At 39.6% G+C, this 288,358-nt stretch overlaps 2 protein-coding genes and 1 pseudogene across 10 annotated transcripts in view; 1 reads left to right on the forward strand and 2 right to left on the reverse strand.

The window, feature by feature from the left end:
• Nucleotides 1-19,627: 19,627 nt before the first annotated feature.
• On the forward strand, nt 19,628-186,099 carry ZMYM4 (zinc finger MYM-type containing 4). Of its 7 annotated transcripts, none has more exons than XM_055401953.2 (30): nt 19,628-20,007; nt 73,656-73,701; nt 110,599-111,123; nt 112,799-112,860; nt 113,212-113,382; nt 120,010-120,094; nt 120,334-120,589; nt 126,978-127,152; nt 127,260-127,472; nt 131,227-131,377; nt 131,874-131,989; nt 132,427-132,702; nt 132,876-133,026; nt 133,780-133,952; nt 134,676-134,826; nt 135,382-135,522; nt 135,855-135,892; nt 136,931-137,075; nt 140,883-141,001; nt 141,693-141,864; nt 151,886-151,939; nt 152,339-152,518; nt 152,917-153,011; nt 159,201-159,372; nt 159,557-159,652; nt 163,164-163,315; nt 171,503-171,614; nt 173,050-173,298; nt 183,136-183,265; nt 184,136-186,099. In XM_055401953.2, the coding sequence occupies exons 1-30, from the start codon at nt 19,969-19,971 to the stop codon at nt 184,341-184,343; spliced, it is 4,653 nt and encodes a 1,550-aa protein (XP_055257928.2). In that variant the 5' UTR covers nt 19,628-19,968; the 3' UTR covers nt 184,344-186,099. The 7 variants fall into 7 exon arrangements, with proteins under 7 accessions (XP_055257928.2, XP_088691257.1, XP_055257929.2 ...); XM_055401954.2 differs by lacking the exon at nt 19,628-20,007 and adding an exon at nt 20,081-20,192; XM_055401951.2 differs by lacking the exon at nt 19,628-20,007 and having other exon boundaries at nt 140,886-141,001.
• On the reverse strand, nt 54,595-55,129 carry LOC148777979 (large ribosomal subunit protein bL20m-like; annotated as a pseudogene).
• Nucleotides 186,100-207,693: 21,594 nt separating the features above from the next.
• KIAA0319L (KIAA0319 like) overlaps nt 207,694-288,358 on the reverse strand; it is a 102,453-nt gene continuing 21,788 nt past the window's right edge. For 2 of the 3 annotated variants that reach the window (XM_055401958.2, XM_055401957.2), the window contains exons 3-21: nt 267,229-267,740; nt 247,176-247,419; nt 244,673-244,774; nt 240,862-240,959; nt 237,576-237,663; nt 235,958-236,050; nt 234,082-234,214; nt 230,839-231,067; nt 229,023-229,146; nt 227,984-228,116; nt 226,087-226,235; nt 224,865-225,016; nt 224,386-224,524; nt 222,682-222,841; nt 217,480-217,622; nt 216,515-216,637; nt 215,708-215,798; nt 214,569-214,660; nt 207,694-208,995 (exon numbers count right to left, since the gene is read on the reverse strand). In XM_055401958.2, coding sequence (XP_055257933.2) covers nt 208,808-208,995; nt 214,569-214,660; nt 215,708-215,798; nt 216,515-216,637; nt 217,480-217,622; nt 222,682-222,841; nt 224,386-224,524; nt 224,865-225,016; nt 226,087-226,235; nt 227,984-228,116; nt 229,023-229,146; nt 230,839-231,067; nt 234,082-234,214; nt 235,958-236,050; nt 237,576-237,663; nt 240,862-240,959; nt 244,673-244,774; nt 247,176-247,419; nt 267,229-267,740 — 2,993 coding nt within the window. In that variant the 3' untranslated portion in view covers nt 207,694-208,807. The remainder of the gene's footprint in view (nt 208,996-214,568; nt 214,661-215,707; nt 215,799-216,514; nt 216,638-217,479; nt 217,623-222,681; nt 222,842-224,385; nt 224,525-224,864; nt 225,017-226,086; nt 226,236-227,983; nt 228,117-229,022; nt 229,147-230,838; nt 231,068-234,081; nt 234,215-235,957; nt 236,051-237,575; nt 237,664-240,861; nt 240,960-244,672; nt 244,775-247,175; nt 247,420-267,228; nt 267,741-288,358) is intronic. The other variant, XR_016037160.1, reaches the window with a different exon arrangement.

A 288,358-nucleotide genomic window follows, 5' to 3' on the forward strand; every position in this document is an offset into this window, starting at 1 on the left:
AGAAATGCAAATGATTTGTATAATTTTATATCCTGTTATAAAAATTTGCTAAATTCATTTAATAATTCTATATATCTGAAGTTACTGATATTTCTTTCAGCAATCTTGATTCCAGCTTGGGCTTCATCCAGCCCAGCATTTCGCATGACATATTCTGCATATAAGTTAAATAAGTAGGGTGACAATACACAGCCTTGATGTACTCCTTTCCCAATTTGGAACCAGTCCCTTGTTCCAAGTCCAGTTCTAACTGTTGTTTCTTAAACTGCATACAGATTTCTCAGGAAGCAGTTCAGTTGGTCTGGTACTCACATCTCCTTAAGAAATTTCCACAATTTGTTGTGGTCCAAACTGTCAAAGGTTTTAGCGTAGTCAATGAAACAGAAGTAGATGTTTTTCTGGAATTCTCTTGCTTTTTTGATGATCCAGCGGATGTTGGCAATTTGATGTCTGGTTCCTCTGTCTTTTCAAAATCCAGCTTGAGCATCTGGAAGTTCTCGGTTCATGTACTGTTGAAGCCTAACTTGGAGAATTTTGAGCATTCCTTGCTATTGTGTGAGATGAGTGCAATGGTGCAGTAGTTTGAACATTCTTTGATGTTGCCTTTCTTTGGGATTGGAATGAAAACTGACCTTTTTCCAGTACTGTGGCCACTGCTGAGTTTTCCTACATTGCTGGCGTATTGAGGAAAGGATCAGTGACCCCACAAGAGACTGAACCAGACTTGCCTGTGAGTGTCCAGGAGTCTCCAGTGGAGGCGCATGTTAACAGTGGCCTGCTGTGAGATTAGGGTCATGGAATAAAACAGTCCTGCAGCATACTGGTGTAAGTCCTTTTGATGGAGGTCACCATTAATGCCATTACCCCTACAACAGTTTGACCTCAGGCCAATCTACAGGGAGGGAACACAGCCCCACCCATCAGCAGAAAGTTGGATTAAAGATTTACTGAGCATGGATCTCATTTCCACTGTATAATCCTAAGGGATTTCATTTAGGTCATACCTGAATGGTCTAGTCGTTTTCCCTACTTTCTTCAACTTAAGTCTGAATTTGCAAGATGGTGTTCATGATCTGAGCCACAGACAGCTTCTGGTCTTGTTTTTGCCGACTGTATAGAGCTTCTCCATCTTTGGCTGCAAAGAATATAATCAATCTGATTTAGGTGTTGACCATCTGGTGATGTCCATGTGTAGAGTCTTCTCTTGTGTTGTTGGAAGAGGGTGTTTGCTATGACCAGTGCGTTCTCTTGGCAAAACTCTATTAGTCTTTGCCCTGCTTCATTCTGTACTCCAAGGCCAAATTTGCCTGTTACTCCAGGTGTTTCTTGCTTCCTACTTTTGCATTCCAGTCCCCTATAATGAAAAGGATATCTTTTTTGGGGTGTTAGTTCTAGAAGGTCTTGTAGGTCTTCATAGAACCGTTCAACTTCAGCTTCTTTGGCATTAGTGGTTGGGGAGTAGACTTGGATTACTGCGGTGTTGAATGGTTTGCCTTGGAGACAAAAAGAGATCATTCTGTCGTTTTTGAAATTGCACCCAAGTACTGCATTTCAGACTCTTTTGTTGATTATGATGGCTACTCCATTTCTGCTAAGGGATTCTTGCACATAGTAGTAGATACAATGGTCATCTGAGTTAAATTCACCCATTCCAGTCCATTTTAGTTTGCTGATTCCTAAAATGTCAATGTTCAGTCTTGCCACCTCCTGTTTGATCACTTCCAATTTGCCTTGATTCATGGACCTAACATTCCAGGTTCCTGTGCAATACTGCTGTTTACAGCATTGGACTTCACCTCCATCACCAGTCACATCCACAACTGGGTATTGTTTTTGCTTTGGCTCCATCTCTTCATTCTTTCTGGAGTTATTTCTCCATTGATCTCCAGTAGCATATGGGGCACCTACCAACCTGGGGAGTTCATCTTTCAATGTCCTATCTTTTTGCCTTTTCATACTGTGGTGCACCCTTACGATTATACAGTGGACGTGAGAAATAGATTCAAGGAATTAGATCTGATTGACAGCATGCTTGACTGCCTGAAGAACTATGGATGGAGGTTCATGACATTGTACAGGAGGCAGGGATCAAGACCATCCCCAAGAAAAAGAAATGTAAAAAGGCAAAATGGTTGTCTGAGGAGGCCTTACAAATAGCTATGAAAAGAAGAGAAACAAAAGGCAGAGAAGAAAAGGAAAGATATACCCAATGGAGAGTTTCAAAGAATAGCTAGGAAAGATAAGAAAACCTTCCTCAGTGATCAATGCAAAGAAATAGAGGAAAACAATAGAATGGGAAGGACTAGAGATCTCTTCAAGAAAATTATAGATACCAAGGGAACATTTCATGCAAAGATGGGTTCAATAAAGGACAGAAATGGTAGGGACCTAACAGAAGCAGAAGAGATTAAGAAGAGGTGGCAAGAATACACAGAAGAACTATACAAAAAAATCTTCACAACCCAGATAATCACGATGGTGTGATCACTCACCTAGAGCCAGACATCCTGGAGTGTGAAGTCAAGTGGGCCTTAGGAAGCATCACTAGGAACAAAGCTAGTAGAGGCGATGGAATTCCAACTGAGCTATTTCAAATCCTAAAAGATGATTCTGTGAAAGTGCTGCACTCAATGTGCCAGCAAATTCGGAAAACTCAGCAGTGGCCACAGGACTGGAAAAGTTCAGTTTTCATTCCAATCCCAAATAAAGGTAGTGCCAAAGAATGCTCAAACTGCTGCACAATGGCACTCATCTCACATGCTAGTAAGGTAATGCTCAAAATTCTCCAAGCCAGGCTTCAACAGTACGTGGACTGTGAACTTCCAAATGTTCAAGCTGGATTTAGAAAAGGCAGAGGAACCAGAGATCAAATTGCCAACATCTGTTGGATCATCAAAAAAGCAAGAGACTTCCAGAAAAACATCTACTTCTGCTTTATTGACTACGCCAAAGCCTTTGTCTGTATGTATCACAACACTGTGGAAAATTCTTCAAGAGATGTGAATACCAGACCACCTGACCTGCCTCCTGAGAAATCTGTGTGCAGGTTAAGAAGCAACAGTCAGAACTGGACATGGAACAACAGAGTGATTCCAAATAGGGAAACAAGTACGTCAAGGCTATGTATTGTCACCCTTCTTAGTTAACTTATATGAAGGGTTCATCATGAGAAATGCTGGACTGGAAGAAGCACAAGCTGGAATCAAGTTGCTAGGAGACATATCAATAATCTCAGTTATGCAGATGACATCACCCTTTTGGCAGAAATCAAGTAAAAACTAAAGAGCCTCTTGATGAAAGTGAAAGAGGAGAGTGAAAAAGTTGGCTTAAAACTCAACATTCAGAAAACTAAGATCATGGCATCTGTCCCATTACTTCATGGCAAATAGATAGGAAAATGGTGAAAAGAGTGGCTGACTTTATTTATTTGGGCTCCAAAACCACTGCAGATGGTGACTGCAGCCATAAAATCAAAAGACGCTTGCTCCTTGGAAGGAAAACTATGACCAAGCTAGACATCTTATTAAAAAGCAGAGACATTACTTTGCCAACAAAGGTCCATCTACTCAAGGCTATGGTTTTTCCAGTAGTCACGTATGGATGTGAGAGTTGGACTATAAAGAAAGCTGAGTGCTGAAGAATTGATGCTTTTGAATTGTGGTGCTGGAGAAGACTCTTGAGAGTCCCTTGGACTACAAGGAGATCAAACCAGTCCATCCTAAAGGAAATCAGTCTTGAATATTCATTGGAAGGACTGACACTGAAGCTGAAACTTCAATACTTTGACCACCTGATGCAAAGAACTGACTCATTTGAAAAGTTCCTGATGATGGAAAAGATTGAAGGTGGGAGGAGAAGGGGATGACAGAGGATGAGATGGTTGGATGGTATCACCAACTCAATGGACATGAGTTTGAGTATACTCTAGGAGTTGGTGATGGACAGGGAAGCCTGGCGTAGTGCAGTCCATGGAGTTGCAAAGAGTCTGACATGACTGAGTGACTGAACTGAACCAAACTGATCACATGGAGAAAAGCCTTGTCTAATTCAATGAAACTGTGAGCCATGACTTGTAAGCCACTGAAGATGCCTGGGTCATGGTGGAGAGTTCTGACAAAACGTGGTCAGCTGGAAAAGGGAATGACAAACCACTTCAGTATTCTTCAGAGACTCATGAACAGTTGACAAAGCAAAAATATATGACAATGAAAGGTGAACTCCCCAGGTCAGTAGGTGTCCAAGATGCTGCTCCAGAATAGTGGAGAAATGACTCCAGAAAGAATGAAGAGATGGAGCCAAAATGAAAACAACGCCCAATTGTGGCTGTGACTGGTGATGGAAGTAGTATCCGATGCTGTAAAGAACAATATTGCACAGGAACCTAGAATGTCATTTGCATGAATCAAGGTAAATGAGTGGTGGTCAAACAGGAGATGGCAAGAGTGAACATTGACATTTTAGGAATCAGTGAACTAAAATGGACCAGAATTGGTGTATTGAATTCAGATGACCATTATAACTACTACTGTGGGCAAAAATCCCTTAGAAGAAACGGAGTAGCCATCATAATCAGCAAGAGTCTGAAATGCAGTACTTGGGTGCAGTCTCAAAAGCGACAGAATGATCTCTTTTTGTTTCCAAGGCAAACCATTCAACACCACAGTAATCCAAGTCTACTCCCCAACCACTAATGCCAAAGAAGTTGAAGTTGAATGGTTCCATATGACTTACAAGACCTTTTAGAACTAACACCAAAAAATTATGCCCTTTTCATCATCAGTTCAGTTCAGTTCAGTTCAGTCGCTCAGTTGTGTCCGACTCTCCCATGAATCACAGCACGCCAGGCCTCCCTGTCCATCACCAACTCCCGGAGTTCACTCAAACTCATGTCCACAGAGTCGGTGATGCCATCCAGCCATCTCATTCTCCGTCGTCCCCTTCTCCTCCCGCCCCCAACCTTTCCCAGCATCAGAGTCTTTTCCAGTGCATCAACTCGTCGCATGAGGTGGCCAAAGTATTGCAGTTTCAGCTTTAGCATCAGTCCCTCCAATGAACACCCAGGATTGATCTCCTTTAGAATGGACTGGTTGGATCTCCTTGCAGTATAAGGGACTCTGGACTGGAATGCAAAAGTAGGAAGTCAAGAGATACCTAGAGTAATAGGCAAGTTTGGCCTTGGAGTACAAAATGACGCAGGGCAAAGGCTAACAGAGTTTTGCCAAGGGAACACACTGGTCATAGCAAACACCCTCTTCCAACAACACAAGAGAAGACTCTATACATGTACATCACCAAATGGTCCATACTGAAATCAGTTTGAATATATTTTTTTTCAGCCAAAGATGGAGAAGCTCTATACAGTCAGCAAAAACAAAACTGGGAGTTGACTGTGGCTCAGGTCATCAACTCCTTATTCCCGAAATCAGAATTGAATTGAAGAAAGTAGTGAAAACCACTAGGCCGTTTGGGTTGACCTAAATAAATTTCTTACAATTATAAAGTGTAAGTGACAAATAGATTGAAGGGATTTGATCTAATAGACAGAATGCCTGAAGAACCATGGGTGGAGGTTCATGACATTGTACATGAGGCAGGGGTCAAGACCATCCCAAGAAAAAGAAATGCAAAAAGGCAAAATCGTTGTCTGAGGAAGCCTTACAAATAGCTGTGAAAAGAAGAGAAGCAAAAGGCAAAGGAGATGTATACCCATTTGAATGCAGAGTTGCAAACAACAGCAAGGAGAGATAAGAAACCTTTCCTCAGTGATCGATGCAAGGAAACAGAGGAACACAATAGAATGGGAAGGACTAGAGATCTCTTCTACAAAATTAGAAACACCAAGGGAACATTTCATGCAAAGATGGGTTCGATAGAGGACAGAAGAAGGAGATATTAAGACGAGGTGTCAGGAATACACAGAAGAACTATACAAAAAAGATCTTCATGACCCAGGTAACCACAATGGTGTGATCACTCACCTAGAGCCAGGCATCCTGGAGTGTGAAGTCAAGTGGGCCTTAGGAAGCATCACTAGGAACAAAGCCTAGTGGAGTTGATGGAATTCTAGCTGAGCTATTTCAAATCCTAGAAAATGATGCTGTGAAAGTGCTGCACTCCATATGCCAGCAAATTTGGAAAACTCATCAGTGACCACAGGACTGGAAAAGGTCAGTTTTCATTCCAATCCCAAATAAAGGCAGTGCCAAAGAACGCTCAAGCTACCGCACAATTGCACTCATTTCACTTGCTAGCAAAGTAATGCTCAAAATTTTCCAAGTGAGGCTTCAACAGTGTATGAACTGAGAATTTCCAAATGTTCAAGCTGGCTTTAGAAAAGGCAGAAGAATCAGAGTTCGAATTGCAAACATCTTCTGGATCCTAGAAAAAGCAAGAGAATTCAGGAAAACACGTACTTCTGTTTCATTGATTATGCCAAAGACTTTGTGTGGATCACAACAAACTGTGGAAAATTCTTCAAGGGATGGGAATACCAGACCCCTTTACCTTCCTCCTGCGAAACCTGTATGCAGGTCAAGAAACACCAGTTAGAACCAGACATGGAAGAACGGACTGGTTCCAAATTGGCAAAGGAGTATGTCAAGGCTATCTGTCATCACCCTTCTTATTTAGCTTATATGCAGAGTACATCATGTGAAATGATAGGCTGGATTAATCACAAGTTGGAATCAAGTTGCTAGGAGAAATATCAATAACCTCAGATATGCAGATAACACCACCCTTATGGCAGAAAGCAAAGAGGAATTAAAGAGCCTCTTCATGAAGGTGAAAGCTGCTAAGTCACTTCAGTCGTGTCCGATTCTGTGTGACCCCATAGACGGAAGCCCACCAGGCTCCCCCATCCCTGGGATTCTCCAGGCAAGAACACTGGAGTGGGTTGCCATTTCCTTCTCCAATGTGTGAAAGTGAAAAGTGAAAGTGAAGTCGCTCAGTCGTGTCCGACCCCTAGCGACCCCACAGACTGCAGCCTACCAGGCTCTTCCATCCATGGGATTTTCTAGGCAAGAGTACTGGAGTGGCTTGACATTGCCTTCTCCGGAAGGTGAAAGAGGAGAGTCAAAAATGCTGGCTTAAAACTCAACATTCAGAAAACTAACATTGTGGCATCTGGTCCCATCACTTCATGACAAATAGATGCAGAAACAATGGAAATAGTGACAGACTATTTTCTTGGGCTCTAAAATCACTGCAGATGGTGACTGCAGCCATGAAATTAAAAGCTGCTTCCTCCTTGGAAGAAAAGCTATGACAAATATAGACAGCATATTTAAAAGCAGCGACATTATTTTGCAGATTAAGTTTCATATAGTCAAAGCTATGTTTTTGTCAGTAGTTACGTATGGATGTGAGATCTGGACCATTAAGAAGGCTAATTATCGAAGAACTGATGCTTTTGAACTGCGGTGTTAGAGGAGAGTCTTGAGAATTCCTTGGATTGCAAGGACATCAAACCAGTCAATCCTAAAGGAAATCCGTCCTGAGTATTCACTCAAGGAATGATGCTGAAGCTGAAGGTTCAATACTTTGGCCACCTGATTTGAAGAGCTGCATCATTAGGAAAGACCCTGATGCTAGGAAAGATTGAAGGCAGGAGAAGAAGGGGATGGAATAGGATGAAGTGGTTGGATGGAGTCACCAAGTCAATGGACATGAGTTTGAGCAAGTGTTGGGAGACAGGAAGCCTGTCGTGCTGCAGTCCATGGGGTGGAAAAGAGTCGGACAAGACTGAGGACCTGAGCAACAACAACAAGGAAGTACCCACTTTAGTTTTGGTCTCATATGCAGATATCCAAGATTAGAACAATTGAAACTGAAGAGGACAGACAATCAGCGCTTAGGAGGAAAAGAATGGTCTTTTCCCTGGGATTTCTTCTTTTGTCTCCCAGGAGTGGGAGCCTGCTGTGCCTCCAGGCTACTCCTGTTGTTCCTGCAGAGCGACAAAGGGAGTTAACTGTGTTGACTTGTCAGCTCTGTGCCTGTCTGTGTTTTCAGTGTTCTTTTCCTCCCAAAGTTTGCCTCAATGTCTTCTCTTATTGCTGTTCCTAATCCTTCACTTTACAATTAGGTAATATTTATTAGAAGCTTTTGGAGACATTACAAATGGTGGGCTTTCTAGGTGATTTTTCTTAGTTCAGTTCATTTGCTCATTTGTGTCCGACTCTTTGAGACCCCATGAACAGTAGCACGCCAGACCTGCCTGTAGTCACCAACTCCCGGAGGTTGCCCAAACTCATGTCCATCGAGTTGGTGATGCCGTCGAATCATCTCATCCTTTGTGGTCCTCTTCTCCTCCTGCCTTTGATCTTTCCCAGCATCAGGGTCTTTTTTCAGTGAGTCAGGTCTTTACATCAGGTGGCCAAAGTATTGGAGTTCCAGCTTCAGCATCAGTCCTTCCAATTTTTGTTAGCATATGTGGAAAGTTCAAAACTATTTGACTTAATTGACAGCACTGAAATATTTGTAAATTTTATGGTGTGTCCATGCAACAGAATGTTATCCAGTTATATAAAGGAATGAAGTACTGATACATGTTCTAACACGGATGAACCGCAAAAATAGTATGCTAAATGAAGGAAACTGTTCGCAAATGCCACATATTGTATGATTCCATTCATATGAAATTTCCAGAATATTGAACTCGGTAGAGACTGAAAGTAGGTTAGTAGTTGCTTATGGCCAGTTTGGTTGTGGAAGAGATTGGAGGGTCATAGTGAAAGTGTATTTTGGAGGTGATGCAAATGTTCTGAAAGTGATGGTGATGTGGTTGTACGTATCTGTGAATATAGTAAAAACTATTGAATTTTATGGTGGCTTCCCAGGTGGTGAAGTGGTAAAAAAAAGTCTACCTGCCAATGCAGGAGAGGCAAGAGATGCAGGTTCAATCCCTGGGTTGGGACGATCCCTGGAAATAGGAAACGGCAACCAGCTCCAGTATTCTTTCTGGGATAATCCGAAGGACAGAGGAGCCCGATGGGCTACAGCTGATGGGCTCGCAAAGAGTAGGATACGACTGAGGACTGAGCACACACACACACTGAATTGTATACTTTAAGTGGGTAAATTATATGGCTCGTAAATTGTATCTAGTAAAGTTGTTTCAAAAAATTGAATTCCAAATATACAAAATTGTTGAAAGTAGAGTCTTGAAAGTGACAACTTCACTTTCACTTTTCACCTTCACACATTGGAGAAGGAAATGGCAACCCACTCCAGTGTTCTTGCCTGGAGAATCCCAGGGACGGGGGAGCCTGGTGGGCTTCCGGCTATGGGGTCACACAGAGTCGGACACGACTGAAGTGACTTAGCAGCAGCAGCAGCAGCAGCAGCAGAGTCTTGAAGAGATACATGTGCATCCATGTGCATGGAGACATTATTCACAATAGTTGAAAAGTGAAAGCAATTCATGTGTGCATTAACAGATGAATGGATAAACAAAAGGCAGTATATACACACAATGGAATATCATTCAGCCTCTAAAAAGGAAGGGAATTTTGACATATGCTATAATATGAATGAACCTCAAAGATTATGTTCAGTGAAATTGGACAGAGAAAGATAAATACTTATGATTCTACCTATATGTGGTATCTAAAGTAGTCCAATTTATAGAAACAGAAAGTAGAGTGGTGGTTGCCAGAGAAGGAGAAGATAGCTATTTTTTAAGGGATAATAATAATAATTACTTATTTTTACATTTACATAGTTAACAATATTTTAAAAGTATATGATTAAGATTATTCCTCCATCTTCCCACATCTGGTCCCAAATAGGTAACTACAATTCATTTCCTGTGTATCTTTCCAGATTTTTAAATGCATATTTGGAGATCAGTCCTGGGTATTCATTGGAAGGACTGATGCTGAAGCTCCAATTCTTTGGCCACCTCATGCGAAGAGTTGACTCACTAGAAAAGACTCTGATGCTGGGAGGGATTGGGGGCAGGAGGAGAAGGGGATGACAGAGAATGAGATGGCTGGATGGCATCACCAACTCGATGGACATGAGTTTGAGTGAACTCTGGGAGTTGGTGATGGACAGGGAGGCCTGATGTGCTGTGATTCATGGGGCCACAAAGAATCGGACACAACTGAGCGACTGAACTGAACTGAACTGAACTGAGCAAATACATATTCCTTTCAGGGGGTGATTTTTAAATTTAACTCTTTGAAACTTTCCTTTTGAAAAATAATTTCCATATTATTGAGAGCAATGTTGTTATTATTATCATTACTGATGTAGTAGAACATAAGAATATTTTATGATTATTCAGCTGGCCTAAGACAATTATTGTGACTTGTCAAGCTCTGTCCTTTATCTTTTCTTCCTGAAATTTCAAAATATCTAACTCATCAGCATTAAATATACTCATCTTTAATATATCCTTATTAATCATGAATTTTACTCTTGTGCTAGAGTTACAGGAAAGAGGACCTTCCAGGACCCGAAACTGGGCTCTTGTCTAACACTCGGAAAAGAATTGTCCGAGGAGACACGTGCTGACAAAGGAAGAGAATTTATTGGGAAAGGGCACCCAGGTGGAGAGCAGTAGGGTAAAGGAACCCAGGAGAACTGCTCTGCCCCGTGGCTCGCGGTCTGGGGTTTTATGGTGATGGGATTAGTTTCTGGGTGGTCTTTGGCCAATCATTTTAATTCAGAGTCTTTCCTGGAGGTGCACGCATCGCTCAGCCAAGATGGATGCTAGCGAGGGGGATTCTGGGAAGTGGACGGTCACGCGGTGTCTCCTTTTCACCTTTCCCAAACTCTTCTGGTTGGTGGTGGCTTATTAGTTCCCTATTCCTTATCAAGATCTCCTATCGTAAAACAACTCATGCAAATGGTTACTATGGCGCCTGGCCAGAGTGGGCGGTTTCAATCACTATGCTTCCCCTAACACTAGGACCTGAAGAACAAGGTTTATAGAAGAAGCAGTACAATGATATTCACCTTCTTTCACGGAAATAAACCAATACCTATGACAACTCTATAGGGCTTCCCCAGTGGCTCAGTGGTAAAGCATCCTTCTGCAATGCAGGGGCCACAGATTCGATCCCTGGGTTGGGAAGATCCCCTGGAGGAGAGCATGGCATCCCATTCCAGTATTTTTGCCTGCAGAATCCCATGGACAGAGGAACTTGGTGGGCTACAGTCCACAGGGTCGCAAAGAATAAGACACAACCAAAGCGATTTGGCATGCACTCATGACAATGCTACAGAATGCATTTCCCAAGGATTAACTGTTGGATGGAGCACTGGTTTCTGGAGATGGCTTGGCCCCATGATACAGTATTTCTTCTTTTTCACCCACCTCATCATACACTTCCTGGCCTACACCTAATCTTTCAGCCTTGTCTCCAAAGTTTGTGTCATCTTGAAGGCAGAGGTCTTTCATACTGTGTTGTCCATATGATCTTTCCAATATATTTGGTGATGCTTTACTATTTGTAATATGCTTTAATGACTCCCATCTTTAAAAAAAGCAACCCTCTTGACCCACAATTCTCCTTATAGTAGAATAAGGTTACTTAAAGAGACTTAGGTTCTCACAGGTCATGTCAGTCCCCATAGTTTGCATTTAGTCTGTTTTTAGTTTCTTGAAGTATCAGTTTGGGTGGGGACAAAGTTAATGGGTTCAAGTTGAAACACACTTGCATTAACTGGAGTCTAAAAAGCTTCGGTAACTTCCTCTGTGCTCCCTACCATATCAGGCTCGTTTCTCTCGTATCACCCGTTTTAATTGTTTAATTACATGTCCATATCAATTCTTATCTTATTTATCTTGGTATCCTTAATTTCTGACACATGCTAGGCTTATAAATAAGTAAATTATGTTAAATCATCATGTAGTGGATATGAGGTTCTAGAGCTCAGAGTAAGGCTTGGATTGAAGATGTTAACAGAGGCAGCCAATGAGTTATGTGATGGATGAAATTTACCAGGGAAAGTTCCCATCTTCCAGGCCTGTAAAGCTAACTCTACTCCAGTCTCTGAGTTTCTCTCACATACCAAGAGAATATTCATACCTTAGTGGGTCACTTTTTAGTGAAGGGAAATGGGGAAAATATCTTCACATGAGGACAATGTAATGTGCACTCATTGTTTGGGTGTTCAGTTCAGTTCAGTCGCTCAGTCGTGTCCAACTCTTTGCGACCCTATGAACCGCAGCACGCAAGGCCTCCCTGTCCATCACCAACTCCCGGAGTCTACCCAAACCCATGTCCATTGAGTCGGTGATGCCATCCAACCATCTCATCCTCTGTTGTCCCCTTCTCCTTCTGCCCTCAATCTTTCCCAGCATCAGGGTCTTTTCAAATAAGTCAGCTCTTTACATCAGGTAGCCAAAGTATTGGAGTTTCAGCTTCAACATCAGTCCTTCCAATGAACACCCCGGATTGATTTGCTTCAGGATGGACTGGTTGGATGGACACTCCCTGAAAAAACTGAATTGAAAATATGGAGATTCTGTTAATAAAAGTTACAGTAAACTTGTCATAAGGAATCCAAACAAATTCAAATCAGTAACAACTTCCCACAATTTACTGCATGCTATTTTTTTGAAAAATGACAAACAAAATGTCCCTATTGCTTCAGTGTACGTCAAGATGTAAGTCAGGAAAGATTCAGCCCAACGCCCCATACTGTCTGTTAGAAAGTTAAGATGCTGGATTTAAAAACCCAGTGGCACTACAAAATCTTGGACTGTCTTCAAACCACCAAAGCAAGATTAAATTCTAATCTGAATAGTTTTATGTGAATTATATTCTCATATTCTAAATTTTTGAAAATTAATTCATGCAGAACATATGTATTAACTATCAGTTAAACTGAATACTCACCATTTCTCCTGTCATTTTTGGCAGATAGTTGCTAATTTTATTTGTATTTTTGTGTTAAGTTCTCTGAACCACTCTCCTCAGGCACACAGGTCCTTGAAGCTGAAAAGCTTCCATGATCCTTCTTACTATTATTTTTTATTTTCTTACAAAGGAACAGAAACTTATTTTATTATTTGCTTAACTTTAATTTTTTCTATTGTCCTCATTTCAGAATGAGAATATTTAAATTGTTTTTTTATTTAATTAAAAAAATAATATTTGAAGATCATTCTTTAAGAAAATTTTCTGCACAAAGTTCTGGTACATGAAAAGGAGATAAGCATTATTTTCTCCATATTAGGACAAGAAAAATAAGCGTTATCCTTTAACGAAAGAATCCATCTTCAGTTTTTAGCTTTGGTTCAAGAAAAAGCTGTGGACCAGATTTCTGGATCTTCATTACTCAAAGGGCAGTGTTAAATTAGAGGATTAATTCTTTTTTTCCATCCCTTCTCTCCACTCCCATTGATATAATGGCAAATACTCAAAACAGTGAGATTAAATTGCTACATCTCGGGAGAAGGCAATGGCAACCCACTCCAGTAATCTTGCCTGGAAAATCCCATGGGTGGAGGAGCCTGGTAGGCTGTAGTCCATGGGGTCGCGAAGAGTCGGATACGACTGAGCAACTTCACTTTCACTTTCATGCATTGGAGAAGGAAGTGGCAACCCACTCCAGTGTTCTTGCCTGGAGAATCCCAGAGACGGCGGAGCTTGGTGGGCTACCATCTATGGGGTTGCACAGAGTCCGACACGACTGAAGTGACTTAGCAGCAACAAATGAGAAAGATGTTGCAGTAAATAGCCTCATGGCACATCCTAACTATCAATGAATGATATTCCATGAGCACTGGCAGTTCTGGGAATAGAATAAAACGAGCTAAAGTGAATTCATTCTTGTCCTCCAGACGGGAGTGTCCCAATCTTTCTTAGTACCAGACACACTAGTGACCTTGCTGTGAAATGGTAAGAAAATCTATCATTCTTCTTTTTTCCTGAGCCAGTCTCTTAGCCAGTTGTCTGTCCATCCAAATCTACCTCCACCTACGTTATACACACTCATGTACCCCATGACACCTGATTAAGGCCAGCCTCAATATATGATGAGACACTATTCTTTTCATGATGTAATCTCCAAATAAATAAGCCTTTTGACTCAAAAAAAAATAAATAAAATAAATTGCTACATCTCAACAACAGTCACATAAATTTATAAAATCAAAACAATCTAGAACGGGGGTAATTCATAGAGCATTTAGCTTAGAGATGGCATATATAATGGGCAATGTAGCTCCCTCCACCCCTGTCTGATCTGTGGCAGATATCACTCATTAATTACTGAAACTAAATGTGTTTTCTAACATTCCAACAGATGTTTTCTGCACAACACCCCCAGTAGTCATTACCAGGTAATTGGTGCTGCCAGTGAGGCCCTACCTGAACTAATTTAACCACCTTACATTTGAACATTGAGGCTCTCGAAGGTAAGGTAACTGCCCTAAGGTCATTCAGTGACTGACATGTGTGCATGTGTGCTCAGTCGCTCATTCGTGTCCCACTCTGAGACCCCTCAGACTGTAGCCTGCCAGGCTTCTCCATCCATGCGATTTCCCAGGCAAGAATACTAGAGTGGGTTGCCATTTCCTCCTCCAGGAGATCTTTTCCACCCAGAGACTGAACCCATCTCTCCTGTGTCTCCTGCATTGCAGGTGGATTCTTTACCCACTGAGCCATCAGGGACGCCAGTGGCTGATAGAGAATCCTTCTTTATATAATACAAAAATATGCTCTCTTATGAGCCTTGAATCAATTGAGTATGCTTCAGGTCCCAGCAATGGCAAGTAAGAGTCTATATACAGTAGACCATTTCTATCTGGGAAGATAAGTTCCTATGACATCAAGAAACCCAAGGGAGAAGCCAGGCACAAACAATAGATTACCCTTCTTCTTATATTCTGGTGAAAGCAGGCGAAAGAAAGAGGGGAAATTAAGATCTTCTGCAAGTCTTCTAATTGTGGAATTCTTAAAACTGTCCTACCAGGTAGCAGGGAAGGAAGGAAGGTGTCCCTCTATAAGTGGCAGTCCACAAGAGGGGCACCTAATTCCCTTTCTACTTGTTCAGGTTCCCAAAACCAGGGTTTAGAAGTTCTTCATAAACTAAATAACTGAAGTAACCCTACTCCATTCACTTTTTATCCCAGCACCCTGTTACTTTCTTTTAAACATTCTCAGAATTTATCTAATATATCCTAGTGTCCAATTTTGTTTAGGACATATTTGAATCTAAAGGATGGAATTCCTTTAGGTAATAACCTCTTTGGGGAAGAAATGCCAAGTACTTCCGACAGCTTCTCTCCACTTCTGCACATGTCCCTAAGATAGTGTTGTCATGGTTGTGTTCAGTTCAGCTCAGTTGCTCAGTCATATCCGACTCTCCGCAACCCCATGAATCACAGCACGCCAGGCCTCCCTGTCCATCACCAATTCCCGGAGTTCACTCAAACTCACGTCCATCGAGTCGGTGATGCCATCCAGCCATCTCATTCTCTGTCGTCCTCGTCTCCTCCCACCCCCAATCCCTCCCAGCATCAGAGTCTTTTCCAGTGAGTCAACTCTTCGCATGAGGTGGCCAAAGTATTGTGTAGGAAGTGTTATATTGCTGAGGAAGGACTTGGGACCCAAATGGACCTTGGGTCCATTTGATATCCTGTACTGTTCTCTGACTTCTCTGGATGCCCACCAACCTGTTCATCACGAGCAGAGTAACTTGTAGCTTGGCCTTGCTAAGCTTGCCAGGAGCCTGGAAGCAAACCACAGTTCTTCCTAAGGTCTGGCTATTACTACTTTTTGTTCCCAGACCGAGCTGTAGAGTTACCTCCTCCTACACTTGCCAGCCAGTTCTCTTGGCTACCTTCCCTATTCCACTGCAGGGTGTGTGGGAACTTCTGGATACATTCCATATCACAGTGGCTAAAGGGCCACTCATCTGCATAGCTCCTTCAAAAACACCGTATCTAATAATTGTGTATATGGAATTTTACACAAATTGGGAAGATGTAGACATGTATCTCTCAATCATTCTCTCATCTTTCTCTTCCTTCTTCCCTCTACACTTTGAGCTAGGCTTAATATCTGAGTATGTCATGCCTTCCTGACTGAACTGTCCTTGCTGGAAGCAGTATCTTTTATGGATTGTGGGAGAATATGAGTTTCTTCAGTTCAGTTCAGTTTAGTTGCTCAGTTGTGTCTGACTCTTTGTGACTCGTGAATTGCAGCACGCCAGGCCTCCCTGTCCATCACCAACTCCTGGGGTTCACTTAAACTCATGTCCATCGAATCGGTGATGCCATCCAGCCATCTCATTCTCTGTTTGTCCCCTTCTCCTCCTGCCCCCAATCACTCCCAGCATCAGAGTCTTTTCCAGTGAGTCAACTCTTGGCATGAGGTGGCCAAAGTATTGAAGTTTCAGCTTTAGCATCAGTCCTTCCAAGGAACACCCAGGACTGGTCTCCTTTAGAATGGACTAGTTGGATCTCCTTGCAGTCTAAGGGACTCTCAAGAGTCTTCAACACCACACTTGAAAAGCAATTCTTTGGCGATCAGCTTTCTTCACAGTCCAACTCTCACATCCATACATGACCACTGAAAAAACCATAGCCTTGACTAGACGGACCTTGGTTGGCAAAGTAATGTCTCTGCTTTTTAATATGCAGTCTAGGCTGGTCATAACTTTCCTTCCAAGGAGGAAGTGTCTTTTAATTTCATGGCTGCAATCAGCATCTGCAGTGATTTTGGAGCCCAAAAAATAAAGTCTGACACTGTTTCCACTGTTTCTCCATCTATTTCCCATGAAATGATGGGACCAGATGCCATGATCTTAGTTTTCTGAATGTTGAGCTTTAAGCCAACTTTTTCACTCTCCTCTCTCACTTTCATCAAGAGGCTGTTTAGTTCCTCTTCACTTTCTGCCATAAGGGTGGTGTCATCTGCATATGTGAGGTTATTGATATTTCTCCCGGCAATCTTGATTCCAGCTTGTGATTCTTCCAGCCCAGTGTTCCTCATGATGTACTCTGCGTATAAGTTAAATAAGCAGGGTGACAATATACAGCCTTGACGTACTCCTTTTCCTATTTGGAACCAGTCTGTTAGGAAGTACAAAATTTCACAGGTTAAATGGAATTAAGGAAATTTAGCAAATTCTTTTTCTCTCCACTAAGCCTGTTCTACTCACTCCTGATTAGGGAAATAAGTCTCAGAGCTACACTTCAGACAATAGTCTATACTGGAACATAACTTAAAGAAGAAAATTAAAATGATATTCACAAAATATTACACCATTATATTCTACTTGTTCATTGAGAAGTCAGAAAATTGTATGTGAAATTTGCATGTGAAATAGCCCATTTTAAAGGTTGGCATGCAATAAATATTTTAAGTTAAAAAAATTTTAAAATCTATAAAATGATATGCTCTTTTGGTGTTTGGAACCAAAAGTATCCGAAGAGATTTAGAGGTATTAACTAATTCTCCCAGCAACCTATTTTACAGATGATAAACTGAGGCAAAGAACAGGTATCTTGACTAAACTATACATGGTGAAGCCAAATACGACTGTGGGAAAGATGCCTCTGCAAGACTGCCAATTTGCAACCCCCAGGTTATGACATATTTGGATAAGCTAGAAAGAAAAAGGCTTTTAATTCTGAGTTGGTTTCTCTGCTGAATGACCTTGGATTGTCACTTCTAAAATCCCCTCTACAAAATTCAGATAATATGAGTAATCTTGCAGGGCTCACTAAGTGTTGGTTTTCTCTTTTCTCCTTCTCCCACATGGATGATTGCTCTGAAAAGTGATGGTATGCTTGTATTATCATCTGGAATGTACAAATCCCACCTATTGTTCAGGACCCAACACATTCACAATACCTCTAGAAACAGTCTGAGATAAGAAACAGCTTTAGGCTGTCTGTTCCAGTTCTAATGTTGTTCCTAATTCTTTTTGTGATCTCAAGCAAGTCAAATCTTATTTCTGGGCCTCAGTGGCTCCATCTTTAAAAACGTGGAGGAAATAAATGGTTTTAAACTGTGTTCATAGAAACACATTTCTCTAACAGTGGGAGGGGGCATGAAAGGAGAACACTGAGGACAAGGGGGAAGCTTTGGAGTAGGCTTATAAGTTCCCATTTCGTCTTCAAATTTAACAACTCCAACTTCAAATTTAAGTCACCAGATTTTATTACAAGAAATGACTAGACCTTTCATGTACCCATATTCCCTGGAATTTTCTTTTCTTGGCTGCTCTTTTTAATTCCTTCTTGTTCTTAACGTGGGACTAAAGGGTCTGACATCTCTTTTTAAATTTTTTCGGTTTGAAACATACTTTTATTTATTTATTTATTTAGTCTTTTCCCCCTCTTTCTCATCTACAGGTGAAATGAAAGATGAACAAGAGTGAGCAAAGATCAGCATGGAAACCTAGCAATCTTACAGATACTTTTCAGCAAAGTGTGATGGATTAGAAAACTTCTTAGTTTAAAAACATCTATCAAGCAATATATAAAAGTTAAAGTGACACACAAAAGTTACATCCCATTATCCTGTAATTTTTGGAGGTGCTTATTTGCATCTGAATGTCTCTTGTCATGAGGAAAGACTCTTCCGGAAGCAAATTCTTTGTATTTCTTTCTCATATGATTACCCCTAGCTATAACTCCATTAGGGCAATTTCTCCCCACCTGGGGATGGGAAACTGGAATGGATGAAGAAGAATGGATCAAGTCCTCATTTTCTTCAGTGATCTTCAGCTTTGGTTTCAGGGCAAGTTAGACCCAAATCTACTTCCCCGTTTTCTGCTTAAAGATGCTCATTCTTTAAGTCAGATTCTCAAAGCTCCTTCAGTGGAAGTGAATGAAGACACAGTATTTGCAAACCGTCACACATCTTCAGAGGATAATTACAGTATTCTTGAAATATGATGAATTTTCACTTTTAATCTTCTAGATAAGAATGAATTTATTTCTTGCTTCGAAGACAGCTTGCTTCGTTGAAAAGCCTGGAGGATTGTGACTCAAGTCTTGTTCTAATTACACACCAGCCTCTACATGCTTTGGGGCAAATGACTTCCCTTGATTCGGCTGCAATTTTACCAATGGGAAAGAGTAGATGGTTCCTAAGATCCTTTTCGATTTAGACAAAGGACAAATTTGAGAAAATTGTCTTCAGTTGTTGCTTCAGTCTTCAAAAATCACCAAAGGCTTTGGCTTTGAGGTTAGGCTGTCAGAGCTGGCCCTTAATCGTCTATGCCCTGTGCTTCAGATCAGGCTGTCTAAAGGCAAGAAAGCTGGATCTTCTTGAGATGACTGGCTTGTTCTCTCGTTGCTTGGGATTCTTCACATTCAGAGGTCCACTGTGAACTTCAGCTCACCATCATTTTCCCCTTACAATGGTATCACTGCAGTCAGGTCCAAGATGGTGATCTGGACCCCTCACTGACATTTCACCCAATACTCCAGACAGCCCTTTCACTAATTTCTTGCATTCCTCCTTCATCATTGCGTCATGGCCCCTTTAAGGAAGCGGCCATGGTTGAGTAGTGGGACCAGCTGCTGGCAGCAAAGAGACTTACAGGATTTGGCCTACTCTGGGCTACTCAACGCGCACGCTCCGGACCGGGGGCTTGGTGGGAAAGGAGGGAGGGGCTTAGGGCGCGCCTGCGCATCAAGGGCGCGCGCAAGGGGCTGGTTTGGTGATCCCTTTAAGAAACCGCAGGCGGAGGAATTTCTCTGAGAGAAAATAATCCTACTCACGGGGCCCCTTGGAGGCCATTAACCCCCCGAGTCCCGGCCCCCCCCTTTCCCGGGCAGGCCCTACCGCCTACGCTCGCACCCGTGGGATCTCAAGATCTCCGACCCGGCGCGCGGCATCCGCCCCCTCCCCACTCTAAGCGCCAGGCCCGGCCAGGTTCGGGGACGCTGCCGCGAGGCAGCTATTCCTGCAGTGTGGGCGGGGGCCGGGGGCCCGAGAGGTTCCGCCGCCACCGCGCTGGGAGCCGCAGCGGTTCCGAGCGGGGCCCAACATGGCGGAGAGAGAGGTGGAGTCCGGCCCCCGAAAGAGGGTAGGTGAGGTGAGGCAGAACTCGGGCGGCGGGGGGCGGGGCGGGGGCCGCGTCCCGGGGCCCGGGAGAGCAGTGGGCCAAGCGTAGGCTCGTGGAGGGGTCGCCGCGGCCCGGCTGAGGCAAGGCTGCAGGCAGGACTGAGGCAGCCTTGAGTCTGGAGCGCGCTTAGAGTGGTCCTTCGGCAGGTGGGACAAAGATTTGCTGCTGGTGGGGAGGGGAGGGGGAGGGGCTGTTGTTTCTGTGTTTTTAATTTTTCCAGCACTGTTGGTGGGTTATCTGAGCCGGGAGAGGAAAGGTGTCAGATACTAAAGTGCATCTTTAGTGAACCAGAGTCTGGAAGTTTTAACAGGAGAGAGGTCAGGTGGGGGTGGTGGTGGCGGGAATGAGTCGTGGAGGGGTCTTCTGAGGAATAACCAAGAGGGTGTTTCAGTAAAACCATTGCAAATTCATTTTCCTGCCTTATTTCCCCTCCCCCCATAACCGTTATCAAGACCAAGGTGGAGGTGGTGCTCTTACCTAAGAAGAAATGGGTTCGTTGGCTTGTCCTGATTTAGGAGAAAGATGTTGGCAACTATAAATGTCATGTTCTAGTCTTGCCCCTTTAGCAACAATTAAGAATGTGGAAGAGTGTGACAAGTTTTGTCATAAAAGGATGTATCCAACCAACCTGCAGAGGTGAAGCCAATTCTACATAGGAGTTGTTGAGTGCCTTTTAAAGTTTGTCTTGAAACTTTTCTTATTTAATTCTGAGTGATTTTCTTTTTTTCAGATGGAGAACAATACTGTACTGTCAATTGAGCAGTATATTTTAGATTTTTCTTTTACCACCCGTCCTCCACCCCCCACCCCCCGCCTCCCTTCTGCCTTAGCGTGCGTGTTAAGCAGTAAGTTTCCTACCAGGAATCTTCCTTTTTGTAAATGGTATCAAAATGATCAACTCAGTGTTAAGCCAGCTGCCTAGAAAATTACTGCATAAATCCTAATCTTTCGATTTCTCATAAAATTAGCAGTCTCAGTGATACTATAGCTAACATTTCGAGTGTTTACCATGTGCCTGGCACTGTGCTTTATAGGAAGAATTAAACCTCAGCATTTACTGTGGGCTTCCCTGGTGTCTCAGCTGGTAAAGAATCTGCCTGCAGTGCGGGAGAGCTGGGTTAGATCCCTGAGTTGGGAAGTTGGGAAGATTGCCTGGAGAAGGGAAAGGCTTCCCACTCCAGTGTTCTGTCCTGGAGTTCTCTATGGACTCTATAGTCCACGGGATTGCAAAGAGTTGGACACGACTGAGTGACTTTCAGTCACTTTACTATGTTGACCCATTTTGCACAGGAGGAAATGTAGGCGTATAGGGTTAAGTAACTGATATTAGAGAGCTAGTTAGGAGATTTAGCTGGGATTTGAATCCATGTTTGTCCCAACTACAGTGCCCACATAGGAGTTTTTAAAGTCTATGTTTCTCTCCTTAAAAGCTTAAATGATAAATAACCAAGGAAGTGTCAAGTAGTGTTTTTTCCACAATTTATTAGGAAAATATTTTCAACTACTTGGCAAAGCTGAAAAAAAAATGCAGGATGTGTCCATAATGCCTAACATTTAGATTCTGTCATTGACATTTTACTATACTTGTGTTATCAAATATTTATCCACATCTATCACTTTATCAGTTCTTATTTGCATTTCACTGAAGTATACTGAGCAATTGAAGTTTATTGTTGATAGTTTTAGGTTTAGAAAACTTCAGATCTCTCATGCAATAGTTAGATCTTCCTCATAGGACAAATTAAATTGTATGATAGTATGCCCAAATAGTTCACTTAGGATTAATATTGGTTATGGAGTGCATGTGTTTTGAAAGTTTAAATTGTTCTTCATACTTTGAGCCGGTTTTAAACTGGATCCTCATGCTTGAGTGAAGGCATATGGCATGTAGTCCACCTGTTAAAATATAAAGAATAAATTAGTTGAGAATTCAAGATCATCTCTGAACCCAGTTGCTGCTAATGCTGTTGTTACTTTCACCATAGAAGACAGAATGTTTTCGAAAATATCTGTGCACTTTGGTAACAAATTCAACTAGATTTTAAATACTACTTTCTTTTCTAATACACTTAAAAGGTGCTGCGGTAATATCAGTGTAAACTTAATATTATTTTTAACAGCATGTAACATATAGATCACTTGTACAGGTTTTCCCTGTTATTTTATCAGTTTCATTGTGGAGGAAGGTTACAGCCAGTCCTTTTAGGCTCTATAATCTATTTTGGTTTTGGTATTTGGTTAGAATGTTTAGTAGAGTTGTTTTAAATGGTACACATGGTGCATGTGCTTTTTTTTTTCTCCATATTTTTGTCTCCCTGCACTAAACTCTACATGAGTTCCATATGTACATTCTGAGCAGTTAGTGGGAAGTATGTACAAAAGTATAGTATCTTTTTAAAGAAGCTGTGGTACATATATAAAATGGAATATTACTCAGTCATAAAAAGGAACACATTTGAGACAGTCCTAATGAGGGGGATGAATCTAGTAAGTCAGAGAAAAACAATATATAAGGAATCTAGAAAGATGTACTGATGAACCTGTTTGCAGAGCAGCAGTGGAGACACAGACATTGAGTAGACTTATGGACTTGACTGGGTGGGGGAGGAGAGGTGGGGAAGGGGGTATGGCCAGACTAACATGGAAACATATATTACCATATATAAAATAGATACCAAGGGGAATTTGCTGTAGACTCAGGGAACTCAAACTGGGGCTAGATAACAGCCTAGAGGGGTGGAATGGGGAGGGTGGTGGGAGGAATGTTCAAGCGGGAGGGGACATGGGTAAACCTTTGGCTGATTGATGTTGATGTTTGGTAGAAACAAATGTAATAATGTAAAGCAATTATCCTTCACTTAAAAATAAAAAAATGTACAATATCTTTAAAAATAATGTTTGCATTGAGGTAGTTAAACTACATAGGCCTAGATAATAAGTTTATTTAATCTGAAATTGCATTGATGATATAGTGTTGTTTTTATGATACTTACTGCCTTTGACTTTTATAATTACAAGTCAAAAAAATTGTTGAGTACCTGTGCCTGTTGGTGAACTGTGTTTTAGGCATTGTGCTATGGTATATGGTATGTATGATCATTTAGAATTTCGTATTCTGACTCACCTGCTAAATTGTGAACTCCATAAGGATAGGGCCATTGTATTCTTTTTTGAATCTCTAATACCTATGACCTCCACGTGATAGGGATTCAAAAAGTGACTTTTGATAGTTTACTTGTATTAGAGGCTCTATGGCTTGGGTACCAAGTTATCTGGTTTGTAGTTATGGGACCTTCTGTTAATCTTTCATATCGCCCTTTATATTCCAAATTCTCCTCTGTGAATCTAGATTTAAGTATCTTGCGATTGTTTTGGTTAGATGGGAGAGTGTGTTTTAAAACCATTGACTTAACAACCTTAAATTCTTCGTAGGTCTGCCTGATGTCTTATTTTTATGTTTATGGGCACTTAGTAATACCTAAGGTAAGACTGATTTAATTGTATTCAGACTATATCTGAACGCCAGTCTCTCAATTTGTAAACATGAGAGAAGCTGAATATGTGGGTGGGTGAGTACCACATCCATTTATCATCTCTGCTGTAGAAAGAACCAAGTTCATATGAAGGCCAGTATTATACACACACACTCACACACTCTTACTTTAAAGTCAGGATATTTTTTAGATATTATTTATGAGTTTGTTTAAGATTATAAAATTTAAATTTTCTGAACTAAGCTTTAAAATTCATAAGGTAGGCTTGTAAGTAGTGGGATTATTTTATGCATGGTTATTATAATAAACTTATGAAGCATGAGCTCTGACTAAATCTGGTGATCATATTTTTTTGTGAAATTCCTTTATCTTTTCAAAGGTCGCATACAAAATAATAATAACTTTTGTAAATGTATGAATTATTACCTGGTCTAGTAGATTGTATCCATTTTCATATTTAAACTTTTGTGTATATTAACTTTGAGATATATGTTTGGCATATGTTTAAAAGAAAGAGAAAGCATATGTATATAAGTAGTATGCTTCCATTTTTGTGAAAACAAACTGATCTTTCTCTCCTCCTTACATATGTGTCTATACTTGTATATGTATGAGCTTGGAGAAAGTTGTGGAGGACACATGTCAGCTGTTACCATAATCTTCAGCAGGTGGGGATGAGAAAGGAAAAGGGAGACTAAGGGAAAATTTTGCAAAATGGAAAATTTCTTGGGGTATAAAATTAAAGTGAAAATGTAAACTATGTTCTCATTGTAAATATGTTAAAATTGAACATGCATGTAGACAAGGAATAGAAAGTAACATGAACAAATGAAAACATTGATTTTACTATGTGATGGGCTTATGGAGAAGTTTTGTTTTGTATTTCTGTTATTTTAATATTTTATAATAAAAAAATTACAAAAGGTTAATCCCTCTTAATTCCTTAATGAACTTTTTATCTTTGGTTTTTCTACTAAATGTGTTGCTTAAGAACATGGTGGTACATATCATTAAAAATATTGCAGTTCACATGTGCATAGTGTAAGTTATCTACTTTAAGAATGCATTGACTGTATCAAGAGCATTTTGAAGAGACCATTCTAATGATGACAGTGATCCTGAATTGCTTTCACAGTGCACATCTTGTAACTAGCAGAGACTTCTATAAATAATAATATTTATAAACATTTATGTGCCAGTCACTCTAAAGGTTTTATATGTAGTGTATTTTTTAATCCTCATTAACTCCATAAATAGTAGTCAGCTATTACTGTCCTGTTTTTTACGTGAGGAAATTGCAGCATACAGAGAGCTCAGGGTCATGATATATTAGGCTAAAGTAAGATCAAGGGTCAGTTGAAAAATTGTACTGTTTGATAAGTAGTATAGGTTAGAATTCATTATATTAACATACAGTAATTAATAAACATTGTGCTTAGTTGCTCAGTCATGTCTGACTCTTTGTGACCCCATGGACTGGAGCCTGGCAGGCTCCTCCGTCCATGAAGTTTTCCAGGCAAGAATACTGAAGTGGGTTGCCATTTCCTCCTCTGGGGAATCTTCTCGACTCGGACTGAACTCGTGTCTCATGCATCACCTGCAGGTAGAATCTTTACCACTGTTGCCACCTGGGAAGCCTTTAGTAAACATATACATTAGTTATTAATATACGTGATACAAGGTAATATGTGAACATAATAGTATTGGTTCAGAATTCATTGTCTGGAATTTTTTGTTTTTAAAATAATATTGTAGTTAAGACTCCGCACTTCTGCAGGGAGCGTGGGTTTGATTCCTGTTTGGGAAACTGAGATCCTGCATGCCCTGTGGCGTGGCAAACAAAACATTGAAATATATTTAAATCAGATTGATATAAATTATTTCTCAAGAAGCATCACATTAACTTTCTGCCTGTGAAATACACCTTGCTGCTAAGTCACTTCAGTTGTGTCCGACTCTGTGCGACCCCATAGACGGCAGCCCACCAGGCTCCGCCATCCCTGGGAGTCTCCAGGCAAGAACACTGGAATGGGTTGCCATTTCCTTCTCCAATGTGTGAAAGTGAAAGTGAAGTCGCTCAGTCGTGTCCGACTCGTAGCGACCCCGTGGACTGCAGCCTATCAGGCTCCTCCATCCATGGGATTTTCTAGGCAATACACCTGTGATAACCTTAGAACATATCTTTGCATCTCACAGGCTTGTTTTTAAGAAATATACACTAAATATTTTAAAGCTATGATTCACTTAAAAGATAAAGCTTATGCTTCTTTTGAAAATGGAATGCTTTTATTATGTGATAAAGAAATATAAGTAGATAAATGTACAGTTGCAATTTCTCTGGATATTTAGAAGATATTTTTGAGTTCTGTGTTAGATCAATCACTTTTTTTTAAAGATCAACCACTTTTTAAAGAAGACTGACATTTCCTTTAAATATTCTGATTATTTTACTATGAGTTAACTGTATGTAATTATTTTAGCAAAAAAAAGAGAAAGGAATTTTAACATAGTATTAGATTGTACCATACAGAATTGCTAATATTTAACCATTTTAACTACGTAAGATGCCTTTTCATATGGCTCAATTCAGTAGTAAGAGCATGGACTTTACAAAGTCAGGTTATGTACAACCTCTGGTATTTAGCAGTAGTATTCCTATGCATAGTTTCTTATACTTAGGGAATACTAATAATGTTATTTTAACTTCATTCTTTCTGGTCTAACAGAAGCTTGAGCTAGCTGCCTTCCTGTCTTTGATGAAAGACAGTACATAAGCAAACCTTTTGTTGTCCAATATTTAGTCTACCCACTATTCCTTGAGGCCAAGGATCACATGTGTTCATTTTTCTTTATATTTCCCAACATGGCTTATAAATTTAAATATATAGTTACATGTATACTACACATTCATAGGCAAGATTAAAAAGCTTTACTGTATTTCATAATTCCGTATCAATGCAGAATATAAAAAATATATTGGGGCAGTGAATCCCCATGTTCTTAACACCCAGCTTTGACAAATAAACAGTTATCAACATTTTGCCATTTTTTGGTCTCATCTGATTTCTTCCTGCCTTCCTTCTCTTTCTCTCTTTTTTTTTTTTGATGAAATATCTTCAAAGAAATCTCAGTATCATATCATTTAATCTATAAATACTTCCTGTATGCATTTCTAACAGGTAAATGAGAACCACAATGCTAAACAAAATTGATTTCCTTAGTCCAGTTTAGAGTTCTCTGATTATTAATTAGTGTCTTTTTATAATTGTTCTGTTTAAATTACTGTGCAAATGAGATTTACCATTTCATCTGGCTTATATGTATCTTAAGTTTCTGTTAACTTTAACCATCCATCCTCCCCTTCCTTTACGCTATCCCCTCTAGCTCCTGCACTTTTTCCCATGCTCTTTATTTGTTAAATATATTACCTCTTTTGACCAGGAGAGTTTCCCACATTCTGGTTTTGGCTGATTGAATTCTCATGGTGTTTAACCCTTCATATTTCCCACAAAATAGTTATAGAGCAATTGTTCTCTATTTTGGCTGAAACATTAGGATTAGTTGGAGAGCTCTTATGGAGATTCTCAGATCAATTAAATCAGAATTCACAGGGTGATTCTCGGCATCAGTATTTTAAAAAATTTCCCAAGAGATTTCAGTCTGCAGCCAAGGTTGAGAACTTGAATTGGTAGACCTTTATGAGATTTAGGTTCAGTTTCTTTGCAAAGAAGAATTCATGAATTGATTGTATATTTCCAATCAGATAATTTTAAGAATGAAAGAGTATGCTCTTTAATAATTACAGTGGGACAGTAGCGATGAACTGGGACTGTCCTGGACTTATTAGGATGTGTGGTCACTCTATTAGGTGATGCTGCAAATTCTTACTGCATCATTCCAGGAGTCACACAAATAGTTGTCACACTTCTAGTGTTTTAGGTTTTGTCAGGAGGATCCAAAGGTACTTTCTTAACTTATCACCTAATAGATTTATTATTGATGATTATTGCCTTGATCCATTATTATTAGAATAGTGATTTTCTGTCATTTCTCCTATATTTATTTACTGGAATTCTTTTGTAAAGAGTTCCTTTATTAGTTATTTGTTTACTCTGTAATATCATTTGTATAGGAGAAGCAGAGTAAATGCTTATTTTTTTTCCTCTTTATTTGCCAATTTTCAGACAAATGAATTGTTACCTAAGCAAATCCCAAAGGCTTGTGAGGGGCTGTCACTGAACTTAAATTTTAATACAGTTGATATATTTAAACTTACTGTGGTTAGTATACTTTTGAATGTTTAAATTTGTCATATTTTTGATTGATGACTATCTATATTAGTTTCCGAATTTGCCATAACAAATTACTAAAAAATTTGTTTAAAACTACAAATTCTGTGAGAGAATTTGTTCTCTCACAGTTCTGGAGGCTAGATGTCTGAAATCAAGATGTTGGCAAGTGATGTTCTCTCTGAAGGCTCCAGGGAAGAATCCTTTCTTGCCTCTTCCAGCTTCTGGTAGATCGATTTGTGTTCCTTGGTTTGTGGCGGTATAACTCCAGTTTTTCCGTCCATTTTCACACTGCCACCTTCTCTCTGTCTTCAGTGTCTTCTAAGGATATTCTTCATTGAATTTAGAGCCCATCCTAATTCAGAATGATCTCATTTCAGGATCTTTATCTGTCTTCATTACATCTGCAAAACCGATTTTGCACACATTCTGAGGTTCTGGGTGGACATATATAGGGGCCACAATTCAACCCACTCTAGTTAGCTATGTGGGACTACTGTGGAATGGAAACATCATGTTCATTCCATATGCAAAATACATTCACCTTCATCAAGAGACTTCACTTTCTCTTCACTTTCTTCCATTAGAGTGGTATCATCTGCATGTCTGAGGTTGTTGACATTTGTCCCAGTAATCTAGATTCCACCTTGTGCTTCGTCCAGCCTGGCATTTTGTGTGATTTACTCTGTGTGTAAGTTAAATAAGGAGGCTGACAATACATAGCATTGACGTACTGCTTTCCCATTTTTGAACCAGTCCATTGTCTTATATCTGGTTCTGTTATTTCTTGACTTACATACAGGTTTCCTAGGAGACAGGTGAGGTGGTCTGGTAGTCCCGTCTCTTAAGAATTTTCCGCAGTTTGTTGTGATCCACGTAGTCAAATGATTTTTGTAGTCAATGAAGGAAAAGTAGGTGTTTTTCTGGAATTCCCTTTTTCTATGATCCAGTGGATATTGGCAATTTGATCTCTGGTTCCATTGCCTTTTATAAGTCCAGCTTTTACATTTGGAAGTTCTCGGTTCATGTACAGCTGAAGCCTAGCTTAAAGTATTTTGAGCATAACTTTGCTACCTTGTGAAATGAGCACAATTGTATGATAGTTTGAACATTCTTCTACATTGCCTTTCTTTGGATTTGGAATGAAAACTGACCTTTTCCAGGTCTGTGGCCATTACTGAGTTTGCCAGCTTTGCTGACATACTGAGTGCAGTATTTTAACACCATCATTTTTTAAGATTTGAAATAGCTCAGCTGGAATTCCATCACCTCCACTAGGTTTGTTTGTGGTAAAGATTCCTAAGGCCCCCTCAACTTCATACTCCAGGATGTCTGGCTCTAGGTGAGTGACCTCACCATCGTGGTTATCTGGGCCATTAAGACATTTTTGAATAGTTCTGTATATTCTTGCCACCTCTTCTTAATCTCTTCTGCTTCTGTTAGGTCTGTACCATTTCTGTCCTTCATTGTGCCCATCTTTGCATGAAATGTTCCCTTGCTGTCTCCAATTTTCTTGAAAAGATCTTTTGTCTTTCCCATTCTATAGCTACATTTCTTTGCATTGTTCACTTAAAGAAGTCTTTCTTACCTCTCCTTGCTATTCTCTGGGACTCTGCATTCAGTTGGGTTTATCTTTCCCTTTCTCCTTTGCCTTTCACATCTCTTCTTTTCTCTGCTATTTGTAAGGCCTCCTCAGACAATCATCTTGGCCTTGTTGCATTTCTTTTTCTTGGGGATGGTTTTGATCACTGCCCCCTGCACGATGTTATGAACCTCTGTCCATAGTTCTTCAGGCACTCTGTCTACCAGATCTAATCCCTTGAATCTATTTGTCACTTCCACTGTATAATCATAAGGGATTTGGTTTCATCCCTGGGTAGCTTACAAGGTAAAGGATCTGCCTGCAGTGCAGGATCTGGGTTTGATTCCTGGGTCGGGAACATCCCCTGGAGGAGGAAATGGCAACCCACTCCAGTATTCTTGCCTGGAGAATCCCATGGACAGAGGAGCCTGATGGACTATAGTCCATGGGGTCACAAAGAGTTTTACACGACTGAGTGACTAAACACTACCTGAATGGTCTAGTGGTTTTCCCTGCTTTCTTCAATTTAAGCCTGAATTTTGCAAGAAGGAACCCGTGATCTGAGGTCAGCTCTAGATTTTATTTTTACTGATTATATAGAGCACTCCATCTTTGCTTGCAAAGAATATAATTAATCTGATTTTGATATTGACCATCTGTTAATGTCCATGTGTAGAGTTGTCTCTTGTCTTCTTGGAAGAGGGTGTTTGCTTTGACAAGTGTGTTCTCTTGGCAAAACTGTTAGTCTTTGCCCTGCTTCATTTCGTACTCCAAGGCCAAACTTGCCTGTCACTCCAGGTATCTCTTGACTTTCTCCTTTTGCATTCCAGTCCCCTGTGATGAAAAGAACATCTTTTTTTTATATTCTAGAAGGTTTTGTAGATTTTCGTAAAACTTTTCAACCTCAGCTTCTTTGACATTAGTGATTGGAGCCTAGACTTGGATTACTGTGGTGTTGAATGGTTTGCCTTGGAAACGAGTAGAGATCATTCTGTTGTTTGTGAGATTGCATGCAAGTACTGCATTTGGGGCTCTCTCTTTGTGATGGCTACTCCATTTCTTCTAAGGGATTCTTGCCCACAGCAGTAGATATAATGGTCAGCTGAATTAAATTCGCCTATTCTGGTCCAGTTTAGTTGACTGATTCCTAAAATGTTGGTGTTCCCTTTTGCCATCTCCTACTTGACCACGTCCAACTTATCTTGATTCATGGACCTGACATTCCAGGTTCCTTTGCAATATTTTCTTTACAGCATTGGACTTTCACCACCAGGCACATCCACACCTGAGTGTCGTTTCCGCTTTGGCCCAACCTCTTCTTCTTTCTGGAGCTTTTCTCTGCTCTTTCCTAGTAGCATTTTGGACACTTAACACTGGGGATTTATATTCCAGTGTAATATCTTTTTGCCTTTTCATATTGTTCATGGGGTTCTCAAGGCAAGAATACTGGAGTGGTTTGCCATTGCCTTCTCCAGTGGACTGTCTATTGTTATAACTCTCCACTGTGATCCATCTGTCTTGAGTGACCCAAACCTGGGTCTCCTGCATTGCTGGCAATTATTGTATGCATCACCAGGGAACCCCTTCAAATTCCACATTTTAAGATATTTATTGCAGCAAAATGCCTCTGTGTTCCAAGGGAACTTGGTGGCTTTAAACAACAGAAATTTATTTCTGCACAGTTCTGGAGGCTAGAAGTCCAAAATCGAGGTGTCAGCAGGGCCATGCCTCGTCTGAAGACTCTGGGAAAGAATCCTTTGTCTCTTCTACCCTCTGGTGGCCCCACATGTTCTTTGGTTTATGTGGCAACATAATTCCAGTCTTTCCCTCCATCTTCACACAGCCTTCTCTTTGTTCTTTTCCGTCTAAGGATGATCGTCATTGGATTTAGGGCCCAACCCAAACGAAGGTGATTTCGTTTCAAGATCTTTATATCTGCAAAGAAGTTTATTTCAAAGAGGTCACATTCTGAGATTCTGGGTACACAGATCTTTTGGGGGCCACAGTTTAACCTACAGCAGGATCTTTTACTTCCTGAATCCTTTTTAAAGATTATTTTTTTATGTTTAAACAATTACTTTAAAAATTTCTTATGTCTTCAGTTCAGTCACTTAGTCGTGTATGACTCTTTGTGACCCCATGGACTGCAGCATGCCTGGCTTCCCTGTCCATCACCAACTCCCGGAGCTTGCTCAAACTCATGTCCGTTGAGTCGGTGATACCATCCAGCCATCTCATGCTCTGTTGTTCCCTTTTCCTCCTGCCTTTGATCTTTCCCAGCATCAGGGTCTTTTCCAGTGAGTCAGTTCTTCACATCAGGTGGGTCAAAGTATTGGAACTTCAGCTTCAGCATCATTCCTTCCAATAAATTTTCAGGACTGATTTTCTTTAGGATTGACTGGTTTGATCTCCTTGCTGTCCAAGGGACTCTGAAGAGTCTTCTCCAACACCACAGTTCAAGAGCATCAGTTCCTAGATACCCAGCTTTCTTTATGGTCCAACTCTCAAATCCATATATGACTACTGGAAAACCATAGTTTTGACTAGACGGACCTTTGTTGGCAAAGTAATGTCTCTGCTTTTTGATATGTTGTCTAGGTTTATCATAGCTTTTCTTCCAAGGAGCAAACGTTTTTAAATTTCATGGCTGTAGTCACCATCTGCAGTGATTTTGGAGCCCTCGAAAATAAAGTCTCTCACTGTTCCCATTGTTTCTGCATCTATTTGCCATGAAGTGATGGGACCGGATGCCATGATCTTAGTTTTCTGAATGTTGAGTTTTAAGCCAACTTTTTCACTCTCCTCTTTCACTTTCATCAAGAGGCTCCTCAGTTACTTTTCGCTTTCTGCCATGAGGGTGGTGTCATCTACATATCTGAGGTTATTGATATTTCTCATGGCAACCTTGATTCCAGTTTTTGTTTCATCCATCCCGGCATGTCTAATGATGTACTCTGCATATAAGTTAAACAAGCAGGGTGACAGTTTCCCAATTTGGAACCAGTCCATTGTTCCATGTCTGATTCTGTTGCTTCTTGAAATATATATGATGTCCAGTTTATCATTTTAATCGTTTAAAATGTATAAGTCAGTGGCATTTGATACATTAACAATGTTGTGCAACTGTCACCACTATTTCATCCCAAACAAACTCTGTATATTCATTAAGGTATTAGTCTCCATTGCCCTTTTCTCCAGCCTTTGGTGTGTTTGCTGCTTAATTTAGGTATTTCATATAAGTGAAATCTTAAGTATTTGACCTTTGGTGTCTGGCTTATTTTACATAGCATAATGTTGTAGGATATGTCAAAACTTCATTTTTTTAAATGGCTGAATGATAGTCCTTTATATGTATATAACACATTTTGTTTTATCTGTTCCTCTGTTGATAGTTGGCTGTTTTTACCTTTTGGCTGTTGTGAAAAATGCTAGTGTAAACATTGCCATACGAGTATTTGAGTTCCTTCCTGCATTTTTTGGTTGAAATGAATTTGCTGGGTCATATAGAAATTTTATGCCGGTCGTTTTGAGGAATCTTCAAACTTTGCGACAGAGGCTGCAGTAATTTCCATTCTCACTAGCAATTCATGAGTGTTCTGAACTCTACATCCTCACCAGTACTTGTTCTTTTCTTTTGGTAATAGCGATCCTGGTGGTTGTGAAGTATATCTCTTTGTGGTTTTCCCCCCCAGTTTTATTGAGATCTAATTGACATACCAGATTGTAGAAGTTTAAGGTATACAGTATAAGGATTTGACTCCCATAAATCATGAAATGATTATCATAGTAAGTTTAGTGAACATCCATCATCTCGTACAGATACAGACTTAGAAAAAAAGTTTTTTCTTGTAATGAGAACTCTTAGGACTTATTCTCTTAACAACTTCCATATGTAGTATACAGCAGTGTTAATTTTATTTATCATGTTGTATATTCATTGTGGTTTTCATGTTTTTTCCAAGTAAAATTTACAGTATTCAGTTGTACAGTAGGGTGATTAAATTACACACACACACACATATATATATACATTCTTTTTCAGATTCTTTTCCAATATAGGTTATTAAAAGATGTTGAATATAGTTCCTTGTGCCGTTCAGCAGGTACTTGTTGTTTATCCATTTTTATATATGGTACTGTGTATCTATTAATCCAAATTCCTAATTTATTCCTCATTGTGTGTTTGCTGTTGTTGTTTTTTTGGCTGCCCTGCATAGCTTGTGGGATTTTAGTTCCCCAGCTAGGGACTGGGATTGAACCTGGCCCTTAGCATTGAGAGCATAGAGTGTTGAACACTGGACCCCTAGGGAAATCCCTGATTTGATTACTGTGGTTTGTAAGAAGTTTGAAATTGGAAAGTATAAGTCCTCCAACTTTGTTTTTTTTTCTAGATTGTTTTGGCTTTACTTTGGGTCTTTTAAAATTCATAAGAACTTTAGGATTTTTGTTGATTTCTGCAGTAAGTGCCATTGGAATTTTGATAGATATTGGATTCAATCTGTGAATCTGCTGAGTAGTATGTTTCATCCCAGCACTATTAAATGTTGTAATCAGTGAACATGGGATACCTTCCAATTTACTTAGGTCTTCTTTAATTTCTTTCAGCAGTGTTTTGTGCAGGTCCCTCAGTGTGTAAGTTTTACACCTCCTTTGCTACAGTATCAGTCAGAGTAATAGACCACATTGATAGAATGAAGGGAAAAAGCATGATAATCTTTGTTGATGTAGGAGAAAAAAAGCATTTGCAAAGATTCAACACCCTTTTATAAAAACACTCAAGAAACTAGGAATAGAAGGAAACTTTCTCAATATGATAAAGTCTATATATGAAAAATCATACCTAACATCATATTTGATGATGAAAGACTGAAAAAATTTCCCCTCAGAATAAGACAGAGATGCCCTTTTTTGGCATTTCTGTTCAATGTGGTATATGAAATTTTAGCCAAAGCATTTAGGCAAGAAAGAAATAAAAGGTCCAAATTGAAAAGAAAGAAGTAAAACTATTTACAGGGGATATGACCTTGTATGTAGAAGCCTCTAAAAATCCTCCTCCTCCCCAAAATAAGCCCTCTGAGAAATTAAAGTTCAGGATACCAAAAAATACAAAGAAATTAGTTTTATTTCTATATACTAGCAATGAACAACCCTGAAAGGAAATCAAGAAAATGATTTCATTTATATTACAATCAAAAATAATAAAATACTTGTATTTATCCTTTTGACTTAATTCTAGTAGTCCTGGAGTCTTCCCTTTTTGGCCAAAAAGATGTTCCCTGGCTCGTTGGCTCATCTTGTATATTACCATTTCAGATTTGGAATTAACTCCAAGAACTTAAATTTTAAGTGGGAAATGGTAGTTATAGACCATAGACTGAACTCAGGCAAGTCTTTTGACTTTGGAGTTTTTTGAGATGGTATCAGCTGAATATTTCCCATTCACTCATTATTCACACCTATGCTTTCCTTCTGTTTCACCACTGAAATTCTCTTTAAAATCACCGAAATGACCTAATAATCACCAAGTCTAATGGATGCTTTTTCAGATCTTTCCTTTTTTGATCTTTGTTAAACATCTGACCCTATTACAGATTGATTGTTTCCTTGAAACTTCTCCCTTAGGATAAGGTGGCATTTTCATGGTTCTTCTCTTGAATTGCTTCTTTTCAGTCATCTCTGACTCTTCTTTTGCTTGCCCAGTAGGTCTTGTTCCCTCAGCTGATTTTTCTTGGGTAATTCCTTCTACAGTGATTTTAGCCATTACCCATTAAATACATTATGTGATTTCCTTCCTTCTTTGTTTCTCTGTTGTCTCTAAAATTCAAAATCAGTGTTTCCCAATGTGAGCTTTGACTCACATTTTGATGTCTCGTGAGTATTGCTAACTCAGTATACCTAAAATGGAATTCTCTATATCCTTGACAGGTACTTAACCTTCCAAATAGTGCCCTATTCTTTCTGAACCTGTTTTTCTTCCTGTGTTATCACCCAACTTAGAGACTTCTGAGTCATCTTGCTTCTTCCCTTTCCCTTATCAATCCAGTTTAAATTGATAAATCTTGTTGAGATTATCTGTAATGATTTTTAAAACTTCAGTGCTACTGCCAACACCCTAGTTCTAGTACTTAAAATGCTTTGTTTACTTTCTATGCCTTTACAATTCTGTTTTCCCTTTCTGTAATCTACCGTTTCCTCTTCCCCATTCATTTTATACACTGGAGACTGATTTATCTTCAGAAATGAAAATCTGTTCATCTATAAGGTAACATTGACTCCCTTACTATTCTAATTCCCTTAGATCCTCTTTGAGTTCTCTCCCTGTGGCAAGAGGCAGGTTGCTTCACAGCTCTTACTCTCATCCTGGAAATTTTCTTTTCCTTCATGGGAGAGTTTCTTTCTGGTTATCTTTGCTTCTATCATGTTACCTTGGTAGGGGTTCTCCTTGGGCTCTGCAGTCCAAATATGGAGACAAAATCTTTGCTTAATTTCACCCAATACAGCTGAGACAAGGCTATGATATTTTACACAGGACTATTAAAAGTTTGCTTGTAACTTTTAATAGAGGATGAGATGGCTGGATGGCATCACTGAGGCAATTAACATTTACTTGGGCTAGCTTCGGGAGATGGTGAAGGACAGGGAGGCCTGGTGTGCTATAGATCATGGGGTCTCACAGGGTTGGACACAACTGGGTGACTGAACAACAACAGTTAAAAGTTTAACATAGTAGGAGGGAATTCGAAAACAAATATAGCTGGCTTTCATGTAGGTTGATCTAGGAGAAATGGGCAACATTTACCTACTAAGCCTTCAGCTTATTGTCTAGTGAGTAGAGGATGTCTTCTGTTTGGAACCTGGAAGCAGTTTGGGATCTGAGGGAAAGAACTTATTCCTCTCTCCTTTCTTCTGAGGATCTAGCATCCTGACCTGTAATTTCTTGTTTTTTGTCTGACTAACATTGGGATCAATCCTGGATGTTCATTGGAGGGACTGATGCTAAAGCTGAAACTGCAATACTTTGGCCACCTCATGCGACGAGTTGACTCACTAGAAAAGAGTCTGATGCTGGGAAAGGTTGGGGGCGGGAGGAGAAGGGGACGACGGAGAATGAGATGGCTGGATGGCATCACCGACTCTGTGGACATGAGTTTGAGTGTACTCCGGGAGTTGGTGATGGACAGGGAGGCCTGGCGTGCTGTGGTTCATGGGGTCGCGGAGAGTCGGACATGACTGAGTGACTGAACTGAACTGAACTGAACTGAACATTGGGATTAGTTCACTTTAGGAGATCCAGTCTCCTTTCTGCAGAGATGTAGTGTTATGTTAGTCTTTGGCTACAATAGAGCAAACAGACCAACATTTGTTTAAGACAGATTGGCTTATTCAACATATATATAAGATGTGTCACACAGCCATGGAGTTTCAGAGTCGGACACGACTGAGCCACTGAACTGAACACATGGTTTTAGGTGCTGGAGAAATAATGAACAGGAAAGACAAGGTTCATGCTGGTAATGGGGGTGCAAGACAGAAAATAAGAAATAGATAAAAATAATTTCAGGTAGTGAAGAAAATAAGAGAGCATAAGATAATATGATAGTGAGTGATTGGGGTGGAAAGGAGCAATATTAGATATTTCTCTGAGAAGCCAGCTTGTGGTTTTTAAATAAAATCTCTTAAAAAGATTCCTTTAGTTCCTGTGTATAGGGTGATCTTCAGGGAGCACGATGTGAAAGAGGATGAATTAGGAGGCTCTTGGTGTAATTTTTGTGTAAAGGTAACCATTGTTTGAGGAAGGTAGAGATGGTGAGAATTGGTTGTGATACATTTTGGAGATGGAGTCAGTAGGACTTGTGGATTGATTGAATAGGGAAATAAGACTGCAGACCTCTGGGTTTTCACCTGGATGAGCTAGATATTTGGTGGCACCATAAACTGAGATGGGAAAATGGAAAAGAATACACATAGTAATGAGGATAAAGGAAGTGAAGTGAAAGTCGCTCAGTCGTGTGACTCTTTGCGACCCCTTTCATGCTCTTCTGTCCATGGAATTCTGCAGGCCAGAATACTGGAGTGGGTAGCCATTCCCTTCTTCAGGGATCTTCCCAACCCAGGGATCGAACACGGGTCTCCCACATTGCAGGTGGATTCTTTACTGTCTGAACCAGCAGGGAAGCCCTGGAGTTTCCACCAAGATAGGAAGAAACTGTTATTTCCTTACATTAGATTATTGGTCTAAATTGCTTGTGATTAGTATACAACAACTTCACTGTAAAGTATACTTCAGAGCTTCTCAACTTTGGTACTATTGAGGTTTTGAACCAGGTAATTTGTTTGGGGTAGAGCGAGTTGCCCTGTGTATTTTGGATGTTTAGCAGTATACCTGCTCTTTATCAACTGTGTGCCAGTAGCACTGACTCCCCATTTGTGAGAACTGAAAATGCCTCCAGGCATGGCCAGATGTCTCCTGAGTGGCATGATTGCCCCTCATTGAGTACCACGGCTCTAGATACAGCCTAAAGACCTATCCAAATGGTTCCAACTACTTCTCATTCTGTCCTCTTATATAAATTCTGTCAATACAGCTATGTTGATTGATATGCTACTTTTCTTGCTTTTGTGCATTTAAAAAATATTATGTTTTATTCAGCCATAATTGTTTCCTGATTTTTTTAACCTAAATTTTTATCCTGAGCACGGCTTCTGTTATTAAAAATATGCTTGAAAACATAATTTTAATGGCTTTAAAATTATAATATTTTGAAATTGTAATACTTTGTAGCTTAAAAAATTTTTTAATTGTAATAATCTGTGGTATAGATAGACCATAATGTGGGAATATCCTCCAATTCTTAGGTTGTTTAAAACCTTTTCCTATTAAAAGTGGGGCTAAACTGGCTGGATGAAGCACAAGCTGGAATCAAGATTGCCGGGTGAAATATCAGCAACCTCAGATATGCAGATGACACCACCCTCATGGCAGAAAGCAAAGAAGAACTAAAGAGCCTCTATGAAAGCAAAAGAGGAGAGTGAAAAAGTTGGCTTAAAATTCAACATTCAGAAAACTAAGATCATGGCCTCTGGTCCCATCACTTCATGGCAAATAGATGGGGAAACAATGGAAACAGTGAGAGACTACTCTTGGGGGCTCCAAAATCATTGCAGATGGTGACTGCAGCCATGAAATTAAAAGACACTTGCTCGTTGAAAGAAAAGCTATGACCAACCTAGACAGCATATTAAAAAGCAGAGACATTACTTTGTCAACAGAGGTCCATCTAGTCAAGGCTATGGTTTTTCTAGTAGTCGTGTATGGATGTGAGAGTTGGGCTATAAAGAAAGCTGACCGCTGAAGAATTGATGCTTTTGAACTGTGGTATTGGAGAAGACTCTTGAGAGTCCCTTGGACTATGAGGAGATCCAACCAGTTCATCCTAAAGGAAATCAATCCTGAATATTCATTGGAAGGACTGATGCTCAAGCTGAAACTCCAATACTTTGACCACCTGATGCAAAGAACCGACTCATTGGAAAAGATCCTGATGCTGAGAAAGATTGAATGCAGGTGGAGAAGGGGACGACAGAGGATGAGATGGTTGGATGGCATCACTGACGCGATGGACAGGAGTTTGAGCAATTCTGGGAGTTGGTGATGGACTGGGAGGCCTGGTATGCTGCAGTCCATGGGGACACAGAGAGTCAGACATGACTGAGTGACTGAACTGAAACTGGCTAAACTGGGTGGGGTATGTTGGGACCAGTGAGTGATAGCCAAGGGTTTGAGGTTTCCTTCTGGGAAAAGGAAAATATTCTAAAATTGATTGTGATCATGGTTATGTAACTCTGAGTATACTAACACTTATTGGGTTGTGTACTTTAGATGTGTGATGTGAATTATATGACATCTCATTGAAGTTGTTATAGAAAAAGGTTTAAAGCAAACAGCCTTATGTGTAATGTTTTACAAGTTTTTTTTTAACTATTTTATTTTTGGTCGTGATGGGTCTTTGTTGTTGGTCACAGGTTTTCTCTGGTTGCTTCAGGTGGGGTCTGCTCTTCATTGTGGTGCACCGCTTTCTCATTGAGTTGGCTTCTCTTGTTTCGGAGAACAGGCTCTCAGCGCACAGGCTTCTGTAGTTGGGGCACAGAGGCTTAGTTGCTCTGTGGCATGTGGAATCTTTCTAGACCAGGGATCGAACCTGTGTTCCCTGCATCTGCAGGCAGGCTGTTAACCACTGTACCACCAAGAAAGTCTGATTGTGTGTAATTTTTGTCTGTAACTCTAGAAGTGAAACTACTGATTCAAGGCATGTGAAAAATATATTTACGGTTTAGTGAGGTATTCTATATAGAGTAACATTTATCCCTTTTACTGTACAATACGTTCTGTAACTTACTGAACTACCAACAGAGTCAAGATCCAGAACAGTTCCATCAGCCCCCAAATTCCTCATGTCCGTTAGAGCTAGCCTTTCCTCTATCTCTACCCCGATCTGTTTTGTATTCTGTAATTCTGCATTTTCAGAAAATCATATAAATAACATCATATAATATGCAGCCTTATGAATTTTGCTTTTTTCACTTAGCATGATGCTTTGAAATTTATCCATATTGTTGCATGTGTCAGCAGTTCCTTTTTATTGGTGACTAACATTCCGTTTTGTGGATGTACCAAAATTTATCAACTTGCCAGTTGAAAAACAATTGTATTGTTTCTAGTTTTTGGTGATTATGAGTAAAGTCATAATAAATATTTGCCTAAAAGTGTTTTTTATTTGGCCTCCCTGGGTCTTTGTTGTGGTGTGCTGACTTCTCTAGTCGAGGTGTGCAGGCTTCTCTTCGTGTAGTGTGGGCTTCTTGTGTTGTGGAGCTCAGGCTCTAGAGTGTGTGGGGTTAATTGCACCATGGCATGTGAGATCTTAGTTCTTCAACCATATCCCCTGAATTGGAAGATGGATTCTTTACCACTGGACCACCAGGAAAGTCCCTGCCTATAGATTTTTTTTTCTAAGCACTATATTATTGCAGGGATATACCATAACACTTTGCTCTTTCAAAAAAATTTAAAGCAAAATATACAAATGGGGAAAAACCCTTCATTTTCAAGAAGGAATTAATGAGGGAAAAGCTTATTATATTATACTTGTTCATAATGAACAATGAATTTGAGGCAGTTTATAAAAACATGTATGGGGAGAAAAGATTAAAAGAAATAAATACCACAGAGGAAAATACAGATAATTCTAATGTGATTGATGAGAGAATACGATTAGGTATGTATGTGCCATTATTAAGTGGAGCAAACATTACTGAATCTGCTAAAAATACAGTATCTGCTAAAAACACTGATTCTAAAAGTAATTTCAGATGTCAGTCTTCAGTAGGAGACACTGAGTAAAGGAACAGTAACATTTCCTTTTCAACAGGAAACAATAGTCTGAACTTCTTGCTTATAGGTTTTTGTATACACATACATTTTCATTTCCTTTGGGCAAATAATTGGGTGTGGGATTGCTGGGTCATATAGTGTTTTCTTATGTTGCATTTTAAGAGTTATTTTTGTATTTTGGATAAAAATCTTTCACTTGATATGTGTTTTGCAAATATTTTTTCCTAGTCTATGGCTCAACTTCATATTCTTAAGTATTTTTCAAAGAGTAGAAATTGAGATTGAAGTGGGTGAATACACACACAGACACAAATTTAATTTTGTGGGAATAAGCACATAGATCATATCAAAGGACCCACGAGAAAACATCATTTTTTTTGTTTGTTTCAAAAAAAGCAACTTGTTATTGAGTTATAGTTGGTTTACAGTGGTGTGTTAGTTTCAGGTGTATGGCAGACTGACTCAGTTATACATGTATTTATTTTTTCATATTTCTTTTCCATTATTATAAGATATTGATTAATTATTAATTACAAGATATTGAACATAGTTTCATGTGTCATGCTATAAGTCTTTGTTGTTTATTTAATATAGAGAATGTGTCTGTGTTAATCCCACATTTCTAATTTATCACTCCTCCCTTTTCCTCTTTGGTAACCATAAACTTGTTTTCTGTATCTGTGAGTCATTTCTGTTTTGTAAATAAGTTCATCTGTATCATTTTTTCAGATTCCACATGTAAGTGATACATGTTGGTTTTCATTTTCTTACTTGTTTCACTTGGCATGATAATTTCTAGATCATTCATATTGCTGCAAATGACATTATTTCATTCTGTTTTGCGGCTGAGTAATATTCCTTTATATATTTTTATACACACAGGCGTGTGCGCACGAATCGCGTCTGGTTTCTTCATTCATCTGTCAGTGGACATTCAGGTCAATACCCTGTGTTTATGTCAAAGAGTGTTCTGCCTATGTCTTCCTCTAGAAGTTTATAGTATCCTGTCTTATATTTAAGTCTTGAATCCATTGTGGGTTTATTTTGTGTATGGTGTTAGGGAATGTTCTCATTTCACTCTTTTATGTGTAGCTGTCCAGTTTTCCGAGCATTACTTGTTGAAGAGGCTGTCTTTTCTCCACGGTACATTCTTGGCTCCTCTGTCATAGATTGGTCGGACATAAGCATATGAGTATATTTCCAGGTTTTCTGTCCTCTTCCATTGATCTAGTGTCTGGTTTGGTAATTTGAGTTTGATTACTGTAGCTTTGAAATATAGCCTGAAGTTAGGGAGTCTGATTCCTTCAACTTTATTTTTTGTTCTCAATATTGTTATGGCTATTCAGGATCTTTTGTGTTTCCATACAAAGTTTAAAATTATTTGTTCTAGTTCTGTGAAAAATGCCAAGGTAGTTTGATAGGGATTGCATTGAATCTGTAGATTGCCTTGGGTAGTATGGTTATTTTTAACAGTATTGATTTTTCCAATCCAAGAACACAGTATATTTTTCCGTTTGTGTTGACTTCAGTGTCTCTCATCAGTGTCTTACAGTTTTTGGAGTACAAGCTTTTTACCTCCTGAGGTAGTTTTGTTCCTAGGTATTTTATTGTTTTTGATGCAGTGGTAAGCAGGATTGTTTCTTTAATTTCTGTTTTTGATAATTTGTTGTTAGTGTGTAGAAATGCAAAAGACTTTTCTGTATGTTAATTTTGTATTTGGCAACTTTACCAAATTCACTGATGAGTTCTAGTATTTTTCTGGTGGCATCTCTAGGATTTTCTATCTATACTATCATGTTATCTGCAGACATTGACAGTTTTAGTTCTTCCTTCCCATTCAGATTCCTTTATTTTTCTTTTCTGAGTGATGTGGCTAGGACTTTCAAAACTGTCAAATAAAAGTGGTGAAACTGTCCTTCCTTGTCTTGTTTCTGGTCTTGGAAGGAATGCTTTGAACTTTCCATCGTTGAGTGTGATGGGTTTGTCATATGTGACCTTTATTATGTTGAGATATGTTCCCTCTGTGCCTGCTTTCTGGAGAGTTATTTTCAATGGATACTGAGTTCTATCAGAAGCCTTTTCTGCATCTATTGAGATGATCGTATGGTCTTTATTCTTTAGTTTGTTAATATGTTGTATAATATTGATCTTTGGATTTTGAAAAATCCTTGCTTTCCTGGGATAAATCGTACTTTATCATGATGTATGATCCTTTTAATGTATTGTTGGATTTGGTTTGCTAGTATTTTCTTGACAATTTTTGCATCTGTTTTTCATCAGTGATCAGTTCAGTTGTGTCTGACTCTTTGTGACCCCATGGACTGAAGGATGCCGGGTTTCCCCTCCCATCACCAACTCCCGGAGCTTACTCAAACTTGTGTCCATCGAGTCGGTGATGCTATCCAACCATCTCATCCTCTGTTGTCCCCTTCTCCTCCTGCCCTCAATCTTTCCCAGCATCAGGGTCTTTTCTAACAAGTCAGTTCTTCGCATCAGGTGGCCAAAGTATTGGAGTGTCAGTCAGCATCATTCCTTCCAATGAATATCAGGGCTGATTTTATTTTAGGATTGACTGGTTTGATCTCCTTGCAGTCCAAAGGACTCTGAAGAGTCTTCTCCAATACCACAGTTCAAAAGCATCAATTCTTTGGTGTAGAGTCCACTCTCACATCCATACATGACTACTGGAAAAGCTTTGACTATATGGACCTTTGTTGGCAAAGTAATGTCTCTGCTTTTTAATATGCTGTCTAGGTTGGTCATAGCTTTTCCTCCAAGGAGCAACTGTCTTTTAATTTCATGGCTGCAGTCACCATCTGCAGTGATTCTGGAGCCCAAAGAAATAAAGTCTGTCACTGTTGGCATTGTTTCCCTGTCTGTTTGCCATGAAGTGATGGGACTGGATGCTGTGAGCTTCGTTTTTTGAATGTTGAGTTTTAAGACAGCTTTTCCCCTTCTCCTCTTTGACTTTCATTAAGAGGCTCTTTAGTTCTTCTTTGCTTTCTGCCATGAGGGTGGTGTCATCTGCATATCTGAGGTTATTGATATTTCTCCCAGCAATCTTGATTCCGGCTTGTGCTTCATCCAGCCCAGCATTTCTCATGATGTACTCTGTATATAAATTAAATAAGCAGGGTGACAATATACAGCCTTGACGTACTCCTTTCCCAATTTGGCACCAGTCCATTGTTCCATGTCTGGGTTTAACTGTTGTTTCTTGACCTGCATGCAGATTTCTCAGGAGGCAGGTAAGGTGGTCTGGTATTCCCATCTCTTGAAGAACTTTCACAGTTCGTTGTGATCCACACAGTCAAAGGCTTTGGCATAGTCAATAAAACAGAAGTAGATGTTTTTCTGGAACTCTCTTGCTTTTTCTGTGATCCACTGGATGTTGGCAATTTGATTTCTGGTTCCTCTGCCTTTTCTAAATCCAGCTTGAAGATCTGGAAGTTCTCAGTTGAACCTAGCTTGGAGATTATCATCAGTGATATTGGCCTGTAATATATTTTTTGTGTGTGATATCTTTGCTTGCTGTTGGCATTAGGGTGATGGTGGCCTCATAGACTGCATTCAGAGGTGTTCCTTCCTCTGCGATAAAAAGCAGTAGAGAAGATAAATGAAATTAAAAGTGGTTGATAAATTGATAAACGGTTACCCAGACTCATGAAGAAAAAAAGGGAGAGAGCTCAAATCAGTAAAATCAGATGAAAAAGGAGAAGTTAAAACTGACTCCACAGAAATACAAAGGGTCTTAAGAGACCACAGTACGCCAATGAAGTGGCCAACCTAAAAACAGTGGACGAATTCTTAGAAAGGTGCAATCTCCCAAGACTGAGACAGGAAGAAACAGAAAATACGAACAAACCAGTTATCAGTACTGAAACTGAATTGACAATTTAAAACAAACAAGTCCAGGATCAGATGGCTTCACCAGTGAATTCTACTATACATTTAAAGAAGAGTTAACATCTGTTCTCAGAGTCTTTCAAAAAATTGCAGAGGAAGGAACATTTCTGAACTCATTTTATGAAGCCACGATCACCCTTATATTTAACCAGACACATTTAACACACAAAAAAACAAAGTTCCAGACTAATATCACTGATGAGTGTAGATACAAAATAGTCCTCAACAAAATACTAGCAAACTGAATCCAACAATATATTTAAGAGATCATACACACTGATCAAGGGGGATTTATCTCATGGATATAAGTATTTTTTAATATCCAGAAATCAGTCAATATAATATACCACATTAGCAAGTTGAAGAAACCATGGTGTATTTTTCAGAATCCCCTGAAGGAATTCACCCCTTCCCCCACTCTTTACACAAATATCCATCCAGTTTCTGTCTATCCCAGACCTTTTGAAGTAGAATATGGGGGAGAAAGTGGAAGATTGCAGAATAGGAACCATTGGCAGTAGAATTTGGCCTTGGTCCTTAGCAGAAACAACAGTTGTGTTTCCTTATGGATAAATGGAAATAAAGACACTCTGTTAGTAGGTTTCAGTAGGTTAGTGCACATGAAATACATTAGGTGGTGATTTCTGAAAACAAGGGGAAAGAGTAAGAGCCAAAGATCTTGTCATGGAAGGCTTTGAAATCATTGCCAGAAACTGGTAGTGAACATTACTCTTTTCTTCCTTTCCATTTCTGTGTGGTGCTTGAATTATTTAAGAAGCAAATGTTTGTTTCAGTTTTTCTCTGGTTCAGTCCATTTATTCTCCTGAAATTGACTATGATGTTTTCAGAAGTTCTTGAATTCCAATATAGCATAGTAAATTTTTTGCTTTTTTATATGCTCTTCATATGAGTTTTGATGAATTTATGTCAAAGTTGAAATGATCCACTAAAGATAGTTTAAAAAAATATCCATGTTTACTGACCTTCAGTTATTCTTCGTGCTTGATGTCTTAACATAGGTATTGGAGAAGTAAATACTTTTCTTACTGTAATTTTTATATATGAAAAATAATTTCACTTTAATTGAAAAAGTATTCAACCATGATAAAAACGAAAAAAGGGTCCTCTGCCTATTACCAAAAGAAGATGTGCTTTGTTTTGTTGCCATTTGTTGACTGAAAGGAGTAACGAAAGGCCCCCAAATAGTTATTTTTCAGTTCAGTTCATTTCAGTTGCTCAGTCATGTCTGGCTCTTTGTGACACCATGGACTGCAGCATGCCAGGCTTCGCTGTCCATCACCAACTCCCGGAGCTTATTCAAGCTCATGTCTGTTGAGTTGGTGATGCCCTCCAACCATCTCATCCACTGTCGTCCCCTTTTCCTCCTGCCTTCCATCTTTCCCCGCATCAGGGTCTTTCCAGTGAGTCACTTCTTCACATCAGGTGGCCAAAGTGTTAGAGTTTCAGCTTCAGCATCAGCCTTTCCAATGAATATTCAGGACTGGTTTCCTTCAGGATGGATGGTTGGCTCTCCTTGTAGTCCAAGGGACTCTCATGAGTCTTCTCCCAACACCACAGTTCAAAAGCATCAATTCTTTGGTGCTCCGTTTTCTTTATAATCCAACTATCACATCTGTACATGACTACTGGAAAAACCATAGCTTTGCCTAGACAGACCTTTGTTGGCAAAGTAATGTCTCTGCTTTTTAACATGCTGCCTAGGTTGGTCATTGCTTTTCTTCCAAGGAGCAAGGATCTTTTAACTTCATGGCTGCAGTCACTATCTGCTGTGATCTTAGAGCCAAAATAGTAAAATCTCAATGTTTCCATTGTTTCCCCATCTATTTGCCATGATGTGATGGGACTGGATGCCATGATCTTATATTTCTGAATGTTGAGTTTTAAGGCAACTTTTTCATTCTCCTCTTTCACTTTCATCAAGAGGCTTTTTAGTTCTTATTTGCTTTGTGCCATAAGGGTGGTGTCATCTACATATCTGAGGTTATTGATATTTCTCCCAGCAATCTTGATTCCAGCTTGGGCTTCTTCCAGCCCAGTGTTTGTCATGATGTACTCTGCATATAAGTTAAATAAGCACGGTGACAGTATACAGCCTTGTTGTACTCCTTTCCCAATTTGGAACCAGTCCATTGTTCCATATCTGGTTTTAACTGTTGCTTCTTGACCTGCATGCAGATTTCTCAGGAGGCAGTAAGGTGGTCTGGTATTCCCATCTCTTTAAGAATTTCCCACAGATTGTTGTGACCCACACAGTCAAAGGCTTTGGCGTAGTCAATGAAGCAGAAATAGATGTTTTTCTGGAACTCTCTTGCTTTTTTGATAATCCAAAGGATGTTGGCAATTTGATCTCTGGTTCCTCTGCCTTTCTAAATCCAGCTTAAACATGGAAGTTCATGGTCCACGTGCTGTTGAAGCCTGGCTTGGAGAATTTTGAGCATTACTTTGCTAGCGTGTAAAATGAGTGCAATTGTGTGGTAGTTTGCGCATTCTTTGGCATTGCCTTTCTTTGGGATGGGAATGAAAAGAAACCTTTTCCAGTCCTGTGGCCACTGTTGAGTTTTCCAAATTTGCTGGCATATTGAGTGCAGCACTTTGACAGTATCATCTTTTGGATTTGAAATTGCTCAACTGGAATTCCTTCACCTCCACTAGTTTTATTCATAGTGATGTTTCCTAAGGCCCACTTGACTTCCCATTCCAGGATGCCTGGTTCTAGGTGAGTAATCACACCATCTTGGTTATCTGGGTCATGAGGATCTTTTTTTGTATAGTTGTTCTGTGTATTCTTGCCACCTTGTCTTAATATCTTCTGCTTCTGTTAGGGCCATACCATTTCTGTCCTTTATTGTGCCCATCTTTGCATGAATGTTCTCTTGGTATCTCTAATTTTCTTGAAGAGATCTCTAGTCTTTCCCATTCTATTGTTTTCCTCTATTTCTTTGCATTGATCACTGAGGAAGGGTTTCTTATCTCTCCTTGCTGTTGTTTGGAACTCTGCGTTCAAATGAGTATATCTTTCCTTTTCTCCTTTGCCTTTTGTGTCTTGTCTTTTCTCAGCTATTTGTAAGGCCTCCTCAGACAATCGTTTTGTCTTTTTGCATTTTTTTCTCTTGGGGATGTTCTTTATCACTGCCTCCTGTACCAAGGGTTTGTTAAAAGAAAAAGTGGCTTGTTTGGTGTGAAGAATACAACTTTTAAGAGATTTCTACTTGATTACTACTTTGCTTAACCTCTGTTATGAAAATTTTCAAACATAAATGTGAGTAGATAGTTAAACTAATGCTCATGTATTCATCATTCATCTTTTTAAAGATGCATCAACTTTTTGCCTCATTTTTCATCTATTCCGCCAACATTTCTGTATATATATATGTAAAGTATCTCTTTATTTGGCTACACTGGGTCCTAGTTGCAGCACACAGGATCTTTGATCTTCATTGTGGGCGTGTGGAATCTTAATTACCCAACCAGGGATCAAACCTGGGCATCCTGCATTCAGAGCACAGAGTCTTAGCCACTGGACCACCAGGGAAGCCCCTCCCTGTCATGTTTTAAAGCCAATCCTAGACATACATCTTTTTACCTATTAATACATAAAATATGTATCTCTCAAAGATGAGTCTCTTTTTTTTTTACAAAATATAAGCCATAAATACCATTATCGCACTTAACAAAATCCGTAGTAATTTTTCAGTTTCACTTAATACCCTGTTCAACAGTTGAAACTGTTTCAGAAAGTTAGTAGCTAAAATAAGATTTGTGTGTTGCTAAAACAAAGTCTGTTGGTTGTTGTGTGTTTTCAGCCTCTTTTCATCAGTAAATCTTCCCCCATTAAAAAAAAGCCATTTATTTTTAGGAGATCCTGTTTGATTTGTCTACAGTATCTCCTACATTCTGTGTTTTACTGGTTATGTTCTGGTGTCATTAAGCACAGTCCTGCATCCCTTATGTTCCCTGTACGCTCTTATAAGTATGATTTATTCAGGCTTAATATTTTTTTTGCAAAGACTTCTTCGTAGGTGGTACTGTGTTCTTTCTGTGATACCAGTAATGGTAGCGCATCACTGTTCGTGATGTTCATTCTAGGTCAGGTGATTTCAGCCGAATCCATATATTAAAAAGTTCTCCTTCAGTTTTGACCTAATGGTTTTATCATTCATTGATTAGTTCTTGATTCACTATTTAATTCAGTTCAGTTCAGTTCAGTCGCTCAGTGGTGTCCGACTCTCCGCAACCCCATGAATCGCAGCACGCCAGGCCTCCCTATCCATCACCAACTCCCTGAGTTCACTCCAACTCATGTCCACAGAGTCAGTGCTACCATCCAGCCATCTCATTCTCAGTCGTCCCCTTCTCCTCCCGCCCCCAACCTTTCCCAGCATCAGAGTCTTCTCCAGTGAGTCAACTCGCCGCATGAGGTGGCCAAAGTATTGCAGTTTCAGCTTTAGCATCAGTCCTTCCAATGAACACCCAGGATCGATCTCCCTTAGAATGGACTGGTTGGATCTCCTTGCGGTACAAGGGACTCTCAAGAGTCTTCTCCAACACCACAGTTCAAAAGCATCAATTCTTCGGCAATCAGCTTTCTTCACAGTCCAACTCTCACATCCATACATGACAACGGGAAAAACCATAGCCTTGACTAGACGGACCTTTGTTGGCAAAGTAACCTCTCTGCTTTTTAATATATTATCAAGGTTGGTCATAACTTTCCTTCCAAGGAGTAAGCGTCTTTTAATTTCATGGCTGCAATCAGCATCTGCAGTGATTTTGGAGCCCAAAAAAATAAAGTCTGACACTGTTTCCACTGTTTTTCCATCTATTTCCCATGAAGTGATGGGACCAGATGCCATGATCTTTGTTTTCTGAATGTTGAGCTTCAAGCCAACCTTTTCACTCTTCCTCTTCACTTTCTGCCATAAGGGTAGTGTCATCTGCATATCTGAGGTTATTGATATTTCTCCCAGCAATCTTGATTCCAGCTTGTGCTTCTTCCAGCCCAGCGTTCCTCATGGTGTACTCTGCATATAAGTTAAATAAGCAGGGTGATAATATACAGCTTTGACGAACTCCTTTTCCTATTTGGAACCAGTCTGTTGTTCCATGTCCAGTTCTGACTGTTGCTTCCTGACCTGCATACAGGTTTCTCAAGAGGCAGGTCAGGTGGTCTGGGATTCCCATCTCTTTCAGAATTTTCCACAGTTTATTGTGATCCACACAGTCAAAGGCTTTGGCATAGTCAATGAAGCAGAAATAGATGTTTTTCTGGAACTCCCTTGCTTTCTCCATGATCCAGTAGATGTTGGCAATTTGATCTCTGGTGCCTCTGCCTTTTCTAAAACCTGCTGGAACATCTGGGAGTTCACGGTTCACATATTGCTGAAGCCTGGCTTGGAGAATTTTGAGCATGACTTTACTAGCGTGTGAGATGAGTGCAATTGTGCGGTAGTTTGAGCATTCTTTGGCATTGCCTTTCTTTGGGATTGGAATGAAGACTGACCTTTTCCAGTCCTGTGGCCACTGCTAAGTTTTCCAAATTTGCTGGCATATTGAGTGCAGCACTTTCACAGCATCATCTTTCAAGATTTGAAATAGCTCAACTGGAATTCCATCACCACCAGTAGCTTTGTTCGTAGTGATGCTTTCTAAGGCCCACTTGACCTCACATTCCAAGATGTCTGGCTCTAGGTCAGTGATCATGTTATCGTGACTATCTTGCTCGTGAAGATCTTTTTTGTACAGTTCTTCTGTGTATTCTTGCCACCTCTTCTTAATATCTTCTGCTTCTGTTAGGTCCATACCATTTCTGTCCTTTATCGAGCCCATCATTGCATGAAATGTTCCTTTGGAATTTCTAATTTTCTTGAAGAGATCTCTTGTTTTTCCTGTCCTGTTGTTTTCCTCTATTTCTTTGCATTGATCACTGAGGAAGGCTTTCTTATCTCTCCTTGCTATTCTTTGGAAGTCTGCATTCAGATGCTTATATCTTTCCTTTTCTCCTTTGCTTTTCGCTTCTCTTCTTTTCACAGCTATTTGTAAGTCCTCCTCAGACAGCCATTTTGGTTTTTTGCATTTCTTTTCCATGGGGATGGTCTTGGTCCCTGTCTCCTGTACAATGTCACGAACCTCCGTCCAGAGTTCATCAGGCACTCTGTCTATCAGATCTAGTCCCTTAAATCTATTTCTCCCTTCCACTGTATAATCATAAGGGATTTGATTTAGGTCATACCTGAATGGTCTAGTGGTTTTCCCTACTTTCTTCAATTTAAGTCTGGATTTGGCAATAAGGAGTTCATGATCTGAGCCACAGTCAGCTCCTGGTGTTGTTTTTGCTAACTGTATACAGCTTCTCCATCTTTGGCTGCAAAGAATATAATCAATCTGATTTCGGTGTTGACCATCTGGTGATGTCCACGTGTAGAGTCTTCTCTTGTGTTGTTGGAAGAGGGTGTTTGCTATGACCAGTGCGTTCTCTTGACAAAACTCTATTAGCCTTTGCCCTGCTTCATTCCGTGCTCCAAGGCCAAATTTGCCTGTTACTCCAGGTGTTTCTTGACTTCCTACTTTTGCATTCCAGTCCCCTTTAATGAAAAGGACATCTTTTTTGGGTGTTAGTTCTAAAAGGTCTTGTAGGTCTTCATAGAACTGTTCAACTTCGGCTTCTTCAGCGTTACTGGTTGGGGCATAGGCCTGGATTACTGTAATATTGAATGGTTTGCCTTGGAAACGAACAGAAATCATTCTGTCGTTTTTAAGATTGCATCCAAGTACTGCATTTTGGACTCTTTTGTTGACCATGATGGCTACTCCATTTCTTCTAAGGGATTCCTGCCCACAGTAGTAGATATAATGGTCATCTGAGTTAAATTCACCCATTCCAGTCCATTTTAGTTCACTGATTCCTAGAATGTCTACGTTCACTCTTGACATCTCCTGTTTGACCACTTCCAGTTTGCGTTGATTCATGGACCTAACATTCCATGTTCCTATGCAATATTGCTCTTTACAGCACCGGACCTTGCTTCTATCATTGGTCACATCCACAACTGGGTATTGGTTTTACTTTTGCTCCATCCCTTCATTCCTTCTAGAGTTATTTCTCCACTGAGCTCCAGTAGCATACTTGGCACCTACCGACCTGGGGAATTCCTCATTCAGTATCCTATCATTTTGCCCTTTGATATTGTTCATGGGGTTCTCAAGGCAAGTATACTGAAGTGGTTTGCCATTCCCTTCTCCAGTGGACCACGTTCGGCTGTGGTCCATGTGATCAGATCAACTAGTTTCCTGTGATTATGATTTCAGTGTGTCTGCCCTCTGATGCCCCCTCGCAATACCTACCGTCTTATTTGGATTTCTCTTACCTTGTTCGTGGAAAATCTCTTCACAGCTGCTCCAGCAAAGTGCAGCCGCTGTACCTTACCTTGGATGAGGGGTATCTCCTCAAGGCTGCCCCTCCTGACCTTGAACGTGGAGTAGATCCTCTCGGCCCTCTTGCGCCTGCGCAGCCCCACTATTTAATTAGTAGTTATAAAATGATAGTTTCCTAATTCTTTTATTTCTGCAGTATCTGTTAACTGTATTAGTTCCTTATAATACTTATGTAATAGGCAGTTAACGCTCTCATTTTCTTATTGCTTTGAAATATTGTTAATTCAGGAAAGACAATAAATGCTTAATTCTTTTTTTGTCATTAAAAAAAATAAGTTGATGCCCTCACAGGCTCTACAGATGACAAGCAAATTTTGTTTTTTGGGTGGGTGGGGGAATGAGGGAGCTATCCTGATAAGTCATCAAAAATGGATTTATGTATTGTTTATTTATTTACTTTTAACTCAAACACCGGGGAAACTTTATTGACACAATCCATATGAGATTTCTGAACCTGTGCCAATGAGGCAAGACAAGTCCTTTTCTCTCAGGCTTGTAACTGACATGTAAACTAACACAAATGCAAGTCAAACCTACACACTGTTGACAAATAACTTGTAGTCCCCATTTTAGTATTATCATCATAGCTGCTGCTACTGCTGCTAAGTCACTTCAGTCGTGTCCGACTCTGTGTGACTCCATAGACGGCAGCCCACCAGGCGCCCCTGTCCCTGGGATTATCCAGGCAAGAACACTGGAGTGGGTTGCCATTTCCTTCTCCAATGTGTGAAAGTGGAAAGTGAAAGTGAAGTTGCTCAGTCATGTCTGACTCATAGCGACCCCATGGACTGCAGCCTACCAGGCTCCTCTGTCCATGGGATTTTCTAGGCAAGAGTACTGGAGTGGCTTGCCATAGCTTTCTCCATGATACACTTTTATAACTACGTCAATGAATGGAAAGTACTGTGAAAGGATACTTATGAACTCTTGCTGGTTGAGTGTACCCAAGGAGGGGTGGGCTTGGGAGTGAAAACCTGAAGAGGGATGTTAACTTTTTATTCAGAATACTCGTGTATTATTAGATTCTCCTTTTACAGTGTGCATTTATTCATTATTTCTTGTGTGTGATTTCATTGATGCTCACTCTAGGCTTCTGGGGAAGGTGGGGTAGAAATTATCACCCTAGCTTTCTTTATATGAGGCTCAGAGTTGTGACGGAGAAGGCAATGGCAAGCCACTCCAGTACTCTTGCCTGGAGAATCCCACGGATGGAAGAGCCTGGTAGGCTGCAGTCCGTGGGGTCGCTAAGGGTTGGACACGACTGAGCGACTTCACTTTCACTTTTCACTTTCACACATTGGAGAAGGAAATGGCAACCCACTCCAGTGTTCTTGCCTGGAGAATCCCAGGGACGGGGGAGCCTGGTGGGCTTCCGTCTATGGGGTCACACAGAATCGGACACGACTGAAGTGACTTAGCAGCAGCAGCAGCAGAGTTGTGAACGACTTGCTTAGAGTCACACAGCTCGTGAGGAGTGGGCAGAGCCTTGAACCCGGGGCTGGGGACTTCCTAGTCCTGTACTCTTTTCCTGGTACCAGGCTCTCTGGAAGACAGTGATTGAAAATGACTTAGGGTTCAGATGTGACCTTGCCTGTCTAGCAGCAGCCTGTGCTGTTTAATCACCAAGGGTTCCCAGAGCTTGGGAGCCTGTTTTCTGAAACACTTTTTAGATAAACTGCTTCAATCCATGTGGCTTTTTAAAATTTGTACCCCCAAATTACCCCCAACCTGCCCCCAATTTAGGGGTATTTGCAGTGGGCTGGGGAAACAAATTTTAGCAGTCTCTATTTCCGGTCTAATAAAAATAACAGTGCCACCAGTACATGGCATGGGCATTCTTTTCTTTGCCCCTGTGGCTATCTGCCTTGTTCCGCTTCGCCTGCCAGCTTAACAGCAGCTGCTTGTGGAAGAAGCAGGCGTGAAAGGATCTCTACCCCTGCCACACTTCTTCAGATCCTTTCATCCCTCGGCATGAGTAACACTCGATTGCTAAGGGAATGATAACTCTTCATAAGATGGGCAGGAGGGCAGAGCCAGGTGAGGGTGATGGGTGGGAAAGGGCTCAGATTTGCCCAGAACATCCTCAAATGTATAGGGCTCAAGTAACCCAAAAACCCAGTCATGACTCATCACTGGTTCTCTCTCCCTACTGTGGCTTCTCTGGGCTACTTTCTTTGCAGCTCCAAGAACTGCTATGAAAGTAAGTCCTGCCCATGGCCTGGAACATAACAACACCATGTTAGACAATGACCTTCTCAGAGAGAGCCAGCCTAATGGCCTTACCTCGGGAATAGCATTGCCCATCACCAGCCAGGCCTTCTTTCCCATGGAGAGGAAGTAATTGCATAGTAAAACTGCATGTTCTTCGTCTCCTGCGAGGAGATTGAGAAACTGATCAGAAGTGCTCTCAAAGGGCCACTGGTATCAGCATCCCCCTCAGTGGTGCTGTGCCACCCTGGAAAAAATTCCTTCAGGCTCCTTCCCGTCCCCCAAGGCAGCAACAAATCCTTCTTCTCGCCTTCTTTTGGACAAAGCAGCCAAAGATTTAGAATTCTTTGGTTCATAGATGGCTAGATCTGCAAGCACTTTCCTGTGGAGCTCCACCTGGCACTTAATCAAATTGAGGATGAATGCTGGGTATTTCAGACCATGTTCCTGGGAGGAAGCTATAATTCGATTAATTCAGAGCGTCCGCAGGTTCCTTTTCTTCAGACTGCGGGCTCGCGTGCATCGCAGGAACACGCACGTCACAGCCCTGACGACGGTTCTTCCTTCCCTGGAAGTGCTAGTTAAGAAACAGAGAGAGGAGGCAGTCGTTGGTGCCCACGCACGCCGGCCCGCCTTGGGAAGTTGGGCAGGGAAGTAGGGAGTGCGGCACACTCACCCGCGCGTGCTTCAGCACCTCCTGAACCCTCCAGTAGCGGTCGGTGATGCGGTTCCGCAGCCAGAGCTGCGCACTGAGGAAAACCATGACCCCTGTGCTGCTGTTCACTGAGGCGTGTCGGATTTAGGTATTGTTTATTGTACTGTATTATACTTCATTGCAAATAGATGGGGAAACAATGGAAACTGTGACGGACTTCATTTCTTTGGGCTCCAGAATCACTGAAGATGGTGACAGTAGCCATGAAATTAATAGATACCTGCTCCTTGGGAGAAAAACTGTGACAAAGCATTATTAAAAAGCAGAGACATTACTTTGCCAACAAAGGTCCATATAGTCAAAGCTGTAAAGCTAGGGTTTTTCCAGTAGTCATGTATGTATGTGAGAGTTGGACTATAAAGAAAGTTGAGCGCCAAAGAATTGATGCTTTTGAACTGTGGTGTTGGAGAAGACTTGAGAGTCCCTTGGACAGCAAGGAGATCAAACCAGTCAATCCTGAAAGAAATCAGCCCTGAATATTCATTGGAAGGAATGATGCTGAGGCTGAAGCTCTAATACTTTGGCCACCTGATGCGAAGAACTGACTCATTAGAAAAGACACTGATGCTGGGAAAGATTGAAGGCAGGAGGAGAAGGGGATGACAGAGGTTGAGATGGTTGGATGGTATCACTGATTCCACAGATGTGAGTTTGGGCAAGCTCAGGGAGTTGATGGACAGGGAAGTCTGGCGTGCTGCAGTCCATGGTGTCGCAAAGAGTTGGACATGATTGGGCGACTGAAATGAACTGAGAAGAACTGACGTATGTCAGTTGTACCATCTTTGGTCAGTAAAATCCTCAGTTATCTCTTGAGTCATTCTGTCATGACTTCAGTAGTCTTTGATAATTTACTTGATTTTTGATGCAAGATGAAGCACCTTGATGGTGGGAATGATTGAAGGCCAAAGGAGAGGAGGACAGCAGAGAATGAGAGGATGAGATGATGAGATAGCATTACCGACTCAATGGGCATGAGCTTGAACTAAGTCTGGGAGATGGTGAAAACAGTGAAGCTTGGCATGCTACAGTCCATGGCAAGGAGTCAGACATGATTTTGTAGCTGAACAATGAAGCAGCTTCATGTGTGTATTCCGTGCTCTGGATCTGAAATCAACCATTTCTGCCAGGAGTCCTGATCCCTCTAAGTGGGAAATAGTATATTGAGAATATAACACTTGATAATCTTTTGGTTTGTTTTTTTTTTTTTTTGACTGTGCTTGCGAGATGTTAGTTCCCTGACCACAGGTTGAACCCATGCCCTTGGCAGTGAAAGTGTGGAGTCCTAACCGTTGGGCTCCCAGGGAATTCCCAGGACTTTATAAAGTTATATCAGTTTCTAAATTTAAGAGAGTTCTCTGGAGTTTCTACCCAGTGTGGGAATCTGTGTCGTGGGCATTTTGCACATGCATGGTTGGACTCCTTTGGAGACCATTTTAAAAGGTTAGGTGATAAAGATTCTCTTGTTCAATATGAGCTCTATTTCATGTTGCTCATAAGAAATCTAAAATAAAATGAAACTAAAAAATTTAAAAATAGAACAGTGTATATAAAGCATATGCAGCAAAATCAGAATTTTAATATTAAAACTATATAAAAAATGATTATCTGCCACAGATTTCTGACTTTACTTATAACAGATATAATTCACTTTGAGAATGTAATTGCCCTGAATTCTTATGTATCAAAATGCCTTGTAATGAAGTATACAAAACAAAAATTTAAATGGTTTAGAGGCACTATAGTTTAATTGAACCTGGTACAGAATGGGGAGACATTGCCTTCTTTTTACACTCTCATGGAATGTTTACAGATATTAATCATAATTTATACTTTGAAGAAGATTGCAAATTTTAAAACCTTGAAATTTAGAGATTAAATTCTTTGACCATAGTGCATTTAAACTGAGATGAGTAGAGTGTCAATTAAAACAACCGTTTGGAAATTTTAAAACTTTTAAAATTTTAAGCAACTCTTGGGTTAAATAAGTTATAACTAACTTCAGTTGTTTATAGAATATAGTAAAGCTAGTGGAGGTGATGGAATTCCACTTGAGTTATTTCAAGTCTTGAAAGATGATGCTGTGAAAGTGCTGCACTCAATATGCCAGCAGATTTGGAAAGCTCAGCAGTGGACACAGGACTGGAAGAGGTCAGTCTTCATTCCAATCCCAAAGAAAGGCAATGCCAAAGAATACTCAAACTACCGCACAATTGCACTCATCTCACACGCTAGTAAAGTCATGCTCAAAATTCTCCAAGCCAGGCTTCAGCAATATGTGAACCATGAACTCCCAGATGTTCAAGCAGGTTTTAGAAAAGGCAGAGGCACCAGAGATCAAATTGCCAACATCCGCTGGATCATGGAGAAAGCAAGGGAGTTCCAGAAAAGCATCTATTTCTGCTTCATTGACTATGCCAAAGCCTTTGACTGTGTGGATAACGATAAACTGTGAAACATTCTGAAAGAGATGGGAATCCCAGACCACCTGACCTGCCTCTTGAGAAACCTGTATGCAGGTCAGGAAGCAACAGTCAGAACTGTACATGGAACAACAGACTGGTTCCAAATAGGAAAAGGAGTACGTCAAGGCTGTATATTGTCACCTTGCTTATTTAACTTCTGTGCAGAGTACATCATGAGGAACGCTGGGCTGGAAGAAGCACAAGCTGGAATCAAGATTGCCGGGAGAAATATCAATAATCTCAGATATGCAGATGACACTACCCTTATGGCAGAAAGTGCAGAGGAACTCAAAAGCCTCTTGAGGAAAGTGAAAGAGGAGAGTGAAAAGGTTGGCTTGAAGCTCAACATTCAGAAAACAAAGATCATGGCATCTGGTCCCATCACTTCATGGGAAATAGATGGAAAAACAGTGGAAACAGTGTCAGACTTTATTTTTTTGGGCTCCAAAATCACTGCAGATGCTGATTGCAGCCATGAAATTAAAAGACGCTTACTCCTTGGAAGGAAAGTTATGACCAACCTTGATAGTATATTAAAAAGTAGAGACATTACTTTGCCAACAAAGGTCCGTCTAGTCAAGGCTATGGTTTTTCCTGTGGTCATGTATGGATGTGATAGTTGGACTGTGCAGAAAGCTGATTGCCGAAGAATTGATGCTTTTGAACTGTGGTGTTGGAGAAGACTCTTGAGAGTCCCTTGAACTGCAAGGAGATCCAACCAGTCCATTCTAAGGGAGATCAATCCTGGGTGTTCATTGGAAGGACTGATGCTGAAGCTGAAGCTGCAATACTTTGGCCACCTCATGCGACGAATTGACTCACTGGAAAAGACTCTGATGCTGGGAAAGGTTGAGGGCGAGAGGAGAAGGGGACGACCGAGAATGAGATGGCTGGATGGCATCACTGACTGTGGACATGAGTTTGAGTGAGCTCCGGGAGTTGGTGATGGACAGGGAGGCCTGGCGTGCTGTGATTCATGGGGTCGCGGAGAGTTGGACACAACTGAGCAACTGAACTGAACTGAACAAAAAGAATATAGCAATGAGAACATGCCATATCACAACTTGGGATATGAGCAGAGCTATACTGTAAAGAAAGTATTTAGGGCAATTCCTTCGCAATCCAGTGGTTAGGAGTTTGTGCTCTCACTGCTGAGGGCCCACGTTCAGTCCCTGATTGGGGAACTAGGATCCTATAAGCCACAAAATGGGGCCAAAAAAAAGAAAAAAAAAAAAATGGGAGTGGGCAGTCCTAACTACTGGACTGCCGGGGAAGTCCCTGTAACCACTGTGCTTTGATGACTCTTGGAAAAAATAGTAATGTATCATGTTCCTGGATGGGAAAACTCAATTTTATTAAAATGGGACACAATGTGCTATAGTGGAAGGGGCATTGCAGTTTTAAACAGGGGCATCTAAGCAAAAATCTGAAGGAAATGAGAAACCCATATAGATCTCTGAGAGGAAGAACATTATAGGTAGAGGGAAAACAAACAAGGGTGGTAGCACTGAGGCAGAAGAGTACTGTGCATATTTTATGAACATCAAACAGGTAGTTGGAAGTGAAAGAGCAAGGTGGTGAATAGTCAGAGAAGAGATCAGGGAGATAACTATCTCGATCATGTAGGGTCTTTTAAGGCCAGGTACTTCTTTGTTGTGGTGGCTGTTGTATACATGGTTGATCTTTTGCAGCATCCTTGACCTGTACCCACTAGATGTCAGTTGAACCTCCCTAGTTGTGATAACCAAAAATGTCTCCAGAAACTGCCAGATTTTCTAGATTTGGGAAGCAAAATTGCCCCTGATTGAAAACCACTCCTTTACTACGTGACTGTGGATCCATCTGGTTGGAGGCTTGGAGGAAGATTTATGGTTGTGTTAGGGACTTCCCAGGTGGCTCAGTGGTAAAGAATCCACCTGCCAAGCAGGACACGTGGATTTGATCCCTGGGTTGGGAATATCCCGTGGAGAAGGAAATGGCAACCCACTCGAGTATTCTTGCTGGAGAAATCCCATGGACAGAAGAGCCTGCTGGGCCTTTAGTCGATGGGGTTGCAAAGAGTTGGATATGACTTAGCCACTAAACCACCACCACCACCACTTGTGATAATGGTGCAGAGTCCTTCCTCAAGAGAACCAAATCTCCCCACAATTGAGAGGCAGTGGGGGACTTCCCTAGTGGTCCAGTGGTTAAGAATCTGTCTTGCAGTGCAAGGGATACCAGTTCAACCCCTGGTCTGGGAAGATCCCACCTACCTTGGAGCAATTAAGCCTGTGTGCCACAACTACTGGGCTTGTGCTTTAGAGTCTGTGTGCCACAACTTCTGAGCCCATGTGCTGCAACTACTGAAGCCCCGTGCCCTAGAGCCCGTACTCCACAGAGAGAGTGTGTGTTCAGTTGCGTCCAACTCTTTGAGACCCTGTGGACTGTAGCCCGCCAGGCTCCTCTGTCCATGGAATTTTTCCAGGCAAGAATACTGGAGGGGGTTGCCATTTCCTAATCCAGAGGATATTCCCAACCCAGGGATTGAACCTACATCTCTTGTGTCTCTACATTGGCAGGCAGATTCTTTAGCACTGTGCCATCTGGGAAGCCACAAAAAGAGAAGCTGCCAAATTGAGAAGGCACAATGAAGAGTAGCTCCCGCTGTTCACAACTAGAGAAAGCTTGGCTGTAGCAACAGAGTCCCACTATAGCCAAAAATCAATCAATCCATCTATAAATCTTAATTAAAAAAAGAGCCAATGAGTCTGTTAATTAACTTGGTCTGGAAACTGGATACATGTCCTTAATTTCCACTCTGATGACTTAAGTCAGTTTTTGGCCACCAGATTTTTGACATTTTTCTGGTAGATAGATTACACTGCCCATATATTTCATTCCTAGAATCATTGTGATCAGTTAGCCACTGCCAGGTTCCTGCAGACCAAAGCATTCTGATTACTGGCACATCACTGCTGCCTTTATCTTGGGGTTAAGTGCTGCCACTTGGCCTTTGCTGCGTGGGGCCCTGTTCTCCTCCGTGAAATCAGGGAGCGCATCTCAGTGGGCTGGCTTCCATATCTGACTTCCAGAAGAGAGCCGCCACACAGCTTCTCAAGGTGCTGTGCTCCTCTCCCTAGTGTAGTGTCCTCTGGGCCTTCTCAGAGGATGTAGTTGGGTAATAGGTGTGTATGTTGCAGAGGATAAATGCACTCTGATGTTCCTGTCTCCCTGAGCCTTTGGATTTCCTGTCCTACATAATGCCAGTGGAACTTTGATACCTCAGTCTCTTTAAACTTTATTACATCTTCATTGTTAGTGTAGTTTTGATTTGCATTTCCCTAATGATTATCAGCTATTGTTGACTATAAGTTTATTTTTATTTTTTTATTGTTGACTATAAGTTTAAACCAACAACTAAGCCAGTAGAGCCACCTCCAGCTGCATAGCTGGCACATTACATTCTGAATCTGTAGTCATCTCACTCATTTTAATGAATTATTTAACCTCCTTGGTCTAATACCCTTAGCATCTATTTTCACACACACTCCCAGGTTTTTGCCTTTATATGTTAGCAAAGTCTTGGCATTTTGGACTTGTAATTTCTTCCCTGTTGGGTCATAGTATGATCTGTCTTACTGCAACCGACTCGTGGGTCTAAGTGACAGTAGGATTGGTTGTGGTTGATCTTAAAGAGAATTCACATCTTGCAAGTCATTTGTGTCACATAAGGATGTCACAGATATTCAAGAAAAGAAAGGCTGTTCTTACATACAGGATGGTAAGTTATTTCTACTGGAGGTTTGAAATTGTCTTTTTCATTCTGGTTCAGTCACACATTCCCATTCCAGGTTTCAGGATCCATTCTTTTCCTAGTCATTGCCCTTACTTTCACATTAGAATTGGTTTGACTGTGAATTTATGTAATAATTATAGTTCAGCTGTTTGCACAGTTACATTTTGCATTTTATTTTTAGCAATACCAAGCTAGGAAAGTGAAAGTGAAAGTCACTCAGTTGTGTCTGACTTTTTGGGACCCCATGGACCATACAGTCCATTGAATTCTCCAGGCCAGAGTTCTGGGGTGGGTAGCCTTTCCCTTCTCCAGGGGATCTTCCCAACCCAGATATCGAACCCATGTCTCTCATATTTCAGGCAGATTCTTTACCAGCTGAGCCATCAGGGAAGCCCTTCAACCTATGGTTATAAGATTAAGACTTTTTTATTTTTAATGCCATCATGAAAGTGCTCTGTTTCTCAGACTGTGATTTGATTTGAGAGTTAATGGACCTGAACTTGTTATTCTGTAACTGCTGAAGAGCACTTGGAGAATCCATCTCATAAATCTGTTATATGAGTTGGATATAACTCATCATTACTGCCTTAACAGTTAAGTGCAACACTCTAATGGCACTATGTGCCAGGGATTACTAGCTTCCTATTTCCTCTTTGAGCCCTATGCTTAAACCCAGAGACACAATCAAGCCAATCTCCAAATCTCATTTTTGTGGGTCTTTCTACTGTGAACACTGCCATTACCTACCCTGTATTAGTCAGAGATCAGAAACCAAAAAGTAAGTTGAATAGGAAAAGTTTAGTGTAAAGAGTTATTAACCAGTAGCAGAGAATTAATTCTTAAGGGCAAAAGAGAATATTAAAGTTTAGACTAGAAGGTAAAAGGAGCAGCCACTAGCTGTAGGGCTGAGGCAAAGTAGCAGTGATGGAAAAATTTGGAAGATACCTGTCTCCCACCTTCAGGGCTGAGATTCAGATTTTGGAGAGGGTGTGTGCCACTAGATGCTGAAGAAGTTTTAGGTGCTGCAGATTTTTGCTGGCAGAGAGGAAACCTTCCTCGGGTGCTGACAAAAGTCACTAGAAAACCCCTTGCTGATCCTGATGAGAAGCCACCTGGAGTATTGGCATAGTTCTCTGGGAAACCTCCTGCTCATTGGAGTACTGCTGAAACTTGCTTGGTGTGCTGCCCTCTAGGGAGCTGACCACATTTGATAGGAAACTACCTGCGGGGGCGGGGTGTGTGTGTGTCTGAGTAGGAAACTACAAGTGGAGTTGTGTGTGTGTCACTGAGACTGGTGAGGAGTTGGCACCTGGGGAGAGGGCCATTGACTGTCTCATAGACCACTGGCCTCCACTGGAGCAAGCAGATTAGAGCACAGTGTAATGAGAAGAGGACCCCTTCTTTCCAGAGTATTCTTTTGGTGTCATCTGTTGTCAAAAGTTAACACTGCCAGATGACAAAGGAGAAGTGTTTATAGATGCCAAAAATAAGGCAGGGAAAATCAGATTTGAAGTTGAAAGACAGTATGTATATAGTTGGTAACTCAGATACTTAGATTTCTTGTGCTCTTCATTCCTTTGAAAGTGAAAGTGAAGTCACTCAGTCCTGTCCGACTCTTTGTGACTCCATGGACTGTAGTCTGCCAGGCGCCTCCACCCATGGGATTTTCCAGGCAAGAATACTGGAGTTGGTTGCCATTTCCTTCTCCAGGGGATCTTCCCAACCCAGGGATCGAACCCGGGTCTCTCGCATTGTAGGCAGACGCTTTACCATCTGAGCCACCACAGAAGCCCTCATTCCTTTGGGTTTACCTTGATTTCCATGTGGTGTAATTTTTCTTCTTTCTGAAAAGTGAAAGTCACTCAGTTGTGTCCAATTCTTTGTCCAAGGAATTCTCCAGGCCAGAATACTGGAGTGGGTAGCCTTTGCCTTCTCCAGGGGATCTTGCCAATCCAGAGATTGAACCTAGGTCTCCCGCATTGCAAGTGGATTCTCTAGCAGCTGAGCCACCAGGGAAACCCAGGAATACTGTAGTGGGTAGCCTATCCCTTTTCCAGCAGATCTTTTGGACCCAGGAATCGAACCAGGGTTTCCTGCATTGCCAGCGGATTCTTTACCAGGTGAATTACCAGGAAAGCCTTCTTTGTGTTGAACATGCCACCTTTAATATTCTTGTTGTGCTGGTCTAGTGGAGATGAATTCTTCAGCTTTTGTATATCTGAAAAGCTCTGTTTTGCCTTAAAAAATAGTGGCAAAATATACATAAAATGTACTATCTTACATATTTTTAAGTGTACAGGTCAGCATTGTTAAATACATTTAAAATGTTGTACAACCATCATCCATCTTCATAGCTCTTTTCATCTTGTAAAACTGAAACTATATCCATTAAACTGATTTTCTTCTCTCCTAACCCCAACCCTTGGCAACTATCATTCTACTTTCTGTCCCTATTTAGTTTACTTAGTATAATGTGTTAAGGTTTCATACATATTGTTACCATGTGTCAAAATTTCCTTTCTTTTAATGGGTAATACTCCATTATATGTAAACACAGTATTTTGCCTATTCATCTGTCTGTGGTTACTTGGGTTGCTCTCATGCTTTAGCCTTTGTAATGTTGTTATGTACGTGGGTATACAAGTATCTCTTCAAGACCTTGCTTTCAGTTCTTTTGAGTATATACTCAGAAGTGGGATTGCTGGATCACTTGGTAATTCTATTTTTATTTTTTGAGGCACCAGTATAGTGTTTTTCAGAGCAGTTGTACCGTTTTAAATTCCAAAATTTCAATTTATCACATCCTTGACAACACCTGTCTTCTGTTTTATTGATAAGAAAGAAAGTGAAAAAAAGTGAAGTCGCTCAGTCGTGTCCTACTCTTTGCCACCCCATGGACTGTAGCCTGCCAGGCTCCTCCATCCTTGGGATTTTCCAGGCAAGAATACTGGAGTGGTTTGTGATTTCCTTCCTAATGAGCTTGAGGTCATATCTCATTGTAGTTTTGATTTGCATTTTGGGGCACTGAGTATCTTTTCTCATGCTTATTGGCCATCTATATATTTTCTTGGGAGAAATGTCATTCAAGTCCTTTGCCCCTGTTTTTCTTTAATCAAATTTAGTTTTTGGTGACATCACATGGCATGTGGGATCTTAGTTCCCCAACCAGGAATTGAAACCACACCCCTTGCAGTCGAAGCATGAAACCCCTGGACTGCTAGGGAAGTCCCCTTTTTGAATTGGGGTGGTTTTCTTGTAGGTTTTAGGAATTTTCTATATATGCTCAATATCCTTTATCAAATAGGAGATTTGTAAATATAGTTGACCCTTGAACAACATGGGGGTTAGGGGCACCAGCCCTCCATGCAGTGGAACACCCACATGGAATTTATAGTTGGCCCTCTGTATCTGTGGTTTTTGCATATCTGTGTAGTACTGTAGTATGTACTGTTGAAAAAATGCAGGTATAAGTGGACCCACACAGATCTTATCTTTATACATCATGTGCCTAAAAACATAAAGAATTGAAAAAGTTTCATTAATGTCTTAAATTATGTAGAAAAAGTGATGAGTTATAAACCAAAGTTACAGTAATTCAAAATTTTATAATTGCCCATATATTTACCTTTATTAAGATCTTTATTTTTTCATATGGCTGTGAATTACAATATTATTTTTAAATTTTATTTATTTTTAATTGGAGGATAATTGGAGGAATATTGTGTTGGTTTCTGCCATATATCAACATGAATCAGCCATAGGTTATGTATGTCCCCTCCCTCTTGAACCTCCCTCCCAACCCTCTAAGTTATCACACAAAGCGTCAGATTTGAGCTCCCCGCTTCATACAGTAAATTTCCGCGGACTAATTTTGCATATGGTTATGTATCTGTGTCAGTGCAAGTCTCTTAAGTTGCCCCACCCTCTCCTTTCCTGCTGTTTCCACAAGTCTGTTCTCTATGTCTGCATCTCCATTGCTGCCCTGCAAGTAGGTTCATCAGCACTATCTTTCTAGACTCCATATGTGTTCATTAATATATAACAGTTTCTTTCTCTTTCTGACTTACTTCACTCTTTATAGGTTCATCCATCTTGTTAGAACTGAGTCAAATGTGTTCCTTTTTATGGCTGAGTAATATTCCATTGTGTACATGTACCACAACTTCTTTATCCATTCATCTGATGATGGACATCTAAGTTGCTTCCATGTCCTAGCTACTGTAAATAATGCTGCGATGGACATTGAGGTGCATGAGTTTTTTTCAGTTACGGTTTCCTCAAAGTATATGCCCAGTATGTGAATTACTTTCTATTGCCCTTCATTTCATTGTGCTGAACTTCCTTCAGTAGTATGAACTTTCTCAGGCTTTATTTATTTGGTAATGTCTTCATTTCTCCTTGAAGGAGAGTTTTACCGAATATAAGATTCTTGGTTATCTGCTTTTTCTTTTAACATTTTGAATATATCAGCCTGCTGGCTTACAGTCTTTCTAACAAGTTCATTTCAGTTCTCTCACTCAGTCGTGTCCAACTCTTTGTGACCCCATGGACTGCAGCACGCCAGACCTCCCTGTCCATCACCAACTCCCAGAGTTTACTCAAACTCATGTCCATTGAGTCAGTGATGCCATCCATCCCTGCTTATATACTTACTGAGGACACTTTGTGTGAGAGAAGTCAGTTGTGTCTTGCTGCTTTCAAGATTTTCTCTTTATCTTTGGCTGTTCAAAGTGTCTTTATGTGGATCTCTTTATTTTTACATGGTGTTTGTAGAGCTTCTTGGACATTTATGTTCATGTTTTTCATCAAATTTGGGGAAGTTTTCAATTATTATTTTCTCAAATATTCTGTCCACCCCATTTCGCTCTTTTCTCCTTCTGGGACTCCCACAATCCATATGTTGGTACACTGGTTTGTGTTCTGTAGGTACCTTACTGTGTTTATTTTTCTTCTGTCAGTTTTCTTTTTTTTCCTCAGACTTGATAATTTCCATTGTTCTGTCCTCAAGCTTGATGATTCTTTCTTTTGCTTGCCTAAATCTGCCTTTGAATCCATTTAGTCAATTCATTTAAGATATTGAACTTTTTGTCTCTAGAATTTCTTTTTTGGTTTCTTTATGTATTTTCTCTTTATTGATATTTCTGTTTTGTCTGTATAACATTTTATTGATTTTCTTCATATCTCTATATCAGTTTTTCTTGCTAAGTGTTGACCACTCATCATTCTGGTTTATGAACCATTGACTCAGGTCATTTAAAAAATTCTGAAATCAGACAGTTGATAGAAATGATAATCACAGATAGTTAATAACTATATGGAAAGATTCTTCAAAAATGAAAATGAAAACAACTGAATGTAAATAAAACAGCAAAATACAAACTTAAATGAGATAACATCTTTTTCCTACCAAATGGAGGATGATGAATAAAACTTTATGCCAAGTAGTGGAAGAGTTCTGTAATACTATATTTGGAAAGAATATCCGATCACAGAACTCTTTTTTTTCCTTAGGGCCTCTTGCAGGTTTTATATAACAGATATTGAGAGATGCAGAGTTACGGTATTCAGTTAATAAAAAAAAATACAGAGAGGAGATACAACACACTATGCTAGAGCCTGTAGGTATCCCAAGGTGAAAAAGATTTATCCAGTGATACTGACACATATATGTTAACTGTGCCACAAGTAACTGTCAGTGAAATAAATGTAGTGCTACAGAGGAGTCAGGACTTCTAAATGGTTTATCAGAAAAGGCCTTATCAAAGAGCTTTGTTTTAAATAAATATTGGAGAGAATTCCTTGGCAGTCTAGTGGTTAAGACTCTGGGCTTCCACTGCTGGTGACTTGGATTCAGTCCCTGGTTGGGGAAGTAAGATCCTGAAAGCTGAGTGGCACCCCCCCCCCCCCACACACACACACAAAAAGTAAGCATTGGAATTTCATCAGGTAGAAGTCATTTGCAGTTGGAAGACAGTAGTATGAGAATGGTATGATGAGAACTTTAGTGAGGAAAATAAATAACCTTATTCCATAACCAGAGTAATTGTTTTCAGAACTTAAATCTCCTTTCTACTATCTCCTTCAGTGTTTTTGCTTAGGATAAAGTCCAACATCTAAACATGACTAATACTTAGGGTGACAAACTGAGACAGTTTTGAGAGTGAAAGGATCACGTTAATGATTACATGGGGATGGTTGACATAGGCTGAGATGCTTTGGGCTAACTGGAATATGTGGTTACCCTTTCCATAAAGAATGTCCGTTGTTTGGCCCATGATTTGTCATCAGCTTTGTCTTACAGTGCTGACTCGCTTTAGTCCCAGAATTCTTACCCACCTAGCCTTTCTGTTGTTTGAATTCTCTATGTTTTTTTCCTGCTAAGAACCTTTACATTTGCTGTTCTTTTCTTGAATCTTTTCTTTTATCTTTTCATTTAATTCTTAGTTATCCTTCAGAAATTAAATTATGGAATAATTTCTGTTTCTTTCTTGACCTCCTCTATAGGTTAGCTAATCATGGAGAGTTAAGATTTATCTAAATCTGAAGATGTGTTAGAAACGATAGTTCTTACGATCAGTTGGAGGGGGTGTGGTTTTAGTAGTAGGTAAGTTATGTCCAACTCTTGCGACCCCATGGACTGTAACCCGCCAAGACTCCTCTGTTCATGGAATTTCCCAGGCAAGAATACTGGAGTGGGTTACCATTTCCTTCTCCAGGTGATATTCCTGCCTCAGGAATCAAACCTACATCTCCTGCATTGCAGGCAGATTCTTTATGACTGAGCCACCAAGGAAGCCCAATTGAATGGCAGAAAATATTTTGAGAGTTCTTTGAATTCTGGGGTGTTGGGGGTCCTACTAAAATGAAAAAAAGGAATCAGTGGTGAAAAGAGTAAATTTTAGAGAAGAAGACAGTGAAGGACATTTGACAGTTTTCAGTCTCTACTTAATCATTGAAAAATCCAGTTTCAACTTTCTGAAAATAGAGCTTTTGGTTTAGTTTTCACTGAATAAGTTTATCATATAAACTCTTAAATTGTTGCAGATATTAAAACCAGTTTGAGAAAAGTGTTTATGGTGTTAGGCATTTTCGCAGTTATGTCCAGAGAATTTGCAAAGTTATATGGTGGACTTCCCTCATAGCTCAGTTGGTAAAGAATCCGCATGCAGTGCAGGAGTCTGCCTGCAATTCAGGAGATCTGGGTTCGATCCCTGGGTTTGGAAGATCCGCTGAAGAAGGCAGTGGCAACCCACTATATGGTATTCTTGCCTGGAGAATCCCATGGACAGAGGAGTCTGGTCGGCTACAGTCCACGGGGTTGCAAAGAGTTGGACATGACTGAGCAACTAACACACACATGGTGAATAAAATAGAAGATTAACATTTTAAAATAAAAATTATTGGTCCAGGAGTCAATAAATTTCTGTGATTTTTTTTCCCCCCCCCATACCACACTGTGTGCAGATTTAGTTCCCCAACCAGGGATGCAATCTGGTTCCTTTGCAGTGGAAATGCAGTGTCCTAACCACTGGACTACTAGGGAATTCCCTCTGTGATTTTTTAAATGTTTTAATTTTTTCCCGCAGGTGGTCGTGGGTGGTATTTATCAATTCACAGTATATTGGGATTTTTAGCCTCCTCTAGTATTCTTGCCTGGAGAAGGCAATGACACCCCACTCTTGCCTGGAAAACCCCATGGATGGAGCAGCCTGGTGGGCTGCAGTCCATGGGGTCGCTACGAGTCGGACACGACTAAGCGACTTCACTTTCACTTTCATGCATTGGAGAAGGAAATGGCAACCCACTCCAGTGTTCTTGCCTGGAGAATCCCAGGGATGGGGGAGCCTGGTGGGCTGCCATCTATGGGGTCGCACAGAGTCGGACATGACTGAAGTGACTTAGCAGCAGCAGTATTCTTGCCTGCAGAATCCCAGGAACGTCGGAGACTGGTGGGCTGTGTCTTTGGGGTCACATAGAGTCGGACACGACTGAAGCGACTTAGCAGCAGCAGCAGGATTAGGAAACCCACTCCAGTGTTCTTGCCTGAAGAATCCCAGGGGTGGGGGAGCCTGGTGGGCTGCTGTCTCTGGGGTCGCACAGAGTCGGACACGACTGAAGCGACTTAGCAGCAGCAGGGTTAGGGAACTTTAGTGTTCTATTTGGTAAGTAAAAATATACTTTATTCCCAGTGCTTAATTTTTGAAATAAAGAGGGGTAAGTCATTTTCCCAGTGCTTTCCTTTTATTTTAAGCAGTGGATACATTTTTACAAACAAATGTTGTAGTGTATCCTAATTTTTAAGATAAGAGAGGATATCTTTTATTAATGTCATCATATTGCTCCTTGGTGGCTCAGACAGTGAAGAATCTGCCTGTGATACAGGAGACGGGTTCAATCCCTGGGTCAGGATGATACCCTAGAGAAGGGAATGGCTACCCATTCCAGTATTCTTGCCTGTAGAATTCTATTTCAGAGGAGCCCAGTAGACTACAGTCTATGGGATCACAAAGAGTTGGACACGGCTCAGGTGACTAGCACTTTCACTGTATAGTTATGACTTGCTAATCATATGCTAAATGCTTTTCATTTAATCATGCTAGCAATTCTGGAAAGTGTTCAGTTCAGTTCAGTTCAGTCGCTCAGTTGTGTCCGACTCTCCACGACCCCATGAATCACAGCACGCCAGGCCTCCCTATCCATCACCAACTCCCTGAGTTCACTCAAACTCATGTCCACAGAGTCGGTGATACCATCCAGCCATCTCATTCTCGGTCGTCGGTATCACTATATTTTTATTTTATGGGTAAAGAAATTTGAAAGTAAAAATCTCTTATTAAAGTTGTAGCATTTATTTTATAAGTTTACATATGGAACAGTTACATGTTTTGAAAGGGGTAGAACCCATAAGACTATTTTGATAACTAAAAATGAACTGGTATTTGTTGTCTTAAGTTAATATCCATATTCATTTGTTTATTTTTTTAATTTTAGGTTTTGTGGTATTGAGAAAATCCTTACCTATACAGAATAGTTATTACAGATTCTTAAAATCAGCTTGGCTTTTAAGTCCAGTTAAATCTTTTATGAAACTTGAGGATTGAGTAATACATTATTCAAAGCTAAATTACAGTTTATATCTAATTTTTATTTGTAAATATACAGGTTAGACAAGAAGCACCCAAACAAATTTAGAAAAACTTCCATATTATAACAAAGCTAAGTCTTACTTGTACATTTGTTGTCACCCCAGTGTTAGATTTTAGGCCAAGCAGGTGTTCTGCAGTTCTGATGTAGTCCATAATTGAGAGTGGTGTTAGCGTTACCTGGCTTGTGCAGTGTTAAGTGAGTAGTCACCAACAGATTTGAATTAAAAGATCAAAAGGGCAAACAACCCAATCAAAAAATGAGCAGAAGATCTAAATTAGACATTTCTCCGAAGAATACATGTGGATAGTCAACAGACACATGAAAAGGTGCTCAACATCACTATTATGGATTTTAAAAAAATTTAGTTTTACTTGGAGGATAATTGCTTTACAGTGTTGTGTTGGTTTCTGCCATATATCAGCGTGAATCAGCCATAGGTATACGGACTTTCCTTCCCTTTTGAACCTCCCTCCTACTTCCCACCCCATCCCACCCCGCTAGGTTGTCACAGAGCACCGAGTTGAGCTCCCTATATCATACAGATCTGTGTTACATATGATAATGTATGTTTCAATGCTGTTCTCTCAATTCATCCCGCCTTCTTCCCCTGCTGTGTCCACAAGTCTTTTCTCTATGTCTGCTTCTCTATTATTGCTCTGCAGATAGGTTCATTAGTACCATTTTTCTGTTGTTGTTGTTTAATAGGTAAGTTTTATCTTACTCTTCTGTGATCCCATGGACTAGCCCACCAGGCTCCTTTGTGCATTGGATTTTCTAGGCAAGAATACTAGAGTGGGTTGCCATTTCCTTCTCTAGGGGACCATTTTTGTAGATTCCATATATATGTGTTAATACAAGATACTTGTTTTTCTCTTTTTGACTTCTCTCTGTATGATAAACTCTTTTAAGTTCATCCACCTCACTAGAACTGACACAAATTCGTTCCTTTTTATGGCTGAGTAATATTCTATTGTATATAACATCACTGCATATTAGAGAAATATAAATCAAAATTATAGTGAAGTGACCTCACACCAGTCAGACCTCACACCAGTCAGAATGGCCTCATGAAAAAGTCTACAAACAATAAATGCCAGAGAGGGGATGGAGAAAAGTGAATCCTTCTACACTGTTGGTGGGAATGTTCTCCACGTAACACTGGAAATTGTGCTTGAGGGGCTTCACTGTATTAAGAGTATTATTTATTTAATGGATTTGAATGTATGTTTTGAAAATTTCTGTTTGAAAAACACTGGCATGCTGACACACCATTCCCCTAGCCCTCTTGTTTCAGTTGGGCCTCTTGGTTTTTAGCACGCAAGACTTCATGGAAACAGTTTACTGGATGTGTTTTTAGAACAGCTTAATAGAGATGTAGTTCATATGCCATACAATTCACCCATTTAAAGCACATAATTCAATAGTTGTATTTTCACAGTTGTGCCCACATCAGTTTTAGATCATTTTCATCACCAGAAAAAGAAAAAGGCAGTGTTGTCTGAAAAGTTCATTTTCTTCAGACACTCAAACCCCTTTCAGTGTAGCCCAGTGCTTTCACTCTTTGGCTTGCAGAGTCACGTCTCCCATTTCCCTTTTATTCACATAGCTCATTGAGTGGATGGTAGGTAGAGTGGCCTTTACTGTTTCTTTCCTTTCTCAGTGTTTATATAGTTGAATTCAGTTATGTTAAATGTGTTTAATGAATCATCTGCATGATAATTTTTAAATTTTCTTTTTGTTTTCTTTTTGAAATCCAGGATGTACCTTCCCACCTTCCCGCCCCCCACTTTCTCTTTGGTATTTGGTATACCCATTCAATCTCAAATATCCATTTATTTAGTTCAGGGAAATTTTCTTCTATCATTTCACCTGTTCATTGTTCTCTTCCTTGGATTTGCCTTTGAGATTTCTTTTATACCTAATTGCTTAATCTTTCATGTTTTCATATAAAATATCTTCTAACTTTTTGTTTTTGTTTTTTGGAAGTTTATTGAGAACTCTGTCAAAAGCTTGCCCAGCAAAATTTTTATTTTCTTGTCTCCTAATTTTCACGGCCATCTGGGTATAGTTTTTTGTATCCATAGCCTCTCACATATCTCAGATAGCACTAAAAAGGAGAAATTTCTTTTCTGTAAATTGTTTCCTTCTGGAGTGGTTATTCTTTAATTCACCTTGAACCTTCTTTTTCACATAGTTAATTTCTTTCAGAAACCTGGGATCCTTGGTTGTCTTTTTGTTCAGTGAATCTTAAATATTATTGATTACTATACCTAGCTGTTGTGTTTCATTTGTAGTTATGTAGGTAGCTAGTAGCTAGGTAGTTCTTTTTCCCTGAAGTTTTCCCTTTGAATGGGGAGACTCATTCTGTAGTGGGTTTATTATGAAGCAGAGTTGCTTCTCTTCTTCCCTCATAGGTGAATAGTAGGTAGGGAGGCAGGAGGTTGGAATGCTCACACTTGCCAAAATGAGGAGGCCTTTAAAGACTAGAAGTGAAAAATTCTAGTTGTATCTTTATCAGCTTCTGAGTGGAGTTGCCTCTGCTTTACATTTCCCTTTCTCTATGTCTGTTTTAAAGGTCTGAAATTACTTCATACTTGGCTCTGTTTCTGTCTTGGGCCCTAACATACTTAAAAAGGAATCAATTCTGTAATTTGGCTAACTTTCATTTAAAGAGCAGCAGATTTCTGGCTTTCGCCTGAGAGTAAAACTTATTGATGGGATTGTTCTGCTCAATTTTGATTAGAAGTTTAACATAGTTCTAATAATAAGTGTTGTTACTAAGTTCTCAGTAAGTGTTGGCTGTGTTTTATTATTATTACAAATGTATATGATCTTTTGTGTTACGCGGTAGAAAAGTGATTTGTAGCTTTTCTGATTCACTTTGTTGTATACCTAAAACATTGTAGATCAACTATATTTCAGTTTTTAAAAGACCTTAAAAAATAGCTTTTTTAATAGGGAGAGTATGCGTATATCTCTTAATTTTTTATTTGGAGGTTTTGGCCTGAGAACCCTTTTATCCATACTAAATTCTTGTTTTACTCTATTTGGTAGTGTTTTTGTTTATATTGTTGTGAATTTGCATACTTTGGGTGAAGATTACAGCTCTTAAGGGAGGAAGAAGGGATACTAAAAATTATGAATGAAGAAGGATAATAATGTTACTTTTCTTTTTTTGCTTTTTCAGTTTGAACAGAAAACTGGTGCAGTATTTGATGAAATTGTAGAGAACTGTAAGTACCATTCTAAAGAAAAATCCCAAAACAATGGTGTCTTAGTAAATATAAATCTAGAGGAGGCATTTATCTATAACAGTGATTAGTTAGGGCTAATTAATGTGATGGTTCAGTTTGATTTGGTTTAGATCTTATCACACCCTTTTAGTATTTTAATAAAGTTAATCTGACTTGTAAGAATCTTACTCTTTTCTTTAAATATTCTCGTAGTTATTATTATTGAAATATAGCCATGGTTTGTGTATGTGTGGATCATATTGAACTTATCACTCAAACTTTGTTTTCAGGGTCTCTTAATTCTCTCTTCATATTTTTTCCATTGTTACATGATTTTCTTAAAAGAAACTTTGTTTCTTAGATTATAAAAGTAATACATTCAATTTTATAATACAAAAATGAATAAAGCAGAAAATAAAAACCTTTATCTTTACCATTCTCTAAAGAGAATCTGTTTTGAAAGTGTAATATATATCTTTCCAGACTTTTTTCTATGAATGTAAATATACATCTTTATGTGATGGGTGGGAAGAATGTACTGTTCTTGCACTTTTCACACAATTGCCTGGACATCTGTTAGTGTGTATGGACCCATTTTATCCTCTTTGGTCTGTGCTCAGTATTTTCTTGTCTCATTGTACGATAAGTTAACCAGATTCCTCTTTTACATGTGTGTATATTATTTTCAACTTTTTACTGTTACAAACAGTGTTAAGTATGCATTTCTATACACATTTTTGTCTACTTATTGAAGTGTTTTTATAGAATAAATTCCAAGAATAGAATTTTTTCTTCCAGTTTTATTGAGATGTAATTGACATGTTTGACTTACGTACATTATTAAATGATTACCACAGTAAGTTTAGTGAATCTAAGAATAGAATTGATGAATCATCAAAGGATGTTTGTGCACTTGTTTATGATGGATAAATTTCATCATCTAAAATTGCTAAGGCAAGGGAAATGTGCTTTTCTTTTATTTTCTGTTTACCTTCACTAAAGGGATCTGTTAGTACCTTATTTCTCTTGGGAATTAGTTTGTAAATATTTTTTGAGTGATAACAGTTCTTTAGACTACATATTGAAAAGTAACTGGTGCTCCTGATCTTCAGTGGATTTAATTATTAAATGTCCTTTTTGTTGCATGCAAGTTTCAAAAATAGACTTTTGCTCCCTTGTCTCAAGGAAAAAGATTTAGAAGTATACTGGGGTATTTCACAGAAATCAGGGAGGAGATAAAGAACACATTTCCTCCAGGGAACTTAGTGAAACGTGATCATGGGCCTCCTGTCTCTAGTACTGCCAAAAAGCACTTATGCTCCAGTGACTTTTAGTCTTTTTGTTTATCCATTTTAGATTTTAAGTTCCTAGTAAAAAGGTTATAATTGGTCCAGCTGGTTTATCTTTGAACCAGTTGTCTGTGGTCGGGGGAACCAGGGTCAAAAAGTAAAACATGCTGTTAGAAGGTATTCCTCAGCCATTACTTCTCACTTTCAGCCAGTAATTTTTGATTTCCTGCTTCTGGATATGCCTTTGCTCAAGTCTGTATACCGGAAATAGTAATTAATACTAGTAGTAATTAATCAAATAGCTTTCTAATGATGCTTTTGATTGGATACTTTTTTTGTGAAAGATGTTGCAGTAACAACAGTCTTAAAGCAGAAATCTTAAGGCAGTGATAAGCATGCTGCTATATGTGGGTCTTTACACACAACATTTGGAATTTATGTTTCTGGTGCAGGTGCTCTTTCTTGCTCCAGCCCTGCAAACATTTTTAGGCTAGGGGTTTGCAACCTGGGGATTTTATTTTATTTTATTTTATTTTTGCCGGCGGACCCCTCCCTGCTCCCTCGCAGGAAACGGGAAGGGGGGCGCCGGGGGCCTCCCACTTATTCTACACCTCTCATGTCTCTTCACCGTGCCAGACTAGAGTCAAGTTCAACAAGGTCTTCTTTCCCCGCTGATTCCGCAACCTGGGGATTTAAAACCAAATGATGGTGTGGTAAAGATTACCTTTTATCTCCCTCTTTCTGGTAGTTTATAATTAAGGGGCTGTTGAAGGCAGAGAAGTAATTAGCTTGGAAGAGGAAGTTGGCCTGCCTCCATAAGGGAGCTCAGGAACACAGACCTCTACATATTGAGAGAAGGGCAGACTGCTACATAGATGGTATTCTGGAAGTTTCTGGTTCCAGAGATGGTCACAGCCTACCATTTTGTCTTGATGTCCAGAAAAAAAGGAGATTCAGTTTCTCAGGCAAGTGCCTGAAAATGTCTTGTGTAATACCAGACCTAACTGTGTGTTCATTGCCCAAGACCACTAGGATATGGAACTTCAAATATTTGTTTAATGAATCAAGTTCAGCCTTCTAGGGTGCAGCCTTTCGGCAAACTACAGTGTCTGCTAATGTAATCCCATCAGTGAGGACTTTGGGAAATTTGGTTTAAACATGAAAAAAGTTAAATTGGCATTCCAAATATATAGTGTTTTCAATGAAAGAGATTTAAAAGAAAAAAAAATCTTCAATATTTTATGCAAATCAGAAGAGAAAGTAGGGTTGTCCACCTTCTAGTTTGTCATTTGTCTGGAGAATTGTGCTGTCGATTTTTTAAGGTAACATGTTGATAGTGGAAATGACTGATGTATAACTCATGTTCCTTTAACCATTGCTTCACATTATTTATGTGCAGTTTGAAAGAAGTTCAAAAGTAATTTTTGTTGATATATAGTTTATTTACAATGTTAATTTCTGCTATATAGCAAAGTGATTGCATTATACATTTTTTTAAATATTCATTTCCATTTATAGGATATTGAATATAGTTCCCTGTCTTATACAGTAGGACCTTGTTGTTGAGAGATTTTTAAAAAATGCTTTTAGATAACTGCTTCTTTAAATCAAGGACTTTGATTAATTAAATGGCTCTGAGGTAACCACCAGGGAAGAATCCACCTGCCAGTGCAGTTTTAGTCCCTGGATTGGGAGGATCTCCTGGAGAAGGAAATGGTCACCCACTCCGGTATTCTTGCCTGGGAAATCCTATGGATAAAGGAACCTGATGGGCTACAGCCCATGCGGTTACAAAAGAGTCAGACACGACTTGGTGACTAAATGATAACAACAAAGATAACCACTTGGTCATTTACCAGTGGTTAATTTTCTTACTGATAGAATAAGTTCATTGAATGTAACAGACTTGACAACTTCAAGGGAAAAATGAAGAGCATTGCTGAAAAATAAGAGCATTGCTGAATTTTCACGTGCAGTCTTTGGATTAAAAAACTATTCATATTATTTTGATCACTTGCAGTATACCAGCTTATTTGTGAAAAACTTTACATGTATTACTTTTAAAAAATCTTGATCATTACAAAACTGGTAGATTAGATTCAACTATGTGTTGATATAACAGAAACACAATAGAAACTCATTTTCCATATGAAAGAAGCCTAGATGAAAAAATGCTCTGGTTATCAGGAATACAGGGTGTTCTGGTTTTCTTTATCACTTCCTTAGCATGCGGCTTCCATTCTCTGATGTTCTGAGATGCCTGCTGTATCTTCAGCTTGTGTTGGTTAGGGAGGAAGGCAAAAAGGCATACTTCTCAATGGAATCAGCCTCTTAAGGAACTTTCCTAAAAACTCTATATATATACATTGGTTTCCATTTCATTAGCCATCCTGATTTTGAAGAAAACTAGGATTGTCCTTTAGCTGTGCCTGTTGGTGCCAACAGTAAAATTAAGGATCTCTTAAAGAAGAGAAAGGGAATTGTTACCAGGTATGTAATCTCTGCCATAACAACCTTCTGGATGAAGGTATTACAACTGTTTGTGTGTTACTAAGGAGGAAACTAAGGCTTCAGTTCAGTTCAGTCGCTCAGTCGTGTCCGACTCTTTGCAACCTCGTAGACTGTAGCCTGCCAGGCTTCTCCATCCATGGGATTCTCCAGGCAAGAATACTGGAGTGGGTTACCATTTCCTTCTCCAGGGGATCTTCCCGACCCAAGGATCGAACCCGGGTCTCCAGCATTGGAGGCAGACGCTTTAACCTCTGAGCCACCAGGGAAGCCAAGTTCCTCTAAGCTCCTCTTAAATCTCTTGTTACCTGTTTCTGAACTGCCCCCTAGTTCACTGGAATCACAGGTTTTGAATAGTAATTGTTGTTTGGTAGAAATAAAGGCATATTTAGAGATATTTTAATGAGTGTTAACCATGACAGGTTTTTGGCTTCCCTGGTGTCTCAGAGGGTAAAGCGTCTGCCTACAATGTGGTAGACCTGGGTTTGATCCCTGGGTCGGGAAGATCCCCTGGAGAAGGAAATGGCAACCCACTCCAGTACTCTTGCCTGGAAAATCCCACGGACTGAGAAGCCTGGTATGCTGTAGTCCATGGGGTCGCAAAGAGTGGACACGACTGAGCGACTTCACTTCATCAGCAGTAAAGAACCTGCTTGCAGTTCAGGAGACACAGGAGACATGGGTTCAGTCTCTGGGTTGGGAAGATTCCGCTGGAGGAGGGCATGGCAGCCCACTCCAGTGTTCTTGCATGGAGAATCCCTATGAACAAAGGATCCTGGCTAAAGTCCATAGAGCTGCAGAGAATCAGGCACAACTGAAGCGACTGAGCACACAGGAGCGTCAGTGTCAGTCTGTGTTTGAGTTATAAAACGTCCGTCTTATCAGTGCAGTTCAGTTTTTAAAAGGACTAATAAGTTGAGCAGTTTTCTTTTCAAACCTCAGAGCTACTTAAAAATTCCTGTTTATATGGCCTATTGCTGAGTATTGTTTTTGTCATTCCAGCATTTGAAGGAATATCTTCTTTATGAAAATGTTGAAATTAAAACTTAGAGTTGTCTTTAAAGATATAAATATGGGTATAAAACTGAGATGACTTTAACTTAAAACACCTCACCATTCTTAATAATTTTCTAGTTTATTAAATAAAAACATAGATTCTTTTTGAATTAAGCATTGTATTAAGGTTTTAAGCTAATTTTTGCTTTATTTCTATGTTGCTAAAAGGAATATGTATTTGAAAACAAGTTACACTTTTATTTCAAGATTGTTATCTTTAAAACTGAGTGGTGACAGGAAAAATGAGACTGAAAGGAAGACATGAGTTGTATATGAATTTTAGTTTATGTTGATAACTGGCATAAAAGATTGGTAGAGATGAAAGTATAAGATAAATGTTTAAATATAAGGTGATTTCAATACAGGGTTCTCATCCATTTTCCAATGAAAAGATCACAACCCTTAAGTTTTTAATATCTACAGTGCATATTGTCGTAGACATATAGATGAAAATCAGATGTCTGTTAATCATGTTAATTCAACTACTTATTAATTTGAATATATACATCTTTAAACTTCATGTTAAGTAATATTAATTTAGAAAATACCCCTTTTCTCATAGTTATTTTGTGAAAGAATTGTCAGTACCTAACATGCATATTTTAGAAATTTGACTTTGTTATCACTAGTGTCACTTCTTAAATCAGTTAATAGTTTTCTAGAGCCTACTGTCTAAATTATTTAAGATAAAACATAGTTTGAATTTGCATTCTTATTACTGATAATGTGCTGCTTAATGGATCACCATAAACTGGTTTAAAACGATAATTTTATTATGCTTGTTGATCTGTGGCTCAGATATTCAGAAACGATACATGTAAGATGTCTTGTTTTTGTTCCGCAGTATCTTGGTTCTTGGCTAGGAAGATTTGAAAGCTCAGTAGGGAGAATCTAGAAGTGTGTTGTGTATCACATTTATCCATTCATCTGTTGATGGACATTTAATTTGCTTCTGTGTCTTAGCTATTGTAAATGGTGCTGCTGTGAACATTGGTGTGCGTTGTGTCTTTTCAAATTAGTGTTTCATCTTTCCTGGATATGTGTCCAGGAATGGAATTGCTGGATCATATAGTAACCTTTTAGTTTTTTAAGGAAACTTCAGACTGTGTTCTGTAGTGACTGTCTCAGTTTACATTTCCACTAACAGTGTAGGAGGCTTCCTTTTCCTCCACGCTCTCTCCAGCATTTATTATTTGTGAGCTTGTTGACGATGGCCATTCTGACCAGTGTGAAGTGATAACCTCATTGTAGGTTTGATTTGCATTTTTCTGGTAATTAGCTATGCAGAGCATCTTTTCATGTGCCTGTTGGCCATCTGTATGTCTTTAGAGAAATGTCTATTTAGGTCTTATGCCCATTTTTTGGAGTGAATTGTTTTTTTGATTCTGAGTTGTATGATGTGTTTGCTTATTTTGGAAATTAAGCCTTTGCCAGTCACAAATATTTTCTTCCAAATATATTTCTACCTGTAAGTAGGTTGTCCTTTTTTTTTTTTTAATGATTTTCCTTTGCTGTGCAAAAACTTTTAAGTTTGGTTGCTGCTGCTGCTGCTGCTGCGGCACTTCAGTCGTGTCCGACTCTGTGTGACCCCATAGACGGAAGCCCACCAGGCTCCCCCGTCCCTGGGATTCTCCAGGCAAGAACGCTGGAGTAAGTTTGGTTTAGGTTCCATTTATTTTTGCTTTTACTCCTTTTACCTTGAGAGACTGATCTAAGAAAATTTTATGTCTGAGAATGGTTTGCTTATGTTCTCCTCTAGAAATTTAAGGTTTCATGTCTTGTCTTTAAGTCATTTTAAGTTTATTTTGATGTATGGTGTTAGGGAGTGGTCTAACTTCAGTGACACTTTTTATGACATAACTTTATATGACACTGTCCAACTTGCCCAACACCACTTACTAGAAAGACTTTTCTCCATTGTATATTCTTGCCTCCTTTGTTGAGGATTAATTGAATGTAGGAATGTGGGCGTATTTCTGGCCTCTCTATTTGTTCTGTTGATCCATACATCTGTTTTTGTGTGAATACTTTCATGTTTTGACTTCTGTAGGTTTGCAGTATTTCTGAAGTCTGGGATGTTATTCCTCTACCTTTGTTCTTTTTCCTCTGAACTACTTTGGCAATTCTCGGTCTTTTGTGATTCTGGGTAAATTTTAGGATCATTTGTTCTTTTTAGGATCATTTGTGAAAAATGTCATGGATAATTTGATAGGGATTGCATTAAATCAACAGATTGTGGTGTATAGTATGGCCATTTTAGCAATATTAATTCTTCAAATCTGATATCAATATTTTATTGTTTTCAGCATATGTCCTTTACCTCCTTGGTTAGGTTTATTCCTTTTTTTTTTAAACAATTTTAAATGAGATTATTTTTAAACTTTGTTTGTGACTTCATTGTTAGTGTAAAGAAATGCAGCAGATTTCTATATATTGAACTGTGTCTTATTATCTTGCTGAATTCATTTATTCTAATTGTTTTGTGTGGAGTCTTTAGGGTTTTTTATATAGAATATTGTATCATCTGCATACAGTGACAATTTTACTTCTTCCCTTCCAGTTTGGGTATGTTTTCTTGTTCTTGTCTGATTGCTGTGGCTAGGATTTCCAGTACTGTGTTGAAGAGAAGTGATGAGGGTGGACATGCTTGTACTCTTCCAGAATTTAGCAAGTAAGGCTTTTAGGCTTTCACTGTGGGGGTGTTACATTGACTGTGGGTTTGTCATAAATGGCTTTTATTATGTTGAAATATGTTCCCTTTGTACTTGTTTTGGTGAGTTTTTATCATGAATGAGTGTTGAATTTTATCATTTAGAGTTTCTGTTGCCTTATTGGCTTTCAGTTTGGAAAATCTGTCCATTGATGTCAGTGGGGTTTTAAAATATACTATTGTTATGTTCCCATCAATTTCTCTTTTTATGTCTGTTAGTACAATATTTTATGTGTTTAGGTGCTCCTATATTAAGTGATCCTTTTGGCATTATGTAGTGTCCTTCTCTGTCTACCTTTAGGACGTTTGTTTTAAAATCATTTTTTTTCTGAATGTTGCTATCACTTTCTTGTCATTTCCATTTACATGAAATACATTCTCCATCCCCTCACTTTCAATCTGTTTATGTCTTTTGCCCTAAAGTGGGTCTCTTTTTGGCAGTATAATTGTATATTCTTGTTTTATTATCTAGTCAGCCATTATGTGTCTTTTGATTGCAGCTTTTACTCCATTGACATTTATAATTGTTATTGATAAATATGTATTTATTGCCATTTTTCCTTGCCTGTCTTTATAGTTTTTAACCACATTTTCATTATTGATCAGTATATTGTTTGGTTTTGCTTATTTATGAATTTTGTGTTATTTTTGAATCATTGTTTATGTTACCACTTTGTTTTTTCATTATACTTGGTATTTGTATTCATTGTTTAGCTCTCATTCATTCATCACTGATGTATAGTAATTCATTATTAACGCTAACCCTAATAATTTCTGTTTATTCATTTTTAATTGTGGTGAAAAACACATAGTGCAGAATTTACCATCTTAGTCATTTTTAAGTGTGCAGTTTCGTAATATTAAGTACGTTCACATTTATGTGCAACAAATCTCTGAAACTATTTTGTCTTGCAAAACTGAAATTTCTATACCCATAGAACAAAAATACCCTCCCCTCTTAAAGTTTATACATGTTGTAACATGTATTAGGGTTTCCTTCCTTTTTAAGAAGGAGTTCGGAGAAGGCAATGGCAAGCCACTCCAGTACTATTGCCTAGAAAATCCCATGGATGGAGGAGCCTGGTAGGCTGCAGTCCGTGGGGTCGCTACTAGTCGGACACGACTGAGCGACTTCACTTTCACTTTTCACTTTCACACATTGGAGAAGGAAATGGCAACCCACTCCAGTGTTCTTGCCTGGAGAATCCCAGGGACGGGGGAGCCTGGTGGGCTTCCGTCTATGGGGTCACACAGAGTCGGACACGACTGAAGTGACTTAGCAGCAGCAGCAGCAGCAACATTCTGTTGTATACCTAATACCACATTTTGTTTATCTGTTTACCTATTGATGGCCATTTGGGTTGCTTCTGCCTCTTGTCTGTGTGAGTAATGCTGCAAATACCACCTTTTGATATGCTTGTTGGCCATTTGTCTTCTGGCTGCTGCTGCTGCTGCTGCTAAGTCACTTCAGTCGTGTCCGACTCTGTGTGACCCCATAGACGGAAGCCCACCAGGCTCCCCCGTCCCTGGGATTCTCCAGGCAAGAACACTGGAGTGGGTTGCCATTTCCTTCTCCATGTCTTCTGGCAGAAATGTGTTTTTCAGGTCCTATGACCATTTTTGAATTTTTATTCTTACTGTTGATTTATGAGTTCTTTATGTATTCTGGGTATTATTTCTTATCAGATGTATGATTTGCAAATACTTTCTTCCATTCCACATGATGCCCTTTTACTCTGTTGATAGTTCTTTTGGATGTGCAGAAGTTTCAAAAATTGTTTGTCCCATTTGTTTAGTTTTGCTTTTGTTGCTTGTGCTTTTGGTGTCATATACAAAAATTTATTGCCTAATCCAATGTCATGAAAGCTTTTCCCTATGTTTTCTTTTAGGAGTTTTATACTTTTAGGTCTTCTGTTTAAAATATAGCACAATTTCAAGATCTACTGTTTATAGGCTTCTTGATGTTTCTAGTTTTTCCATTGCGAATCTTTCCTCTATGAACATCCTTGTATGTCTTCTGATTCATATAATAAAGTATCATGTGTGGAATTCATGTAAAATCTATTATGGTGAATCTGTCAAAAAACAAATTTAGAATCTTTTGGTTTAGGACAGGAATTGGCTAACTTTTTCTCTAAAAGACCATATAGTAAATATTTTAGACATAATGCCATCTCTGTTGCAGCATATTCGACTCTGTCTTTTCAGCATGAAAGCAACCATAGACAGTACTTGAAGAGATTAGTGTTTGTTTCCAATGAAACTTAATTGGCACTGAATTTTGAATTTAGCATTATTTTCATGTGTCTTTTTTGTTTTTTAACTGTTTAAAAATGTGAAAATCATTCCTAGCTCATGGGTTATGTAGATAGGACACAGGTGGCTTTTGGATTTAGCATGCAGACGTAATTTACATACCTCTGCTCTAGAGTGTATATGTAAGGTGATTGCTCAGGCATTGGATGTGTACATTCTCAACTTACTAGAACTGCAAAATTTACTATTTTCAATTGTTTATATTTCTACCATTGTTTAGAGTTTTGGTCACTATGCATCTGGACAACACTTATTACTAGACTTAAATATTTTGTAATTATAGTAGGTATAACATGGAATTCATTTTTTAAATATTTATATTTAACTGATTAATAATTTAGTTGAATATTTTTTCATGTTTTTGGCTCTTTCTGGTTCCTCTCCTGCAAAATTTGTTGCCCACTGCTGTTGCACTGCTTACCTTTTCTTAACTGCATTGTAGGAGTTCTCTAAGTATCCTAAAGAACTGATATTTGTCAGTTATAAATATTAAAAATAAATTTTCCTAATTTGTGACTTGACCTAATAAGTCTTTGCATAAGCTGAAATTAATTTTAATATATTTGAATGATAATAAATAGAGTCTTTTCCTTTATGACTTGATTTTTTAAAAAAATTTTATTTAGGTAAACCTTTTCTAGGCTGACATCTGAAAGATGTTTCATGTTGTTTCTTAAAATGTTCATTGGTTTTACCTTTAACACACAGGTCTTTGAATTCTCATTGAGTTAACTGTTTTAACTGTTTCATGGTTTGGGTTAGGGAACTAATTTATTTCTTACCATAATACTAACAAATTATCTTATTCAGTTCAGTTCAGCTCAGTTCAGTCGCTCAGTCGTGTCCGACTCTCCGCGACCCTATGAATCACAGCACGCCAGGCCTCCCTGTCCATCACCAACTCCCGGAGTTCACTCAAACTCATGTCCACAGAGTCGGTGATGCCATCCAGCCATCTCATTCTCTGTTGTCCCCTTCTCCTCCTGCCCCCAACCTTTCCCAGCATCAGAGTCTTTTCCAGGGAGTCAACTCGTCGCATGAGGTGGCCAAAGTATTGCAGTTTCAGCATTCAGTTCAGTTCAGTCGCTCAGTCGTGTCCGACTCTCCACGACCCCATGAATCATTCAGTTCAGTTCAGTCGCACAGTTGTGTCCGACTCTCCGCAACCCCATGAATCACAGCATTACCGATCATCAAATACTGTTTTCTTCACACAGTTACTTGAAAAGCTATTCTGTATTGTATACCTATGGACTTTCCCCCACATTGTCCAATGGAATTTTTGTTTATTTCTTTGCCATGTTCTTTTAATTAATTTAGCTTTGCAATAAGTCTTGTTTGATAGCCTGATAGTTCACATACCTTGAAAATTTTTCTTCAGGAATGTCTCACTTATTCTTGTTACTGTTCATTTTAGAAATACTTTACCAAGTAGCTAACAAAACAAAATCGTAAGAGCAGAATTTTGATGGACTGTTTTTTGAGTCTGTCAGTCAACAGATAATTGGCATGTTTATGATACTGATTGTGAACTTTCTGTGTGTTTTTTATTTAATTCTTTATTGCCTTTCAATAAAATTTTATAATCTAAAGATTATCTTGTAAGCTTTTTATTTTATATTTTAGCGTTTAAGTCTTACTTAATTTGATATTTATTTTTGGATGCAGGATAAGATTGGGGTACAGTTTTTTCAGATGAGTAACTGTGGTAACATGTTAAATAACTTATCTTTTCATCTAAATAATTGATATTCATCAGTGAACTCAATTGGCACTGCTGAGATATATTTAAGTCATATATGTGCGGGAATCTTTTTCTGAATTTCTTTTACATTCTGTTAACATTTACCTAGTAATATTTATCATAAACCTATATTTATTGCTATATTATCTTCACTGATTTTATTAATAGTATATATTATTATAAGACATATAGTAATACTGTATATTTTTTGGATTTGAGGTATTGGCATTTCTTTGCCCTGCCAAACCAGTGTCTTAGTTTTAATATTTGTTACTTTAAAGCTTTTCTTTAGGCTCTTCATCCACTAAAGTTTAATATGATTCATTGAATATCCAAAAATAGTCTTTTGGAATTCTGATTGAAAATGTATACATTTATATGTTATTTTTTGGGAGAATAAGTATTTTACTATATTTTTCTGTTCAGAAACAAGCTAGATTTTAATGCAGATTTTGATTTATACCATTTACTTAATTTTTATAGTTGCTTTCAAGTAACTATTGTGTTTTTCTACTATCATTTATTCTTAAATATCTTATTTTTGAGTCCAGTTAAGTATAATAATTCTCCTATTTTTATCATTTAGGGATAATTGTTGGTTTTGGTCACATTTGCTAAAGCTTTAATACATTGAAAACTTCCCATTTTACAAGGAATGGCCAAAGAATATTTATATATTACTGGACTGAATTTACTAATATTTCATTAAGGATTTTTTTCTGACAGACTTTGTGTACAGCTGGAGTTATTTCTTCATTAAATGTTTTCTAGAATTCACAGGAAAACCTCCTTGGCTTGGAGATTTCTTGGTGTGAGGTTTTTTGTGGTTTTTTTTTTTTTGTGTGTGTGTGTGTGTGTTTTTTTAAAGGTATACATTTCCCATTTATTTTTACATTTTGAGCGTAATTGTTTTCCAAAATATTTTTGATGTCAGTTGTAGAACTTCTCCCCATGAAACCTCAGTTCCTGACCCTGAAATGCTACTCTTTTCTGTGAGAATGAATGTGCCTTCAAGGGACCTGGTCTGTCATGCACTTTTCACAAGGCTGTGCAAGTAGTAATAAATCAATCTTTGTGAGATTGAATATGTATTTGGTATGCACTTTTATTTTCCTAGGTATATAGAATGCTCTTTCAACTTTGTCCTTTAATACTAAAGGAAAGGAGAAAACCTATACATGCGTACAAAATCAAAACAGTATCAAATAACAGTTGTCCTTCAGAACCAAATATGTGACTGTTAGCTAGTGATTTTTTTTTCCTCATTCTTTCTTTTGAAAGTGAAAGTCACTCAGTTGTGTCTGACCTTTGCGACCTCATGGACCATAGACCGCCAGGCTCCCCTGTCTGTGGAATTTTCCAGGCAAGAGTACTGGACTGGTTTGCCATTTCCTACTCTGTGGTGTGAGGTTTTAAGTTATGAATTCAAATTTTTCAATAAATACAGGATTATTTATATATTATATTTACTCTGTGTCAGGTTTGTTATGTTTTCAAGTAGTTTGTTCATTTCACTTAACTGGTCTTTTCCTTTTAGGTTATAATTATTTTAAAAGTGGGAAGGAGGGACTTCCCTGGCAGTCCAGTGATTAAAACTGCCTTTCAATGCAGGCAGTGCAGGTTCAATCACTGCTCAGGGTGCTAGAATTCCACATGCCTAGGGTCCCAAAAACCAAAACATAAAACAGAAGCAATATTGTATTAACAAATTCAAAAAGACATAGAAAAGTGGTTCCCATCAATAAAATCTTTCTAAAAAATAAATGAAAGTAGGATGGATACTTTGCTGATAAAGATCTGTCTAGTCAAAGCTACGGTTTTTCCAGTAGTTGTGTATGGATGTGAGAGTTGGACCATAAAGAAAACTGAGTGCTGAAGAATTGACGCTTTTGAATTGTGGTGTTGAAGAAGACTCTTGAGAGTCTGTTGGACTGCAAGGAAATCAAATCAGTTAGTCCTAAAGGAAATCTGTCCTGAATATTAATTGGAAGGACTGATGCAGAAGTTGAAGCTCCACTACTTTGGCCACCTGATGCGAAGAACTGACTCACTGGAAAAGACCCTGATGCTGGGAAAGATCGAAGGCAGAAGGAAAAGGGGACAACAGAGGATGAGATGGTTGGATGGCATCTTCAACTTGAGTTTGAGTAGGCTCCTGGAGTTGGTGATGGACAGGGAAGCCTGGCATGCTGCAAGTCATGGGGTTGCAAAGAGTTGGACACGATTGAACGACTGAACTGAAGGATGGATAGTGGCAACTATTATGGTTTTAATTTACATTTCCCTGCTGACTGATGATTTCAAGCATTTTTTCAGTGTGTGTATTAGCTTTTCTTAAAATGTTCCTTTGTAAAGTGTCCCAAGTCTGCCTATTTTTTGAATTGTTGGTTTGTCTTTTCTGTTATAGTGTTGTAAGGGTTTTTTACGTATTCTGGATACAAATCTTTTGTTTTATAGATGGTTAGATAGAAATAGATGTGGATATATCTGTCTCCATCTATTCATGTATTCTGTGGCTGATGTTTTCATTATCTCTGTGGTGTCTTGATTGAAAAGCATAAGTTTTAATTTTGATGAAATTCCATGAAGTTCCATTTTTCGTTGGTAAGTCACTCAGTTGTGTTTGACTTTGTGACCCCATAGACTGTAGCTCGCCAGGCTTCTCTGTCCTTCACCATCTCCTGGAGCTTGCTCAAACTCATGTCCATCGAGTTGGTGATACCATCCAGCCATCTTGCCCTCTGTCAGACCCTTCTCCTGCTTTCAGTCTTTCCCAGCATCAGGGTCTTTTCCAATGAGTCTGCTCATTGCATAAGGTGGCTAAAGTATTGGAGCTTTAGCATCAGTCCTTCAATGAATATCAGGGTTGATTTCCTTCAGGATTGACTGGTTTGATCACCTTGCTGTCTAAGGGACTCTTCTCCAACGCCACAGTTTGAAAGCATCAATTCTTCAGCGCTCAGCTTTCTTTATGGTCCAACTCATAGATCTATACATGACTACTGGAAAAATTATAGCTTTGACTGTATGGACCTTTGTTGGCAAAGTAATGTCTCTGCTTTTTAATATGCTGTCTAGGTTGGTCATAGCTTTTCTTACAAAGAACAAGTGTCTTAATTTCATGGCTGCAGTCACCATCTGCAGTGATTTTGGAGCCCAAGAAAATAATCTTTTTTCTGATTGATTTATTCTGATACTTTTTTGAAGATTAAATGTTCTGTATGTTTGGTTTTATTTTGGACTCATACTATTCCAAGGATCTATACCACATTGTATTAATTACTTTAGTTTTATATTAGATCACATAGTCTAAGCCATTTTTTTCAAAAGTTGTTTTTTCTATTCCAGATCTTTTGCATTTTCATGCAGTTTCTTAGAAACACCTTGTTATTTTCTATAAAAAAGCTTCCTGGGATTTTGATTGGGATTCTCATCTGTAGATGAGTTTGGGGAGAATTGACATCTAAATGAGTTTTCCCATTCATGAATGTTTTTTGTATCTTTTAAAAAATGTATTTAGATTATCTTTCCTTTCAGCAGGGTTTTGTAGTTTTTAAGTACGAGTCTTACACATATTTTGTTATCCCTGTACATTTAAAATTTCTTGTGCTATTGTAGATGAAATTTTAAAAATTATATTTGCTGATGTATAATTTATGTATAAGATATAGTGTATCATGAAATCATTTTTAACTTCTTACTTCAAAATAGTTACAGACTTATAAAACAAGTTAGTGTAAGCCAGCCATCTCTTCTTAAAATTTGCTTTGTCTATTTAACTCCTTTGTATTTACACAGACATTTTAGAATCAACATGTAAAGGTATATAGATAAACCATTGGCTATTTGATTAGAATTGCATTAAATATGTGGATTAATTTGGAGGAGAATTGACATCTCAAATATATCCATGAGCATGGCATATTTCTGAGTTTATTTAGTTCTTTAAATCTGTAAATAATTAGTAAATTATTAAATTTCTAAATAATCTTTTATAGTTTTAGCCTATAGATTTTGCATGTATTTAAGAAATTAGCATTCCTGTTTTTCTTTTGGTTTTTTCAGTATTTTGCCTCAGTTTTGTATGTATGTGGATAAATTAAGGGACAGTTTTCCCCCATACTAGCTAATTTTTCTTTTCCAAGTCAGTTAATAACAGTCCATTGTTTCCTTACTAATTTGAAATTTAATATTCCTATTTTTTATTGTATTGTAATGATTAAAGAAATTTTTTAAAAATTTCCAGTTGATCTTTATTATCTTTGTAGATGCCTTTTCTCAGGTTGAGGACCTTCTCTTCTCTGTATTTGCGAAAAGATTTTTTTCATGAATGACTATTTTGTCAAATGGTTTCTTTTCATATGCTGAAATGATCATTTTTTTTCTTTATTGTGTTAATGTGATGAATTGATTTTTGAATCTTAAACCCACCTTGCATTCGTGATATAAATCGTACGTTGTCATGATATATTGTTTGTTTTATATCTTTTAAAATCCAATTTGCTAATATTTTTAAGCACCTATATTTATGAAGGATATTGGTATGTAGTTTTTTTTGTTTTTTTCTGGTCACATCTTTCTCTGGCTTTGGTTCCAGGGTGATAATGGCTTCATAATATTAGTTAGAAAGTGTTCCTTTCTCTTATATTTGCTGAAATAATTCATATAAGGTGGGTATTACTTCTTCCTCAAGTATTTAATTTACTAGTGATGTCATCTAGTCTTGATGTTGTTCATATTTTCTATTTCTTCTGTGTAATTTACACCTTTCAAGGCATTTTCTCATAAGTCAGCACAGTCTGGTAGAACTTTCTCTATTGAAATATCTATGTTGTACTACACCATTAAAGTATAGTAGTCACTGTCTGTGGCGGTAGAGTACTTGAAATGTGATTAAGTGCAGAACTGAAGTTCTAATTTTATTTAAGCATGTAGCTGGTGACTTACTGTACTGGGTATTATAGATCTAAGTTGTGAATTCATTTCCATAGAATTATTAATAATTTTTAAATGTATTGTCATATACTATGAATAATAGTTTTAGTTTATGTTCATAGTTTTAAAGTTTTTTTCTACATAGTTGTTTATAGGGAATACCCTGGTGGTCCAATGGTTATTAGGATTCTGAGCTTCCACTACAGGGAACCTGGATTTGATCCCTGCTCAGGGAACTAATGCCCTGCAAGCTGTGTACTATGGTAAAAAACACAGACACACGCACACAATTGGGAGATACAAGGTTGTTTATAATATTATTTTTATTCTCTAATGAAACCTTGGTGCTGTCTCTTTTACTCCTGAGGATTGGTAATTTGTGTCTTCTCTCTCTATCCTTTCCTCCTCTTTGTATTTTTTATTAAAATATTTTAAGTATAAAAATACACATAAACTAAAATTTACCATTTTTATAATTTTTAAATGTTCAGTTCAGTAGTGTTCACTACATTTAGATTGCTGTGCAGCCAGTCTGTTAACTTTTCATCTTGCAAAAGTGAAAGTCTGTAACTATTAAACTCCCCATTTATCCTCTCAGCTGTGTCATCTACCTCTTTATTGTCTGTCTCTATGAATTTTACTATTCTGGGTACTTCATATAAGTGGGATTATACGGTATTTGTCTTTATGGGACAAATGGGTTTATTTCATTTAAAATGATGTCCTCAAGGTTCATCTGTGTTGAAGCAGATGTCAGAATTTCCTTCCTTTTTAAGACTGAGTAATATTCCACCATGGGCTTCCCTGGTGGCTCAGCGGTAAAGAATCTCCTGTCAATGCAAAAGACATAGTTTTGATCCTTGGGCTCCAAAGATCCTCTGGAGAAGGAAGTGGCAGCCCACTCCGGTATTCTTGACTGGGAAATCCCATGAACAGAAGAACCTGGCGGGCTACAGTACATGGGGTTGCAAAAGAGTCATACAGAACTTAGAGACTGAAAGCAACAACAGCAACAATATTTCATCATATGGATATACTACATTTTATCAGTTCAGTCAGCAATGGACAGATACTTGAATTACTTCCATCTTTAAGCCATTGTAAATAATACTGCAGTGAACATGGTATACAGATATAAATATCTCTTACAGACGATGCTTTTTATTCTTTTGAGATCATGTGGTAATTCCATTTTCAACTCTTTGAGAAACTGCTGTACTGTTTTATATAGCAGATGTACCACTTTGCCTTCACACCAACAGTGTGCAAGGGTTCCGGTTTCTCCACATCCTCACCTATGTGGTTATTTTTGCTTTTTGATAGTAGTTAGCCTACTGAATGTGAGTTGATATCTAATTTCAGTTTTGATTTACATTTCCCAAATACTTAGTGATGTTGAACATCTTTTTCATGTATTTGTTTGCCTTTTTTATTTTTTCTGTTTATGGTTAGTTTGTCTAGAAACTTATCATTTTTGTTCTTTTTGAAGATCTTGCTTTCGGTTTTTCTTCATTGTTTGTTTTCTGTTATATAGATTTTTCTTTTTATCTTCAGTACTCCTTCTGTTGAGTTGGCCAAATGTTCATTTGCTTTTAAGTAAAGTTAAAAGACATTAATATTTTCACTTTTACCAAGAACTTTATTGAACAGTATATTCAGTAACCAAATAATCTTTTTGGCCAACCAAATGAACTTTTTGGCAAGCCCAATCATACTTGTGCTTAATTTGATTTTTTTTCTTGCTTCTAAAGGTGGAGGTTTAGGTCATTGGTTTTAGATGTATATATCCATAAGTTCCCCCTCTAAGGACTTCTTTTATTGCCCTTCTCAAGTTCTGTTGTGTGTTCATGAACTTTATTCATTTCCTGTGCATGCATGCATGTTAAGTTGCTTCAGTCGTTTCTGACTCTTTGTGACCCTATGGACTGTACCTCCCCCGGCTCCTCTGTCCATTGGCATTCTCCAGGCAAGAATACTGGCATGGGTTGCCTTGCCCTCCTCCATGAGATCTTCTATACCCAGGTATCGAATCCGTGTCACTTATGTCTCCTGCATTGGCAGGTGGGTTCTTTACCACTAGCACCACCTGGGTAGCCTCTATTCAGTTTATAATATTTTCTGATTTTCCTTGTGATTTCTTCTTTGACCAGTCACTTTTTTTAAAAGAAAATTTTTTTTTCTAAATATTTGGGGTTTTTCCACATGTGATTTTGTTATTGAGTGCATTTTGGTCAAAGTAGATATTTTGTATGAGTTCCATTCTTTGATAATTCTTCCATACAATATTTACATCATTTATCATGTGATCTATATTGGTGATTGTCCGATGTATATTGGAAAAGAATATGTGTTTGCCATTTGTGGGTTCAGTTCAGTTCAGTCGCTCAGTCGTGTCCGACTCTCCGCGACCCCGTGAATCACAGCACACCAGGCTTCCCTGTCCATCACCAACTCCCGGAGTTCACTCAAACTTATTTTATAAATATCAGTTAGGTTCAGTTGGTTGACAGCATCTCTTTGGGTCTTTTATATTTTTATTGATTTCCTGCTATTCCATTAATGGCAGAGAAGTGTTAAAACTATTCAGATATTACAATAAAGTTATCTATTTTTGCCCTTAAATTTTATTTATTTATTTTATTTGGCCCTGGGATCTTCTTTGCTGCACTATGGCACGGGGGATCTTTAGTTGCTTCATGCAGGATATAGTTCTCTGACCAGAGATCGAACCCAGTCCCCCTGCATTTGAGAGCAGGGAGTCTTAACTACTCGATCACTGGTGAAGTCCCTATTTTTGCTTTTAATTCTGTTTGTTTCCAGTGTTCCTTCTCTTGTTTAGGTCTAGGTTTCCATCCGGTGTCCTTTTCTTTAGGAAGAACTTTATAACATTTCCTGTCCTATAAGTCTGCTGATAACACATTCTTTCATATATAACAATAATAATATAGTTTTTTTATTTCCATCTCCTCCTGTTTACTCTTTTCATCTGTATAGTCTAATGTGCAGTTGACTCATTCAGTTAAATTTTCATTTCAGATATATTTTTCAGTTTTAGAAGTTTCTTTTTTAAAAATATAGTTCCTACTTTTATTCTCATTAATATCATGATTTGCATTAAATCTTTCTACTTTTTTTTTTTTAAATAACTTTTTAAGTGTTTTCTGCTAATTCTAATCCCATCATTTATAGTCTTTCTGGCCCCATTTCTGTTGGCTGAATTTTTTTCTGGTTATGGCTCTCCATGTCTTTTTCAAGTGTGTTACAGTTTTTGATTGGATGCTGTATATTGTTAATGTTACATTAAGTTTTAGATTATATATTTCATATTATATTTACTTTAAGGAGCATTGAATTTTATTCTGACATGCAGATTGCTTTATTCAGCTTGATTTTTTTTTTTTTTTTTTGAGATTGGCTTTTAAAGCTTGTTAGGGCAGATCTAGGGTTGGCTTTAGAGTTGTTTAGTCCTACTCTTGCCTGGAAAATCCCATGGACGGAGGAGCCTGGTAGGCTTCAGTCCATGGGGTCGCTAAGAGTTGGGCACAACTGAGCGACTTCACTTTCATTTTTCACTTTGATGCATTGGAGAAGGAAATGACAACCCACTTCACTATTCTTGCCTGGAGAATCCCAGGGACAGAGGAGCCTAGTGGGCTGCCGTCTATGGGGTCGCACAGAGTCGGACACGACTGAAGCGACTTAGCAGCAGCAGCAGCAGTCCTACTTTTAATGTGTGACTTTTCGAGGTCTCCGTTGATTCTCCTAGTTGTTTGATGAGGTTTCTTTGTTCTTTTAAAAATAGGCTTTAATTTTTAGAGCATTTTTTTAGGTTCACAGCAAAATTTAGCAGAATGTCCAGAGTTCTCATGTATTATGTTCTCTCACAGAACCATAACCTTCCCCACTGTCTCTTGTGTGGCTTACTGTTCAGCCAAAGAATTTCTAGGGTTCTTTCAGTGTATGTTTGTCTCTTCTTTTTGGTGGTGTGTCCTCCAAATACCAGCTGCTTTAATTTTCTCAGTCTCTTGTCTCCCCAGTTAATTGAGACTGGTATGCTCTACTTGAGTATTCCCTCTGTATACTGAAACTTGCTAAATGTTCCCAGGCAGAAAGTGTAGGCTAGTCACCTCATTAATTCATTTTGTCGGAGATCACAGTCTTATGTTTATTGTTGTCCATACTTTGGGTATATTTGTTTTACATATTTCATCAAGTTTTTTATTCACAGCAGAAGGGTTATTCTGGTACCAGTACTCTGCTAGAGCTGCAGGTAGTTTTATGACAGTGTATTATACCTAGTGCCTAATTTGCAATTGCTTTGTTCTGAATCATTTTCGTTGTAACTCAGAGGTAGTTCTGTAGATAATTGCCCTGAGCGCTTTTCTAAGCCTATTTAAGTGCCGTATGTTTTCCTAGCATGATGCAAATTATACTGTGTGAACTACACTCAGCAATATTCCTATAGATAAGGGTCAGGAAATCTTTGTCATAAATGGCTTAATGGTAAACATTTAAGCTCTGTAGGATGTAGTCAAAAATAGGGTCTCCCATGTATTATTCTCTTCCTCCTCTTCCCTCCCCTCTCCCCGACTTCTTTTACTGTCTCAAAAATGTAACTATTCCTGGCTCAGGGGCCATCCTTTGATCAAGAGTTTACCAGCCCCTACTGTAGATAAAGTTGTTCGAGTGGGAATTTTTCTTTCTTCATTTAAATCTCTATTGACATTGTTACAGGTAATATGAGATGGTAGAATTGATGTTTCTGAGTTAAATGAGTTCAAGAGAGTAACAACATGAAATGGTTGTAAGTTTACTAATGCCTTTGAAGGCAGAAAAGTGAAAGTTACTCTAGTTCTACAGCTTTAAAGCTCTTAAAAATGGCTATTTTACCATTGCATTTTTTTCCCAGTTAAATAGGGTGGGATAAAAAATAAGGTTCAGGACTGGAACAGATCCTTGTTTATCTGTGAGGATATCAACTAAATTTGGTGTGGCAAGACGGGAGAGACAATGAAAATTAAAACATTGTATTTTATATATAACAACTGTATCACAGAAATTTAGAATTAGAAGGAATAACAGGGAAGCTGTGGAACTGTAGATTGGGACACAGTTGGAACCGACTCCTCATACCTCTGTAGAATTGTGCTTCTGCAGCTATTAGTATAAATTACTTTTGCTTTTATTGTTTTGTTAAAATTTCATTGTTTTCCTCCTTACAGAAGTAAAATACTCTCTGAAAAGTTATAAAAATAAATATTTTACTTGATTAAAATGTATGATATTCTGTTGTAGTGATATGCTTCAGTTTTAACAGACCCTGGACAGTTTTTAGGTACATGCTGAATATATCTTATTTATAGACATCTCTGATGTTCTTGATCATTGCTTTCAGAGCACTGTAAATATCAATAACCATTCAAAAAAAGTAAAGTCTGTTGTATTTACTTTAGTTGTCCTCACAGTAAAGAACAAATAGTTACTTGTTTTATAATGTGTGTTAAATCTTTTTTTTTAGCTCTAAAAATAGTGTACAAGTGGACTATTAAAATTGACAAAATGTAACCAATTTCTGTCAGAGGTGTTCCAAGTGTTCACATTTGTCAGTCACCTTTTAGCAAGTTATAAAGTCAAACTGTGAAGAAAGCTTATCGCCGAAGAATTGATGCTTTTGAACTGTCGTGCTGGAAAAGACTCTTGAGAGTCCCTTGGACTGCAAGGAGATCCAACTAGTCTATTCTAATAGGAGATCAATCCTGGGTGTTCATTGGAAGGACTGATGCTAAAGCTGAAACTCCAATACTTTGGCCACCTCATGCGATGAGTTGACTCACTGGAAAAGACTCTGATGCTGGGAAGGATTGGGGGTGGGAGGAGAAGGGGACGACAGAGAATGAGATGGCTGGATGGCATCACCGACTCGATGGACATGAGTTTGAGTGAACTCCGGGAGTTGGTGATGGACAGGGAGGCCTGGCGTGCTGTGATTCATGGGGTCGCAAAGAGTTGGACACGACTGAGCGACTGAACTGAACTGAAGGTCAAATTGTTCTGGATATTCCCGTTTATCCCCACTGTGGGAACAAATAAAAGTAAAAATTAGTGAAAAGTTCTGTGAATCTCACTTAGGAGCCTCATCTCTCTTCATTGAATGTATATAGAATCATCAATGGCATTCTTTAATAATTCCACAGTAACAATACATATTTAAATGAAAACAAGAAAAGACAGCAGTAATCTTGAGTCATGACTCCCAGAGAAAACAAATTCATTTTCATTAGTACTTAACATGGATTATTTTTGAACTATCATAAATGGTTCATCTCTTGTATGGTAGATCATTCAGTGGTTCATCTTTGTTGGTTTAACATTCAGAGGGATGGTTGACCATTTAGGGTTTTGTGAAAGAAATTCAACCATCTGATAAGAGATTGGACTTGATGAAGATTGTTTTCAGCCTCTCGGTATAGTGATTTATTATCTGAAGTTAATTATACCTGGTTCATAAAAACTAGAGCCTAAGACGTCGAGTGTGGTAGGGTATTAGCATCACCTGGAGCTGTGTTAGAAATCAGACCTTTGACTGCCACCCTTGACCTGCTGAGTCAGAATCTTTAGAAGTTAATTCAGGGATCCGTTTCCAAGCTCACCAAGAGATTCTGATATCCAGTAACTTGAGAAGCATTACTTTAGTTCAGTTCAGTTCAGTTCAGTTGCTCAGTCATGTCCAACTCTTTGCGACCCCATGAATCGCAGCACTCCAGGCCTCCCTGTCCATCACCAACTCCCAGAGTTTACCCAAACTCATGTCCATCGAGTCGGTGATGCCATCCAGCCATCTCATTCTCTGTCGTCCCCTTCTCCTCCCACCCCTAATCCTTCCCAGCATCAGAGTCTTTTCCAGTGAGTCAACTCATCGCATGAGGTGGCCAAAGTATTGGAGTTTCAGCTATAGCATCAGTCCTTCCAATGAACACCCAGGACTGATCTCCTTTAGGATGGACTGGTTGGATCTCCTTGCAGTCCAAGGGACTCTCAAGAGTCTTCTCCAACACCACACTTGAAAAGCATCAATTCTTCGGCACTCAGCTTTCTTCACAATCCAACTCTCACATCCATACATGACCACTGGAAAAACCATAGTCTTGACTAGATGGACCTTTGTTGGCAAAGTAATGTCTCTGCTTTTTAATATGCTATCTAGGTTGGTCATAACTTTCCTTCCAAGGAGTAAGCATCTTTTAATTTCATGGCTGCAATCACCATCTGCAGTGATTTTGGAGCCCCCAAAAATAAAGTCTGACACTGTTTCCACTGTTTCCCCATCTACATGATCTTAGTTTTCTGAATGTTGAGCTTATTTAAGCCAACTCTTTCACTCCTCTTTCACTTTCATCAAGAGGCTATTTAGTTCCTCTTCACTTTCTGCCATAAGGGTGGTGTCATCTGCATATCTGAGGTTATTGATATTTCTCCCGGCAGTCTTGATTCCAGCTTTTGCTTCTTCCAGCCCAGCGTTTCTCATGATGTACTCTGCATATATGTTAAATAAGCAGGGTGACAATATTCAGCCTTGATGTACTCCTTTTCCTATTTGGAACCAGTCTGTTGTTCCATGTTCAGTTCTAACTGTTGCTTCCTGACCTTCATATAAGGAGAAAAGGAAAGATATAAGCATCTGAATGCAGAGTTCCAAAGAATAGCAAGGAGAGATAAGAAAGCCTTCCTCAACGATCAATGCACAGAAATAGAGGAATACAACAGAATGGGAAAGACTAGAGATCTCTTCAAGAAAATTAGAGATACCAAGGGAACATTTCATGCAAAGATGGGCTCAATAAAGGATAGAAATGGTATGGACCTAACAGAAGCAGAAGATATTAAGAAGAGGTGGCAAGAATACACAGAAGAACTGTACAAAAAAGATCTTCACGACCCAGATAATCACGATGGTGTGATCACTCACCTAGAGCCAGACATCCTGGAATGTGAAGTCAAGTGGGCCTTAGAAAGCATCACTACGAACAAACCTAGTGGAGGTGATGGAATTCCAGTGGAGCTATTTCAAATCCTGAAAGATGATGCTGTGAAAGTGCTGCACTCACTATGTCAGCAAGTTTGGAAAACTCATCCGTGGCCACAGGACTGGAAAAGGTCAGTGTTCATTCCAATCCCAAAGAAAGGCAATGTCAAAGAATGCTCAAACTGCTGCACAGTTGCACTCATCTCACATGCTAGTAAAGTCATGCTCAAAATTCTCCAAGTCAGGCTTCAGCAATACGTGAACCATGAACTTCCAGATGTTCAAGCTGGTTTTAGAAAAGGCAGAGGCACCAGAGATCAAATTGCCAACATCCGCTGGATCATGGAGAAAGGAAGAGAGTTTCAGAAAAATATCTATTTCTGCTTCATTGACTATGCCAAAGCCTTTGACTGTGTGGATCACAATAAACTGGAAAATTCTGAAAGAGACTGCTTTAGTTCAGTGATCCTCAAACATTAATGTGCATCAGAAGCAAAATTATCTAGGAGTGCTTGTTTTTGTTTTGTTTAAAACATTTTTTAAAATTTATTTTTATTGGAAGGTAATTACTTGATGCTGGGAAAGGTTGGGGGCGGGAGGAGAAGGGGACGACGGAGAATGAGATGGCTGGATGGCATCACCGACTCTGTGGACATGAGTTTGAGTGTACTCCGGGAGTTGGTGATGGACAGGGAGGCCTGGCGTGCTGTGATTCATGGGGTCGCGGAGAGTCGGACACGACTGAGCGACTGAACTGAACTGAACTGAATTACTTTACAATATTCTGATAGTTTCTGCCATACATCAACTTGAATCAGCCATAGGTAAACATTTTTTTAATTGAGGTAGAATTGACATATAACATTGTATTCTGTTCTGTTCTGTTCCGTTGCTCAGTCGTGTCCGACTCTGTGCGACCCCGTGGACTGTAGCCTACCAGGCTTCTCCGTCCATGGGATTCTCCAGGCAAGAATACTGGAGTGGGTTACCGTTTCCTTCTCCAAGTTTTAGGTATATAACATAATGACTTGTTATATGTGTATATTGCAAAATGATTACCATAACAAGTTTACTTAACATCCATTACCAATGCTGTTGGTTTTTTTCTTTTTTAATTTTGATGCTATTAGAAATCTATTTTATGTTGAGATCTACTTGTGTGTGTTACAGTGTTTTATAGCATTACTTACTGTGACTCTGAACTATGTTTTCTGTTGTAGTCTATTTTTAAAAAAATTACAGCCCTGGCTCAGTAATGAATTGACACTTTCAGTTTGAAAGAAGAATGGTTTGTTGTATTCCAATTGTTGTCCATTTCCGTGAAAAGTTTTCTGTTGGTTATTGGCCTATTAATAGCCAATATACTTTTTCACCTTAGGATCATAAGCTGAGATTACAATCTTTTTGTTACTGTAAGTGTGCCAAATTCCGGGACATGGTAGGGACAGGGAGGCCTGGTGTGCTGTAGTCCATGGGGTCACAAAGAGTTGGACACAACTTAGCTACTGAATAGCAACAAGTGTACCCCAATGAGAATGAGGTCCTGTTGTTAAGGGAGGAAGCTAGAATGACTGTTGAAGAGCAATTAGTAGTTTCAGAAGAAGACAACTTGATTTAGCTTTTGATGAAGTTGCATGCTTACAAGAGTCAGAATTGCCTAAACTTGTTTATTCTAGTGGTACTTTTTATTGTAATTAATTTTAGTTGTACCATTTTTTACAATAATGAAATTTCCTCCGAAAAGTAAAATTGTTTCTGTGAATAATTTTAGTGCTTTCAGTTCAGTTCAGTCGCTCAGTCGTGTCTGACTCTCCGCGACCCCATGAATCACAGAACGCCAGGCCTCCCTATCCATCACCAACTCCCGGAGTTCACTCAAACTCATGTCCACAGAGTCGGTGATGCCATCCAGCCATCTCATTCTTGGTTGTCCCCTTCTCCTCCCGCCCCCAACCTTTCCCGGCATCAGAGTCTTTTCCAGTGAGTCAACTCGTCACATGAGGTGGCCAAAGTATTGCAGTTTCAGCTTTAGCATCAGTCCTTCCAAGGAACACCCAGGATCGATCTCCCTTAGAATGGACTGGTTGGATCTCCTTGCTGTACAAGGGACTCTCAAGAGTCTTCTCCAACACCACAGTTCAAAAGCATCAATTCTTCGGCAATCAGCTTTCTTCACAGTCCAACTCTCACATCCATACATGACCACGGGAAAAACCATAGTCTTGACTAGACGGACCTTTGTTGGCAAAGTAATGTCTCTGCTTTTTAATATGTTGGTCATAACTTTCCTTCCAAGGAGTAAGCGTCTTTTAATTTCATGGCTGCAATCAGCATCTGCAGTGATTTTGGAGCCCAAAAAAATAAAGTCTGACGCTGTTTCCACTGTTTTCCATCTATTTCCCATGAAGTGATGGGACCAGATGCCATGATCTTTGTTTTCTGAATGTTGAGCTTCAAGCCAACCTTTTCACTCTCCTCTTTCACTTTCATCAAGAGGCTTTTGAGTTCTTCTTCACTTTCTGCCATAAGGGTGGTGTCATCTGCATATCTGAGATTATTGATATTTCTCCCAGCAATCTTGATTCCAGCTTGTGCTTCTTCCATCCCAGCGTTCCTCATGATGTACTCTGCATATAAGTTAAATAAGCAAGGTTAGGAATACTTAACTCGGTCAAGTCAGTAAAAACGTGGAGGTGCCTTTATTTTCTCGTTCCATTCTAAAGAAACCAAAGTTGTGATGTGGAAGGTTGCATTAGGGCTGTGATATGTTCAAGGAAGAACTCAAATTAGCAAACCCATTTTCAAAGTTTTACTGATCAGCAGTGATAGGTCAATGTGCTTTTTTTTATACATACCAAGTAAAAATAAACGTTTAAAGCATGTATGTTTCATTTTTAATTCCCGACTTTATTGGACTTTTAACTGGTAAACTATATTCCTGATCTTATAGTTTAAAGGGGCTTTTATTACTTAGTTGTTGTTTTTCATTTGGTAAGTTATGTCCGGCTCTTTGCAACCCATCGACTGCACCATGCCAGGCTTCTCTGTCCTTCACTGTCTCCTGGAGTTCATTGAGTTGGTGATGCTGTCCAATCATCTCCTCTTCTGTCATCCCCTTCTCCTCCTGTGCCTAATCTTTCTCAGCATCAGGGTCTTTTCCGGTGAGTTGGCTCTTCACATCAGTTGGCCACAGTATTGGAGTTTTAGCATCAGTCCTTCCAGTGAATATTCAGGATTGACTTCTTTAGGATTGACTAGTTTGATCTCCTTGCTGTCCAAGGACTCACAGGAGGCTTCTCTAGCACCACAATTTGAATGTATCAATCAGTTCTTCAGTGTTGAGCCTTCTTTATGATTCAACTCTCACATCTGTTCATGACTACTGGAAAAACTATAACTTTGACTATATGGACTGTTGTTGGCATAGTGATATCTCTGCTTTTTAATATGCTGTCTAGGTTTGTCATAGCTTTACTTGCAAGGAGCAAGCATCTTTTACTTTTGTGGCTGTAGTCACCATCTGCAGTGATTTTGAAGCCCAAGAAAATAAAGTCTGTTGCTGCTTCGACGAAGTGATAGGACTGGATGCCATAATCTTAGTTTTTTGGATGTTGAATTTTAAGCCAGCTTTTTCACTCTCCTCTTTCATCCTCATCAAGAGGCTCTTTAGTTCCTCTTCATCTTCTGCTATTAGAGTGGTATCGTCTGCATATGTGAGGTTGTTGATATTTCTCCCAGCAATCTTGATTCCACTTTGGGCTTCATCCAGCCCTACATTTCGTGAGATATACTCTGCATATAAGTTAAATAAGCAGGGTGACAATATACAATCTAGACATACTCCTTTCCCAATTTTGAACCCATCCGTTGTTCCATGTCAGGTTCTAACTGTTGCTTCTTGACCTGTATACAGGTTTTGCAGGAGGCAGGCAAGGTGATCTGGTATGTCCATTTCTTTAAGAATTTTACACAGTTTGTTCTGATGCACACAGTCAAAGGCTTTAGCATAGTCAGTGAAGCAGATTTTTTTTTTTTAATTCCCTTTTTTATGATTCAGTGGGTATTGGCAGTTTGATCTCTGATTCCTCTGCATTTTCTCAATCCAGCTTATATATTTGGAAGTTCTCAGTTCACGTACTTTTGAAGCCTAGCTTGAAGAACTTTGAGCCTTATCTTGCTATCATGTGAAATGAATGCAATTGTATACTAGATTGAACACTCTTTGGCATTGCCTTTCTTTGGGATTGGGATGAAAACTGACCTTTTCCAGTCCTGTGTCCACTGCTGAGTTTTCCAAATTTGCTGGCATGTTGAGTACAGCACTTTCACAGCATCTTCTTCTACGATTTGAAATAGCTCAGTTGGAATTCCATCACCTTCACTAGCTTTGTTCATAGTAATGCTTCCTAAGGCCCAGTTGACTTCACACTCCAGGATGTCTGGCTGTAGGTAAATGATTACGCCATCATGGTTATCCAGGTTATTAAAACCTTTTTTGTGTAGTTCTTCTGTGTATTCTTGCCACCTCTTCTTTTTTTAAGTTATTCAGTTCAGTTCAGTCGCTCAGTCATTATTAAATTTATTTATTTTTAGTTGAAGGATAATTGCTCTACAATATTGTGTTGGTTTCTGCCAGACATCAATATGATTCAGCCATAGGTTTACCTATGTACCTGTCCTCTTGAAATTCCTTCCTCAGCCCACCCATCTAGGTTGTTACAATGCCCTGGTTTGAAGTCATATAGCAAATTCCCATTGGCTCTCTGTTTTACGTATGGTAATGTACATGTTTCCTTGTTACTCTCTCCATGCATCCCACCCTCTGTTTTCTCCCCTCCCCCTGTGTCCATAAGTCTGTTCTCTATGTCTGTGTCTCCACTGCTGCCCTTCAGACAGGTTCATCAGTACCGTCTTTCTAGATTCCATGTATATGCATTCATATACAATATTTGATTTTGTCTTTCTGACTGACTTCTCTTTGTTTAATAGGCTCTAGGTTCATCCACCTCATTAGAACTGACTCAAATGCATTTCTTCTTATGTTGCCACCTCTTCTTAATCTCTTCTGCTTCTCTTAGGTCCTTGCTGTTTCTGTGCCCATCTTGGAGTTGGTTTTGTCACCACCTCCTGTACAGTGTTTCAGATCTTCGTCCATAGTTCTCCAGGTACTCTGTCTACCAGATCCAATCCCTTGAATCTTATTCGTCACCTCTACTGTATAATCATAAGGTTGTATTTTATTGAAAACAAAAATAAATCATCTCCTAGAACTATTTCAGTGCAAAGCAAAATGCAAATTTAAGATTTTAAAAGGAACCAAGATTACCTTGCTTTTATGGTTGCTGTTATTTATTTTTGCATTCTTTGGAGTTTGTGTTTTTTCTTCTGATCCTTTGTTTCTTTATTAAGAGAGAAAAGCAGTGTCATAATTAGAGAACCATAACTTCTAAGGTTGAAATTACAGTTGACATTTTATTTCTGAAAGTTATCATTTATTGAAATAAAAATATATGAAATTAATTGAGTAATATATTGGAAATGAAAGTAATAGCCCTTTCATAAGCTGATCACCGAAGAATTGATGCTTTTGAACTGTGGTGTTGGAGAAGATTCTTGAGAATCCTTTGGACTGCAAGGAGGTCCAGCCAGTCCATTCTAAAGGAGATCAGTCGTGGGTGTTCATTGGAAGGACTGATGCTAAAGCTGAAACTCCAATACTTTGGCCACCTCATGCGACGAGTTGACTCACTGGAAAAGAGTCTGATGCTAGGAAGGATTGGGGTTGGGAGGAGACGGGGACGACAGAGAATGAGATGGCTGGATGGCATCACAGGCTGGATGGCATCACAGACTCGATGGACATGAGGTTGAGTGAACTCCAGGAGTTGGTGATGGACAGGGAGGCCTGGCGTGCTGTGATTCATGGGGTCGCAAAGAGTTGGACACGACTGAGCGACTGAACTAACTAACTAATGTTCATTTATGTAGGTTCCTTTATGGGTTCTTTAGTTGGTGGTTGTACCTTAAAGTGAAATGATTCTTGGGTATAGTATATAAATATCAATATGCCACTAAATCAAAAGCAAAAAGGAGGACAAGGCATAAAAGGTCAAATTTTATTTGACCTCATGAAATTTATTTTCATTTTCAAACACAAATATTGTACTTAAGTGCCTTAAATAACTTGCATTCTTCATTCTGAAAATCTTAGCAGCCTACCTGCATTTAACCAGTATGCTCATTTTATTTTTTCACAAAGGAAATTTATGTACTGATCACATCCCTGTTGCACAAATTTTCCCTCTTACTTACTAGTTTTTCCCTTTTTTGAAAAAATATTTGTTAATTTGGCTGCATTGGGTCTTCCCAGGTGGCGCTCGTGGTAAAGAACTTGCCTGCCAGTGTAGGAGATGTAAGAAACTTGAGTTTGATCCCTGGGTTGGGAAGATTCCCTGGAGGAGGGCGTGACAACTCACTCCAGTAGTCATGGCTGGAGAATCCCATGGATAGAGGAGTCTGGCGGGCTACAGCCCATAGGGACAAAGAGTTGGGCACAACTGAAGTGAGTTAGCATGCACAGGTCTTCGTTGCGGCTCTCAGGATTTTCCATCTTTGTTGCATAACACAGGATCTTTAGTTGTAGCATGCAGGGATCTAGTTCCCTAATCAGGGGTCAAACTCAGCCCTCCTGCGTTGAGAGCACGGAGTCTTAGCCACTGGACCACCAGGGAGGTCTCCTCCCTCTTTTTTTTAAATTAATTTTTCTTACTGGGGTATAGTTGTTTTACAGTGTTAATTTCTGTTATACAGCGGAGTGAGTCAGTTATATATACACAAATAGCCACTCTTTTTTATATTCTGTTCCCATTGTTATTCCCTCTTTATTGAGTCATTCCTAGGAGTATTCTATAAACTGTGATAGTCTTCATATTAAAAAACAAAACTCCCCCCTCCAAAAAACTACCCAAAATAAAAATACAGAGTCAGAAGAACTTTTCACTCTAGATTTTAGTCCAGTTTCTGCTCATTTTCTTTAATTTAGAGCAAAACTCCTCTGTAGAGTTGTTTGTACTTAAAATTTCTCTCCTCTGAGTCTCTTTATGGGATCACCTCATTCTGGCTTTTGTGTATCCTTTTTCCACTGATAAAACTCCCGTCAAGTAAGAAGCTTGTTTCAACTTTGTCAATATTAATAATGAGTCTTCAGCCTTCATTTTTCTGTGTTAGCTCAGCAGCATTCATTAAGGTTGGTCACTTCTTCCTAATTGAAATATTTTCTTCACTTTGCTTCTATAATATCACCCCCCTAATTTTCCTCCTACCTCATTGGTTGGTCCATTTTTGTCTCATTCCCTGATTCCTTCCTTTCAACCAGATTTCTAAAAGTTGAATGAAGTGTCTCAGGACTCTCAGCTCTCTTCCGTCAGTAGTAAGTTCAATCACTAGGTTAACTAGTCTCATGAACTTTAAGTAGTGTCATTTCATCTATGACTCCCAAATTTATGTATCATTTCTTGACAAGAGTTTCTTCTTTACCTCGTTAATATGTCCAGTTGCCTTCTTGATATCTGCATTTGCAAGTTTAGTAAGGTTCTCAAAAGTAACAGGTCCAAACCAAACTATTCATGCTACCCCTCTCAGTCTGTTCCTTCCTTAGTGTTTACATCTCAAGACATGGCACTCTTTTCTGCTATTTTTGACTCCTTTCATATACAGCTTCTCATATACCAGGAAATGCCTCTACTTTCAAATTATATCCAAATCTGAGTACTGTTCCTCACATCCACCATTCTATCCTGATCTGAGCCACCAGTTTTTTCTTGGATTACTGCAGTAGCCTCCTATGTAATATTCTTGCTTCCCTTCTTCACTCCCTGTAACACTGAACAGCTTTAAAGTAGTTCTGCTACTTTACATCCTGTTCCTTGTAAAACATAAATCATATTATTTCCTCTTTGGGATCTTTTTTGTATGGTTTGGAAATTCCTAATATATCTGTCCTCTGGCATTTTCTCTTTTACCATTTTTAAGCACTCTTCCTCACACTTATTCATTTCCAGCCATAGACCATTTTTTCCCTCAAACATACCGATCCTGTTCAGTGTCTAAAAATTAGGTAGGAATATTTTGTGAGAAATTTGCTTTCAGGTGTTTCATTATCCACTTGTATCCCCAAATACAATTTAGTGTTGCATTTTTTCTGTAGATGTAGGCTCTGAGATCAGAACCTATTTCTTTTATTTGGGCCACAAGGATGAGTACAATTCTGTTTCGTTTAATTATGTATATTAATATAACTAGCATAATTTAATCTCATATACTTTTATTCAGCCTCTAGATTTATTGTGTGATCACTATCAAAATTGCAATTCAAATTAGATAGCTTAATAGCAATTGCCACCTCTGAAAATCTTGAGCACATTCTCAAATGAGAATAAATTTTGTTTTTTCAGTAGACAATAGATGTGCTTCAAAACTCAAGATACAAAAGGATATACTTTGAAAGTTAGTGTTTCTGTCTTATAGCCATCTGATTCTGGTGTCACAGAAAATCAGTGGAAGGTATATTTAACGTATACACAAACATACACATAAATTATAAAACATATAGCAGTGATTGGAGAAGGAAATGGCAACCCACTCCAGTGTTCTTGCCTGGAGAATCCCAGGGACGGGGGAGCCTGGTGGGCTTCCGTCTATGGGGTCACACAGAGTCGGACACGACTGAAGTGACTCAGCAGCAGCAGCATAGCAGTGATAGCCTAATATACATATGCATATTCTTTCTCAATTTAGGTATTTTTACTAATTGACTCTGAGAACTCTTAAAAAGCTGCCTCATTCTTTTTACCAACTATATAATATTCTTTGAGTGAACTCTGGGAGTTGGTGATGGATAGGGAGGCCTGGCGTGCTGTGATTCATGGGGTCGCGGAGAGTCGGACACGACTGAGCAACTGAACTGAACTGAACAATAGTTAATTGAGCCTCATTGTTGAACAGATAGACTGTTTCCAGTCTTTGCTATTTATTCATGTTCTTTTTCATAGATCTTTTGAGAAATGTCTATAGGTTAAATTCTTACAAATTGAATTACTGGATCAAAGGTATGTGTAAAATCTCGTAACTATTGCCTGGTTGCTTTTTTTTTTTATGATTGTGCCATCTTACACTTTGCCTAACAGGGATTATAGTAGGATTCCCTACTACAGGGATTGGCAAACTTGTTTGTCTCTCAAGGGCCACATAGTAAATATTTTAGACCTTACAGCTCACATATGGTCTACGCCACACTCTTCTTTGTGTATTTTTTGGCCTTGGGCCGTAGTTCGGCAGCTTTGGCCAATAGCATAGCTGCCAGACTGTTATCAAAACCTTTTGTCTTTACCAACCTGTTCTGTGATCATGGTATCTAACTGCATTATTAATTTGCATTTCATTTATGAGCAAAGTTAAACCTTAGTGTTTCCTTTTCTGTGAAATGTTCATTTAGATCCTTTGCTTTTATAAATTTATTTGGTTTTGGTATCTTTAGTGAACTAAGAGTCTAATCTTTATCCATTAGGGAAAGGACCTGTTGTGATGTAAAGTGCTGTAAAATGTTTTTGACAGCTTTGTCTTTGATCTTTTGGTTTGCCTTATGTTTTCTTCTTGTTAGGAATTGTTTATAGTCACATTTGGTCTTTTATTCTTTTATTCAGTCAGTCTTTTATTCTAGGTTTTGTGTCATTCTTAGAAAGGGTTTTCTCTAAAAATAATTCTTCCATTTTTAAATAAAAGTTAAATACATCTGGAAATTATTTTGGTGTGAGTTAGAGATCCAGTTCTTTTCGGGTGGTTCCCCTTGCCGCCCAGTATCATATCCTGAATTTAAACATAAAGATTTTGGAAGTCTCTTGGCAATATTACTTTTTAGTTGATTTCTTATATACTATAATACTTAGATTAAATATTGATCACAAGAATGCATATCTTTCATTCATTAAACAGTTACTGAGCATATACCATGTGGTCAGGTAGTAAGAATAAACTGTGCTGTAGAGAAGGCTCTAACCTTGACCTTTGGTTGCCTTATGATCTGGTAAATTTATCTCACTGTGTGTGTGTTTTAACACCCTGCTTCTTTATATTTTCTCCCTATTCTTCTGTTACTGGGAAGATTTTCAAATAAACCAGTCTAAAGAGTAAGAATAGTGTAGTGAATGTCTGTGGTATTGTACAGCTTTCTCTTCCTTTCCTGCTTTTGTCTGTGTGTTATACTCTGTGAAAGTAAGTTGTGGAAATTCCTATGATTTTACTGTCTTTATTTAAAATTAATTAGTTACATGAAAATGGTGATTTTCTAATTTTATTATTTTCTCTATTTGTCTGTTTCTTTAGTTCTCTGAGGAGAGGGAATCATAGCTCTCGTTTTCATCATCATATCCTTAGAACCTAGCAGAGTAGTTACCATGAAGCGATTTCCTAATAAATAGGTGCTGAATGAATGAATGAGTACTTTTAGGCCGAGGGGTGTTTCTGAAGGATTTCAAGTAAAGATATAATGTGGAATGATTAATGGTTTCAAAAGATAATTCTGATATCTTTATGAAGGGGGCAACTTGAAAGCTTTCCTTTGGACCCTGTTTTAGTTAGGACTTGATTAGAAGTAATCTAACTCAAATCAGTTTGAACAAAAAGAAATTTATCCTGGATCATGGAACTCAGGGGATGATTTGAAGATCCAGCCACATGAAATAAAAGCAAAGCTGTTGGTGCCACTAATATTTTTAGTTTTTGCTTCACTCTGTGTTTTCACCAGTTCTAGTTTGTTTGCTCATGGACCAATTAAATATGGTTTGAGGGCAGGATTTGTAAGAATATGGTTGCCTGCTAGATATCCTGTGGATTGAGTTAGTACACTGTCAATAGGAAGAGATGTGAAGTATTGGAATGGTACCAATGAAGGAGATGGATTTGAAAGAGATATTAATATAGTTAACAGAATTTGTCCAAGAGGAAGGAGAATTGGAGTGAGTCTTTTTTTTATCTTGATCAGTCTGCTGATTTGGCAGTGCTATTAATTAAGTGACAGAAATAAAGTACAAGAAGTATGCTTGGAATGGGAACATGATGAATTTGATTTTAGAGGTGTTAAGTTGAAGGTTCTTAGGGGTCCTATGAGAAGTTGAATATAGACCTCTGAAGTTTGGAGGAAAGTTCTAAGCTAAAACATTTGGGAAGTCATCAGCAAAAGTCAAGGCTATGATGGTGAATAAAATGGTCTGAGTATATAAAATGAGATGAGAATTGGAATATTGAGCACATAAAATAGGAAGAGGAGAATGGAATAAATTAATAGAATAGTAAGGAAAGTAGGAAACAGTGCATGTCAAAGAAACCAAAGTATTTTATCTGGGAGGGATATGACACATAAAGATTGAAAAAATAATTGAATTTGGCCATGAGGAAATCATTGATGATCTTAATCAGAGAGATTCCAGTGTGAAATTGGGAACCAGACTGCAATAAGTTCAAAGGATTAAAGACTGGGAGATGAAGTAGAAACAAACCAATGTAAACTTTTCCCCTAGAAGTTTGTGAAAGAAAGGTGAATTAGGGCAGGAAAAAGAAATAGAGGGCTGAGTTTTCTCGTTTATTTTGGAATGGGAGAGACTTGAACATATAGTTCAGACAGTATAAACAGTTTTTAATATTTATTCTGGCTTGGATAAATTTTATTTTTATGTTTTAATATTCATCACTGTAAACAGTAACTGCTGTAAGTGTTTATTAAGGGTTAGTGTAGAGAAATTAGGACTCTGAGGTCAGAGAACTGGGTTCTAAGCTCCCCAGAATAGTCTCTATGATAACTGTAATTATCACTTTCATATTCCCTTCTGTGTGTCAGTCTCTGTGTTAGTAGGCTCTTTATACATACTATCATTAAACCTCACCACAAATTAATCTCCAAGGTGAGTATTATACTGTTTTATAGATAAGGAAGCCTTAGAGTTTCTTCTCAGGATCACATAGATTTTCAGTAATTACGCTGTGATTCCAACACACATGTGTCTCATTCTGAAGTTGGTACTCCTTCTTTCTATATTGCATTGACTTTCTTTCTAACTTAAAATAGTTTCTCCAGTTTTATGTCCCTGTTTCCTTATCTGTCAGATAGGGATATCTGTCACACCTATTGAATATTGCAGTACTATTATCTATATTTTGTTTGAAAAGAAAAAAATATATATAATTTGTTAAATGCCAGACAGACCTTATAAATATGGTCATCTTTAGCACTATCATTTGTCTAAACAGTATTTTACTTTTTAAGGTGGTGGTATCATGGATACAGAAATGTCTGAAGATATAGACCACAACTTAACTCCTACCCTTGACAGCATGTCTTATGGAATGCCGAATCAAACAGGATCTGAAAATTCATTGCTGGATGAAGATGATTATTTTTTGAACTCTGGGGATCTTGCAGGAATTCCAGTCGTTGGTAGTGACAATGAGGATGAACAGGATTTTAGTTCAAAGGACAATCTTGTTTCTTCAATTCATACTGATGATAGCTTGGAAGTAGAGAGAAGAGTCACACAGCATGAATCAGACAATGAAAATGAAATACAGATTCAAAATAAATTAAAAAAAGACTTTCCTAAACAATTTGATCAGGTTTCTGTCTTTAAATCAATACGGAAAGATTTTAGTCTAGTAAGAGAAAACAGCAAAGAGACATTTTCTGGAAAGGAGAAAAATAGAGACCTAACTTATCATGAACGTGAAAAACGGTTGGATAAACCCCATAAAGAGTTGGATTCAAGGTTGAAAAGCAGTTTTTTTGATAAAGCAGGTAATAATTGTTGGAATAGAGCCATAAAGCACAATAAATAACAACATACTGATAATAATACAGCTTTTATTACTTCTGATACTAAGCAAAGTGTGAACAGTTAAATTCATTGTAAGCTTGTCATTTTTCTTTTATCCTTGTTCTTTGCAGAGTGACTGAATTTCTCCCAGTAACTATTGGTAATGGTATAAATGGTTGAAAATAGCTCTAAACCTCATTTCTCCCTCCCCTGGTTGCAATATTTTGATGAGAAGGCAAGATACTCGAATCACCTGTTCATTTTCTTTGGTTGAACATTGGAACCTGAAGTTGGATTTAACTTCTTTGTGCTGTAAGCACTAATTCAAACTGCTGTCCCACCAATTAGTCCAATTTAGGGAGGGTTTTTCTTTTTGATAACATTTCTATTTTATGTTGTAAAAGTTTCTTGAGACTCCTGTTGAGCCTCTTTGCCCAGCATACCCTATACTTTAGCTTCAGTTCCATTCTTGAGCATATATACATTTTCTTATTTCTATGTCCTTCTCTTGCTGTTCCATTTGCCTGCATGTCATTTTCTCTCTTGTGTATATACCTGTAAAAGTGCTTCTTATCTGACAATACCTAACTCATAAACCTCTTCTACCCTGTGGTCATCCCTGATCTCTCTGCATCAAGAATGTTTGTTTCCTCATGTGTATTTCCATAGCATTTTGTTTATGCCTAATTTACTTATAGTAATTATCACACAGTATCATAGTTGTTTGTTTTGCCTTTACTTGCTAGTGTGAGAGTTTATTGAGGGCCAGACTGTATCTTACTCATTTTTGTGTTCTTAGGGCCTAACCTGGTGTAGTGAAAATAGTAAAATTTCAGTAAATATTCAATAGGTGTGAAAGAAAGCAAGGTTGAATATACTAGTCCTTGTATTACTATTTCTTCTGACAGTGCTAGGAAAACTATGATAGAACAAATCAGTATCATTATAAAGAACAATTAGTTTAAGTATCCATTATGTACAAGGGTATACAAGGGTATACTGTATTTTTCAGTTTATATTATTTAATGTATTTTCAGTATGCCTAGAAGGGATAAATTATATTGGTACTTATCTTCAGGGAACATAATGTCTAATAGCAGAAGGGACAAGTCAAGTAGTTGAAGTGTTACTGACCAGTTGAATAGCATAAAATTTATAATTGAAGACAATGTTAGAAGAGTTTTTTATAAAGTAGTACAATAATATTTCTTTGAAATAACTGAAACTGTGTTTTAGGTATTCTTAGAAGAGAAATGATTTTTAACTTAGTGGACAAGGGAAGATTTCTAGAGGAGAGGTGATTTTTGAACTGAGCTGAATCTGGAAGACTGTGTAAAGATTAGGATAGTTGGGACTTGGAATGATACAAGCAGAGATGGGGAAGAACAAATTTAAGTAATTTTTAGAACATAGTGAATGAAGTAACTATTTAGGTTTGAGCAAGGAAATATTATGAGGTGAGGCTAAAAGTTAGGTGGGGCCAGTTTGTTTATTTTGAGTGAAGCTACCTTGTGGGTATTTTTTGGTACCCTTTCACTCTAATGAGCATCTTTGTTGGAAAGAGAGGTGATTATCAATAGCTTTTTAGGTCACTCTTTTTAAGATTTGTTATTCATATACATATGTTTGTTTTGTTTTGTTTTTTTCTTTCAATAGCTAATCAAGTTGAAGAAACATTACATACCCATTTACCACAAACCCCAGAAACAAACTTTAGGGTAAGTTTTCAGTGTGTATGTAGATTGCTTTAACTGTGGCAAGTGTCAAAGTTTTCTTTATGTGATTTTCTAAACTGTAACTATATGTATTAGGTAGAGCACTGATTTTTAAAAATTTCCTTTATTATTTGGATAAGGTCATCTTTGGAGATGTGCTGAGAAGTCTTTGCTCTTAGATTCTTTATTTGTATTTGATATTTGGACATATATCACATTTACTTGTAAGCATAGGGACTCTAATGAACATCCATAGAGTTCTTCATTTCCAATGAGCTTTTCTTTGGGTGTTAAACCTGAAGAGGAATAATTTAAAAATATGAATATTTATTAATCCTTTATATTGTGTTTTAGGATTCCAGCTATCCATTTGCCAATAAAGAATCCATTGGTTCGGAACTGGGAAATTCCTTTGCATCAAATATTAGAATTAAAGAAGAACCTTTGGATGATGAGTATGACAAAGCAATGGCACCACAGCAGGGACTGCTAGACAGAATTAAAGATGAACCTGACAATGCTCAAGTAAACATTTCACCTTTTTTCCCCCTTCTTTTTTGTTCCACACACGCATTATTCATTCAAGAAAGGAAGTTCTTGATTAAGAAGTGTTTTGTGGATGGGGTGAGCGGAGACTCTTAATGAAGGTTGAGGAAATTGAATTATCTTAAGAATAATACTAAGGAATCAACCAGAGTTACAGGAAACTTTTTCCAAGTAGTAATAACTAAGGCTTCTACTCCACTTTGTTCCTTACTAATGCTGTTCTGTGATTTTTACAGTTTTAGTGAAGGATTAGGGAAAGTGAATCTTCAAGGATTTGAGATTTATAACAGCAGACATGGCTGAAGTTTATGGAGGTTTATGAGTTTATGGTGTGATTGTTTATATAAGGTAGTAATAAGCCTTTTACAGTTATTGCTAATGAAGTATGTAAAGATTTAAGTGTTTTTCAGGAGGGATTAATGGACAGGTTATCTTTGGAAGAGTTAATTGATTGAAGAACCAGTTTTTTAGATCAGTGGGTTGAAGATAAAGGAGGCTTTGATGGGTGATACAGGATTCCAGTTTTGAGGTGTGTGAGTAAAAAGGGTAGGGATAGAGCTCTGTTATTTCAAGGTTGCTCTGGAGATGAAAGTTGGAGAGATCCTGTAACTGTGAATCCTGAAGTCAGTGAAGTTATCTATGCAGTTATCATAGCATTGGTTGGAATAGAATAAAGATGGTGTAATCATTTAAGAATGTAGAAAAGGACCAAGGGATGAATTTGCAGTAGCAGCAATTGTTTGAGGGTGTTCTGGATTTTATACAAATGGTATGAGTGCAGAAGCTAAGAAGTAAAGATAACATGAATTAGCTTGTTTTTTTGAAACAACATTTGATCTGGAGAAAGCTTACCTTTCCCTTTCTTTTATATTAGGGTGGTTAAGAATGTGAGACTTGTGTGGAAGAGATTTTTTTCACTCAGATGTCTCTAAGCAGGGTTTCTCAGCACTGTGGACGGTTTGAGCCAGATCGGTCTTTGTAGTGAGGGGCAGTGCATCCTGTGCGTTTTAGGATATTTAGTAGCATCCTTGACCTCTACCTGCTGGTTGTCAGTGGTACGTTGTCCTCAGACATTGCCAAATGTCCCCTGGCGGACAACATCCTCTGGTACTGAGAACCACTGTTTTAGAGTAGGAAAAAGCAAGAGATACAAGTGATTTATGTGGGTCAGACTGATGCTTCAATTAAACAGGAATTCCATGGTGCCCAGTGGAAGGTAGCTGTATAGGGTAGTGATGATAAAGCTGTAGAGTTGGATGGGTGTGAGTGTGGTAGCTACAAAGAAGATGGTAGAAGTTAGATTGAAAGAATGGTAAAAGAAGCAGGCAAAATAGAGATATCTAAATTAGAGTTAAAGAAATGTCCTGACACCTAGGGGAGATCCATATGGCAGTGTATATTTCAGACGTCTACTGTTAGGTCTAACAGAGCAGATCTTCATCCTTCACGTACCGCAATCTGGACACGAGAAATCCATAAGGAATCGCAGTGCTGTCAGGGTACCAAAGACATCAGTTTCTCCCTGTACATGACCCAGTGACACTCCTTCAGATAAAGACAGTTATAGGAAAGACTGCATACATTAGGGGAAGGGGGCATCAGAAAGGGTTATTTTTATTACTGTTTTGAAAACAATCAGATATTCCAGTGACTAGAGAACAGCAATAGGATGAAACTGTCAGGACCCAGAAATACCTACATTTTTAGGTAGGTGTCAACTATTTGAATCAACTATTCAAAGTGTAATAATGTGTTATAAAATACCAAATAGGAAGTTTCGTCATGATTTTGGGGAAGAACTTCCATAAGAGCTCATCACTTGATTGACTGGACTCGAGAACCAAGCAGGAATGTAAGTCCAAGGCATAAGGTCTAGAAGCATTCCTTATGCTGACCCCAAAATAAGGGAGTTCCAATGCGTGAGTGGGTAAAGCTAGGTTTTCTCTGAGAAGTCCTCTCTGTTTTCAGCTACACTAATCCTGTGGGATCAGACCTTCATAATTCTTCTAGAAATTCCTCAGGGGACCTCATGTTAAACTGTAGATATCAGATTCTTTATTTCCCTTTCTCTTTCTTACCCTTCTCTCCCTTTCTTTCCTACTTCCTCTCCCCACTCCTGTTTCCTCTCCCCTTCTCTTCCTTCTTCATTGTTCTGTTCTTTTAGGTATTTCTCCTCAGTGACCATTGGAAATCTATATTCATTTTTCAGTGCTACCTAATGCTTTATCACTCTTCATTTCCAAAAATAGGTTGGAAAAAGGAGTTCCAATGAATTATTTTCTTAGATTCTGAAACAGTACTATTAACCTAATGCTCATCAAATACTGATAGATTTAACAGCTGTGGTCAGTCTTTACTTTTGACCATCGGTTACCTGTAATAACTTTTCTCTTGACTTAATAAGAACATAGCTTTAGCTTCTGGCACCTTGTAAAAACCTCCCTTGACTTTTCTCTTTGCTTAACTTGTAGCTTTGCTTTCAACTTGCTTCCTTATTCTCCTTTTTACACAATTCATTTTGGTCTTAGTTTTTTTACTTTCCCATATAACTCGCTAAGATACGGAAGTATATGTTTATATATGTTTGTCCACTTCTTCCCAGTTGCTCTTGATTCTTGCTCAGTTACAGTTTTCTGGGTTTGCCAGTTGTCATACTTCGTCCTCTGTGACCGGCGTAGCATCTTTGTCCTCCTGGTTACATTTCTTCATTCAGATCCTATTGCATGTTACCCTGTTTTCTATGTAATATTTACAATTACAGATACTTTTGTATGTACTACAGTGTTTCATTCTCCAGGATAAAAAGGCCAGAGTAGATGATATTAAGTCCATTTATAGATAAGGAAACTGAGGTTTGTAGAGGTTAGTAAGTTATTCAAGGCCATATGGCCAGGAAGGAGCCAATCAGGGGCCTTCATCAAGGTCTTATTATTAGTCTACCAAACTTTATTCTATAAATGTTGTTTCTCATTTTTTCTTTTCCCCTTTTCTATAGATTCTAAAAACTGGGAATTCAGTAAATATTACTTTATAATAATGATTTTTTTTTTCTTTTTGCTCATAATAAAAGGGGAGCTAATCTGTAATCTCATTGAAATAAATGGATTAGAATGGGAAAACAAATCAGTTAATTGTGACAATAGTGAGTCATATAGTCTTGGAAAGTAGAATGCAGTAATTAAATGTTGGAGCTTGTTTTTTAGCTATGTCAAGTTAACTTGGTTATAGAATCTGGGTTTTTCACTTCTGAAACACTGTCTTGTAATACTGATATATACTTTATGGCAAACAAAGGGAAGGTAACGATACTGGTAAAGGATTTTTTTGGTTTTGACATCTGTTTTTCTGCTTCTGAGAGCTTTTGGGTTGTAAGATTTTCACTTCTTAAGTTATTAGTCATTGATTTTTTATTAAATATTTGTGAAATTAGTCATTGTTGGGAGGATGCTAACATAAACATGATTCTGCCTTGAAAGCATTGTGGGGTGTACAGCAGAGTACTTAAGATATATATGTATTTTACTATGTTAGATAAGTAATATGTACTTGAGGCTTAAGGAATATATTGGAAGTTTTAAATAAGTGTCATAGACTGAGAAAGAGAGCTGATTGGAGACGATTAAAGTATATCCATGAATTTTGATTTTTTTTCTGAAATTTTCTGACATTAGAAAAGATTTTTACTTGTAATATGCCTTAATATACTGTATAATGTAGGAATGTTAGAATGAGTCTGTTTTAGAAAATCTCTTAATGTATAACTTCATCAACAGGTCAGGTAAGACTAGATAGATAAATAGATGCCAAAAAAAATTTCAATGTAATTCGCTATGCATTTCTTATAATAGATACTCTCTTGATCAGGTAAGGAAATACCTACTTCTGATCAATAACAGTCATTGAATTTAAAAGTAAAATGATGGAAACCTGTTAATAATTACTAAATGAACACAAATTACAGATGTCAGCATTATTATTTAACACTTGTTGGATTTTCGACCCAACACATGTTAAAGAAATTAGAAGAAATAATGGAAAAGGGGAGACAAAATTATCATCATTTGCTGGTAAGGATCTTTATTAGAAAATTAATAGAATTCATGAAAGTTTAGTTGAGTAGCTAGTTGAATTTTAGTCATGTAAAACAGAGCAGTATTTGTATAAATCAGTTTCCCACCTAGATAGTACGGTGAAAAGATACACTATTTCCTACAGCAAAGCAACTAAAAAGTGCTGTATCATATAAAACAACTAGAATGAATGGATAGACTTTCTTAAAAAATGTGATATTAGTTATTCCTAAAGTAAAATATAGTTCTGATAAAATTCTGATGAAATATCAGTGGTTTCTTATGTTTTGAAGAAGAATAAATAGGCATGCACACACACATTATATTATATGTATGTTCTAGTAATTAGAGATATGGCAAACTATTAAATGATAAAGCACCTCGCAGTTATTTTCGTTAGGATAGTGTGAAATCGTAAGAGTAGTCAGCATGATAATGATGCAGAATAGATTGCCACAAAAAGAGGTATTTTTAGAGGAATTTGATACGTTAATTGCAAGTGAAAGGAATTCACCACCTGTTCAGAGAAAGAAAAACGCTGATTATATATCAAAATAAATAAATCCCGGATGGATTAAAATAGGAGTTGGCAAATTATCTTATCAGCAGCAGGCTAAATCCCGCCTGTCCTCTTTGTTTCTGTTTTGTTTTTGTTTTTCTGTATACTGTTTTTGTAAAGAAAGTTTTATTGGTAATTGCCACAGTCAGTTCGTTTATATATAATCTATGGGTGCTTTTACTCTCCTAGGGCAGAGTTGAGTAGTTGTGATAGCATGGCTTGAAAAATCAGAAATACTTCCTCTCTGGCCTTTTGCAGATAAAGTTTGCTGACCTCTGGATTAAAGGACTGTATAAAGAATGAGAGCATTTTCTTAGCATTTTATCATGGGAGTAGAACTTTGTAAGAAATAGAAGGAATCGCTAAAGCTAAAACCATCAATTTTTTGGCATAAACATGGGAACTTCAGTATGTAAAATTTTAACTGAAAGAACATATTGAGGAAATATTGATAACAGATGCTGTAGGACATTAATATTATTACCTTATAGTGCTTTTTTGTAAATGGATATTGAAAAAATTGGAAATTAAAACCAGAATGGGAAAAGACTAAGTGGCTTTTTTCACTAGAATAAATGTAGTTAAGTTTTTAGTAAGCAGTCTGTCATTGTGCACCAAGAACATTTACTATATACTATCTACCCAGTAATTCCACTTTTAAGGTTCTTTCCTTAGGTGATAATCCTAAACACGAATGTATGAGCATTCACAAAGGTGTACATCATGGCATTAATGACTAGAGCAAATGTGTGGGAACAAGTGGACCAGCGCTGGGTTGTGGTTTTGTAGTCTCAGTGCCACACAGGGCTATCATCAAATTGCAGACTGGGGCCAAGGGAAGCATTAGTGATGGTGTCTTGTCTTTACTTATTTAAAGTTTTGATATTTTGTCATGGAGTTTTGCATTTAAAAAAAATATGACTGAAAATTGGTGCCTTAATTTATACCTGAGGCAAGGGCTTCACCTCACCCCAGTCTCATCCTTGTGTAATCTGTTAGGTCTATTAAATAATATATATCAGTATTTCTCGAATTTGAGTAATGTACAGACACCTGTTGCCACAAAAAAGGGAGTATGTTGGAGTTGCCTGAGAATTCCAAGAATATGACATCTTTTGGGGTTTTGCAAGTTTCAGTGTGGTAAACAGTGAATTAAAAAGTTAAATCTATTACTTAGAGGTTTCACAATGCAATAATATAATTGTAAAAGCTAACAACAGTACTAAAAACTTGTAGTATAACTTAGTTATATGTGATTATTCATGACTGAAAATAAGCTTAATTCAATAAAAAATTATTCAAAAACTCAAACTTAAAAAAATTTTCTTTAGAATTTTCATACTGCTTAGAGTACCTTTATATAGATCTCATGGATTCTTGGAATCCGCCTTTAGAAACACTGATACTTAGCCACTAGAAGTTATTTTGGAGTAAAGTGTGGTGATATGCAAATATTCAATTGATTCAAGTAACCAAAAAAAAAATCACTTTATAAAAAAGTATATTCAGTATAATTACAGCTGTGTAAAGAAACACATATTGGAGGGGAAAAGACTGGAAAGAAATATACCAAAAGAATAACAGTGGTTGGTTGTTTGGGGGTAATGGAAATATTGTAAGAATTTTTTTCTGATTTCTACTTGTCTAAATTTTGTATAGTAAGTGTGTATTACTTTTATAAATATAAATGCTTAAAATACTGTAGTAAATTAAGAATTAAAAAATAGTGTGTGAATATCTGGTAATGCTGTAGGCTAATTAGATAGCTACTTTGATTTTTTACTTCTTAAACTCTCAGCATGTATAAACCTGTTATACCCTCATTGTAATTATAGTTTGTTTGCTATTATTTCTTACTAATGTAGAAACATTTTCCACCCCTGTATAGCCTTAGTAAAATGTCTTGAATGTTTCAGTTTCTTTAGACATATTGTATTCATTTTTATTTACATATTTATTTATTTTTCTTTTTAAAAGGAGTATAGTCATGGCCAACAGCAAAAAACTCAAGAGGGGGAACTGAAAATTAGCGCTGTGTTTTCAGTCAGTGGCAGTCCTCTTGGTAAGAAACAATACTGAATGAATGAATCGTGTTTATTTTTTCTGACCAGTGTGAGTGAGAGGAAGTACCTACTTAACATTAGTAAACTAGGCAGTTCTCTCTGCCTGTTGAGAATGGCTTTAATTGTGCATTGCATAATTAGTGTTGGATTTCAAAACTAGTTCTAGAAGAGAAAGAAAGGATGCCTACTTAAAATTCATGGTAAAAAGTAAAACTTTTTTTCAATTTTTTTTTTAAAGCTCCACAGTTGACTACTGGCTTTCAGCCTTCACTGGCGTCATCTGGCATGAATAAAATGCTTCCTTCAGTTCCAGCCACAGCTGTTCGAGTTTCCTGTTCTGGTTGTAAAAAAATCCTTCAGAAGGGGCAAACTGCTTATCAGAGGAAAGGGTCTACTCAGCTATTCTGCTCTACATTGTGCCTCACTGGATATACAGTTCCACCTGCCCGCCCACCGCCTCCTCCCACTAAGAAAACTTGCTCAAGTTGCTCAAAGTATAGCAGAATTCTAAATCATCTGTTTCCTTTCTTTCAAGATGCTTTGTTCTTATTTGTATATTGTTTAATTCTACCTTTCTGTGTTTTTTGATAAATATCACACATTGTTTACCACAGACGTGTTGCTGCTGCTTTCAGTCTTTCTGGATGTGAGGTGCTCAGCTTTAACTTTAATTAATGACCATTTTATATAATAAGAGATACTTTTGAAACATAATTTACCATCCCTGTTAGTTGAGATGTTTTTTAAAACAAAAACTGCATAACTTAGAGTAATATATGACCGAAGTATTTTAACTGTAGGCAATAGACACTTAAATCCAACAAATATTTAATGCTTGTGTGTTATTTATTATTTACACAGTTGGAATTTATTTAATACTTTTCATATTAACTTTAATTAGATTCCAGTGTATTTATTTTTACCTTCTCAGTATTTCTGAAGTATCTCAGAGGTTACATTTCAGTGTTTAACAACAAAAAATTTTGACCTTAGGATCATTTGAGGAATATGAACTAATTTTTGCAGGATGGTCATTAGACACCGTTTAAATAAGTCAGAAAAAGATGAATAATGCTCTTGTTTTGAAACAATTTGACTTCTGTTATTAAGCTAAGCTACTCAAACTATGATTTATTTGTATCAGTACTTAGATCAGTACAAGGATGTTGCCCTTTTCTGTAGAAAGGAAAAAAGATGTTCCCTCTTCTAGTTCAATTTTAAAAGGCATATAGAAAGAAACTTCTAAAAGAAATTTGGGCATGGTTAGATGTTCCAGAAGTTATATTTGCATTCCTTTATGTTTCCAGTTAAATTTAGTAAAAGTAGACTTTATTTATACTGTTCAAATTATTAAATATGCTTTAAAAAATGAATACTTACAGACCACATATCTGATTTCTGTATTTTAATAAAGTCATCATCTTTCTAAGGTTAATCAACCTGGGAATTAGACTTTTTATAACGCTTTTTTCAGTTTCCTATTTTGCCATGAAATAGTTTCATGTAATAACTTCCTCTTACGTTTCTTTATTTAATTCTTGAGCAATTAGCACTTCCTAAAATTTCAGTGATATTTCTCCTTTCATAATAATAGTCATAGATATTTATTGCAATGATTTATCAGTGAATTTCAGGATGACCATAGGAAATTCATAGAAGTTTAAAATGTGTGCCCTCTTCTTGTGTTTTTTCATTCTTATCCATACATGTTCTTCTCATCTAAATTCACTGTATCTCTTTGGCCTCTGGTATTGACCTCCCATTATCTGGAGATGGTTATTTTTACCTGCATGTAATCCCTTAGTTTAGGAGACGGGGACGACAGAGGATGAGATGGCTGAATGGCATCACTGACTCGATGGACATGAGCTTGAGTGAACTCCGGGAGTTGGTGATGGACAGGGAGGCCTGGCGTGCTGTGATTCATGGGGTCGCAAAGAGTCAGACACGACTGAGCGACTGAACTGAACTGAACTGAATCCCTTAGTTTTACTTGATCTTATGTAGTTTAATTATTTTTAAGATTACATTTTCTTCTTTTGTAATGTTTGGTCTTACTCATAAATTTCAACCTGTCATTCTTTGACTTTAAACCATTCTACCTTGTCCTTCACTTACTCCGTTACCTTTTTTAAATCCTTTGCTCATTCCTTTGCCCCTTTCTGGTCTTTTTTCAGGTACTCCTTGCCTGCTTATCACCTCAGGTTTTCTTTTTCATTTTCTGTCTTCATTTCCCCCTTTCTCTTATTACAGAGTACCTTTTTCACTTGTTTCTCAATCATCAGCCATTTATATTAGTCTTGTTTTCCTTTTTATTCTGTTTCATTTCGTTTTCTGAACTAATCTTTCATCTCCATTTCATCACTTTTCCTTTCTCTTTTTTTCCTCTCTTGTTTACACAGTCATTACAACAGTTTGGAATAGTCTGGTTAATCTGATTATAAAATTATTGATATGAATTGTGCCTTAAATAAATTAGAGTCAAAGAAGTTAAATGATTTACTCAGTGTCACATTTTAATAGCCTGTTTGGGCACATCCATTTTCCCCCCTTATAGCCCATTTAGTCAAATAGGTTTAATTTGTAATTCAGTCCTTTTTTTTTTTTTTGGTGTTTTATTTATTTATTTATTTATTTTTAATTTTTTTTATTTCTAAAAAAGAATTTTATTAAAAAAGCACAAATGCAAAGAAATGAACAGAGGAAAATTTATGCGTCGAACCTGGACTGGTCACTTATGATAATATACATGCTACAATTCCAATCCTTATAAGAAGGATTTTTACTTTAATTTGAATAGGTGGAGATAGAAAAGATTTCCTTTCTGATAAGGAAAAGAAAGGAAACTTACTGCTATTTTTATGTTGATGTTCAGTCGCTAAGTCATGTCTGACTCTGCGACCCCATAAACTGCAGCCTGCCAGTCTTCTGTGTCCTTCACTATCTCCCAGAGTTTGCTCAGATTCATGTCCGTTGAGTTGATGATGCTGTCTAACCATCTCATCTTCTGCTACCCACTTCTCCTTTTGCCTTCAGTCTTTCCCAGCATCAGGGTCTTTTCCAGTGAGTCAGCGCTTCTCATTAGGTGGCCAGTAGACTGGTAGAGATAATAGCAGCAGCACTTAGGTTGAAAGAAGCTACATCACTGTTTGGAGTAACAATTTTATTTTTGTTAGTCTTTTATTAACCAAATCTCTTACCATCTTGAATTTAACCTAAAAGTCTGAATATATTTTGGCTAATCATTTAATCTTTAGAGTTCATTAGTAATAAGGATGTAACAATTTGTTTTAAAAAACTCAATTTCAAATTCTACACTTTCTGATTTTTTTGACATTTACTTCATGTTTTAATTATATAGAGAAACAAACATTACTAGAGTAAGTTGGGATTTTAATCCAACAAATAGGCAGATATGAAAAACATTTTTCACATTCTCTCACATATCCTGTCTTCATTTTTGCCTCTGTCTTTGCTTTTGTCATCAAATCCAACATATAAAAGAGATAATTTGGATAAGGATACTTGTGCTAATACCCATAGATCAGTTTTCTAGATACAGTGGCACTCAGAGAAGTAACTGTTTCAGGATTGTCTGTACCATTTCTGAATTTTTGCTTTCTGAAATGATGTTGCTCATTCTCATTCTGACATAAGATGTAATCTGTTACAGTAAAATGTAATACAGCTGGATGTTAAACATACTGAGAGCCGGGAGAAATAGCTGCTTTTATGCTTCTATTGCCTTGATCCATGCTGTTCTCCAACTCTTATCTCCTTCAGTTCAGTTCAGTCACTCAGTCGTGTCCGACTCTCCGCGACCCCATGAATCACAGCATGCCAGGCCTCCCTGTCCATCACCAACTCCCGGAGTTCACTCAAACTCACGTCCATTGAGTCGGTGATGCCATCCAGCCATCTCACTCTCTGTGGTCCCCTTCTCCTCCCGCCCCCAATCTTTCCAAGCATCAGAGTCTTTTCCAGTGAGTCAACTCTTCCCATGAGGTGGCCAAAGTATTGGAGTTTCAGCTTTAGCATCAGTCCCTCCAGTGAACACCTAGGATTGATCTCCTTTAGAATGGACTGGTTAGATCTCCTTTCAGTCCAAGGGACTCTCAAGAGTCTTCTCCAACACCACAGTTCAAAAGCATCAATTCTTCGGCGATCAGCTTTCTTCAACAGTCCAACTCTCACATCCATACATGACCACGGGAAAAACCATAGCCTTGACTAGACGGACCTTGGTTGGCAAAGTAATGTCTCTGCTTTTTAATATACTACTTAGGTTGGTCATAACTTTCCTTCCAAGGAGTAAGCGTCTTTTTTAATTTCATGGCTGCAATCAGCATCAGCAGTGATTTTGGAGCCCAAAAAAATAAAGTCTGACACTGTTTCCACTGTTTTTCCATCTAGTTCCCATGAAGTGATGGGACCAGATGCCATGATCTTTGTTTTCTGAATGTTGAGCTTCAAGCCAACCTTTTCACTCTCCTCTTTCACTTTCATCAAGAGGCTTTTGAGTTCCTCTTCACTCTCTGCCATAAGGGTGGTGTCATCTGCATATCTGAGATTATTGATATTTCTCCCAGCAATCTTGATTCCAGCTTGTGCTTCTTCCAGCCCAGCGTTCCTCATGATGTACTCTGCATATAAGTTAAATAAGCAGGGTGACAATATACAACCTTGACGTACTCCTTTTCCTATTTGGAACCAATCTGTTCCATGTCCAGTTCTAACTGTTGTTCCCTGACCTGCATACAGGTTTCTCAAGAGGCAGGTCAGGTAGGTGGCCTGGTATTCCCATCTCTTTCAGAATGTTCCACACAGTCAAAGGCTTTGGCATAGTCAATGAAGCAGAAATAGATGTTTTTCTGAAACTCTCTTGCTTTTTCCATGATCCACCAGATGTTGGCAATTTGATCTCTGGTGCCTCTGCCTTTTCTAAAACCTGCTTGAACACCTGGGAGTTCACGGTTCACATATTGCTGAAGCCTGGCTTGGAGAATTTTGAGCATGACTTTACTAGTGTGTGAGATGAGTGCAATTGTGCGGTAGTTTGAGCATTCTTTGGCATTGCCTTTCTTTGGGGTTGGATGAAAACTGACCTTTTCCAGTCCTGTGGCCACTGCTGAGTTTTCCAAAATTGCTGGCATATTGAGTGCAGCACTTTCACAGCATCATCTTTCAGGATTTGAAATAGCTGAACTGGAATTCCATCACCTCCACTAGCTTTGTTCGTAGTGATGCTTTCTAAGGCCCACTTGACTTCACATTCCAAGATGTCTGGCTGTAGGTCAGGGATCGCGCCATCGTGATTATCTTCGTTGTGAATATCTTTTTTGTACAGTTCTTCTGTGTATTCATGCCACCTCTTCTTAATGTCTTCTGCTTCTGTTAGGTCCATAACATTTCTGTCCTTTATCGAGCCCATCTTTACATGAAATGTTCCCTTGGAATCTAATTTTCTTGAAGAGATCTCTTGTTTTTCCTATCCTGTTGTTTTCCTCTATTTCTTTGCATTGATCGTTGAGGAAGGCTTTCTTATCTCTCCTTGCTATTCTTTGGAACTCTGCATTCAGATGCTTATATCTTTCCTTTTCTCCTTGCTTTTCACGTCTCTTCTTTTCACAGCTATTTGCAAGACCTCCTCAGACAGCCATTTTGCTTTTTTGCTTTTCTTTTCCACCTTATCTCCTTAGTCTTCTAGAAAACACCCATTTAACGTCCATATAAAATGTCATAATTTTCATGTCACATCTTGTCTAATATTTCTGTAGTCCATTTTATGTATACAAATATATTCGTCAAAATTATTATACTATTTTAAGAATACTTCTGTTACAGTGTTTAATATATCATTTGTCTGCTTGTCTCAGTATATAAGCTCCTTGAGTGCTTGTAGCATTACTTGACCTAGGGTTGGGCTAGTCCCTGACTCAGTATAACTGCTCATTAAATATCTTTATAAATGAAATATAATAAATTAAAACCTAATTAAAAATAGCTATAGAAGGTGAGAAAATGCAGATAATAGAGCAGTGTTAAGCTCCTGAGTATTGAAGATGAGGTGCGGTATCAAGAATTCCAGTATCATAATGAGTCCCACTGTGTTTACTGTTTTCCTTTGTTGAAGCTTGGATATTGGTAATCTTTTCCAAAAAGTACTATATTAGTATAATCTGTTGAAAATGTAAGAATGAATATAACAGTTTATTTATTATGTGAGTATACTCATGGGACAGAGACATTGTTTAAAGAATTACTGGTTTTTAAAATGGTTTGCAGTTAAACTATCTCATAAACTTCTATGCAGTAAGACTGATTTGGGAGTGGGATAAAGGGTGGAATGGTAGGGAGTTTTAATTATCACAGTTTTAATCTTCATTGTCTTTTATAGATTGAATTACTTAGATATGAAAATGTTCAATGTAGTCTTGTTAGAATATGCACTGTGTAGTTTGAAATGTATTCTTACTTTTAAAAGATAGTGACTTCAAAATTTTCAAATGTAATGTCATTTAAAGAGTATTTGAACATACAAGAGACCTGAAGAAAGAAAATGAGAATCTCCTGTAATTCTTCCTCCTAGAGATAGTAAATGATAACTATTTGATATATATCCTTTTAATCTTAAAACGTAGTATACTGATCCTCACAACAGTTCTATGAACTAAGCCATGTATTCATTTCATTTTATACAACAGAGCTTGAGGATCAAAGAGATTTATCAGTTTATTCAAGAAAACCCAGTTTTCAGGTTTAAATTTCAGTGCCCTTTCCCTACACTTGCAATTGCCTTTGTTTCATTTGATATTTCTAGTTGACAAAAAGGAAAAGAATGAATTACGTTGTGGCTTATTTTATCTTTCTTGTCATTTTTAGAGACATTTTAAATCCAAAGGATGTGATCAGTGCCCAGTTTGAAAATACCACCACTAGTAAAGATTTTTGTAGTCAGTCGTGTTTGTCAACATATGAACTGAAAAGAAAACCTGTTGTTACCATAAATACAAATAGCATTTCTACTAAATGCAGCATGTGTCAGAAGAATGCTGTTGTAAGTTATCTTTTTTACTGGGGGAAAGAGTCTGGTATTTGTGCTTAAATGACAGCTTTTGATGATCTTTCCTTGTTGTTTCTAAGTTGTTTCTTTATAATTTCTAGATTCGACATGAAGTTAATTACCAGAATGTGGTACATAAACTTTGCAGTGATGCTTGCTTCTCTAAATTTCGCTCTGCTAACAATCTCACCATGAACTGTTGTGAAAACTGTGGGGGTTACTGCTACAGTGGCTCTGGACAATGCCACATGCTTCAAATAGAGGGACAGTCTAAGAAGTTTTGTAGTTCAACATGTGTCACAGCATATAAGCAGGTATGTGACCATATTTCAGAAGGATCTATTTTGGTAGAAATTACTTATGAAAATGTCACAAAAAGATTCAGTTCTTATTATTAGCTTAATTAATATTTTTGCATCTAAATAATATTTGTGAAATCCTTGTATGTTAAACACTCTTGGTACGGAGTTTTATGAGTAATAGTTGTCCCCCAGTGTCAATGGGGGATTGCTTCCAGGAACCCTGAGGAAACCAGAATCTGAGAATGCATAAGTCCCTTGTATAAATTGATATAGTAATTGTATATAATCTACACACATTCTCTTGCATACTTTAAATCATCTCTGTATTATTTATAATATCTAATACATTGTAAATGCCATGTAAATAGTTGCTGGCATGCAGCAGATTCTTTTGCTTTTTGAAACTTTCTGGAATTTTTTTCATTAAATGTTTTTGAAAAATATTTTAAAAATGTAGAAAAGCACGAAGAAGAAAATATAATGCATCTCCCAGAAATCCCCAGTCTCATCATTTTGGTTTATGCATTCTAATCTTTGCATCTGCTAATCCCAAATTCCCAGTCCATCCTCTCCCGCCCTCCTCCCGCCTCGGCAGCCATCAGTTTATTCTCTGTGTCCCTCCCTCATTCTGGTTCTGTCTCACAGATAGGTTCATTTGTGTCCGATTTTAAATTCCACATATAAATGGTATCATATGGTATTTGTCTTTTTCTTTCTGACTTACTTCACCTAGTATGACAATCTCTAGTTGCATCCATGTTGCTACAGATGACATTATTTTGTTCTCTTTTATGGCTGAATAGTATTCCATTGTGCACATGTACCACATCTTCTTTATCCATTCATCTCTCAGTGGACATTTAGGTTGTTTCCACGTCTTGACTATTGCGAATAGTGCTGCTGTGAACAGTAGGGATGCGTGTATCTTTTTGAATTATAATTTTGTTTGGATGTATGGACAGGGGTGGGATTGTTGTATCATATGGTAATTCTGTTTTTACTTTTCTGAGGAACCTCCATACAGTTTTCCACAGTGCTGCACCAATTTATATTCCCACCAGCCATGTGGAGGTATTCCCTTTTTTTTACACCCTCTCCAGCATTTGTTATTTATAGACTTTTTAATGATGGCAGTTCTGACTGATGTGACGTATAGTTTTGATTTGCATTCCTCTGATAATTAGCAGTGTTGGCAGTTTTATTTATACTGTTTATATTTTGCTGATAAGTTCTGATTTAAAATTATACTTTAAAATTGATAAAAAAGATAGTAAGAACTTTTTATGTTTTTAGTTTTATAATTCTTTCCTGTTTACTGATCATTCTTTTTCATAGAATAGTAAATTTTTATATAGTTAAAAAACTGGTGAATTTAATAATGTTGATTGAGAATTTCTTTTAAATTGTTCTTAAAACTTTGCAATGATTTTGTAATTTTAAACATCCTAGTGTTTTCCATTTATTTCTTGTTAATGTGCAAGCATGTTTCAAGGACTTAGTGTTAGTTCCTATTTAATCCTTCCTCAGAAACACTTCGGTTTTGTTCTCAGGTGGGAAAAAAAATCCAGCATCTTCATTTGCTTTATCTTTGTCCAAAAGACTGTTTTCCTGATATTGTATCAACTTCTAAAAGTTACTTCTATTCAGTCTACTGGAGGATGGTAGTATGGTCCACAAGAGGAGAAATACTTTGAAATACCTTAAATTTAAGTTTATTACTTTTAATTTGGCTGATACCTATTAAACTTTTCAATTATTAGTGTGTACTTTAGAGAAAGGATGTGGATTTAGAAGTAAATAGATTTTGATTTGATTTCCAGGCTTTCTATTCAAATAGAATTTTATATTGGGGAAAGCAGTTATACTCCCTGACTGTATTTTCTTTTCTATAAATGAATATGTACTACCAACGTCACTGGGATGTTTTTAGGATTATGTGAAGTAAGAATGAGAAAGCACCTCGTATACAGCCGGAAACGTTGAAGATGGTCATTTCTGCTACTTTTCTTTTCTTCTATATAATTGTTAAATTTATTTAACAAGTATTAGATGTGGTTCCTATTTTGAGGTGCTATACGTTCCTTGGGGAGATTACACATATAACTGTGTAGAGATGCTATGTAAGTATTATGGGATTCAGAAGGGCACAGCAGAAGCAAGGTCAGTTCTGCTTGGTGGTTTCAGAGAACACTCCTGACCTAATTCTTACAAATGAAGTTTGTATTTGTAACCCTGATGGAGGAAGAAAGGAGAAATGGGGTTGGAGATGCTGAAGACATTCCAGAATGCAGGAATGTGCTCACTTGAACATGTATTTATTTTAATAGCAAGTCTTACATAGGAATCTTGAAATCTTTTAATTGTTGCTAGATATAGCCCGGTGGACTGCAGTCCATGGGGTCGCTACTAGTCGGACACGACTGAGCGACTTCACTTTCACTTTTTACTTTCACACATTGGAGAAGGAAATGGCAGCCCACTCCAGTGTTCTTACCTGGAGAATCCCAAGGACGGCGGAGCCTGGTCGGCTGCCATCTTTGGGGTCGCACAGAGTCGGACACGACTGAAGCGACTTAGCAGCAGCAGCATACAGTATAAGTTATCCTGAATGTATGACATGTTAATAGTATTTAACATTATTTACTACTGATTCACAGAGTGGGAACTTAAGATAACAGATTCTTTCATTGTCTATATTGGACACTTGGGATATCCAAAGTTTCCTCTCACTTTATTGCTTAGAGTGTGCTTTGTTGTTATTATCATTATTAATTTATTTTTTGGCTGCGCCATGTCAGATCTTAGTTCCCTGACCAGGGATCAAACCCCTGCAGTGGAAGTGTGGAGTCTTAACCATTGAACTGCCAGGGAAGTCCCTGTGCTTTGTTATTGTTAGTGGTAGTATATTTGAAAATGAGTTTTTCTGGTAAGTTTATTGATTTCCTTGGATTCACATTTTATTGCTATATGCAGCACCTTTTGTGGGGAAGTTCTTCCAATGTTTTGAAGAGAGTAAGAGCATAAATTCTATAATTTTTAAAATAGTGGGGGGGGATTGTTTGGTTGGAGTTTTGTATGGTATATTCTTATAGCTAATTTACTTTATACATAATATTGAATAGTTTGTACTTAACCCCTTACACTTATCTTGAAGTGAAAGAAAGTGTTAGTCACTCAGTGTGTCTGACTCTTTGTGACCCCATGGACTGTAACCCGCCAGGCTCCTCTGTCCACAGGATTCTCCTGGCAGGAATACTGGAGTGGGTTGCCATTTTCTTCTCCAGGGGATCTCCCCAACTCAGAACTCAAGCCCAGGTCTCCCACATTCCATTCTTTACACTCTGAGAGGGGAGTCTAAAATAATGTTTTTAAAACTATACTTGCAATGCAGATCCCAAAATTAGTTGCTAAAAAAGCATTGCTTTTTAATGAAGTTTAGTAGAAAGGAAAAATATCAAACTTATCGTAACATATATTGTTTTATGAAACTTTTCAGTTTTATGTACATGCTTATTTAATACACAAACACAAAACAACAGAAGTGTGTGTTACTGAGTCATTTTCAAAAATTTATTTCTTACTGAGGATTATAATCATAAAAGTTTGGAAGCCACTAATTTAAAATATAAATCGGACATGACTGAGCGACTGAACTAAACTGAACTGAGTTTAAAATATTTCAACGGTGTTAAGTATAAACATTTCAAAGAATTATGCTTTCACTTGTAATTTGGTAAAAATGAATGTTATTTTATTCTCTTAATAGAAATCAGCCAAAATTACACCATGTGCGCTTTGCAAATCATTGAGATCCTCAGCAGAAATGATTGAAAATACCAATAGCTTGGGAAAGACAGAGCTTTTCTGTTCTGTTAATTGCTTATCTGCTTACAGAGTTAAAATGGTTACTTCTGCAGGTAATGTTGGTTTCATAAACTTTATAAATATAATAGTTGAAAAATTATGATTATTGCTTTGTTTTTGTAGTTCAGATTTTTGTCCATATTTAGTTGGTTTTAATGCAAATTAAAATTTCAGATCTGTGTTGTAAAATATCACCTATTATCTTGATTGCTTGTTTTATGTTTATTTACTTGCTTGCTTATTTGTACATCTTCCTTACCAAAAGAATTTAAGGCTTTTTTAATGTATTTTCTTTATTCACACCTGATTTATTTCTAGATTTTTTATTTTTTAATTTTAGGGTGTAGACTGTGACAACTTTAAATTATCTGAAATATTGTTAACATTGTTAGTTTTTGTCTACATGTGAGGTAACTAAGTTTAATTTTAGTTCCTGCAACATGACTTGGCCCTTGAATTTTCATGTATTGTATGATACTTATTTACTTTCTCATACATTTGTATACATTTGTATGTATTACTCATTAGCTTTTATTTTGATTTGCTAAGGTGTACAAGTTCAGTGTAACAGTTGTAAAACCTCAGCAATCCCTCAGTATCACCTAGCCATGTCAGATGGAAGTATACGCAACTTCTGCAGCTACAGTTGTGTGGTAGCTTTCCAGGTATGGCTTCAGGACTCTTCCTTTTCTCCAGCCAGTTAGTAGCCTATGATAGTGAAGTAAACTAATTAGGTGTTTGCTAACTGCCTGGATTGCCTACATTTCTATCTCAGTTTTAGTAAATAAACTAGGGTTCTTTGTCCATCCTGTATTTGGAGACATGTTATTTAATTTCTTCCTGTGAAATTAAATGATACTTTTATTACCTAGATTATCTATTGGGAGGATATTATCTTTAAAGATTATTATTAGTTATTTTATTTTTTGGATGTAAATAACACTCCCCCCATTCAATTATAAGCTACTCAAAGGCAGGTATTTTTGCCTTTTCACAAATGTATGTTAAGTGCCTAGAACCGTGGTTGATATAGGTAGGTACTCAGTGCTCTCTTATTTGAAAAAGTAAGTAGATTGATCTTTTTATTTGTTTCTTCTTTCAGAATTTGTTCAACAAACCGGCAGGAATGAATTCTTCAGTAGTGCCCTTGTCTCAGGGCCAAGTGATTGTAAGCATCCCTACAGGTTCAACAGTGTCGGCAGGAGGGGGTAACACCTCTGCTGTTTCTCCCACTTCCATCAGTAGCTCTGCTGCAGCTGGGCTCCAGCGTCTTGCTGCCCAATCCCAACATGTAGGGTTTGCACGAAGTGTTGTAAAACTCAAGTGTCAGCACTGTAACCGTCTGTTTGCCACAAAACCAGAACTTCTCGACTATAAGGTAAAGTATAGGAGCATGATAGAGAGTTTGGGTGTAAAATGATCTATTTGTAAACTTACTTCTGGCTTTTCACCTTTCAAAATGACACTATTTGTTTGAAAGTAAGAGGGATAAAGATTTCCCCAAGATAAAAGTCAAATGTTTAATTAGTACTGAATCTTATTTCTTTGCAGGGTAAAATGTTTCAGTTCTGTGGCAAAAATTGTTCTGATGAATATAAGAAAATAAATAATGTAATGGCAATGTGTGAATATTGTAAAATTGAGAAAATTATAAAGGAGACTGTGCGATTCTCAGGTGCTGACAAGTCATTCTGTAGTGAAGGTAAAGATAGAAGAGTATCTTCCCTACCGAGCATGTTGGTTGTTTCAGAAGTAGTTGATGATTTAAGCTGTTGCTGTGTAAGGTTTATCTATTTCATCCTTCTTTGCGTGTAACACCAAAACCTTCTGGTATAATCCTTCATATTATAAAGATGTTATAATAAAGGAAGAGATCCTCAAAGTGTATAGCAAAAGATGATGGTGATGGGAGAAACATTTAATGTTATTAGATTGATGAGGATCTTTTAGTTCTTATATTTATTTCTAAAGGGAACTGCTTAAATTTTCGTAGCATCCTAAGATTATACTTTTTTTTTTAAAACATCCATTATATTTCTGAATATGCAAATAAGTATGTCTTCCTTATTTAGATGACTGTAAGTTTAGAATGTTTTGTTTTACTCTAAAACCATGCAGAATTAACCTCCTAGTCTAGTGGCTTTCAAACCTCTTGACCACAGGCAGAAAACATACATTTTACATTGTGACCCAGTGTATGATCACATACCCAAAGAAAACAAGTTTTATGAAACAAAACTGACTTTTATTATATATGATGTATTGTGATATTTGCTCTGCTGTCTTATTTTGTATAAAAAAAGAAAATGGTAGTATTAATCCTCTAAACTGATTTCTTGATCTACTAATTGGTGAGAACCCAACTGGGCAAACTTTATCATAGGGCATTTAAATTAAAGATGTAAATACTTATTATTCTCTCTAATGTTAATTTTACCTTCTCTGATTTTTTTAGGTTGCAAATTGCTTTATAAACATGACTTGGCAAAACGCTGGGGAAATCACTGTAAAATGTGCAGTTATTGTTTACAGACATCTCCCAAATTGGTACAGAATAATTTAGGGGGGAAAGTAGAAGAGTTTTGTTGTGAAGAATGCATGTCCAAATATACAGTTTTGCTCTGTCAGGTAAATATGATTCATGTTCCTGGGTTTTTCAAGTTAGGGCACATTTTTCCCTTCTTTCTTCCTTTCAGATAGTATAAAGGGCAATTAATGATTTTCAGTGTTGTGTTAATGTAGGATTTAAAAAGACTTTAATGTCACTGAAGTCACATTACGTTTGTTTTTTGAATTTCCTTGTAGAAGATATATGTCTTAAAACATTAAAATATTTAAAATTATAATTATTCACTTATTCTTTAAGATAGTCTTCTGACATGTTTAAGGAAGATCTATTTCCATTTCACTTTTTAAAACTTGCTATTTTGGGCATCTCTATAATGTGAGTTTTTTTTAATGTTGTATAAGATTGTTGACAGATAAATAATTTCCTATTTCAGAATCATTAACCTTCATTTTTTTTTAAAAAAGAAAAGCTGAATTATAGTTGGGTAAAGTATTAGGTGTGCAATATAGTGATTAGCAATTTGGAAAGGTTATACTTCACTTATAATTATAAAATATTGACTGTACTCCCTGTGTTGTACAATATCTTTATAGCTTATTTTCTGCATAGTAGTTTGTATCTCTTAGTTCCCTACTGTATATTGCCCCTCCCTCCAGGATAGTTAACCTTCCTTTTAGTGATCTAAATTCTAAGCAGATTTCCTCACTCATTACCTGGGACCTTTTATTTCATCAGACCATAGATAATTTGTTTCTTACTTCTTAACTGTCTTCTTTTTTCAGATGGCAAAATGTGATGGTTGTAAGCGACAGGGTAAGCTCAGTGAGTCCTTGAAATGGCGGGGAGAAATGAAACATTTCTGTAACCTGCTTTGTATTTTGATGTTCTGTAATCAGCAAAGTATGTGTGACCCACCTTCACAAAACAATGCAGGTAAAATTAAACTTTAGTCTTAGGTCAATGCCAGGGACTAAGTATGTTCCACAGATTGAGAACTTTAAACATTTGTAAATAATTTCATGAATTGTAGATTTCATTCTGTTCAAATCACATTAACATTTAGATCCCTTTTTGTTTAACACCTTAGATTAATGCCCTAAATTCTTTCAGTTTTCTCTGAGCATATTTAGTCAAATAAACTCTGTAAGAACTTTATGGGAAAGAATGGCAGTTAACGTTTTATAATTGAAGATGTACATTTTGACTTCTTTAGAAAAGCATTTAAGATTATAATAAAGAACATAGAATATATAAGCCACATAGCCTTTTTTATATACCACATGCATAGTTATGCAAGAGAAAGTACATGGAATACTTTTAAGGTTCAGTAATTTAAAAATAGAAAAAAATGCAGTTAATCTTGAAGTGCCTCTTTAATCCATTTTACTCTAACCTAAAAGCATTGTTTAACCTTCCTAAGATGTTGGTTTCTATGTGTGTTCATATAAATTACATGAGGTTTTCTTATTTTTTGTTTATTTTAATCAGCAAGTATTTCCATGGTGCGAGCTGCTTCAGCAGGGCCCCCATCTCTAAGAAAAGATTCAACTCCAGTTATAGCTAATGTAGTATCATTAGCAAGTGCTCCTGCTGCTCAGCCCACAGTGAATTCTAACAGTGTCTTACAAGGTATGACTTGATTTGATAGCAGTTATTTAGCCTTTTTGAGGTTGGCAAAGTGGTCCTCTACCTTTTTTCTGTCTGTAATCGTTTTCATGTGTTTGCTGCATTCATATTAGGAACGGTGGTTCACTATGTACTGCTGTGGATTAAACAGTGGTTTTTGTAGTTTCCAAATCTTTTTTTCTTGCCTTATACTTTAGATGCTACTCTTCCCCTGAATAAAATAAAAGATAATACATATTTTTATTATCAAACTTTGTGTTATTTTCTAAAAATCAGCTTTTAATGCTAGTGTTTAAATAATAAGATCCTAAATTTTATATTTCTATTTATACCAGGTGCAGTTCCAACAGTAACAGCAAAAATCATTGGGGATGTAAGTTTTATTATTTTTATTGTTATTGCCACTGTCTTTTCCGTCTTACGCAGAATGAATATGTCTAAGCTGATTTGCCCTCATTTATTTTTTATTTATTATATAAAATAAATTTCATGAGTTCATTTAATCTTGTTCAGGAACAGGATTTCCTGGTTATTTAACTAGGTCTTTAATGCACTTCAGTTTTTTTGAATGCTTTATGTAGTTACTGAAAAATTTTTTTTTAATTGTATAGAATTAAATTTTATAACATTTAGGCGTACAAGGGATTTGGGGCATTTTGTAATGTAGTCAGATTGTAGATGAAGTATTTGTAGAAAGTAGTTTTGTTTCCCATTCAGTGCAGATTATGCCATAAATAAGCATTCTTTTTTTTTTAAAGCTAAATATTTTTGTTTCTTAAAAGAAGGACAAAATCAATAATGAGAAAAACTTAGGACTAGAATAGTGGCATTTCTAAAGTGTTTCCTAGTCTCTGGGACAATTTTCATATCATCTTTTCTCAAGTTACTTACAGGATCATGAGTGATGTTATTATTTCTAGTTACCTTGAAACTGGTTCTTCTAAGATTTAACTCAGTCAAGAGAAAACAGTTCTGATTTTAAGCTCAACCATCATTGTTACTGATCAACAATATTTCACAAATACAAATTGTATTTTTCTTGGTTAATAGATATATTCAGAGTCAATATGTAGTTATCAAGGTATTCCTTTATTGCTGTTGATATTTCAGGAATTTTGTATTTCTTACATATTTAATTGAATATTTATATTCTGTCTTCCATGTGATTCCAGTATAGCATTTCTTTTGCAATTATAGTGCTTTGAAATCTAACATTATGTAGTGAAGTGTTAGTTGGTCAGTTGTGTCTGACTCTGTGTGACCCCATGGACTGGGGCTCACCAGGCTCTTCTGTCCTTAGGATTCTGCAGGCAAGAATACTGGAGTGGGTTGCCATTTCCTTCTCCAATAATATTATACAATATTTCTCATAATTAGTAAGCTTTCCGTTTCTGATTTATTTTTTTACTAGGCAAGTACACAAACAGATGTCCTGAAACTGCCACCTTCCCAGCCTCCAAGACTTTTGAAGAATAAAGCTTTATTGTGCAAACCCATCACACAGACCAAGGCCACCTCTTGCAAACCACATACACAAAACAAAGAATGCCAGACAGGTATGTTCCTCATATTTTCTTTGTTTAATTTTTCCTAAGGGAAAGGAATGTGGTATGTGCTTACATTAATTAAGTGTCTTTTATTTCATAGGCGATGTATTTCATTGCTTATATATGTTGCACAATCGAGTCCTTACAGTATCTCCGTGGGTTAGGTGTTTTCCTTAATTAGTTATGGCAAAGAAAAGGTAGTTGATAATACCATACAATGAATGCTTCGTTTGATTTCCTTATTCATGACAGTGATATGGGAAATACATCCAAATTTCCATAGCTTTTGGAATTATATATACAGGGTCTTAGTTAAGAGGAACTATTATTTTCCAGAGCACCCTTAGGTTTGGACTTTTCCACACTCTGTTTCAAATAAAGTCAGTTCTTTTGGTAAGAACTTTAGGGCTTTCTTTTCTTATAAACTGCCTCTTCCCTTTTTGAGCTACTGCTTTTCTGGATTGTGGGCACAGTGTGAGCTTCTGATCTTCTTAGCTTGCCTCTGCTAGCATGGAATCTCTGCCCTACAAGTGAACTGGGATGAAGGTAGATCGGACCCTGGTTTTGATAGCCTTGCTATTCCTGTTATTGTTGATGTTCAGTTCCTCAGTCATGTCTGACCCTTTGCAGCCCCATGGACTGCAGCACCCCAGGCTTCCCTGTCCTTCACAGTCTCCCGGAGTTTGCTCAAACTCATGTCCATTGAGTTGGTGATGACATCCAACCATCTTGTCCTGGGTTGTCCCCTTCTCCTCCTGCCTTCAGTCTTTCCCATCATCAGGGTCTTGTCCAGTGAGTCAGTTCTTCACATCAGGTGGCCAAAGTATTGGAGCTTCAGCATCAGTCCTTCCAGTGAATATTGAGGATTGATTTCCTTTAGGATTGGGTGGATCTCCTTGCAATCTGAGGGACTGTCAAGAGTTTTCTCCAACACCACAGTTCGAAAGCATCAATTCTTTAGCATTACGGCTTCTTTTAGATCCACCTCTCACATCCATACTGGAAAAACCATTCTTTTGACTCTGTGGAACTTTGTCGGCAAAGTAATGTCTTGCATTTGAATATGCTGTCTAGGTTTGTCATAGCTTTTCTCCCAAGAAGCAAGCATCTTTTAATTTTATGGCTGCAGTCACTGTCCACAGTAATTGTGGAACCCAAGAAAATAAAATCTGTCACTGTTTCCATTGTTTCTGCATCTGTTTGCCATGAAGTGATGGGACCGGATTCCAGGATCTTAGTTTTTTGAATGTTGAGTTTTAATTTCTGTAGTAGGTTTTCTCTTTATGGGTGGTAGCGATACTCACTAGGAAATTATCATTTCTATCCTGGAGTTGGAGGGAATAAGAAGTAAAGGTGGCCTACCCCTCCTGGTGAGATACAGTAACCTTGAATTGGGAGCTGGAGGAAGAGGAACCCTTTCTTGTTGATGACATCCATTCCAGGGTGGAGTTTCTGTCAAATTGAGCTGGCTGAGGCAGGGATGTGGAGCAGGTGGTAGAGCAGATGTCATAGACTCCTATTGTTCTTACTTTATTCAGAAGATTTTCTTAAACATTTCTCCATTTGATGTGTACCCTTTGGAAAATTTCGAAAGAATTTAAATGGTTATCCTTTAGATTTTCACCAGCTTTGCTTGTTTCCCTAGGGAATGGATCTCTGGAGCTCCTCATGCTGCCATCTGAAAATTCCAGAATTTTTAAAATAGAAAGAAACCTTAGATTCTTAGATCTGGAAGGTTATCCTCTAGGCCAGTACTTCTCAAACATGAATATGCATATGAATTACTTGGGAATGTTGCTATGTAGATCATGATTTAGTAGAGCTGAGGTTCTGCATCTTTTAAGTTCCTGAGTAATGTCAGTGCTGCTGGTTCATGAACTATGTTGTATAGCAATGCTGTAGATAAGATAGTTCTGTATTTTTATTGTGTCAATAGTGGCTTTTTAAAAAATTATTTTTAATATTTTTTTGCAGTAGATCCTTGTTGGATATTTATTTTAAATATAGCAGTGTGTACACGTCAATCCCAAAATAGTGACCTAGTTTAGCATCATGTAGCTTGGTTACTGCATGATAAATAGAAGGGGAAAAGGTGGAAGTAGTGACAGATTTTCATTTTCTTGGGCTCCAAAATCACTGCGGACAGTGACTGCAGCCATGAAATCAGAAGGTGATTGCTTCTTGGCAGGAAAGAGATGACAAACCTAGACAGTGTGGTGAAAAGCAGAGACGTTACTTTGCCAACAAAGGTCCATATAATCAAGGCTCTGGTCTTCCCCGTGGTCACGTATGGTTGTGAGAGCTGGACCATAAAGAAGGCAGAACACCAAAGAGTTGTTGCCTTCAAACTGTGGTGCTAGAGAAGACTCCTGAAAGTCCCTTGGAGAGCAAGGAGATCAAACCAGTCAATCTTAAGGGAGATCAACCCTGAATATTCACTGCGAGGCGTGATACTGAAGCTTCACTATTTTGGTCATCTGATGAGAACAGACGACTCATTGGAAAAGTCCCCGGTAATGGGAAAGATCGAGGGCAGAAGGAGAAGAGGGCATCAGAAGATGAGATGGAAGGAGAGGAGGGCGTCAGAGGGCGTCCCTGATGCAATTGGCATGAACTTGGGCAAACTCCAGGAGATGGTGAGGGACACGGAGGCTTGGTGTGCTACAGTCCATGGGGTTGCAAAGAGTCGGACATGACTGAACAACAGTGTCGTTATCAGACCTCTCCAATCATAACTTTTTTTTTATGTCCACTGTGCCATGGTCAAATTGATCCCATATTATTCCCCACTTCTAACCCTAGCCAAATTGTCAACTTTTCAGTTCTTCTTACTAGAAATACCTTTCTCTTATATTAATGATTTTACAGTTATCCAGCGTATTTTTCTGGCCTACAGAAAAGACTGTAGATGGTTGTTAAATAATTGAATGACTCCTACCTCCATCCTTCCCATTATTTCCTTACTCATGTATAAGTTAGTTTCCAAATTCTATTTAATTTTTTAATATCTTAGACCCTCTGCTGTGAATACTTATTCTTTTTCTACAGCTCTCATAACCACCCTAGTTCAGGCCCTCACTGTCTCAGCTCTATATATTGTAGTTGCTTTGTATACTTTCTATTCCATATAAAGATGGCAGCAAAGTTAATCTTTTAAAATGCAATTTTTATATCATTACTTTTTGCTAAACAATTTGTAGTACTTCCCATTGTTTACTAGAAATGATTTTAAATGTGTATTATAGCCTTTTAAAAAGGGCCCTTCTATATATCCAGTCTCCTCTTTAACATACACTACTATTCATGTTAAGTTTTCTATACCTCCCTTCTAGGATCACTGTTCCATTTATTCATTGAGATTATAGCCATCATTCATTTTATTCTTGTGTCATTGATAATTATTGTGTTGCCCACTTTTTGTTAGTGCCTTTATACTCAAGCCTTTCCTCACAATTTCTCCTTTCTATGAACTCCCAGTATCATGGGTCTGTGGGTACATGCTCAGTCACATCGGTCATGTCTGACTCTGCACCCTGTGGACTGTAGCCCACCAGGCTCCTCTGTCCATGGGATTCTCCGGGCAAGAATACTGGAGTGTGTTGCCATGCCCTCCTCCTGGGGATCTTTCCAACCCAGAGATTGAACCTGCGTCTCCTGCATTGCAGGCAGATTCTTTACCCACTGAGTCACCTGGGAAGCACCCTAGTATCATAGATATTTCTTTTGAAGTACAAAAAAATTTTTTTTTTTAAATAAAATGTTGTTTTTAACCCTCTTTGTTTTTGTGTTTTTGCTTTTATTTTTATTTTTTATTAGAAGACACTCCAACTCAGCCCCAAATTATTGTGGTGCCAGTTCCAGTACCAGTGTTCGTACCTATACCTCTTCATCTTTATACCCAGTATGCACCAGTCCCATTTGGAATTCCAGTTCCAGTGAGTAATCGTTTAGAAGTTAAGGCTAATTTAGTGCACATTTTTCTTAATTAAGATTTGGCAGCTCCTTAAAAACTTTTCACTTGTTGGTAAAATATACCTGACTCATGTTGGATATCATCATATTTCTTTAATTACTTGAACATGGAGTATGTAAAGGACAGCTTTCGATTGTACCCTGCCTTCTCAGATAAGATTGTAAGTTTTTAAAAATATTTTAAACACAATAAGACCACTAACATAGAAAAAGATCGGAAACGGTGTGTGTTAGAATCTTAGATTCTAGCATGGCTGAAAAGAGTAGTACTGTGATTGCCAGGATTCTGACTTTTTATAAAAGAAAAATGTATTCATTTTTTATCAGAAAATACATGTTTTCTTGGTACTGAATTCCTACGAGAAACACTTGTGTGAAAATATTAAACAAGAAATATAATCAAAAGTAAAAATGAATTAATTATTCTTTTAAAGGATTCAGAGTACTTTTTTTGAGTGTCTGAAAAGCACTTACTGAATTTTTATTTAAGTGACTATAGTTTTATAAAAACAAACTAGCAAAGCTGTTTTAATTGTTGGCCATAGAATATCTTGGATTTGTTTATTATTTTTGTATTTAAATGATCTCACAAGTAATAATTTTGATGATAGACTTATATCCCAAGAAACTCTTCAGTCTGTCCTTGTCTTTCAGATGCCTGTCCCTATGCTTATTCCATCCTCAATGGGTAACGAAAATAAAGTCACCGAGAGTATTGAGGACATTAAGGAAAAGCTTCCCTCACATCCTTTTGAAGCTGATCTCCTTGAAATGGCAGAAATGATTGCAGAAGATGAAGAGAAGGAGAAAACTCTATCTCAGGGAGGTTGGTATGATTTTAAAGGAAAAAAAAGAAAAAGCACATCTGCAGATTTTCAGGTCAATGAAAGTGAAAGAGTAATTTTAAGTATTAGCCAGTCAGGAAGTTTCTAAAAGCTTTTGCTGTTGTTCAGCCACTAAGTCTAAAAGCTTTACTTGTGTTTAAATACCAAGTCTGTGGGCTTGTTAAACTCGTTAACTCTGAAACTCTATGTAGTTTAGGAAAAAAACTTAAGTTTTGATCCAATTTCTGGTTCTTAATGTTTCCAGAAAAATAACATACAAATCCCTGTTTCATGATCATATTCTGGATTTATACTTGTTGTCAAAGCCTGTGTGCTCAGTTGTTCAGCCATGTCTGACTCTTTGAAACCCCATGAACTATAGCCCACCAGGCTCCTCTGTCCATGGGATTTCCCAGGCAAAAATACTAGAGTGGGTTGCCATTTCCATTTCCTTCGCCAGGGGATCTTCCCAACCCAGGGATTGAACCCAGGTCTCTTGCATTGAAGGCAGTCTCCTGTATTGCAGGCAGATTGTTTAGTGACTGAGCCACCAGGGAAGGCCCTGGTCCCCAAATAAAAATTCCTGTTGTATAATAGTCAGCTTGTTGGTAGAAGGTAAATAGAATTTTAGGATGGAAAACCATTTAATTCAAAATACTTTATAGATAAATCCCATTTTATGAGTGTATAGTAATGATAATAACAGTAGTTAAGATTTATGTCCTTGCTGTACCCTAGGCATTGTCCTGAATGTGCTTGTATACATCACCTCTTTTAATCTTCACAACTACTCCATGCGGGAGGTATTGTTTACGTTAGATGCTTCATTTGGAAAATAGGCTAGCCATGGTTATACAGTCAGGAAATAATGAAACCAGAAGTTGAATCCAGGTCCATCTCACTCTGAAGAAAGGATTTTAGAACTGGAACTCAGTAGTATGTATTCCAGAATGGTTTCCAGCCTTAATTAGCACCTCCTTGATTTATGGATGAAAGAAGAGATATAATCATAAGAAAGGATAGAGGAAATAGTGTTTAAGGTAGTTGAAATGTACAGGTGAATTTTTGTAAAAGCAAAAAAAGCAGAGACATTACTTTGCCAACAAAGGTCCATCTCGTCAAGGCTATGGTTTTTCCAGTAGTCATGTATGAATGTGAGAGCTGGAGTATAAAGAAAGCTGAGCGCCGAAGAATTGATGCTTTTGAACTGTGGTGTTGCAGAAGACTCTTGAGAGTCCTTTGGACGGCAAGGAGATCCAACCAGTCCATCCTAAAGGAGATCAGTCCTAAGTGTTCATTGGAAGGACTGATGTTGGAGGCTGAAACTCCAATACTTTGGCCAGCTGACTCATTTGAAAAGACCCTGACGCTGGGAAAGATTGAAGGCGGGAGAAGGGGACAGAGGATGAGATGGTTGCACGGCATCACCGACTCAATGGAGATGAGTTTGAGTAAACTCCTGGAATTGGTGATAGACAGGGAGGCCTGGTGTGCTCTGGTCCATGGAGTCACGAAGAGTCAGACATGACTGAGCGACTGAACTGAACTTTCACATATCATTGATGAGCCAATAAATTACTCTTTTCTAACAACTTTTTTCCCGTGATGGCTTTTAGAAAGCTAGCCACTGGGTTCTGATTTTGTAGAATACATTCTAGAGATTTTCTGAACAGTTTAGCATTTGAAAAAACTACTGTGAGCTTTTTGGTTGTGTTGCCACTATATTTTTAAATCATACATACTCTGAGAGATGGATAAAAAGCTTTTTGTTATTATCCCAAAGTTTCTGGTCTCATTTTGCTCTTTGGTGTATAATCTCATAGTTGTGACCCATTTACATATGGATGTTAGTGTCTTAGAATATTGCCCCTATAATTGATCTTCTAATATCTGATACTTATTTTGGAAGTTCAGGCAATTTCTAATGATGAACCTCATTTCAACTTGGCTTCTCCATTCACATTAATAGTCAGCATTTATCAGATATTTCCTCTGTACAAATATTGTGAATTTGCCTTAACTTGCAATGGAGTCAAACAGAAAAACTTTAAAAACTAAGCTTCAAGCCAGTTTTAATCATCACAGTGTAAGTAAAATCAAATGGTGTAGAAATATAACAGGGGGGAAAATTAATTCCAACTGAAAAGATCTGGCTCACTTATCTTTGATTTCAGGGAAGAGAGACAGTTTTCCTTGGATTTTAAAAAAATCTGATTTTTTAATACTCCTAATCTTTAAACTTTTTATATTTATTTTTTAATATATATATTTTATTGACATTTAGTTGAATTGCAGTGTTTCAGATACATAGCACGGTGATTCAGTTATACATATACACATATAATATTTTTGAAATTATTATCCATTATAGTTTATTACAAGATATTGATTATAGTTTAGTGTTCTATACAGTAAAACTTTCTTTGTTGCATATCTGTTTTTTAAATTAGAAATCTAGCGTTCTATTCATTCTAAGTCAAACAGGTGGAATTAAAATATCATAAATTTTTTAGTTAGGCAAAAATTCGTAAGTTTTCTAAAATATATATATTGTACATATTATTTATATATACATATACAAAAGCTTTTCTACTACACTTGATAAAGACTTGAGAAAGAACATCTGAGAGAAAAACCAGAAGAGGTGGAGAAATTGGAAAACATAAACTAAATGAAATGGGAGCACTGAATATGAAATAGAAAAAGTGAAACAAACTAGATAAAAGTAAAAGAGACATCACTGTGCCAACAAAGGTCCATATATTCAGAGTTATGGTTTTTCCAGTAGTCGTGTATAGATGTGAGAGCTGGACAATAAAAAAGGCTGAGCACTGAAGAATTGATGCCTTTGTACTGTGGTCCTGGTGAAGACTCCTGAGAGTCCATTGGACTGCATGGAGACCAAACCAGTCAATCTAAAATAAATCAACCCTGAATATTCATTGGAAGGACTTGATGCTGAAGTGCCAGTGCTTTGGCCACCTGATATGAAGAGCTGACTTATTGGAAAAGACCCTGATGCTGGGAAAGATTGAAGGCAGGGGAAGGGGGCAACAGAGGATGAGATGGTTGGACGGCATCACTGACTCAATGGACATGAGTTTGATCAAGCTCCAGGAGATGGTGAAGGACAGGGAGGCCTGGCGTGCTGCAGTCCATGGGGTCACAAAGAGTTGGACGTGACTGAGGAACTGAACAACAACAACAAAAGCTATAGTCCAGTTGTTTTTAAACATGGCTACTCATTAGAAACATATCTGGAGCTCTGGAGGAAAAAAATCAATACCTGTGCATTTGTATTTTTCAAAACTTCCAAGATAGTGGACTTCTTACTGTTCCAGTGGCCAAGATTCTGTGCTTCTGATGCAGGGGGCCTGGGTTCAATCCCTGGTCAGGGAATTGGATCCCACATGCCACAACTCAGAGTTCCTATGCCACAACTAAAGATCTTCCTTGCTGCAAGAGAAGATTGAAGATCTACATGCTGCATTTAGACCTGGTGCAGCCAAATAAATATTTAAAAAATTCAAGATAATTCTGATAAGCATCTGGATTTTAAAAAGTGTTTACAGGTTTTTCTATTAAATGGTAGTTTTGGTGATACAGAGTTCTGTTATCTTTCTGTTGATCAGTCATGATACAGTGGTATTAAGTGAGTAATAGTTACATAATCACAATAGTGAAAGATGTTTATCAGTTTTCACAATCAATATCCAGACAAAAAAATAAAAGATAATTACAATTGCAAACCATAATGGGAACATGATTAACCTAACAATATAAAATAATTACATACAGTTTGGGGCGTTAAGCAGAGTGATGTGGTTAAGTGGAAATGCAAACATGCACACATTTTCATCCATCCAGCCAGTCTGTTTTTCGGTTGGTGCATTTGATCCTGTTACCATTTTCTTAGTTATTTTGGGTTTATTTTCTGTAGATCTTTGCTTCTCTTGTGTTTCCTGTCTGGAGAAGTTTCTTTAGCATTTGTTGTAAAGCTGGTTTGATGGTGCTGAATTCTCTTTAACTTTTGCTTGTCTGGAAAGCTTTTGATTTCTCCATCAAATCTGAAAGGAAAGTCTTGCTGGATAGAGTTTCCTTGGTTGTAGGTTCTTCCCTTTTATCGCTTTAAGTATACCATGCCATTTCTTCTAGCTTGTAGAGTTTTTGTTGAGAAGTCAGCTGATAGCCTGATGGGCATTCCCTTGTGTGTTATTTGTTGTTTTTCCCATGCTTTTAATGTTTATCTCTGTCTTTAATTTTTGTCAGTTTGATTACTATGTGTCTCGGTGTATTCCTCCTTGGGTTTATCCTGTCTGGAACTCTCTGTGCTTCTTGAACTTGGATGACTGTTTCTGTTCCCTGTTAAGGAAGTTTTCGTCTATTATTTCTTAATGTTTTCTAAGATCCTGTCTCTGTCTCTTCTCCTTCTGGTGCCCCTCTAATGCACATGTTGGTGTGTTTAATGTCACAGAGATCTCTTTGGCTGTCTTCATTTCTTTTCATTCTTTTTTCTATGTTCTCTTCTACAGCAGAGATTTCCACCATTCTGTCCTTTAGGTCATTATCTGTTCTTCTGCCTCAGTTATTCTGCTGTTGATTCCTTCTAGTGTATTATTCACGTATGTTTGTTTGTTCTTTAGTTCTTCTAGGTCTTTGGTAAACATTTCTTGTATCTTTTCCATTGTTTTCCGGATCCTGGATTATCTTCACTGTCATTATTCTGAATTCTTTTTCTGGAAGGTTGCCTAGCTCCATTTCACTTAGTTGTTTTTCTCGAGTTTTATCTTGTCCCTTTATCTAGGACATAGCTTTCTGCTTTTTCATCCTGTTTAACTTTCTATAGTGTGGTTTTTGTTTTAGCTGCTGTAGGACTGTAGTTCTTGCTTCTTCTATATGCCCTCTGATGGAGGAGGCTAAGAGGCTTGTGTAAACTTCCTCATGTAAGGGATTGGTGGTGGGAAAAACCGGGTTTTGCTCTGGTGGGCAGGGCCTTGGTCAGTTCAGTTCAGTTCAATTCAGTCGCTCAGTCGTGTCCAACTCTCCGCGACCCCATGAATCACAGCACACCAGGCCTCCCTGTCCATCACCAACTCCCGGAGTTCACTCAAACTCATGTCCATAGAGTCGGTGATGCCATCCAGCCATCTCATTCTCTGCCGTCCCCTTCTCCTCCCACCCCCAACCTTTCCTAGCATAAGAGTCTTTTCCAGTGAGTCAACTCTTCCCATGAGGTGGCCAAAGTATTGGAGTTTCAGCCTCCAACATCAGTCCTTCCAGTGAACACCCAGGATTGATCTTTAGAATGGACTGGTTGGATCTCCTTGCAGTCCAAGGGACTCTCAAGAGTCTTCTCCAACACCACAGTTCAAAAGCATCAATTCTTCGGCGATCAGTTTTCTTCACAGTCCAACTCTCACATCCATACATGACCACGGGAAAAACCATAGCCTTAACTAGACGGACCTTTGTTGGCAAAGTAATGTCTCTGCTTTTTAATATACTATCAAGTTTGGTCATAACTTTCCTTCCAAGGAGTAAGTGTCTTTTAATTTCATGGCTGCAATCAGCATCTGCAGTGATTTTGGAGCCCAAAAAAATAAAGTCTGACACTGTTTCCACTGTTTTTCCATCTATTTCCCATGAAGTGGTGGGACCAGATGCCATGATCTTTGTTTTCTGAATGTTGAGCTTCAAGCCAACCTTTTCACTCTCCTTTGGTCAGTAAAGCTTTAATTCTATTATCTGCTTATGGGTGGGGTTGTGCTTCCTCCTTGGTAGTTGTTTGGCCTGAGGTGACCCAACCCTGGGGTCCACAGGCTCTATGGTAAGGTTAATGGTGACCTCTAAAGGGGTCGCCTTGGAAATGAACAGAGATCATTCTGTGGTTTTTGAGATTGCATCCAAGTACTGCATTTCGGACTCTTTTGTTGACCATGATGGCTACTCCATTTCTTCTAAGGGATTCCTGCCCACAGTAGTAGATATAATGGTCATCTGAGTTAAATTCACCCATTCCAGTCCATTTTAGTTCACTGATTCCTAGAATGTCGACGTTCACTCTTGCCATCTCCTGTTTGACCACTTCCAATTTGCCTTGATTCATGAACCTAAGATTCCAGGTTCCTATGCAATATTGCTCTTTACAGCATCGGACCTTGCTTCTATCACCAGTCACATCCACAACTGGGTATTGTTTTTGCTTTGGCTCCATCCCTTCATTCTTTCTGGAGTTATTTCTCCACTGATCTCCAGTAGCATATTGGGTACCTACCGACCTGGGGAGTTCCTCTTTCAGTATCCTGTCATTTTGCCTTTTCATACTGTTCATGGGATTCTCAAGGTAAGAATACTGAACTGGTTTGCCATTCCCTTTTCCAGTGGACCACATTCTGTCAGACCTCTCCACCATGACCCGCCCATCTTGGGTGGCCCCACACGGCATGGCTTAGTTTTATTGAGTTAGACAAGGCTGTGGTCCGTGTGATCAGATTGACTAGTTTTCTATGATTATGATTTCAGTGTGTCTGCCCTCTGATGCCCTCTCGCAACACCTACCGTCTTACTTGGGCTTCTCTTATCTTGGACATGGGCTATCTCTTCACGGCTGCTCCAGCAAAGTGCAGCCGCTGCTCCTTACCTTGGACGATGGGTATCTCCTCACGGCCTTGAACGTGGAATAGCACCCCTCCTGACCTTGAATGTGGAATAGCAAAAAGGAAAAGGAGTACGTCAAGGCTGTATATTGTCACCCTGCTTCTTTAACTGATATGCAGAGTACATCATGAGAAACTCTGGGCTGGAAGAAGCACAAACTGGAATCAAGATTGCCAGGAGAAATATCAATAACCTCAGCTATGAAGATGACACCACCCTCAGGGCAGAAAGTGAAGAGGAACTAAAAAGCCTCTGATGAAAGTGAAAGAGGAGAGTGAGAAAGTTGGCTTAAAGCTCAATATTCAGAAAACTAAGATCATGGCATCTGGTCCCATCACTTCATGGGAAATAGATGGGGAAACAGTAGAAACAGTAGCAGACTTTATTTTGGGGGGGCTCCAAAATCACTGCAGATGGTGATTGCAGCCATGAAATTAAAAGACGCTTACTCCTTGGAAGAAAAGTTATGACCAACCTAGATAACACATTAAAAAGCAGAGACATTACTTTGCCAGCCAAGGTCCGTCTAGTCAAGGGTATGATTTTTCCCGTGGTCATGTATGGATGTGAGAGTTGGACTGTGAAGAAAGCTGATCGCTGAAGAATTGATGTTTTTGAACTGTGGTGTTGGTGAGAGTCCCTTGTACTGCAAGGAGATCCAACCAGTCCATTCTAAAGGAGATGGGTCCTGGGTGTTCATTGGAAGGATTGATGCTAAAGCTGAAACTCCAATACTTTGGCCACCTCATGGGAAGAGTTGACTCACTGGAAGACTCTGATGCTGGGAGGGATTGGGGGCAGGAGGAGAAGGGGACGACAGAGAATGAGATGGCTGGATGGCATCACCGACTGTGGACATGAGTTTGAGTAAACTCTGGGGGTTGGTGATGGATAGGGAGGCCTGGCGTGCTGTGATTCATGGGGTCTCAAAAAGTCGGACACGACTGAAGTGACTTAGCAGCAAAGGGGCTTATGGAAAAGGGAACCTTCCTGGACTGCTGCAGCCAGTGCCCGTGTACCTTTGGTGAGGCCCTGCTGAGCCTTACCTCCACAGGAGACCCTCCACCACTAGCAGGGAGTTTTTGGTTCAGTCTCCTGTGAGGTCACTGCTCCTTTCCTCCAGGTCATGGTGTGTACAAGATTTTGCTTGTGCCCTCCAAGACTGGAGTACTGTTTCCCCCAGTCCTATGAAAGTCCTTTAATCAAATCTCGCCGGCCTTCATGGCCGAATTCCCTCCAGGCTGGGAAGCCTGATGTGGGTGTCACAGCAGTGGGAGAACTTCTTATGGTACTAATATTCTGCAGTTTGTGGGTCATCCACCTGACGGGTATGGGATTTGATTTTATTGTGATTGCACTACTCCTCACTGCAACTTCTTAGTCTTTGGATGTGGCTTATCTTTTTTTGGTGCATCCCTGTGTCCTGTCAATTATTCAGTAGGTAGTTGCAATTTTGGTGCTGTCATAGGAGGAGATGAGCATGTGTCCTTCACCATCTTGAACTGAAAACCCTAAACTCTTTACTTTTAAAGTAGTTTATAGGGACTTCCCTGGTGGTCCAGTGGTTAAGACTCTGTTTCCACTGAAGAGAACACAGGTTTGATTCTTGGTTTGGGAACTGAGATCCTGTAGCTGTGTGGTGCAACGAAAAAAAAAAAAACAACCAGTAATAATAAGGTAGTTTATAACTGATAGAACTTTGTTCTGTTTAGTTTCATGTGCTGATTGCTAATATATTTATATTCTAAGTCTGTTTTCCATTTCATGGTAAATCATTTTTTTCAGAGAGAAGCAATGTAAAACAGATTTTTCAATCTATGAGTAAATAAACATTGTGTATGTTTGTTATTAAAAAAAGAAATTTCATAGTCAGAACACTTGATGACATAAAGCAAGATCCTCTGACCCACCTCCCAGAGTAACGGAAATAAAAACAAAAGTTAACGAGTGGGACCTGATTAAACTTAAAAGCTTTTGACAGCAAAGGAAACTATAAGTAAGGTGAAAAGACAACCCTCAGAATGGGAGAAAATAATAGCAAGTGAAACAACTGACAAAGGATTAATTTCCAAGATATACAAACAGTTCATTCAACTCAATGCCAGAAAACAAACAACCCAATCAAAAAGTGGGAAAAAGATTTAAAAAGACATTTCTCCAGAGAAGACATACAGATGGCTAACAAACACATGAAAAGATGCTTAACATCGCTCATTATTGGAGAAATGCAAATCAGAACTACAATGAGATATCATCTCACACTAGTCACAATGGCCATCATAAAAAAATCTACAAACAATAAATGCTGGAGAGGGTGTGGAGAAAAGGGAAGACTCTTGCACTGTTGGTGGGAATGTAAATTGATACAGCCACTATGGAAGACCGTATGGAGATTCCTTAAAAAACTAGGAATAAAACCACCATATGGTCGAAGAATCCCACTCCTGGGCATATACCCTGAGGAAACCAAAATTGAAAAAGACAAATATATCCCATTGTTCATTGCAGCACTATTAAAAATAGCTGGAACACGGAAGCAACCTAGATGTCCATTGACAGATGACTGGATAAAGAAGTTGAGGTACATATGCACAATGGAATATTACTCAGCCACAAAAAGGAATGCATTTGAGTCAGTTCTGATGAGGTGGATGAACCTAGAACCTATTGTACAGAGTGAAGTGAGTCAGAACAAGAAAGATAAATATCGTATTCTAACACATATGTTCGGAATCTGGAAGAATGGTTCTGAAGAATTTATTCACAGGGCCGCAGTGGAGAAACAGACATAGAAAACAGACTTATGGACATGGGGAGAGGGGAGGAGAGGGTGAGATGTATGGAAAGAGTAACATGGAAACTTACATCACCATATGTAAAATAGATAGCCAATGAGAATTTGCTCTATGGCTCAGGAAACTCAAACGGGTTTTGTATCAACCTAGAGGGGTGGGATGGGGCAGGAGATGGGAGGGAGGTTCAAAAAGGAGGGAAAAGATGTTTACGTATGGCTGATTCATGTTGAGGTTTGACGGAAAACAAAAAAATTCTGTAAAGCAATTATACTTCAATAAAAAAAATTTTTTAATATATTTTAAAAAGTAAAAGCAAAAAAAAAAAAGGAAATTTCAGATAGCATAGAATTCAAACTAAACATTTCTTGCCTTGACTTTTTTCATACTGCTATTTGGAAATATAACCACTGTTACCCAGTAGTATTTTAACTGTATTTATCGCTAATGCTTAATTTTTATTAATGAGTCATTCTTTCTGCATAGGCAGAATATTTTGCAGTCATTTCATTTGAGATGCAATTTGTTCACATATACATATAAATTGACATTATGTGCTTTTCTTTTTCTTTAGAATCCCAAACTTCTGAACAGGAACTCTTTTTAGACACCAAGATATTTGAAAAAGGTTTGTAATTGTGACTATATTATGAATTTTAGAAATATTGTATCTCTATTAGTGATACAAACCCATAAAGTAGTAGCGACTTTGGATTTAATATTTATAATTTAAGCTGTTTGTAGGGGGCATCAGAGAACTGTGAATTTGTGCTAATTTACAGAGACTGATAAAAGCTACCTCAGATACTGGTTTTAGGGATTAATTGAACTAATGTACTAAAGTGTGTACCAAGAATATAAATCCATCTCTATAATCCTGGTGGATAAGTTGCTTCATTCTTGAGAGTACCTATGGAATTGTCCAGCAACTATACCAGACTTTTTGGTATTTCGGATTTCAGAGAGATGTATGAGCATGTCAGGAGTCATTTCATTTTGAGGGCTTGTTTGTATTTTATTATTTCAGACCAAGGAAGTACTTACAGTGGTGATCTTGAATCAGAGGCAGTATCTACTCCACATAGCTGGGAGGAAGAATTAAATCATTATGCCTTAAAGTCAAATACTGTGCAAGAGGCTGATTTAGAATTGAAGCAGTTCTCAAAAGGGGAAACTGAACAGGATCTGGAAGCAGATTTCCCCTCAGGTTTGTTCACTGTAACCTGACTGCTGAAAGTCCTTTTTTAGAAGATTAGTGCAACTCTGAATTGACATTTTGAAGCAGTTATAATGTGTGATAACTATCTAGGGCACAAATGGTCCCTGACTTTGAAGGTATTCATTCATACCATATTCTTCCTTATAAAGGGTTAATTTGTTTTTGTTGTTATTTTTAACTTTCCCACAGTAATCATATAGGGGATTTTCTTGATTGTTAGTAAAGTTTTTATTCATGCTGTATCTCCTCTGTTTCCTTAAGTATATGAGTAAAATCTGTATTTTATCAAAACAAAATAATATGGTGATGATTACCTGATATTTCCTCCTCCAGTCTGACTTTAACTGTGAGTTATCTTACATTATGCTTTCTCCTGGTTATCACAGAATCCTTTGACCCATTGAACAAAGGACAGGGAATCCAGGTACGTTCGCGAACAAGAAGACGACACAGAGATGGCTTCCCCCAGCCCAGACGAAGAGTAAGCAGTAGCTTAATTTTTCTAGCATTTTGTTTTATTTATTATTTCCCAGTTTTGCATTTTCATGTTTTTGCTTTTTGAATTAAAAAACCATATCTTTCATTTTACATTTCTTTAAGAGGGACTTTTTCCACACTGAAGGATTTTTCTGTTTGTTTTTTTTTTTAAATAATTCTTGTTATAGACTTTCCTCTTTTTTTAAAGTCTCTAAATTTAGCTTTTAAATATAATAAGGTTTGCTGTGTTATTTAGTGCAGTTATAATAGTGAAGTCCACAAAGACTTTTTCATGGTGACTGGGCTTTCTCATACTAAAATTTAAACAATCATAGCCTTTAAAAAAGAAAAATCTCCATTGAGATGTAATTACATTTAAAAATTCATAAATTTTAAGTGTACAATTTGATGAGCTTTGATAAATGTATATAGTATGTAACTACCTACACAATCACAGTACTTGCCTTGTGCCAGAAATTTGCCTTGCTACCATTTCCAGTCAGTCTTCATCTCCAGCTCCTGACAACCACTTGATCTGCTTTGTGGATTGGTATAAAATGGTACTGCTTTACCTTTTCTAAATGAAAAAACCCAGATACAGAAGAATACAAATTATATGATTGCATTTGTATGAAATTTTAGAAAAGGTAAAGCAGTACCATTTTATACCAATCCATATCTTTTTGATACATTTGAACTTGTGCTTTTGTTTTCTTTGGGTAGAAAATACCCAGAAGTGGAATTTCTGGATCATATGATAGTCCTATTAATACTTTTAATTTTTGAGAAAGCTCCATGCTGTTTTCCCCAGTGGCGGTACCAGTTTGCATTCCCACCAAGAGTGCACAAGGGTTGGTCTTTTTCACATCTTCATCAACTCTTGTTCTTTATTGTCCCTTTCATGATAGTCATTCTGAAAGGTGTGAAGTGATATCTCATGTTGGTTTTAATCTGTATTTTCCTGATAATTAGTGATGTGGAGGATCTTTCCAAATGTCTGTTGGCAGTCTGTTTGGAAGAGTCTGTTCAGCTCCCCTGCCCATTTTTTAATTGTTTTTTTTTTCTTTTTATGGTCGGACACGACTGAGCGACTTCACTTTCACTTTTCACTTTCACACATTGGAGAAGGAAATGGCAGCCCACTCCAGTGTTCTTGCCTGGAGAATCCCAGGGACACGGGAGCCTGGTGGGCTTCCATCTATGGGGTCACACAGAGTCGGACACGACTGAAGTGACAGCAGCAGCAGCAGCAAGTTCTTTTCATATTTTGTATATTAACTCCTTTCCAGATACATACTTGGCGAGTATCCTCTCCTATTCAGTAGGGTGCCTTTTCATTTTGTTGAGAGTTTCCTTTGGTATGCAAAATCTTTTTTTTTGATGAGTCCCCCCTTGTTTATTTTTGTTTTGTTTTACTTTGTGTTTGCTTATTTTGTCTTTACCTGAGGAGACAAATCTAGAAAAATATTACTAAAACCAATGCTGGAGTTTCCTGCCTGTGTTTTCTTCTAGGAGTTTCATGGTTTCAGGTCTTACATTTACATCTTTAATCCATTTTGAGTTTAATTTTGTATATGGTGTGAGAAAGTAGTTCAGTTTCATTTTTTTCCGTGTAGCTCTCCAGTTTTCCTAATACCATTTACTGAAGGATCAGTCTTTTCTGCATTATATATTCTTGCCTCTTTTGTCATAGATTAATTGACCATATAATTGATCATTTGTTTTAGTTCTGTGGAACATGCCATTGGCATTTTTGAATTGTTTGCATTGAGTCTGTCATTTGCTGTGGGTAGTATCATTATTTTTACAATATTCTAATTCATGAGGATGATATATTTTTCCATTTATTTGTTTAATTTTCAGTTTGCTTCATCATCTTACAGTTTTCTGAGTCAGGTCTTTTGCCTTCTTTGTTAGATTTATTCCTAGGTATTTTATTCTTTTTGATGCAGTTGTCAGTGGGATTGTTTTTAAAATTTCCCTGACAGTTTGTTGTTAGTGTATAGAAATGCAGTAGATTTTGTATCAGGCAACCATACTGAGTTCATTGGTGACTTCTCATAGCTCTCTGGTGTTATGTTTAGGATTTTCTGTGTATAGTATTGTGTTATCTGCAAGCACTGACAGTTTTTCTTCTTCCTTTCCAATTTGGATTATTCTGTTCAGATTATCTTAATTTCTCCCAACGGTATTTTGTATGTTTCATTGTACAAGTCTTAAACTTTGTTAAATTATATCTAATAAATATTTTAATATATTTTTGATCCTGTTGTGGGTAGCATTGTTTTTAAATTTCCTTGTCTAGTGTTCTTCACTGACATATAGAAATAGAGATGGTTTTGTCTATTGACTTTGTATGTGGTGATTTTGCTCAACTAAAATCTGTGGGATTTTCTACCTACACAGTTAAATTATCTGTGAATTTAAGAAAGTTTAAATTTTTTCCTTTACAATCTCAGGGTATTTTCTTCTTTTCAAAAAAAAAAAATTATTATTTGTTATTTTACTTTTTTTGGCCATGCCATGTGGCATATTGGATCATAGTTCCCCAACCAGGGATTGAGTCTATACCACCTGCAGTGGAAGCAAGAGTCTTAACCATTGGACCACCAGGAAGCCCCTCTTTCTTTTTTTGATTTATTGCATTAACTGGGATCAGTATTTAATATGAGTGCAGACTTTCATGCCTCTTCCCAATTTTAACAGAGTGTTCAGCCTTGCAGTGTTAAATGCAACGTTACCTGTATATTTCTCATTGCTGCTGCTGTTCAGCTGCTCAGTCACGTCTGACACTTTTTCATCCTATGGACTGCAGCATACTAGGACTAGGCTTCCCTGTCCTTCACCATCAGAGTTTGCTCAAACTAATGTCCATTGAGTTGGTGATGCCATCCAGCCATCTCATCCTCTCTTGTCCGCTTCTCCTGCCGCCTTTGGTCTTTCCCAGCATCAGTTTTTTTCAAAAGAGTGGGCTCTTCACATCAAGTGGCCAGAGTACTAGAACTTCAGCATCAGCCCTTCCAGTGAATATTCAGGGTTGATTTCCTTTAGGATTGATTGGTTTACTCTCCTTGCTTTTCAAAGAACTCTCAAGAGTCTTTTCCAGCACCACAGTTCAAAAGCATCAATTCTTTGGCACTCAGCCTTTTTTATTGCCCAGCTCTCACATACGTACATGACTACTAAAAAAATCACAGCTTTGACTAGATGGACCTTTGTAGGCAAAGTAATGTCTCTGCTTTTTAATATGCTGTCTAGGTGGTCTTCTCCCAAGGAGTAAGGGTCTTTTAATTTCATGGCTGCAGTCACCGTCCACGGTGATTTTGGTGCCCAAGAAAATAAAGTCTGTCACCGTTTCCTTTGGTTCCCCATCTATTTACCATGAAGTGGTGGGACCAGATACCATGATCTTAGTTTTTGAATGTTGAGTTTTAAGCCAGCTTTTTCACTCTCATCTTTCACCTTTATCAAGAAGCTCTTTAATCCCTCTTTGGCTCCTGCCATAAGGGTGGTATCATCTGCATATCTGAAATTATTGATATTTCTCCCCACAATCTTGATTGTAGCTTGCACTTCATCCAGACCAGCATTCTGCATATAAGTTGAATAAGCAGGGTGACAATATACAGCTTTGACATACTCCTTTCCCAGTTTTGAACCAGTCCATTGTTCTGTGTCTGGTTCACTGTTGCTTCTTGACCTCCATACAGGTTTCTCGTAGATGACAGTCTTTCTCATAGATGACCTCTGTCAAGGTCAGGAAGTTCTCTTCTGATTTACTCAGCTTTTGTGATTGTCTTTTGAACTTTGTCAGGTGATCTCTTAAGATGATCATCTGATTTTTCTTTTGTATGTCTTTTAAATGGTGAAATACATTGATTTTTTTCACTGATAAACTTAACCTTGCATTTATGGGGTGAACACTACTCTCTTTTGATGTTTTATATTTATGTATATTGCTGAATTGAGTTTGCTGGTATTTGTTAAGTTTTTAAGTATGTCAGTTTAAAAGAGCTATTGATGTGTCAGTCAGTTCAGTCGCTCAGTTGTGTCCGACTCTTTGCGACCCCATGAATCGCTGCACGCCAGGCCTCCCTGTCCATCACCAACTCCCTGAGTTCACCCAGACTCACGTGCATCGAGTCAGTGATGCCATCCAGCCATCTCATCCTCTGTTGTCCCCTTCTTCTGCCCCCAATCCCTCCCAGCATCAGGGTCTTTTCCAACGAGTCAACTCTTGGCATGAGGTGGCCAAAGTATTGGAGATTCAGCCTCAGCATCAGTCCTTCCATCAGAACACCCAGGACTGATCTCCTTTAGGATGGACTGGTTGGATCTCCTTGCAGTCCAAGGGACTCTCAGGAGTCTTCTCCAGCACCACAGTTCAAAAGCATCAATTCTTTGGTGCTCAGCTTTCTTTATGGCCCAACTATCACATCCATACATGACCACGGGAAAAACCATAGCCTTGACTAGACGGACCTTGGTTGGCAAAGTAATGTCTCTGCTTTTTAATATGCTATCTAGGTTGGTCATAACTTTCCTTCCAAGGAGTAAATGTCTTAATTTCATGGCTGAAGTCACCATCTGCAGTGATTTTGGAGCCCCCCAAAATAAAGGCTGCCACTGTTTCCACTGTTTCCCCGTCTATTTCCCATGAAGTGATGGGACCAGATCTTAGTTTTCTGAATGTTGAGCTTTAAGCCAACTTTTTCACTCTCCTCTTTCAGTTTCATCAAGAGGCTTTTTAGTTCCTCTTCACTTTCTGCCCTGAGGGTGGTGTCATCTGCATAGCTGAGGTTATTGATATTTCTCCCAGCAATCTTGATTCCAGCTTGTGCTTCTTCCAGCCCAGCGTTTCTTATGATGTACTTTGCATATAAGTTAAAGAAGCAGGGTGACAATATACAGCCTTGATGTATTCCTTTTCCTATTTGGAACCAGTCTGTTGTTCCATGTCCAGTTCTAACTGTTGCTTCCTGACCTGCATATAGGTTTCTCAAGAGGCAGGTCAGGTGGTCTGGTATTGATGTGTAATTTTCTTGTAATGACTTTATCTGCCCTTGCTGGCAGGATAATAGTGATGTAAAGTGAGTTACTATTCCTCTTCTGTTTTCTGAAATACAGTTTATATAGTTACTTTAATTCTTGGGTAGACTTCAGCAGTGAAGTCATCTGAGTCTGGAATTTTTTTGTGGGAAGGTTTTAAAATATAATTTGAATTCCTCTGGCTTTTTACATTATCTGTGTCTTCTAGAGCAAGTTTTGTTATTTTGTATCTTTCAAGAAATTTGTTCAGTTTTTCTAAGCTGTCTAGTTTATTGTCATCATGATGTTCACAGTTTTCTTTTGTTACCCTTTATTTTGTCTGTGGAATCAGGTGTTGATGATTAGTATCTTCTGTCTTATCTCTAATCATTCTGGCTAGAGATTTATCAATTTTTTTTAACCTTCCAAAATTACCAGCTTTTTTGTCTTACTGATCTTTTCTTTTATTTTTTAATTGATTTTTGCTCTTATTTTTATTACTAATTTCGGTTTTAATGTAGTCTTTTTTCTAGTTTCTTAACATAGGAGCTAGCTTATTGATTTCAGACCTTATTATTTCTCATATAAGCATTTTAATAAATATAAATATCCTTATAAGCACTGCTTAGCATTATTACATAAAATTTTGATATGTTTTGTTTTCATTTTTACTTAAATTCCAAGTACTCTCTAATTGCATTTTTGATTTCTCAACGTGTGTTGGTTAATTCTAACTTTTATGGATTTCTCTAACGTTATTCTGTTATTGTTTTATAGCTGAATTCCAGTGTAGTTAGAGAGTTGATTGAGGGTTGTTTTATAGCCATCTGTTCATCTATTCCATTAAATAGACCTGAGTGTAATAACTGTTACTCATACCTCATTTTGTAATTCTAGTATCTGGAAGATAGTGAATAAATACTCAACTGTTATTGATTATTACAGTATTATTTTCTACACTTCAGTTTTCTCTTTTTTTTTTTCTCCTGTGGATAGGATTAGATAACTTCTAAAACTCTTTCTAGCTATAAGAACTCTGAATCTCACAGATGTAATACTGAGTTTCATTTTCTGTAAATTTATGCCCATTCTATCTTTGCGAACCATTATTCTTAAAGATCCAAAGCTAAATTTATATTCTGTAAATTTTTGGAAATTCTTACAGGGACGGAAGAAGTCTATAGTATCTGTGGAGCCCAGGAGTCTTATTCAAGGAGCCTTTCAAGGGTGCTCAGTGTCTGGGATGACATTGAAATACATGTATGGGGTAAATGCCTGGAAGAACTGGGTTCAGTGGAAAAATGCCAAGGAAGAGCAGAGGGATCTGAAATGTGGCGGTAAATACATGGCATGAATTTGTGTCTTGATTTAGGGGTGGGAGGAATACGGATTAATAAATTCATAAATCTACTCAAAAGGGATAAATACTAGGTCAAAAATACGATAAAGCTTTGATTTTGGCTTTGCTTAATTTTTTTCCATTTTATTTAAACTTCTCATTTACTTTTCTTTTCATGTCAGGAGTTGAACATGCCTCATCTAGCCCTTGTTCTGACCCATTAGGAAGTACTCAAGACCCTGCACTCTCTCAAGAATCTTCAGAACCAGGCTGTAAAGGTAAAATACTTCTCTACTTATGATCTGAATTGCTTGTAATATCATCGTTGATTTTAAATTTATAAATGGAAATTTAAAATTCTTTAAAATTTGAAGTTTATGTTTAAAAAGCGAAATTAATCTCCACTCTCAGTTTTTTAGAACGTGTTATTAAGGGAAGGTTATTATCTTCAGATCATGAGTTTCTTAAACAAATATAAGAAATTTTGTGTCTTATTCTAACACCGTACAAGTGACTCAGATCTCTTTTTTGGGTCCTATATCCGTAGAATAACCCATGTGCAACCCAGTGTCACTCTTCATTGTTGTTGCTGTTAAGAAAAGCACCTGGGAAAGCCTTGCTGTTTCTGTAGTTTCTCCCATCACGGAGCTGTATATGACTGACCGTGTTTGCAGGTTTCACTTCTGGTGCCAAGATTTTTGGAACCCAGTAAACGCACAATTGCACTCATATCACACGCTAGTAAAGTCATGCTCAAAATTCTCCAAGTCAGGCTTCAGCAATATGTAAACCGTGAACTCCCAGATGTTCAAGCAGGTTTTAGAAAAGGCAGAGGCACCAGAGATCAAATTGCCAACATCCGCTGGATCATGGAGAAAGCAAGAGAGTTTCAGAAAAACATCTATTTCTGCTTCATTGACTATGCCAAAGCCTTTGACTGTGTCGATCACAATAAACTGTGGGACATTCTGAAAGAGATGGGAATACCAGACCACCTGACCTGCCTCTTGAGAAACCTGTATGCAGGTCAGGAAGCAACAGTTAGAACTGGACATGGAACAACAGACTGGTTCCAAATAGGAAAAGGTGTACGTCAAGGTTGTATATTGTCACCTTGCTTATTTAACTTCTATGCAGAGTACATCATGAGGAACGCTGGGCTGGAAGAAGCACAAGCTGGAATCAAGATTGCCGGGAGAAATATCAATAACCTCAGATATGCAGATGACACTACCCTTATGGCAGAAAGTGCAGAGGAACTCAAAAGCTTCTTGATGAAAGTGAAAGAGGAGAGTGAAAAGGTTGGCTTGAAGCTCAACATTCAGAAAACAAAGATCATGGCATCTGGTCCCATCACTTCATGGGAAATAGATGGAAAAACAGTGGAAACAGTGTCAGACTTTATTTTTTTGGGCTCCAGAATCACTGCAGATGCTGATTGCAGCCATGAAATTAAAAGACGCTTGATCCTTGGAAGGAAAGTTATGACCAACCTTGATAGTATATTAAAAAGCAGAGACATTACTTTGCCAACCAAGGTCCGTCTAGTCAAGGCAATGGTTTTTCCCGTGGTCATGTATGGATGTGAGAGTTGGACTGTGAAGAAGGCTGATCGCCGAAGAATCGATGCTTTTGAACTGTGGTGTTGGAGAAGACTCTTGAGAGTCCCTTATACTGCAAGGAGATCCAACCAGTCCATTCTAAAGGAGATCAATCCTGGATGTTCATTGGAAGGACTGATGCTAAAGCTGAAACTGCAATACTTTGGCCACCTCATGCGACGAGTTGACTCACTGGAAAAGACTCTGATGCTGGGAAAGGTTGGGGGTGGGAGGAGAAGGGGACGACGGAGAATGAGATGGCTGGATGGCATCACCGACTCTGTGGACATGAGTTTGAGTGTACTCCGGGAGTTGGTGATGGACAGAGAGGCCTGGCGTGCTGTGATTCATGGGGTTGCGGAGAGTCGGACACGACTGAGCGACTGAACTGAACTGAAACAGTTTAAATAGAGTAACAGTGTGTTATTTTAGAACCTAATAATTAGATTTCTTCTTGCCAGGATTTTGTTTTATGTTCTAAATTTTGTTTTCAGTTTGTGTTCTGCTTTTTAATTTTGTTCATATTTCATTTGTTTATCACAAAAAAATTATGAAGTCTTTGTGGAATGAGATAGGGCAGGAATGCATGAGTATGTAACTAAACTTTTCACCTGTTTCCAACTGTACCTTCTCTCTGATACCTGGGTGATCGCATGTATTCTTGGCTTCACCTCAGTTTACCCTCATTGGAGCAGTTAGTTGCTGCGTGGTCTGTGACTGACTTACTGAGTTCCCACAGATAAGTATAATCTCTCTGCTTCAGAGTGATGTAAAAATGCTCACGTCATGGGGGTTTACTAGGCCTTTCACTTGCACTTTGAGCCACAACATTTTTGAGAAAGAAGGAGGGGTAGTGAGAATGGAGAAGTAATATTGTATTAGACTGCCAGGCCTAAATGCAGTAGCCACACAGAATGCCTACTCATTTCTACTACTCATTCTTCCAGAAAAATACTTACTGTATTTATCTGTCATGTATCAAGCATGGTGTTAAGTGTTCAGGTAAAAAGGTAAAACATGGTCCCTGCCCTCATGAATCACCTGTTTAAATTTGCAAAACCAACTCAGGGAAGCTCAAGTGTACCTTTGGAAACATGTAGTCTTTTCTACATGCAGAAAAGCAGGAACTGGAAAGGGTGTTTTAACTCATCCCACAGTGTGGACCAGTCTGTTGCCATAAGATCTCTAAAAATCAAATTAGATAACTTTCCTGCCTAAAACTAATTCAGGTCATATGTGCATGTGCTCATTTGCTCTATGTCCAACTCTTTGTGACACTGTGGGCTGTAGGCCACTGGTCTCCTCTGTCTTTGGAATTTTCCTGGCAAGAATACTGGAGTGAGTTGCCATTTCCTCCTCCAGAGATCTTCCTGACCCAGGGAATAAACCCATGTCTCCTGTGTCTATTGCATTGGCGGGAGGATCCTTTACCCCTGAGACACCTGGGAAGCAATTCAGTTCTTAGTTGTCTTCAGAATCTTTGTGTATATATATATATATGAGGCTTACCATGATCTGGCCCTCTTTCCTTTTCTGCTATATTCCTAAGTCCCCAAACCCTTTCACTTTTGTGACTGAGCACATACTGTATTTTCCACCGTTTTCAAAAGCATGAAGTTGTTAATATGTAACCTGAAATGTACTTTATTCAAGTAAATATGACTTAAAGTTAAATAGCATTCCTTTTACAGATATCTTCAGAGCCTTTAATATATTAAAGCATACTGTGAATTCTTCACAGGCAGATATAATATACTGCTGTTTTCAAATTTATCAGATCTTAGAAACCCAGTTTTATTGAGCTTTCCAGTGGTTAGTATTTTGTGGAATATACTTTGGGAAATCTTTTTATATCCTCAAATTGAAATTCTTAATCTATGTGTTTAATTCTTCTCCACCTTTCACATCTTCTGGAATCTAACATGACTCTTCACTATTAGATGGCCCTTATTTGTTTTCATAGAATTTTACTTTTACATTTTATGTAAATATTACATCATATGTGCTGAATTATCTTTATTTCTTTAACTAAAAAAGCCTTGAGATGAGTATCTGTCTTTAATCCATGTATTCACTAGTGTATACCACAATACCTGGGGCAGTCTAGTCAGTGTTTATTTAGTGAATTGAGTAATGTTATTATTTCTCTTATAAGTTAATATTTCAGATGTTTTCTACCTTTCCACAGTCCGCTCTGTCAAGCTAAAGGAAGATATTCTGTCCTGCACTTTTGCTGAGTTGAGTTTAGGCTTATGTCAGTTTATTCAAGAAGTGCGGAGACCAAATGGTGAAAAATATGATCCGGACAGTATCTTATACTTGTGCCTTGGAATTCAGCAGGTATGAAATCAGTTGTTATGTAAACTATTGCATTTTTAATAATTCTGGTAGAACTTGTAAATTAAGCTGAGAAAGTATTGTATATATTGTCTGTTTGGAATTGCTCCTATACTCTCTTCTTAATGAACCACTGACCCTGATTTAAAAGTCTTAGTTTTATAAGTTTAACTGAGTCTGTTAGAGTAATAGAAATTGAAGTTGGTTCATTTTATTGCTAAATGGACAAAAAAGGCCTAATAGCAATTCACAAAAGAAGTGAGATAGGTGATTCTGTGTATATATGTATGTATTTATATGAATTTTGTAGTCTCATTTAAACTTTGAATTCACATTATAATAGATATGTCAATATTTATCTATCACATTAGCAAAAATCAAAAAATTATAATACTCATTATTGATACGAGTTCTGTGAGATGGAGGTTCACCTTCATAGTTGATGATAATTAGTACATAGTTTGTAAAAAGCAGTTCTGAGCATATGTTCAGGAATACTTTTGAATGTTCATATTATTTCACCAGTGATTAATTTTTTGGGAATCTCTCAAAAATCTGAAGTTCAGACATCATTGCCCAAAACTGGAAATCACCTTGTGTCCATCAAAGTAAAGTATAGTATATTTATAAAGTTATATATTATGCCCCCAATAAAAACGGTTTACAAAGTGACTTCTAGTAACATAAAAATCTTAATACTAAAGCATTAAGTGAGCAAAGAGTGTATGTGTATCACTATATTTTAACATAGTGGTTTCTAAGCCATTCACATAAATAACATAGTAAAATGAAGTATATGAAAAGTATTTACAGTGGTTATTATCTTGGAGTGATGAAACTCTGAATGTAATTGATTTTTTTTTCTCTATTTGCCAAATTTTATTCTCTTTGCATTTCAGGGGGTATTATTTAGTCATTTATTTGTTGTTAAAATTTCATTTTTTAATTATAAAAGTAGTGTGGGCTCAGTTAACTGTTAAAACAGTAAGCGAAGGCATAATAAGAAAAATTAATCTGTCCATTCCCACTCCCTGAGGTAATCAGTGTTTGCAGTGTGATATGTGACCTATATCTTCTTTTTTGGTAATTTTTATTGAAGTATTGTTGACTTATCTCATTACTTCTGTGCAATATATGTTTATACATGTGTGTAGATGTTTGTTTACAGTTTTTATTTTGCTTAGTTTTTTCAAAATGGGGCCTATACTATACCCACTTTTTATAGCTTACTATTTTCAATCTGTGTTATCCCTTGAGATGAATATAAATAAAATTTCTTGCTTTAAAAAAGAAAGTCACATAATATTGCAGAATATGAACATAACATTTATTCAGCCTTTCCTCTTTTATATATTCAGGAGTTTCTTCCTCTTCTTCTCTTACTCTTGCAAACCATGCTTCAGTAAATATTTTGTTTGCATACCTAATGAACTGGTGCTTTTATTTCTAGGTTAAAGCATATATTTTTCTAATTATAAGATATTTTCAGATTACTTTCCAGGATAATTATGGTAGCTTATGATTTTACCAGCAGTGTGATTCCTGTTTCTTGAATCCTCTTTACCAATCCTCTTTCTAATGTTTATTATTCTGATGGAATTTTTAAAAATGTTAACTTGTGGCTCCAATATGTATTTTTCCAATTTTTGTGAAGTAAAATGTCTTTTTTATGCTGGTCATTTTGGTTTTTCCTCCCAATATGTCTGGTCTCTTTTATACTAGGGATACTGATTCTAATATGAGATTAAATTTTTCTAGTGTATTTTTGTCTTTCGGTTTTTATGTATGTTTTACTATTCAAAAAGTTTTCATTTTTATATAGTCCAGTATGGATATATTTCCCTTTGTAGTTCCTATATTTTCCATGTAGCTTAGAATGGTCTTTGTACTTAAATATTTAAATTTAAATTCTCATCAATTTCTAAAATATTTGGAGTTTTTTGGATCGACATTGTTAATATATCTGAAATTCATTTTTTTGCATGAAATATATTGCTGATGAATAACGTATCTGAAGTGTAGCTGGTTATGCAAGCAGGATTGGTTGTTCATGGAATCAAAATGGCACCTGTTACTTAATAAGTTTCCCTTATATTTTGATCCAATTTCTAGATGGTAAAATATATTTTTAAAAGTCGCATATAAGAGGACTTTTATGGATTCTTTCAGCAAAATTTGAGAACCTTCTATGTGTGTCAACATGCGTTTTGCTTAGGTAAAAATTGCAAAGATTCTGGACACACTTCATTTCTCTGGAGTTTATAATATTAAGAATCTAAAGAACGTTTCCTAATTTTATTAATGCATATATCAAGAAATAAGATTTTTTTGGTATTTATTAATAATCTAGTGATATGAATATAATCAAAACATATGTGCTCATTGCTAGGAATTTCAATAAAAACTTTTGAGTACTTTACATGTAGACATTTTGCTGTATATATTCTATTTGTGAGGTGAATCATAAACCTGTTAAAAGTTTTTTCCTAGTATATTTCTCTTGTTATTTGTTTATATTAATAAATGACTTTGTGTAACAATACTATAGGTTAACAAATTCTCAGATGACTTACAGAAAGTAAGTAATTACAAACCTGTTAGCAATTTTGGTAAGAAATAAACTTTCATTAACCTATAACTTATTCCTTATAGGGAATTTTAAAAGTTTACTTCATCTCAATTTTGTTTACTTTTTTATTTTTTCCTCATTATAAACATATGGTTATGCTATAAAAGTTGGCATTATAAACATACGATTATGCTTAAAAGTTGGCTTAAAACTCAACATTCAGTAAACTAAGATCATGGCATGCAGTCCCATCACTTCATGGCAGATAGATGGGGAAACAATGAGTGATAGACTTTGGAGCACTGCAGATGGTGACTGCCACCATGAATTTAAAAGACACTTGTTCCTTGGAAGAAAAGCTACGACAAACCTAGACAGCATATTAAAAAGCAGCATATTATTTTGCCAACAAAGGTCTGTCTAGTCAAAGCTATGGTTTTTCCAGTAGTCATGTATGGAGGTGAGAGTTGGACTATAAAGAAAGCTGAGCGCCAAAGAATTGATGCTTTTGAACTGTGGTTTTGGAGAAGACTCTTGAGAGTCCCTTGGACTGCAAGGAGATCCAACCAGGCCATCCTAAAGGAAATCAGTCCTCATTGGAAGGACTGCTGCTGAAGCTGAAACTCCATTGCTTTGGCCACCTGATGCAAAGAACTGACTTATTGGAAAAGACCCTGATGCTGGAGGAGAAGGGGACGACAGAGGATGAGATGGTTGGATGGCATCACCAACTTGATGGACATGAGTTTGAGTAAGCTCCGGGAGTTGGCAATAGAGACGGAAGCCTGGCATGCTGCAGTCCATGGGGTCACAAAGAGTCAGACATGATTGAGCAACTGAACTGAATTGAACTGATGCTAATTGTAAAGAGGTTTGAAAATACATAAAAATGTAAAATTAAACAACAGCTGTAATATCAATGCCTTGACCACCACTGTTAATGTTCTCTAGGAGGGATACTTGGCAAAAGAAACAGTCAAGTAACAGAAGAAAATCAAAAGATTGCTTACAGATAAAATGTATCAGGCATATTTAGCAATCATTTACTTTGTATGCCATATTTTAATACAAGCCCATTTCATATATTAACTTACATAATTGTTAGTGTACCCTTATGTATAAGAACTAAAATCATCATTTTCTGAAGAATCTGAGGCACAGTGAGTCAAATAACTTGCCTAAGGTCTTAAAGGTAGTAAGTGGCAGGGCCAAGGTGTGAAGTGAACGCAGGTAGCTCAGCTTTAGGTTCCGTGTTATGATTACTGTGTTGGGCTGCCTTTCTAATGTAAAATAGTGGTCAGCTGTAATCAGGAAATTTTTCACCTATCAGATGGATTAAAATACTTGAAAGATTAAGAAGTTCGATAATACTATTAGTGAAGACACATGTGCACTGTTGGAGGCCTTTTCAGAGGGCAAGTTGACAGTGATGGTTAAAACTTGAAGTGAATATAGATTCTTCAGTCTAGCACATGTATTGATCAATATCTTTCCCACAAAGAAATTACTACAATTACCTAGGAAAACACATAATGGTGTTTTCATTGTAATGTTTTTAACAGCAAAAATCTTTAGTGTTCATGAAACGATTCAATCAAATATAGTACATCCATACTATTAAATATCAAACAGTAGTTTTAAAGGAATGAATTGGTTATATAACTTCTATATGTTTTGACACGGAAAGTTCTTGGAGGCGTACATTTTGAAAAATAACTTGCAAAATTGTATGTGCAGTACAATATTTATAGTATGGTAAAATATGTATAAAGTCTGCCATTTTAAAGTATACAATTCATTGTCATTATGTACATTCATGATGTTGTGCAACCATCATCACTATCTTGTTCTAAAATTTTATTTCCCTAAAGGGAAACCTCTTACCCATTATGCTTTCACTAGTTCTTACTCCTCCATCTAGTCCTTGGCAACCATAAATCTGCTTCTGTCTCTATGGTTTTGCCTATTCTAGATGTTTCATGTAAGTGGAAAGTTATAGTTTGTGGACTTTCATGTCTTGCTTCTTTCACTTAACATAATGTTTTCAAAGGTCATCTATGTTGTAATATGAATCAGTACTTTGTTCCCATTTGTGGTTGAATTATTCTGTTGTTTTAAAAGTGTTGATAGACATTTGAGTTCTGTCCTCCTTTTGGCTGCTCTGAATAGTGAGTGCTGCTATGAATATTCATATATAAGTTTTTGTTTGAACACCAGTTTTCATGTCTTTTGGGTACTATAGGCCTAGGAGTGGAATTCTAGAGTCAAATGGTAACTGTTTAGCTTGTTGCTGCTGCTGCTGCTAAGTCACTTCAGTCGTGTCCGACTCTGTGTGACCCCATAGACGGAAGCCCACCAGGCTCCCCCGTCCCTGGGATTCTCCAGGCAAGAACACTGGAGTGGGTTGCCATTTAGCTTGTTGAGGAACCACCAAACCATTTTCCAAGATGACTGCATCATTTTACATCCCCAGCAGCAATTTCTGAGTGTTCCATTATCTCCATATACTTGTCAAAGCTTGTTAATATTCTTAAAAAAAATAGCCATCTGATGGGTGTGAGGTGGTATCCTATTGTGATTTTGATTTGCTTTTCCCTAATGACACTGAGCATTTTTTCATGTACGCGGCCATTTTAAATCTTTTGCCTGGTTTAAAACTGAGTAGTTTGCTTGTTACTGAGTTGTAGAATCTGTTTTTATAGTCTGGATAGTAAACTTTTATTAGATTGTGATTTTCAAATATTTTTTCCCATTCTCTGGGTTTTCTTTTCAGTTTCGTATACTTTCTTGTACTTTCATTTTTAATTTTGATGAAGTTCAGTTTATTTTTTCTGTTGTTGCTTGTGCTTTTGGTGATATAGCTAAAGAATCCATTGGGAAGTTCAAGTTCATTAAGATTTGCTTGTGTTTTCTTCTAAAAGTTTTATGGTCTTAACTCTTATGTTTAAGTCAGTGGATCAGTGTTTAGATCATCGATCTGTTTTGAATGATTATTCTATCAGGTGAGGTATATCAGGTGAGCCACCTGGAGTCCCCTGGTGGCTCAGATGGTAAAGAATCTGCCTGCAGTGCAGGAGACCTGGGTTTAATCCCTGAGTCAGGAAGATCCCCTGGAGAAGAAAATGGCAATCCATTCCAGTATTCTTGCCCGGGAAATTCCATGACAGAGGAGCCTGGCAGGCTACAGTCCATGGGTTCATAAAGAGTCAGACACAACTAAGTGACTAACCCAGGGATACACTGAATTAGGGATAACTGGATATGTGGATATCCAGTTCTCCTGGCATCATTTGTTGAAGAGTCTGCTCTTCTTTCATTCATTGATCTTGACATCCTTGCCAAAAATCATTTGACTAAATGTGTATGTGTTTATTTTGTACTCTCAGTTTTTAATACTTTTTGGTCTATGTGAGTATTCTTGTGGCAATACACACTTTTTTGATTACTGTAGCTTTGTGGCAAATTTTGAAATTGGGAAGTGTGATTCCTCAAAATTCTTTTGACTATTTGAGATTTCTTACAATTTCATAACAGTTTTAGGATTGACTTTTCCATTTCTTCGAAAAAGAAAATCTGAACCTTTAGGATTTTGATAGGGTTGCACTGTATCTGTAGTTTACTTTGGGGAATATTGCTGTTGTAATAATACTGTCTCTAGATCCATAAATATGTTTTTCTTAGGTCTTTAATTTCAGAAGTTTTATATAGTTTTAAGTGTGTAAATGTGTATCTCCTTGGTTAAATTTATTCTTCTCAAGTATTTTGTTTCTGATACTGTTGTAAATGGAATTTTCTTAATATTCTCTTTGGATCGTTCATTGTAACTGCTTTTATGTTGCTTGTATTCTGCAGCTTTATTGAGTTCATTTATTAGCTCTAATAACTTTTTTTTGTGGACCCTCAAATTTTCTATATATGGGATCATGTCACTGCAAATAGAGATAGTTTTACTTCTTCCTTTTCTGTTTGAATGCTTTTTATTTCTTTTTCTTGCCTGGTTACTCTGGCTAGGATTTCCTATACAGTGTTGAATAGAAGTGGCATTTTTATCTTGTTCCTGATCTAAGGGAGAAGTGATTTGTTAATATTTCTTTTTGTTTTATTGATGTTTATTTGGCTGCTCTGGTCTTGGTTGCAGCATGTAGGATCCAAATAATTCCCTAACCAGAGATTGAACCCAGGCCCCATACATTGGGACCATGGAGTCTTAGCCACTGGACTACCAGGGAAGTCCTGTGATTTTTTTTTTAAACCCATGTATTTTATATATACTCACATTTGAGTTACTATATAAAAACTCAGCACTATGTATTCATAAAGGAAAATTTTTTAAAGATTGAAATAACCCCTGACTGTTGATAGTAGTTGCTTTTGAGTAATGAGTCTGAATGTACTTTTCTTCCACCTTTTCTATATTTTAAACTCTTCATAATGAGGATATAATATTTTTAAGTTGTTAAAAAAATAGTATTAAAAAAGGAAATGAATACTTTTCAACAACAAAACTGTAATCTGGCAATATGATCATAAATTGCCTTTAAAGAGATATATAAAAGTGTACATTGAAATGGTATATAATCTTTATTAGCCAGAATAAACTTAAGTGGGGGGCTTCACTGGTGGCTCAGAGGTTAAAGCTTCTGCCACCAATGCGGGAGACCCGGGTTCGATCCCTGGGTCGAGAAGATCCCCTGGAGAAGGAAACGGTAACCCTCTCCAGTATTCTTGCCTGGAGAATCCCATGGATGGAGAAGCCTGGTAGGCTACAGTCCACGGGGTCGCATAGAGTCGGACACGACTGAGCGACGGAACAGAACAGAAACTTAAGTGGAAATATAAATTTACAGCAAGTCATATATAGATCAAGAAAGCAGGAAACCAACATAGCCATAGATAAATGTTTAAAATACTAGCTCTTAAAAGACACCAAGATTTTTAGCTTATAATTATGCTACTTTGTGTTCTTCTCATATTCTGATTTTATTTCTGTGAGTGATTTCATCTGACCTCACCTGCACCCTCAAAATAGTTAACAGTAATTTACTCAAGCTATTGCTTATTTCCTCTGTGAAATGATTCTTGATGGTTATAATTAGCATACTTTTGTGTCCTGTAGTTAGACTTGAACTTTGTGAAGGCTGGCTTGTGGGGCAGAGAGTTGAGAGCTGTGGTTAGAAGCCTCCAAATAAATAGTTTTACAATTTCAGTACCCTCGGGTCACCTGACACTAGCTAACTGTATTATTTTCAGGAAGTGATCTTATAACTAGATTAAAAAGCCACAAACTTCTAAGAGTACATCTCAGACGCTGAGAATTAAAAAATATGAATTAAGACCAGTTTTTAGTATATCAGTTTTATTAAGTGACTGAAAGGTACTGATTTATTATTATTATTTTAAATGATTGTTTTTAAAAGGAAATACAAAACTTTACCTTACAAGCTTAGTGGTCAAGATCATGTTAATTCGTGTGAAAAGGATCTTCAGCTTGAATTCTGTTTTGACTGTATCCTTAAAATATTTCAGAAACTAAGGATAAACTGTATTCCTAAAAATATATTTTTAAAATTTTATGTTTTCTTTGTATCAACATATATGTTTCCTTTTTTTTTCTCTTGTAGTACCTGTTTGAAAATGGTAGAATAGATAACATTTTTACTGAGCCCTATTCCAGATTTATGATTGAACTTACCAAACTCTTGAAAATATGGGAACCTACAATACTTCCTAATGGTAGGATGATTATATTTTGATTCTTTTCATGATATGCCTTCTTAAATTGCTTAATTTTTATGATTATCTTTCGTAAATTGTTCATTTTATATTTGTCTTGACTTAGATTTGGACTTTTGAGGAGAAAATCTTTGGTTTATTATCAGTTACTTAATAAAACTATATCTTGCATATAGTACATGAATAGATAATGACTACTAGATATAAAAAACAACTAAAGGTTGCATTTGCTTTTTAGAAACCAGTTTTGATATGGTGGTATTGGTAAAGTTGTACCCTGTACCTGTAGCTGCCTCATAGGCTACTGTTAAACCCCGTTAGCAGGGTTTTTTCAATAGTTGGAAAAAAGTAACCTGAGCTGGTTGTTAAGAGAGTTAAGTCTTCATCCTTGTATTGTCTATGACCATATGTCTTTGGACAAGTCCCTAATTCGCTCCTACTCTCATGCTCCTTGCCTGTGAATGGAGAGGTTGAATGTAATGCCCAGAAACGTGTTCCTTTCTTTTGGGCTACAGAGAACCTTTGAAGCATTAAAAGCAATGCAGTGGCATGATGCATTTAGCTTTCAAAGGAGGAGCTAAGAACTTATATTTGGAAATAACAAATAATGTATTCCTGGGCAGTCTCCCAAGAATAGAATGAGAGGTGGTAACAAAGGGAACTGGGGAGAGAACATTAGGAAAGACCTGAGTTTAACGGATATCATGAGGAAGCTGCGTTTAAAAAAAAGTATACTAATTTTAATTCTTCTGACCTCTGCTTTTCAGGAAAAATCCAGATAAACTATTGTGAAGTAATTTCTATTAATATAAGTTTTAAATAGGCGCTGCCTTCTAATGTTCTTAGCCAAATAAAACTAAAGCAGTTAACAGTAAGCATAACGATCTCAAACAGGAGTCTACTAATTGCAGCTCATGGCTGGATCTGGCCTCTTGCCTGTTTCTATATAGTTTATGAGCTAAAAATATCTTTTTACATTTCTAAATAGTTGGGGAAAATAAAATTATATTTTGTGACATGGGAAAATTGCATGAGATTCAGATTTGTTTCTATCAGTAAAATTTACAATAGCCATACCTATTTGTTCCTGTATTATCTATACTTCCTTATCTTTTACAACAACAAAGTTGTTCAGAGCCCTTATGGCCCACAATGCTTAATATACTTAACATCTGGCTCTTCACAGGAAAAATTTACCATACCCTGGTCTGAAATAACAATAGATTAAAGCTGTCTTAGGGGAGTGCTCACAGCGTCTGTTTCACTGGAATCATCTACCCTTTTCTTTGCAGTGCTTTTTCTATTTTTATGTATTAGGAAGAGGGACAAAGAGTCAGTATTTTCCTTAGTATCCTCCTGTCTTGAGAATTAAAGAAATTACGTAGTCCCTTTTAGCAGGAGCTTAGTGCTGTTTCTTTTTCCCTGTTCTGTTCAGGTTACATGTTCTCTCGCATTGAAGAAGAGCATTTGTGGGAGTGCAAACAGCTGGGCGCTTACTCACCAATTGTCCTCTTGAACACCCTCCTTTTCTTCAATACCAAATACTTTCAACTAAAGAATGTCACTGAGCACTTGAAGCTTTCCTTTGCCCATGTGATGAGACGGACGAGGACTCTGAAGTACAGTACCAAGATGACCTATCTGAGGTTCTTCCCACCTTCACAGAAACAAGAGTCAGAACCAGGTGTGGTGGAGTTTTTAAGATTCCTTTCTTTTTTGATTGAAATATAGTTGCTGTGCAATATTATGTTAGTTTCAGGTGTGCAACGTAATGACTTGACATTTAAATACATTATGAAATGATCACCACTGTAAGTCTAAACCATCTGTCACCATACAAAGTTATTACACTATTATTGGCTATATTCTTTATGCTGCATATTACCTCCTCATGACTTATTTATTTTATAACTGGAATTTCATACCTCTTAATCCCCTTCACCTAATTACCCCCACCCCTCTTGCCTTTGACAGACACCAATTTGTTCTCTGTAGCTGTGAGTTTATTTCTGTTTTGTCTGTTAGTTTATTTTTTTAGATTATACATATAGATAAAATCATATGGTATTTGTCTTTTTCTCACTGACTTTTTTCATTTAGCATCGCACACTCTGTGTTTTCACAAATGGCAAGATTATATTCTTTTTTATGGCAGAGTGAATTAATCCTTCTATTGATGGACACTTCCATATTTTGGCTATTGTCAGTAATGCTGTATTGGACGTAGGGGTGCATTTATATCTTTTTGAATTAGTTTTCTTGTTTCCTCTGGGTAAAAAAATACCCAGAAGTAGAATTGCTGGATCATATGGTAGTTCTGTTTTCGGTTTTTGAGGATGCTGTGTACTGTTTTTCACAGTGGTTGCACCAGTATACATGCTCACCAGCAGTGCACAGGGGTTCCCTTGTCCCTTTCATGATAGTCATTCTGATAGATATGAGATGATACCTTGTTGTGGACTTTGACTTGCATTTTCCTGATGACTAGTGATCTGGAGCATCTTTCCGTGTGTCTGTTGGCAGCTTGTATGTCCCTTTTGGAAAAATGTCTATTTAGATCCTCTGCCCATTTTTTGGGGGGGAGAAGGCAATGGCAAGCCACTCCAGTACTCTTGCCTAGAAAATCCCATGGATGGAGGAGCCTGGTAGGCTGCAGTCTGTGGGGTCGCTAAGGGTCGGACACGACTGAGCGACTTCACTTTCACACATTGGTGAAGGAAATGGCAACCCACTCCAGTGTTCTTGCCTGGAGAATCCCAGGGACGGGGGAGCCTGGTGGGCTTCCGTCTATGGGGTCACACAGAGTCTGAAATGACTGAAGTGACTTAGCAGCAGCAGCCCATTTTGTAATTGCATTTTTTATATTGAGTTTTCTGAGTTCTTTGTATGATTTGTGTGTTAACTCCTTTCCAGATATATACTTTGCAAATATCCTTACCCATTCAGGAAACTGCCTTTTCATTTTGTTGAGTTTCCTTTGCTACGTAAAATCTTTTTAAGTTTGATTTGGCCCCAGTTGTTTATTTTTGCTTTGTTGTCTTCCTCTGATGAGACAGATCCAAAAAATATTATTAACACCCATGTCAGAGTTTCCTGTCTGTGTTTTCCTCTAGGAGTCTTACAGTTTCAGGTCTTACATGTAAGTCTTTAATCCATTTTGAGTTTAATTTTGTACATGATGTGAAAAAGTGGTTCACTTTCATTCTTTTCCATGTAGCTATCCAGTTTTCCCAATCCATTTGTTTTAGAGTCTGTTGTTCCCCATTGTGTATTCTTGCTTTCTTTGTCATACATTGATTGATAAGGATTGGTTTATGTCTGGTCTATTTATTTTGTTCCATTGATCTGTGTATCTGTCTTCACATCACTACCATACTGTTTTGATCACTGTGGCTTTGGGTATACAGTTGGTTAAGCCAGCCAGCTGAAAATCTGCATATAACTTTACAGTCAGCCCTCCTCATTTACCGTTTCATGTCTGCAGATTCAAAAGCCATGTATTATATAGTACTGTAGTGTGTATTTATTGAAACAAATCCATGTATGAGTAGATCCGTGTAGTTCAAACTTGTGTTTTTAAGAATCAACTGTAGTTTGAAGTCAGGAAGTGTGACCCACCAGCTTTGTTCTTACTCAAGATACCTTTGGCCATTTGTGGTATTTTGTGAGTTCATATACATTTTAGAATTACTCGCTCTATCTTTGTGAAAAATGCAGGTGGTATTTTGTTAGGAATTGCATTGAATCTGTCAGTTATTTTGGAATAGACATTTTAACACTATTCTTTCAGTCTGTGAGCATGGTGTATCTTCCAATTTATTTGTATCTTTTTATAGTTTTTAGAGTACAGGTCTTTCACCCCTTTGGTTAAATTTCTTCCTAGGTATTTTATTATTTTTGATGCAGTTATAAATGGGATTGTTTTCTTAATTTCTGTTTCTGATAGATTGTTATGAATGTATAGAAATCTGAAAGATTTCTGCATGTTTTGTATACTGTAAAATGTATTTACTAGAATTGATTTATTCTTATAATTTTTTGATAGTGTCTTTAGAATTTTCTATATATAGTATCATGTCATCTGCAGGTAGTGATGGTTTTACTTCTTCTTTTCCAGTTTGAATTTTTAAAAATATTTTATTGTAACCTATGACTTATCTTTTAGTATTATTTTTAAAAATATTTATTTATTTTATTTATTTGGCTCCTCCAGGTCTTAGTTGTGGCGCCTGGCATCTTCAATCTTCGTTGTGGCATTCAGGATCTTTACTTGTTGCAAATGTGGCATCTAATTCCCTAACCAAGGATTGAACCTGGGCCCCCTGCATTGGGAGCATGGAATCTTGGCCCCTGGACTGCCAGCAAAGTTCTTGATTTTTAAAATTTCCTTTTCTTGTTTGATTGCTTAGGACTTTGCAGGATTGCCTAGGACTTTGCAGGATTGCCTAGGACTTTGCAGATTGCCTGGGTCTTTGTAGGATTGCCATGGCTAGGATTTCATCCAGTACTATGTTGAATAAAACTGTCAGGAGTGAGCATCTTGTCTTATTCCCCAACTTAGAGAAAATTTATTCAGCTTTTCACCATTGGATATGATGTTAGTTGTGAGTTTATCATATATGACGTATATTATGTGGAGGTATCTTCCCTCTGTAGCTGCTTTGTTGAATTTTTATCAGAAATGAATTTTTTCAAAAGCTTTTTCTGCATCTACTGAGATTATCTTATGCTTTTTATCCTTCATTTTCTTAATGTGGTGTATTATGTTGATTTGTGAATATTGAATCATCCTTGTATTCCTGGAATAAATCCCATTTGTTCGTGGCATATGATCCTTTTAATGTATGGTTGAATTCAGTTTGCTAATATCTTGTTGAGGATCAGTGATACTGGCCTGCCATTTTGTTTTTCTGGTGTCTTTTTCTGGGTTCTGCTGGCCATGTAGAATGAGTCTGGAAGAGTTCCTTCTTCTCCTATGTTTTGGAATAGTTTGAGAAGGATAGGTATTAACTCTTACCTAAATGTTTGGTAAAACTCACCTGTGAAGCCATCTGGCTCCAGGTTTTGTTTTTTGAGAGTTTTATGATTCCTGATTCAGTTTTATTATTGGTGATTGGTCTGTTCATGTTTTCTACTTCTTGCCTGAGTTAGTCAGATAGTATGTTTCTAAGGATTTATCCATTTTTTTTTCCTAGGTTGTCTGATTTGTTGGCATATAACTGTTCACAGTAATCTCTTGTGATCCAGTGTATTTCTGTGGTGTCAATTGTAACTTCTGTTTCAATTTTCATTTTATTTGAGCCCTCTCTTTGTTTTTGATGAATCTGGTTAGTCAGTTTTATCTTTTCAAAGAACAGGTTCTCTTCTGTTTTTTTGTTTCTATTTTATGTATTTTCATTTTTGATCTTTATTATTACTTCCTTTACTAACTTTGGTTTTTGGCTGTTCTTTTTGTAGTTCCTTTAGGTGTAAAGTTAGATTATTTGAGCTTTTTGTTTCCTAAGGTAGACCTATATCACTATAAAGCTCCCTCTTAGAACTGTTTTTGCTGCAGCTGATAAGTTTTTGTCTCAAAGTGTGTGTGTGGTTTTTTTAATTTCGTCATTGATTTCTTCAGTGATCCATTGATTGTTCAGTAGCATGTTGTTTGGACTCCACATATTTGTTTTTTCCAGTGTTTTCCTTTTCGTTGCTATCTAGTATGATAGCATTGTGGTTGGGAAAGATGCTTAGTATGATTTCAACTTTGGGGTGACAGAGGATGAGATGGTTGGATGGCACTGACTCAATGGACATGAGTTTGAGCAAACTCCAGGAGATAGTGAAGGACAGGGAAGCCTGGTTTGCTGCAGTCCATAAGGTCATATAGTCAGACATGACTTGGCAACTGAATAACAACAAACTTACTGAGATTTGTTTTGTGGTCTGATGTGATGTATCCTGGAGAATGTTCCATGTGTACTTGAATATTATTTTGTTTGGGGATGTAACGTACTGTTTATTAAGTTCATCTGGTCAAATGTGTCCTTTAAGGCCAGTGTTTCCTTATTAATGTGTCCATTGATATAAACAGGATGTTAGAGTCCCCCTGCTGTTATTGTATTACTGTCACTACCTCCTTTTGTGTCTGTTTTATTTGCTTATATATTGTGTTTAGGTACTCCTGTGTAGGATGCATACATATATGCAAGTGGTTTGTATTATTGTTGGAATATTCCCATTATCGTTATGCAGTGTCCTCCTTCCATCTTTGTTTTAAAGTCTTTTTCGTCTAATGTCAGTATTGCTACCTCAGCTTTCTGTTTCCGTGGAGTATCTTGTTCTTTTCCCTTGCTTTCAGCCTGTGTGTGTCTTTAGGTCTGAAGTGAGTCTCTGATATGCAGCATATATATGGATCTCATTTTGGTATCCATTCAGGCACCGTGTCTTTAGATTGCAACATTTAGTTGATTTACATGTAAGGTAGTTATTGCTATGTACAGGACAGGGAAGCCTGGCATGCTGCAGTCCACGGGGTCACAAAGAGTCCAACACAACTTAATGACTGAACAACAAAAGTACATTTATTACCATTTTAAAAACTGTTTTATGAATGTTCATGTCTGTTTCTTTTCTTCTTGCTCTCTTCCCTTGCAGTTTGATTTTTAGTTTTGTTTGTATTCCTTTTTTCTTTTTCGTGTGTACCTGTTACTAGGTTTTGGTTAGTGGTTATCATAAGGCTCTTACGTAACACCTTATGTATACAGCAGTCTATTTTAAGTTGGTGGTTGCTTAAGTTTGAGTGCGTTCTAAAAGCACTACATTTTTACTCTCACCACCCCAACCCATCTTTTATGTTTTTGACAAATTTTATTTTTTTAATGTTGTATTTTCTTTAATAATTTTAGATTATTTGATCTTACTACTTTTGTAATCTTCATACTAGCTACATAGATGGTTGAGTCACTACCTTTAGTATGTGCTTGCCTTTACATTGAGTTTTTTTCTTCCACAATTTTCATATGTCAAGTAATGGCCTTCTTTTTATGTTCAAAGAAATCCCTTGAACATTCGTTGTAAGGTCAGTTTAGTAATGATAAACTCCTTTAACTTCTGCTTGTCTGGGAAGCTTTATTTCACCTTGAGTTCTGAATGATAATCTTGACAGAGTATTCGTGGTTGTAAATTTTTTCCTTTAAGCATTTTGAATATCTCATGCCACTGCCTTCTGGCTTTAAAGTTTCTGCTGAAAAGTCAGCGGATGTTCTTATGGGGGGTCCTCTGTATGTAACTAGTTATTTCTCTCTCTTGCTTAGTCATGTCTGACTCTTTGTGACCCCATGGACTGCAGCACACCAGGCTTCCCTGTCCTTCACCATCTCCCAGAGCTTGCTTGAACTCATGTCCATTGAGTTGGTGATGTCATCCAACCATCTCGTCCTCTGTCATCCCCTTCTCCTTGCTGCTTTAAATATTCTCTATCTTTAACTTTCGACATTTTAGTTGTAATGTGCCTCAGTGTAGGTTTCTTTGCATTCATCTTGTTTGGGACTCTCCATTTCCTGGAAATGGATAACTTTACCTTTTCAAGTTAGTGAAGTTTTCAGCAGGTTTTTTCTTCAAAGAGATTTTCTGTTTCTTTTCTTCCTTCTTTGGGAATCCTTATAATGCAAATGTTAGTATGCTTGATGTTGTCCCCAGAAATCTTTCAAACTGTCTTTTTTTAAAAGTTTTTGCCTATTTCATTTGGAACAATTCCTTTGTCTCCTCAGTTTTCCTAGCTCTCTGCATTTGTTTCTGTGTACTAGATAGATCAACCACATCTGCCAGCCTTTAAAGGATGACTTTATGTAAAAGGGCTGCATGCACCCTCCTCTGTGGTTAGGCCATGATGGCTGTAGGTTTACTGGTGTGCAGGACTGGACCCTGAGGTAGCTGGCTATAATGGTGAGTTGTGACCGTTGGGGGCAGCCTGGTTTGCAGGGCCATCTCCTAGGGTGGAGCTGCTTTGGAGGGGCTCTAGTGCTGGCCAGAGCCACTTGCTCAGTGTAATAGAGTAGCTTTGGAGGAGTGCCAGCCTGGATGAGCCTACAGGTGAACCTGGGATGAGATGGGCAGAGTCACAATGGCGCCCGCCAGCACTGGGCCAGGTAGGCACAGAAGGTGAGCAGAAGAGCCTGGTGTTTCTCACTGGCTGCATAACCAGTGACCCTGGCTCTGCTGCACACTCACTAATGACCCAGGTCTTCCTCAAACTGCCACCTCTGGGACTTGAGCAAGAGAGTTTGCATGTGCCCTTTAAGTTTTAGTTTCCTACAGACCTCTGGATGTAGGTCCCACTGGTTTTCAAATCCAGGTGTTGGGGGTTTGTCAGTTTATCTTTCTGGTGCCGGTTCCCGCAGGCTGAGGAGCCCGATGCGGAGTTTGGGCACTTTGCTCCTCAGGAGCACCTCTGCACCTTGATGTCCTCTCTGCCTGTGGGTCCTGGCCAGATACCACCTCTGCCTCTCTTACCCATCTTAATGGGGGTTTTCTTTTTATCTTTAGTTGTGGAAAATCTTTTGTGCTGGTCTTCAGGTCTTTCTCAAGGACAGTTGTTCTGTGTATAGTTGTAGTTTTGGTGTGTTCATGGAAAGAGATGAGCCCAGGTTCTTCCTACTCTTGCATCCTATCCCCTCCTTGTAAGATTTCTATTTGAAATCTTACTAGTATTCAGATAGACACTTATCAGAGAAGAGTAATTGCAAATTCTAGACATGGAAGAGTATAGCTTTAGTTTAACATTTAAATGCTTTACTCTATTGTCAGGGTCATATTAAAGGCTTGGCTCAAAATTAGAAGAATCAGTTGCTTCAGTATGCTTTTTTTGGTGGGGGGGAGTTGTTGCCATGCTGCCTGGCTTGTGGGATCTTAGTTCCCTGACCAGGGTTCAAACTCGTACCCCCTGCAGTACAGAGTATTAATCACTTAAAAGTCCTCTTTTATTATCATTTAAATTAGAAATTCTAAGTTAGGGATGTAACCCAGATAATCATTTTAAAACTTTGCAAGGAATTGAAATATACAGCGAAGATTGGGGATCATTGATTTAGAGGCAACAGATGGGTCAATTACTAGTTAAAAGGAACTTGCATAACTTTTAAATCTACTGTTTCTAAAAGTTTGGGGGTTTTTTGACCAGAGTACTCCATTTTAGTTAACTCATTATTGACCACAGGATTTTTGTAGAAACTAACACCTGTGGCTGGTGATTTTTATTTTGACCAGCCAGAAATTAATTCTGTTATTTCACTAACAATTTGAAGGTTATTGTATTCAGTAGTTACACTTGACACACCTGTAAAGTCTTCTGATTTTCTTGAAATCTTGTCTTTAGTCCAATCTTCTGTAGAAGCAAAGGTACATTCTCCAGCACCATGAGTTTCCCTGTATGTATCAGAATCAGTTACTGCGGCCTTTTGTCTTATTTTTGTCCTAATATTTGCATTGTTTGAATCAGAACTGTATTTTGAAGAACTATCATTTTCCAAGACATTAGTATATATGTCACTTGGAAAATCAGAGAAAGTACCTGTATCAGTTCAGTTCAGTCGCTCAGTCGTGTCCGACTCTTTGCGGCCCCATGAATCACAGCACGCCAGGCCTCCCTGTCCATCACCAACTCCTGGAGTTCATTCAAACTCATGTCCATCGAGTCGGTGATGCCATCCAGCCATCTCATTCTCTGTTGTCCCCGTCTCCTCCCGCCCCCAATCCCTCCCAGCATAGAGTCTTTTCCAGTGAGTCAACTCGTCGCATGAAGTGGCCAAAGTATTGGAGTTGCAGTTTTAGCATCAGTCCTTCCAATGAACACCCAGGATAAAATTCACCAAAAAATTGGTTACTCAAAAATTTTCGATGTGTCAGTTTTGAAAATTTTATGTTTATATATACAAGGCTGGTACAAAAACCTAATGAAGCAAAATGTGAACGATAACAATAATCATAAGTTCCATAATGAATCCTTGATCAGTTTTAAACTCTTAACCACTTCACCTGGTGATGTTAAATGTGTCACTATCTAAAAATGTGTTGATACGTCTCTAGTCAATAATGTGTTAACATTGTAAAATTCTGAGGGAACTTAAACCTATCCTAGAGTATACTGCCTTCATACACAGTAGAAAAATATCAGCAGTGACTGTTTTATTAGAAGGTTTATGATCTTGCATTCTAAAAAGTCTATTAATAATTTGTTTTAAATGTTTAAAAATTAATGTTGTTATTATGGAACTAGAAATTATATTTATTGATTTTGAACAGAATTGAAAGTTCTGAAATTCCCAAAACCAAGCTGTTATTTCCTTGAGAAAGAGTGAAGTATATATTTTGAATGTAAGAATTTTAAATTACTGAAACTAGAATCTGTAAAGAGTAATTGTGATGTTCATCTTTGTGTTTACTTTTTTCTCAGTTGCTTGTTTACTTTAGAAAATACTAAGATTATCTTGCTTTTTCCACCATGCATTCACACCCTCTTTCTTATATTTTGTTTTATAGCCCACTTTATGCTCTTAATTGATATTAATTCAGGGACTTCCCTGGTGGTCCAGTACCTGAAAATCCACGCTCCCAATGGGGGGGCTGCAGGTGTGATCCCTGGTTGGGGAACTAGATCTCACATGCCATGACTAGAGAGTTCACATATCACAACTAAAGATTCCACATGTCAAAACTAAGACCTGGTTCTGCCAAATAAATAAAAATAGATAACTTTAAAAATTTATATTAATTCAGGGAGGTAGAGACGACGGGACAACATTTCTGTTTTCTGATTAGGTGCTTGACCAGATTGGTAATAAATTTAGCTTCTTTTATGAATGAGCAGCTAGCACATTTTCTATTTAGATAGTCTCTAAATGGAAAACTGAATGACTTATGCCTAATTCAGAACTAATATGGGAAACTGGGGAAATTTTTGAGACAGTTGTTAAAAGCAGATATAAGAAAAGAAGAAGAAAACCGTTTTTCCTCAGGTTTTCAGATCCACCTAATATTCTCTTGAAGTTTGAATGGAGAAAGTGGGAGGGAAACAGCCTGCTTTCCATGTCTTTACCCTGGCTTCTTTCTGATAACCCTTGGCCTCTTCACGACTCTGTTGGTGAAAAAGGGATTGCTCTTTCCTTATCAACTTCTGTTTTTATCTCTACTATAGGAGAACATCAGGCAGAACCCTTTTTTCTCTTTATTTTGCTATGGATTAAGAACCCTATGCCTAATAAAATCACCTAACAAAGCTAGGCTCAGAATTGAGACATACTCTCAAGCATCAAGCTTTTTGTCATGCTGCCCCAACTTGGGTAAGAATAGAAGCATAAATTCTACAGGACAGGGACTTTGTTTGATTAACCCAGCACTAGTCTAGTGCTTCCATAGATCCTCAATAAATATTTGTTGAACGTGTGAATAAGTGAAAGGAAGGGAAAGGGAGCCACATAAGTGGGTGTCTTAAGACTTGAAGAAAGACTTTTCTAATTCTTTGATTATAATTTTCTGTCTCAAGATAAACTAACTGTTGGCAAGAGGAAACGAAATGAAGATGATGATGTTCCAGTGGGTGTGGAGATGGCAGAGAATACTGATAATCCCCTCAGATGCCCAGTCCGACTTTATGAGTTTTACCTGTCTAAATGGTAAGTGGTTTTCCTCTGAACTTGATACAGCACACTTATATTTTAGATTTCAGATGCTCAAATCCCATAAATGTAGCTGGTCTGTGACTTTTAAACAAAGAGTTACAGTTTCATTTTTTTCCTACTTTCATATCTGCCTGGATTTTGAACCAAGAAACAAATTGCTTTATCTTGAGCATTTTTTTTCCCCAGAAATTTCTTAAAAAGCAAGAGTCACTGTCATTATTTGATCTTTACAACTGTTGCTTAACTTTATGTGACATCTAAACTGCTGTGAATTTGTTGTTTACATAGAAAAATAGGGGAAAGACTGTACTACTTAAAGTCTATAAATGAGAAAATGGTTTTTAAAGAGTAACATTTTTTGAGTGGTCTTTTTCTTATAGAAACTTTATGATTTTAAAAAAGTTGCAAGATCTGCACTAAAGCAATTTTTTTTTTTTTTCAAAGAAATAAAATGACTGGGTTTGCTCTTTAGTAGAGTTGTGTGGAGTATTTTGGGGATTCATTACAGGGTATTGGGTACTGAGGATGAGTCTCAGCCATAGTGTCACTTGTGAGTTGAATTTTTTTTTTGCTCCTGGTAAGTTTTAAGTACTAACACTTGTGAAGGATTTACATTTTGTCATCTATTAACATTCTACTTACTTTGAATCCTGTGTGATTCTTGAGTGTGAGGAAAAAAATATGCAGTTACAGGTTGCTCCTGGAGCATAAATGTCCATAAACTTGTTTATCTCTGTGGGTACATTGTTTACGATATTAGTCATAGTAGGAAAGATTGAGAGCCATTATACTTAAAGAGTAATTACATCTGTGCTGTACTCTCTGATCCCAGTTTTCTTTCTCTCTTTTCTTTCCTGTGGATAGTTCTGAAAGTGTGAAGCAGAGGAATGATGTGTTCTACCTTCAGCCTGAGCGCTCCTGTGTTCCAAATAGCCCAATGTGGTACTCCACATTTCCCATAGACCCTGGGACCCTGGACACCATGTTAACACGTATTCTCATGGTGAGGGAGGTACACGAAGAACTTGCCAAAGCCAAATCAGAAGACTCTGATGTTGAATTATCAGATTAAAGTGGAAGTGGGGTTCCTGTTTTCATACATGTTGGTATGCACCAAACTGTGAATGCATCCAGCTTTGGAAAACGATAAATCCCAAGTCCTCTTGACTTGATTATGAGATAATGGAAAACAGACAGCTTGTGAACCACAGTGTGGGTGTACAAATGAAAATTGAAGGAAAGAATATGAACTGAGAAACGTTATTCTTTGACAGTGATATAGTTCCTAGACATCTGCAGGATGACTAACGAGTTTCTCTGAGTGATGCATAATCTTATTTTGTTTGGGAATAACAAATTGTGGAATATTTTTAAGGAAAATTGTTGTATAAAATTCTACCATAGTAACCTTAGACCTTAGAGAGGTAGCTTTGGAGTGAAACCTTGGCTGCAGTAGGCTATTTGGGCAAGCCCTCTGTAAAAGTCAGGGGAGAAATCAGTACAGAGCTAAGATGAGGACTGTGGGGCCCAGACTTGAAGACCCAATACAAATACTCAGCCTTTTTTTTTTTTTAAAGGTAGAGAGTGAAGTGGTCTTGATTTTGATTTTCACTGCCAAGCCAGTTCTGTGAAGGATAGAAGCCTCTGGTGCTTTTGCCATAGGGTCCCTCACATCAGGGGAAAAGGCCTTCACTGCTGTTCATACAGTAATGTGTCCCCTTCACTTTCTGGGTCTAGCCTTTTCAGCTGTGGGTCTGGATGTGGGTAAATTAAGTTAAAGGGGCTGAAACTCTGCAAAATAATTATGCACACAAAAACTCTGTGGCGCTTGTTAGACCCCAAGTGTCTTGAAATGTTTGTAGAAAACCCACTAAAATGCCCACTTCTCTGGGTGTCAGCCTTTATTGCTGCTGCCTCACAGCATGAGCTGTGGTACACAGAAGTGGGGGTTCTTTTGTTTTTATTTTATTCCCAAATGGCAGCTTTCCTCCCATTGTTTTATCTTCCCATTTCCCAAATAATTTTTGTTATTTTGTCTTTTGCACCAGTTTCTGGAGGCCCTTGTCATTTCAAAAAGAAGAGTCTCTCCTTTCTCTGGCAAACCTGTGGGTGATTCCACAGAGACACAGTGTTACGTAGCTGTCAGAATTATGGTAGAAGAAGAACTAGTATTTTCCTATATAAAGCATTGGAAGATGACCTTGTCACCCTAAGAAACTTAAAAATAGGATTCTGGGGTTAGGATACAAAGACACGGACAGTCTTGCATATATCCACAAGGTCTTCTTATAGCATTATTCCAGACTATCTGTTTTAGTAGTTTGATGAGGATCAAGTCATAGGAGTGTTTGGCAAATGGATCCATTTCCTTCTTCTCCATTCTGTTTCTTCCCCACAAAATTTTGAATCAAAGCTTCTATAATATTGGCCAATGACAGAACTTCTTTAGCTGAGGTTAATTTGATCCTTTAATAGAAATGAGAGAAATCTAAAAAGCCTCTTAGAAATTTTAACCTTGAAAGACTTTACCATATGTCCCATTTTTTAGATGGGAGTGGCAGGTGGTTTTTTTGTTTTTTAATAAATAAATACAATAAAAATTTTAAAGTAGGCATTGTGTACTTATGGTTCTGTCCCTCTGCCTGTAACAAATCTTGTTTTTGTTACCAAGAACTATGTGAAAGAAGTAAATCTGCCCCAGTTCTGTATGATTAATTCCATCTGTGTTTGTCATTTCTGACTGGAAAACTTACTTCCAGACTTTGTTTGATATAGAGGAAAAACAGTTGGATTGTCTGATAAGTCTGCCAATAAACTATCCAGAAACATCAGGTGTAATAGTCCCCACTAATGAAATTTTATGGTTTTTATAAACACTAATGTTTCCCCTTCTGTAGAAATGCAAATTTATGGCATAGTAGATAAACTATTATAAAACACTAGAGAGAGAGGAAAAAATTCTGTATCTTTTAATTGAGAACAGCCAATATGCGGGTAAACGACTGTATCAAGATGTCAGTTGCATGTTAGTCCACAGAGTTGTCCAGATCCTGGAATAATTTGTAAAAGAAAATATTGATTCATTATTGGTCATTCCTCATAAGCATAGCTGTTGATGTGTGTGTCCAGTTATTTGCTTTTTTAAATTTTATTAAAATTATGTAAAATTGTTTTTTTTCCCCCTAGGGGAGGAAAAAATATCAAACAAGAGAAACATTAAATTATCTGTTCTTTTTTGTTTTTTTTAAAACACTTTCAGGTTTTCACCTTGCAGAAACCACAGAATATTCCCTTAGAATAAAATAGTATATTTGTATTTGATGGGTGAATTATTCATTTTCTTTATGTCTTGATAGAATTTTAAATATTTTTTTCTGTTTGACCCTATTGGTATGATCCAACAGATGGTATATTACAAAGAAAGAGATCAGTTTTTAGAAAATAAATTATTTGGTTTTTACTCAGTCCAGAAAACATTGTTTCATTGCAAAATCTTTTCAATTGTTTATTTTCCCCCCATCAAAGACTTGTTCTGATTTTTAATCTATTACTATAGTCTAAGCCCTGAAAGCTGGAAGCATCAAGTATTAGGTTGGTGCAAAAGTAACTGCGGTTTTGCATTGTTGAACTTTGCTGTTTGATATTAATGAGTACATTCTTAAATGTGGTTATATTATACATCATTTTAATGCACATTTTTTTTTTTGCTAATGACTTATTACTTGCTGTTTATATTTATTTTAGACTAGGGAAATAATGATGTTAGACAAAAAGCAGGTTCTAGTAATTTTCTTATTCAAGTTCAAAATGGCTCGTAAGGCAGTAGAGACAACTCGCAACATCAACAATGCATTTGGCCCAGGAACTGGTGGCTCGAGAAGTTTTGCAAAGGAAACAAGACCCTTGACAATGAGGAGTGCAGTGTTCAGCTGTGGGAAGTTCACTGATCCTCTTACAACTATGCAAGAAGTTGCCGAAGAACTCAGCGTGGACCACTCTATGGTCATTTGGCATTTGAAGCAAATTGGAAAAGTGAAAAAGCTTGGTAAGTGGGTACCTCACTTATCTTGTGGCTGACTGCAAATCAAAAAAATCATCATTTTGAAGTGTCATCTTAATTCTACACAACTACAACAAACCATTTCTTGACCAGATTATGACATGTGACAAAAAGTGGATTTATACAAGGCAACAACCAGCTCAGTGGTTGGATCGAGAAGAAGCCGCAAAGCACTTGCCAAAGCTAAACTTGAACCAAAAAAAGGTCGTGGTCACTGGTGGTCTGCTGCCCATCTGATTCACTGTAGCTTTCTGAATCCCATCAAAACCATTACATCTGAGACATATACTCAACAATTTGATGAGATGCACCAAAAACTGCAATGCCTGCGGCCAGCACTGGTCACCAGAAAGGACCCAATTCTGCACGACAACACCTGATTGCACATCACACAACCAACACTTCAAAAGTCGAACAAATTGGGCTATGAAGTTTTGCCTTATCTGTCACATTCACCTGACCTCTCACCAACCATCACTTCTTCAAGCATCTCAACAAAGAGAAAATGATTCCACAACCAGCAGGAGGCAGAAAATGCTTTCCAGGTGTTCTTCGAATCCTGAAGCACAGATTCTTATGCAATGGGAATAAAATTTGTTTCTCACTGGCAAAAATGTGTTGCTTGCAGTGATTCCTATTTTGATTAATAAAGATGTGCTTGATCTTACTCATAATGATTTAAAATTCATAGTCCAAAACCGCAGTTATGTTTGCATCAACCTGATATGTATTTCATTTTAGGCAGACTTTTTTTTAGATTTACGCAGCTTACCTAGTTCAACTTGAATCATTTTGAAATCATGAGATTAGAATAAACAATATATTCTTAAGTATGAATACATATTTAATTTGGAAATGTAAGACTAAGTGGCATTTTCCTTAGACTCTAGTTATCTTGGTATTGTTCAAATATACCTTCAGATTCCACATAGATTGTTTTTACCTACCTGCCTTGTGGCATTCCTATTTTTTTAACAAAGTTTTCTGAAACATTTTAAGTTAAAATGAAATTATGTAAATAAGTCCCAGTTTTTCCATTAAATTCAAATTTTAATTTTCTATGCAAATTTAAAAAGTCCCTGTGATTCTGAGTTGAAATAAGCAACAATACCCCCAATTCCTCTTGTCTATCATCATCATACTTTATTTGATCACTGAAAAACAAATACTTGTGAGCCATTGTTACAGGGTGGGCAGAGCGGAAGCTCTGGAGCCTAGTCTTCCTACTTTACTGTTTGTATAGCCATAAGGTAGTTACCTAACCTCTCTGTGCCTCAGTTTTCCCTTAAACTGGGAATAATATCAACTTCTGTAAGTTGTGCTTGGAACATGCTAGGTTTTCAATGTCAACTCTTTTTTACTATAACACCTGCAAATTCTAGGCATATAGTAAGATTTTAAATAAATGCTAATTCCCCCACTACAGCCTGAATTTTCACTAAATTCAGTGCTTCAGATTTTGCAAAACATAATACCCAGCATCATCAATTCTGTATATTGGAATGAACTATTTAGAATAACTATTGGAAGGACTGATGCTAAAGCTGAAACTCCAATACTTGGGCCACCTCATGCGACGAGTTGACTCACTGGAAAAGACTCTGATGCTGGGAAGGATTGGGGGCGGGAAGAGAAGGGGACGACAGAGAATGAGATGGCTGGATGGCATCACCGACTCGATGGACATGAGATTGGGTGAACTCCGGGAGTTGGTGATGGACAGGGAAGCCTGGCGTGCTGTGATTCATGGGGTCGCAGAGAGTCGGACACGACTGAGCGACTAAACTGAAAGACTATATACACTAAATCATACATTCTTCACTCATGTGCTTGGTTAATGCATATAAATTGTAATGAACATTACAGAAATCCTTTGATACGCTTCACTACATTGAAAAAGGTAAAAAATACATGGTATATCAGTGGATACAAGAAGAGCATGTGATAGTTTACCATTTTTTTTAATTGAAATTCTGAATCTGTAAGATTTCATTTATTTGACAATAGTTATATACCATCATATAGGGAGAAGGCTGCTGTACCATGTGCATCTTCACACTTCTTCCTCATTACGGAACCTGCATCCCCTACATTTTGGGTAGGCAATAGCTTCCTGATAAGTGACTATTTCCCAGCCTATCTTGCAACTAGATGTAAACAAGTGACTAGGTTTTGACCAATGGGATGGAAAGAGAAGCACATAACAACCAGGCCACATCCTTTAAAGGGAAGAGTTTGCCCTCCTTTCTCATTTTCCTTTCCCGATGTACCAGAATGGGGATGTAGTCAGTCAGTCAGTGGTCATGGCAAACCAGTTTTTTCTATGTGGGAACGGGCGATATGTCCAAAGTATGGTAACCATATGGGGCAGCCACTTATCCCCTGAACTGCCTACTAGGTCAGACCTTCACATAAAAAAACCTTCCATCTTACTGAAGCCATCATTATTTGGTTATCTTAACAGACCCAGTGCCCGATATCATGCTATTGCTTAATACAGAACTGGAAGTTCTGATCCAGAGTACAAAGAGCTTTTCAATATTGGCAACTGAGAAAACCCATTATATTTAAGTCATTATTTTCAGAGGTAGAAACATCTGTGCAAAAAAGCCAAGAGAGGGAATTCTCTGGCAGTCCAGTGGTTAGGACTCCTTGTTTTCACTGCTGTGGGCCTGGGTTCAATTCCTGGTCAGAGAACTAAGATCATAAAAACCACGCCATGAAGCCAAAAAATAAAACCAAGAGAAAAAACATACCATTAAAAATAAGGCGGCTGCTGCTGTGCTCAGTCATGTCCAACTCTGCAGCGCCATGGTCTGTAGCCTACCAGGCTCCTCTGAACCTGGAACTTTCCAAAGAATACTGGAGCAGGTTGCCATTTCCTACACCAGGGGATCTTCGACCCAGGGATCAAACCCAGATCTCTTGTGTCTCCTGTGTTGGATTCTTTACCACTGAACCACCTTTAAAGACCTAAGTTTAAGGTTGCTAACCATAAAATAAGTTTACATAAAAGCATTTTTCCACAAGAGCAGTACCCAATTAGGTAATGTAATTAAAAGGAAAAGATACTAATTTTTAAAAAAGATACTATTCACAGTAGCAATGCAAACTGTACAGTATTTAGTTACTAATCATATCTGTATAGGATGACAAAGATGACAGGCTGAGAGAACATACTTGTAATGTGTAAGACCACCAAAGGATTTATACTTAGAATATAGAAAAACTGCCAAATTGTAACGAAGATATTTCATAGATCAGTTGCTCAGTCGTGTCCAACTCTTTGCGACCCCATGGACTGCAGCACGCCAGGCTTGCCTGTCCATCACCAACTCCTGGAGGTTTCTCAAACTCATGTCCATTTAGTCAGTGATGCCATCCAGCCACCTCATTCTCTGTCTTCCCCTTCTCCTCCTGCCCCCAATCCCTCCCAGCATCAGAGTCTTTTCCAGTGAGTCAACTCTTTGCATGAGGTGGCCAAAGTATTGGAGTTTCAGCTTCAGCATGAGTCCTTCCAATGAATACTCAGGACTGACTCTAGGATGGACTGGTTGGATCTCCTTGCAGTCCAAGGGACTCTGAAGAGGCTTCTCCAGCAACACAGTTCAAAAGCATCAATTCTTCGAGGTTCAGCTTTCTTCATAGTCCAGCTCTCACATCCATACATGACTAAATCCATAGCTGACTAAACAGACCTTTGTCAGCAAAGTAATGTCTTTGCTTTTAAATATGCTGTCCAGGTTGGTCATAACTTTCCTTCCAAGGAGTAAGCCTCTTTTAATTTTATGGCAGCAGTCACCATCTGCAATGATTTTGGAGCCCCCAAAATAAAGTCCCTCACTGTTTCCATTGTTTCCCCATCTATTTACCATGAAGGGATGGGACCAGATGCCATGATCTTAGTTTTCTGAATGCTGAGCTTTAAGCCAACTTTTTCACTCTCCTCTTTCACTTTCATCAAGAGGTTCTTTAATTCCTCTTCGCTTTCTGCCATAAGGGTAGTGTCATCTGCATATCTGAGGTAATTGATATTTCTCCCAGCAATCTTGATTCCAGCTTGGGCTACATCCAGCCCAGCATTTCTCATGATGTACTCTGCATATAAGTTAAATAAGCAGAGTGACAATATACAGCCTTGATGTACTCCTTTCCCGATTTGGAACCAGTCAGTTGTTCCATGTCCAGTTCTAACTGTTGCTTCTTGACCTGCATACAGATTTCTCAGGAGGCAGCTCTGGTGGTCTGGTAGTCCTATCTCTTGAAGAACTTTCACGTTTGCTGTGATCCACACAGTCAAAGACTTTGGCATAGTCAATAAAGCAGAAGTAGATGTTTTTCTGGAACTCTTGCTTTTTCGATGATCCCACAGATCTTGGCAATTTGGTCTCTGGTTCCTCTACCTTTTCTAAATCCAGCTTGAACATCTGGAAGTTCATGGTTCACGTACCGTTGAAGCCTGGCTTGGAAATTTTGAGCATTACTAGCGTGTGAGATGAGTGCAATTGTGCGGTAGATTGGGCATTCTTCCTTGGAATTGGAATGAAAATTGACCTTTTCCAGTCCTGTGGCCACTCCTGAGTTTTCCAAATTTGCTGGCATATTGAGTGCAGCACTTTCACAGCATCATCTTTTAGGGTTTGAAATTTTCAACTGGAATTCCATCACCTCCACTAGCTTTGTAGTGATGCTTCCTAAGGCCCACTTGACTTCACATTCCAGGATGTCTGGCTCTAGGTGAGTGATCACACCATCGTGGTTATCTGGGTCATGAAGATCGTTTTTGTATAGTTCTTCTGTATTTTCTTGCCACCTCTTCTTAGTATCTTCTGTTAGGTCCATACCATTTTTTTCCTTTACTGTGCCCGTCTTTGCATAAATGTTCCCTTGGTATCTCTAATTTTCTTGAAGAGATCTCTAGTCTTTCCCATTCTATTTTCTTCTATTTCTTTGCATTGATCACTGAGGAAGGCTTTCTTATCTCTCCGTGTTATTCTTTGGAACTCTGCATTCAAATGGGTATATCTTTCTCTTTCTCCTTTGCCTTTCACTTCGCTTCTCTTAACAGCTGTTTGTAAGGCCTCCTCAGACAGCCATTTTGACTTTTTGCATTTCTTTTCCTTGCGGGTGGTCTTGATCCTTGCCTCCTGTACAGTGTCACGAACCTCTGTCCATAGTTCTTCAGGCACTCTTATCTATCAAACCTAATCCCTTGAACCTATTTGTCACTTTCACTGTATAATCATAAGGAATTTGATTTAGGTCATACCTGAGTGGTCTAGTGGTTTCCCCTACTTTCTTCAATTTAAGTCTGAATTTGGCAAGAAGGAGTTCATGATCTGAGCCACAGTCAGCTCCTGGTCTTGTTTTTGCTGACTGTATAGAGCCACTCCATCTTTGGCTGCAAAGAATATAATCAATCTGACTTCGGTATTGACCATCTGGTAATGTCCATGTGTAGAACCTTCACTTGTGTTCTTGGAAGAGGGTGTTTGCTATGACCAGTGAGTTCTCTTGGCCCTGCTTCATTCTGTACTCCAAGGCCAAATCTGCCTGTTACTCCAGGTATTTCTTGACTTCCTACTTTTGCATTCCAGTCCTGTATAATGAAAAGGGCATCTTTTTTGGGTGTTAGCTCTAGAAGGTCTTGTGGGTCTTCATAGAACCGTTCGGCTTCTTCAGTGTTACTGATTGGGGCATAGACTTGGACTACTGTGATATTGAATGGTTTGCCTTGGAAACAAACAGAGATCGTTATGTTGTTTTTGAAATTGCATCAAAGTACTGCAGTTTGGACTCTTGTTGACTATGATGGATGCTCCATTTCTTCTAAGGGATTCTTCATAGATGAGGAGCCCAAAAGGGTAAGCAAATACATGAAGAGGTGTTCAAACTCATCAGTAATCAACAGATTTTTTTTTTTTAAAGAACTATCACTTTACATCTTTAAGAGTAGCCAAAATTAGAGCAAAAAAAAAAAAAAAAAAAGGATAATGTTAACTGGTGCTGGTGATATAGGGATATTAAAACCTTTATATATTGCAAGCATCAATGTAGAAATGTATACCCATTCTGGAGTCAATCTTGGACATTAAGTTAAAGAAGTTTGGTAGATTTTACAAAGAAGTTTACCCTTTCTTCTTGTTACGTAAATGATTATTATTAAATGTGTTTGTTTTTCATTATATATGTCCATGTAATTTTTATCTTTATTCATTTGCCAAAATACCTTGATGGATTTTTCTAATGTTGAACCATCATCCCTTCATCCCTGCACTCCTTGGTGAAATCCTAATGTGATTTATATACAGGATTAGATATAGAACCTTTATCAAGGTAAAGATAATACCTTCCATTCCTAGTTTGCCCTGAATTTTTCTTTAAATTTTAAATAAGTGTTGAGCTTACCAAAGGCCTTTTTTTTTTTGCACTTTTAAAATAATACTCATCTTACTTTTCTGTCTTCATTAATCTTGTGAAGCACATTGAATGTTTCTTACATTCCTTGGATAAACTCTTGTTATGTGTATTTTGGCTGTTATCTTATTCAGTTCTGTTTTTACATCAATAGTCACAAGTGACTATATTTTTTCTCTTTGAATTATTTTGGGATATTTTTCTCTGTGATGTCTCATCTGATTTTGGAATCACTGTTAGAAAAAGAAATAGGCAAGTTTCATTTTTCCAATTTGAGGAACAACTTATATAGAACTTATATTCTTAGGAGTGTAGTCAAACTATAAAAATTTTTTTCTACTTTTTGGCCATGCCATGTGACATGTGGGATTTTAGTTCCTCAACCACAGGTGGAAACTGCACCCTCAGCAATGGAGGTGCAGTGTATTAACCATTGGACCACCAGGGAAGTCCACATAAATTTTTAATTGTTTTTTAAATTCCTCTAAAGGGATTTTAGTTTCAGCTTTAGCATCAGTCCTTCCAATGAACACCCAGGACTGATCTCCTTTAGAATGGACTGGTTGGATCTCCTTGCAGTCCAAGGGACTCTCAAGAGTCTTCTCCAATACCACAGTTCAAAAGCATCAATTCTTCGGTGATCAGCTTTCTTCACAGTCAAACCCTCACATCCATACATGACCACTGGAAAAACCATAGCCTTGACTAGACGGACCTTTGTTGGCAAAGTAATGTCTCTGCTTTTTAATATGCTATCTAGGTTGGTCATAACTTTCCTTTCAAGGAGTAAGCGTCTTTTAATTTCATGGCTGCAATCAGCATCCGCAGTGATTTTGGAGCCAAAAAATACCAAGTCTGACACTGTCCACTGTTTCCCCATCTATTTCCCATGAAGTGATGGGACCAGATGGCATGATCTTGATGCTTTTGAACTGTGGTGTTGGAGAAGTCTCTTGAGAGTCCCTTGGACTGCAAGGAGATCCAGCCAGTCCATTCTAAAGGAGATCAGTCCTGGGTGTTTATTGGAAGGACTGACGCTAAAGCTGAAACTCCAGTACTTTGGCCACCTCATATGAAGAGTTGAATCACTGGAAAAGACTCTGACGCTGGGAGGGATTGGGGGCGGGAGGAGAAGGGTATGACAGAGAATGAGATGGCTGGATGGCATCACCGACTTGATGAACGTGAGTTTGAGTGAACTCTGGGAGTTGGTGATGGACAGGGAGGCCTGGTGTGCTGTGATTCATGGGGTCGCAAAGAGTTGGACACGACTGAGCAGGATTTTGGTTTATTTAATGCTCATTTGTCTACTTAAGTTTTTATGTCTTATCAATTTGGATTTTTTGGTAATTTTCTCAGTTTGATCTATATGTTCAGGTTTATTAGCATATGTTTCATAATTCCTTCTTCCATTCTATATTTCTTGTTATTTTGTTTGCAGTTTCTTTTTCCTGATATGTCTTCTTTTTAAAAGTTTTTATTGGATTATAGTTGATTTACAATATTGTTTTCGTTTCTGCTGTGCAGCGAGGTGAATCATATATAGCTTTTTTTTAGATTCCTTTCCCATATAAGTTATTACAGAGTATTAAGTAGAATTCCCTGTACTATTCCCTAGTTATTAGTTTTGTTTTATATAATGTGTATATGTCAATCCCAATCTCCCAGTTTATCCTTTCCCCCACTTTCCCCCCATGGTGACCATAAGACTGTTTTGTACATCAGCGCCTCTGTTTCTGTTTTGTAAGTAAGTTCATTTGTGCCATTTTTAAAGGTTCCATGTATAAGTGAAATATTTTCTTTGTCTGACTTACATCACTCAGTATGACAGTCTCTAGATCTGTTCATGTAATAGTGATGTTGAGCATCCTATGCTTTTTAAACATCTGTATATCTGCTTTGAAGCAACTTGTGTATTTAGATCTTCCACCCATTTTTTGACTGGGTTTTTTGTTTGTTTTTTGTTACTGAGCCGCATGAGCTGTTTGTATACTTTGGAGATTGATCCCTGTAGCCCCATTCTGTGGGCTGTTTTTGGTTTTGTTTATGATTTCCTTTGCTTTGCAAAGCTTTTAAATTTAATTAGGTCCCATTTGTTTTAGTTTTTATTTTCATTACTATAATGAGATGAATAAAAAAAAAAATCTTGCTTCAGTTTATGCCTATGTTCTCCTCTAAGAGTTTTATAGGATTCAGCCTTACACTTAGTCTTTAATCCATTTTGAGTTTATTTTTGTCTGTAGTGTTAGGGAGTGTTCTAATTTCATTCTTTTACATGTGACTGTCCAGTTTTCCCAGCACCGTTTATTGAAAACTGTCTTTTCTCCATTGTATATTCTTGCTTCCTTTGTCATAGATTAGACCATAGGTGTGGGGCGTTATCTCTGGCCTTTCTACCCTGTTCCATTGATCTATATTTGTTTTTATGTCAGTACCATGCTGTCTGATTACTGTAGCTTTGTAGTACAGTCTGAAGTCAGGGAACCTGATTCCTCCAGCCTGATTTTTGTTTCTCAAGATGGTTTTGGCTATTTCAGGTCTTTTGTGTTCTGTACAAATTGTAAAATTTTTTGTTCTAATTCTGTGGAAAATGTCAATTTGACATTGAATCTGTAGATTGCTTTGGGTAGTATAGTCATTTTGATGATACTGATTCTTCCAATCCAAGAACACGGTATATCTCTCCAACCATTTGTGTCATCTTTCATCAGTATTATAGTTTTTGAATACAAGTCTTCTTCCTCCTCAGGAGGGTTTATTCCTAGGTATTTATTCTTTTTGATGCAGTGGTAAATGAGATTGTTTCATTAATTTCTCTTTCTCATCTTTTATTGTTAGTATGTAGTAATGCAAGAGATTTCCGTGCATTAATTTTATTTCTGTGTACTAATATGTTGTAAAGTTTGCAACTTTACCAAATTCAGTGATGAGCTCTAGCAGCTTTCTGGTAATATGTTTAGGATTTTCTATGTATAGTCTCATGTCATCTGCAAATAGTGGAAGTTTTTACTTCACTTTGGATTCCTTTTATTTTTGTTTCAATTGCCTTGCTAGAACTTGCAAAACTATGTTGAATAAAAGTGGTGAGAGGAGACATCTTTGTCTTGTTCCTGATCTGAGGAAATGCTTTCAGTTTTTCACTTTTGAGAAAACTGGGTTTGACAAACTACATGTGCACTGGGTTTGTCACATGTGACCTTAGTTATGTTGAGTTATGTTCTCTTTATGCCTTATTTCTGGAGGGTTTTTATCGTAAATCAATACTGACTTTTATTAGAAACTTTTTCTGTAACTCTCAAGATGGTCATATGGTTTTTATTTTTCAGTTTGTTAATGTGGTGTATCACATTATTTGTGGATACTGAAACACCTTTGCATCCTTGGGATAAATCCCACTTTATCATGGTATATGATCCTTTTAATATATTGGATTTGTTGAAGATTTTTGTATCTGTGTTCATCAGTGATATTGGCCTGTAATTTTCTTATTTTGTGCTATCTTTGTCTGGTTTTGCTACCAGGGTGATGGCCTCATAGAATGAATTTGTGAGTGTTCCTTCCTCTGCAGTTTTTTGGAAGAGTTTCAGGACAGGTGTTAACTCTTCTGTAAATGTTTGATGGAGGGACTTCCTGGTGGTCCAGTGGCTAAGACTCCATTAACTCCCAATGCGGGGGACCCAGGTTAGATCCCTGGTCTGAGAACTAGATCCCACATGCCACAACTAAATGTTTTATAGGATTTGCCTGTGAAGCCATCTGGTCCTGGATTTTTGTTTGTTGGAAGCTATTTTAATCAGTTTCAATTTCAGTACTTACTGGTCTGTTTATATTTTTTATCTCTTGTTTAGTCTTGGAAGATTGTTACCTTTCTATGAATTTGTCCCCTAGAAGAAATGGACAGATTCATAGGCATACAGTTGCTTGAAGTAGCTCTTATGGTCCTTTATACTCATGTGGTGTCAGCTGTAACTTTTCATTTCTAATTTTATTGACTTTGAACCCTCTCCCTTTTTTTCTTGATGAGTCTGGCTAAAAGTTTATCAATTTTGTTTACCTTTTTAAAGAACCAACTTTTCATTGATCTTTTCTGTTGTTTTCTTCATCTCTTATTTATTTATTCTGCTCTGATCTTTATTTCTTTCCTTCTACTGATTTGGGTTTGTTTGTTCTACTTTTTCAGTTGCTCTAGGTGTAAGGTTATGTTCTTTGAGATTTTTCTTGTATCCTGAAGTAAGATTGTATTGCTATAAACTTCTCTTAACAACTGCTTTTGCTGTGTCCCATAGGTTTCCAAACATCGTGTTTTCATTGTCATTTTGTCTTCATGTTTTTAAAAATTTCTTTGGTGATCCATTAGTTTTTATATCACATATTGTTGTCTCTAATGGGTTTATGTTGCAGGTTTTTTCCCTGTAATTTATTTCTAATCTTATAGCATTGTGGTTGGAAAAGATGCTTGATATGACTTCAGTTTTCTTAAATTTACCAAGGTTTAATTTGTGGCTAATACGTGGTATATCCTGGAGAATGTTCCAATGTGCCCTTGAGAAGAAAGTATATTCTGTTGCCTTCAGATGGAGTGTTCTAAAAATATCAATTAAGTTTGTCTGGTCTAAAGTGTCATTTTAGGTCTGTGTTTCCTTATTGATTTTCTATCTGGATGACCTGTCCGTTGGTGTAAGTGGGGTGTTAAAGTTGCTGCTGATTTTAATGTTTTGTCTCATGATGAATATTGCTTACTCCAGTTTTGTTTTGGTTTCTATTTTCATGGAATGCCTTTTTCTGTCCCCTCACTTTCAGTCTGTATGTGTCCCTAGCTCTGAAGTGGGTCTCTTGTAGACAGCATATATATGGGTCTTATTTTTGTATGTATTCAGCCAATCTGTATATTTTGGTAGGACTTCATTTACATTTAACGTAGTTATTGATATGCATGTTCCTACTGACATTTTCTTAATTGTTTTGGATTTGTTTTTGTAGGTCTTTTTTCTTCCTGTCTTCTTTTGTTCTCTTGTGATTTGAATGACTACCTCTGGCATTGTGTGTGTGTGCTGTAGTTTTTTGGTTTGCCACTCCCATGAGGTTTTGATGTAGCAGTTTGTATATATACACAAAGTAGTTTACGCTGATGGTCTCTTTCCTGCCTAGAGAAGTTCCTTCGGAGTTTGCTGTAAAGTTGGTTTGCTGGATTCTCTCAGCTTTTGCTGTTCTTACAGCTTTTGCTCTCTCCATTGAATCTGAGTGAGAGCCCTGCTGGGTATTCTTGGTTGTAGGTTGCTGTAAAGTTGGTTTGCTGGTGCTGGATTCTCTCAGCTTTTGCTGTTCTTACAGCTTTCGCTCTCTCCATCGAATCTGAGTGAGAGCCCTGCTGGGTATTCTTGGTTGTAAGTTGTTGTAAAGTTGGTTTGCTGGTGCTGGATTCTCTCAGCTTTTGCTCTTCTTACAGCTTTTGCTCTCTCCATCGAATCTGAGTGAGAGCCCTGCTGGGTATTCTTGGTTGTAGGTTTTCCCTTCATTACTTTAAATATTAATCATGCCATTCTCTCTTGACCTGTAGAGTTCCTGCTGAAAAATCAGCTGATAACCTTATGGAGACTCCCTTGTATGTTATTTGTTGTTTTTGATCAGGCTTATCTATCTTAAAAATCTTTCCAAGAACCATCACTTGGTTTTGTCAGTCTTCTCTTTTCCATCTCTGATTTTATAACTACTTTTCCTCTCCCGTTTTATTCCCTTGCTGTTTATTCTTTTTTCTGTTGCTTTAGTCCTAAATTTTTGGGTTTTAAAAAGAGAACTCATATTGAGTCCTTCATATTTTTTACTCATTTATGTATATCAGTATCTCATATATTCCTATTTTATTAATTATAAATATTTATAATGATACTCAAATTTCCCTAAGTTTAATCAGTAGAAACAATAAACGCTTATATAACCATATATAACTATTTATCATCCATCTATCTTAACTTGTGAGTTCATATCAATTCTTCCAATTTGAGTTCAATACCTCGGGGTTCTTTCTAGCAATCTCCTTTTTCACACTCATAAACCCTTTAAGAGTTACTCGATACTAAAACATGCTTGTTTTCTCCTTGGTTTCTTTAACTGTCATCTAAATCTTCTAATAAGATTTAGTCTTTGCAACCCTACCATGTTGATATTTTGTAGAATTTTGGCTCTGGATTGTTAATATACTTCATTATTTTCCTTTCCTCCTCCTTCCTCTCTTTTCCCGTCATCTCGATCTTCCTCAACGTATGTGTTATGTCCCAATAAACCCAGTAAGTTGAAAATATTTTAAGTCAAGAAAGCATTTATCACACCTAACCTCAACATTATAGCTTAGCGATTCTACCTTAAAGGTGCCCAGAACACTTAAATTAGCTGTATTAACTGGGCAATACCATTTTCTTGTTGTTGTTTAGTTGCTAAGTCATGTCTGACTCTTTGCTACCCTGTGGACTATAGCCCGCCAGGCTCCTCTGTCCATGGGATTTCCCAGGCAGGAATATTGGAGTGAGTTGCCATTTCCTTCCCCAGGGAATCTTTCTGACCCAGGGATTGAACTCTTGTCTCCTGCATTGCAGGTGGATTCTTTACTGCTTTGCCATTGGGGGTTGTACACAAAGCCTATTCTATAATAAAGTGTTGACTATCTCATGTAATTTATTGAATATTGTACTGAACGTGAGAAACAGATGGATTGTGTAGATACAGAATAGTAATAATGTGTCGGCTGTTTACCCTTCTGATCTGTGGCAACTGGGAACTGTGGCTGTTGCCACTGCCGAGCATCACAAACACGTATTCTACATATTGCTAGCCCAGGAAAGATTAAAATACAAAATTCAAGTGACTTCCTTGGTGGTCCAGTGGCTAGGATTTCACCTTCCAAAGCATGGGGTACAGGATCAATTCCTGGTCAAGGAGGTAAGATCCCACATACTCTGTGGCCAAAAAACCAAAACATAAAACAAGTAATATGGTAACAGAGTCTAAAGACTTTAAAAATGGTCCACATTTTAAAAAAAAATCTTCAAAATAAAAAAAATACAAAATTTGATAGTGTCTACTAAATCTGTATCATTTTTACATCATCATAAAGTTGAAAAATCTTAAACCATTTTAAGTTGGAAACCATCTGTACAAACTGTGCCAGATAATTTATTTGCTCACTCTTACTTCCTATATATCTTTCCATGTCTAAATTTACTTTTCATATTTTGTAGAATTTTTTAAATTATTTACTTTTGGGTCTTTGCTGTGCAAGGGCTTTCTCGAGTTGCGGCGAGTGAGGCTTCCTCTTCACTGCAGTGTGCGGGCTTCTTGTTGCAGACCGTGGGCCCTGGGCGCGCGGGCTCTCCTGAGTATGGTGCACAGGCTTAGCTGCTGTGTGGCACGCGGGCACTTCCAGGCAGGCAGATTCTTAACCACTGGGCCACAGGGAAGTCTCTTTTTCATATTTAACCCCTTCTTCTAAGTACATTTTAAGTGGATCTATTGGGGAAAGATTTGAAGCCTTGTATCCCTGAGAGTATTTTTTTATCCTACTTTCATGTTTGTCTTGCTATAAATTTTGAGTTCAACGACATTCTTTTCCTTCAGCATTTTGGAAACATGATTTGTCATTTTTCACCTGAGGATACTGTTAAGAAACCTGATGTCAATCTGTTTCTTGTTCTTTTGTCATTGATCTGCTAATCTCTCTGGGAGCTTTCAGAATTTTCATTTTCTTAGATGGTCTTAATTCTCTTACTACAATCTTTATGGTATGTTTTTCTTAATCATCCATAAGTTCCTTCATCTTTAATTCTCATCAACCTATTATTATTTCTTCAAATATCTCCTTGTCTTCTCAGACTCCCATTTATTCAGATGTCAGCACTTTTACTCTACCACTGTACTGCTTTGTGTATGTGTCCACCTCCTCCAGCCCTTTCCGGCTTCCTTTTGGTAAAGGCCCCAGATGACACTCCAGCTAACGCGTTTTGACCTGAACGTGTCTATCACATTCATTATATTTTCCATACTTAATATTTCCACTTGGTTCTTGTTCCTGCTTCATATTGCTAATATTTCCCTGTATATTTACTTTGCTTTATTTTCAATTCTTGGTTAGGCAGTATATGTAGCTTGCTGTCTATGGGGGCCAGGGTTTGGTTATTTTTGGCCTGTGAGCTCATGTCCCTTCACATTTAGAAGGGAAGGTAATGACCTCTGGGAACCTCAGCCACTCCGCCAGCAACTGTTCTAAGATTACTTTTAGAGCCTTGGGAAGCAGCAGCAATTCCTAATTGTCATTTCCCAATGCTGGGGCTTTGGAGGGAAAAAGTTTTAATCCCAAGAGCAGCTGCCTAGCCCACTCTCTTCATCCCAGCAGAGCTTTTGTGCTGACTCAGCAGTGTCCCTCTTACACCAGTGACTTGGCCGCGTCTCAGATTCACCAAGAGTAGACATCTCACTGATGTCCTACATCCTCTTAGTTTCTAATGACCTTCGGTGTCCTAGGGGTTTTTACAGGATTTGGGGAGATTTCCTGGTTTGGTTTTTGGTAGTGGTCCCTCAGATTTATGCTACTTTCTAATGTGTATTGTTTTTCTAGGGTTAATTTTAGGGGAATGGAGCCAGTAGCCTATGCCACCTCATTGTCTTAATAGAAACCAAAGCCCCCAGTATTATTTTTGCTTTTATTTTCAATCTTTGTGTGAATCCACCTGCAATGTGGGAGACCTGGGTTGGGAAGATCCCCTAGAGAAGAGAAAGGCTACCCAATCCAGTCTTCTGGCCTGGAGAATTCCATGGACTGTATAGCCCATGGGGTCGCAGAGTCAAGACACGACTGAGTGACTTTCACTTTCACACTATATTTTAGGTGTCTTTTGTGAATACAGTTTTACAGTTATACCCAATCTGTGAACTTTTGTTTGGAGGTGGTAGTGGTGGTTCTTTTAACATCCAATCTGACTTCTGCATATTAAATGATCAGATCTTTAATGCTGAAGTTTTGCCTCAATTCTTGCTTTCTGCTTGGTTGATTGAAGTATTTTTTTTTTCTTTCCTCTTGTTTAGATGTTACATATTCTAGTTCTGAATTCTTAGTGGCTTTCTCAATATTTTTAACATGAACAGCTGACTTAAAACTCTGAAGTTAATTGGCATTTTTACTGTTGTCCTATGAAAGGATCTTAGATTACTTTCATTTCAATTACCACCCTGCTGCTGCTGCTGCTAAGTCGCTTCAGTTGTGTCCGACTCTGTGCAATCCCATAGACGGCAGCCCACCAGGCTCCCCGTCCCTGGGATTCTCCAGGCAAGAACACTGGAGTGGGTTGCCATTTCCTTCTCCAATGTGTGAAAGTGAAAAGGGAAAGTGAAGTCGCTCAGTCGTGTCCGACTCTTAGCGACCCCATGGACCGCAGCGCACCAGGCTCCTCCATCCATGGGATTTTCCAGGCGAGTGTGCTGGAGTGGGGTGCCATTTCCTTCTCCAATTACCACCCTACCCCTATCTTAAATGTCATTCATTGTTCAGTATTTTAATTCCATATTTTTATTCTTCCCCCAAGTAATACTACCTGAGAGCTTACTAGGCCAGATTCCCTTGGAGTGTCAGCTCACCTCAGCAGTGACTAGATCCTCCTCCCCTCTTCAGCTGGCATTTTCTTTGAGAAGCCACCCCTTCCACATCCCTGGCTTGGTCAGCCTGCGCTAATCTCTGTGTTCCTCACAGGTACCCTTTCAAGGGCATACCAGCCGCTGCGCTAGGAACTAGAGACACGGCAGTGAAAGAGGACACGGTGCTTCTGGAATGCTAAAGTAGACACTGCTTCTCCAAATAAGATTACGGTATTTAATAGTTCCAAAGAGAACCATGTTTAAAAGTGGTTCCTGCTTTTGATAGAGATAGCTTGGGATTTTGGAGCTGTGGTAGGGATAGAGCGGTGGTGTGAGTTCTCCATGGCTGCCCGTTGCTGGCGTTAGTCACTGATGAGCACGTGCAGATCACGGGACTCTGTCTGAGGCACAGGTGATGGACACTTGTGCTCTGTCTCCACGTAACAGAATCAGCATGAGAAGAGCGTCACAAAACGTAAGGTGGCCCCCAGCCTCAGGAACTTCTAAGCGAGTAGGAGACAGATGGTTGAACGCTGTACAGTGTAAGAGGTGCATGGGTCCTTGTAGACCCAGATATAACCCCAGGTTTTAGAGGGAGAGAGATGCTAGGCTGCTTGGACCTACTTGAAGACTTGAGGGCATTGCCTGGGGAAAAGCTTAAACTGCTCTAATGCTTTAATCTGCTTTCATGCTTTAATTTCTGTAGCCAAAGAATAAATGCCAAGAAAATCATGTGACTCGGGTCTTCCCATGATTTGATTCCCCATTTTGGGCTCTACAGTTCAAACTGGGAGCCCAGGTCTGATTCCAAGTATATACTGACATTGTTTTTCTTACAGGTATTGGACTCCTTCAGAGATTCAGGGTATGAGTGGTTACCTGCAGATTTCCTCCAGTAGTCATTTCCAGCACAAAATTTGAATTAAGTACTTTTTGCACTGGATTTGTCCTGGCTTTTCCTTTAAGTTTTTTTGATCACAGAAATAATTTTTTTTAAAAATCTCTTCCATTTTCTGGGCTACAAGATATGGTAACAACTGAGATACCTTTGTCAACAGCCAGGTTGGAAGTTCCCCCACATACAGATTCAGAAGTTTAAGTTTCAGACTGCTACTGATTATTCCTCTCCACGCCCCCCTCAATTCCCAGACTGCACACTACAGGAAATCGTACCCCTGACTCTGGATTCCGAAGCATGTTGCCCTTATCCTAAGGGAGGACCTGAAGTATTAGTATCTGCTCTTCAGAAAACAAGCAAACAAAAACCAGAGCATGTGACCTAGAACTGTATGGCCAAGACTGTGGCAGGCCTTAGCTCTCTCCAGCTGCCCCTCCTGCAGCCCACACGGCTGCCGCAGAGCCCCGGGCTGAGGCACCTTTGTCAACCCTGGTGGCTTACTCAGGCCCAGGGAGGCCTGTCAGAGGAAAGCCCAGGCCCACAATCTTACCAGCACCTATCACTTTTTATAAAAATGCTTTGGCCAGTGCGATACAGTTCATTTCTCTCAACACCACCCAATGTCCACTCTGGTAGAGCAGTTATCTGCTAGACAATGGTTCAGGAACCAGCTGCCTCCACCTTGGATGTCTCTACATAGCTGTAGAGTCCCCCAAGGGCTTCTCTGCGTCTGGCTGGCAGGTGGGGGAAGGGAGTGAGGGTCACAAAGAAGTTTCTAATGGGTCAGGGTGGAAGATGGAACTTTCTGCCCATGTTCTGCAGGAGGCTGGGGATGTAGTGAGCTATGTGCCACAGAAACGGACTCTGGCTTGGCAAACTGCTGACCTCTGCCACACGCCACTTCAAGGGCTTCTTCCTGAGGTGATGAAGAGGAACTGGGTGTCTGGGTGCTTTCCTTGTCACCAAATCCAACTGGTTTGCAAAGCTTTTAGAGCTGAGCTGCTAAGGGCTGTTTGCCCCCTTGTCAAGGGTATGGTGTAGATGCACAAATTATCTGAGGAATTAATAAAAGATCAATTAAATCACAGTAGCTTGTGAGGTGTGGGTTCCAGGCATCAGTATGTTTTAGAAGTTGCCCGGGTTATTCTAATGTGCAGCCAGTGAGAACCACTCGTGTTGATAAATGGGAACGTGACTGTTAGATGCGTGGGGATGAGGGGGACCTGGAGTGTAGCTTGGAAGGTTAGGCTAGGGCACAGCCGTAACTTGCCGGCCAGAGTTTCATATCTGTGCTGAGAGCTGTATAGAAGGCTGGCCTCCCCAGGAAAGGTAACTTTAGTTTTGTTCCTTGTGACCAAAAAGGTCTGATCAATTAACTTCCAGTGTCAAACCCGACAACTCCAGAGAGCTCCCCAGGATGGAGGGAGGCAGGGGCTTTACCTGTCTGGCAGCACTTGGGACACAGAGGCTCACACCCCATCTGGGCCTTTGTGGGAGGCCTGAGCATGGAGAGCCCCAGCTCTGGTACTGGAGATACTGGGTATTAAGTAGCCACCATCAGCACCAACCACAGACTGGGGGTGACGTAGGTGAAAGGGGTTACAGTGGTGGCATGGGTTTGACCAGAGGCTAAACGGGGACCCTTGAACCTCAACACAAATTCCACAAAGGAGTCACGGGCCTGAGCCAGGCTCCCCAAACCCTCCTTGAGGCTCTTGATGGCACACAGCTTCTTCCCAGACCTATCTGTCTTCAGAGAGCAACCCTCAGTGTGTGTGCCCACCTGTTCCGCTCCTTTCACTGAACAGATGGGCTGAAGGAAAGCTGGAAGAACCAGAGTCTCCCCATGTTCCTCCCTTAGAAAGCAGGCCAGCACCACAGCCTTCCAGCCTGGTGGGGTTTTCTTGAGTGTTGCTTCCTGGTGACTAAGGATTCTCTCCACACACAGCACCTGCGGGCTGTGAGAAACGCGAGGATGCCCTCTACTGGCCTCCCTTCTGGCCATTCTAAATAGAAAACGTAAGATGAAGGTCTTTGAGGGTGGAGGAATATTTAGTTTGGTCAAGGCAGGGGCTACCAGGCTCCTGAAATTCAGTTATTTCAGAAGCGTTTCTTTGGGGTGACAGGGTTATGTGGAAGTAGCCTAGCTCTCCCTAAGCCAGCCCAAGGATTTCTGCCTCGAGTCAGGCAAGAATAGGGGAATGGCAATCTTCTCAATGCAAGACCCCAAGCCAGGAAAGGAGCACTGGTTTCTGAGTTTTGTTCCCTTTTTTGGTGGGTGGAGTAGGGGATGAAAAATATTATATTCATCTCTGAAACTGATAAAAAATATATCCTTCAATGAGCCATGGGTGAAATAAATAAGATGTAGCAAGGAGACCCAAAGAAACCCAGAAAAAGTCAGTTATCAAGTCCTGCAGCTCTTTTGTGAATCCCTCAAAGCTCTTCTAATACAACATCCTCAGCAAGTCCTGACCGCCCGCTCACCAGCGGCTCCTGTGCAGTGGCTCTGCACATCCCAGCCCCAGCCCCCCCCGCAGACTCGAGCACCCACTCCTCCGAGCTTCCTTCACCCTCGCTCAGGACGGGGCAGCTACCGCCCCCTCTCCCCGCCAGAGTGTGCGATTCTAGACCAGTGTTTCTCCAAATGTGGTCCCCAGACTAGCAGCGGAGCACTCTGGGATCGCATCAGAAAGGCAGATTCCCGCTCAAGTGAGAAACGCAGTGGTGGGGCCCAGCCACCCATGTTGTCAAGGGTGATTTCTGCTCTAGACCAAGCCCAGCCTCTGCTGGGCCTCAGCTCCCTCAGTGTGTGGACTGAGTTACTTCTCAGATGCCTCGTTTCTGCTTCTGTAAAAACAGAACCAGTGTCCTCAGCTGGTGCCACCAATACCCTCACCCGTGCACAGGGCCTTGGGAAGATAAAGAGCTCCCTGGTCCTTCTCTCCCCTCCCCTTCCTGGGAGTCCGAGACTGGACGGCAGCCTCCGTCCACCTGCCGAGCTCACCACGCTGTCCGCCAGCTCGGCACTGTCCTGGGGGCAGGGGCCAAGCCCTACTGCTTTGGAAACCCAAGCGGAAGACCAGGGCCCCTGAAGGCCCACCTGGGTGTTGGGACCCTGTGTGTCCCCAGCCGGTCCACGGGGTGGAAACAGGGGCAGGAGGGGGTGGGGGTGTTTGTGTGTGTTTATCAGTCCCGTGTTCACAAAAGGCTGAAGAGACGACAGAAGACTCCCGTCCTGAAAGACAAAAGGAGCAGCGGGCCAGAAGGGCCCAGGCCACCACTGACGGAGAAGCCTGGCACTGCTAACCATGCGCAGATGCCAGGCCCACGACTGGCCCGTCAGAGGCATCACAGGGACGCACGGTGGCTGGGCCCCTACTGCAGGTCGGTCACGGAGCACAAAGCGGCACACCCAGCAGGCAGGCGTGCAATTAAACAGCATGTTTAATCATCTCACGACAGACTGTAGCGCAGTAGTATAAACTGGAAGTTTCTTTTTAAAAAGCCATGTCCCCAAAGCTCCCACTCCTCAACACCTAGATGTCACAGCAGAGGGACCGGTTCCTCACGTCTGAGGAACAGGGCCGGAGGGATTCAGAGTCTCTGTTCCACCAAGCTCAAAGTCTTTGCAGGTTGCCTTGTGAGTAGCCGAGAGACCTAGGAGGAGTTGATGCACTCGCACTCACTCTAACACACACACCCCCCCACACACACATGCAAGGGACACAGAGAGAAGACACTCAGACAGACGGACACAGGGGAGAGCGCGCTGGGGCAGTCACACACACGTGCTCTCATGCCGTGACAGTCCAGTCTGTCTGTGGCTGACTCCTCGGCACAGGGAGTTCAGGCCTGATTCTGGAAGCAGCCAGGGTGGCCAGGAGGAAGAAGGGTGGCAGCCGGTGTCCAGTCTGGCTACTGTGACCCAACAGCCCTGCGGCCTGGGCCCCTCTCCTTTCTGGAAGCAGCCAGCCCTCCCCTACTCGGCAGACACTGTTTCTACACCACCAGCTCACCACCGGGGGGTGAGGAGGGGGCGCCACGTCCTCCGGGCCGAGAGAGGGCACGCTCCATCCCGAAGCAGGGAACAAGCAACATGCCCGCAGCAGGCTTCTGCGGCCAGGAGCTGGCAGTGCTTGGTTTTGTTCCCAGGGGTGGGGGACGCAGTCAGGTCTCACTGTGCAGGTGCCCCGGCGACAGCAGTCCTGCCAACAAGGAGCTGGAGAGGAGGCCAGGAGCTGGCGGTGTCCACCCTTGGAACAGGGGAGGGGTGCAAAAAAAAGGAGGCCCTGAGGTGAGGACATTTTGAGGGACCTACCAGACAGGTTTAAAGAGGAAACCTCTTCGTTCACAGCTTCATTCAGGGGTTCCTGGAGAATGTCTCTGGATTCAAGTACCAGCGGCTCTAGTTGAGGGTTTTGGGATGGAGTGGCCAGCAGAGGCTGGGAGAACAGCTGCCCTCCGATGCGGGAGGTAGAAGAACCAGCCTGGGGATGCTCTGGCACTGCCAATCCCCACCCTGAGGAGACAGACCAGGCGGCTACAAGATCTCCTCGCGGGGGCTCCGGGCCTTCAGTGGGGTCTGCCCGTTGGGCACAGAGCCGTTCTGACCATGCAGGAGCTTGCCCTTCTCTCGGTCTGGCCACGTGAAGATGGCGTCGTCACTGTCCAGCTCGGACTCCGAGTGCATCAGGCTGCTGCTCAGCGCTGGGCCTTTCTGTCTGACGCCTGTGAGGGAGTCAAGGAGCCGGGCATCAGGAGCCGGGAGCCGCACCCCATGCCCCCCACCCCAGCCCGAAGAGGAGCAGAGCGACAGGGACGGTCACGGTCCTTTCCTGCGGGCAGAAGGCTACCCGAGTTATCCCAGGCCTGGCTAGCGGGAGCAGGGAAGCCTCAGGGAGTAGACTGCACACCCACACATCAGCGTCCACTGCAGAGTCTCTGCCTCCAGCATCTATTAGCTTCGGTTAGTCCACCCAACGACACGCTCTTTTCTCTCTCCTAAACGTGGGGTGTTTTATCACCTCCCTTCACGCACAGGGCAGAGTTCTGTGGGAGGCAGGCAAACAAGGAACAAGCACTGACGCTCTCTAAGACCGAGATTCTTCCGCGGACCCTGGCTCAGCACGGATGGAAAGCGTCCGCAGAGCTGCTGGTGCTAGGTGAGGACACCACCGTGTTCCAAGCAGACGTCTGCTCTGGCTTCGCTGAGTGGGAACAAGCGGTGGGAGAGCAGGCGTGTGGCGTGGAGGGGCCTCTCCAAGCAGGGACTAGAGGAGGGACTGTCCCAAGGCATCAGTTGGTCAGAGCACACAAATAAGGACCCATAAGAAACACCTGAGGTTAAAAAAGATGCCTGAGATTCTTTAAGTCCCTGTAGTCACCTTCTCTACTCGTCCTTAAGGCTGCAGAGGCCAGACTATACCATGAGGTCAGGTAATAACTTGACTGAGGGTGGATCCCACCCAGCAGCAAGACAGGTGCCCTCTGGCTGTGCAAATACCACTCCAAGCAAACCCGGGCTGAGATGGCAGAACTAGGCATACAAATCACCAGAATCGAGAACCCAGCCTGGCAGTGTTCTGGGCCTGGCACAGTCCACCCCCAGGACCTAACCTACCTCCTTTCTTAAAAAGGTGACCAGTCAGGTGAGTCATGTTTGAACCCTCACTCCCCAGCCACCACCTCCCTCCCCCGGTCCCACCCCCAGTAAACACTGAAAGAGGCTCCTGAGATGACTGTCAGCCACTCTGCCCCTTCCTGGCCAGACGGGACACGAGGCTGTGACTCTGACCACGCCCAGCACTCAGGAACCTCATGCCCACAGACCCTGCCCTCATGCCGTCTGCCTGTGTGGTGTGCTCTGGGACGCAGGCAAGCTTATGCAGCCTGTCCATCTCAGGGCACAGTTCTGACACATGACTGCAGACAGTCACGCCTTCCACTGACTCTCAGGATGGCGGAGAAGCAGGGTCGAAGAACAATGCAGCTTTGCAGGCTCTTCCAGTGTGGTGGGACAGTGGTGATGTAAGAACCAAGACCAGGGAGGGTCAAGGGTCTCACAACTTCTGCTTTGCCCTATAGATGCAATATCCATTTGGGGGCTTTCTCCCCCCAGGACCCAAGCACTCGAAGCTTCTCTTCTTCCCCAAAGCCCTCCTGGGCCGTAGGTGTGGCAGACAGGAGCCTGAGGCAGAGCTGGGTTTCTGGCTTCGCGGTGCCGCACTCACCCCAGGCCCTCTCACGACGAGCTCTGCTCTGCTCGGGGAACCAAGTGGGGTTCACCCACTAAGCAACACTAGCGAGGACACTGGCACTCTCAATGGGCACCGACCACTCACATCTCTGACTCAGCAGTTCCATTCCTAGGTCTGCACTTAAGAGAAAGCCATACATCTGTCCACCAAAGGACACGGACCAGAAGGTTTACAGCCGCAGCCCCCAGGGCTGCCAAAGTGCCCAACAGCAGGCCTGACAAATGAATTTCTACACAGGAAATTATACAGCAATGGGAATGAGCATGCTGTGGCTCTGCCTAAGGACACGGTGAATGTCCTAAATCAATGCTGAGTGAACAGAGGCACACACTAAGATTCTGTATATCAGCAACTCCAAGATACCAGAAGTCAACTGTGAGCAGGCAGTGACTGCAAAGCAGCACGTAGTGGGTGCTTCTGCGGGGCTGGTGACATGGGCACATCCACTTAGAAACACACTTTCTGTACACACCAGACGGATTACCGGAAACCACTGTCATCTCGGTCAAAAGTCAAATAATCAGTAATTTTATACGGTTCAACCAAAACCAACAGAAAGTTGTGAAAAAACTCAACAGGAGAACAAAACCAAATCACACCCCACCCCACAGGTGCTGACCGTAAAGCAGAGCACACCCCGCGGCTGGGCTCCGAGCCCGGGGCCCCCAGCACACGCGGGGGGCCCCTGTCCTGCCGCTCTTCCTCGGGCCTCACCGGGCCGCTGCACGGTGTCCACTTCAGCTCACTTCCACACACATCAGGCTCCACAGGCTGACTCTTCCTCAAGCTGGACTTCCATTCCAGAGCACACCCATTTAGGTCCTGAAGCCGCTCTCGCATCCCGCTGGCGGCTCTGTTCCGGCCTGCAGCCACTCCCCTGCCGCAGAGCCCAGAACGAGAGCCAGGCTTGCCGGCCCGGTCGGACCTACGCCAGACCCAAGCGCCTCTCACCTCAAGCCGCCTCCCCGGCTACACAGCGCCCCTGGAAGAGGGCCTGCGACCCTCGTCTGTCCTCGCCTCTGGGTTACCCAGGAGCGGCTGGACACCTGCGTCCCCCCACCTTTCCCCTCAAGTCTGCCTTTCCAAACTGCCTCTTCCTCCCGGCTGTCCCCCTTCCTGCCTCAGAAGAGGGATTTCAAGTCCTCTATGGCCATCCCCCTCAGAAACCTCACCTCCATCTTCTGCATCTCTGCCCACAAACCTGCTCCCAAACCCCATCCACACAGTCCTGAATCTCCGCTCACTGTTACCCAACTTCTGGAAGGACTTTTAACTCTTCAGGGCCTCCGTTTCCTCACCACCTACCTACTTCCTAAACAGACTGCGCTTTCTCTTCAGCCATCTGTCCGCTCACCATCTACTCCAGCTCTTCAGGAGCCCAGAAACCTCCCCACACAGTCGCGGCCGTCACCGTCGCCAAGTCTCACCTGACTGCTCCTTCACCTCAGCTCCTCTGCCTGGCGCTCGTCTTCTGACCCTCAACCCTCTCCCCACTGAGGGGTGTGACCCCCTCAGCGGTGCCGACCGTCTCCAGTGTATAGAAGATTCCTATCCAGTCCTGTTCTGCTGAGTTCAGTTTTACTCGTCTTCTCTTACTGAAACTGCACCGAATGTCCCAATTCTGTCCTCAGTGCTAGCAGTCTGTCTCTCAGGTTGGGAGTCAGCCTGGACCTTTCCTGTCCCTCCGGCTCACTGACACCACGCTGTCTGAGCAGCATCATCCCATCCTCATGAAAACCTCCTTGCTGGCCTCCTGTCTCTTCAGTGAATGAAATGCCACGAAACTAATTTTCCTAAGCCAGCACTTTCGTCACCACCAGAAAAAATGCCTAAATCCTTCAGCTGACCTTCAAAACTCCCCATAAACTCATCCCCACCCAGCTTCCAGCCTCACTTCCTCAACCCCATTCCCGACTGTTCTAAACCAAACAGCCTTCCCCTGCACTCCTTCACCAGGCTTTCTCGCTCACGGATGCTCAAAGAAGACGCTTGGGGACCACCCTTTGTGTCTCCTTTTCTCTCACACTCCTCTGAAAACATGTCATGAACTTCAGCAAGTCTTCCCCTCAAGTGTGTCTGGACTCTGCCTCTCTACCTCATCATCTCTCCACCATGAGGGTGTTCTATCCAGTTTCCTCTCCAATTCCTTCACATGGCAGCCAGTTGTCCTTTTACAACGTCAATAAATCTAACTGCACCATTCGCGCCTCCTTAACTAGCCGTGGCTCCCGACTGCTCTTAGAGGAAGCCCACAGCAGCGTCCCTGCTCACCTGTCCAGCCCTGTGCCACTCACCACTCAGTGTATCTTCCGCAAACGCCCCCTGCTCCCTCTGGCAGCTGGGCTTTCAATCAACCAGGTTGGCCTGCAATCCTATTTCTCAGAGCCTTTATGTGTCTCACTCTCCTTCTCGTTGACACTGGGGTCTCAGCTTTGATGTTATTCTTTATAAATACCTTCCACTATCACATTTTGTATATTTGTGAAAGTGTTTGTTTAATGTCCGTGTGACATAAGCTACACAAAAGCATCATCTATTGAGTCCACCGTAACATAACCAGTGTCTGGCTTCAGCCTGGTACACAGTGGTATTAATCCATATGCACAGATAAATAAGGTACAATCCCTACCCTCAAGGGTATTATTGACTAGTAAAGGGACAAACAATAAAATAGCTGATATAACACAGTGAGAGAGATGCCAAACAAACATGGGGAGAAAGAAGAACACGACATTTAACTGGAAGGTTAAGGGTTGGATGAGAAAGTACTTTCTGGACAGAAACATGAACCAATAGATTTGGTTTAGAAAAGAGAGACATCAGCAAGGAGGAGGGCCTCAGAAAAGCATGCTGATGCAGGCTCCCCAAGGCCGCTATCTAATAGACCAAACGTTGCCCAAGGACTTCACGGGGTAGAGAAACCTTGCGACAGCAACAAACACAACCTTGGCCACCTCGTGAGCGCTCTCCCCTCTGGCCTTCATCCTCAGGACCCCTCTGGGATGCTCTGGTGGTACTTCTGTGGTTTGCCAGCCCCCACCTCCAGACACTGCCCCACTGTGCTCCCGAACCAAGCTGCCTGGGTGCCGACAGCCCAGACTGCCTACGAGCCTTTACTTTCATCTCGTATGTCTTCCCTCCCTCACTACAGTCAAATTCCGAGGGCAGAGCCTGTGTCCAAGAACTCTCGACACAGTCCCCTTACAGCCTTTCTAATACCAAGCTTTAAGTATGAGAGGTGTTATACTTTTTTTTACAACACATTGTAAAAAAAACAAGTTCTACTTACAGAGTGTTTGGTAATAGCTCTACAGAGTCCAGCATCCATAATGGGACAAGGCCTGTCCTGGGGCCTCCATGGTAAAAGGGAAGCTCACCAATGACTGAGCTCAACAGGAAGGAGAGCCCTGCACCTGCCCTGGCCCTCCTAAGCCCATCACTGAAAGCTGTCTCCGTGCTCGTGCAGTTGGAAATTCTTTGACAGATGAGCCCAGTGCACCTGGAGCCAGCAGGGGAGCAGCCCTCCACGGGCTCCAAGACGGTCGTGGAGCCTGTGGATCTACCTGACAAACACGGGAGAGAAGAAGACAGCAGAGGAAGGCTGGCTGGAGAGCAGAGCCAACAGGCAGACACTGGCTTTGATCTCTTCACAGCCTCAGCCTGTCTGCTCAGAAAGGACAGACTGATCAGGAAAAAGAGACCAAGGTCCTTGAACTCAACCTCAGGGGCAGCTTGAAAAGCTGAACTCCAGGCAGAAACCCTAAGGGGAAAGAGCAGGCAAAGAAGAGCAAGAGGCCGAGCCCCCTCAGCACAGGGAAAGGACGGCTGAGCAGTGAGCCCGGGAGCCTGAGCTTGTCCAACAGGCAGGTTCTGCCCCCACAGGGCAAAGTGGACGCAGGTCCTCATCAGGGAGGGACCAGATGCTTTCCCAGCACAAAGAGTTGTCGGCAGCACACTTGGGAGGGGAGGGTGGTGGCGGCGGCTCTTCAGGTAGAGCGCACCCGTCTACTACTGGGTGGCTCCGGCACCCAGCTCCCGGCATACCTGCTCGGGACGTTGGCTTCAGTTCCAGGCTTTCCTGATCCGTGGCATCCAGGATCTTGTACTTGCTTTTCCTCTTTGGTTTTCCTTTTTGCCTGAAAAACACAATCCCTGTCTCTGCTCAGGAAAGGGGGTCTGTGTGAGGCTCAGGTCGCCACCCACAGGTGACAGCCAGACTCTGCACCTGGGGCCCGGATCCAGGGATGCTGCTTAAGGGAAGAGCTGCTTCTCCTTACTTCTCAGCTGGGAAAGGCAGCAACTGTGATTTGTTATTAAGTATTCCTCACCAACTTGGGAAAAGGTAAAGGAAACATTATTATCTTGGACAGACTGATTAAAAATGTAAATAAAACGAAACCCCTATCCTTGAAGGGTGGAAGGTGGAGGAAAGCTTAAACTAGCAATGTTAACAGTGGTTGTCCTGGACTGGTGGGAATTTTTAAAAAATCTTTTAGTTTGCTAAGTTTTATTGTGAGGTTATATCGCAGGTTGCATTTCAGCTCTGTGTCTCCTTGGATGGATGACATCATTTTCCTGAGAAAATGCTCTTATGCCTATTAAAAAAGATATTACCTATAAAATGTCATGATACTTGGCACACAGTAAACACCGAATTGATACCTATTCCTAATAATGAGAAACATAATAAATATTACTCTCAAATATTATAAGACTAGATAGGAAGACTAAATGAAAAAAACCTGAAAGACTTAATCATGACTAACCTAAGTCTATAATTATAAGAAAACATACACACACATGAATCTCAAATCGAAGGGGAGGCAGACAAATTAAGGGTCCACGGAGAACAGTGGTGAGGCTGAAGTGTGGAGTACTAAAGCTCACACACCCTAGAGATAGATGTAAGCCAGGTCTATGCCCCAGGCCCTCCCAATGCCCACTCAGCCACAGCCACGTTTTTCAGGTTGCAAATCACTGTAGTGACAGCCACTCCCTCCCTTAGGAGCGTCAGAAGGTAAGGAGACCTTTTTTGGGCATGCTGTGGGTGGGCCATGTAACAGTGATGGTAAGGGAAAAATCCCAGGACTCAGTGCCCCCACAAAGAAGGTGCCAGATACCTCTCTAGTGAACAAATACGTAATCAGAAGCCTGAACAAATTTACAGGGCAAGTGCATCTTACCTCTTACAACAACAGAGTACAGTCCAGGACAGGATCCCCAAGGCAACAACAATGAGAAAGGAAGCAATGATAACATATAACACGCTCCACTCTGCCAAGAAAAACAAAATAGTAAGGGTGGTGGAGAAAGAGGCTGGAATAGAAGTCTGGGCTGCCCAGCTTGGGCAGGAAACACTCCATAAACAAAATGTCCCCAGGGCTCCCCAGGGAAGATGAGACCTTAGAGATAAAAGCAGCTGAAATCTGAAACCGTGTGAACTGCCCATTTACTAGCTTGGCTCTGAGACCCTGGGGCAGCGGGCAGGCTGTAATGAGCTTCAACAGAGAATGGAAATCTACCGGCTCCCACGGGGCGAGAGCACACAGGCATTCCGAAAGGACAGGAGGTCGTACAGCTGGTCTGATTTATGCTGCATTTTGTGGTTGGTCTGATTTAAGCTTGTTTCGTTTTAAACAACTGCTCCAGGGGAATTCCCTGGCAGTCTGGTGGTCAGGACTTGGCACTTTCACTGCTGGGGCCTGGGTTCAATCCCTGGTCAGGGAACTAAGAAACAAAGATCCAACAAGCCACAAGGCATGGCCAAAAAACAAACAAAAAAAGAAAACCACAAAAAAACTTCTTCAGAGCTTTCCTCTAACCTTGAGCAAGTGCGGAGGAAGGAAGTATTAAGTCCTCGGCAAACAGCAAATACACAGAGTTCTTCTCCTTGCTTGCTCATCTGCCTTGGAAACACCAACACCCACCCACTCAACTCAGAGCCACAGTCAATGCCAAACCAGCTGGCACAGTCAAAGCAGGAAACTCACCACAGTTGCTGTCTCCATCCCTCAGCTGCACCTTGATGAAATTCTCCATCCAAAAGGGGTCACAGACACAGCGCTTGGTGAATGAATCACAGTGGCCATGGTCAGAGCAGTCCAGCTGGCACACTGCAAGCAGCAGGAGAGGGGAGCAGGTCCACAGGAGTCAGAGCCGGGGGAGGACCACCTTCCGGGGCCATGAAAACGCAACGGGACCCCCACATCCATGCCTATGGTGACACGTCCTCAAGACCTGCCCCCAAGGGCCTTTACAGCTGGCACCACACCCATTATCAGCATCATGGCTGGATATAACTGGAGCAGTCAGAAAGGCTCCAGACTGTTTTTACTTACTATTTTCCACATCAGCAGTTCTTAATCTTTCATGTCCCACAGACCTTCTGAGAATAATTTAATTGCCAAGATAAAAGACATAGTATTATAGAGGAAAGCAAATATACTAAACATGTTTTTGAAGAATTTAAGAATACAAAACTTTAAAGATAATATGTCTTTATTAAAATATTAAGTCATAAGATTATAACAGGGTCTGACAACTGTTATAATTTTGAAGTAGTGATGAATAAAAATGCTATTTCATCACGTGGTATGATACAAAACTATCTGAGTTTCTATTGCCTTAAAGTCACATGTTCTGTTAATACTACAGTAGTTTGTGATTGAGGAAAAGAGTAAGTTTCAGTCAGAGGCTCATGAAAACAAAGATGTAATTAACTTTTTTTTCCCCATTTGAACTCACAGCTCCTCTGAATGCTCTCTCAGGGGCCCAGGGACCCCAGGTGAAGAAGCTCTGCAAAGAGTTGGGACTCTTTCATGATAGTGGTAGTGGAAGAAAGTGATTATTTCCTTATTCCCAGAGAACCAGAGATGTAGCCCAAGGACAGCAGGGATGACAGGTAAGCTGTGGGCACTGGGCAGGCTCTCATTCCCAACTCCCCACAGTTACTCACTGACAGTGTTGATTTCCAGGGCTCTGAATATCAGAAAGTCTGCCTTTTGCTTCTGCAGCTCACTCTTGAGCATCGCTGCCACCTCGTGGCCTTTGAAGATCTGGTGAGGAGGCTCATTCTGAACAAAAAATACCATCTTGGTGCTGCAGAGACATGCAACAGTATGAATGAGCTGAAGGTGTCCACTGGATAACAGTAGCAACCATTTGCTAAGTACCTTCTCTATGTGCCAGACACTGCGCTAAGTACGACACACAGCCAGTCAGCGAGAGAGGGGCTGCCCAGCATCATCTCCATTTTACAGAGGACATCACTGGGGCTCAGAGGGGTTAAGCAGCTTGCCCAAGGTCACACAGTTAATTATGGCAGAGCCAGATCCCAACCCTGATATGCCTGACTCCAAAGCCTAGGCTTTTAGAAAAGCCCTAAGCTGCCCTAATTAACAAGAAGACCTATTCCAAAAGGTAACCAGAGGTCAGAAACACAGGGATTTGCTGTCAGCCTTTTAACAGCTAAGAGTGTAGTGATGTTGGGTTTGTGCCTAGATTATCTATTAAGTGTTTTCTAAAATGTAATTGTTGCACAGTATCAGAGCATTATCCACAAGTCAAAACATGGCCAAAATGATAACCACTATGGCAGCAACAAGAAAAGTCTGACACGATGCTGTAGTTGGTACAAGATTATGTTATTCTATGTCCAGATCTGTTTACTTTCTGTCAACTTCTGTCCAAGGTAGACAATGTTTCAGCTCATTTCTGGGTGGCATGGAATCTATTCACTAGGCCTTGGCCTCCATTTTTGGCAGCCTGCTTTGTGATTCCATGTTAGTCTCATAACTGAACTCTCCCAACCGGCAGGTCACTCTGGGTTCATAGGTGCGCCCCCAGTATGGCTGGGTGGGACCTGGGTATGCCAGAGGGCCTGGACCAGCTTCCTTCAGTGTAACTGTCTGTTTATCCCAACAGTGTGTGTATCTCGAAGTGTCATAGAAACAGTGGCATCTTCTATGTGTTGACTGACATGAAAGTTTGGGAAGTCCTTTCCTAGAAGACTTAAAAGTTCACTGCGTAGTGAGGCTAAAAATGGGGTATCATAAACTCCAGAATCAAGAAACAAATCTTTTCCATAAGATTTGTGGTCATTTCTCATACTGCATATAAAATAATTAATGAGAACCTACTGTATAGCAAGCGAACTCCACTCAGTGCTCTCTGGTGACCTAAACAGGAAGGAAATCTAAAAAAGAGGGGACTGTGACTTCCTAGAAGGGTGGGAAGAGCTGGGAGGTGGGAGGGAGGTGCAAGAGGGAGGGGACATTGTATGCCTGTGGCTGGTTCAAGGTGATGTATGGCAGAAACCAACACAACACTGCAAAACAATTATCCTCAAATTAAAAATGCATTCGTTAAAAAAAGGAAAAAAGAGTGGATATAGGTTTATGTATAATTCATTCACTTTGCTGCAGAGCAGAAACTAACCCAACACTGTAAGGCAACTATACTCCAATAAAAATTAATTTTAAAAAAGAGGTGGTCATTTCTCATATTTTTTCCTAGTTACTTAATTCATGCTTATAGTTTCCATTTTCATCTACGCACAAATAACCCTCAAAGCGTTATCTCCTCTCCCCATGTCCCTCTTGAGTGACCAAATCTAAACCTACAAATGCTTGCTGAGTATCTACACCAGATCTACCACAGACATCTCAAACCCAACATGTTTCAAAACAGATTGATAATAGTCATTAATTAACTCATTATGTGTTAGGGACTGTATACACATTATGTAACCTTCACCAAGCCTTCAAAATGGCTGCTAGGAGCTTTACAGGTGAAGGACGGGTTTGGAGATACAGTCACCTGCCCACTGTCACAAAGCTGCCCCTGACAGAGGCCGGGCTGCCTCCCACTGTAATAGCACCACCTCTCTCCCTCCAATCATACCCTCCCTCCTGAATTCCTCAGCAAAGCCCATCAAGGCCGAGCCAAAAACCCAGATGCTTCTCTTCCTTGTGCCTCAGATGCAAGACGGCAAGTCTGCACGCAACCCCTTCCACAATGCTCTCACCCGCGCTCTCACTGGAGTCTCGCCACTGCTTTGTCCCAGCCGATTCCCACCAGCTGGACTGATCGCAGCAGCCACCTTCCCTTTCCTCCTCCCAGGCTGCTTAGCAGAGCGTAAAAAGAAAGTCCGCATCATCATGCTGTCTCCGACCCAGCGAACCCTGACTGCGTATCAGATTCACCATGGGCCCAGACCTTACTCCAGACCAACTGAACCATCATCTGTGGCGGTGAGGCCTGGGTAATGGTAGGCTCATAAAAGCTCTAAGTGACACTGCTCTGCAGCTGGAGCTGGGATCGCTGCTCTCACTTCCCGCCTCTAACCTCGGGTGAGACCCCAATACTGCTCAAGCCTTTACCACTTTCCTCAGACTGTCCACCTCATGCTCACCTCCTTGAAGCAGATGGCCTTACCGCCAGCTTCAGAGAAACTGGACGTTGGTACTGACCCTTTCAAACGCGTCCTTCTCTACTTCTACATCCACCTGTAAGAGCGCATCTTCCCTCCTCTCCTCCCACCTCCAGAGGAAGTGCTGCTCCTGCTCTGCCCACAGCCAGCCCTCAGAACCACCTCCGTTTGTAACCCACCTCCCCATCTCCACCATCTACTTTTCTTCCACATCTTTCCCTCGGTCTATAAAAACGTTCAAGTATTTCCTCTCTTTAAAAGGTGTTCTTTTGCGCTCATCTCCCATACTGTTTTCAACACCAGCCTCTTCAAAGAGGCATTATACCATCTCTGTATTCTCAAACCATGAAAAAGCCTTGCTCCCAGCATCTAAGTGAAATGATCTCACGAGAGTTCTGATGATCTACTAATCACAAACGCAAAAGCCTGTTTGCGTGCTCACCACACCTGTCTCCGCAGCACCTGAGCCCTCTGGCAGCCCAGCCCTCACTGCCAGTCTGTCTCTTAACTCCAGCCGGCGGCTCCCACCTGGCTCTCCTCCCACTTCTCTGACCGCTGTTTCTTAGTTTCCCTCGCTGGCCCTTCTTTCTTTGCCTTCCTCTTAAATACTGATGTCCTCCAGAGCTCTGTCCTCAACCCTCTTGACACTCTCCCAGTGAGACTCATCAATCCTCATGGCTTTAACGCTGCCTGTACAGTGACTTCTGATCTTTGGCCTTTCCGTCCAACCTATACATTCTACTACCTGGTGAAGCATCTCCCTATGTAACCCACGTGAAAGTGTTTTTTAGTCGCTCAATCATGTCCAACTCTTTGCAATGCCATGGACTGTAGCCTACCAGGCTCCTCCATGGGATTTCCCAAGCAAGAGTACCAGAGTGGGTAACCATTCCCTTCTCCAGGGGATCTTCCCAACCCAGGGACTGAAGCCAGGTCTCCTGCATTGCAGGCAAGATTCTTTACCATCTGAGCTACCAAGGAAGCCCAAGACACCGAATATTCAACAGCCAAAACTGAACTCATTATCTTTTCTCTGAAACCGGTTCCTTCTGTATCCCTAATCTCAGAGCCCACCATCTATCCAGGCACGCAAACGAAAATTCTCATATTTGATGGTGCACTCAATTTCATTCCAAAAGGGTCACCAAGTCCTACTGATTTACTCTGAAGTTCTTTAATTTCCTCATATCTTCTGCCATGTCCACAGCCACTACTTCATTTGGTGTTAGCACCCTTTCCTAGACTAGTCCAAAAGCTTCCCGATTTGTCTACCAGCCTTTGGTCTCTTCCTATTTTAGTTTTAGCCTTTACACTACCAACCTCCCTTAAAAAAAAAAAAAAGAATATCCTTGTTTCAAAAATAAACAAAAACTTCACATACAAAACTAACTTCTGAGTCCTCCCACCCAAACTATTCAAACTGACCTGCCTGGCCTGCTTATGACTGTCCTGAGTCTACAGAGCCAGCCTACTGTCCGCCATATCCTAGGGCCGGGTACATGCTCTGAACCCAAGGGGTTCTTCTGGAGCAAACTCTACGTTCATATCACAGGAATACTGGTCATGCTGTTCCCCTATGCTGAATTTCCTCCTTGTCCTTCTATGCTTGATCAGTGTTAAGTTTTACTTCTGGACAATCTTTGAACTACCTCAATCTCAGTTCTCCTGAAACAATAATCACCCTTGCCTGTGTCTCCATGACAGCGTCACCCCAAAGCTGGGCTCTCCTCTAGGTGGCACTGAGCCAAGAGACACAACCAGGCCAAAGGGAGAAGAAGGGAGAATTCATCACTCGCGGAAAGCGAGGAGAACACCGGGGACCCTTCCCAAAGCAGTCTCCCCCTAGATGGCAAAACTGGGCAAGTTTTAAGCTAAGGGGACACGCACATTCATGAAGGGGCTTGCACAGGGAATTCAGCACAGAATTGGGACATAGGTCAACAGAGTCCAAGCTTTAACTGATTGAAATCATGAGGCTCAGAAAAGGTCAATATCTTTTCTTAGGTTCCAGTTGATCTGGTGGATGAGGGCTTCAGGCTATCTTTACCACTGGAACAGAACTGGGAGTCTTTACAACTGATTTATTATTTTTGCTATTGTTACTTCTCTTACCTGAGAAGAATCACTGGGTCCTGAATTCTTTTTTTGCTTTTGGTCACACTGCATGACTCATGGGATCTCAGTTCCCCACGCAGGGATTGAACCTGGGCCATAGCAGTGAAAGCCTAGAATCCTAACCACTAGGCCACCAGGGAACTCCCTGTTCCTGCTTTCTTTCTTCCCTTAAGATCATTAATTAGTGAGACCTCAAGGGCAAGCACTGTAGACAGGTTTAGATCACAAAATGACTGAGGCCAAAAATGGCTTAAGAAAAGCCTGATTCTCTTTTTCTGGGGACCCCCTACCCTATCTGCTTCCAACTGGCCTTCTGTCAAAGCCACTGTGTATTGATGTTATGTATTTACTAGATCATCTCCCCTCCTAGAACATGGTCTTCAAACATCATGGCCCTCTTCTGACCTTGTAACCTGAGGCAGTGTCTAGCACAGAGCACATGACCTGTCCTAAAAGAGTACATTTCTTCTTCATTAAGAAATGAGCACCATGAGTGGTTCCTGGTCAGAGAGCCCACTCTTCTCTATCTACCCACACTACTTTATCAGCTCAGTCAAGAAGCCCAGGGGACGCCTGGTCTTTCCTTGTCTCCCCCCATTCATGCCCAGCTACCTCTGCTCCGTGTACGGCTGAATCTTTTGCACAATGATGTCGGAGTCCAGCACCCCCAGGAGGACCCCAATCTGGCGGATGAACATCCCCTTCAGCCTCTCAGTTAGCTGGCTGACGTTGACATCCAAGATGATCTCCACCAGGTTGCTTTTCCTGGGATCTGGAAAGCACGTGGATCAGTCATGGCTTTAGAAGTAGGAGAGTTAACACAGAACTGCCACTGGGCCTGCGCTCTGGCCCAGGAGAGAATGTGGGAGAGCATTCAGAAATGCAAGTGACCTCCTTCAAAATGGAGAGGCCCCATGGTGAACTCCCTATTGCTTTGTCCTGAGCCCAGCAATCTGGGGCTGGCTTGGAGAGCTACTGAAGCATTCCTGGTCTCTCCACTAACCTGAGAAATACCACACATGTGCTGGAGCCCAGTCCACATTAATGAGGGTTTAGTACAGGAAGTGGGAAAAAGAGAAACACTTCAACGTTTGTTCTAAAAGTCGTTGCCCAACTGGCTTTCCTGAACTCTCCAGACCAAGTGGTGGGTGTCCAGCAATCTCTCCTGATCCAATCTGATTTTCAGTGACTGCTATACTTTGTATGCAACAATGGGAGGGAAATTTTCCATGTCAACAATCTTAACAATGGGAATGTACCTGCCCTACAGGTTTGAAAACCTTAAACACGAAGGAAATCCAGGCAGCCAAGAAACAAGGATCTCCTTAAAACAACATCACAGCCGGACAATGTTTTCACCAGTCTAGAACTGTGAGACCATTATGTCTTACTTTGATTATGTCCTCAAGACTGTTCTATATGTGGAATTTAAAAGTGACTATTCAGAATACCTTCTTCCCATACTTGATGCACCATTTGTCTGTCCTGATATATCATTTACATAATCAGAGACTATCTGTGATGTGATTTTTAACACAGAGGAGACTTCACAGTGTCCTGGCTGTTGTCCTTCAGAGGGGTAGGACACGGACTGGAAGACCTGCCAAGATCCCTTCTCTTCTAAGACATCTGTACATAAGCTTGGCCTTAAACCTAATAAAGAGTAGGTTTAAAGTTTATGCCTTCTCATCAGATGCTCAGGAAGTTATAACACTCTGTCCCACCCTGTACTCATTTCCTCCCTAAAACCAAACTAGCCTCGAAAAAAACACAAACATGGTTCTATTTAAGAGAGAAATTTTATTTCTGCAAATCTGAAAAATGTAAAGGACACCAGTTACTTTACCTTCCCTGGGGGTTGTCAGATAAAGCCTGAAGCTCAACTTACAAAAATAAATTGTTTTCTGCAGCTGGGTGCTGATGAGACATCATGACTCAAGCTATTCCTGTGCTCTGATTCCCAAAGCACCCTGAGCCCTCTGTCATCAGTCACACATAGAGGAGAAAGTGCTGGCACAGGGGCCCAAAGGCCTGGCTCTGACACAACGGCTGTGTGAAGCTGAGCAAGCCCTGCCCTCTCTGAGTTTCTGTTTTTCCATCTGAATTAAGTAGGGGGAGGTCCGTATTTCTGTGTGCGTAGGAGAGGTCTTGCTGGAACAGAGAGTCTCTACAGAGTTCTTAGCTTGGGGATTCTAGATTGTTTTAAAGCTGGATATGCCATCTGGCTCTGTCCATGCTGGGGGAAGGGTCTCAGGATCCAGGCCCTGCTGGGCCGACCCAGCAATCCCACTCCGGCTCCTCACTAAATGAACTCACCCGGTCTCACCTCCACCGTGGTCCGGTCCATGTCACTCTCACCCTTCGCATCGGTCACCTTCAGGTGAAACGTGTAGGTTCCCTCAACCAGGTTGGAAAGAAAGAGGACAGGGTGGTGGTCAGAGTGATTTAACACTTCCTGTGGGGTAGAACGACATGGCAATGTTTCAGAACAAAACCACACTCCTTTCATGGGAGTCAGCTGCCTCTGTCATAGCTAAGGCCCCTCTGGGTAGATGGCTTTGAGTTCCTGCTCTGTGATGGCACCACAACCCACATCACAACCACAGAGAACAGAATCACGTCTGTTCCACACGAGCTTGAGGGGTGACCCTAGGCAAGCCATTTAATCTCCCTGGATTTCAGGTTTGACACAAGAGACCACTTGGTTAAAACAGGTCCTGGAGTGCATGACTCAGCCTCGTCTCCCCATCTCACCACCTGACCTGTGTAAGCTCTCCACCTCCTGGCACACTTACCCCTGCTGCTGGGCTCCCCTCATCTCGAGTCCAGAGGTAGCTGACTATTCCCTTGTCATCTGAGGACTTGGAGCCGTCCAGCTCTGCTGTGTCCGTGGGCAAGGTAATTACCACATTCCCAGCTATCTTGGCTACAGGTGCTTTGTTCATTTCTAAACAAAGAGAAACCACTGAAAAATATGTTTCATTCAGAAAAAAAAGAAATGCTTCTTCATGGTGCTTGTGAGGAAATTAAAGATCAGAAGCAGCCTAACTGAAGAACGGTTTTAAGTGCTTATCCACGCCGGCAGTTAACAGTGTAGAGTCACCACCACCCGTGTGACAGGGGCTGGGGCTCCAGTCCTCCCCCCCGAGAAATGTTCCCCAACACTGTACAGCGGAGGGCGCAAGTACAGTTTCCTCCTGAATTCTCACAGCAGCCTCCCTGGAAGGAATGCATTTCTCTGCTTTGGTGACATAAGATGATTGGAGACAAAGGCCTAAAGTGGTTATAAGCCCTGAAGTTCAGGTTTCATCAGCTGATACTACATATTATCTTCAAAATGTGACTTATATTGTTACTCTCGGAACACCTTTTTTTGATTCCTTGCTTAGCACTTTAATAGAGGAAAAGGAGAGAGACACTTTCCTTACCCGGGGCCCTACCTGCAGCCTTGTTTACTCAGTGTGCGCGCTCTATTCACTGAGTTCAGGATACTGTACTGGGGGGGTCATCTGCATATCTGACAGTTTTTCCTACTATCAGCTTACGGGCCTCTCTCAAGACCATCACTGATCACCGTGCCTGCAAACCAGAGCAAGGCTAAGCCACTCCTGTTAAGCTGGCCTTAGCGTGCAGGCTCCCAGGAGGAGCAAAGGAAGCGAGAGCGCAGGGCAGTCATTCTAAGGTTGGACAGCAGGTGTCACTGTAGCTAGCAAGAGAGTTACAGAGACCCAGGGACTTAGCAGCAGAGATAAAATAAAAACGCAAAGGGAAAAAACCTTAATTCTCTTCCTATTCAACTGAGAAGGGAAGAAGGGAGGGAGGGAAAACAAGGAGCTAAAATTTACCTTAAAAGACACTCAATCAAAGACCGTTTTAGAAAAGCAAATAACAGCTGCCTTTACCTCTGACTTTCTTATCTACCCTTTGTCTCTAATCAATTCTTCAAACAAGAGATGATGGATTCTTTACTTATCTGACCCAGAGGCAGCTGTACCAACCCAAGGCGGTAAGATATACCTTCTTTGACAATGACATTGACAGAGCTCTGGCTCTGCAGGTTCCTCTCATCTTTGACGGTCAAGGTGAACACGTAGGCTCCCACCTGCAGCCCGGTCACAGTGGCCACACTGCTGTTGGCGTTCTCGAGCTGCACCCCGTCAGGCCCCCTAGACAGAGAGAGACCAGAGGCGGGGCTGCTTCTGTCTGCTGTTTCTCCTGCCCCCGACTCAGCAGGAGCAGAGAGTTACTGCCTCAGCTAAGACATGGACTATTGTTTCCTTCACCTCCAGAGGGCATGTTTAAAAATATTCCATTTGGACAGAGTGTCATCTGGCCCCAAAAATACAAGCTACCTGCTGATCACAAAATTCCATTCACCTGCTTTCAGACACATTTAGCCTTATCCTTTATGAGAGCTTCTAGAACATCCAAACTCTGTGCTGTTCCAGTTTGCAAAAGGAAGAAAGTACTCTGAGCAGGTCTCTGATCAAAAGAATGATTTAAGAGTCATGTTTCTGAAAAGCATTTCTGGCCCAGTAGTTGGTTCAGCTCTTGCCAGCAAAGAAGCAAAATGCATTTTTTAATCACATGCCAAATTCCCTCCTGCTGAAAAGTCAGGGAGAGGAAATAGGCCAAGGCTGCAGAGAGCACTCAGGGAAAAACCATCCTCTTCTTAGCACAGCAGCTGCATAAGCAAAACTCCCTCCCGCTCCTAGACAGGGGCCACAGAGGACCCAGAACGCCCGTATCTTCCTTGTCCCCGGTGGCCTTACAAGGAGCCTGCAGCAGGGGAGTGAGCTCTGTGCCAACATGCAGGCACAACCCTACACACAGCAGACAGCCCTTCTGCTCAAGGGCCAAAATGCCGCAGAGCTTTCCTTAACATCGAGGGACAGCCAGAGAAATCCGCACACTTTCAGGGTTTTGCTCTTGTTTTAAACGTATAACCCTGACCCCAGGCGCCCCTCTTAAAACAGATTCTCCTCCAAGAAGCCATGCTAAGCATTACTTCTGCTGTAAACACTAATAAAACTCAACTAAATGGTTTATCTGCTGTATCTTCAATAGACAGTTATAATTAAAACATGCTAGGTTGAGGAAAATTAGGTTCTCTAAAAGAAAGAAACAAAAGCTAAGCAAAATAATTTCTAGACTCCAACTCACCAATCATAAGTCAAGTGTTTTTCAAGTCAAATTACAGCCCTTACCCACCCATATCTACAGTCCCAGTCAAAACCAAAAACACCAGTCTCTCCTATGGCTGCTATCTTTGGAAACTGAGAATGCTTTTAACTCTTTCTTGGAATTCTTTTGCTTCCTGTGGGATCGTGCATATAATCTGAGTTCCATTTGTTATGGCTTAAAGAAATGAAAGAAACTGAGAACCAGGAATGGTTCGATTAGGAAATTCCAATTTAATTAGTATTATTTCAGTTACTTCCTTTGGCCTCCGGCTAACTTAAGTGGTAACTGGTGTCTTCAAGGAAACAATAAGAGAGTAATGTTTTCATTTTGTAGATGAATTTTCAATTCTCCTTAATAGCTGCTCTGCCCCATCCCCCCTGCCAGCCTTACCCAGTTAATTTTGAGCAACGGTATTTTTCTGCTCCATTACCCCTTCCATCCTGCCTCTCAAGTGTAATTAAACTATGCATTTTAGCAGATGGATTGTACCTGTAAAAGCACCAGAACCACAAAGTACTACCTGGGGACAGCTGATGGTAAGCATTCTCTTTCTTTCTTATAAAAATTTTATCATTTTCTTAGAGTTGAACTTTGGGACTACAAACCTTTCTTTCTCAGTAATCCCCCTTGGATAAACTAAGAAGAAAGTAAACTCTTAAAGGCAAGTAAAACCTAGTTCTTCAAAGGTCTGGTGCCTTTGCAAACACAAGGGTTTCGTGTCAGTACTCACTGTGTTTTTTCCCAAAGATATGAAACAATTTTCTGGTCATCGGAGCTTTTGCTGCCATCCAGGGTTGTGCTATCCACAGGAAGAGTCAGCTCTTTATCTGGGCCTGCATCTGCTTGTGGAGGCTTGTTGTTTTCTAGAAGACAGAGACTTGCAGGTCAAAAGCAGGCAGTCCAGCTGGGGAAACAGAGGAACCAACTGGGACATATGTTCTGGAAGCCTCAAGGACTCTGCCTCTCCACCCACAGAACTCTCAGATACTGTGGGAGGTAAGGGGGTGGTCAGGGAGCTCACGATGAAGAATGTAAGACCAAAACGTATAAAACAACTCTGAAAGAACATGGCAGAACATAATGAAGTTACAGTGCCATGCTAAGTCTGAAGTATACTGCTACAGGAGCTTAAATGAAAGGGCCTGAGGGTAAGGCAGGGCTTTCTTGAGGAAGTGGGCTTTAAGCTGGCCCTTAAAGGACATGGATCTGTCTGCAATGCAGGAGACCTGGGTTCGATCCCTGGGTTGGGAAGATCCCCTGGAGAAGGGAAAGGCTACCTACTCCAGTATTCTGGCCTAGAGAATTCCATGGACAGTCCATGGGGTCACAAAGAGTCGGACACGACTGTGTGACTTTCACTTTCACTAAAGGACATGGGAGGGGAGTTCCCTAGTGGTCTAGGTCTGTTAGGATTGCACTGCTGTGGCCTGGGTTCAATCCCTGGTCGAGGAACTGAGATCCTGCAAACTGCAAGGTGGGTCAAAAAAAAAAAGGATACGGTAGGATTTGGGATGGCAGAGACCATCTGCTAGCTCCCCCTGAAGGCACAGTAACCAGCCAAGAGCAAGGGCACAAATGAGGCTATGAGATACTCTTTCTCTGTACCTATGAAGAAGGCGCCAGGGGAATGGACAGTCGAAGTTGCCAGGGGGATGGTAGATTGGTAACTCCCACTTCTACCCTCATATAGCGCAGAACCCAAGCCCTCTTCTCACCCAAGGGTCAAAGGACCAGCCAACAGAAGAGCCTGCCCCAAGGTGAGAACTCACCAGGCTGCACAATAACAGTCACTTGAGCAGTGGCCTGCTGTCCTACTGTGTCAGTCACTGTGAGCTGGTAAGTATAGTCTCCTTCCTGCATGGCAGAGAGCTGCAGGGTCGCTGTTCTAACCCCCTGAATGAACAAAGACAGAGAAGCGGACTCTCAGAACCATATCACACAGTAAGTCCTTCTCTGGTCTACATGATCTACCCAGTTTTCTAAACCTAGCTTGGTACTGAGCCACCACCTCCCAATTAGTGAATACTCAATCAGACACTATGAAACATCTTGTTAAAAAGGCTTGACCCTTCAAGGGAATAAATCTCTGACACAGCAACAGTTTCAAACAAAGTCAGAGCTCTCACGAGGGAAGGGAGTACAGGAAAATGTGCAGAGATAACCAAGATCCATTTCTATGACTCAAGCCAAAAAGAAGACCATGAACATATAACAAAACAACACAATTTAAAAAACAATGTTCTAACAAAGTGTGATGCTTAACAGAGCTGCCTCAATAAAACATGGCAGCAACAACTCAAGATGCTTTGTAATGCTGTGCCGTCCCCTTACAGGTCTGAAGAGATTCTGTGACAGCACAGAAACCTCATATAATACTTAAACTAAAGCCGGATGAAATGTGAGCTTTAAGTCATGCCTCAAATATGAAAACGTAAAACTCCTGAGTGTCAGAAGAGATATTACAGATAATTTAGAGCCAACTGCCAATGCAGGAACTTCTAAAACAGTAGGCAAAACCTAGCAGCCTCTGGGCTGAATCCAGCTTAAAGGCATTTTATTTGGTCTTAGGGTCTTAAAAGTTGGAAAATTTTATGTAAAAGTCTAGACTTGTCTTCTCTTGAAAAGCTGGAAGATCTGACAACACTGGGACCGTACTCCAAAGTGGCAGCAACCAGTGGAACTTGAGAGGCTGCCGAGCCCTTTAGTCAGGGCGTATGTTGACCTGTTTGCCACAGCCCCCATCCACTTTTCTTCACCTAGTTACCTGCCTGTTGACTGACCTAGTTTCTTCTTCAATATTTTCAGAGAGAAGATGCTCACCATCCAGTCAGGCAATCTACTCCAGTTTTTAATAGAGCTCACTAAGATGTGCTGTGCCGTGCTTAGTCAATTAGTCATCTCTGACTCTTTGCGACCCCATGGGCTGTAGGCCACCAGGCTCCTCTGTCCATGGGAATTGTCCAGGCAAGAATATCGGAGTGGGTTGCCATGCCCTCCTCCAGGGGAACTTACCAATCCAGAGATCAAACCCAGGTCTCCCACACTGCAGGCACGCAGTGTGATCTGCAGACAGACCTGGGTTCGATCCCGGGATTGGGAAGATCCCCTGGAGAAGGGGAAGGCTACCCACTCCAGCATTCTGGCCTGGAAAATTCTATAGACTGTATAGTCCATGGGGTCGCAAAGAGTCGGACACGACTGAGTGACTTTTACTTTCGCTTTCACTTTCAAGATGTGCACTCTTCAGCAGAAACTAACCCAACATTGTTAAACAACAATATGCCAAAAAAAATTTGATTAAAAAAAAAAAATTTGTACCCTTGCAGTTTCTAAAGAATTTGACTCACTGAAATTATCCAAGAACAGCTATCAGTCTTTTCCTCTAATACTAAATATTTTAAGATAAAAGTTTTTGCTAATAGGTTAACTGAAGGCCCTGTAACCTTAAAAAAAAAAAAGTCAATGTTCTATGTATTAATCTGACTTTCATTATTAAGATGGAGAAAAATAAGCCTTGGATGGGTGACCCAGTCCAGTAGCTCTAATTCCCCTGGGCAAGAAAAGACAGGTGCTCTTCCTTCCTACCTGCATCTCCATCACCTTCCCCTTGCTGTTTGGGCTGAGTGACCACTCATAGCTGGTGATGCCATGATCATCAGTGCTCTGGTTCCCGAAGAGGGTGATGGAGTTCTGGGGTAGAGTGATCACTTGGTTGGGGCCTGCATTGGCCACAGGGGGGTAGTCCACAGCCTTGTTCACAGTCAGGCTTGCCGTTGTAGAGTTGGTAGCTCCATCAGAGTCTACTACAGTCAAGCTGTCAGGACAGAGAGAGAAGTACCATCGGGGATGGGCTTAAAGACAGAGGAACAAATATGGAAGAACTAGAACTCAAGGCTAAAAAACAGCAATGTGGCAGGGTTATCAGGTAGCAATCAATTCTAACCCACTCTTTCTGGAGAGTTAGGATAATGCTAGAAGCTAACATTGACTGAGGGTTTACTGTGTGGAAGGCACTGTTCTAAGCACTTTGTATCTCACTTAATCCTCACAACAGCTCTATAAAGTACTGTCCTTATTTCACTCCCCATACACATAGGGAGACCAAGGCAGAAAGAGGTAAAGCAACTTGCCCAAGCTTGAAAGCTTGACAGTAATGGAGTCAGGATCTAAATCTAGACCATATGTCTCTACACCGTTTCACTCTGCTGCCTGCATGTGTCTATGGCTGGGACCTTTATAAGCACTGTCTGACCTGGCCCTCCCAACAACCATACAGAAGGAGGTATCATCAATCTCACAGTTATACAAGTCTTTAAGAGGTTAAGAAGCCTGCCCAGAGCTAAACAGTGAGTCAAGGTATAAGCCCAGTGCTCTGACTCCAAAGCCTAGAACCAAAGTCTTAAGCAGCAGTAATTCCCAGCCCCTATCCCTATGAGGTTCAAAGATGCTACACTAAATAAAGCAAGCTCTGACTGCAGCAGGCTCCCCTCCCATCATCCTGTTTTGGCTGTGTACACAGCGCGAGAATGGACTTCCTGGGCAGACAGCCTCTAGGATGGACTGGGAAGGCTGGCTCCAGTAAGATAGGAGCCTGAGATGGAAATGAATCTCCTACGCAACAGTCCCACAGTTTGTGCCAGTGTGAAAGAGAATTTGCAAGAGAAAAAAAAAAATGTTCATTTATAAGAGCAGGCTTTTACCTAAATGATGCCTTCCAGCTGAACAGCCTAAAGCTTCTCTTGCCACCTCAAAATGTGAGCATAAGCAAGCAAGGAGGTTTGGGCTCCTTCCATTTTGCTGACAGAAAGAGGAAAAGCACATAAAAGACATGTCGTTTGTTTAAATCTCACCACCAGCCACAGAAAGAGCCAGACATCTGTGGGTTTTTAATCCCACAGTCTCACTTTTTACCTATGGTCTTAAGGGGATTTCTGATATTACAGCCTTGAGAAAAAGAACACAGAAACATCACACACAGACATGTGCAAATCAGCAAATACCTGGAAGAGAAAAACCCACGTAAGTTGTCCTCTTTTTCCAGTTTCCCTGTTTTCAGTTTATTTTTTTAAAACATATCTTATTTGTCTTCTCTTTCAGACAAAAGCAAGTTACAGACAGATGCAAAATGCCAAATGCCCATTACTCTGACTTTCACCTTAGACAGTCCCTGGCTTGCATGTAAAAATCCTGGAATCAAACAGCAGCTGACCACAGGGCTGGGGAAAGAGGCCACTGCCATGTAAAAGCAGGGGACAAGAAAAGGTAAGTGGAATCAAACAAACTGGACCTTAATGCTAGTCAAACCCAATCCCACAATTTTACGAACTGAGGCTTGGAAAAACAGAACTGCTCCCGATAACCGATTCTCCTGAAACGCTCTAGGCTGGCGCTGCGGTTAAGAGCTCGGACTTGAGCCACAGCCTGCGTGACCTTGGGCAAGTTACTTAACCTCCTTGTGACTGTATTTCCCAATCTGTAAACAAGAATAATTATAACATCAGTTACGAGGATTAAATGAGCTACTGCGTGCAATGAGCTCCGAACAGTACTAAAGACACAGTAAACGAAAAAGAAGCAGTAGCTATTTTTGTTACTATTTCAAAAAGGATCATATGGCCCAGGCTAAATTCCATAAATATTAAAGTTCCTATATTAGAAATTCAAGGCAAAAACCAACTCATATTTCCATTCTAAGCCAATGAGAAGGCTCCTATCTTGTTGTAATGGCAGCTACCCTTCATTCACTTGAAGCCTGGAGTCAGCGAGAGTGCTGCTAAGTCAGACTCGTTTATTTATTTATACGGCAGGTGCTGTGCTAGGACATTCCTTGCTGCATCTCTGGCAGTGTCTCAAATGTGATGAATCTCAGGTCCAGCGGGGAGGACAGACACCCGGGAACAAGCTGCTGCACCCGAGGCACTGAGTATAACGGGGAATAAAGAGACTGCTCCTCTCTGAAGGGATCGCCAAGAGCCTCGCTGAAAACGGAGGAGGTCCCTAAAGAGAGGCAGAGCCCTGAAAGACTGAGAAGAGCATTCAAGGAAGCACAGACAAAACACACACAGGTCAAGGCAAGGAGCAGAGCAGAATGAGCCCTGACCGCGGGGGTTAGAAAATCTGCATTCCAGCTCTAGCTGTGTGACCTCAGAGAAGTTAGTAGTTAGCCTCATTTTTCTCAGCTGTAAAATAAGGACAGTATAGTGTACATATGGTGTTTGTGTGACACTCAAGTACAAGTGCTTAGCAGCATACAAGGAATAATGCAAATACCAGGAAGATTACTCTAGAATCAGCCTCATACTCAGTAATCACAATCTAGTATGTCAATGCTAGTTCCCAAAGGAACTGACTTTGAATCATATTCTCTGTGAAGTCCCCAACAGAGAAAGATCCTACAAATTACATTCAAATAAATAATTAGTCAAAAGTAAGGATTTTAAGATATCAGAAGCTGAGGAAGCATTTCCCAAATGGAAGAGATGAGAGTAGATTCCTTATAGAATTTTCCTGAGAAAAGGCAAAGGAAGAGGGCCCTTCTAGTTTATGACAGAAATTCCATAAAAAGGTTTGGATATATGCCAAGTATGGCTCTGAGAAGGCTTAGCTGTGTGGATCCTGATCTATTATGCAAGGACCTTTGCCTTAAAAAGTTATCACTGTTTTGACCACAATTACCACATGGCTTAAAGAACCAATGGAACCAAAGGTTATATTATCAATCAACTCTATAGGGAATTTGATATCTGTCAGAGTTACTTTTTTAATAACATAAAACTCATAAGGGTGGGGGGGAATGGCCTATGGTAAGCTTGAAGGATCCAAATTTACCTGAAAGTGTAGTTCCCAGGAACGAGCTTACTTAATTTTAATATGGCGGTATCTTCAGAAATCTTCTTTTCTCTCAGAGGCCCCTTAAGTTCTTCCCAGTGGTACTGGACGATTTTATCATCATCAGTGCTTTCTTGATCATAAAGAAATATCAGTTACAACATGAGAGCACTGGGTCTCAGCACTTATCCAGCTTACACAAACCAGGGCAACTACTAGGAAAACTTCATATTACAGACTATCTCTCCAGAGCGTTTCTTTCCTAGGATTATTGGGTCATTCTGCCTCTCTATGAATATTCCACTGCGTAGTTTTCCAAGGACTCCAACATAGGCAACCTCTGGTTAAAATGCTACTGTATAAAAAAGTAAAATCAAAAGTGATACTCAACCTACTTAAAAGAAAAGGAAATTTACACTTAGCACAGCACTTTTTAACCTAGCTAACTGGTAAACATCAAAATTTCCTAACAGATTATATGGATAAAGGTGTGGGGGAAAAGGACCCCTCATAACATCATGGTGGAAGCATAAATTGAAACCTTTATAAACAGCAATTTGGGAAATTTTATCTTTGTCCCTGCAATACCTCTTTGAGGAACTTAATCCTGCACTTGTGTTATATATCTGTAGAACATTTAATATTTGTGTTAACTATCATGCTTATAAGATTATTCATGGTAATATTATTTTAAAAGCAAATCAAAAATAATTTAAATGGTCATCAATAGAGATTGAAAACAAATATATATTTATACAATGCAATTATACATTCATATAATGGAAGGCTACGTAATCATTAAAAGAAAAAAAGAATGAAGAAGTATTGCATGTATTAATTCAGAAAAATTCTCCAACATATAGAAACAAGCATTGTACATAACTGCGTGTGTAACGTGTTGTCATAGACTGTATATTTTCTTATAAACACATAAAATATCTCTGGAAAGATGCATAAGATAATACCATTGGTTGTCTGGAGGAAAACTGGACAGTTGGGAGACAGGGATAATAATGACTCTTTTCACTGTATACCTTTACATATTATTTAACTTTGACCTATTCAAAAATATAAAATAAATGGTACTAAGTGAACTCTTTCTGCCACTCACACAAGGGTTTCATTCTGTTCTGTCTCTTCCTCTTGGCCAGATTCTCTTCCATCCTCCTCTGCTTGCCAGAAGCATCTACATGAAATGTTTAACCTTGCTAGGAATTCCTCTGCTAAGCAGTGACTGCCTCCACCAGAAACCACTGGTAGTGCCAAGACAGTCAGGGTAACTGGACCTTAATGGGTCTCAAAAGAAACCAAGCAAACACTGTGAGATGACAGGCCTGAACCTCTTGTGCATGCACACAGCCAAGCCCCAGAAATCCTCTCATGTCACCCATTGGGTGACACTACTCTGAAGGGTAAAATGTTAATAATAATCCCAGGCAGAGGTGGGGGGAACATTCTGAGTCCCTCCAGGAGAAGGCTGACAAGGATCTTGTTAGGCAGTGATGGCTAAGTGAGAGTTCTTTGTTAAGACTCTCAAGTACTTATCTTGCCATGACAGATAGGATGGAGCTTTGTTTTCATAACTAAGAATGGCAACTCCAGGCAAGCACATTTGAAAATCAGCAAGCTTCAATTAAGATAACGCTAAGTGCATGAATACAGAGAAGAACTATAACTTTAGTTGGGCCACATGGGGATTTTAAAAAGGGTCTCTCTAGTTTTTACTTCCTAACAGATTGCTTCAGATAGTTGGTCTTCCCATAGCATGGCCAAGAGGACTGGTCTAAACAGTATTCAGACACAGCTGGCTGCAAATCCTTTACTAGAGTACACAGTGAATGCTCTTCTAAAACATCATGCTGAGACATGTACTCACGGCTGCCGTCAATGACTGTAGAAGTGGTCGGCAGAGAGATCTCCTGGTACTGTGGTGACACAATGGCAACAGGAGGCTGATTCTTACGGGGCTCTGCAAAAACATGACCCACAAGACACTGGAAGAAGGGCTTCATAAATTATATCATAGGAGAAGCAGGTCATATCTGAGTGCAGTATATATCAGTTTCCATTACATAACTGGATAGCTGAGCATCGCCAAATGGGAAAGTCACAAGATCAGGCTGACATTCTAACCTAAGACACCCGGGATTGCTAAAACCTCTTGGAAACCTGACGATTGCTAAGGCCACGCCCTGTGCATACTTTCAATGCTCATGCACTATCTAGTATATTATAAGTACTATAGCAGCAACTGACTGCTTTCAGGCAAGCTGAATAGAGGTGGACAACAAACAAGCTTTGTGCAATACAGGACTTGGCAAGCAAACTACCTCTTAGCACAGACTGTGTGAAAAAAATAATGGGTGATTTCTCCACCATCACTGAGCTGATTATGTGTGAGATTATTCGGCCTGAGTGCTGGGAAGGTAACAAAACATTTCATTCCACTCTCATGAATGTGAGCTACAAACCCAGCAGACTCCTCTTTGAGAAATGATCAAACGGTCTTTATGCTTAACACATTTTTAAGAAGGTGAAGGGATTACTTTGGCTACAAAGTTCAAGAAAGGAAAAGAAAACCTTTACCAACAAAGACAGAAAACAGTATTAAAAATTTGTCCCAATGTATGTGTCACTTTCCAACTACCCCCAATTTTTTCTGAAAATGCAAAACAAGATACCTTGATAATGCACTGTAATCTACCAATGAAAGTGAAAGTAGCTAAGTTGTGTCTGACTCTTTGCGATCCCATGGACTATACAGTCCATGGAATTCTCCAGGCCAGAATACTGGAGTGGGTAGCCTTTCCCTTCTCCAGGGGATCTTCCCAACCCAGGGATCAAACCCAGGTCTCCCTCATTGCAGGTGGATTCTTTACCAGCTGAGCCACAAGAGAAGCCCTAGTGGATCACTTGAAAAGAATGATGAGATTTGGCTTCCAAGATAAAAGAGGACTGCTGCTGCTGCTAAGTCACTTCAGTCGTGTCCGACTCTGTGCGACCCCGTAGACGGCAGCCCACAAGTCTCCCCTGTCCCTGGGATTCTCCAGGCAAGAACTGGCAGGGTTTAAATGAGGAATTCTGTGTGCAAAGGCCCACATTTCTGGAAAGAGATCAGACAGAGCCTGCCACTGGCCTGGTTCTCTTTATGCATGCTTCTCCCAGGCTCCTGCCTTTCCTGTGTCTCTTAATTACAACACATGATCCTCTCTCAGCATGACTCACTTGGAGAAGTAATTCTTAAGCAGATAGGCCACACTACACTGTGGGCCATGTGACCAACTTTTCCCTGCCCAGCCAGGTATGCCAATTAGAATCAAACTACATACACTTTGCCAGGCTAACCTTTTACTCCACTGAACTAGGAACTGCCCAATATGTAAATATAATATGTAAAAGGAATGAGAATTTAAGACCCCTAAAGTTAAATCTCCATCTCCTTGGGAATCCTGAAGAGGGAGCAATGGAGACAGAGCTGGGGCTGGGAAACATACCTGGTTTCACTGTCACATTCACGTAGCCTTCCCCATGAGCATTCTGACCATCTACAATCACTTTGAACTCATATAGGCCTGGAGTGAGCTGCAGAAGTGAGAAGATCTTTTAGAAAACCACAAACAGCAGCCGTTATATTTAAAATAACATGTATATCTAAATTTTTCAATGCTTATTCTTGCATACTCCTGTTCTTGCACCATTTCCAAAATGGAGAAAGTAAAGTAGCTAAAGAGATAAAACAATGAATTAGAAACTGAAAACCCATAGCTTTTAATGTGAATCTTATTACTAGTTGACTCTGAACAACAGAAGGGATTTCAGTATCTCTGTACTCCCATTTTCTTTTCAGAAGAACATTAAGGGCCCAACCATCCTACTTCAGTTATGAAATTAAAACAATCAACTCTGCAAAGAAAAACATTTTGTAAAAACACCAAATAGCTCTCAAATATTTGAATATTTTCCCCTCCTGATTTCTACTAACTGTATGAACATAACAACAACAACAAAATAACCCATAATCCCACTGTCCTAATACCCCAATTAATCATATTTTTCTTACATCCTTCTAATCTTTTACGACACACACATGAAAGAAGAGCTATAAACAGTTCATTTATTCAGCAAACATTTATTGAGAACCAATTATATATGGTCATTGTTCTAGGCTTGGGGTTTGGAGATGAATAAGGCAAGGTCCCTGCCTTCAAGGAGTTCACTATTTTACAGTATTCAGGGCCTAGCTAAAATCAGGGTATGTATCAAACTTTTTATTGTTCTTTCTTCAATTCGTTTAGCATGAACACTTTTCCCATTAGAACAGTCTCTTTAACAGTCATTTTAATGGCTGCAGAATAGTACGTGAATAAATGTGCCATAATTCACATAAGTATTTCACATTGTTGAATATTTGAGTTGTTTCGCAAATTTAAATATTATAACTAATGCTGTGATGAACACCTTTCAGGTAAAATGGTTTTTTCTTTTGAATGATCTCCTTTGGGAACATGCTAATCGAATGCATGCAGCATTTCTGACCACTTCCTTCTTCCTGTAATGCTTCCCTTCCTCGACTTTCACTTCCATGCCTACTCCTCATTTTCTCCCATTTCCTCTTCCTTCCATAACTTTAATGACTGTGTTCCCCAGGACCCCAATTGTAATCCATTTACTTCTTCACTCTCTATAATCTCTGGATAATTTAATCTATTACCATGGCATTGGGTGTCATCTATTTGATGCTGGTGTACAAACTTATCTCTGCAGCCCAGACCTGCATCCTGATCTCTAGCCCCTTACCCTCAGCTACTAACTGGTCACTTCCACTCAAATGTTTCACAGGTTCCTCAAACCCACTCTGTCCCAAAGTGAATTAATCATCTGCAAATCTCCGCCAAACCTGCTCCTCTTTCTATACTTCTTTCAGTGAATACTGTCACAAATACACCAACATCCAGCCAGTACCTAGGCCAAAAGGCTAAAATTATCCTAGACCTCTCTTCCCCAACACCTCCATCCAATTAACTGATCACCAGATTGACCTCCATAATATTTCTCAAATCCACCCACTTCTCTCTGTTCACACTATTCATCACCTTAGTTTTTAACCATTCATCATAGCACAGTTGTTAAGAGCATGGGCTTCAGAGAAGGAAAATTCCAGTTCAAATCTACCATTTAATAGCCTTGTGCACTTAGACCAAACCACTTTATTTTTCTAATTTTTAGCTTTGTCATTTGTAGAACAGATATTAATATCCTGGGGTTGTTAGGAAGATTAAATGAAATAACTGCATAAAACAATTAGCACTGTGTCTAGCACATGGAAAGTGCTCAATGGGTGGTTTTCAAGGCTTATGTTATTGGCTTTGCTTTTTTTTTCACTCAGACTATTATCAATCTCATACCTACATGTCTCAACAGATTGCTCACCGTGTCCCTAGTGTGAATCTTCTCTCCTCCAATCTGCAGTCAGGGTGATTTCTCTGAACTGAAAATCTGAACATGTCATTCTCCTGCTTAAAACCTTTCAAAGACTCCCTGTAGATAAGAATCAAAGTCCTTCTTCTAGCACACAAGGCTCTGTGCAATCTGGCCCCTACATCTCTCCAACTCATTTGTGCCACTGCTCTTTTCACATCATGGGGTCCAGTCAGGATGAACCACATATAATTCCCTTTTCCCCATATTTCTTTCTATCATTTGGCCCAGTGGACACGTTCCTTCCTCTGTTTGGGGTATTACCACTGCACCTTTTACCCAGTAAGCCAGTCACATTTCATGACCCAACTATGCCAACTCTTTTAAGAAATCTACTCTAACTCCCTGGGGCTTCAATACCCCCTACACTGACCCACTGTATCCCTGTTATATTCACCTGCTTCAGTCAATAGCACTTACTAGACTCTATTTTACATAAATGTTAATATTATAATTCAGTTCAGTTCAGTCACTCAGTCATGTCTGACTCTTTGCAACCCCATGAATCACAGCACGCCAGGCCTCCCTGTCCATCACCAACTCCCGGAGTTCACTCAAACTCATGTCCATCGAGTCAGTGATGCCATCCAGCCATCTCATCCTCTGTTGTCCCCTTCTCCACCTGCCCCCAATCCCTCCCAGCATCAGGGTCTTTTCCAGTGAGTCAACTCTTCGAATGAGGTGGCCAAAGTATTGGAGTTTCAGCCTCAGCATCAGTCCTTCCAATGAACACCCAGGACTGGTCTCTATTAGGATGGACTGGTTGGATCTCCTTGCAGTCCAAGGGACTCTCAAGAGTCTTCTCCAGCACCACAGTTCAAAAGCATCAATTCTTCGGCGCTCAGCTTTCTTCACATTCCAACTCTCACATTAGTAACTAGTAAATCCCCAATTCTTGCCACATAACTAATGTACAATGAACAGTTGTTAAAAGAACGACAGATAGAGAAATTGCTTGGCCAAAGAATATGAACATTTTTATGGCTCTTAATAACTATACAGAATCCCAAAAAAGACTGAGCCAATTTACACAGTCATATGGCCACAAATAACCTAGCTTATCTCCCAAATTCTAAAATCCTTATGTTACCCTTAAAAGCTGTTTAGTGTATATTTTCAGCTAACACCACTATGCTTATATTCTCACCATAAATGAAAATTGGAGAATCATACACTAACAAATACTGGATGTCAGCCAGCCAGACTTCTGGAGGATTCACTTCTAAAAGCTTGTTCCTAACTTTAGTGTGGACAGAAAGTTCTATATTATACATTTTAGAAAGTGACAGGAGGCAGATTCACCTTGGACAGCTTCAGGACCTTGGAGTGCTCTCCTTCCATCTCTCCACTATAGTCTCTAGGGTGAGTGATCAACCGCCAGTCGTAGGTGTAGCTTTCTCCTATAGAAGGGCAGTCACAAAAATCATGAGAACTCAAACCTACACACAAAGAGGGCGGCCACAGAGCCTGCCAATAACAAAACCGTTCTAGACTTGACCAGATCTTAGTTCAAGATTTCACCCTAAAGCCAAAGGGAAACCAAACATTCTGTTGAAAGGAAGGGTAGATTCAAATGTTGGCTACAGTTAGGGCTTCTTCCACTCTCCTCCCAGCCAAGCGCATTCCTGCCCCATACCCACCCTGCTTTGGACCAATCCTCCCCTAAAATACCAAGTTGCTCATGGTGTGGCATCCAGTGAAAATACATGCCCTACCAACCACTATGGATGAACTCACTGGGAACAAAGGCCATTTTCTTGCAAAACTTCTTTTGCAACAAAGAACAGCAATGACTTCTAAATAACATGGTTCAAAAATAGCTTTTTACAGAGTGCTAACAATGCTCGTCTCACTGAGGTCATCACACCCTGGTGAGTTAAAAGAGCTACTTCATTCCTGCTGAGCTAAATAACACACTGCAGAAGGTGGTAGGGGATGGCCCATTTAAAACAGGCCCCACTGAAATTAATTAAGATCCAATGAAGCATTCAATGGTCCTCATTTGCAGCTTAGACTATATTAGAGTGACCACAGAATCCTGTTATCTAGGTGGAATTCCTCCCCAATATGAAAGTGGTCTTAAATATTTTGGGGGACAAAATGCATTTAATGGCTAGGAAACGGTGAGATTTGGTAGGAAGGTTTAATTTAAGTTACTACCCAAAAAGGGAAAAAGAAAAGGAAAAAGAAAAAGCCTCAAAAGGTTACAGAGAATAGTCATCTTTTTCTTATTTCATGAGTTCAAAAGTTAAAGTTAACACATAGAACTTAATTTCAAACAGACTTAAGACGAGATTTTACTTTATAAGCCTGAGATACAAGATCTTCTACTCTTTCTTCCTCCAGAAAATACTGGCTCTGTTTTGGCCAATTGTCAGCCCCTGGCAGCTCTAATAAATGTAGATGTAAAAGTTAGGTGAGGTGAGGAGCAGGAGAAGTGGGAGAAGTAGGACTGGTGCTAAGAGATGACATTTCTTGAACTGTACTTAGAAAAAAATTTTCCACACAGAAAACAGACTCACACTAGCTTAGGAACTGACGATTTTCTCATATCTAAGGCTAGCAACACAGATTTCAAAATATGACAATATTCCCAGGACAGAAAAGCTCAGGGGGATGAATTATGCCTTACAGACAGGAATTTGCCCAAGGGTAGGAACAACGGAGTGTAGGTCTGTTAGACAGAATGCTGGTTTTAATGATTCAGGGCAGTGGTTTTCAACCCATGTCCCTGAACCAGAGGGATACTGAGAGGTGCTTCAGGGTTTCCAAAGGAGACAAGGGGGATGAAGAACAGGCGGAGCTGGTCCTGCCTCACTGTCCCCAACCTTTGAAAGTTTCAAACCATCCAGCTCAACCAGATAAAGGTTGAACAAAATGGGAAAAGGAGAGTTGGAAGAATCTGTTTTTGAACTGATGTGTTTTGGAAGACTGATATATAAGGTGATGTTAACTCACCCACATACAGGGTATATGCAAATAGGGGTAAGTAAAGAAAATACAGTAGAGCCAGGATATCTTTCAGAAAAGAGTGGAAGCAACTGTAGCTCAAAGCAGTTCTTTCCTCACTTGCATCTTCAAAGGACACCAAATCCATTCACCTTATCACTAGAATATGAAAGGAAAATGTTTCCTTATAGGAAGGTAGAACAAATTGATAAGGAAAACTCAATTTGAGAGCAGAAATACAGAACAGAGAGGGAGGGCATTTAGGTTCTGGAAAAGTACTTTTTGCATAAATAGGCCCAGAAAGTAAGGATACTGTACCAGAAATTTGTTCCTAAAATGGAAGGACCCCATCCTGAATACAGTATGGCATTCTGTTTAACTAGCCTTATAACTAGCTACTTGACCTACCTTATGAGAGTAACACAAACCCAAAGTAATCATTTTCCATCAAAGTGTGCTTCACGTCATGTCACAGAGTCTTGAGAAAATGCGTGTTTGTAAGGCAAACTTTGGTATAATAGCATATACTTCAAAGGAGAAAGGATGCTCATATTACAAAAGTTTTCTTAAATAATGTTAATAATCCCCTAATTTATATATTTTATAAACCTGAATATTGTATATGACATCAGGCTTGGTATTTTTTCTTTAAGTGACAAATCTATATTAGCAGTAGTCTTGAAGAACTTCTCTACAAGTTCTGTATCTGCTACATACTAGTTGTTTGGCCAAAATAAACAAGTTAACTTGAGTCTCAGTTTATTTCTCTTTTAAATGGATATAATAAGATCTACATTTAAAGAGCATCCACTATGTGTTAGGCACTAAGGTATATAGGTACCTTATATACCATTTCATGTTACCCTTAAAGTAACCTTATGAAGTAGGGATTACTATCTTCATTCTACTGAGAAAGAAATGGAAACTTAGAGAAGTTAAATAATCAACTTAAAATCATCCAGCTAATGACTTAAAGAGATGGGAATACTAGACCATCTTACCTATCTCCTGAGAAACCTGTATGCAGGTCAAGAACCAACAATTAGAACGTTATATGGAACAACTGACTGATTCAAAATTGAGAAGAATATGACAAGGTTGTTTATTATCACCCTGTTTATTTAACTTACATGCAGAGCACATCATGAGAAACGTCAGGCTGGATGAGTTACAAGCTGGAATCAAGACTGCCGGAAGAAATATCAACAACCTGAGATGCAGATGATACGACTCTAATGGCAGAAAGCGAAGAAGGAACTAAAGAGCCTTTTGATGAGCATGAAAGGGGAGAGTGAAAAAGTCAGCTTAAAACTCCATATTAAAAAAACTGAGATCATGGCATCCTGTCCCATCACTTCATGGCAAACAGAAAGTGAAAAGATTGAGGCAGTGACAGATTTTCTCTTCTTGGCCTCTAAAATCACTGCAAATGGTGACTGCAGCCATGAAATTAGAAGATGACTGCTTCTTGGCAGGAAAGCTATGACAAGCTTAGTGTATTAAAAAGCAAAGACATCACTGCCAACAAAGGTCCGCATAGTGAGGGCTATGGTCTTTCCAGCAGTCATGTGCAGATCTGAGAGTTGGACTATAAAGAAGGCAGAAAGCCGAAGAATTGATGCTTTCAACCTGTGGTGCTGGAGAAGACTCTTGAGAGTCCCTTGGACAGCAAGGAGATCAAACTAATCAATCATAAAGGAAATCAACCCTTAATACTCATTGAAAGGAATGATGCTGAAGCTCCAATACTTAGGCCACCTGATGCAAACAGCAGACTCCTTAGAATGAACCTGATGCTAGGAAAGACTGAAGGCAGAAGAAGGCAACAGAGGATGAATTGGTTGTAGGGCATCACCGATTCAATGGACATGAACTTGGGCAAACTTCAGGAGAAGGTGAGGGACAGGAAGGCCTGGCGTGCTGCAGTCCACGGGGTTGCAGAGAGTCAGATGCAACTTGGAGACTGAACAACGATGACTGGCTGAGCTATGATTTGAATCCAGCCTTGACATCAAAGCCTATGATCTCAAACAGTACACTGCCTCTCACACCACATAAATATTTGTACGTGCGCAAGCTATACCCTAATCTCATAGGACTTTTAGAGCAGATAAATGTATGTAGATATCATGAAAACACTATACAAATTAAGTGGATGTTTTACCTGCATCCGGTTCTGGAAGAACAAATGCATTTAACTGAACTTCATTCTTAGGTAATGTAATCTGAACACTGTTTCCAGCAGACACCACCAGTTCCTTTATAACTGGAAAGGAAGTAATTACACATGAGATAAGAAATTAGGTCCAGACTATCTTATTTCTCTCCTTTCTTTTGTAGTCAAATTTCTTCTATAAACAATTTTCAGCTATTGTCTTCATTTCTTCATAATTTACCAACTCTCTAATCCCTTGAAATGTGACTCTGCCCCACTTTTACACTGAAAAGGATCTTCAGAGGTCATCAACAAAGTGCTTTTAGCAAATCTAATAGCTGTTTCTCAACCCTCAACCTTCACCTCTGTAGCATCTAATCCTGCTGACTGCCTCCATCTTAAAAAACTCTTGGTTATTATGATACCATATTATTCCACTTTCTTCCCTTCTGAGTTTTTCTCCACTGTATTTTAACTATGGTCTTTCCCTAAGCCCTTCTTATATAGGACTTTTCACAGAATTGAATAAAACAGTTTAGCTCTGTTACATCATCTTTATGTTGATAAAATACATAAAGTTCCTCAAAGAAATGTTGACCACAGGGCCAGCCTTAATTTTCTTTCCATTTCAACCGATATAACCATAGACTTAGCTAATTCCAAGAGTCTTGATTGGTCTTTCCTCTGCTAGCCCTCCCTGTTCTAATCCATTCTCTCTTCCTAAAACTCCTACTGCCAAAATTTTTCTAAAATACTCACCCACCATTTTACTCTTCTACTTAAGACCCCCACTCACACTTCATGCTTCAGTCCAAACTCCTAACCTGGCGTAAGAGATCCATCATCACTGGATTACACCGTCTCATTCTTCCGACCCCTGATTCTGCCTCTAGCTATATTCATTTTCCCTCTTGAGCTCCATGGAAACCATGGTCTATGCTAGGGGACTTTGCTAAAACTATTTTCTTAAACTGGGGTGTATTCTTACTTTATTATAAGTACAGTACTTTGTTTCTGGCTTAAAAGCCAGTCTTCTCTCTAAAAAAATCTTTCCAGACCATTTCAGTTCAATGAACTACTTCTGCATCTGGAACATCCACATCAGCTAATAATTAGACACTATCTTTCTGCTATTCACCAGCTACTTCATACATGTCAAAGTTTCTCAACTCTGACATTTTGGACCAATTATGTGTGTGTGCTGAGGGTGAGGTGTATCCGCGCCCTGTAAGATGTTCGGAAGTATACCTAGTCACTACCAACTAACTAGATGTCAGTAGCACACCCCCTCCTCCACAGTTGTAACATTCAAAAAATGTTTACAGGCTTTTGAGAACCACTGATCATATAAATCTTATTTCTCTAACAATAATTGTTCATTTGGATGAGACCCAAGAACTAAGAGCTTAAAGCAAACAACTGGCTGGTTCATCCATATTCCAAGACTGGGAGGTGAAAGGGTTTTCTATGCAAATATGAAATTTTAGATTTATTTGTCTGCTTGGGAATACTGCACTCAGGGAGAAATGAAACCATCCATTATGGAAACTTCAGCATTCAGACACCCCAGGGTGCAGAATAAGAACTGCTGAAGCAATTTTCAAAAGAGGAAAAACGAAAAGAAAGAAACCACTATACTCAGAGAAAGTATAATGGACAAAAATACAGCGCAGCCCAAATCTTTCACAATTATACTAAAATTCACAACCATCCTGCCTGAATACAAAAATTATTTTAATGCCGCAAGACTGAAACCCTAGATTTCACGTTATATTACCACCAAAGGAAACCTTAGGAAATTAAAAACTGGCAAAAAAAAATTCATTTTCACTGGCTTTGCTTTACCCCATTGACTTTTTCAGGAGATAAAGATCGACTTAGTTTCCTTGATTAACCATTTCCTCCTAATATCTGAGAATGGAATTTATGAAGCAGACCTGCTGCTAAAGGAACGCGCTGTATAAGTCTCCTCTCTACGAGCTGCTTTAAAATAAAGATGCAGAATTTTCTGGCAGTCCACTGGTTAGGGCTTAGTGCTTTCACTGCTGAGGCCCAGCGATGATCCCTGGTCGGGGAAATAAGATCCCAGAAGCCACGTGGTATGGCCTAAATAAGCATTTTTAAAAAGAAAATAAAGATGCTAGCAAAATCAGAGACACAAATGTTCTGACCCATAATCAGCCGTTCAGAAGGCAAATAGTTGTACAGATCTGACTTTCTTCCCAGTGGTCTCTGCTTGGTTCCCTGATCATTATTTAACTGAGTCTAGGCAGTGGAATTCTACTCTAGAAAGAGCCTCATAAATTCCCACAGGTTGGAGCTTACTGAAAGAACGACTGATAGACCATGTACTATAATTACAGGGATACTAACTAATAGGATTACTTCTTTAATCTACAGTATTTATTAATAAAAGTCATGCCTCTGTCCTTTCTTCCCACTAAAAGGGAAGACTCTGATCAAAATCTCTATTTCCCCATCCTATCTCCAAGGAGAGAAGCAAAGGGCTCACCTGGGTGTGGTGTGGAGGTGCTCTGGAAAGAGGCCTGGGGGGTAGGGGTGGCATAACTGTAGGAGGGAGCCACTGGTAGAGGGTGAGCAATCTGGACTTTCGCGGGGTTTTTTACTTGCTGAATGCTAGGAGTGGCACTGGGATCCTCTGATGCCTCACGTTGAACTGATACATCTGACCAACCAGGAATCTTCACACTCAGGTCTGTGGTTAAGGGATTAAAAATTGTGTCTGTGCTGTGGACCTAGAGAAATGCAAAAATTCATTTGAATAGGCAAAAGTTATACAGTCAGTTTTTAAGATAATGTCTCACGAAATAACTGCAAGTTAAATGTTTTTTTGAAAAATTCAAAACTGTCAAAAATACTAAAGAAATTAATCTTACCACCCAAATTGGTATTAAAAAATGTTGATATAAATCTTCCCAGTATTTTTCTTTCTATGCAAAAAGTTTTGCTTAAAACAAAGCAGTAATAATCGCTCCATGTGTACTTTTACCTCCTTTTCTCACTTAACATTTATATTCAATCTTTCAACAAATATATATTAAGCACTTGTTATAATGCAGGCCTGTGGATCCAAAACATAAATAAAATGTATTCACTGTGCTCAACAAGGACACAATCTAGTGGGGGAGAAAGGACTAGAAACACAAGCCAAAATGGTAACTATACCTTTAAGAGCTATGACTGCACCAAAGAAACACCGTCGGAGTACTTCTCTTTCTTGGAGAGCAAGCATGTGAAGAAGCATAGTTTATTTAATAAATAAAGAAAGACTTTCTGGAGTCAGAGAGACCTGAGATGAGTTTTAAAGGGTAAACTAGGCAAGAGGCTGAAGGGAGAGATGTGTATAGCCAAAAGAAATGAGATTAACATGGCTAGTGTTGGGAAACAAGAGTCATAAGCAAAGTGAGACGCAGGGTGTTGAAACAGAAGGTAAGCTGGAAAGACAGTCAAGGGCCACACTAAAGGAGACTGTGGGTGTGCTTAGTCACACAGTTGCTGCGACCCCACAGACCACAGCCCCCCAGACTCCTCTGTCCATGGGGATTCTCCAGGTAAGAATACTAGAGTGGGTTGCCATGCCTTCCTCCAGGGAATCTTCTGAAACCAGGGATTAAACCCAGGTCTACCTGAAACTAACATCATATTGTATGTCAACCAAATTTTTTTTAAAAAGCTGTTTCATGCCCTTTGCAGTAAATTCCTGCCTCCATCTCTAGGCTCAGACAACCACAGATTTGTTTCTGTCACCATTAACTAGTTTGGGCTTTTTTGTAATTTCATATAAAAGGAATCACATACAAACTATTTTTGTTTCTGGCTGCTTCCCCTCAACATAACATTTTTAAGATTTATATCATATCATATTCACTCTTTATTACCGAGTAACACTGCAATACTTTGGCCACCTCATGCGACAAGTTGACTCACTGGAAAAGACTCTGATGCTAGGAAAGGTTGGGAGTGGGAGGAGAAGGGGACGACAGAGAATGAGATGGCTGGATGGCATCACCGACTCTGTGGACATGAGTTTGAGTGAACTCCGGGAGTTGGTGATGGACAGGGAGGCCTGGCGTGCTGTGATTCATGGGGTCGCGGAGAGTCGGACACGACTGAGCGACTGAACTGAACTGAACATACCATTATGGGCTTCCCAGGTGGTACAGTGGTAAAGAATTCCCCTGCTAATGCAGGAGATGCAAGAGGCAAGGGTTCAAACCCTGGGTCAGGAAGATCCCTTGGAATAGGAAATGGCAACCATTCCAGTATTCTTGCCTGGAAAATTTCATGGACGGAGGAGCCTGGTGGACTAGAGTCCACAGGGTCACAGAGTCAGAGCGCATGCATGCATGTGCACGCGCGCACACACACACACACACACACTCTACCATTATAGAGATAACACACACACACACTCTACCATTATAGAGATAATACCAAAATTTGTTACCCATTCATCTACTGATGGAGATTTAAGTTGTTTTCAGTTCTCAGCTCTTATAAATAAAGCTGCTATAAATGTTAGAATACAAATGTTTCTGTAAACACGTGTTAATTTACCTTGACTAAATACTTAGAAACATTTATTGCTAATTACATATATGCTTAATTATAAGAATCCATTAAGTGTGTTACTCAATCATGTCTGACTTTTGCAACCCATGGACTGTAGCCCTCCAGTTTCCTGTTGGGAGAGACTGGCTGAGGGGGAAACTAGGTCTTGTTCTGATGGGCGGGGCCATGTTCAGTAAATCTTTAATCCAATTTTCTGTTGATGGGTGCAGCTGTGCTCCCTCCCTGCTATTTCAGTTCAGTTCAGTCACTCAGCCGTGTCCAACTCTTTGCGACCCCATGAATCACAGCACGCCAGGCCTCCCTGTCCATCACCAACTCCCGGAGTTCACTCAAACTCATGTCCATGGAGTTGGTGATGCCATCCAGCCATCTCATCCTCTGTTGTCCCCTTCTCCTCCCGCCCCCAATCACTCCCAGCATCAGGGTCTTTTCCAATGAGTCAACTCTTTGCATGAGGTAGCCAAGGTATTGGAGTTTCAGCCTCAGCATCAGTCCTTCCAATGAACACCCAGGACTGATCTCCTTTAGGATGGACTGGTTGGATCTCCTTGCAGTCCAAGGGATTCTCAAGAGTCTTCTCCAACACCACAGTTCAAAAGGATCAATTCTTTGGCGATCAGCTTTCTTCACAGTCCAACTCTCACATCCATACATGACCATGGGAAAAACCATAGCCTTGACTAGATGGACCTTGGTTGGCAAAGGTCCATCTGCTTTTTAATATGCTATCTAGGTTGGTCATAACTTTCCTTCCAAGGAGTAAGCGTCTTTTAATTTTTGGCTGCAATCACCATCTACAGTGATTTTCGAGCCCCAAAAAATAAAGTCTGACACTGTTTCCACTGTTTCTCCATCTATTTCCCATGAAGTGATGGGACCAGATGCCATGATCTTAGTTTTCTGAACATTGAGCTTCAAGCCCAGTTTTTCACTCTCCTCTTTCACTTTCATCAAGAGGCTGTTTAGTTCCTCTTCATTTTCTACCATAAGGGTGGTGTCATCTGCATATCTGAGGTTATTGATATTTCTCCCAGCAATCTTGATTCCAGCTTGTACTTCTTCCAGCCCAGCGTTTCTCATGATGTACTCTTCATATAAATTAAATAAGCAGGGTGACAATATACTTGACATACTCCTTTTCCTATTTGGAACCAGTCTGTTGTTTCATGTCCAGTTCTAACAGTTACTTACCTGGGGCCAAACTATGGTGGAGGCTTCCCATTAGGAAACTTCCATAAGTCTCTTATCCTTCTCCATCAATAGGCAGACAGACTGAAAACCAAAATCACAGGAAACTAACCAATCTGATCACATGGACCACACACAGCCTGTCTAACTCAATGAAACTATTAGCCATGCCGTGTGGGGCCACCCAAGATGGATGGGTCATGGTGGAGAGGTCTGACAAAATGTGGTCCACTGGAGAAGGGAATGGCAAACCACTTCAGTATTTTTGCATTGAAACTTCATGAGTAGTGTGAAAAGGCAAAAAGATAGATCACTGAAAGATGAACTCCCCAGGTCAGAAGGTACCCAATATGCTACTGGAGATCAGTGGAGAAATAACTCCAGAAAGAATGAAGAGATGGAGCCAAAGCAAAAACACCACCCAGTTGTGGATGTGACTGGTGATATATCGAAGCAAGATCCGATGCTGTAAACAGCAATATTGCATTGGAACCTGGAATGTTAGGTCCATGAATCAAGGCAAATTGGAAGTGGTCAAACAGGAGATGGCAAGAGTGAACACTGACGTTTTAGGAATCAGCGAACTAAGATGGACTGGAATGGGTGAATTTAACTCAGATAACCATCGTATCTACTACTGCAGGCAAGAATTCCTTAGAAAAAATGGAGTAGCCATCATAGTCAACAAAAGAGTCCAAAATGCAGTACCTGGATGCAATGTCAAAAACGACAGAATGATCTCTGTTCGTTTCCAAGGCAAATCATTCAAAATTACAGTAATCCAAGCCTGTGCCCCGACCAGTAATGCTGAAGAAGCTGAAGTTGAACGGTTCTGTGAAGACCTACAAGACCTTCTAGAACTAACACCCAAAAAAGATGTCCTTTTCATTATAGGGGACTGGAATGCAAAAGTAGGAAGTCAAGAAATACCTGGAGTCACAGGCAAATTTGGCCTTGGAGTACAGAATGAAGCAGGGCAAAGGCTAATAGAGTTTTGCCAAGAGAATGCACTGGTCATAGCAAACATCCTCTTCCAACAACACAAGAGAAAACTCTACACATGGACATCACCAGATGAGCAATACCAAAATCAGACTGATTATATATCCTTTGCAGCCAAAGATGGAGAAGCTAAGCTCTATATAGTCAGCAAAAATAAGACTGGGAGCTGACTGTGGCTCAGATCATGAACTCCTTATTGCCAAATTCAGACTTAAATTGAAGAAAAGTAGGGAAAACCACTAGACCATTCAGGTATGACCTAAATGAAATCCCTGATGATTATACAGTGGAAGTGACAAATAGATTCAAGGGATTAGATCTGATAGACAGAGTGCCTTAAGAACTATGGATGGAGGTTCGTGACATTCTACAGGAGGCAGTGATCAAGACCAACCCCAAGGAAAAGAAATGCAAAACAGCAAAATGGTTGTCTGAGGAAGCCTTACAAACAGCTGTGAAAAGAAGAGAAGCAAAAGGCAAAGGAGAAAAGAAAAGATATACCCATTTGAATGTAGAGTTCCAAAGAATAGCAAGGAGAGATAAGAAACTCTTCCTCAGCAATCAATGCAAAGAAATAGAGGAAAACAACAGAATGGGAAAAACTAGAGATCTCTTCAAGAAAATGAGAGATACCAAGGGAACATTTCATGCAAAGATGAGCACAATAAAGGACAGAAATGGTAGGGACCTAACAGAAGCAGAAGATATTAAGAAGAGGTGGCAAGAATACACAGAAGAACTGTACAAAAAAAAAGAGGAAAGAATACTAACAGAGATAAAGAGGATAAATGTTACCATGATAGGGGTCAGTTTATCAAGAAGACACAATAATCCTAAACATTTATTTATCTGTAACAGAAATTCAAAGTACAGGAAGCTAATCTAACACTAGGAGAAACAAATATATCTACAAAATAGAGTATGATATTTCATTATATCTCTAAATAATTGTTAGAAATTAATAGAAAATAAGGATACAGGAGATCTGAACCACACTAACCAATTTGATCTGACATTATATAAATGTCAGATAACACTTGCCCAGCAATAACAGCAGTATACATATTCATTTCAAGTGCATTTGGAACATTTACCAAGATAGACTGTATTCTCAGCATTGAAAGTCTTAATAATTTAAAAAGATTTAAGTCATACAGCATTCACTGGCTACAACAGCACTCAATTACAAGCAACAGTACAACAATATCTGGAAAATCCCCCAAACATTTGGGAACTACATAATACACTTCTAGATAATCCAAAAGTCAAAGGAATAAGCAAAATGCAAATTTGAAAGTATTCTGAACTAAATGAAACTGTAAACACAAATACCAAAATCTGTAGGATGTGGCTAAAACTGTACTTAGAGGGAAATTTACAGCACGAAAATGCCCATATTAAAAAGAAGCAAGTCTCAAATAAACAACTTCAGATTACACCTTAAAAAAAAACAGAAAAAAAGAGTAAATGAAATCCAAATTAAAGAGCCATGAAATAATAAAAAATTAGAACAAAATGATGAAATAATAAAAATTAGAACAAAAATCATTAAGACAGATAAGAGAAAGCAATAGAGAAAAATAAATAAAACCAAGGATTATCTTCAAGAAAATCTAGCCAGACTGATCAAAAGGAGGGAAGGAAGCCATTTCCTATCCTTTTCCAGCCCTAAATTTAAAATCTAAAACTATAAAACTTTTGGAAGAAAACTTTCTTAGACAGAAGATCAAAAGCATGATCCATGGAAAAAATGGCTAGGCTCCTCAGTCCACGGATACTTCAAAAAATTTTTTTAAAAACACTGCTTACAGAATGAAAAGCAAGCCAGAGACTGAGAAAATATTTGTAAAATATGTATCTGATAAATTACTTATATGCAAAATATATATGTGTGTGTGTGTGTATATATATATATACACACACACATACATATGAAAACAATCCAAATTTTTAAATGGGGGAAAACATGAACACTTTACCAAAAACATACGGATAGCAAATAAGGAAAGATGAACATGAAAAGATGTTCAACACCATCAGTAATTAGGGAAATGCAAACAAAACCATAATGAGACACTATTACATATCTATTACCATATCTAAAATGAAAAAGACTCATACCAAGTGATGGTGAGAATGCAGAGGAATGAGAACTTTCATACATTACTAATGGGAATGTAAAATGGTACAACTATTTGGGAAACAATTTGGTAATTTCTTAAAATATTAAATACAGAACCTATGGTATGACCCAGCTATTCCACTCCCTGGTATTTACCCAAGAAAAATTTAAATTTATGTTCATACAAAGACCACACAAATGTTCCTAGCAGCTTTATCTATAGCCAAAATCTGGAAAAACCCAAATGTCCATCAACAAGTGGATAAACAAATTATGACATGTCCATACAATGGGACCCTATACAGTAATAGAAACCAACTACTGACACATACAAGGATGAACATCAAGACATTATGCCAAGTGAAAAAGTGAGACACAAAAGCCTACATGTTGCATGGCCCCATTCATATGAAAAGTCCAGAAAAGCAAATTTACAGAAACAGTGGATACCTAGGGCTGGGAGAGGGAGTAGGGATGGCACAAGGGAAGTGTGGCTCGTTTTGGGCAAACGAGCACCAGGGAAGTTTTGGAGGCTATGGAAATGTTAACTTGCTGTGGTTATGATATACAACTCTATGCTGTTGTGGTTTAGTTGTTAAGTTATGTCCGACTCTTTGGGACCTCATGACTGTAGCCTCCAGGTTCCTCTATCCCTGGGATTTCCCAGACAATACTGGACTGAGTTGCCATCTCCTTCTCCAGGCAATCTTTCCAACCCAGGAATCGAACCTGTGTCTCTTGCATCAGTAGGCAGATTCTTTACCACTGAGACACGGAGGAAGCCATACATTTCCTAAAATCACTGAATTGTACACCTAAAAGGAATGAGCTTTACAGTATGTAAATCATATGTCAATAAAACTGTAAATTATACCTCAATAAAAGAAGATAATATAATGTATGATTCTATTTAAAAACTCTAGAAAATCTATAATAACCTAAAAGAGATCAGTGGTTGCCTAGAAAAAGGGAGGGGATGGAAAAGAAAGACAGGAGGAAACTCTGGGGGTAACAGATATGTTCATGATCTATTTTTGTAGTGACGATTTTATGGGTATATACATATGTTAAAAATAATCAAATTATACACTTTAACATGCACAGTTTAGGGAATTCCCTGGTGGTCCAGTGGTTAGGACTCCATGCTTCCACTGCAGGGGGGCATAGGTTCGATCCCTGGTCAGGGAACTAAGACCCCACAAGTTGTTCAGCACAGCCAATAAATAAACAAATAAACCATTAAAAGAATGTACAGTTTATGATATGTCAATTATATGACAATAGAGCTGTTTTTAAAAAGTATGGTGTCGTGCTCACTTCAGTAGCATGGTATCCAGAGAAGACCAAAGACTGTTCAGTGTGGCTGGAGTGGAAAACAGAAGGCAGTGCCAGAAGAGTCATTCATCCAGCCAGAAATGTATTACTAATGGATGCACAGCATCACCTTCCCCTTGTTAGACTGCCTCCTTTATTAAAGAAATACTATCTCACTGTTGAGTGTAAAGCTCTTTCTTATCTAGGAATTAATGCTTTAGAATGGATTCCCAGAAGTAGAAGCACAGGAATATTTCTAAGTAAGGCAGGCAAATTTTTATTTTTAAAGAAGCAGTTTATATCATTATTTGTTTATTAAAAAAAAAAAACCAGAAAAAAGAGATATGGAACAAATTATTTTTCATAGTTCAGAAACTATGAAGTAATACTAAAAGATTTTTAGGGATGATATAGGGTCAGGAAGACTTGGGTAGAATTTCCTTGGGACAATTTTTTCTGGCACTCTACAGAAATCATAAAAACTAACCCAACTGCATAAATCACGCCCCTGATGCCAACACCTGTTTCTTCAAGGAAGCTTTATTCATACTCTTTTTCTCCATCCCTTCATTTCTCTCCCCTCTCCCCCCCTCTTCCTTCTTCCCTACCTCTACTCTGGGCCTACCTTCTACACATAGGGCAAGCCAGACCCACTGGTTAATACCATAATTCAAAATGACAAAAAATATCCTCCATCATAAGCAAAACAGAACTGTTTTGAGTAGGAGCCTGCAGGGGATACATGGCATGTTGATACTTATTCAGGAAGTATCACCACAGTCCAGGTAGGCGCTCTCCTTCATAAGACACGTGCTACGCTAATGTCTACTAAATATTAAAGAAGGACTCACAAAAATTCAGCCCTCAACACATTTTTAGTTGAGACACAACTATATTAAAACAAAAACCATCACTGTCACCAACAAAATCCTACCAGAGGAAAGATATCTGTCAGTAGCAAAGCCAGGGGGGCTGAATGACACATCCCAACCCAATTCTCAGCGAAAGATGAGATCAGAACATGGCAGGGCTTATCTTTGCATTAGTCAGTCACAAAGTTATGTCTCTCAAAATCTCCTTGAGAAACCAAGACCATCCATGAAAGGAGAAATGGGGAGGGATGACAGGAGTGTTAACTAAGATATTGCTGGTTTTGAGACTGTTTTTCCAATGGCTCAAGTTCTGCCAGTTAGCAAAAGGCTGATAATGGAGCCACAACAAAACTCTCTTTACTCTTGCTTCATAAGTTAACTTACAAAGTAGTCAACAAAAACATTTTCAAATTAATCTCACACAGTAAAAAGAAGATAATCACATCAACCAAAGACAAAAACCACACGATCATCTCAATAGATGCAGAAAAAGCATTTGATAAAATTCAACATCCATTCATAATAAAAGAAACTCTTACCAAAGCGGATATAAAGAAAATATATCTTAACATAATAAAAGCCACTTATGACAAACCCCCAGCCAACCCAGTACTTAAAAGTAAAAAGCTGAAAGCCTTCCCAATAAATTCTGGAACAAGACAAGAACTTCTAATAGTATTGGAGGTTCTAGCCACAGCAATCAGACAAGAAAAAGAAAGAAAACATATCAAAATTAGTAGGGAAGAAGTAAAATTATCACTGTATGCAGAGGACATGATACTCTCTATATACACTGAGAAAACTATAAAGACTCCACACACTGTTAGAACTGATGAATGAATTCAGCAAGGTAGCAGGATATAAGATATATAGAGTATGTAGAAATCTGTTGCATTTCCTTATACTAATAATGAAATATCAAAGTATAAAAAATTCTATTTAAAAATCACATCATGTAAGACCGGATACTATAAAACTCTTAAAGGAAAGCATAGGCAGAACACTCTAACATAAATCGCAGCAAGATCTTTTTGGATCCACCTCCTAGAGTAATAAAAATACTACTAATTAAACTTAAAAGCTTTTGCACAGCAAAGGAAACCATAAACAAAATGAAAAGACAACCCACAGAATGGGAGAAAATACTTGCAAATGAAGCCACTGACAAGAGATTAATCTCCAAAATACACGAACAGTTATACAGCTAAATATCGAAAAAACAAACAACCCGGTCAAAAAATGGACAGAGACCTAAATAGACGTTTTTCTAAAGAAGATACGGATGGCCAACAGGCACATGAAATGATGCTCCATATAGTCAATTGTTAGTGAAATGCAAATCAAAACTACAATAAGGTACCACTTCACAACAGTCAAAATAGACGTGATCAAAAAGTAAAAAAATAAATCGTGGGAGGGTATGGAGAAAAGGAAACCTTCCGACACTGTTGGTGAGAACGTAAACTGGTGCAGCAACCACGGAAAACAGATTCCTCAAAAAACTAAAATGACAGTTACCATATGATCCAGGATATATATCTAGAAATATACATATATCTATACATATACCATATATCTAGAAAAGACAAAAGTGCTAATTGAGAAGATACATGCACCCCAACTGCTCACAGCAGCACTGTTCACAGTAGCCAAGAAATGGAAGCAACAGATGAATGGATAAAGATGCGGTGCGTAAATATATACACACACAGACACACACAATGGAATACCGCACGCATATGTGAGTGCTCAGTGATGTCCAACTCTTTGCGATCCCACGGATTGTAGTCCACCACGCTCCTCTGTCCATGGGATTACCCTGGCAAGAATACTGAAGTGGGTTGCCATTTCCTACTCCAGGGGGTCTTCCCAACCCAGGGATTGAACCCATGTGTCTCCTGGAGCTCCTGCATTGGCAGGTAGATTCTTTACCACTGTGAAAGCAATGGAATATTACTCAGCCATAAAAAAAGAATGAAACAATGCCATATGCCGCAACATGGATGAAACCTAGAGATTATTATACTATGTAAAGTAAGTCAGACATAGGAAAACAAATGTTATATCATTCATATGTGGAATCAAAAAAAAAAGTAAAAATGACCTTACTTACAAAATAGAAACAGACTCACAGACATAGAAAACAAATCTATGGTTACCAAAAGGGAAAGATGCAAGGGGGTGGGGGAGGATAAATTGGGAGTGTGGGATTATGGGAGTATGACTGCCATGTGCAAAAGGGAGAAACAACAAGGATTCACTGTGTAACACAGGAAACCATATTCAGTATCTTATAATAAACTATAATGGAAAAGAATTCTTTAAAGTATGTATCTATACATATGCATAACCAATTCACTCTGCTGTACACCTGAAGCTAACACAATAAATCAACCATACTTCTATTAAAAACAACAACAGATAATCAGATAAAAGAATCAGAACTTAGATTAGAGGAGAAAGGGTACAGTTATAGTGGAAAAAAGAATACGGAAAATGTATTATGGTTCAGGCACTAATACTTGTAAAAAGGAAAAATACAACAACAGGGCTTTTCTAAAATAATTTCATGTGTTTATTTTTGGCTGTGCGGGTCTTCGTCTCTGCGGGGGCTTTCCTCTGGCTGCAGCAATGGGGGCTTCTCCTGTGGCGCAGCACAGGCTCTAGGATGCACAGGCTTCAGCAGCTGAGCACACGGGCTCGGTAGCTGCTGCTCCCGGACTCGAGAGCACAGGTTCAATAGTTGTGGTGCGTGGGCTCAGCTGCTCCTCAACATGTGGGATCTTCCTGGACCAGGGATGGAACTGTGTTTCCTGCATTGGCGGGCAAATTCTTTACCACTGAGCCACCAGGGAGGCCCAAGGAGGGATTCTTGGGTACTCAAAACAAAGAAACAGGCTGCCCAGTTTTTCTCTCAATGCAACAAGCCACTCGGTTAAGATTAAAAAGGTTGTGGGGGGGGTGTTGAGGATGTGTTTAGTGAACATATACACGCAGACAACACGGGAAGGGCCCAGGTCACTAAGATGTGAGAAACCCACAACCCTGGTCCAGGCCAAAGGGCTGGAAGGGAAACGGGGGTGAATAAAAATTTTGGTGTCTGCTGCTCAGATAACTGAGAATGAGGAGCTGGAGAAAACTAGGTCCTCAGAGATTCCAAATGTGTCAGGAAATAATAACCAGAAGAATAAAAGAACCCTTGGCAAAAATTTCACAAGTCTAAAGGATTATAAGAAAGATTTTAAAACAAAAACTAAGAGAAAGCAACCAAGTGGAAAATCCTGAAAAACAAACCAAACCAAACCAAAAGTACAGATGAGGGGAAACAAAACTGCTTGGGCTTCTGTCCTTGGTTATGCAAGGCTCTTTGCTGCTGCTGCTCACACCCCACGCCTCTGTCTTCTGGTGAGAGGTAAGTATCTGACTTTCTGTAGAGTCAGCACAAGTTTTCCTTGGTGATAAAAGACAGCAGAGAAGTGTCCAAGGGCTTGGCTCATTTATCCTTCTCGGACATGTGTTCTACAGAAAGCCACTTGCTTGTAGGGGTTGAAAAGGTGTAATATTGACTACAAACGGGGAGACGGTACTGGTAGAGAGAAAGGAGCACCTCAGATCTTCTGAAGTCAAAGCTTACATGTGGGGATACCTAATTGCGCCTTTATTTCCGGGGCTCAGAGAGAACACTTTCCTTTCAGAAAGCAGGATTGGCAGGGCTTCCCAGGTGGCTCAGAGGTTAAAGCGTCTGCCTCCAATGCCGGAGACCCGGGTTCGATCCCTGGGTCGGGAAGATCCCCTGGAGAAGGAAACGGTAACCCACTCCAGTATTCTTGCCTGGAGAATCCCATGGATGGAGAAGCCTGGTAGGCTACAGTCCACGGGGTCGCAAAGAGTCGGATACGACTTAGCGACGGAACGGAACGGAATTGCCAGTGACTGAACTCCTTGTACTGCAAATGTTCCTGTACCCAATCAACAAGCTTTCAGGCTCCTCCCACCAACAATTCAGAGGTTCATGACATAGAAAGGATAAAGTAACAGTACAAGCTTCTCCTTCTCTACCCTGAGAAAGGGCAATAAATTCACGGCATTCCTTTCCACTTCTAGAATTGCTAAAAGTTCACAATACCTACTCTTAGATGCAATATATACATATTTTCAAAAGAATGGAAAAATGCTATTGACAACCCCAGGCCTTTGCAATTCTGTACGCATTTCAGGCAAAGACAAGAGTAATTTACCATACAATTTCTTCCTCCTTTGATGCAGACTTGCTTGACCTCCCCTAGTGAAAACAGTACAAACTAAAAACTAATGCTGCTAGTCAGTCTTCCCTAATTAGAAGATCTGCAGTGCATACATTTCTCTTACTCTCTCTAGTATGTTAAACAGAAGTTTGAATTCCAAGTCCTCTTCTGAACGAAAGGCCTAGCAATTAACTATTCTAAACACACAAGGTGATTGAACCTCCCCACCAGAGCTATCCATGGCCTTTGGGATGAGAATGAAACTCCTAAGCATGGTGTAAGGTCAAATTTCACTAATCTGGATCTGAACACTTCACCTTCCCCATTTTCAGCAAAGCTTACAGTTCCCAACATGTAATGCCAAACTACGTAATGTCTCTGTGTGACACTGCACAAAGCCCACTTCCACTTCCAGGGTTTCAAAGTTCAAGCTCAATATTCTTCCCTCCATGTCCACCCACTCTCCTTGTTAGACCATAACGCTTGTGCTTGCATGCATGCTAAATCACTTCAGTTGTGTCCAACTCTTTGCCACCCTATAGACTACAGCGTGCCAGGCTCCTCTGTCCATGGCATTCTCCAGGCAAGAATACTGGAGTGGGTTGCCATGCCCTCCTCCAGGGGATCTTCCCGACCCAGGGACTGAACCTGCCTCTCTTATGTCTACCTGCATTGGTAGTCTATGACTGGTGAACAACCAGAAAAAGAACTCCCCAGCCAACACAGCTCAGGATCCTCTCCCCACCACACACTGAATTCTGTAAGGCCGAAATCTGAGCTTTAGACCGTCAGGCCCAAATCTACCATAGGTCTAATTTCACTTGTCTAATTTCACGGATCAGAGTTATTCTGCAGGGTGCGGTGCTCATCTCCGCCAACGCTGTGTTCACTGACTTCATGGTACAGTTTGAAACTGGTCATGGTGGTAGTATTTACACCACATAAATTAGCAAAGTCTACAACTCAGGACTTTGTTTTACAGGGGAAGACCCAGTTGCTAAACACTAACCACACCACAACTGTTACCGCTACAACAATCTATACTTCCTCTCCTTTAAAAACCAACCTCTTTTTCTCTTCCAAAAATTCCACTGAATTGTCTGGAATTTCTATTCCATGATCAGAAAGTCACCAGTATGCTCAGTACCTTCATATTTTGTTCCCTATACCTCTCGCAGGACAGGCTACATATAAATTTTCAGGATCTGGTACAAAATGAAAATGTGGCTTACTTGTTCAAAAATTAAGAATTTCAAGATAATGAGAGCAGAACACTAAATCAAGAACAAGGCCTTTCTCAGTACAAGGACTGCAGAGGCCGCATGCTTATAAAGTGATCCCTGACCACCTAATTTTTTTAAAATACTTATTTATTTTTAATATATATTTCTATTTTTCTCTAGTTGCAGCGAGTGAGGGTTATTCTTCCTTGCAGGGCACAGGCGTCTCACTGCAGTGGTGGTTTCTCTTGTTGTGAAGCACTGGCTCAGTAGTTGTTGCACACAGGCTTAGAGGCTCCGCAGCAAGCAGGATCTTCCCAGACCAGGGATCGAACTGGTGTCCCCCACTGCAAGATTCCTATCCACTGGCCCACCAGAGAAGCCCCGTTTCACATGTATCTCTGCAATACAATGGCTACTTATTCTCCCATACCTCGGGGTTAAAGGTGGGATGCTATGTTATTTGCTCCCCTTCTCAACACCCTGTGCAAATCATTACTCTTTCATCTTCTCTGTAAAAGCCTCTTCTCCTCTGCTATCTTGCTGCACTACACTTCAACTCTCATCACAGCTGTCATCTCTCAACTTACTCATTACTCCTCCTGCCTTACTGACGGCTTTGACATCTGGCTCTCAGAACTCCTCTTCACTGCAAGTCCCTGCCTCAAGAGGAAGAGGACAGACTAGAGAGAAGGAGACTGCCTGTGTCCGCGTTTTGGTCCTACCTAAAGTGGCTGTGCTGCCTTGGCCATGCTCCTTAACCCTTCTTTTCCTGAGTTCCCTCATTTATAACATAAAAGACGGTAACAGTAAGTCACAGGATTTGTTGTACAGATGAAACGGTTAATTCGTGTAAAAGGCTCAGAATAGGACCTGACACACAGTAAGTACTCAGTAAACGTTAACTGTTGCTGTTATCATCATCACCATCCTTACTAAAGGCCTCAAGGTCTGCATGGATAACTCATTCAGCATGTTCTTTGAACTCCTTATCACCAGTCAAGTTCCTCTCTGCTCTATTCTAGCAACTCTCTTCCATAGCTTCACCCTAGACCTTGTAATCACCATAACTTCTACACCTCCGAAATCTGAAATTCAAATACCCCCATTCTCAAGACTACCTCGTGTCCTTCCAGCACATGTACTTGTCCCCCGTATCTGTTTCCCTTCACCAAAATCTCTGAATGCAAGACTCCTGTACGGAATCTCTGTCAACCTCTCCCAGCTTTGCGTTCCTTTCTTCTTATCTCTCTCTTCTATCCACTCTCTTGACAACGACCTCCATTTCCATGCCTCAATTTCCTTCCGTACAAAACTGGCAAAGTTCTAATCTTGGATGAATCAAACCATCAACCTTTTCTTGACAGGGTTGCTGAGAGGTCCCGAGGAGAATCATACAACTATAATTGTAAATTCTTTCCTTCCTATCACAATGAAGGAGATGTCTCTCCTCCTGCTTAAGACTCATCTAGTGTTCTGTGCTCTGTATTCTAACCCCCTGCCCTATGAGGCTGTGCTGTGCTCAGTCGCTTCAGTAGTGTTCAACTCTTTGTGACCCTATGGACTGTAGCCCGCCAGGCTCCTCTGTCCATGGGATTCTCCAGGCAAGAATATTGAAGTGGGTCGCCATGCCCTCCTCCAGGGGATCTTCCCAACCCAGGGACTGAACCAAGGTCTCCCATATTGCAGGCGGATTCTTTACCATCTGAGCCACCAGGGAAGCTGTAAAAATGCAAATTCTCAGGCCCTACTTTAAACAAAGTGAATCAGAAGCTTTGGAGCTAGGACCCAGCAATCTGTTTTTAACAAGGCCTCCAAGTGATTCTGTTAAAGTTTGAGATCCTCAGCCCTGATGGAGAATTGTCTTTATCCTCTTTCCCATATCTTCAACTTCCTTTAGTACAACGGTTCCCGTGCCCAAAGAGCCTCCTTCTTGACTGCTCCATGGACCTCCTTGCACTTCTCCATTCTATTCACCACACAGTAACATATCTGACCATTTCATTCCCTGTTAAGATAAAGACTAATATTTTAAGAAGGCCTGAAGGCTGGCTCTTCCAATCCCAAAAAAAGGCAATATCAAAGAATGATCAAACTACCATACAACTGCATTCATTTCACAGGCTAGTAAGGTTATGCTCAAAATCCTTCATGTGAGACTTCAGCAGTATGTGAACCGAGAACTTCCAGCTGTATAAACTGGATTTAGAAAGGGCAGAGGAACCAGAGTTCAAATTGCCAACATTCATTGGATCCTAGAGAAAGCAAGAAAACATCACTTCTGCTTCATTGACTACGCTAAAGACTTTGACTGTGTGGATCACAACAAACTGTGGAAAATTTTTCAAGAGATGGGAATACCAGACCACCTTACCTGTCTCCTAAAAAATGAGTATGCAGGTCAAGAAGCAACTGTTAGAACTGGCCATAGAACAAAGGACTGGTACAAAATTGGTAAAGAAGTACGTCAAGGCTGCATATTGTCACCCTGCTTATTTAACTTATATGCAGGGTACATCATGCGAAATGCTGGGCTGAATCATGAGCTAGAATCAAGACTGCCGGGAGAAATACCAACCTCAGATACCCAGATGATGCTACGCTAATGGCAAGAAGTGAAGAAGAACTAAAGAGCCTCTTGATAAGAGCCTCTTGATGAAGGTGAAAGAGGAGAGTGAAAAAGCTGGCTTAAAGCTCAACATTCAAAAAACTAAGACCATGGCATCCACTCCCAACACTTCATGTCAAACAGAAGGGGAAAAGTGGAAAGAGTGACAGATTTCATTTTCTTGCTTCCCTTGTGGTTCAGTTGGTAAAGAATGAACTAACTGGGTTGGATCTCTGGGTTGGGAAGATCCTCTGGAGAAGGGAAAGGCTACCCACTCCACTATTCTGGCCCGGAGAAGTTCATGGACTATATAGTTCATGGGGTCACAAAGAGTCAGACACAACTGAGCAACTTTCACTTTCACTTTATTCTCTTGGGCTCCAAAAATCACTGCTGACAATGACTGCAGCCATGAAACTGAAAGACGTTTATTCCTTGGAAAGGAAGCTATGACAAACCTTGACAGCATATTAAAAAGCAGAGACATCACTTTGCCAACAAAGTTCCATACAGTTAAAGCTATGGTTTTCACAGTAGTCATGTACAGATGTGAGAGCTAGACCATAAAGAAGGCTGAGCGCCAAAGAATTGATGCTTTTGAATTGTGGTGGTAGAGAAGACTCTTGAGAGTCTCTTGGACAGCAAGGAGATCAAACCAGTCAATCCTAAAAGAAATCAACCCTGAATATTCACTGGAAGGACTGATTGTGAAGCTGCAATACTTAGACTACCTGATGCAAAGAGCCAACTCATTGAAAAGGCTTTGATGCTCATAAGACTGAAGGCAAAAGGAGAAGGGGCAGCAGAGGATGAGATGGTTAGATGGCATCACTGACTCAGTGGACATGACTTTGAGCAAACTCTGGGAGATAGTATAGGACAGGGAAGCCTGGTGTGCTGCAGTCCATGGGGTCACAAGAGCTGGACATGACTTAGCAAATGAACAACAACAAGGCTCTGAACACCTTTGAAGCCTCTTCTTTCTCTAAAGGTCTCTTGCTCTGTTTGCCAAACAAGACCAGTCTCTCTCAACTTTTTGATCTTGCCATGTTCTAAGGCATCTAACACACTTTGAAATTGTTATTCTGTCTGCCTGATTTACTCTGCCTGTTTTTTTTCCCCTAACTCCTACTTCTACTTCAATCTCAGCTTCAACTTACCTTACTTAGGGTGGCTTAACTTTACCCCTTAATCTTAATTAGGTCCCTGTTAGATGTTCTTACAGTACTCTACTTACCCTCTTATAATGTACATTGAGCTTGTAAGAATTTAATAGTCATAAATGTCATGCCTATTTTCCTTGCCAGAGTGTAAGCTCTATTAGGGCAGGAATCAGGATCTTATTTGATATAATATTTGCACTGCCTTGCTTTCAGCACTCCACCTTACAGACAGTTAAATATATGCTGACTAAACCTCTGTACACACTGGACCTCTCTCCAGAATTTTTTTTTTTAACCTTTAAACCCCAAGTGAAATTCTACACATCCATTGAGAAATAAGTTAAACATCTCTGTAAACTCTTCCCTGAACATACACATCACTTGCCTGCTCAAGAGGATCACTTCTTCTTTGTGTTCCTATTGTGTAGTATTGGGTTTGCCAAAAATTCATTCAGGTTTTTCCATAAGACGCTACAGAAAAACCCAAACAAACTTTTTGGTCAACCCAATACATAAATCGACTATGCAATAATTATACACTACTGGGGGACTTCCCGAGTGGTCCACTGGTTAGGAATCCACCAGCCAATGCCAGGGACACAGGTTCGATCCCTGGTCTGGGATGATCCCACCTGCGGCAGGGCAACGAGGCCTGTGGGCCACAGCTACTGAGCCAACATGTCCTAGAACCCATGCTTCTACAAGAGAAGCCACTGCAATGAGAAGCCCACACACCACAAAAACAGGGTAGCCCCCACTCACTGCAACTAGAAAAAGTCCATGTGCAGCAATGAAGACCCAGCACAGTCAAAAGAAATAAAATAATAAAAAATAAAATTTTAAAAGCTGGTTCTTTAAAAATATATATATACACACTACTGTAAACACCATCTTCATGCCTGAGTTTCTACTAGACTATAAACTCCTGCAAGCACAGATCATGTCTTGTTTGCCTCTAGCGCTTAGGAAAGTACCTGACATTGATAATAAGTGAAAGTTGCTCAGTCGTGTCCGACTCTGCGATTCCATGGACTATACAGTCCATGGCATTCTCCAGGCCAGAATACTGGAGTGGGTAGCCTTTCCCTTCTCCAGGGGATCTTCCCAACCCAGGGATTGAACCCAGATCTCCCACATTGCAGGCAGATTCTTTACCAGCTGAGCCACCAGGGAAGCCCAAGAATACTGGAGTGAGTAGCCTATCCCTTCTCCAGCAGATCTTCCAGACCCAGGAATCAAACCGGGGTCTCCTGCATTGCAGGCAGATTCTTGACCAACTGAGTTATGAGGGAAGCCTGACATTGATAATAAAAGTCCATAAATGTTTATGAGCAAATTGAACCTAATACCATAGTTCTAAAATGGTGCTGAAAGGCTCTGCTATTCATTAGCTGCATGATCAAATTGTTTAACCTATTTAGACCTCACTAGAAAAACGGGGTTAATAACACATACTTAGAAATATTGCTATGAAAATTAAACAAAATGACATAACACAATGATTAGCACACACAGTGTCTGGCATGTAGTAGCCTCCCCACTCTGGCTTTAACTTGATAGAGACAACTAGGACAAAACACAGACAAAAATAAGTCACAGCGATTGAGGGAGAATGAGCACAGGGTGAGTCATTCCTCTTAATCATTTGCCCAGGAAGACCAACAATGAAGAAAATAATAAGCAGAATAAACTCTACTGGTAGTATCTCCCTTGGCATACAAAGTTTGATAAGAATTCACCTCTTGGCTAATGGCCATATCCAGCTCCCCAGACCAGCAGGTCCAGGTTTTATGCAGCACCAGGATGGTTACTTTAGAATGGAACAAAAACTACCTCATAAGGAAAATGTTTACCAGCTGGAGATGGGGGAGGAGGAGGAGAACTTGACTGCAACCGCACCAATCAAGTGTTTTTCAATCTGGCAGAAAACACTGCAGAATCGCTGGTGGAGACTAACACCCACACAAACGCACTTACCTGTAGCCAAGAACCAGCTTAGACAAGATAATGAGCAGCTTTCTGCTTTAACCAAAACAATCATTGGACCTGCATGGAGTGCACGTCAAATTACCCTTTAACATCTGGGCAGCACCTACCAAGATGACACTAAGCAGCTGTGTACATACACTCCTCAGCCTATGAGCACTGCCCACAAGCACAGCTTCAAAGCTTGTGTGTGCCAAATGCAAAAGCAGGTTAAACTAGTTCTCTAGTCACTCCTTATTCATGATATGCTTACCTCTGCAGAGCCAGTGCTGTTTAGATCACCTAGTTCATTTGTTTTAGAAGGCTGTGTCACTGCAGCTACTTCTTCACTGGGAGTCTCTCTCTTCCGAAGCTTCCTGATTAAGCTCCACTGGTCACTGGATAAAGTGGGTCTCAGTGGAGTTCTGGGTGGGCTCTGCCTCCTCCAAGATGCCCTGCTCCAATCTAGCCCCAAAATATGTGATACATCGTCTTCAGGTAGAAAGTCCAAGTCATCTTCAATTTGGAATTTTTTGAAAAACACCAGCATTGAGTTGGAAGAGTCTGTCCTAAAAGCCTGGCAGCTCTGGGACCTGCTGCAGTCTGCCTGGATGCACATCCCCTCTAACCACCAAAAGGCATGACAAGTAGAGTCCTGGCAGCAGGCAGTCCAACATGACTGGAGAGAGGGGGTTCCTTCTAGAAGCCGGAGGTGATTTTCTCCCCTGGATCTCAGGCCAACACCAAACTGTGTCTTCACCCGCTGGCACCTGCTCTCCTTGGCATCTAAAAACAAAGAATGGAAACATTTTAAAATGAAATAAAAACAGAGACTCCAGCTCTGTAAAGAGTCCTGAATACCAACATTGGAGGCTATTTTGAAGACTGGTTTTTAAGAGGGTGGGAAAGCTGTCTGGTAAGTGGAAAAGAAGACACAAAAGAGAAAGGTTTTTTGGCTCAGGATATTTTAGCTGGGAGAAGTACTGCTCCACGTTCATCGCTGGCTCCCTTCCTCAACAAGTCCCTTGCATGTAGACCTTTTACACAGAACTCCAGTTCATGAAACAAAAAAACAACAGAGCTCTTCTGGTGAAAGCGTGCTGAAGGACGGGGGCAGGGTCCCACCACTTGACCTCCCACTCACCCCCAAGGCCTTTCTCTGGGACAGTATGAAGAGTATGGGTCCAGAAGAGCAGGAAGCTGAAGATGGAGTACTCCCCCCTCCACTCAACTGGCAGCAACGCAAACTGAGTTCTCTTGGCCTCTTGCAGGCTGCAGGTTCATCCATTTTCTAATCAGCAGTTGGTCATAGTCAGGGGGCTTTGCACATCACAGCATTAATCAGAGCAGCAGTAAAGTTTACCAAAATTTTATTCCGCTAGATGAACTTTCTAATGAGAAGCTGTGTCATAATAAGAAATAAAGGAACAGAAGTACAACAGTGACCTACTGTGGGTAACCTAGATCACATGGTCCAAAATTCTGGCTAATGTTGCTTATGGATAAACTTTTGAGCCACTGAGTTTTTTCAAGCATGGTATTGGTTTTCCTGAAATATTACCTCATTTCTGTTTTCTTAGATAAAGTTAAAGCATGTTCTAAATTAAAGTTTTTACACAGAGTTCATTTTAAGGTCTTACATGATGGATGGCATCACCGACTCGATGGACATGAGTTTGAGTGAACTCCAGGAGTTGGTGATGGACAGGGAGGCCTGGCGTGCTGTGATTCATGGGGTCGCAAAGAGTCAGACACGACTGAGTGACTGAACTGATAGGTGTCTATAACCAACTATGGTCAGGGTAATGTGTGTGTTAATCACTCAGTCGTGTTCGACTCTTTGCAATCCCATGGACTGTAGCCTACCAGGCTTCTTTGTCCATGGAATTCTCCAGGCAAGAATACTAGAGTGGGTAGCCATGTACTTCTCCAGGGGATCCTCCCAACACAGGGATCGAACCTGGGTCTCCTGTACTGGAGTACTCCTCGAGTACTCCTGCACTACTCAAAGCTGGTAAAGGCAGATTCTTTACCATCTGAGCCACCTCTAAGAAGTCAAGATTATACAGGGCCAGAACTAGGTGAGGCAAAGGAGATGTCTTAGGCACAAGTGTTAAGGAAGTGCTTAGTCTTAAGAGTCATGTAAGTGCAGGGTTGGCTTATCCCACCTTGAGACTGAGTGTCTCCTTAAATTTCATACCCTAGGTACCTCTTTCTTCACCCGAGTCCAAGCCTGGGGTTATAACATAAAATGTAGAACTACATATAGAAAACATGTAGTAGAATCGAACCACTGAAGAGATATATAGTCATGTCTGCAGGTACACATAACTGAAAAAGGGTTATGACTGGCTAAAGCAACAACTGGATAATCCACCAAAGCCAAAGGAAACACTTACTAAATGTGGATACTAGTCAACTAAAAGACAAGAGAAAAACAGGAAGGCTTGTGGATTATGGAGTCAAACGCTATGGAAGCCAATCTACCACCGTGCTTTAAAAAAAAAGAAACACAGGCACCAACCCAATCAGACAAGGCAGCTTAGAGGCCAGAAAAAAGAGAACTTCCTTAAGAAAAGATGAATAAATAGAAACTATTTTAAAAATGAAGCTACCAAGAGCTATAGCAACACCCCTCATTTCTTCATACACCTTCTCACACAAGAGCCCATGGTATGACTCAGTGACAGCTGAGTGCAGTTTATTGAAATCAGGAAACTGTTACATCAATAACTACTGCCAGTTACTTTTAGACCAACTTTCCATCATTCCTCTCACAAAAAGTCTCTCATATTTAATACAGTGAAAAGATCCACAAAAATGAAAATAACTTGCACTTTTCCATAAGCCAGTATTTTTTTTTAATGTACCATGACCTCCACTTCTGTCCTTGAAGGAGAAACTGCTATAGAATTTGCTTTCCCACTGTTGAGAAACTAGAAAACTAGACAAAAACCATATATGAAACAATTGGTTTTGGGCACTGAACAACAATGTGGTCTGGGACTGTGATCCCAGAGAGAAAGGAAATAAACAAGGGTGAGCCCTATGATCACTTTGGCTTTCTGTTTACAGACCAGGCATGCTGCAGACTGTGAGACAGGGAAGAACCTAGGCAGAGCACGGTGGTCTTGCTCAGTTGAGGAAACAAGAGTTCAAGGTGACTGTGGTAGTTAGAAACTACCAAAAAGAAGGAGCGACACGGAGAAAGAGCTCCAGACATCTGGACAGCGGTTCCCCTCGGTGTAATACTAACTCACACCAAGTGCAGGTTGAAACCATGAATGTTTAGAAAGCATTTTGAACTGAATGAAACTGAAAACACAACATACTAAAATGTGTGGGATACAGTTAAGGCAATGTTTAGAGGGACATTTATAGCTTTACATGCTTATTTTAGAAAAGAAGAAAAGTCTAAAATCAATGATCTAGAAAGACACATATGGAGAATGCATTGTGATGATAGAAGCAGAGATTGAAACAATACAGCTGCATCCCAAGAAAAGTCAAGGACTGATAGTGACCACCAAAAGCTAGGAAGAGTTAAAGGAGGATTCTGCCCAAAGATTCAGAAGGAACCAACCCAGCCAACACCTTGATTTAGGACTTCTAACCTCCAGAACTACTAGCCTAAGTACAACTTTCTCCCCTCGCCTGGAAGAGTACTTCAGAAGCCAGATGGCTCCAAGACTACCAAGGGCCTAGATCCAGAGATCACTGACATTTGGAGATGTGGTTGTGACCTTTACTTGGATTGAATGAAGATACCTAGATGGTATTCGATGAACATGTACAGGGATATATGATGCTGGAAAACTACAGGAATCTGTTTGTTCTCTTTCAAGCCAAAATTAATAGCCCAACTGGAGCAAGGGGTAAAGCCCTGGATGGAGGTATGAGAAGATCCACCAGGTACCTGTGCAGTACAAGGGTACTGGTTTGAAACAAAGATGTCAGACCTAAAGCAAAATAAATACTTCCAAAGGGTCTGCTCTGAAAGGGCAAACAAAAGTGTCACAATTGACACACGTCTGAGGTAGAAGCACAGAAGTTCCAAAGAGAAAGAGTACTATAATGTAGGAAAGTCTTCAAATATAAATTCTCCTTTATTAAACATCAGAGATATTATACCGACAGAAAAATATCATAAACGTAAAGGATGTGTGACAGACACTATGAGCAGTTCATTTCTTTTACTCATCATAAAACTCACATAAGAAAACAACCTTACAGATGTACTGAATGTGGGAAATTCTTAAAGAAGCACTCAACATTATTAATCATTCAGTTCAGTTGAGTCACTCAGTCGTGTCCGACTCTTTGCGACCCCATGAATCACAGCACGCCAGGCCTCCCTGTCCATCACCAACTCCCGGAGTTCACCCAAACTCATGTCCACAGAGTCGGTGATGCCATCTAGCCATCTCATTCTCCGTCGTCCCCTTCTCCTCCCGCCCCCAACCTGTCCCAGCATCAGAGTCTTTTCCAGGGAGTCAACTCGTCGCATGAGGTGGCCAAAGTATTGGAGTTTCAGCTTTAGCATCAGTCCTTCCAATGAACACCCAGGAGTGATCTCCTTTAGAATGGACTGGTTGGATCTCCTTGCAGTCCAAGGGACTCTCAAGAGTCTTCTCCAACACCACAGTTCAAAAGCATCAATTCTTCGGCGATCAGCTTTCTTTACTGTCCAGCTCTCACATCCATACATGACCACGGGAAAAATCATAGCCTTGACTAGACGGACCTTGGTTGGCAAAGTAATGTCTCTGCTTTTTAATATACTATCAAGGTTGGTCATAACCTTCCTTCCAAGGAGTAAGCGTCTTTTAATTTTATGGCTGCAATCAGCATCTGCAGTGATTTTGGAGCCCAAAAATATAAAGTCTGACACTGTTTCCACCGTTTCCCCATCTATTTCCCATGAAGTGATGGGACCAGATGCCATGATCTTTGTTTTCTGAATGCTGAACTTCAAGCCAACCTTTTCACTCTCCTCTTTCACTTTCATCAAGAGGCTTTTGAGTCCCTCTTCACTTTCTGCCATAAGGGTAGTGTCATCTGCATATCTGAGGTTATTGATATTTCTCCCAGCAATCTTGATTCCAGCTTGTGCTTCTTCCAGCCCAGCGTTCCTCATGATGTACTCTGCATATAAGTTAAATAAGCAAGGTGACAATATACAGCCTTGACACACTCCTTTTCCTATTCGGAACCAGTCTGTTGTTCCATGTACAGTTCTGACTGTTGCTTCCTGACCTGCATACAGGTTTCTCAAGAGGCAGGTCAGGTGGTCTGGTATTCCCATCTCTTTCAGAATGTTCCACAGTTTATTGTGATCCACACAGTCAAAGGCTTAGGGAATTCATTATAGAGAGAAACCCTATAAATGCAATGAATGTGGAAAAGCTTCAGAAAGAACTCTATTCTTTAAAGTCATCAGAGAATTCAGACCAGTCAGAAACCCTTAACTAATGTAAAGATTGTGAGAAAGTCTATGCTCAGAAGGTAGCCCTTACTCACCATGACAGAATACATTGTGGAGAAAGACCTTTTATGTGTAATGAAGGTGGGAAAGTTTTCAGGGATAACTTAACTGCGTTGGAACATAAGAAAATCCACACTGAAGAGAAACCATACTGGTATAATCAATGTGGAAAAGTCTTTAGGAAGAACTCAACTCTTATTAATCATCAAAGAATGCATAAACAAGAGAAACCTATCACTGCAGTAAACGTGGAAAATCTTTCCGATATACAACCTCTGCTGGACATCAGAAAACTCATAGTGAAAATACACCTTATTGATGTAATGACTATGGGAAATTCCCTAGGAAGAGCTCAATTCATACTGGACATCAGAGAACCAAAACCAGGAAACAAAATTATAAACAAAATTAATGTGGAAAGACTTTCCCCCCAAAGTTCAGCCCTTAAACAACATAAGAAAATTTATAACAAAGAATCATGAAATGTAGTTAATGTGGTAAATCACATAGAAGTAGTTTATTCCTTCTGAGCATTAAGAGAAGACATTCAATAAATTATACATCTAACAAAAATATTCTGTACTTCTATCCTGGAGAATTTCCACTTATGAGTATTTCAGTGTAGCTTCTACTGGTGAAATATTTGAAGAACCTAAACATCTATCAATATAGAAATAGTTACTGCAGAATACTAAACAGCAAGTGAAAAGAATTAGGTCGAGTTCCATATGTAGCCCAAGAAATATCCCCATGATACCTTGTTAAGTTAAAAAAGTAAGTTGCAGAAAACCTGTATGTTACAGTCTTGTTTATATTCTTCAGAATAAAGCTTTTTTGTTTGTAGATAAATGCATTCAAAAAGATCTGAAAAAGTAAAGGCCAAACTTTAACAGGGAGAAAAATAATGATCTTATGCTTTCATCATAAAAAAAAAGAAAAAAAAGAGTAAATTATATCCAAAATAAGCAGAGAAAAGAGTAACCAATGAAACAGAAAACAAACAAAAAACAACAGAGAAAAACCAATGAAACACAAATCTAGATGTCTGAAAGGTCAACAAAACTGGTAAAGCTCTAGTGTGACTTATGACAGAAAAAAAAAAAAGAGGGAAGTCACAAATTGACAACATCAGGGATGAAAGAAGGGTTATCATTACTGATTCATTAAACGAGTGGAGCCAAATATGGTCCAAGGGCCAACTCCAGCTGCTGCCTGTTATTGTAAATAAACTTTCACTGGAACAGTCACCCACACTCATTTATTTATGTATTATCTACGGCTGCTTTTGTTCTAATGGCAGAGTTAAGTAGCTGCAACAGAGTTATCTCAATATTAGTAAAGCCTAAAATATTTACTGTTTGGCCCTTTAAGAAAGTTTGCCAACCCCAGGTGTATGAGAATATACTTTTTTTGAATTACTATTTATTACTGCTGCTGCTGCTGCCAAGTCGCTTCAGTCGTGGCTGACTCTGTGCGACCCCACAGACGGCAGCCCACCAGGCTCCCCCATCGCTGGGATTCTCCAGGCAAGAATACTGGAGTGGATTGCCATTTCCTTCTCTAATGCATGAAAGTGAAAAGTGAAAGTGAAGTCGCTCAGTCGTGTCTGACTCTTAGTGACCCCATGGACTGCAGCCTACCAGGCTCCCCCATCCATGGGATTTTCCAGGCAAGAGTACTGGATTTGGTTGCCATTGCCTTCTCCGATTTATTACTGAGTAGAGCCTAAATTTGGATGTTAACTAATAGGAGACTGAGAAGTTTCAAATGACTCTGATTTTTAGAGAGATGCAAATTATTTCTGTCTGGTATAAAAGGCTTAACTAAAACACACTTACTTCCCATTTAGCTATTATCCTTACCTCCTTATTCCTTCATCTCTTCAACAATTTTTTTTTTAGTTGTGTTTTTTTTTTTTTGCCATGTTGCACAGCATACGGGATCTTAGTTCCCTGACCAGGGATTGAACCCGCACCCCCTGTAGTGGAAGCTTAGAGTCTTAACTACTGGACCACCAAGGAAGTCCTCAGCAAATATTATCAAGCATCCGTTTCATGCTAGGCATTTCTTTGATGGAGTTTATAATTTAGATGGGGGAGACAGTGATTAAACAGACAATAAAATATGCAGAACTGCAAACTAATATAAGTGCTATGAAGGAAAGAAATTCAGTCTTTACAGAATAAAGGTAGCTAACTTTGGAGCTTACTTATCAGAAATATTATCAAATATGTGGTATGATATCAAAATAGTCACTGTATGATGTCTGGAATGAAACACACTGGAAATAACTTACACATCCCTCAACAGAGAACTGGTTAAGTAACTGAGGAAGATTTATGCAGCTGCTGAGATAAGGCCAGTTTCTATAGTCATGATATGAAATGATATCCAGGAAACATTATAACATTATGTGGAGAAAGAAAGTGTGTATAGCAGTGTGTATAGTATGCCACAATCTGTGTGTGTGGGGAAAAAAAAAGTTTGTATGTGTGTGTATATATATACACATATATATGCACAGACTATTTTTGGAAGAATATTCAAGAAACTGGCATGGTGACTTTTAGGAGGGGAAACTAGGTACCTAAGAAACTTGTGTGTTCACTAAAGTTCATAGTTATATACCTTTAGAATTTATACAATGTATATGTATTATATTTGGAAAAATAAATTTTAAAAATAGTAAATAAAGCTTTCAATGGCTGCACTCTCTTTGAATGAACCAAAATCCTTAACATAACCTAAAAAGATCTCATTTGATCTGAACCCTGACTACGTTTTAGCCCACCTTGCATCACGCTCTCCCTCTCCTTCATCACGTCCCACGACCAGCCTCCCTTCACTCCTCACATGGACCACACTCCCTCTCCTCACCTGGCTGTCTGCATGCTGCCGCCTCTATTCAGAATGTTCCTGCCTCCCTTCTGTAACCAGTGAACTTCTCATATGAGGACGCAGTTCAACCATCATTTCCTCAGAGACACGCCCATGCTAAGACAAGTCTCTAGGACACCCTTGGGGCCCTGTAGCCTCTTTCCCTCAAAGTAATTATAAACATTATAAAGTTTTATTTATCTGTGTCTTCATCTGTTCAATGTCTTTCCCCCACAACTTCTCTGTAAGCTGCAGAATAAGAGGACCATGTCTGGCTTCTTCCCACCACCACTCCACCCCCCACCACTGTATCTCCAATTCTAGCTAGCATAGGACTCAGAAAATTACTTTGCAGGTGAAAATACTGTGAAAAATTCTTAAAGAGATGGGAATAACAGACCACCTTACCTGCCTCCTGAGAAACCTGTATGCAGGTCAAGAAACAACAGTTAGAACCAGATATGGAGCAAGAGCTTGGTTCAAAATTGGGAAAGGAGTGTGTCAAGGCTGTATATTGTCACCCTGCTTATTTAACTTATAGGCAGAGTACATCATGCAAAATGCTGGGCTGGATGAATCACAAACTAGAATCAAGATTGCCAGGAGAAATAGCAACAACCTCAGATATGCAGATGACATCACCCTTATGGCAGAAGCAAAGAGGAATTAAAGAGTCTCTTGATGAAGGTGAAAGATGAGAGTGAAAAAGCTGGCTTAATACTCAACATTCAAAAAACTAAGATCATGGAATCTGGTCCCATCACTTCATGGCATACAGATGGGGAAACAATGGAAACAATGAAAGATTTTATGTTCCTGGGCTCCAAAATCACTGGGGACGGTAACTGCAGCCATGAAATTAAAAGACACTTGTTCCTTGGAAGAAAAACTATGACAAACGTAGATAGCATATTAAAAAGCAGACATTACTTTGCCTTCAAAGGTCCATATAGTCAAAGCTATGGTTTTTCCAGTAGTCATATACAGATGTGAGAGCTGGACAATAAAAAAGGCTGAGTGCCAAAGAATTGATGCTTTCAAACTGTGGTGTTGGAGAAGACTCTTAAGACTCCCTTGGACTGCAAGGAGATCAAACCAGTCAATCCTAAAGGAAATCAACCTTGACTATTCACTGGAAGGACTGAGGCTGAAGCTGAAGGAAGCTCCAATACTTTGGCCACCTGATGCAAAGAGCCGACTCACTGGAAAAGACCGTGATGCTAGGAAAGATTGAGGGCAGGAGGAGAAGGGAACAAGAGAGGACAAGATGGCTGGAAGGCATCACCAACTCAACGGACATGAGTTTGAGCAAGCTCTGGGAGATGGTGAAGGACAGGAAAGCCTGGCGTGCTGCAGTCCATGGGGTCACAGAGTTGGACACACCTGAACAGCAACAACAGGTGATCAAAATCCCTTTTTGAATGAATGCATAAATAAATGCATGTGTGCATGAAGGAAATATTGAGATAATGAACAAACAAATGAACTGTCAAGTGGTCAGGTTAAGAAACAGGTAGTCAGGTACTGAGAGGGTCATACTGAAGACATCCAGGCTGACGGCAAGACTTTGAAAAGAGATGAGGCCCTTATGCCACAAAAATGAAAGAGGGTGAATGACAGGTGGGACAGATGAGTAATGATTAGGGGTAAGAAGTGTTATAAATCTCAAGGAGAAGAAGTGTTTACACGAAAGTGGAGGAGTAACGTTCAAGAAGTGACAGTGAGGAGTCAGCTCCACCTCCAAACTCAGAGGTACATGGGATACAGGAAAATAAGCAACCACTGCCTGCAGGGCAGAGGGAGAAATAGGTATTTCTCCAAGAGAAAGCCAGATCTCAGAACATCCTCTCTATCCGATGTCCTGACTAACAAGCTAGAGTATAGAGAGGGTTTGGTAACTCAATGGTTTCTTGTCACAGTTAAAAAGTTAGGAAGGGAGGGGTGGTTAAGTGCCATTAAGCTGAAAAGCATGAATTTATATGTGGGAATGTCAAATCAGATTCACACAAATCATAATAGTTAAGGCACTTCATAGTGAGAAAAAAAAGAAGATGGAAAAACACGATAAGAAATTGATGACAGGACGGCTGCCTATCCACCCTTAGTATGAAATAGGGCAAGCTTGGAGGCAAGTAACAGAGGACGTCTTACCAGTGGAACACGGGGGAAACAGAAACGCATTGAAACTCCAGGGAAATGGTTGAGAGGATTTATGGAGGTTACAAGGTCAAAGAGAAGGTAGCAAAAATTCTAATTGCCTGGTTGTCACTCGTAGCTCTGGTTAAATTGAGATATTAAAAGAGGGGGAGATAAAAGCAGGGGGTAAGAGGGATACAAAACTGGTTTGTCCTACAAAGGCCTTCTTTTGATTCCATGGCTTCCCAAAGAATGTCACATAAGCTATATAACGCTATCCGGTAGTATAAAAGGGAAATGTTTCATAATCCAAACACTCCCCCTGCTTTGTGAGGTGACTGGAGGCCTCAGTTAGAGATCTCATCCACTATCCTGGGCTGGAGAGCACATGTCTATTGAGGGAAGAGCAACCTGGTGCGGGTTCATAGAGGATGTTCCAGACTCTCCCTATTTCACTTACACCCCCTGATTTCTGTACTCTTAAAAGTATTACTAAAACTTAGTAATGGGTAAGGTCTCTGATTCTCGCGAGTCTTATCTGACAAACTGATCCCCTGTATTAGCTCAAAGGAATAGAACCTGGGAGAGACCAGATGGTCAGAAGCACTTACATCTTCAATGGTGACCAAGAGGAACTGCTGAGAGGTGAGGTCTGGGGGAAGTGAGCTGGCTGCAGTGTTGCTAAAACAATTAATCCCAATAGCTCCCAGAAAGAAGAGGAGGTACTCTGATCTGTTAGTTCATATGTTCACTTAGTGGGAATTTGAGGGTCTTTTTTATTATTAAATGTTATTCAACATAGCTCTATTATGGGCTCAGTAACAAAAGTGGGGGATGGAGAGTAATTTTTTCACTCATTCAGTGGATCAAAATTCTTCCTCTTAGATGGTTAATCATCTTACACGGTTAAAAGGCAAGGGTTCTAGCTTCAGCTGTAGATTCATCATTTATTAATTTTCATTAACCTCTGAAAAGTAACTTAACCTCTCCGAGATTTTCTTTTCATTGTTTTCATTATTGTTACTCTTGAGATAAAGGATTCATCAGGGGAGGAAGCAGGGAAGCATTGGTAGCGTCAATATTGGATTCTAGAAGTAACTTGGATAAAAGGTAAGATGAAAATAAGCTCCAATTTTAGATCAGTTCCTCTTCTGCCCACGCCACCATAGCCTGGCTCTGCTCCCAGGGCCTAAACAAAAGTAATATTAAATCCTTACAGAAAAGGGCTTACAGTTGGTAGAACCTTAGACTGAAAACCCTTTGGGAAAGTCTAGAACTCACTGTTGGTAGGAGTACATAGAAAGGCTACCCAAGGTGAAAACAGGAAGACAGAACCATGACTTTATTCTTTCTAAGGTTATGACAAAGTAGAGACTGCAGAGCTTGCATGTGAATTACCCGGAGGGTCCCCAAAAGAGGTAGCTCTGGAACTAACAATGCTTACTTAACACTGCTGCTGCTGCTGCTGAGTCGCTTCAGTCGTGTCCGACTCTGTGTGACCCATAGACAGCAGCCCACCAGGCTCCGCCATCCCTGGGATTCTCCAGGCAAGAACACTGGAGTGGGTTGCCATTTCCTTCTCCAATGCGTGAAAGTGAAGTCACTCAGTCATGTCTGACTAGTAGCGACCCCGTGGACTGTAGCCCACCAGGCTCCTCTGTCCATGGGATTTTTTAGGCAAGAGTACTGGAGTGGCTTGCCCTTAAGACAGAATTCTAATAAATCTGGCAGAAAATCTAGACCAGGTTTTATAACTCCAAGCCAGCAGAGTAGAAAAGTCTACAGAATATAAGAACTATTGCCAGAAGGAAATTGATCAAATACTTTTAGAAAGCTGTGAACAACTCTGGAAATATTTAGAGACAGTGCTGTTGCCTCCGGCATTCTCAAGTCTCAGGTAACAAGCTTGACTTCTCCAGCTAACTTGGAAACTGCTTGCTGGCAACCAACAAGGGAAGTAAAGACAGAATACTGATATCTTAGGAACCATACTATTAAGGTCATTTGGAAATTCATACTTTAACCAAATTCATTAACTAGCATCCCAATGGAAGGGCTGAGATGGTAGGAATGGGAGTAAACAGAATCCCCCACTGGTTTTATTTGAGAAAAAAAGAGAGGCTGATAAATTCTCCCGGGAACTAAGGGGGCTACCTTTGTGGCTCAGCTGGTAAAGAAGCCGACTGCAATGCGGGAGATGTGGGTTTGATTCCTGGGTTGGGAAGATCCTCTGGAGAAGGGAAAGGCTACCCACTCCAGTACTCTAGCCTGGAGAATTCCATGGACTGTATAGTCGTCCATGGGGGTGCAAAGAGACGGAATTAAGGGGTGGGGGTATAGGGGGAACCAAGTTTCTGTGGAAAACTATACATAATTAGCATATTTTATAGATCAAATTTGCACTTACTTTTAACATTCATTGAAACTAAAATTCTTTTCTTGAAATAGCACAATTTTATAATATGGTCAAGAATCCATTCAACGCTTTCCTTTGTAACTATACCTACAATGAACTATTACCAAGCAGCAAGGTAAAAGTTTTAAATCTGGGGCTTCAGGCAGTGACTGAACTATGGCTTCACACCATTTGGCTTCCTGAAGCTATCACCAGAAGTATATATTCTCTCAGAAGCAGTGGGTCTCAGCCAATATGGCTGCCATGTGAAAATGAGACAAGCAGGCATATTATCGATCCCCAAAACAACTCACAGGAACTGTTCATAACAAACCACCTCAGGGGGCAGCCTCCACTTTCCTTTTGACTGTCAGCATTTCTGTCACCTGCATACCCACTAATAAACAAACACAAAAATGGTTCCGTGTCACTCTCCACACCAATTCTCTCCTGCAGGGGGTTAACTTATTCAGAAAGCAAGGCAGAGGAGGTAACTAAATCCTTTGAAGGGCACAATCAGGTATTATGAAGTTTGGAAAAAGCCAGGGTAATAACCATTGCCCTCTCTCTTCCTTTTCAAAAGGGCCGATACTTTTTTCCTCAATTCATACATGTTAGATTGAAAGGTAGCAGTAACTTCACAAAGCAGTCCTTAGAAAAGAAAAATAATTACTATTCATTGCCTTTGCTGTGTGCCTAGCTTTGTTAAGAGCACAGTTTGTTAAATGTCATGGTTTAGGTGATTTGCTGGAACTAAACTACTGCTAAAGAAGAATCAATAGGCTTTGTGTCTATATTCTGACTCCTTTCCCTTAACTAGAACGTTTCCATTTTTCCCAAAGACCATTCTAATCAAGAACAAACTCTCCGTGGAGCTAGCTGCCCACCAGGTACCTTTCAGCCACTGTTCACGTTAACTCTAGACAGTCTGCTAGAAGGAAAAACAAGCTTCCAAAGACTCAATCACAAAACTGGAGCTTTTCAGCACTTCTCTAGTTAAGAATACTCAGAGAGTAAATTCTCTTTTATAAGGTTGTCAATAAAGAAGCCTCAAAGGTACCGTATTGTGGCAAACTGCTGAGGAGAAAAACAGTACCATAACATCTCCTTAGAAGAGGGAAAATTTTACAGGCAAAAGAGGGGAGAAATGTTCTTTTAACCTACCTATTATTGTACTTTACAGGCTAAAGGAATTATGACAATCTCCCTCATTCAATCTTGGTTTAATAAAATACATCCAGTCTCCAAGGGGAGGCTGGACGTTTACACAGAAACCTCAGAAAATTATGTTAAAAATTTTATAACCAGAAGAAAATCCGATATCGAGATCAATACCCTGTTCCATCTAACCCATATTCTTACCCCCACCCCACAATTCTTCTTAAGGTTTTGGTCTCTGAAATAAGACAGCTTGAGTTTTAATACCAAACCAGTTAACTTACTAGCTGTGTCAACTTGGGTCAAGTTCTTGGTTTCATGTGTAAAAACAGAAAAGGTTACATGGCTATAATAGATATAAAAGCAGATAAGCTATGCAAAATACTTAACACAATGCCTGGCATGTAATTAAAGCTCAGTAATGATCAGTTGCCATTACTTTCGTTGTTATTACACTTCATTTCAGCTCAAGTACCACTTCTTCCAGAAAGTCTTCCTAGAAATCTTCACCCAAGATTCCTCTCTTCTGCATAGCCTACATATATCTCTACCATTGCATTTCTCACTGGATCACATTTGTTTGTCTGCCTCAACATTCTGCCCTCTTGAAGAGCTTGGATTTTCACCTTTACCTCTGTATTTCTTATCCAGTCTCTCAGTCATGTCTGACTCTGCAACCCCATGGACAGCAGCACACCAGGCTCCCCTATCCTTCACCATTTCCAGGAGTCCCCTCTAACTCATGTCCATTGAGTCGATGATGCCATCCCACCATCTTGTCCTCTCTTGTTCCCTTCTTCTCCTGCCCTCAATCTTTCCTACCATCACGGTCTTTTCCAATGAGTCGGCTCTTTGCATCAGGTGGCCAAAGTATTGGAACTTCCTTCAGCTTCAGCCTCAGTCCTTCCAGTGAATATTCAGGGTTGATTTCCTTTAGGATTGACTGGTATGATCTTGCAGTCCAAGGGACTCTCAAGCAACTTCCCCAGAACCACAGTTCAAAGGCATCAATTCTTTGGCACTCAGCCTTTTTTATTGTTCGGCTCTCACATTGTACATGACTACTGGAAAAACCATAGCTTTGACTATATGTACCTTTGGAGGCAAAGTAATGTCTGCTTTTTAATATGCTGTCTAGGTCTGTCATAGCTTTTCTTCCAAGGAACAAGCGTCTTTTAATTTCATGGCTGCAGTCACTGTTCCCAGTGATTCTGGGGCCCAGGAAAATAAAGTCTGTCACTGTTTCTATTGTTTCCCCATCTATTTGCCATGAAATGATGGGATCGGATGCCATGAGCTTAGTTTTTTGAATGTTGAGTCTTAAGCCAGCTTTTTCACTCTCATCTTTCACATTCATCAAGAGGTTCTTTAATTCCTCTTCGCTTTCTGCCGTAAGTGTGATGTCATCTGCATATCTGAAGTTATTGATATTCCTCCTGCAACCTTGATTCCAGCTTGTGCTTCATCCAGTCCAGCATTTCACATGATGTACCCTGCATTTAAGTTAAACAAGCAGGGTGACAATACATGTACTCCTTTCCCAATTTTGAACCAAGCTCTTGATCCCTGTCTGGTTCTAACTGTTGTTTCTTGACCTGCATACAGCTTTCTCAGGAGGCAGGTAAGGTGGTCTGGTAATTCCCATCTCTTGAAGAATTTTCCACAATGTGTTCTGATCCACTCAGTCAAAGACTTTACTGTAATCAATGAAGCAGTAGTAGATGCTTTTCTGTAATTCTCTAGCTTTATCTATGATCCAAAGGATGTTGGCATTTTGATCTCTGGTTATGCTGCCTTTTCTAAATCCAGCTTGTACATCTGGAAGCTCTCTGTTCACATACTGTTGAAGCCTAGCTTGAAGGATTTTGAGGATCACTTTGCTAGCATGTGAAATGAATGCAACTGTGCAGTAGTTTGAACATTCTTTGGCACTGCCCTTCTTTGGGACTGCAATGAAAACTGACCTTTTCCAGTCCTGTGGCCACTGCTGAGTTTTCCAAATTTGCTGGCATGTTGAGTGTAGCACTTTAACAGCATCTTTTAGGATTTGAAACAGCTCATCTGGAATTCTATCACCTCCACTAGCTTTGTTCATGATGCTTCCTAAGGCCCACTTGACTTCACACTCCAAGATGCCTGGCTCTAGGTGAGTGATCACACCATCGTGATTATCTGGGTCATTAATATCTTTTTTGTATAGTTCTTCTGTGTATTCTTACCACCTCTTCTTAATATTTTCTGCTGCTGTTAGGTCCATACTGTTTCTGTCCTTTATTGTACCCATCTTTGCATGAAATGTTCCCTTCCTATCTCTAATTTTCTTGACGCGATCTCTAGCCTTTCCCATTCTATTGTTTTCCTACATTTCTTTGTATTCTTCACTTAAAAAGGCTTTCTTATCTCTCCTTGCTATTCTCTGGAATTCTGCATTCAGATGTATATAACTTTCCTTTTCTCTTTTGCCTTTAACTTCTCTTTTTTCTCAGCAATTTGTAAGGCCTCCTCAGACAACCATTTTGCCTTTTTGCATTTCTTTTTCTTGGGGATGGTTTTGATCATCACCTCCTGTACAAGGTTACGAACCTCTGTCCACAGTTCTATCAGATCGAATCCCCTGAATCTATTTGTCACTTCCACTGTATAATCGTAAGGGATTTGATTTAGATCATATCTGAATGGCCTAGTGGTTTTCCCAACATTCTTCAACTTAAGTCTGAATTTTGCAGTAAGGAGTTCATGATCTAAGCCACAGGTCAGCTTTGGTCTTATTCTGCTGACTGTATACAGCCTCTCCATCTTTGGCTACAAAGAGTATAATCTGATTTCAGTATTGACCATCTGGTGATGTCTATGTGTACAGTCGTCTCTTGTGCTGTTGGAAGAGGGTGTTTGCTATGACCAGTGTGTTCTCTTGCAGAACATTTCTCTGTATTTGTAGTGCGTTCTCTGTATTTGTTGACAGAGCAAAATGCTTGGCACATAGTAGGCATTCAAAGAATTATCTTTAAATTTATTTAAATATTGGGTAAACTTTAAAAATTACATTATTTTTTTAACTAACAATATCTGTCAAAAGATGTCAGTTCTAATATGGAATTACTTAAGTTTTAGTCAGATTCTTAATGTTATTTCACTTCCTTGGCTTAAAGAAGGGAGGGATAGGAGAGAAAACCAAAGTTCTCAGTTCACTAAGAAATGAGAAAGAGCTTTTTGAACTAAATTGGAGAGAGCACTGAATGGCAGGTATGACGAGAGACGTACAAAATGAGAAACTAAAGAAAAGCCAAATGGATTAAAAGAGAGATAATGGAATCTAACATAACCAGCTAGGATACCGCCTTTCCTGACTCAACACCGAACTGAAAAATCTTTTCAAATCACAAAGCAATCTTTCCTCATCAAAGGACCAACCGATTTCCAGTTCCCTGAGTTATCTATTTCAGACCACTCCACTGCACTCAAAGGCAAGATAGGCTTTCACCATGGAACTTTCAGAACAAAGCATCGGTGGAGAATAGCTATCCAGTTCAACTAGGCAAACAGTCATCCATCACCGATGACATCTAGATCCATTCAATTTCCCTTCACCTGAGTAATGATGAAAAGAAAAAGAAAAGGACACATCTAAGTCTGGTCACCTAGATGAATGGAAACCAGTCTACCACAATTCTATCACCTTTAGTTTCTACCTGATATTTATTAATAAATCAAAAGTTTGCATTAATTGGATAAGGTTGCTATAAACTTTCAAAAGATGTATCTGTTAAGCTTTAGTTGAAAGCCATATTCACAACAAAGTCATAAATGAGAGTAAGAATCGAAATGCTGGTATAGCTGAAAATAGCTCTCCTACCATAAAGTCACCTGCTTAGAAAAGAGCCAGTCATCAGGAGCTTTATAATATTTAAAGGCAGATTGAAGGCAAATGATTAAATCATGTATTTAAGAAAAACTGTGACTGGGGGTTACACTGCTGTGTATCACACACTCAGAATCTCCTGCTTTGCTTTTTCTCCCACCACCTTATGACTAAAAGACTGGAGAACACTGTCAGCAAGGAGAACACGCCTCCAAGGCACAGCATGAAGGAGCCCACATCTCTCTGTGTAACACTGTCTTCATATTCAAAAAGGACAGGTATCAAATGACAATAGACAAACTTCGGTCTGTGAATAAAAGGGGTCTTAAGAAGAAAGACTTTTTTCCCCAAAAAGAAAAGCTGCAGGATATGATGCCAAGAATCAAACAATTCTCTGTACAGCCCACTTGTAGATGTTATCGTTAACAATCTGAAGCTGATTGCTGTCTCTGACTGCAGGGCTGATAAATTATTTGCATTCACAATCATACCAACCTTCTTTGGAAACCCACACAATGAACCTTGAATCAGAGCACTGTTTTGTTTCAGGGGAAGGTTTTTTTTTTGGTTTTGGTGAGTTTGGGATTTTTTTTTTTTTTCTTTTCTTTTTTTTCCCTTTTTCTCTTTTTTTGCTGGCTGGTTTTGTTGTTTCTAAAGAGAAGGTCATTTAGAGGGTTGCAGCAGAGATATGTAAATTAAATAAAACAGCAGTAAGCGTGAGAAGAAATAAGGAAATAATATAGCAAATCATGAAGTGTTACTTCAGCAGATATGGCCAACAGAGGAAAATTTTATGTCAATTTATCTATTAAAAAAATATCTCTTTTTGGAGTATTATGTAAGTCTCATTAAAAAAAAAAAAAAAAAACAACTGCAGTGGGCTGAACTGGGACATGCAAGGACTCAATACTACCAAGTTTTAGATTCTTAAATATCTCAAACCACTTTTTGCTTATAGCAAACAAAATGCAAAGCTACAGATGCTTTCTCATCGGTGTGTAAATGAAAGCAAAACTGTATGAGTAGTCAGTATTCTTAGAATGTTTAAGAGCCAGTTTATTTAAATTAAACCAAAGCTTATCTGTATCTGTACAGAAATAAAAATAATCTTCCTAGGGCTCTTATTCTCTAGACTTTACAGAGCTGTACATATTCTTCCCTTTACCCTTTCCTCTGCAACAGAGAAGTGGAAGAGCTCTGCAGGTTAAAAACCACGTCACATGAATCTGAGAGAAGTTCAAAGGGATTAGAATGTCACTTCTCTCACTAGCCCGCTATAGAGCAGGGTTCAGCTCTTCCCTGCTCCACTCTCTGTGCTCCCACAACACATCCTGGGATTTATCATGCTTTTTTATGTCTCTACATCTATCTTTGCCTCCATAGCGTGAACACTCCGATGGCAGGGAAGCGGGTTTTATTTAGCCAGGGACAGTGCTTGCTGACGTGAATTATATGTATCTATAATATGTATTTACCATCTAGATATTACTTATCATTAATTATTTGAATTAAGCATCCTGGATAAGGTATTGCAAATGCAGTAAGCATATAACGATACCTATAAAGCACCAGAGAGCACAAACATCAGAAAAGTGTATTAGAACAGTGCAGTCTAGAGAGTCATTAACATAATGCAGCACTGACATTCAGATATTGTTCAGTATTGTTTGGTTTTCATTTACTGCAGATGTGTGGCTCTCAATAACTTCATTTTTATGATACCGACATACATACATAAATACATATATATAAAAACGTGTGTATTTTTCTCCTATACTTTCATTTTCAAGTTGATTGTAATTCTCACATTCAACAGACAGAAATAAAAATTTCGGCAAAACAGTCAACATTCCTCACTACCCAGTTATCTAGTACAGACTCTATCTAGCCACAGAAAAACCGGCCTTTCCTTATGCTCATCTGTAAAATGGCAATATTTCTCTGTGGCTTCAAAGTGACGCTAATTCTAGGCAGGGTGATAAAGATACCCAAATGCCCCTTGGCCTCTTGTGCTCTCTCTCACATATACACACTCCCCACAGACACACAGAAAACCCTTGAAAACACACTGTTCGTGGAGGGCCTTCACTCTTCCACCTCTTCCTCCCTAATGACACAGGCACCCATGCTGCCAAGGCAGCAACCCCCACACGAAATATGAAAGAGTGGGGGCGAAACAGCTCAATCAAACAGCTTGGGGAAGGAAAGGAGGGTATGCTTGTCAGCGAAAGTCTCCATGAAAAGGCCAGAAAACTTTTCCTTCTGCCATGACTATCCTGGGCAAATCAGCCTGCTCTAGATCTACCTACCTGCACTTAGAGATCAAGCCCTTCCTTTAACTTTTCACAGAGGAGGTAATATGAAAACTCACCCTATTATTTGAAAAGTGCGTTATGAGAAACGTCAGGGTGCAGCTTATAAGCATACTCTGGAGAGCGTAGCTGAGAGCAATTCTGAAAACCGAGGAAGAAAGGAAGAGCCAGAAGCTTCTGTCAGGCTGGGACGGGCCTCCACAAGAACAGAAAATCTCCCTTCCATTAGGTCCAGAGGTGGCTGGGGCCACGGGGGCCTCCAGTAAGTGGGAACTGAGCGGAGTGAACAAGGCCCTCACAGACAGAACTTCCTCAGCGATACCCCCTGAAACTACATCTGCAGGTTCACGATGGGGTTCACAGGTAGTAGTTATTTCTATCTGGAATAATAATTTCCTAAAAAGGCAATGGCACCCCACTCCAGTACTGTTTTGCCTGGAAAATCCCATGGACCAAGGAGCCTGGCAGGCTTCAGTCCATGGGGTCGCTAAAGAGTCGGACACAGCTAAGTGACTTCACTTTCATTTTTCACTTTCGTGCATTGGAGAAGGCAATGGCACCCCACTCCAGTGTTCTTGCCTGGAGAATCCCAGGGACAGGGGAGCCTGGTGGGCTGCCGTCTATGGGGTCGCACAGAGTCGGATATGACTGAAGTGACTTAGCAGCAGCAGCAAACTGTCTACATTAAGCATGCATGACTTTTATAATCAAAAAAGAAACAGTTAAAGAAATCAAACAAAAATCAAGCAACTAGAGAGACTGATGAAGGGGAATGCACAGCTAGAAGAGCAGCTTGGTGGTGCTTCAGCACAGGGGGCTCCTTTGCTTCAGGCCAAAAGCCACAGACTGACCCAGCAGGATGCAACTTTCTGAAATGGAACCTGGCTCTTCAGCGTCTCTCTACAAGGCTGCTTCATTTATTCTGATTAACACTCATTCATTCTACCAGACCAACTTTCGTAAGCTTCCAGCTGACTCAGGTTGCCCTCAGTTAAGGACAATAAGCACTGAATTGTATCAAAAAAGAAAAAAAAGAAGAAACAGAGTTCTTTCTTAGTAGGCAGAATGGCTGTCCCGTCGAAGTTTTAAGCCTAAATCTGAAATTAGAGTACAAAAGTAAAACCCAATCAGTATAAGCTCCTCACCTCCCAGGACTGGTAATTCCCCTTATTACCTATAAGT

This window comes from Moschus berezovskii, chromosome 4, assembly GCF_049115385.1.
Source record: "Moschus berezovskii isolate FMDL1 chromosome 4, NW_MosBer_1.0, whole genome shotgun sequence".
NCBI classification, from domain to species: Eukaryota; Metazoa; Chordata; class Mammalia; order Artiodactyla; family Moschidae; genus Moschus; species Moschus berezovskii.

What these genes read in the sequence shown, in the direction of transcription:
- ZMYM4 (XM_055401953.2), top strand. Translation starts at nt 19,969, where the DNA reads ATGGCGGAGAGAGAGGTGGAGTCCGGCCCCCGAAAGAGG. An exon ending in ATGAACCTGACAATGCTCAA is followed by an intron (nt 113,383 to 120,009) that starts GTAAACATTTCA and finishes TCTTTTTAAAAG; the next exon opens with GAGTATAGTCATGGCCAACA. An exon ending in CATTTGGAATTCCAGTTCCA is followed by an intron (nt 141,002 to 141,692) that starts GTGAGTAATCGT and finishes CTTGTCTTTCAG; the next exon opens with ATGCCTGTCCCTATGCTTAT.